The 288358-nt window shown below is 38.6% G+C and overlaps 1 protein-coding gene across 1 annotated transcript; it reads left to right on the top strand.

The window, feature by feature from the left end:
- The first annotated feature begins 171264 nt into the window (after window positions 1-171264).
- LOC128661401 (tigger transposable element-derived protein 6-like) lies at window positions 171265-172671 on the top strand. The gene is made up of 2 exons (XM_053715659.1): window positions 171265-172127; window positions 172239-172671. The coding sequence occupies exons 1-2, from the start codon at window positions 171265-171267 to the stop codon at window positions 172669-172671; spliced, it is 1296 nt and encodes a 431-aa protein (XP_053571634.1).
- The last annotated feature ends 115687 nt before the right edge of the window (window positions 172672-288358 follow it).

Here is a 288358-nt window from a genome sequence, read left to right as displayed (position 1 = left end):
CCAAATCTACCATCTTACACGCAAAGTTGGGACAGGGAAATGGCTACACACATATCACCTAAGGAATGGGCCACCAGATTTATAAGACTAGCGCACTCCGCACACTCCTCAGGCGCAAAAGAAACAAACATTAAAATTTGTATGAGGTGGTATCTGACCCCTGCGAAACTCAAGCATATATACAAAAACAGCACAAACGCCTGCTGGAGAGGGTGTGAACAAGTAGGGCACATGAGACATATATGGTGGGAGTGCACTCTGATAAACAAATTTTGATTAAAAGTCTTCCAAGATGTCAATCTGGTGTTACATACACAACTGAGCCCAAACTTGGAAACAATATTACTTCAAAAAGCCCCTAACATAGCGTGTAAAATCCCCAGGCAATTATTTCAAATTCTGATAAACGCAGCAAAGCAAATGATCCCCAGGTACTGGAAATCCACCACAATACCTACAGTCAGCGAGTGGCGGAGATTAGAAAACACAGACCTCACATTAGAAAGATTCCATTATCTCCAAGTAGGTAGCTTAAACTTTTATGAGGATATGCTTCTTCTTTAGGAATCCTTCATGTACAGTATCACCCAGTAGGTCAGAGAAGCATAAGGGTGGGTTAGATATTTCAACCTAATACCTTCATATTTCTTCAACATCACTTCCTCGCATGGTACTTCACAGGCTCAGCTAGAAAACATAATTTGTTCACGAGTACACTTGGTTTGTTTTTATTTTTCTATTTTTGTTTTTATTTTATTTTTTGTTTTGCTCCACTCTACAAAGTTTCGTATATAGTTGCATTGGAGTTAAGGCTCAATCTAACTGAACCAAAGATATATGCTGTTATGTCTACAATTTGCAGTCTTATATTCAAGGATATAGGCATTTCCATGAGAAGAGAGTCTTGGAAACTCTTCAAAACAGCTGTGTATCCATTAACAGTTTTCAGATCAATTTAATTGTGCCTTTTATAATTTATAGTTGTGTGAAATTGAAATAAAAAGAATATCTAAAAAAAATTAAAAAAAAATTACTCTTGTACAAATACTTTGTTATATAATTTGTCGTTTTGTATAATACTTCTATCAATCATAAAGTCCTATCTGAGTGGCAGATATTGTTATTTTTTTTACAAAGGTAATACATTTAGCACTGCAGGATCTGTTGGCGCTCTACAAATAACCACTAATAATAATAATACATTTCATAGGCATAAAATCTAAAGAGATCCCTCCTCATTTTTGATCACCATGTAATGATGGACCATATGTCTGTGCCCCTTTATAGATGCTAAAACATATGAAGTTGTAAAAAGAAAAAAAAATGTGATATTTGTCTTTATTTATAATCAGCTAGAATACAAGTTTTGCGTTATGAGTAAAAAAGCATTGTTATGCTTCATAACGCTGCTTTTTCCCTAACGCCGGTATTACAAGTCTTGTAGGTATAGGTGTACCGAACACCTTTTTGGCCGTCACGCAACGTCAGTACCGCACTTTTAAAAATGTCCTTTTTCAATGGGACTCCCATAGCGTCGGTATTACGAGTTTGCCTGGGAGGCCAAAAAGTGAGCATTACACCCTATAACCACACGATCCGTACCGCCATCTAAAGTCAGTAGTTATGAGTTTTACGTTACAAAGCTGCACCATAAAACTCATAACTAAAGTGTTAAAAAGTACGCTAACAACCATAAACTACTTATTAACCCCTAAACCGAGGCCCTCCCGCATCGCAAACACTAAAATAAAATTATTAACCGCTAATCTGCCGCTCCGGAAATCGCTGCCACTAAAAAAAATTATTAACCCCTATTCTGCTGCTCCCCGACATCGTTGCCACTATAATAAACCTATTAACCCCTAAACCACCGCCCTCCCGCATTGCAAACACTATTTAAAGATTATTAACCCCTAATCTGCCGTCCGCCCACACCGCCACTATAATAAACCTATTAACCACTAAACCGCAAGCCCCACAACGAAATATACTTAAATAAATGATTAACCCCTAAACCTCTGACCTCCCACATCACTAACTCTACATAAATATAGTAACCACTAAACCTAACCCTAACGTAACCCTAAGCCTAAATCTAACCCTAACCCCAACACCCCCTAACTATATAATTAAAATAAATCTAAATAAACCTTACAATTATTGCCTAAATAATTCCTACTTATAACTTAATACATACTTACCTGTAAAATGAAACCTAAGCTAGCTACAATATAACTTATAGTTAGCTTAGGTTTTATTTTTATTTCACAGGTAAGTTTTTATTTATTTTAACTAGGTAGATTAGTTAGTAAATAGTTATTAACTATTTACTAGCTACCTAGTTAAAATAAATACAAAGTTACCTGTGAATAAATCCTAACCTGCCTTACACTACAAACTAACATTACAATTAAAAAAATTAAATTATTAAAATACAATTTTCTAAATTACAAAAAAATAAACACTAAATTACACAAAATAAAAAACTAAATTATCAAAAATAAAAATGAATTACTCCTAATCTAATAGCCCTATCAAAATAAAAAAGCCCCCCCCAAAATAAAAAAAAAACTTAACCTGCCTACATTAAACTGCCAATGGCCCTTCAAAGGGCTTTTTGTGGGGCATTGCCCCAAAGAAATCAGCTCTTTTACCTGTAAAAAAAATACAAACACCCCTCAACAGTAAAACCCACCACCCAACCCAATCTAAATAAACCTAAGCTAACCATTGCCCTAAAAAGGGCATTTGGATGGGCATTGCCCTGATTGGAACAGCCAATAGAATGAGAGCACAATCCTATTGGCTGATTGGATCAGCCAATAGGATGAAAGTTCAATCCTATTGGCTGATTGCAAAAGCCAATAGGATCTTTTCCCCTTTAATTCCTATTGGCTGATAGAAATCTTTCAGCCAATAGGAATGTAAGGGACGCCCTGTTGGATCACTTAGTTGACGCCAACGACCGTAAGAAGAGGATGCTCCGCGCCGGTTGTCTTGAAGATGGACTCGCTCCACACCGGATGGATGGATGAAGATAGAAGTTGCCGTCTGGATGAAGAAGTCTTCTCGCTTGGATGAGGACTTCGCCGGATGGATGAAGATCAAAGAGGCCTCCTGGATGAAGACTTCTTGCCGCTTGGATGAGGACTTCGCTGGTTGGATGAGGATGAATGTCTAGACTTCGATAACTGTAAGTGAAAAGTCGGGGGTTAGTGTTTTGTTTAAGGTTTTTTTTGGTGAGGGTTTTTTTTAGCTTAGGGTTTGGGCAATGTAAAAGAGCTAAATGCCCTTTTAAGGACAATGCCCATCCAAATGCCCTTTTCATGGCAATGGTTAGCTTAGGTTTATTTAGATTGTTTTTTATTTGGGGGGGTTGGTCGGTTGGGTGGTGGGTTTTACTGTTGGGGGTGTTTGTATTTTTTTTTTACAGGCAAAAGAGCTGATTTATTTGGGACACTGCCCCACTAAAGGCTCTTTTAAGGGCCATTGGCAGTTTAGTGTAGGCTAGGGTTTTTTTTATTTTGGGGGGCTTTTTATTTTGATAGGGCTATTAGATTAGGAGTAATTCATTTTTATTTTTGATAATTTCATTTTTTATTTTTTGCAATTTAGTCTTTATTTTTTTTGTAATTTAGAAAATTGTATTTTAACAATTTAAATTATTTTATTTTATTGTAATGTTAGTTTTTAGTGTAAGCCAGGTTAGGTTTTATTTTACAGGTAAGTATGTATTTAGTTTTAAATAGGAATTATTTAGGTATTAATTGTAAGGTGTATTTAGATTTATTTTTATTATATTTGTTAGGGGGTGTTAGGGTTAGGGTTAGATTTAGGTTTAGGGTTACGTTAGGGTTATGCTTAGGGTTAGGGTTACATTAGGATAAGAGTTAGGTTTAGGGGTTAATATATTTAGGTGGCGGCAATGTTAGGGGCAGCAGATTAGGGGTTAATAACATTATGTAGGTGGCGGCGATATCGGGAGCGGCAGATTAGGGGTTAATAGTTTTATTTATTTATTTTTTTGTTTGTTTATTTTATGTTAGGGTGTTAGATTTAAACATAATTTTTTCTTTCCCCATAGACATCAATGAGGCTGCGTTACGGAGCTATTGTTTCCACGATCACAGGTGTTAGGCTTTTTTTTGCTGGCTCTCCCCATTGATGTCTATGGGGAAATCGTGCACGAGCACGTCAAAGCAGTGCTTGTATTTGTGTGCGGTATGGAGCTCAACGCAACCATATCGCACAAGCCTGCTTTTTGTAAACCTGTAATAGCGGCGCTATAGGCAGGTGATATAACGCCCCTTTTGTGGCGGTCATTAATTTCCGTATATCGCTCAAATCTCGTAATCTAGCTGATATGTATTTATTTTTTACCAAAGACTTTTACCATTTTTAAAGACTAACACACTAATGAATACCAAACCTAAATTCAGGCCGCGTATGTGTCTAAAGAGCAGCAGCAGCAGTGTTGAAACTGAGTCCTGCTGTTTCTCTATATGGGACGCCAAGACTAAAGAGATCAACTTCGGCATTCTCCGGGTAATTACCTGACACACACTGACATACTTCTATTTTTTAGTTTTTTTACAACTACAGAAAATGTTGTTAGTTGTTAATGTTAATTGGTTGGTGTTTTTTTAGATTAGGGATTTTTTTTTATCTGGGCAGCAAACAAGCTAAATGCCCTATTAAGAGCAATGCCCAGCCAAATGCACTTTTTGGGGCACTTTCTATAGAGAAGGTTCTTTTTTAAATATTTATGTTTGGGGGGGAGGTTAATGTTAGAGGGTGGTAGATTTTTTTTTAATAAAAAGAACTAGTTCACTTTAGGGCAATGCCCTACAAAAGGCCCTATTTGTAGCTTAGTGTTAGAATATATATTTATTTTATTATGGGTTGTTTTTTTGTGGCGGGGTTAGAATATGCATAACTCTTTTTTTTTTCTTTTTGGTAATTTGTTTCTTATTTTTTGTAATTCTAGTTTGTTTTTTGTAATGTTATTTTTTTTTTTACTGTAATGTTATTTATTTTATTACATTTTTTGTAATGATTTTTTTTAATTTCTCAGGTAAGTTTTTATTTTTTTAAAGGTAGTTAGTTTATTTTGTAAAGCTAGGGTTAGTCTACTATGAGTTAACGTAGGGGGTGTTAGGTTAGGGGGATTTAGATGTTAGTGGGTTACTTTGTTTTGAGGGCTGGCAGTTTAGGGGTTAATAGTGAAGTAATGTAGTGGGGACTTTGCGGTGGGCTATGTGGTGGTTTAGGGGTTATTAGAGTAGGTTTCTTATGGCGATTCTGGCTAGCATGCAAGTAGGGTTTTAGTTTTTTTCCAATTTTTTTCTCCATTGACTTATATGGGGAATAGGTTATCGCAAGCACGATATTGTAAGTTCTGCTTTTTGCGCACATCAGGTTAGCGCTGAAGCAATAACTCTTTACTTTCAACTTATAATACCAGCGCAACCCGGCGTCTATCACAGTTAGCACTTTAGTGAAAGCGCTAAATAGCGCTCATTGGCCGCTAGTTATCAATGTCTGTCGGATCTGATCCGACAGTGCGGATCAGGTCCGACAGACATCGCTGAATACGGCGAGCAATACGCTCGCCTTATTCAGCATTGCACCAGCAGCTCACAAGAGCTGCTGGTGCAACGCCGCCCCCTGCAGACTCGCGGCCAATCGGCCGCCAGCAGGGGGTGTCAATCAACCCGATCGTACTCGATCAGGTTGATTTACGGCGATGTGTGTCTGCCTGCTCAGAGCATGCGGACAGGTTATGGAGCAGCGGTCTTTGTGACCGCTGCTTCATAACTGGTGTTTCTGCCTGCAGACTCGCCAGAAACACAGGGCATCAAACTCCATACAGAGCTTGATACATATGCCCCCATGTGTAATCCAGCCCTATGTGTTTTTTTTGCAAATCTACTGTACTTAAATTAGTGTGCATATTTAATATGATTTAGTTATGGGTAATTTACATTGAAATTTTACATTTTTTATATGATTTTTGGTGAACAATTCTGCTACCATTTTTGATGTTTGTTATCAATAAATGTTTTTCCTGAGTATTTTTGTGTGATTGTAATTTGTAATTATTCATTTTGTATCATTTTTAAATTACAGTTTTCATTTTACACTTTGTTATGTATTTATCTACTTCCCATACAAAAATGCGCTATATGCCCTTTAACAAGACACCGTGTTTTCAGGGTAAAGAAACTCAGCAGCCCAGAGAATTTTATAGAATTCAGGGGCTGAACTCACTGAAAGCTATAAGAAAAATAGCTGAACCTGGAAGTACAAGAGAGATGAGAGATGCCTCCCATAAAGCTCTTAGATGAGATGATCTAAAATGATCTTCCAGCACTGAGAGATCTCTCACAAGATTCTACAGAGGCCGATTTTGCTATACTTCTCTAAGGGGCATCCCCTGCATTTGTGTACATGATGAAGAGACAAGCCCAGTGCAGTATAGTACTGCATAACTTGAGACTTTTGCTACATTTACATTTTGTGCTTTATATTGTATATTACTTAATACTTCCAATTGTGTTCTTTAAGTTTTATTACATTTAAGCTTTGAACTTTCTAATTTTGTATTTTAATGCATTAAGATTCTTTATACAGCAGTTATTTAACAAAGATTATGCTTTGAATTTTTTGTTACTTTTAGGATCAAACTTTGTATATTTCTGAGTATCTTTCACAAATTACATTGCACTTTTTATTTGCTCTATTGTAAAATAAAACTGAAAATTTTGAAAAATTAAAGGGACAGGGGAGGTACCTGGGCTGAACAGGTCCTTCCCAGGTTATGTCTGAAGTTCTCTCACAACTATCAAGAAATGCTCTAAGCATTTTACACATGCTAGTCATACTGATTTTACTCACCATCTGTATGCTGGTGAAGTTTGCTCAAAATTCCCAGTACACATATTTAAGTGACAGAAACATAATATATACTAAACTAAAGGCAATATCAAGTTAAATTGTAGTGAAAACATCTATGTTTAATTTGCATTTGCTGCAATCTGAGACTTTTTTATAAGTCCCAGGTGCTCTCCTCTTAACTTCACTCTCCCCTGTTAAATTCTGTTTCCCAGAGAGCCTAAATATTTTCTATTGAAGGCATCGCTGATGTCTCTGGGAGAGGTTTTTCCCTTTTTCTTATAGAATTCAGTGAGTTCAGCTCCTGTGATGTCTGCACTATAATTTCTCTAGAGAATTTTTGATTATCAGACCCATAGGAAATAATGTTCTTTGGGAAACTGAAGATGTCAGTTTTATTTTAAATAGAACAAATACAAAGTGTAATGTAGTTTGTAAAAGGAGCACATAAATATAAAAATATAGCCCTAATTTTATAAAGTTATACAGAAAGTGTCAAAGCAAAATCAGAATTTGTAAAATCACAATCCTAAATAAATTGCTGTATACAAAATATAAACGCATTAAAATAGAAAATAGAAAATGCAAAGTTTAAATTAAATAAAACTTAAAGTGCCAGAAAAGGTCAGAAATCAAATTGCATCTGTGCATATTACTATGTTTCACATGATATTTGAAGGTAAATGTATTTCCTAAACATTGTTATATTACCAAATTCACAGTTTAAAATATCTTCTATATTTGCCTCTTGCAATCCACAACTCAACAGCTTCTGACTTCTAATTTCCAGTGAGCAGTATTAGTAGTAGACTGAGCGCTAGTATTCTACAGCCTTAAGCTCACTGGCAAGAGTCCCCTAGTGGACTTGGGAAATAGTTGAGTGTATGTGTAATACAGTGAGCGCTTAGAAGCTAAAAAGGACTGTGAGAGTGAGTGTGTTAAGGGTTAAAAATTAAACATATTTATTACATAGCAATAGAAATACATACAAATATAGTTAAAACCTTGGAGATTTTAGGAAGGTTTTAACTATATTTGTATGTATTTCTATTGCTATGTAATAAATATGTTTAATTTTTAACCCTTAACACACTCACTCTCACAGTCCTTTTTAGCTTCTAAGCGCTCACTGTATTACACATAAACAGAAGTAAACACTGCAGTGAACCATCCACTGAAGAAAAAGAAGAAAACAACATAGAGTGAACCTGGGGATCAGGGATAGGCACAGACAAAGGCTGTGGCGGACATTTTCCAAAGTACAGACTTTAGTGAAGGACACCAAGGTACATTTGAAATTAAAAACATTATTTTATAGTGCTTGGTGTTATTGTACTGATGCAGATATCACTGAGCCTATAACCAGCCCTCCTCTGGCTATACCCATGTGCCAGTGTCACTACTGTTTCATTTTATAGTGCTGAGTGTTATTATACTGATGCAGATGCCACTAATCCTTTAACCAGCCCTCCTCTGGCTTTACCCATGTGCCAGTGTCACTACTGTGTCATTATATAGTGCTGGGTGTTATTATACTAATGCAGATACCACTGATCCTATAACCAGCCCTTATCTGGCTATACGCATGTGCCAGTGTCACTACGGTGTCATTATATAGTTCTGGATGTTATTATACTAATGCAGATACCACTGATCCTATAACCAGCCCTCCTCTGGCTATACCCATGTGCCAGTGTCACTACGGTGTCATTATATAACGCTGGGTGTTATTATACTGATGCAGATACCACTGATCCTATAACCAGTCCTCCTCTGGCTATACCCATGTGCCAGTGTCACTACTGTGTCATTATATAGTGCTGGGTGTTATTATACTGATGCAGATACCACTGATTCTATAACTAGCCCTCCTCTGGCTATACCCATGTGCCAGTGTCACTACTGTGTCATTATATAGTGCTGGGTGTTATTATAAAGATGCAGATACCAATGATTCTATAACCAGCCCTCCTCTGGCTATACCCATGTGCCAGTGTCACTACTGTTTCATTATATAGTGCTGGGTGTTATTATACTGATGCAGATACCACTGATTCTATAACCAGCCTTCCTCTGGCTATACCCATTTGCCAGTGCCACTACTGTGTCATTATATAGCGCTGGGTGTTATGCCACTGACCCTATAACCAGCCCTTGTCTGGCTATACGCATGTGCCAGTGTCACTACTGTGTCTTTGTATGGAGCTGGGTGTTATTATACAGATGCACATCCAGTATTTCACTCAGGGTTTATTTATTCCATAACTTATCACCCAATATCGCTAGTAGTCTCTTGACAAGCCACTAACTTTATTCTCACTAGATATTTTTTTTATATTCCTATTATTTAATCAGAAAGAAAAGATATACTAAGGTTGTGGCGGACACTGCAAGGGATAGTCACGGACACCAGTGTCCGTGTACGGACACCTTGCCTATCCCTGCTGGGGATGGCCGGAGGAAACAAGCAAATGGGGGTTTTAGAGGTAAATTTGGTGGTCTTACATTGAAGACACATCAGTCATGTTTACACTGTGTGATTAATATGGCACACTATTTAATAATTTATTTTAAAGAAAAATCCAAGTTTACTCTCCCTTTAGTAGACATGGGGCCAGATTACAACTGGAGTGCTAAATATTGCTTTCATGAAAGTGATATTTCCACTCCACTGTGTAATACAAGCGCCCGCTAATATGCGCTGGCATTAAAAAGTTGTCAGCAATGTGAACGTGAGCTTGTGTTTGTATTGCGGGGAAAGCATTGTGCTCACGAGAGCGCACTATAACACATAAATATATATGTATATAATCATATACATATACTGTATATTTACTGGGAACACACAGTTCCCATTGACCACAAAGTAAAGGCACTTTTCAGTGTCGTTTCTTATCTAACACCCCACTCCTGACAACTTTAACCCAAAATACTGACTAGTGCAGTAATTTTATTAAAAAATAAAGATGCTGCTATCTTTATTTTTTTAATAAAATACACTAGACTGTAGACTTTCCAGAGATCAGATCTTTATATATTTTACATAGGGTCCAAACCAATAGTGCACAAAGCATTTCAGGCCCCAACACGGCACTAAATCATGTATCACAAATTAACACTCCATATATCTATAATTTCCATGTATGATAATATTAAAATATTCTTCTTTCAACTACGCGTTTCAGATATTGTACTTCATCATTAGAGCAGTAAGTAATGAATCAGATTGCCTGGAAAATAAAAATCAAGTATTAAATGAAAACAGAATATTTTCATTAACCTCATGCAGAATAAAACTAATCAGCATTACATTAAAAGCCTATAACTGTGATATCACAACATGAAAATAAAGGCTAATCAAGTTCTAAATACAGAAGAAAAACAGCGCAGAAGAAGCATTAAAATATATTTTTAACATTTTGTAACAAGATCCTTTAACATTGCACAAGCATTTTCACATTCGCGGCTAATCGGCCGCTAGCAGGGGGTGTCAATCATCCCCCGATTGCAGTCTGCCACCTCAGAGGTGGCGGAAGAGTTAAGGAGCAGCAGTCTTATGACCACTGCTTCTTAACTTAAAGGGACACTGAACCCAAATTTTTTTCTTTTGGGATTCAGATAAAGCATGCAATTTTAAGCAACTTTCTAATTGACTCCTATTATCAAATTGTCTTCATTCTCTTGGTATCTTTATTTGAAATGCAAGAATGTAAGTTTAGATGCCGGCCCATTTTTGGTGAACAAACTGGGTTGTTCTTGCTGATTGGTGGATAAATTCACCCACCAATAAACAAGTGCTTTCAAAGTTCCTGAACCAAAAAAATAGCTTAGATGCCTTCTTTTTCAAATAAAGAAAGCAAGAGAACGAAGAAAATTGATAATAGGTGTAAATTAGAAAGATGCTTAAAATTGCATGCTCTATCTGAATCACGAAAGAAAACATTTGGGTTCAGTGTCCCTTTAAGCTTCAGGCTGCTTGATAAATCTACCCCAAAGAGTCATCTTGGTACCACCTCTTTACAGAAAAGGCAGATAATTTATGAGATAAACATTAGAGGCCAGATTACAAGTGGGGTGCTAATGATAGTGTGGGACATGATATTACAAATTATAAATCGCATTAAATCGCAGAGAAGGGTTAGCACGACTGATATCACTCTAGTGCAAGCTATACTTTCAATGGAGATTGCGCTAACTTGTGCTCATATTACAAGTGGAAAGTTATAGGTTGCTCACAAGTGAAAGCGGAAACTGTGCTAGAATATTTAGAGTGACTTGAGACCTAAAGAAAAGTGTAAGGGTTGAAAACATTTTCCACAAAACACATCCAAAACATATTAAAATAAAGTATTACACTCATTTATACATTTTTCGAATTAAAAATATATATAATTTTAATATTGTTAAAAAATGTTTAAACCGTTAAAAAGGAAAAAGAGAGAAGGAATTACACATTGTGTAGCCCATTAACAATCCTAGACAAGTCAGAAAACTTGTTTTTTCCATGGTAAACCTCTAGATATATTGCTTCCAATGCACGAAAGGTTTCGAGGTAAGATATGTAAATGAGGTTCACAATCCCTCCCCTTTTTACTGCTATCTGCTTATAGGCAGATTCCCTTTTAGCCATAACATTGCTGTGTACACAGCTTTTAAAGGGACAGTAAACCTTAAAAATAATGTTATATAATTCTGCACATAGTGCAGAATTATATAACATTATATTAGCCAAACATTTATAAAACATAATTTCCCCTATTAATTTAAAAAAAAAAAAAAACGCTGTTTCACAGACCCGCTCTCTGCTGAGCGGGTCTGTTATATTTACTCAGCGCATCGGGCCAGCTGTATAGTCACAGCCCGGCCCGACCGTGCCATAAGACTAAGTGCAGCTCGCTCCTGTGACAGGAGCGATCTGCACTTAGTCTTATGGCGCGGTCGGGCCGGGCTGTGCAGAAATATATAACATTATTTTTAAAGTTTACTGACACTTTAAGCTTAGCTATGGTTTGTACATTGATTCAGAACCATGTCAGTACAGTCGTTTTGTGGTTTTTGCTGGGACTACAGCCCTGCATTTCTGTCAGATAATGCACCACTTCACCCAGAAAATTGTTGCAATTACAAATGTTTAGGCATTCTCATGTTTATTTCTTTTGTTTGTATTGGTATGACACAAAAAAGTTGAGAAAAAAAAGCCAAATCTGACACATTCCATGCAAAACTCCAAATATGGACTGGACAAAATGATTTATATATATGTGTGTGTGCACAAATACATACATGTATATATACACTTTTGAGCCATTCCCAGTTAAATACCTTAAAGCATGCAATTTCATTTTTATTCATTTTTAACATGTTATAATGTGTTTTGAATAAAAATACTTGAAATTCCTATATTCTTCACGCAGAAAAAGTATTCTTTTTATCTTTAAATATATTTTTATATATCTGTATATATATACAAAATACAGTATATCTATCTATCTATCTATCAATCATTTTTACAGCTCTGGAAAAAATTATTTCACTCAGGGTTTATTTATTCCATAACTTATCACCCAATATCGCTAGTAGTCTCTTGACAAGCCACTAACTTTATTCTCACTACATATTTTTTTTTTTATTCCTATTATTTAATCAGAAAGAAAAGATATACTAAGGTTGTGGCGGACACTGCAAGGGATAGTCACGGACACCAGTGTCCGTGTACGGACACCTTGCCTATCCCTGCTGGGGATGGCCGGAGGAAACAAGCAAATGGGGGTTTTAGAGGTAAATTTGGTGGTCTTACATTGAAGACACATCAGTCATGTTTACACTACAGCCCTGCATTTCTGTCAGATAATGCACCACTTCACCCAGAAAATTGTTGCAATTACAAATGTTTAGGCATTCTCGTGTTTATGTCTTTTGTTTGTATTGGTATGACACAAAAAAGTTGAGAAAAAAAAGCCAAATCTGACACATTCCATGCAAAACTCCAAATATGGACTGGACAAAATGATTTATATATATGTGTGTGTGCACAAATACATACATGTATATATACACTTTTGAGCCATTCCCAGTTAAATACCTTAAAGCATGCAATTTCATTTTTATTCATTTTTAACATGTTATAATGTGTTTTGAATAAAAATACTTGAAATTCCTATATTCTTCACGCAGAAAAAGTATTCTTTTTATCTTTAAATATATTTTTATATATCTGTATATATACAAAATACAGTCTATCTATCTATCTATCTATCTATCTATCTATCTATCTATCAATCATTTTTACAGCTCTGGAAAAAATTAAGAGACCACTCCAATTTGTTTTTTTTTTTTTAAAGGGACAGTCTACTTTTTTATTGTTTAAAAAGATAGATAATCCCTTTATTATCCATTCCCCAGTTTTGCATAACCAACACTTTTTACCTCTGTGATTACCTTGTTTCTAAGGCTCTGCAGACTGCCCCCTTATCTCAGTTCTTTTGACAGACATGCATTTTAGCCAATCAGTGCTGATTACACAGGAGTGAGCACAATGTTATCTATATGACCAACAGGAACTAGCAGTGTCTGACTGTCACAAACTGTTAAAATGCACTAAGATAAGAGGCAGTTCAACGGCTTAGAAATTAGCATATGCGCCTACCTAGGTTTAGCTTTCCACAAAGAATACCAAGAGAGCAAAGCAAATTTAATAATAAAAGTAAAACGGAAAGTTGTTTAAAATTGCAAGCCCTATCTGAATCATGAAATTTTAATTTTGACTAGACTGTCCCTTTAAATCAAACTCTACATGTATGACACCCATTCCATCAGTCTGTGTCTGATGAATTCCAACATAGACATCCCCCATTCTACTTAATGATTACTGATTAGGTAATCACTGGATCCAAATCATATTTAATGAGGAAAACTATACAAACCACTGCTGTGGTCATCACTATCCTCTTGCAACAGGACCAGATGGATAGCAAAAACAGTGCAAGTAGTATTTGGAATTATAAAAAAATAACTATAGACCATACCATAAGAGTTGAAAAGAAACGTTTTGAGTAAGAAAAAGAATGGTACAATTCTGGTTTTAATGGCATAGGGATCCAGTGAGCGTCAGGTTGCTTCCATCCTTAACATTTCAAACATGGCTATTCATAAGAACAAGTTGAAGCAGCAGACATTGGGGACAACAAAGCTAAAGACTCTTCACTGCCCAGGATGACGGCCAACTCATTTGACTTAACTGTAGGATGACATCAATTGGCTTACATAAAGAATGGCAAATTGCAGCTGGGATGAAGTGCATGGCGAGGAAGGTTTGAAACAAGCTGCTAGGGACAGGACCAACTCTGACTTTTTTTTCCCAGCAGGACAATGCTCCTTGCCACACAGCCAGGTCAACCGAAGTGAGGATGGAGAACTACCAGACCAAGACCCTCTCAGCCGGCTGCAAGCAGGGAGGTGTCAATCAACCCGATCGTACTTGATCAGGTTGATTTCCGGCAATTCCTGTCCGCCTCATCAGAGCAGGCGGACAGGGTTATGGAGCAGCGGTCTTTAGACCACTGCTTCATAACCGGTGTTTCTGGTGAGCCTGCAGGCTCGCCAGAAACACTGGGCCTCAAGCTCCGTACGGAGCTTGATAGATAGACCCCCTAATCTTTGATATTTTGACAAGTTCTCATTTGCTTCAAATAAATGCTCTAAATGACAATATTTTTATTTGGACTTTGGGAGAAAAGTTTTCAGTAGTTTATAGACTAAAACAAAAAATGTTCATTTCGCTCAAATACATACCTATGAATAGTAAAACCAAAGATAATTTTGCAAATTGATCATTTTGGTCTCTTAATTTTGATATATATATATATATATATAGTTAGAAATATCTGTTTAAAAAAAAACTGCAAACAAAACATTTTCTTCTATGTGAAGAATTTAGGAATATAAAGTATTCCTAATGCACCTTTGTTTTTACAGCAGTTGAATTAGTGCAGTGTCGGGTAACTAATAGGCCTTTCTTCAGTGCACCCTTTAGAAATCAATGAGTAGAAGGCATTAACGTGGTCGCGATTTCCTTAGTCCTGAAATTAGTCTGCCTGAGTCTTTTGCTCGCGCGTTACCTTTTTACTTTCAACTTGTAATACGCAAGTTACTGCTGCCGGCCCTAGAAGTGAAAAAGACAAACACTGGAGGAGCTTCAAAAATATCTTGGATAAGCATCAGGCTATTCTACAACAAATTAAGTTTATACTTTATGGAAATTTCTGAGAAGTATTAATGTTGGAATGCAGCTGAGACCACAAACAAGATAAAAAAATATTTAAAATTTGCCCTTTTAGTCTTATAGCTTGTTATTTAAAAAATGTTGCATTTTTTTTTGATAAAAAACAACTGCACAAAGCAGTTGTAGGGTTACAAGAGACTGGAGTGGGGTGTTAAAGCACTGAAAAGTGCTTTCACATTGCGATCTTTGGAAAACTGTGTGTTCCCTGTAAATATATATGTATATGCTTATATACATATATATCTATGTGTATATACACATATAAACTAAATATACTGTATATGTATATAAACATATACACATGTATTTAAATTTGCTGCCCATCACTGCACGTCATACCCGCTTCGCTGCACTAGGGGCATGAGAACGCGGCTCCCATTTGAGCACATGGAAGCGCGCTCTCATGAGCGCAATGCTTCCATGAAATGCAAACGCGACCTCGCTGCGCGTCTTACCCCTTCGCTGCGCTAGGGGCATGAGAATGAGGCTTCCATTTGAGCACATGGAAGTGCGCTCTCATGAGCGCAATGCTTCCATGAAATGCGAACACGAGGTTGCGTTTGCATTGTGGCTAAATTGTAATACCAACGCACAGTTGCGTGCGCTGTTATTACTAAGTGGAGCTCAAATATCACTTTAGTGAAAGTGATATTATGCACTTGACTTGTAATGTAGCCCATACAAGGGAACATACAGTGAGCGCTCTGGTACTTCTATGTGCTTTTATATTGACTGCATTATATTTTAAATTGTTTACTGTTTTCTAAAAATATTCCAACTCAATGTACAAATATACATAAAATCTTTTATTTTAACTAGAGTCTTACATGTTTTTAACTTCATGTGAGTTAAATGATGTGCTTGTCAAAAAATATCAAGTCTTGTTTGAGCACTTTTTTCATAAAACTTCATCTAATTATTTTATAGAAAACATATCACTCATGAAGGTTAAGACTGAGTACTTAGTGTTGAGACTGAGAACATCACTTCCCTGTCTGCATTCTGCTTTATTAAATGAATGGAATCTCGCTATTCAAGGAAATTATTTAGCCTTGTAAATATACTCCGAGGGAAGTGCATACCTTTTATTTAGCCTTTTGTCATATTATACACTTGTTTTTATAATGCAACCTCATTCTTCATACCTATTTTTTTTTTTTAAATAATATGATAAATTGTTAGTTTTTCTGTTTATTTTAAGAGCTCTGTCTCAAATAATAAAAAAAAATCTTTACTAACAATGTGTCAGATAATGTCAGATAGAACATACAATTTTAAAACACTTTCCAATTAAAAACTATTATAAAAAGCCACATATACTTTTATTTCACTCTTTACCATTGATACAAAATAAGGCAAACCAATCTTTACTATATACCATGTTCAACAGTGCAAAAACCTTAAAACAAAGAAAGTGGAAAACTAAAACGGTACCCACCGCTACTGAATGGAAAACACAAGTAGAACAGTCCCTAGAACTAGAGAGATATGCTTACCTAAAAGAAGGCAAATTAGAAACACACAAATTCATTTCAGCATACTGGAAAGAACAAACAGAACATTAGCAATTGCCTTCCATTCTTGATACGACCCTCCTGACTTGAAACAGCCAAATTAAAAATTTTCATTTTTTTCCTCCCTATATCCTTTTTGTTTCCTTTTTACTCCAAACTCTTTACTAAATTCAATCTAACTATGTGTCAGTTGTACTTTGAATGCATTCATTAAGTTGAATTTGTTGATATGCTTATTGTTAAAATCTACTATAAAACAAAATAGAGCTCATGTTATTGATTGAAAGAACAATTAACCTTGCAAAACTTGGTTTGCCACTACGCAGCCGAAACAAGCTGGACATTTATCATATCGAAACCTAAGAGACTCTTAAAACTTGGTAATGATGGAATTTGAGTACACATGCGATTCATTGTAAGATACTGTTATCTGCTTTCATTTCCATGAAACTTAATAAAGCTCTTTTGAAAAAGAAAAAAATCTTTTATACAACTTATATTTATGGAATAACATTGCAAGTGCTTATAATTCTTTATCATTGTATCTAAATTGTGACATACAAATACAAATCTGAATTTTCAAATCTTTTTTTTTCTTGGAAATACAATTGTTTTTAGAATACAAATCTTTGAATTACAAATACAATAATTTTTTGTTTTTTGGAAGTACAATCTTCTTTTTTGGAATTACACTTTTGTGTTTTTTTGGAAATACAATAATATTTATAATTTTGGAAATACAATTCTTATTTTTTTGGAATTACACTTCCATTATGTGTCACTGTCAAAACACTGTCAAAAATAAATCTAGTTCCCATTTTGCTAAAGGACAGTAGTCCAATAGTTCAGTAGTTTGCCCGGGAAGTAGCTAATCTTTTGCTTTCAATTAAATGTGGAGAAGAAAAGCTGCTAATTTAAAAGCTGTTATAAAATCATCAAAATCTATATTCCTTAGTACATTATTGTATAAAACAAGGCAGACTAAGCACTTTGGGGCATATTAAAGCATGTTGTATGGTAAAAAATAAAAAACATACTCTGAAAGAAGACCACATGCTACAGTAAGTTTTCCTGCTTCTATGAAAACTATAATTAAAACATAAAAAAACAATATTACTCTGTATAGTGTTATATTATGCAAATAAAAAAATCACTTACATGAGATGTTGATGTGCTGGAATTGTCAGCCATTTCTCCACATTTAATTGAAAGCAAAAATGTAGCTACTTCTCAGGAAAACACATACTGGTGTCATTCCAAAAAAAGAATTATACTTCTAAAAGAAAAAATGGTATTGTGTTTCCAAAACACAAAAGAGTAATTCCAAAAAAGAAGATTGTACTTCCAAAAAACAAAATTGCACTTCCAAAAAAAAAAAAAAAAAAAAAGAATTGTATTTGTAATGAAAGATTTGTATTTGAAAATGTTGGTTTTTATTCGTTTGTCACAATTTAAATACACAAATAGAGAATAGCATATGCTTGCCTTTTTGACAGCAATCTTTTCCCATATATTTCTATAAGATAGGGGGCGCCCTAGAGTAAGTAGGTAATATATATATGCGCTAAGAAAACAATTAACAAGTATGATTGATCATATAATTATGTAGTAGATAAGATGGTAAGCCTGATGAAACAGCTTGTCGCTGAGAAACGCGTCGCTGTTTGTCTTTAATCTTTTTAAGTAAAGTCTATCTTTTTATACAAACACTTGCTATTGTGTATTATTTGGATCAATCTTGGTCCCATGGATTTTTGCTGATTGCCTCCTGTGGAAGCCTTGTCATAGTCTGTTGGGTGACTGTATTGATCCCTTCCTGCCTGATTAGCATCATTGGAGATGCTTCACCGAATGTGAGTATATTTCCAACTATATACATCACTATTCTTTGGGTTCAAACTGTACTAGGCCATATAGGCACCTTTGTGTCTCCTTGTATCTTTATCACAGAATATACTTCTCTATCCAAGAGGTCGGTCTGCTGGGTGACTGTGATAGATCCCAGACTGCTTCCACTGCACTGGAGTGCTTCCAAAATTGTGAGTTTGAATTGGCACAATTAGACTGTATATATTGTGTGGAACAAACAATATTGGGCCATGTGGCACATCTGTCTTTTTTCTATTTTCCCATATATATTGGGCTAGATTACAAGTGGTATGCTAAATGTATTGTAACAATATTGCAGCCACATTAACTGGCACTCGTATTACAAGTTGAAAGTAAATGCGTTTGCTCAAGTGCGTGTGTCTAAAGTGGGGAGGGGGAAGGCTGCCTCCACTATGAAAATTACTCAGGAATTTTTTACATATTATAAAAAGAAATATAATAGATTGGACATAGATGAAGTACAAAAGAAAACTTTTTGGAAGATGATGATAGCTTACCTTATTAATTCTACTCAAGAGTCAATAGATAAAGATGTAAATGAATAAATCCTATAATTCTTTTTCGATAGATGCTGAAAAAGCATTTGATTCTATAACTTTTGATCACCTGTTCACAACTCTACACAAATTTGGATTTAAAGGCAGAATTCTCAATTTATTAGAATTATTTTATAACTACCCAACATCTTCTCTCATAGTTAATTCTTCTATTTCAAACTCATTCACATTATATAGAGGTACAAGGCAAGGGTGTCCTCTCCCCCCAATACTTTTTGATTTAGCCATTAAACCCCTGGCAATTGCATTAAGATCTAATATAGGGGGGAACGTGTCTAGGAGGCGGCCATGTTAGGTTGCTAAATCTGGAAGCTATTCACTCCATCTCAATAATCCGCCGATTATTATAATACTACAGTGACATCGCTAATCTGAATATCAACCATAAGACAAATCAACTTTTACTGCAACTTTTGATATAACTTTTACATCAAACATCCGGTGAAGAGCCCTGATCTAGACCATTGAGGACTTTGCCGGTGGCCTTAATTGTGTCTCTTAACTCCATCCCACCCTCCCGGTTATACGGGTAAAGCAGCTAAAACCACATTACAACATCATGGAGGAATTTAATATAATGGTGCAAATGCTATTGGCTGACTTGGAACAGAAGATGCAACATAGTTTTGATGAGCTTGTATTGCTCATACAGACCCTGTATCTTGCAGAAATAAATCCAGACTCTAAAATGGCAGATACGAAGAATCATGCAATGTACTGCAGCTTCTCCCAGAGAGCAGTGAAAATAAATGTATCAGAGTTAGTTCCTGATTCCTACATTGGATATCAGCATGAGACGGCAGAACATTGCAGGCAAATTTCTTTCCAGGGCATGGAGGATGTGGCGACTTCATGGAATGGAATAGAACCGATTTGCAGAATCCTGTGATATATCTCCCTTGCATGCTATCACCAGGAGCTTTCTTGCATTATCTAGTAAAAGGTATGACTTAGATCTACAGGTTCCACTTGAGAGGGGACTGACCTTCCAATTACCAGCCACCACAGAGCCTTCTACATATACATCCTCTCTGGATTGCAAGCACACTGGAAGGGAATGGGGTATGTACACTTGCTGGAGAGCTGGAGTAGGCTAAGACTTATGCAGTTCCATACCTACTTCACCAGCATACATGGCAGTGACTATTACTTTCCAAGATAGGATTTACCGAAATGGAGTATTTTATGATGACTGCATAGCCTGATACATGTGAAGATACACCACTAAGTTGAATGCTTTGCTCATTTATCCTTTACTTAAGTTTTCAGATGTTTCCCCTCAACAAGTTAATAGTTTGCATACTGTTTTAGAAGTTATATATTCCCTTTTTTCATATACAGGTATATTTTGTCTCGTAAAGCTCAAACTCTTTTGATGAATGCTGTTTTATACATCACTCTTAGAATTACTGCTTTTTACATGATAGATCACAATGATAATATTCAATATATAATATTTAGATCACTATTATATGGATTTCTTTTAACATCCAACTTGCTTTATTGGGATTCCTGTGTTTTCCAAGGTTTTCAGTTTCTAGATCACTTCTTGGAATAGATAACAATGAATACTGCATGTTTGCTAAATGCAAATCTAAATAATTTGATTCAATAAAGTTATTAAGCTGCTCTATTCTCTTAAGTACATAGTATGCATCCAGCTCTTACTTAGAAGCTGTATACATGTGGATTTACTCTGTTGGAATGTGTTTTCTCCTACACCATCCACTTAGCATTACTGAATCTATTATACTAAACCCTTAAGCAAACACTGAATATATCATAGATTACTACCTTATTAATTATTAAGCTCACAGCCTACTATTGAATTCACTCTCTACACCACCTTTTGGTATGTCTGGATTGATAGATTAAAACAGATCAATATCTAATCTAGCAAATAGCTATAAGTGCCACACCTGATAATATGACCAGGTCTGGTCCCGTAACACTTCTGACATCCTATTTGGTGAATACATACTGTATATATATATATATATATATAAGTAATAAAGAAGAAAGGCACTCTCCGTGTAAATAGTAATCTTTACTTTGGTGAATGTTTTCGGGGTTACCCCCGTCCTCAGACCTTACAAAACAAATAACACAGTGAACTATTTAAGTGATTACCTGGTTGCAATCCTGCCAGAACGTGTAGCGTCCCCATAGCGCAACTGCGCATGCGCTAGAGTATGTACAGCGGCCCTGGAGGTTCAAAAGAGTCACCAAGTCAAACCACAACTAAAAATTAAAAATTAAAAATGAGAATAATTGCGTACAATTAAACTTAAAAAAGCACAGCACTTAGCAAACTTGGGGGTAACTGATTGAAACAGGAGATAGTGAATAATGCGTGTTGTAATGTTAACATGGATTAAGTCCATGGTAATGTATAGGGAGGCTGCGTATAAGGGAAGCATCAGTGATCTTACATGACAACTCACAGAAAATACCAGAATCGTTAGATATGTATTAATATCACAGAGCAACAAGCTCAATCTGCCACCAATTACTATTACGGAGTATTCTCAACTGTTGCTAGGCAACAGTACACAACAAACATTCTTAGTGTATCGAACCGGTATCTGCCATATTGCATCTCCAATCGGTCTATTCCAAACCGCTCTGAGATATTACCACTCGTATTTCTTATGTCATCAAGCAAGTTTTAACAATTCTCAACAGAATGTGAACACTATCAGTACTACGGTGTGCCACTGATGTTGCTAAGTAACTGTAGATACTAACAATACACCAATCAGGTGCTGACAATAAACCCAGAGCAATCAACAACAACCTGTCACATTACCAGGGAAGTGTGCTAATCGCTACAGACAACCAATGGATGTTTAGACAAATCAGATCAAAGTAAGTGAGACTTATCATAATCCTCAATCAGGTAAAGTCTCCCAATGCTGAAAAAACATAACTCTCCTCTTTATGGTCCGAAATTTCAAAATGCTACATAGAAGCGACAAAAATTTGTAAAATACTAACTTCATCACACATTAATCCTTCACCTTTCCACAACCAATCAGAAAGAATAATGAGATTAGTGTTAAGAGAGAACAAGAACATATATATACACCTATACAATCCCAAAGCATAGTGTCAATATGGGCCATGTATATTACATGGCACTGTTAGGCAATCAACATTGTAATACTAAAAACATTAATCGAAAAAATGTTTTCATCCAAGAAACCAATATAGTAGAATCGATATTTTAAGACTGTATATGTCACTCATAAATTTACAAAAGCCAACAAACCAAATATCATATGCACGCCAATACACCTCAAAATACAATCATAATCCATTTCCAAATTCCTAGAAAATTGCACAATGTTCTAATAAGTATCAATGAACCTCAATGGTTGTCCAAAACAAACCGTCATTCACAGAAAACATTGCATGTCAAAATGAACATTAAGTCCCTTGGGTGCCAGAGTGTCCAGTGTAAAGATCCATCTACTTTCCCTCTGCAGTAGCAACCTGCCCCTATCACCACCTCTTGTAAGGGGTGGGACATGATCTATGATAATGAATCGTAGATCAGTATTTTTGTCTTTGGCTTGTAAAAAATGTCTGGCTACTGGTTGGTCTGATTTGCCATTATTTATAGCTGCTCTAATGGCCGACCTATGGTTGGCCATTCTAGTGCGGGTGTCATCTTGTGTCTTACCGACATAGAATTTGCCTCATGGACAATGGATCATATATATGATGTAGTTAGTAGTGCATGTGACTCTATGTCTAATGGCAAATTTTCTATTTTTCCAGGGGTGTGTGAAAAATTTACTCTGAGTCATCCCACTGCATGTGGTGCATCCACTACACCGGAAGCACCCATTTTTGGTGGTGTCTAACCATGTTTTAGACTTGTAACTCAGTCTATTATCGGGTCGCATCAGATGGTCCCTTAAGGAGGCCGCCCTCCTATACCCAACAATCGGTGAGTCCATAGACTCGCAAGACAGTCCCTTGTCGGTTGAGATGATATCCCAATGTTCTCTTAGTATATTAGGTAGAGTGACTTTATCAGGAGTAAAGGTAGTCGTCAATATCATCCGTTCCTTGGGTGGTACCTCTGGTGCCGTCTTCTCCAGAGCGTCATCCTGTGAGATATTCCCAGCTTCCAGAAAAGCCGCGGTTAGATGTTGTCTACTGTAGCCTCGCTGTTCAAATTTTGTCCTCATCTCCTCAAGTTGTAGCTGCTTGTTCACTTGATCACTGTTGTTCCGGGTTACTCGCTTAAATTGTGATTTGGGCAAAGCCTTTTTCAAGAATGGTGGGTGGCAGCTTGTTCCTTGGAGAATTGAATTCCTGTCGGTAGGTTTTTGGTATAATGTAGTCTTCAGGCCATCACCAGATTTATATATCCTTAAATCCTTAAATTGTTTGTTTGTTGTGGGTGATCTTGAACTTAAGGTTGTTGTTTGTTCGGTTTAGTTCCTCAAACCAAGAATCTAGACCTTCTTGGTCACCCCTCCAAATCAGGAATAAATCATCTATGTACCTTCGGAAAACTGATATACGTGGGTCCTGGAATAGTGTGGTGCCAAGAGTCTCAAATTGAGCCACATACAGATTGGCATAGGATGGGGCCACATTGGACCCCATCGCTGTGCCCGAGATCTGCAGATAGAATTTTGATTCAAATTTAAAATAATTCATCTTGAGACAGTATTCAAGTAGCTGTATGACCACATCGACCGGTGGCCCACATAGGGAGAATTGAGTAAAGTGGATTTGATTGCAGCCATGCCCTCATCATGCGGGATGACTGTATAGAGGCTGGTTACATCCAGGGTAACCAGCACATCCTCTTCAGTTAAACCCTTGATCTCACATAGTGTTTTAACCATCTCAATAGAGTCCAGAAGGAAAGAACCCATTTGTCTTACAAATGGTTGTAGGATGTCGTCCACATACACCACAAATGATTGTAATATTGATCCCCTTGCTGATACAATTGGGCGTCCTGGAGGCCTTACAGGATCCTTTTGGACTTTGGGTAAAGTATATATAATTGGAATTATCGGAAAATCCACAACTAGAAATTCAAATGTTGCTTTAGATACAACATTAGTTGAATACAATGTATCAAGATATTTATCAATGGTTCTTTTAAAGTCAGAGGTGGGATCCTGAGGCAGTGTACGATATACCATCTTATCATCCAACTGTGATATGATTTCATACCTGTAGTCATTGTAATCCTGCAGGACTAATGCACCCCCCTTGTCAGCATTGCATATCACAAGGTTGTGGTTTCCCTTTAAGTCTTTCAATGCCTTCCATTCAGCTCTAGAAAAGCTGTTCCTTGTGGGGTGTTCTGTATTGATAGTACCCTCAAAATTCTCCTTTATCATACGTGTGTATGTACTGATGCTGGCATTTGATGATTTTGGGTCAAATTTGCTGTGTTTCCTGAATTTCTCCATAGGGTATTCAGTCTTTCCTAAGTGTTTTTTGAGACGGAGTTTCCTATTAAATTTATATAGGTCAACATGTAGATCAAACCTATCCAGTTTAGCAGTGGGTACAAAGCTCAGTCCTTTTTCCAATACCACTCGCTCAGTAGTTGTTAATTGGTGAGAGCTGAGGTTGATTATCTTACTTAATTCCACCCCCGGCGCCATTGCCATGGTGGTCTCCCCCTGGCTGATCCCCTTACGCCTGTGGCCACTTCTCTTGGGGTGTGGCCCCCCTGGAGGTGTTTTTTGACCGGGTAGTCATGGGTTGGGAGGCAGTGGTAGTGCCCAATTCTTGAGAATCACCCTGTTCATGGTCAAAACTGTTATCGGAGCTCTCAATGGTGTTTAGATTTCTTGGCTTATATACCCGGGGTCTTCTGTTTCTGAAGACGAATCTTCTTTACTCTGGGCCTAACAGCCATTTATATACTCTCTTCTCCCTGTATTCGCTGGTGACAGCCTCCCATTTACGTTCTTTGAAAGAGATGAGTTCATTCTCATACTGATCCACCTGATTTTTAATTTTAGATAACCAATCTTCATCTCCATCACCATCCAGCTTATCATGATGCTGTGTTTCAAAGACCTGCACTTCATTTTCCACTTGCTTAAGTAATGTGGTTACTTCGTCTATAACAAATAAAATTAGGTCAAGTGAACATTTGTTTAAGATCCCACACCATTTGACGCAAAAGGTGGTATTATTACGCCCAATGGTGGGGACATTTTTGACCCTAAATCCTTTAGGGATAAATGATCTTCTATGATAGTCAGATAAGTAACAACCATGCAATTTTAAATCAATTTCTTTTTTCCTCAGTTTAACCAATTGTACAGCTGTTCTGGCTGTTCCCTCTTTGTTTTAATAGCCAGTTCATCAAATCTTATTCTGCTTGCATCTGCCTCATTGAACTGGAATATTGTAGCACCCTCTATTCCATCTGTTTCAACCGTTTGCTGTGGTTGTGCCTGTGACATGTTGTATACCAAACCACCACACCTTGTGATTAAGAATATTTAAAAACAAAAAATATCCCAGATGACCATAAGTCAAATGAATACACAAAAATAGTCCAGGTTTGAACAATCCATACAGGGTGCAGAGATCAAATAAATAATACAAACTTCAGAAGGGATCCCACACTCACTGCTTTACCTCAGCCTCCGGGGTGCACTTAAACCATTGATATAAGTAATAAAGAAGAAAGGCACTCTCCGTGTAAATAGTAATCTTTACTTTGGTAAACATTTTCGGGATTACCCCCGTCCTCAGACCTTACAAAACAAATAACACAGTGAACTATTTAAGTGATTTGCCTGGTTGCGATCCTGCCAGAGCATGTAGCGTCCCCATAGCGCAACTGCGCATGCGCCAGAGTATGTACAGCGGCCCTGGGGGTTCAAAAGAGTCACCAAGTCAAACCACAACTAAAAATTAAAAATTAAAAATGAGAATAATTGCGTACAATTAAACTTAAAAAAGCACAGCACTTAGCAAACTTGGGGGGTAACTGATTGAAACAGGAGATAGTGAATAATGCGTGTTGTAATGTCTATGGACTCACCGAATGTTGGGTATATGAAGGCGGCCTCCTTAAGGGACCATCTGATGCGACCCGATAATAGACTGAGTTACAAGTCTAAAACATGGTTAGACACCACCAAAAATGGGTGCTTCCGGTGTAGTGGATGCACCACATGCAGTGGGATGACCCAAAGTAAATTTTTCACACACCCCTGGACAAATAGAAAATTTGCCATTAGACATAGAATCACATGCACTACTAACTATATCGTATATATGATCCATTGTCCATGTGGCAAATTCTATGTCGGTAAGACACAAGATGACGCCCGCACTAGAATGGCCAACCATAGGTCAGCCATTAGAGCAGCTATAAATAATGGCAAATCAGACCAACCAGTAGCCAGGCATTTTTTACAAGCCAAACACAAAAATACTGATCTACGATTCATTATCATAGATCATGTCCCACCCCTTACAAGAGGTGGTGATAGGGAAAGTAGATGGATCTTTACACTGGACACTCTCGTACCCAAGGGACTTAATGTTCATTTTGACATGCAATGTTTTCTGTGAATGACAGTTTGTGTTGGACAACCATTGTGGTTCATTGATACTTATTAGAACATTGTACAATTTTCTAGGAATTTGGAAATGGATTATGGTTGTATTTTGAGGTGTATTGGCGTGCATATAATATTTGGTTTGTTAGCTTTTGTAAATTTATGAGTGACATATACAGTCTTAATATATGGATTCTACTATATTGGTTTCTTGGATGAAAACATTTTTTCGATTAATGTTTTTAGTATTACAATGTTGATTGCCTAACAGTGCCATGTAATATACATGGCCCATATTGACACTATGCTTTGGGATTGTATAGGTGTATATATATGTTCTTGTTCTCTCTTAACACTAATCTCATTATTCTTTCTGATTGGTTGTGGAAAGGTGAAGGATTAATGTGTGATGAAGTTAGTATTTTACAATTTTTTGTCGCTTCTATGTAGCATTTTGAAATTTCGGACCATAAAGAGGAGAGTTATGTTTTTTCAGCATTGGGAGACTTTACCTGATTGAGGATTATGATAAGTCTCACTTACTTTGATCTGATTTGTCTAAACATCCATTGGTTGTCTGTAGCGATTAGCACACTTCTCTGGTAATGTGACAGGTTGTTGTTGATTGCTCTGGGTTTATTGTCAGCACCTGATTGGTGTATTGTTAGTATCTACTGTTACTTAGCAACATCAGTGGCACACCGTAGTACTGATAGTGTTCACATTCTGTTGAGAATTGTTAAAACTTGCTTGATGACATAAGAAATACGAGTGGTAATATCTCAGAGCGGTTTGGAATAGACCGATTGGGGATGCAATATGGCAGATACCGGTTCGATACACTAAGAATGTTTGTTGTGTACTGTTGCCTAGCAACAGTTGAGAATACTCCGTAATAGTAATCGGTGGCGGATTGAGCTTGTTGCTCTGTGATATTAATACATATCTAACGATTCTGGTATTTTCTGTGAGTTGTCATGTAAGATCACTGATGCTTCCCTTATACGCAGCCTCCCTATACATTACCATGGACTTAATCGATGTTAACATTACAACACGCATTATTCACTATCTCCTGTTTCAATCAGTTACCCCCCAAGTTTGCTAAGTGCTGTGCTTTTTTAAGTTTAATTGTACGCAATTATTCTCGTTTTTAATTTTTAATTTTTAGTTGTGGTTTGACTTGGTGACTCTTTAGAACCTCCAGGGCCGCTGTTCATACTCTGGCGCATGCGCAGTTGCTCTATGGGGACGCTACATGCTCTGGCAGGATCGCAACCAGGTAATCACTTAAATAGTTCACTGTGTTATTTGTTTTGTAAGGTCTGAGGACGGGGGTAACCCCGAAAATGTTCACCAAAGTAAAGATTACTATTTACACGGAGAGTGCCTTTCTTCTTTATTACTTATATCAATGGTTTAAGTGCACCCCGGAGGCTGAGGTAAAGCAGTGAGTGTGGGATCCCTTCTGAAGTATATATATATATATATATATATATATTATATGTCATATTAGTTTGCCGGGTCCTTTATTAAGTATTTACAGAGCTATTTACAGATCCAAACCTGAAGCTCCATACACCACACCCCCATTGAATAATCTTTCTCTACTCCAAGGGGTCCAAGAGAGGCCCAAGATTAAATTTGGGATGGGCAGAATTCTAGTTTTTACTGCTATGTGCTTTTCCCAATTCAATATCATTACAATTTCACACTAGTCTCCCTCATACCACATTGCCAATCAGGAATAGTTCCAAGAGTGAGTTCCAAATACTAGAGGGACGTTTATACACTGCAAAAAAAGAGGTCTCAACTGTACAACATCTGCTGTTTATGGAATAATGATACATATGTCTTTAATATTATTATATCCCATGTATAATTACTAGTGTTTCCAAGATCTTATTTTTCATGTGTTGATCTTGTATAGTCCTTCAATGTGTAATGTTCTTTTTTTGTTGTAACTTTTCTTAAGACAAAAATAAAAAATAAAATAAAAAAAATAAAAAAGATCTAATATAGAAGGTATAAAAATATTAGCTAGAGAAATGTCAATCTCTCTTTATACAGACGATCTCTTCTTGTTAATTAATAAGGTAGGCATATACTGTACATCCATATTGCTTTAAATATGATTCACAATTTTGTTTCCTTTTCTAGGTTCAAAATAAACTAACAAAAATCTGAAATACTCTGGCTAACTAGTAAGCACTGTGAAGTGCATCATCACTTCCGAGAAGTTAAAAACTATTTTAAATATTTGGGTATTAAAATATCTTCTTTACCGAAGCTATGGTATGAATTACACTACAGGGACAAGATAAATGATTTGTGTGAAAGTTAAAAAAGATGGTCTAAATTGCAATTATCTTTAATGGGAAAGGTCAATATTGTTAAAATGATCTTACTCCCAAAATTATTCTATTTAATGCAAACTATACAATTGCCCCTACACAAAATCTGATATACATCTAATAAATACAAATTTAATAAAAATTATTTGGCAATGAGGGAGACCTGTATTAAGCATGGAAAAACTTCAAATGCCCACGGATAAGGAAGTAATAAATTTACCAAACTTTGTAATATATATAAAAAAAAAAACAGCCTTAGCTAAATTTGTGATTGACTGGTTAAAGGGATAATATACACTAATTTTCATATAACTGCATGTAATAGACACTACTATAAAGAATAAGATGCACAGATACTGATATAAAAATCCTGTATAAAACTGTTTAAAAACATACTTAGAAGCTCTCAGTTTAGCTCTGTCGAAAAGGTAGCTGGAAAGCCCACTGCAAGTGAGAAATAAGACACTCCCCCTCCCCCTTCTTTTGCATATGAAAAGACCCTTTACACAAACAGGAGCAAGCTGGAGTAGGTATCTGACGGTATTCTCCTAAAACTTTGGGGCTTGGTTAGAAGTCTGAAAATCAGAGCAATGTTATTTAAAAATAAGCAAAACTATACATTTAAAATAAAAAAAAAACCTTTATGGGCTATATAAATAGATCATCTACAAAACATTTATGCAAAGAAAAAATAAGTGTTTAACCAAGGGCAACAACAGATATAGAAATCTAGCTAAAAATAGCCTATCCTCTTACATTATCAGCATTAGCTCATATACAAGTTAAGTATCTAACCTTATTATGTAAAAAGATGCCTGTTCTGAGGGAACCCATAAAAGCATGGCAAGATCTGTGCCACTTAAGCAATTCCAACCCTTCTATATCAGAGTATTACCCTATACAGGATATTCCTCAATTTATAGCAAAATTTACAACAAGATCATTTAAAAAATGGACAAGACTAGGGTTTAAAAATGATTCCCAGTTCAAAATTAAAAGGAACAATTTATATAAAACTTTTGAAGAACTTAAACGAGAATTTGAGATTTCCTAACAACCACCTACTTGCTTATTACCAAATAAGAAGTTATACCATGACATGAATTGAACTGTATGGTTATAATTGGGGCTCTGAATTCATGGAAAATACCTTCTCCCAGTTTAGGAACAGAATTTTTTCCTTATCTTTCCTTTATAATTTTATAATGCACAAGAAAAGCGAGAAAATACTTTGAAAAAGTCATACTAAATGGGAGGTGCTGTTACTTACAAATATCACAGGTAACATAATCACTAAAAGCATTCAAGGACTAGATAAAACTTCTCTGGCAACTTATTATCAAAAAGCGCAAATTAAAATGATCCATACTGTGGTGCCATTTTGGTGCCCATGGCTGTTCCCATGGTTTGTAAGTAGATAGAGTGGTTGAAGATGAAATAATTGTGAGTAAGTATAAATTCTGTAAGTTTACTGACTGTAGAAGCACTATATGTCTGGTTAGGGCTGTTGGAGGAAAGAAAGTTTAAGCAGGCATCAGTACCATCTTTATGTGGAATATTGCTGTACAGGGATCATGAATACACAGGACTACATCACAGAGGGAAATAGACAATTATCAGATCAAACTTATTACAAAAAACTGGAAAAGGACCCCACCCAGGAATACACTTTGCAACTTAGAAAACTAATTAAAACATTCCCTAAACACACGCAACATAAAATGGACAAACTGGTGCCCTCTAACCCTAGCATAGGGACATTCTACATGCTCCCAAAAATCCACAAACCAGGGAACCCAGGAAGACCAATAATAACAGGCATGGACACTCTGACTGAACAACTATCGGGCCTAGTGGAGAATATTCTTAAGCCCTTAGTTATTAACACCACTAGCTTTATAAAAGACACCACTGATTTTCTTAACAAAATCAGCCAGATAACAAAATTGCCAGAGGATACTCTACTTGTGACAATGGATGTGGAATCCCTGTACAGTAATATTCCACTTAAAGATGGTATTGATGCCTGCTTAAACTTTCTTTCCTCCAACAGCCCTAACCAGACATATAGTGCTTCTACAGTCAGTAAACTTACAGAATTTATACTTACTCACAATTATTTCATCTTCAACCACTCCATCTACTTACAAACCATGGGAACAGCCATGGGCACCAAAATGGCACCACAGTACGCAAACCTCTTCATGGCTGACTTAGAGCAGAGATTCCTAGCCACTCACCCTCACAAACCCTTCAAATACTTTCGCTACATCGATGATATTTTCATCATATGGACAGAAGGAGAAAAAAACCTTGAACATTTTCATAAATCATTTAATCTATTTCATGCATCAATCAAGCTTAAAATGAACTTTTCTAGAGACTGTGTCAGCTTCCTGGATACAACAATATCCATCACAAATGGAAAACTGCACTCATCTGTATACAGGAAACCAACAGATAGATGCAGCTACCTCCACAGCTCCAGCTCCCACCCCAATCACATTAAAAAATCCATAATCTACAGTCAGGCTACAAGATACCACAGAATTTGCTCAGATACCAAGGACCGTGACAAACACCTCATCACACTGTCCCAATCATTCAGAGAAAAAGGTTACAAAACAAGGATTATAAATAAAAAAATTAACTCTGCCCTCAATACTCCACGTGAAAACTTACTACAATACAGGGAGAAGAAAAACATATCACGTATCCCACTAGTAGTCAAATACAACCCTGCTGTGGAAGGGATACGAAAAATCATAAAAGACTTACAGCCACTACTCTTAGAGGATCCCACACTCAAAAAAATCTTTCCAAAACCCCCAATCCTGGCATACAGACAACCACCTAACCTAAAGCAGAAACTAGTTCATAGGAAGCTACCCCTTGAGAAAAAGAACACTCAGAATGGAACCAAGTGCTGCTATAAAGCTCTCTGCAAACTGTGTCAACACGTTTGTGAAAGCAGCACAGCAAATCACAATAATAAATCTTATAACATTAAAGGGGCATATTCATGTATATCTGCAAATGTGGTATACATGATACATTGCACTGCATGTGAAGTGGGATGCTATATTGGAGAAACAAGCCAAAAACTGCACCTTCGGATGAACTTACACAGACACTCAATCAAAAACCACTGTGAAACAAAATACTGCACCCCTGTTGGTCACCATTTCACCCAACCTGACCACTCCATCCAAAACCTCAAAATCAAAATTCTCAGAGGCAACTTCAAAAACACCATGGAAAGAAAAACCTTTGAAATGAAAATGATAATGCACTTCAACCTGTTTAATTCTGGACTAAATGTGGACTCTGGATTCTTAACACATTATCAAAATTTTTTGTAATGTACTTTCATTTAGTCAATTACATTGTATATTCCACATTCTTTATACATAGGTACACAGGTAAGCCTATGTCCGCACTTTTGTCTTTTTTTAACTTTTGTATTCCCCCTGTATATACGATTTCACATTTTTATAGATATTGATTCAATGTTGATATATAACTTTATGTCAGTATATGCTCCATGTAAAGCTATATATTTCCCCTGTCTGTTCTCCTACACTGGACACTGTCTGCCTGTTACCTAAGCCCCCCTCATGATTTTTACGACACCTCCTCCTCTCCCTGCACTTTCTGTCTTCTTAGCTATTCTGTGTTTTAAGATACAATCTGTAAATTCCATTGAACTGATCAGTATTGCTTCAGACTTGATAAAGGAAGGAACTCTTCCGAAAGCTTGTCAACTTATAAATGTATAGTTAGTCCAATAAAAAAAGTATCATTGCTCAATGCAATACTCTTGTTATTTTGATATCTAAATCTCTGGACTAACACGGCTACTCCAATCAACGTGACTATATATATATATATATATATATATATATTTAAAAATAAAATAAAAATTCTATGTGAAGAAATGTAAAATATGTGTAACACGCTTTGGGTTGCTTGCTGTTGGTCCAACACGGTACCAGCTGGCACATATGAAGTATTTGTTATCTTAAAGCGGAATGTAAATTTTAAATATAAAAACATTTAAAAAATATTAATAATAATTATTATAGTTACTGTAAAAAAATTAATATATACATATATATATATATATATATGTACTATATTGATTTTTTACAATATTTACTCTAATTATTAATACTTTTCAATATTTTTTATTTAATAAATACATAACGCACCTTAGTATTACTTATGTTGGGTTAGCACACATGAAGAAATAGTGTACGCCTGTCGGGCTTATGTACACAAAACTCGACAGGAGTACACTAATTCTTCATATGCGCTAACCCAACATAAGTTATATTAAGGTGCGTTACGTATGTAATAATGATATATTATTGTTTAATAATGTTAATGTAAAATATTTATCTTTACCTATATATTTCTATGAGTATAGATACAGGTTTAGATATATAGATATATATAGAAATATCTATTTTAAATTAAAATAACATGTTCCTGTATGGAAACAACACTGGAATGTGAAATATTAATAACTACCGTTGGGTTTAGTGAGCCAGTGATAAGGGTTAGATTTTATTCTTCTGTGCTCTCCATTGAAGTCTATGACGATAAGAAGTGAGCAGGGTCGTGATATCTGAAGTGATAAGAAATATCAAGCCAAGTATGACCCCAAGACATTAGTCATGCGGGTAGGGGTAATGATGGAAATGTCAACAGTTATAAAGAGATGGGAGTGGAGATTTTAGAAGAAGGGGGGGGAAATAAGGAGCTCAGTTTTGTAGAGATTTATCTTAAGGTAGTGAGAGGACATCCATGAAGAGATGTGAGAAAGACAGTTAGTGACACGGGTTAGCAAGGGAGGAGATAGGTCTGGAGCCGAGATGTAGATTTGAGTGTAGTCGGCATACAAATGATATCGACAGAAGGTGATATATTTTGCATCACTCCTTTATGGACATAAAAGCAGGTCATACACAGTTACTGATAAATAAGCCAATTAAAGCAGGCTCATACACAAATATTCAGTCATAGGGGCCGAATTATCAAGGGCCGAAAGGCCCCTGATCCCCCTGTTTTTGTGCGAGACATCAGGCTCGCTGGAAACTGCAGTTAAGAAGCAGCGGTCTTTTCTATGTATAGTATGAAATGCAGGGTGACCTTACATCCCATGCCCGCTACATTTTCTTGCATTTCATGCACTTAAAAAACATTATTAGCATTATTGTGATATCACAATACAGATTTTAAAGTTACTAAGCTTCAAATCCAATTAAACTTCTCTCTTTAATAACTCTAACCACCTCAATCATTCTATTGGGTAGATTTATTAAGCAGCTGCTCCCATGTCCGCTCGACCTTTGGTAAATTTACCCCTATCTATGTATCTGTTTTTCTGCCTTTGTCTGTCTGTCTGTCCATTCGTCTATCTATCTATCTATCTATCTATCTATCTATCTATCTGTCTCTGCCTGCAACCACAATTACCAACAACTGTAATAATTGTAATCTGCAATTATCACAACCAATCCAGCATAAATTGGAAAAAATTGCCCATGTAACAACAAATATGGCAATATGCTAACATTACAGACAACACTTTCATATAAAGGTTCACTTTCTAACACGTCAGTTATACTTGAAATGCTCCCCTCTCCTTTCTCAATGTGTATCCTCTACAGGAAGATTATGACTAAAGCTTCATTATAAATGTCAGATTTGCAGTGGATATAGTATTGCTGTTGATGTTTGCAAAATAGTCATAGAGCAGGCAACAAGCTAAGCAATACTCATTCCAAAAGCATAGGACATAATTGTGCTATAGGGTGCATACACTGTATTCATTAGTTCAGGAGTTTTGCTAATTGTTATGCAGATTTAAATCAGCCACCAAATTAACAATATCTAAAACACATACAGTACTTACAGAATCAATTAGTGGGGCTTTTTAAATATAGCAACTGAAATCTATAAAACTTGGTAAAATATAATCTTGTTGCTATAGTAACGATGGAAGAACAGTTTTCTGTTTATTCCTGAGTTCTGAGTGAATGCATTAACATTTACAGTGAAAGTACAAAATCAAACCTTTCGGCAAAAAAATATACCATTTTATAAATGTGCAAACAATGTAAAATAACGAATTTTGTTCTAAAACATCTTGATTGTCAAATCTGCACCTGTTACCAGATTGTGTTTATTGGTGACAGAAAATAAATCTAAAGATATTTGCTATTATCAGGATTGTTATAGTTTATTTATTGTTTTCACATTTTAAAGAGATGGCAGTGATACATTATATTTAACACTGCCAGTACTGAACCATATACCCACCCAATAGTTTACTAAAATGTTGTCTTATAAAGGCACTTGAAATAAAGAAATGTTCTATTATGATTCAGATGGTGCATCACATTAAAAATGTACCTTGTTCTCCTGGTATCCCAACAATGTACATTGTACTCTTGGTATCCATTGTTGAAAAGCATACCTTGATAGGCACAGGAGTGTATTTGCAACACTGTATTCAAAGGGACAATCTAGTCAAAATTATATTTTCATGATTCAGATAGGGCATTTAATTTTAAACAAATTTACTTCTGTCATCAAATTTGCTTTGTTCTCTTGGGGGCCGATTTATCAATGTCTGGCGGACATGATACGCTGTAGCGTATCATGTCCGCCAGACATCGTTGAATGCCGACAGCATACGCTGTCGGCATTTATCATTGCACAAGCAGTTCTAGTGAACTGCTTGTTCAGTGCTGCCCCCTGCAGATTCGCGGCCAACCTGATTGTATTCGATCGGGCGGATTGATGTCCGCAGCCTCAGAGGCGGTGGACTAGTTAAGGAACAAGACCGCTGCTTCTTATCTGCTGTTTACAGCGAGCCTGAAGGCTCGTACGGAAACAGGGGCATCAGGGGCCATTCGGCCCTTGATAAATCAGCCCCTTGGTATTCTTTGTTGAGAGCTAAACCTAGGTAGGCTCATATGCTAATTTCTAAGCCCTTGAAGGCCACTTCTTATCTCAGTGCATATTGACAGATTTTCACAGCTAGACAGTGCTAGTTCATGTGGGCCAAATAGATAACATTGTGCTTACTCCCATGGAGTTACGTATGAATCAGCACTGCATGTCTGTCAAAAGAACTGAAATAAGGGGGAAGTCTGCAGAGGCTTAGATAAAAGGTAATCACAGTGGTAAAAAGTGTATTAATATAACAGTGTTGATTAAGTAAAACTGGGAAATGGGTAACAAAGGGATTAAATATCTTTAAAACAATAGAAATTCTGGAGTAGACTGTCCCTTTAAAGGGATATGGAACTTAATTTTTTACTTTCATGACTCAGATAGAGCATGCAACATTCTAATTTACTCCTATTATTAATTTTTCTTCGTTCTCTTGGTATCTTTATTTGAAAAGGTAGGAATGTAAGCTTAGGTGCCAGCCCATTTTCAGGTTCAGCACCCTGGCTAGCATTTGCTGATTGGTGGCAACATTTATCCACCAATTAGCAAGCACTACCCAGGGTGCTGAAACAAAAATGGGCTGACTCCTAAGCTTACATTCCTACTTTTTCAAGAAAAGATACCAACAGAACGAAGAAAAATTGATAATAGGAGTAAATTAGAAAGTTGCTTAAAATTGCATGCTCTATTTGAATCATGAAAGAAACAAATGCAGGTTTCAGATCCCTTTAACAAAGTTACACATTGTTTAAATACTGCTGCCATCTAGAGCTCAAAAGTGTATAACGCCGTTAAAACCATTGTTAAAAAAATGCACATGCTCCACACCCAAACTACTCCCTGAGACTATCTAGGTAGGTTCTTCAACAAAGGATACACAGAGAATGATGTAACCCTTATATTAGAAGTAAACTGATTTTGTTTTAGCTGGCCGCTCTTCTCGAATCATGACAGAAAATGTTTTAGCTTCAGGCCCCTTTAAGGCTTGATCCTTAAAGCTGCAAATGATAGCAACAGGATCACTACATGGTTTCAACCCTTTGACTATCAATTCTACATGTGAGTGATTAAGCACTTGATAGCAATAATTTTGCCAACAGCCACATTGCAACAGCCTGAATAATAGCAACAGCTGATTATTTATATGGGGGGCTAATATTAATACAAACAGTATCGCATTCTTATCATTTGTTGCCTTACTCAATGCCTGCACAAACCCCTCTTCCATTGCATATGCCTTAACGTGGTGCTGGCTCACTGCAGAATATCAAGAACAAATTGACCTACACATTCCTGACCCCCACAGTATTAAACCAACCTGACAAAAAAAACCTCACAACAATAAACGGACCACTGGCCCCACTCACAAACATTGTCCTGATAATTTATACCCAACCCCAATTAACCCTAACTGTAACCCCTGCTATAAGTGTCCTATCCACTAACCTCACCATAGATATCCTATCTGTTGCCCCCTACTGCAACCACCCATACATAACTCGATGCAATACAACTCCAACAACATCCAAAAGATACATAAATATGTAAGGGCCCCGCAGACACATGGGGATCCTCTCAGGTCTATTAATGTCTTAAAGTAATCACCCTCCAAAATTTTTTTAAAGATCTACACCTAGCTTAAAGGGACATAAAACCCATTTTTTTATTTTATGATTCAGATAGAGCATACAATTTTAAACAACTTTCCAATTTACTTCTGTTATCAAATTTCCTTTGTTTTTTTGTTATCCTTTGTTGAAAAGTTGGGATGTAAGCTCATGAGTGTGCACGTGTCCACAACACTATATGGCAGCAGTTTTGCAACAATGTTATACATTAGCAGGAGCACTAGATGGCAGCACTATTTCCTGTCATGAAGTGCTTCAGGCATGTGCACGCTACCTACCTAGGTATTCCTTCAACAAAGAATAACATGAGAACTAAACAAATTTGATAATAGAAGTAAATTGGACAGTTTTTTAAAATGGTATTCTCTATCTAAATAATGAAACAAAATTTTTGGGTTTACTGTCCCTTTAATTCCCATTTTAAGGGCATCTATCGATATATTTTTGCACCCATGGAACAGGGTCCCTAAGGATCCTCTTCTTCCCGGTCATTATAGGCCTAGACCAAATTCCTTCCTATTTTATAGGGTTAGATTACATGTGGAGCGCTAATTGATTGTGCGCCCGTAAACTAGCAAATTTCCCATTTGCAGGCACGAGATAAATAACCAGCCATTACAAGTGGCTGGTTAGTGCTACACTGAGCTTAACCAGAGATTAGATTTACTGCCGCATGATAAATAACCAGCCATTGCGGTAGCAATAGGCACTCCGAAAATTAACCAGAGATCAGACTGTGTTATTACTTATATACATGTATATTTATGTGTTAATTTGTGTATATATGCATATAAACACATAAATGTATATGTATATATTTATATAGACACACTCTGAAATCCCGCATCCCCAGACTAAATAAGGAGAAATAGTTTTAAAAAGTATCAAAAAAAATGTATTAAAAATGTTTTTGAAAACATATAAAAAGATGGAAATCCAAATTACAGGCTTGTAACTGGGTTAGAGCACACTGCCAAACATGTTTTGGGCCAACAAGGGTTAACACCTGTTACATTGTTAACCCTTGACAACAAGGATCATATTCATATAGTAACTGTTTCAATGAAAAAAAAAGCAAATATTCAATTTATGAATAACAGGTTATTGTACAATCCATTAAACCAATCATCAGAGAAACCCACAACCATATACATAGCCAAACTTCATCAATGACTATATTTAATACGTGGATTTAGAGAGATTCACTCCCTTCTTTCTTATGTTTTAAAAAAAATATATGTATATGTTTTCAATGAACATACTGATATTTGGGGTTGAATCTCAGGATTGCATGTGCATCCTATGTTAAATGAATCAAAATTACCTCATCAGTAAAACAAATTGACATCCATGATGGAGTTTAGACCAACGGGGTGCTTAGTTTGAAGATTAAAAATCCAAAAAACCTCCCTTTAGTCCAAAAGTCTTTCCCTATCTCCCCTCTCCTATGCCTATATATATATATTTAGCCTTTGCTGCCCATCACTGCGCAACTTACCCCCTTCGCTGTGCTAGGCTCTCAGCCATGTCTCACGGCATGAGAACAAGGCTCCCATTGGAGCCTATGGAAGCGCGCTCGTGAGCACATAGCTTCCCTTCAATGTGAACGCGAGGTAGCATTCGCATTCCACTCAACTTGTAATACCAGCGCACATTTGCATGCGCTGGTATTACTGCGTGGAAAGCAAATATGACCCTTGTGTAAGCACTATTTTGCACTCCACTCGTAATCTGGTCCATAGTGTTTATATAATCCTGGGGACGAGACTGACCAATAAGTATTTTGGTGTGTATGCTCACTATAAAAAAAAGTGATGATAAACTTTCCCCTTTGTATAAACAAATCCATAATGTTAGCGATATTTTAGATAGAGTTTAATTCATCACTTGTAATTAAGTTGTAAGTACTGATTGGAGAACAATTCAAACCGTTAGCTCACAAAATAATTGATTTTTGAAGTGGGCGGCTGGAGTGCAGGGTATTTGAATTTCAGCCCTAGATTAAAAAACATGTTAAAGCGTATCTTAATTACAACTGATGAATTAAACTCCAGCTGAAATATCTCTAACATTCCGTATCTGTTTATACAAAGGGGAAAGTTTACCATCACTTTAAAGGGACAGTAAACCTTAAAAATAATGTTATATAATTCTGCACATAGTGCAGAATTATATAACATTATTTAGGTGCTATAGACATAAAACCCTTTTTTACCTTTTAAAATGTAAAAATGACAGCGCTTTTACAGACCCGCTCTCTGCTCTCTGCTGAGCGGGTCTGTAATATTTAGTCAGCGCATCGGACCAGCTGTATAGTCACAGCCCGGCCCGATCGCGCCATAAGACTAAGTGCAGCTCGCTCCTGTGACTATACAGCTGGTCCGATGCGCTGACTAAATATTACAGACCCGCTCAGCAGAGAGCAGAGAGCGGGTCTGTAAAAGCGCTGTCATTTTTACATTTTAAAAGGTAAAAAAAGGGTTTTATGGCTATAGCACCTAAATAATGTTATATAATTCTGCACTATGTGCAGAATTATATAACATTATTTTTAAGGTTTACTGTCCCTTTAAGTCTTCTGATTTGTTGATCTCTAATTAAAAGTAGCAAACACTTCTGTTTAGATTAGTGAATTAGTAACATATCCAGTAATACTTCTTTACTCATATACACAGCAATGGCTTTCTGTTTTTCTTTTCTTTTTTTATAGCCAAACAAATTTTGATTATTTTGCTGTTATATATCCAATTAGACTTAATTACAGAGTATAGATTTATATTCACAAAGAAAACATATTGGATAAAAGATAGGGAGCAACAATTAGTAGTAAATGGATCATACTCAGATTGGACAAAGGTAATCAGTGGAGTCCCCCAGGGATCAGTACTAGGCCCTATTCTTTTTAATATTTTTATAAATGACTTGAAGCAAGGATTAAATAGCGACATCTCTATTTTTGCAGATGATACTAAGTTAAGTAAGGTCATTAGGTCAGCGCAGGATGAACTTTTGTTACAAAGGGACCTGCAAAAATTAGAAGTATGGGCAGGTAAATGGAAAATGAGATTTAATATGGGAAAATGCAAGGTTCTACATTTTGGAAGTAAAAATAAGCAGGCAATGTATTATTTAAATGGGGCAAGACTAAACACAGGAGGAAAGGGATTTGGGGGTAGTAATAGATAACAAGCTAAATATGGGTACACAATGCAGGGCAGCAGCTTCAAATGCTAATAAGATACTAGCATGTATTAAAAGAGGCATTGATTCAAGGGAGGAAAGCATAATTCTGTCACTATATAAAGCCCTGGTAAGACCTCACCTTGAGTATGGAGTGCAGTTCTGGGGACCGATCGCAAAAAAAGTATTGCAGAACTAGAAAAAGTTCAGAGAAGGGCCACAAAGCTAATAAGGGGATTGGAGAATTTAAGCTATGAGGAGAGCCTAGCCAAACTGGGTCTGTTTTCTTTAGAAAAAAGGCGCTTAAGAGGTGACATGATTACTTTATATAAATATAGTCAAGGCCCATATACAGAGATGGCAGAAGCTCTGTTTATTTCAAGAAAATTGTTTGTGAGCAAAGGTCACAATTTAAGGTTGGAGGAAAGGAGATTTAATCTCCTGCAATGGAAACTTTTTTTTACTGTAAGAGCAATAAAATTGTGGAACTCATTACCAAAGGAGGTAGTGAATGTCAATACCCTAGATACATTTAAAAATTGTTTGGATACATTTCTGTCTATAAACAAAATTCATGGATATGATTGCTAGTATTAAATGGGTCACCTTTTAGTGGGATTATTTAATCTTAACTGAGAGCTTTTTGTATATATTTTAGATTTGTATATGTTGAACTGGATGGACTTTGGTCTTTTTTCAACCTCATCTACTATGTTACTATGTTACAATGTATTTATTTTCAGCAGTAGTTTGATTTTTCACCTGATTTAACAGTATTTTCAATAAAAGTATGGTGCCAAAAACTGAAATAAATAAGCTTTTTTTTGCAGGGGTTAAGTACTGCAGAAACACATGGGAATGGATTTCCTGCACTATTTTGCAGGTGGAACTAAGTTCCCCCTGGACTGAGAACAGAAACTTCAGTAAACACTGCTGCTGCTGGTAGGAGAAGCTGGAGCCCAGTCTAGTTAGAAGGATATCTGGAAGAAGAAAACACAGAGGTGCCATAATGGCCTAGTACCATCAGAACAGATAATGATACAGAAGTCTGCTCCACTAGCACAATTGGGTGCACCTCACTTGTGAGTAGTCATTTGTCATATCTGTATCATTATCTGTTGTGATGGTACTAGGCCATTGTGGCACCTCTATGTTTTCTTCTTCCAGATCACCCACATCATCAGGATTCTGACCATCCTTTGGCAGAGAGCTGCCTTTTTTATCATTAGAATCGTTTTTGGACGTTTGTATTATTTTGTCTGTTTTGGCTTAATGTCTTTTTTATTTTTTTATATTTATCATTGTAAAAAAATGTAAATCTATTCCTTTTTTTCTTACATCATGTAATATAGTCTAAAAGATCCTCTTTGGACTGAGAGGAAGAAGGGGCGGGGTCAATGACAGGGTCGGCAAACTCCATTCTTTAAATGATGAAACAATGAGTTCTGATCTAAATGAAAAAATAAAATATTGAAATGAAAATTAAACCCCAGAGAAACATATTAGTAATAAGAAAAAATAAAAGATTTTTTAAAATTTATGTTTAATAAATGAGGCAGGATTTGAACCCTGAACCTACAATCTGCAAGAATACAGTCGGCTAGATTTGGAGTTTTGTCGGTAAGGACCCGCGTAGCTAACGCTGGCTTTTTTCTGGCCGCACCATAAAAATAACTCTGGTATTGAGAGTCCACAGAAAGGCTGCGTTAGGCTCCAAAAAAGGAGCGTAGAGCATATTTAACGCAACTGCAACTCTCGATACCAGGGTTGCTTACGGACGCAGCCAGCCTCAAAAACGTGCTCATGCACGATTCCCCCATAGGAAACAATGGGGCTGTTTGAGCTGAAAAAAAACCTAACACCTGGAAAAAAGCCGCGTTCAGCTCCTAACGCAGCCCCATTGTTTGCTATGGGGAAACACTTCCTACGTCTGCACCTAACACTCTAACATGTACCCCGAGTCTAAACACCCCTAACCTTACACTTATTAACCCCTAATCTGCCGCCCCCGCTATCGCTGACCCCTGCATATTATTATTAACCCCTAATCTGCCGCTCCGTACACCGCCGCTACTTACATTATCCCTATGTACCCCTAATCTGCTGCCCCTAACACCGCCGACCCCTATATTATATTTATTAACCCCTAATCTGCCCCCCCACAACGTCGCCTCCACCTGCCTACACTTATTAACCCCTAATCTGCCGACCGGACCGCACCGCTATTATAATATAGTTATTAACCCCTATTCCGCCTCACTAACCCTATAATAAATAGTATTAACCCCTAATCTGCCCTCCCTAACATCGCCGACACCTAACTTCAAACATTAACCCCTAATCTGCCGACTGGAGCTCACCGCTATTCTAATAAATGTATTAACCCCTAAAGCTAAGTCTAACCCTAACACTAACACCCCCCTAACTTAAATATAATTTAAATCTAACGAAATTAATTAACTCTTATTAAATAACTTATTCCTATTTAAAGCTAAATACTTACCTGTAAAATAAATCCTAATATAGCTACAATATAAATTATAATTATATTATAGCTATTTTAGGATTTATATTTATTTTACAGGTAACTTTGTATTTATTTTAACCAGGTACAATAGCTATTAAATAGTTAAGAATTATTTAATAGTTATCTAGTTAAAATAAGTACAAAATTACCTGTAAAATAAATCCTAACCTAAGTTACAATTAAACCTAACACTATACTATCATTAAATTAATTAAATAAAATACCTACAATTACCTACAATTAAACCTAACACTACACTATCAATACATTAATTAAATACAATACCTACAAATAACTACAATGAAATAAACTAACTAAAGTACAAAAAATAAAAAAGAACTAAGTTACAAAAAATAAAAAATATTTACAAACATTAGAAATATATTACAACAATTTTAAACTAATTACACCTACTCTAAGCCCCCTAATAAAATAACAAAGCCCCCCAAAATAAAAAAATGCCCTACCCTATTTTAAATTACTAAAGTTCAAAGCTCTTTTACCTTACCAGCCCTGAACAGGGCCCTTTGCGGGGCATGCCCCAAGAAGTTCAGCTCTTTGCCTGTAAAAAAAAACATACAATACCCCCCCCAACATTACAACCCACCACCCACATACCCCTAATCTAACCCAAACGCCCCTTAAATAAACCTAACACTAAGCCCCTGAAGATCTCCCTACCTTGAGTCGTCTTCACCCAGCCGAGCCAAATTCTTCATCCAAGCGGAGCAAGAAGAGGTCCTCCATCCGGTAGAATTCTTCATCCAAGCGGGGCAGAAGAGGTCTTCCATCCGATTGAAGTCTTCATGCAAGCGGGATCTTCTATCGTCATCCATCCGGAGCGGAGAGGCAGCATCCTGAAGACCTCCGACGCGGAACATCCATCCTGGCCGACGACTGAACGACGAATGACGGTTCCTTTAAATGACGTCATCCAAGATGGCGTCCCTCGAATTCCGATTGGCTGATAGGATTCTATCAGCCAATCGGAATTAAGGTAGGAATATTATGATTGGCTGATGGAATCAGCCAATCAGAATCAAGTTCAATCCGATTGGCTGATCCAATCAGCCAATCAGATTGAGCTCGCATTCTATTGGCTGTTCCGATCAGCCAATAGAATGCGAGCTCAATCTGATTGGCTGATTCAATCAGCCAATCAGATTTTTCCTACCTTAATCCTATCAGCCAATCGGAATTCGAGGGACGCCATCTTGGATGACGTCATTTAAAGGAACCGTCATTCGTCGTTCAGTCGTCGTCCAGGATGGATGTTCCGCGTCGGAGGTCTTCAGGATGCTGCCGCTCCACTCCGGATAGATGACGATAGAAGATGCCTCTTGGATGAAGACTTCAATCGGATGGAAGACCTCTTCTGCCCCGCTTGGATGAAGACTTCTACTGGATGGTGGACCTCTTCTTGCTCCACTTGGATGAAGAATTTGGCTCGGCTGGGTGAAGACGACTCAAGGTAGGGAGATCTTCAGAGGCTTAGTGTTAGGTTTATTTAAGGGGGGTTTGGGTTAGATTAGGGGTATGTGGGTGGTGGGTTGTAATGTTGGGGGGGTATTGTATGTTTTTTTTTACAGGCAAAAGAGCTGAACTTCTTGGGGCATGCCCCGCAAAGGGCCCTGTTCAGGGCTGGTAAGGTAAAAGAGCTTTGAACTTTAGTAATTTAGAATAGGGTAGGGCATTTTTTTATTTTGGGGGGCTTTGTTATTTTATTAGGGGGCTTAGAGTAGGTGTAATTAGTTTAAAATTGTTGTAATATATTTCTAATGTTTGTAAATATTTTTTATTTTTTGTAACTTAGTTATTTTTTATTTTTTGTACTTTAGTTAGTTTATTTCATTGTATTTATTTGTAGGAATTGTATTTAATTTATTTATTGATAGTGTAGTGTTAGGTTTAATTGTAGATAATTATAGGTATTTTATTTAATTAATTTATTGATAGTGTAGTGTTAGGTTTAATTGTAAATTAGGTTAGGATTTATTTTACAGGTATATTTGTAATTATTTTAACTATTTTAGCTATTAAATAGTTCTTAACTATTTAATAGCTATTGTACCTGGTTAAAATAATTACAAAGTTACCTGTAAAATAAATATTAATCCTAAAATAGCTATAATATAATTATAATTTATATTGTAGCTATATTAGGGTTTATTTTACAGGTAAGTATTTATCTTTAAATAGGAATAATTTATTTAATAAGAGTTAATTAATTTCGTTAGATAAAAATTATATTTAACTTAGGGGGGGTGTTAGTGTTAGGGTTAGACTTAGCTTTAGGTGTTAATACATTTATTAGAATAGCGGTGAGCTCCAGTCGGCAGATTAGGGGTTAATAATTGAAGTTAGGTGTCAGCGATGTTAGGGAGGGCAGATTAGGGGTTAATACTATTTATTATAGGGTTAGTGAGGCGGATTAGGGGTTAATAACTTTATTATAGTAGCGCTCAGGTCCGCTCGGCAGATTAGGGGTTAATAATTGTAGGCAGGTGGAGGCGACGTTGAGGGGGGCAGATTAGGGGTTAATAAATATAATATAGGGGTCGGCGGTGTTAGGGGCAGCAGATTAGGGGTACATAGCTATAATGTAGGTGGCGGCTCTTTGCGGTCGGCAGATTAGGGGTTAATTATTGTAGGTGGCGGCGACGTTGTGGGGGGCAGGTTAGGGGTTAATAAATATAATATAGGGGTCGGCGGTGTTAGGAGCAGCAGATTAGGGGTACATAAGGATAACGTAGGTTGCGGTCGGCAGATTAGGGGTTAAAAAAAATTAATCGAGTGGCGGCGTTGTGGGGGGACCTCGGTTTAGGGGTACATAGGTAGTTTATGGGTGTTAGTGTACTTTAGAGTACAGTAGTTAAGAGCTTTATGAACCGGCGTTAGCCCGGAAAGCTCTTAACTACTGACTTTTTTCTGCGGCTGGAGTTTTGTCGTTAGAATTCTAACGCTCACTTCAGACACGACTCTAAATACCGGAGTTGGAAAAATCCCATTGAAAAGATAGGATACGCAATTGATGTAAGGGGATCTGTGGTATGGAAAAGTCGCGGCTGAAAAGTGAGCGTTAGACCTTTTTTGACTGACTCCAAATACCGGAGGTAACCTAAAACCAGCGTTAGGAGCCTCTAACGCTGGTTTTCACAGCTACCGCCAAACTCCAAATCTAGGCCAGTGTTAGCCCACAAAGCTAAACAGCAAGTTCACCAAACTAACGGCTAGATTTGGAGTTCGGCGGTAGATGGGTTGCTAACGCGACGCGTGTTTTATGTCTAACGCACGGCATTGTTTGACTCAGGGATTTAGAGTTCAAAAAAGACCATCTAACGATGCTCCTAACGCGTGTATGTCACACGCGGAATCCTGCCCGCGTTAGACAGTCTCCCATAGAGATCAATGGGAAAGCAAAAAATAGCTTTTTTCACCTAACACTCGATCTCGCGAGAATACGCACAGCTCGGTCATATGACGCATACCACATCATGCACAACAATAACATGCCGCAAATGTCACAACAACAATCAATCAACAAAGCACACAAGCATTACACATTCACAAGCGGGGGGATTTTTATTAAAATTTAATACGGGGAATACGCATATACTTTAAGATGCGGAAAATCGCAAAATAACAACAAGGAATAAAAAATATATACATACACTAGAAAAATAATCGCATTCAATATCACTATATATTAGGACAAACATACATATACAACACTTCACTAATACCACACCATCGCAAATTCACATTTAAAAAGAATACTATTGGACAATGTTAGAGAAAACGACCACTATGACATCATCGCATTCTACACATTCCACAAATACTAACTCAAAATGAGCATGCGCAAATTCACACAACTAATACACATTGCACTAATATTAATTGCTAATAAAGCACACCTGAACACAATTTACAACGGAAATCGGTACATCATTAAACATTTACACAGGGTATATAAGCACCACACAAGCAGGGCTTCTTTGACTGTGTTGCTGTTGGGTCTTTGGAGATTGGAGGTTTAAGATTAGAGAGTTGGTGCATTATTGTGAGTGAGTTAGTGTTAGCGTGAGAGAGTAAGTTGTTAGTGTTATCGTGAGTGAGTTAGTGGGAGTTAGTGGGAGTGGGAGAGAGTCTGTTAGTGGGAGCGTGAGTGAGTTAGTGGGAGTGGGAGTTGTTAGTGAAAGTTGTTAGTGGGAGCGTGAGTTAGTGGTAGTTAGTGAGAGTTAGTGGGAGTGTTTGTTAGTGAGAATTAGTAGTAGTGTGTTAGTGAGAATTATTAGTAGTGTGAGTTAGCGAGCGAGTGATTTTTCTGTACACGTAACACATTTACACGCAAACACATTCAATACATACATACACTTATCAATAACACTACATACACTCCATACCCCCTACCCCCTCATACTACACTCCATACCACAATCCCTGTAGTCCCATTCCCTTTCATCCCATTTACTCTTATCCCATACCCCATACCCATCCCATACCCATCCCCTAGTTACATTTAGTTTACATATCCTCCTTTTAGTCTTCTTCTTCTTTTGGTTTATTTAAATACTCCTTACCCTCTTTGTTTTTTTACATCCCTCGCACACTTTCAGCACTTTTTTTGTCTTTTTAGTTCTTTATTTTGACCCCCTTTCATTTCATCACACTCACTTTTTGTTTGATTATTTGGGGTTTAGTTTAGGGAACAGATGGAGGCCAGGCAGGGGAGAGGTAGAGGGGGGAGGAGAGGGAGGGGGAGAGGAACAGGGCAGGAAGGGGGGCAGGAAGGGAGGCAGGAAGCGGGGGTGGAAGCGGTGGGTGGACCCAGCCACTTGGTTCAAGATGAACAAGTGGCTGGGCCCAGTGGCGGACAGAGTAGGGCTTCACAGTCCGGGAAACAGAGGGCATCGTCACAGGGGAAGGCCAAGGCGACTAGGGAGGCGAGGTTTTCGATGGAGGAGAAGGAGGCCCTCGTAGAGGCCTATATGGCCAGGTATAGGAGGCTGCAGCACCAGAAGACTACCCCGACTGACAAGAGGAGGCTCTGGAATGAGATAAGAAATGCAGTCAATGCAGTGGGTGGCCGGAACAGAGATCTGGATTCGATAAAACATCGCTACCGGGACTGTAAGATGGATTTCAAGAAAAAGTTAAGCCTGGAGGCCCGACATGCCGCAGGAACCGGTGGCGGACCTGCCCTGGAAATAGAGTACTGCCGATGGGAGGAAATGTTGCGGCCCAGCATCTCCGAGGTGGAAATAGTCGGTATCGGAGGAATTGATACCGGGAACCTGCCACTCTCATCTGACGGTAAGCTCATTGAACAATAAATTCACATACGAATGTATTTCAAGGGACACTATACGCAAACATTTACTTTCATGATTGAGGTAGCGAATACAATTTGACAAAACATTCAAATATACTTATATTACCTAATGTGAATCATTCTTGAGATATATTTTAATGAAGAAATAGCCATGCACACGGTGAAACAATCACAGGAGGCAGCTATATTCAGCTAACAATCAGCATCTTATAAGCATATTTAGATATGCTTTTCAGCAAAGAATATCCAGAGAATGAAGCTAATTAGATAAGAAAAGTACATTAGAAAGTTGATAATAAATGTATGCTTCTAAATCATGAAAGATAAAACATTGGGTTTCATGTCCCTTTAAGGATCATATTAATGCTATAACGTTGTTTACACGCATTCAATTACTTTGCGGTTACATCAGTATCTAGGCTATAGGTTAGGTGTGCATTTAAACAGACTGAAAACAAACGCGAAAACATTCAGATTGACCAGAGATATCACAAACACGGTTTAGAAAATGCGGAAATCGTATTGATTGTTTGTTAGATTTCAAAGTGGATTAATGATTCTGCATTTGTAATTGTATCGTAAGCTAAGTCATTTAAAGCTTGATTTGCAAATATGCTAATATATACATTTTTTTTTTTTTATTAAAATATACAGAGTCTGGGGAGGAAGCAGCACAAGAAACACAGCCTCATCCATCTCCCCGGGATGAGAGTGGTAGGGAGGAATTTCTACTTCGGAGGGAAGAGGCCCCCCGTGACGAAGAGCGCACGGAAGCTGATGAAGAGGCCCCGGAAGCAGAGGAGGAGCCCGTGGAATCAAAGGACCCTCAAGGACCTGCACACCGCCGTGCACGGGCACCCCGCCGTGCACGGGTACCCCGCCAAGCACAACAAGAGGAAATAGTGGAGGTGCGGGTTCTACTGGACTACATAGACCAGATGCGTAACTCCCGGATACAAAATATCGAAGGCCGAACTCGAATTCTTGATGGACAAAATCAAATAATTGAAGGACAAAACCAAATAATAAACATACTTAATAGAATCGAACAAGGCCAAAACCGAATCATTAATCTGCACCAAGAGATGTTCAATTTTTTCCGGGAGGCGCATGCTGGTCTACCTCCTGGTCCGCCTCCTGCTGCTGGGCCTCCTGCTGCTGGGCCTCTTGCTGCTGGGCCTCCTGCTGCTGGGCCATCTCCTCCTGCCGGCCCATCTACTCCTGCCGGGCCATCTACTCCTCTTCAGCCATCTCCTCCTCTTCAGCCATCTCCTCCTCTTCAGCCATCTTCTCCTCCTCAGCCATCTTCTCCTCCTCAGCCATCTTCTCCTCCTCAGCCATCTTCTCCTCCTCACCTTGGTCGTCCCAGTACTCTTCCTTCCACTCTTCCCACAACATCTCCAAGGAGAACTCTTCGGAGTCGGCAGTTGCCCCTCCCAGAGCCTCAGCCCCGTGGGAAGAGGGGAAGGAAGAGGAAGTAAGTATTTATTTTCATCTTTAATGTTTTTTTATTTAATGTGTAATGGATAGGTATGTGATGATGTGGTTTTCATACACTTGTGGACCACACTCTGTATATAATCTACTTCTATGGGACCGGGTCCATGGAGGCAGATTGTTTGCAGAGTGTGGGTTATAAGTGTGTGAAAACCACATCATCACATACATATCCTTGTTCATGATATTGATTGGTTTCTGTGATGTGATGTCCAAACTGTTTCCCAAATTGCAAACAAAATTACCATTACAATTATCCATGATGGCATATTACTGTTTGAATGCCAATAACACAGCTTAAAGGGACAGTCAGAAAATTATTGATTACAAAGAAAACACTGTATTACGCATTATCAAGTTGGAAACAACAAAACATGGAGAAATACATGTGACTTATGTGCTTAACCTTGTATCTATGACTAGGACAAATGACCACTTATTTGTTGTTCTGACATAACAACATTTTAGATATCAATGATCAATACATGGTAAATAATATGCTGTATGAGCACAAGGTTTTACATATACAAATGCTATCCAAATGCCCTCTAGTGGTCAAATTGTATAATGATTACATGCACTCTTCAAGCTCGAAGAAATGAGCACACGAACCTCATAGGTTTAGCTAGCAAATTTAAATAAACACAGACAAATGATTAATTGGTGAGAAACATTTGATATCATTGATATTACAAAATTGACTTTTAGAATAATGCAAAACATTATTTGTTTTCTAAACTGTCCCTTTAACAAAATTACATATGCTAACACATATTTCAAGCTTGTTGGTATATCTACATGTACTTGTTCAAAAATTAAATATTGAAATCAGATTTATATTGACGTGTTAAATAAAGTCTATTTTCTTAAAGAGACATTATTGTGTTAATTTTTTTTTAGAAAGACATTTGTTTGAACAATGAATATGGTTTAAAGTCCTTCTAGGAGTGGGGGGTGAAAATATGTTAACAATAATATATTTGAAGATTAAACAATGTGGAACTCATACATGATACAAAAATCAACATTTGCATTAAAGGGACAGTATACTATATTTTTAACAGAACTGTATGTAATAGACACTACTACAAACAACAAGATTAACATATACTGATATCAATATTACAAAGTTTCAAACACTTTCAAAGAAAATCGGGTTAGCTCTATTGAAAATATAGATGAACCCCCATTACAACCGTAAAACAAGACAATACACCATCATACACAAAACAGGAGAAAGCTGGAGATGGTACTCACATGAAACTTAGAGGCTTGGCGAGGAGTCTGATAATTAATTACATTTTCTTTGAACAGAAGCAAAATGAGACGTGTATTTGTTAAACAATGGACTATCTAACTAGAGACCAAATTAAAAGATTTCATTTATAATGTGAGTGTCTAATGAACCTTTAATAAAATATACAACGAAATTACATTTAGAAGAAGTCGGCATCATATATTTAGCATATGATAAAGCTAAATGCATATTGATTACTTTATTCTAACACAATAGCGCATATTTATTAATTAGATATCTTTAACATTAAATACAACAGTCATTTTTCTGAAAAAGGAACATATTGTTGACAAACATATTAAACAACATGGACTATAGAGATTTGCACTTGCCTCGAAATATCATATGCATGAAAACATTTTGCTTTCGTTCGTTTATTCAACCAGACATCCAGCAAAAGAGAATGTGGTGGTCTTTATCAGCTACGGGTCAACAATGTAACATGATGCAAATAATACATATTCGCAAGGTTTTTAAAATTGGCTGCAGTCACAAACGTGTTTAACGTGCACAAACAAATATTGCGGGACTACGTAATACAATCAGACGTTTTTTTACCTTTGCATGTGACGTCTTAACATGGCGCTTCCTTGATCACGTAAGAATGCCATCCAATAAAAGGCACATTCTTGATCACGTAAGAACGCCCAAAAAAAAGGCACATCCTTGATCGCGTCAAAACGCCATCCAATAAAAGGCACATTCTTGATCACGTAAGAACGTCAGTCAATACAAGGAATCATTGGACAGCCTGGCAGGTGACGTTTTAAGCAACATGGCGCATCCGAGATCGCTGAAAAACCGCAGCCAATACAAGGACTCAGTTGACAGCTTGGCATATCACTAAGAAACGTATTTATATTTTAGGAACTAGTATGTGTCTAGATTGCTATCTAGGAATGTCACGAAATCATGAATCATCTTTTCGGACTTGACTGTCCCTTGAACTATAGCTATGGTGTATATCTTTAACATTTAAAAGATACACATGAGAAATACATATGCCATTGATGTTTTAAGATATGTTTTGATTGTTTTGGAATAACAATAATGATACATGGATTGATTAAACGTGTCATTTATTCAAGTTTAAATATTGTCAGCCTACCTATAGCCATATATGGGAGGAGAATTTTGTTAACATATTTGTTAAAAAATATTCATCATCTAAAATATTTGCATTACACACAGAGATTTATTTGGTTACACTTTTACAATAAGATAGAATAGAAAATGAAATACATGTGCTGTCAACATTACAATAAGATTGTTTATTAATAAGATTATATGTCCTTGTTCATGTAAAAAGGACAAAAACGCTTTAGAAATGGAAATACATTCATTAACAATTGTGCTCACCATCACTTAAAGGGACATTATTTTGTTTTTAAAAAGAGGATACACATAGACAATACTATTTCAATAAAATGAACACTTTACAGGGATTATATCATTGTATCAATCCTCAGATCATTTGTTAAAGGTGCATCAATTCATGCAGAGTTTCTAAATACACACATGGATGTGAAAATTGAAATATACATATATACACAAATAACAATCTATATATACATATATAAAACAATTACTATGCTAATCATAATCATGCAATGATAAAGCTAAGAGAAAAATATATAAAGACAAATAATAAAATTACATTGGAGATGTTAATCTTAAAGTCATTTACAATTGTCTTACATATATGATTTTTGAAAAACAATTATTTTTGGTAGGTCCCTTTAAGGATCAACAAGATAAACTAGAGCTTTCAAAAAATAACATGAAGAATGAGGACAAAGAATCGTGCAATGACATGTCTTTTATTAGTATGTAAGAAAACATCAACAACGTTTAGAAATAATCTTGTAAAAATAAGGAATATTTGAGCCATATGACAAGGTAACAGAGTGCATCACAGTCCATGAAGAGATTTGCCAAGGGCCACCATAGCCCCATTGGAGACATATGACAAGGTAAAAGAGTGCATCACAGTCCATGAAGAGAGTTACCAAGGGCCAGCATAGCCCCATTGGAGACATATGACAAGGTAATACAGTGCATCACAGTCCATGAAGAGAGTTGCCAAGGGCCCCATAGCCCCATTGGAGACATATGACAAGGTAACAGAGTGCATCACAGTCCATGAAGAGAGTTGCCAAGGGCCACCATAGCCCCATTGGAGACATATGACAAGGTAAAAGAGTGCATCACAGTCCATGAAGAGAGTTACCAAGGGCCAGCATAGCCCCATTGGAGACATATGACAAGGTAACACAGTGCATCACAGTCCATGAAGAGAGTTGCCAAGGGCCACTGTTACGGTACCAACAGGATACCAAGGGTTAATACCAGGGAACAATGTCCTGCATACAGAATCAGCACTTCACAACCTCGATCAGTTTCCCTGCAAACATGAGACTAAGCTCCACATTTCAGGTTTAAAAAAGAATATATTTATTAAAGGCTGAATGCCTAGTATTTATACAGGTTTTGACCCCAGATGGGGGGGTTGAATATAACCCTGGCTTCAGGTTACAGAGGGCATTGGTTAAACAGTAAAGCAAACATATGAACAATGCATCAAACCTCTAAGAATTGTCTATTCACAGGTAAAACAGATTAACATATTAAGTACTCAGACAATCTGATGTTGGGCAGTCTAGTTAACATAATCACACAAAACCCAATCAGTTTACCTAGACAGACTCCTGAGACACAATCAGATCTTAAACATACATAGAATACATCTTATTACAGAATATAGGAACAGTTCTTATTAGCTATAAAGTATTTTATGCCCACTTGGCTTATAGAGTCACAATTGCTCCCACAAGGGGCACTCACACCCTGTACCCATCCTGTATTTACGGATACAGGGTGACATAGACATAAGACAGAGTTATGAAAGTACATGGGGTGTCCAGCATATAAAATTCCATATTTCCATGCAGTCTCTGGGTATCCTTAAGCCCATGTACCTCCAGCCCAAAGAATGTTCCATAACAGGCCCTCCAATGTACAGTGGCGAGATTGGTTTTGTCACATCTCTCCCCTTTTCCAAACAGACTAACAGGGTATCTGACCTCCTGCCGGTCAGTGCCCTGGTTAGTCCAGCAACCCACCCATAAAACACAATTAGTAGTACAGCCCACCCACAATAAATGGTTACTACACCTGAGTACGGGGAAAACTTGTCCATGTCCAGGTGCCTCACCACAGCTGTGTGGGGGACTGGTACGCTGAATTGGTGGGTTGCGAGGTGGGCAGAGACCAGCTGTACTCTGCCCGGGTGCCAGCACTACCATGGAAGTAGCCTGGTGGGAGCCTGGTTGCTGGAGGGGGAGACCGACTGTCTCCCCTTTTTATACATAGCTGTGCTGCTGGAGGGGGAGACCAATCGTCTCCCCTTTGGCTAAACAGCCGTGTTGCTGGGGGACAGGACCAACTGTCCCTACCCCTTGTAACGCAGCCTGCCGCTGGGGAATGGAGTCTGGGTTCCCAATTCCCTGTATATTCCTCTGCTGCTGGGGGACAGGACCAACTGTCTCTGCCCCCTGTAACTCAGCCTGCCGCTGGGGAATGGAGTCTGGGCTCCCAATTCCCTGCATATCACTCTGCTGCTGGGGGACAGGACCAACTGTCTCTGCCCCCTGTAACTCAGCCTGCCGCTGGGGAATGGAGTCTGGGCTCCCAAAGTCAGGCTCTGCAAAGGACTCCCATAACAAGCCAGGACCATCAAACTCCTCTCCCTCTGATTTGTCATGCTCAGCTGTCCAGGGTATATACTGTGCCATATACCACCAGAGCGCCTGGTAGGCATGTCAGTTTGCTGGGACAATCCATCTGTATTCCCGTTATGAGAGAGAATTCCTGTCCATACAAACAAGGGTTCAAATTCCTCAGTGCCCAGACTAGGGCCAAACAGTCCTTCAAAATCCCATCAGCTTCTTTACGAGTTTTCTGTACCTGCTCTTTATAGGTATCCACAATCCCTTCATACTGACATAGGGTGCCCTTGAGTTGCTGCACCTCACTATGAGCCAGCGTCAGCTTCTCCTCAAGTGTCGCTAAGTTTGTCTTTAAGGTTTCGTGTCCCACTCTCAAGCTGGTGTTTTCTGCAGTCTGTCGGTGCAGCTTGTCTAGCAGAGATTCACGTTCTAAACGTGCTTTTTCCTCTGCGCTCCTCTTCTCCTTCATCAGCGCATTGTAACGGGACCTCCACATATCAATAGCGGATAGAGATTTACTGAGCTCAGCGTCCTGGGGCTTAGCAGCAGGTGGGTCAGTCTCTGCTGCACGGATCTGGGCACGGTAGTCACAGAGTTAACATCAGCGGGACCCATAGGAGCGTAGGCAGAAACAAGGGGGGCCAAGTCATTTCCAAGAAGAACATCAGCAGGTAAGTCCTTCTTGACCCCCACATTCACAGGTCTAGCGCCCACTCCCCAATCCAAATGTACCCTGGCAACAGGTAGGCTGAACACATCGCCCCCTGCTACCCTCACAGCCACAGTGTCTCCAGTGTACTGTTTCTCAGACACCAAGTTCTTTTGAAGCAAGGTCATGGTAGCACCAGTATCCCGTAGACCACTGACCTTCTTCCCATTCACTTTAACCAGTTGCCGGTTATTCCGGTGGGCAGCTTGCACAAGGTCTGCCTCATGTAGGATGCTCCAGCATTCTTGCACCTCTACGTAGTGGGCCGCAAGCTGAGGATTACGTGGGATTCCGCCGGCGGGTCTTCTCCAGGACTGCGCTTGGTTCGCTGCGTTTAGGGGACACTCTGGTCTTTTGTGCCCTAGTTGCTTACATCTAAAGCACCGAATAGGTTGTGAGTAGCACCGCAAATTGAACAGGGCTCTCTGAGGGTAGTTCGTGGCCGGAGGCCGTGTGGTATAGCGGTGCGCCGGGGTTTGGTAACTGGCAGCTGCTGGGGTGACTGGGGGTCTGTACTCCACTCTAGCAGGGGGCTTAGTGGTAGCAGTGTCCAGTTTGCGGGCATCCGTATACTCATCTGCCAAGCGAGCCGCTTCCTGCAGGGTGGAGGGTTTACGGTCCCGAACCCACTCTCGAACTCCTGCGGGTAACTTGTCGAAGCAATGTTCCAACAGGAATAGCTGCAGCACCTCTTCCCCAGATATGGCTTGGCACCCCGCTATCCAGTGAGCTGCTGTGCGATGCACCTTACATGCCCACTAAAGGTAGGAATCTCCAGCTAATTTAACAGTGTCTCTGAACCGCCTCCGGTATGCCTCCGGTGTAACCGCATACCTGGAGAGCAGAGCCTCTTTTACAGTATTATAATCCCTGACTTCCTCATCTGGAATGGCCCGAAAAGCCTCTCTGGCCCGGCCGGATAATTTTCCAGATAATATCGTGACCCAGTCCTCTGCGGGTACCTTGTGTAGTGCACATTGCCTCTCAAAATCCGCAAGGTACCCATCAATCTCTCCTTCTGTTTCCAGGAAGTTTTTAAAAGCTGCAAAATTTACTTTTCTCTTTTCCATCTTAGTCATTATTGTAATAATCCCCCTCTTCCTGAGGTTACTGGCTTGTGTAGTTGCTCTTCTGGGCGATAAGGTTCATTCCGTCGCTTGCCACCAATTGTTACGGTACCAACAGGATACCAAGGGTTAATACCAGGGAACAATGTCCTGCATACAGAATCAGCACTTCACAACCTCGATCAGTTTCCCTGCAAACATGAGACTAAGCTCCACATTTCAGGTTTAAAAAAGAATATATTTATTAAAGGCTGAATGCCTAGTATTTATACAGGTTTTGACCCCAGATGGGGGGGTTGAATATAACCCTGGCTTCAGGTTACAGAGGGCATTGGTTAAACAGTAAAGCAAACATATGAACAATGCATCAAACCTCTAAGAATTGTCTATTCACAGGTAAAACAGATTAACATATTAAGTACTCAGACAATCTGATGTTGGGCAGTCTAGTTAACATAATCACACAAAACCCAATCAGTTTACCTAGACAGACTCCTGAGACACAATCAGATCTTAAACATACATAGAATACATCTTATTACAGAATATAGGAACAGTTCTTATTAGCTATAAAGTCTTTTATGCCCACTTGGCTTATAGAGTCACAATTGCTCCCACAAGGGGCACTCACACCCTATACCCATCCTGTATTTATGGATACAGGGTGACATAGACATAAGACAGAGTTATGAAAGTACATGGGGTGTCCAGCATATAAAATTCCATATTTCCATGCAGTCTCTGGGTATCCTTAAGCCAATGTACCTCCAGCCCAAAGAATGTTCCATAACAGGCCCTCCAATGTACAGTGGCGAGATTGGTTTTGTCACAGCCACCATAGCCCCATTGAAGACATATGACAAGGCAACACAGTGCATCACAGTCCATGAAGAGAGTTGCCAAGGGCCACCATAGCCCCATTGGAGACATATGACAAGGTAAAAGAGTGCATCACAGTCCATGAAGAGAGTTACCAAGGGCCAGCATAGCCCCATTGGAGACATATGACAAGGTAACACAGTGCATCACAGTCCATGAAGAGAGTTGCCAAGGGCCACCATAGCCCCATTGGAGACATATGACAAGGTAACACAGTGCATCACAGTCCATGAAGAGAGTTGCCAAGGGCCACCATAGCCCCATTGGAGACATATGACAAGGTAAAAGAGTGCATCACAGTCCATGAAGAGAGTTACCAAGGGCCACCATAGCCCCATTGGAGACATATGACAAGGTAAAAGAGTGCAACAGGCACAACAATAAACTTTGAAAAAGGCCAAATGGCAACAATAAAAAAAAACATCAACATGTGGACGGAGGATTCTTATCTGCCACCTTGGAGCATCTCCAGATCCTCCACTTACTGGTCATCCTCTACATCGTCCTGTGCATGTCCAGCTCCAGATTCAGGCCTTGAACTTAATCGCATAATTTCACGCAGAGTCAAGTCCTGAACCCGGAGCTGGGCCTGCATGGTGTCGTTCATCCCTCTCAGGACAGCTGCGTTCCTCAACACGGCCTGCTCTACTCTTGCTATACCTTCTAGCATGAGCCATGCTGAGTCAAAGCCTAAAATAAAGAATACATTAAATATTAATGATAATTACACAACAGACGAAAAAATAAGCAAAGATACATTGTCATCATAAAGACAAATCATTCTTTACATCAATTAGTTTAAATTTATTCTTTACACATGAAATATGTTATTCAGACAGACCGAAATTATTAAAGGGACAGTTTACTCAAACATGTTGTCCCCTTTAATTGGTTTTAGATGATCCACTTATACAGCTTGAGTGTATCAAATCTTGTTAAAGGATTTACATTGTACTTACATTAGCAATTTAAATATTTTAATTATACTGTGGTAGGCACACCTATCCTTAAACATTTTGGCATTGAGGACAAGCTGTGTAAACATAGCAACCTGAAGAAATTACATTCCCACTGGGTTAGACAAGAAATAATGTATAAACATTTGTACATTAATTGTTGGATCCAAGTAGTGGTGATTGGTATATGTAGTGATATCAAATTAAAGGGATACTGAACCTAAATATTTAATTGACTGATTCAGATAGAGAATGACATTACAAATATTTAAAAATTACACATATTCTTTAAATGTTTGAATTCTATAGCTAGATTTTGAATGCAAGAATGTCGGTTTTTAGGGCAGGCCATATTTGTTTATCAACTTTGTTTGTCCCTGCTGGTTGATGGATACATTCATCCAACAATAAAGAAATGATGTCCACAATTATTTTCTATTTAAAATTAATTATAGGCATTTCTTTGTTTCAATAAAGATATCAAGAGAATGAAGAATAATTCATAAGAGTAGTAAATTATAAATTTGATTAACATTGCATGCTCTATTTGAATCACAATAGAAAATATTTACCTTCAGTGTACCTTTAAGTATCTTATAATGTTGATTTTGAATGATACTTACAGCTGTGCCTGGGAAGGACAATCCGACACCCAGGACAATGAAGGTTGAGACAGGGGGGAGGGATGGGATTGGGTTGGGGAGGGATGGGATTGGCTTGGGGAGGGATGAGCTGCTGCTCCGGGGTAGGCCGTACAGCTGGGGAGTGGGGAGTTGGGGTCTGGGCAGGTGTACGGGCCATAATACGGGGAGAGCGGCGAAGGGGGTTGTAGGGGCGTTTTTTGGGAGGGACAGGAAATGATAAATGGGAAGGGCCGGCAGGGGTCTGGGCATGGGCAGGAGTCTGGGCATGGGCAGTGGTCTGGGCATGGGCAGGGGTCTGGGCCTGGGCAGTGGTCTGGGCATGGGCCGGGGTCTGGGCATGGGCAGGGGTCTGGGCATGGGCAGGGGTCTGGGCATGGGCAGGGGTCTGGGCATGGGCAGGGGCGGAAACCAGATGACCAGAAGTGGCGGATCCATCTGAAAATTTTAAAAATATATATTAACATCTCATACATCATGAAATCAAATCAACGCATTTCAAATTGATTATGTTTTCAATATACTTAGAAGTGTGTTTGAATTTGTAAACAATTATGAAATGAGGATATGGTATGCATATAGGCACTCAGATGAATATCAATTACTGTCTGTACAATTATAACATTATTATTGTGTTTTGGCCTGGAATATGCATGTGACATAATGATGGCATGAATTATACATTTTTAAAAAAAATAATATTTTCATGCTGCCTGATATAGAAAGGGGGCAGTAGTGTATTTGAACAGACAAATAATATTCATTTTTAAAGTGCAAAAGCTGTAGACTTTGAATGTCTTCAATGAAATGATTTAAAAAAAAGCAACATGTTGGAAACATGATAGATATATTTCACATACCATTAGACTCCAAGGCAGCCTCTTCCTCCTCCGTCACATATGTTAAATCAATCTCTGTAAAACATAACATGTTGTGTACACGTTAAGAACAGATATTATAACATATGTTACTGTTGTTCAAAGACACACATCAATGTTGCATTAAAGATATACACACCCAAAGTTATGATTTACATCATTTTGATGGAGCATACAAATTACATTAGATTTGTTATTCTCAATGATTCATATTTTCGATGTATTGTTTGTATTAATTTAAAAATCATAAAAGCATAGTACATAGAACATTTAAGATTTCTCATGTGTGTATCACTTGATGACTGTTGTCAAAAATGAACATGGAAACAAACATATGCTATACATCTTCTGAATAACAAATGTGTAGACTAATAAAGTTTTAATTATTAATCTTTCAATATTAAAAGAAAATTAATATATAATCAGAAGAGAAAATTATATGTTTGTTTCAAATGTTATGCTTCATCAGAATCATGCTCATAATATTGATTACCAATACACCTTCAATGACATATAAATGAGTCAATGGACTTACCAGGAGACCGCAAAGGCGGCTCTGTGTCACTGCTGGATTCCTGTGGGCTCACCACACCAACTCTCTCTATGAATGATATAGATATATATTAGTAAACACATTTGGGATATCACTAAATCACATCTGTATCGAATTTTAAGATTAATCAACTTGAAAATGTGAAGAATAGAGCAGTCATTAAACCAAAAAATGCTTGATTGAATCAAGGGGATTCTGTTAAAAATGATGTATTGAACATATGTTTAATTTCAGACTATATTAGACATCAAACTCATCTCATACGATGCTATTGCATATCTAAATATACCCATTGATCAATGTTCTTAAAAGAATACACACAAACCACATTTTGAAGAACAGCTGTTGACAAATCTAAACAAACACATGTGGCACATCGAGACATTTGTGCAATGTACAGTAATCTTGTTTAGGACACAACACATATTTATCACAATACAAAACCAAATTGATTAGTACAAATATGTAATCATGGTGCTGTTAGAGTATGCTGATATCTATAAAGTAACTCCAACAGTGAATATGTGAATTATATATCAATATTGTTTAATCCAAAGAATGTAAAGATGAATGAATCCATTGTTTATTAAAGGGACACTGACATGATTTATTTAAATCATTGATTTCTCTGTTCAAACTGTTCAAAATGATTTAACATTGACTCCTATTATAATTTGAATGTTGCTACATTTTAATCTTAAAGGCAGATAAGCAATATTGTATTCAATAAATATTGTTTGTTGAAGGTATCCACCAATCATCAATAAAAACCCAGGTTGGTCAACCAAAATTGAGATGCAGATAAACATACATTCTTGATTTTAAAATACATTTAGCAATAGAATATTTCACATATGATGATAGTATTATATTTAAATGTTTATTAATATTGCATACTCTATCTGAATGACAACATTAATAATTGTAGCTCAGTATCCCTTTAATATAAAATTATATTGATTTGACAATGTTGGTGTTAATGAATTCTCTACTCCATATGTTGATGTAATGAATGGGATTGAGCATGCAATTCAAATCTAATATGTTATTTAAGGATATCCGAAGAATTATTTAATTTTCATCTATTAAAGGGACATTACATATAAATATTGAACAATGTGGATTTAGTATGTAATGTTCTGTCCATGTTTCTAAGACAAATGTCAATTAAAATGAGACATACCATACTGTGACAAGCCCTGCCTTAAGGATCCAGCAGCAACATCCATATCTGTAATATATTAAATGAGGATTGCATATCATTAATACAAATCATGCCATGTTTAAAATCTTTACATTATTAGCAAATCAATTTAAAACTATTAATCCTTTGGTAGTCCCATGAGTTAATTGTTTCCTCAATTCAATTCATGATAAATATATCCTGTACTCTTATTTTCAATCAGTTGTGTTGTTTACTGTAGCTTTAATTATTTTTTGGTGTTATTTCATTCTCATCAATTGATGGGCATATGTTATAATTTATTTGGATTCTTCTTTTTTTATTATGTATAATATTGAAAATAAGAATACTGTATTCTTCACATATATAATAATTCACATTTCGTTTTGACCAACATGTATAAAGCAATGCCACTTACAGCAAAGCCATGTTAACGTGTATGCGCAATTCCATTTTCGCGATCATTGCGCAATGATTCAAAGCGGAATTACGCATCCGTCATTTGACCAACATGTATAAAGCAATGCCACTTACAGCAAAGCCATGTTAACGTGTATGCGCAATTCCATTTTCGCGATCATTGCGCAATGATTCAAAGCAGAATTACGCATCCGTCATTTGACCAACATGTATAAAGCATTGCCACTTACAGCAAAGCCATGTTAACGTGTATGCGCAATTCCATTTTCGCGATCATTGCGCAATGATTCAAAGCGGAATTACGCATCCGTCATTTGACCAACATGTATAAAGCAATGCCACTTACAGCAAAGCCATGTTAACGTGTATGCGCAATTCCATTTTCGCGATCATTGCGCAATGATTCAAAGCGGAATTACGCATCCGTCATTTGACCAACATGTATAAAGCAATGCCACTTACAGCAAAGCCATGTTAACGTGTATGCGAAATTCCATTTTCGCGATCATTGCGCAATGATTCAAAGCGGAATTACGCATCCGTCATTTGACCAACATGTATAAAGCAATGCCACTTACAGCAAAGCCATGTTAACGTGTATGCGCAATTCCAGTTTCGCGATCATTGCGCAATGATTCAAAGCGGAATTACGCATCCGTCATTTGACCAACATGAATAAAGCAATGCCACTTACAGCAAAGCCATGTTAACGTGTATGCGCAATTCCATTTTCGCGATCATTGCGCAATGATTCAAAGCGGAATTACGCATCCGTCATTTGACCAACATGTATAAAGCAATGCCACTTACAGCAAAGCCATGTTAACGTGTATGCGAAATTCCATTTTCGCGATCATTGCGCAATGATTCAAAGCGGAATTACGCATCCGTCATTTGACCAACATGTATAAAGCAATGCCACTTACAGCAAAGCCATGTTAACGTGTATGCGCAATTCCATTTTCGCGATCATTGCGCAATGATTCAAAGCAGAATTACGCATCTGTCATTTGACCAACATGTATAAAGCAATGCCACTTACAGCAAAGCCATGTTAACGTGTATGCGAAATTCCATTTTCGCTCTGTGACGCATATTCTGTAGAGCGCAAGACACATCATTCCTATTTCATGTGTCACTAATCTAAAATCAGATATCTAAACATCATATGTAGTGTATGTTGTGAGATCTGTATAGGTTTAGTATCTGACTATATACACATTTTTTGATTAAAAAAAAAATATTAAGATATTATATGAAGTTGGATAATTACCTGGTTCAGATTCTCCATCTCCTCCCAGGCCACCGGACGGAGAAGCAGCTGCCCTGGCCCCTGCGTCAGGACTTTCAGATCCCGCAGCTGGGAGGGAAGAAGAGGAGGCCGAGGATGGCGAGGATCTGAATCTTTTGGGGACCCGGAGATTGAGGAGCTCGCATAAAGTCACCTCATAAGGGAGTAGGTACAGTTTCCGCGGGGCCTCTCTTTTGCCACCTCTTTTACGGGCTTGTACCCAGTCCCTTATGAGGTTGACTTTTTTTGTTAACCGCAACCTCATATCTCCGAATCTCCTCATGATCTGATCCTGGGTCCTCTGGACGTCACACACCAATCTAACCGCATTGGTGATAGACTCCCAGAGGGCCTTCTTAACAGGCGCATCTGTCAACCTCCTCTTGTTCCCAAACAGCTGGGTATAAAAGTCCTTGACGGCGTGGACCAGTGCAGCGCTCTCCTCCTTGGTGAACCTGGGAGCTGACATGCCTGCTGTGTTGTAGATCTTTTTTATATAAATAATCAGATATACTGCCTGCAGGCATTAGAGAACTGACAAAGATGGCAACGTGTAATGGACTTTTATATGGTGAAGTAAACATGAGATGCACCATGGGAAAAGTCATCTGTACATCTGATTGGATAAAAGTTTGAAATATTGTTAGAATGTCTGTGAGACCATCCTGACTCAAGTTGTGTTTGTGTGATGAACTCTGATTGGCCGTTCCTTAATGTTTCATATCTTAGTAACTTCCTTACACATACCTCATGGTGGTGCTGTTACTTCATTTTTCATGTAGACTTATTTGTAACTCATGGGCCTGTCATGCGGATATGTGTGACGCAGATTTAATATCCGTGATCCGTTAAATATTAATGATTAAATTCTCTTTAACATCTAATACTGTCACATTATTAAATGTTGTAGACATTTCTCGGTTTAATAACGGTCTGTTTCTTTAATACAAATACACATTTAATATTGTATGTCTTTATTGTTCATAAAATCCATTTATTGACTTATTGTGAAGTATTGATATTGCTCTATTAAATGTATTTCATAATGCACATTGATTGTGTGCTATTGCGTGACATTAGACTCTAATGTTTAAAGATGCTAATCTGGTGTTTCAAGATGCGTTTCCCACGCAATATTTCTGAATGTTCAAATTCAGGTTATAAGGTCAGTAACTTGGATAATCTGTTTATAAATGTTAAACTACAGGTTTGTTTGTAATTAGTAAATAAACCTCGAGCTTGTATTTGTCTGAAGTGCTCATATATGTTATTGTGCAATGGCGTCTTTATTTTTAAATAGACATTACAAACAAACAATTGTATCAAATGATCTGTAGAGATAGAAGATTGTTTAGACTTTAAAATGTAAATCAATTTATCTTAGTATTTAGATATCCTCAACAGAAGAAATTTAAATGCACATGGTTGAGACAATCACATAAGGCATCTCTGTGCATCCACCAATCTTCATCTACTGAGCCTATCTCGATATGCTTTTCAAGCAAAGTATGTCAAGATAGGAAGAGAAGTAAATACACTATTTAAATCTCTTAAAGGGACACTGTCCAAACAAATTTAGCGTTGGTGATTCAGATTGAGCATGAAATGTTAATCAACGTTATAATTTAATCCAATTCTCAAATGTTAACAATTATCTTGTTATCTTTCTTTGCAAATCAATAATGAGATTTGAGATTACGGGCAATTGTTTCAAAAAACCTGGGTTGTCCTTGATGATTGTTGGATAAATTAATCCACCACAAAAAAACAAGTTCAGTCCAGAGTACTGAAGCAAATAAATTATCTATTTAATGCATTATTTTTAAAGTAATGATAGCAACATCACGATGAGCATTCATAATATGAGACAATTTTTAAAGTTGCTTAAAATAGAATACTCATTCAGAATGTATAAATCATTAATTTTTTAACTGTCTCCCTTTAAGTATATTTTTAGTTCATGTCCCTTTAAATAAACATTTCACAATAATGCTTGAAATATCAGAAACCTAGGCACCTTCCTTTTGATAAATTAGTATAACATATGAGTAAATCAAATTTAGATTAACTTCTGGATTGTTTTACACACTGACTGAAATGTTGTAAAGGAGGTATTTCGGAGTCTTCAGCTTAGAGGGACATTAAGCTATATGTTATGTATGCATTTTGGATAAGATTATAATATTTGAACAACTTAATATGTTTTGGTATTCAATCATTAGTTTGTAATTATATATATTTTTGGATTAAATACATATCTACATAGGCTATTTTGATGCTGATTGTTGGTTGCACATAGATACCTTATGTAATTGACTAAGATATGTGCATTGATGTTTTTTTTTAAAAGTATATTTAAAGACTGAATGTAATTCTATAGTACTTTCTAAATATGTTTAAATTCTTTTATGAATTATTGAAAAATCAATACACAATATACTTTGTGAATGTCCCTTTAAGGACAAAAACATTTGTAATGTTGATTTAACATTGTCAAAATAAACTAAAGGGGAATGAAAATTATATATAGATATGTGATGTCTAACCCAAGAGGTAAGATTTTAAAAACTACATAATATTATTAACTATAGTTAAATGACTCCACTAGAAAATCAAATCGATTAACCTGCCATCCAATAACTAGTTTGTGAAAAATATCAAGTTAAATGACCTACCATTTATAAATGTAAAAATTAAAATAATTTAGCAAATAATGTTTTGAGATACCTAAGGAAGATACAAGATCTTATTAAATTAATTTTACATTCAACAACACTGTCACTTTAATGTAATTGAACCACTTCCCCTTCTTAAAAGTGAAAACAAATACTTTTTGAGAAATTGACTACATATCCGAAATTATTTTAACATCAAAGAATTTCAAAAGAAAAGCATCGATGGATCTCACTCCCCAATGAATGTTAAAAAAGATAGTTTAACCCCTTAACGACCAAGGACGTACGCCACACGTCCTCAAAAAAAAGTCAGTTAATGACCGAGGACGTGTGGCGTACGTCCTTGGTCTGGAAAGCAGCTGGAAGCGATCCTGCTCGCTTCCAGCTGCTTTCCGGTTATTGCAGTGATGCCTCGATATGGAGGCATCCTGCAATAACCCCCCTTGGCCATCCGATGCAGAGAGAGCCACTCTGTGGCCCTCTCTGCACCGGACATCGATGGCCGGTATCGTTGGTGGGTGGGAGCTTACGTGGGAGGCGGGTGGCGGCCATCGGTGCGCTATGTGGAGTGGAGGGGGGCGGGATCGGGGGCGGGAGCTACGGGGGCGCGCACGGGAGCGCGCGCGTGCACGGGGGTGGTGGGCGGGCGCGTGCACGGGGCGGGAGCGGGTGGGAACCGCTACACTACAGAAAAAAAAAAGTTAAAAAGTTGAAATAAAACCCCACCAAAATGCAATCTAAGGGTCCTGGAAGGGGTTGGGGGTTGGTCTCGGTGGGGGGGGAAAGCTACACTACAGAAAAGGGAATAAAAAAAAAAAAAAGGCACATTTTGTTACAAAACTGGGTACTGGCAGACAGCTGCCAGTACCCAAGATGGCGCCCATTATTGCAGAGGGGAAGGGTTAGAGAGCAGTTTGGTGGGGGATCAGTGAGGTTGGGGTCTAAGGGGGGATCCTACACATCAGCATATGTAAATATGCTTTTTTTTTTTTAAAAAAAAAAAGGGCCAAATACCTTTTATTTTAGTACTGGCAGAGTTTCTGCCAGTACTTAAGATGGCGGGGACAATTGTGGGGTGGGGGAGGGAAGAGAGCTGTTTGGGAGGGATCAGGGGGTCTGATGTTTCAGGTGGGAGGCTGAGCTCTACACTAAAGCTAAAATTAACCCTGCAAGCTCCCTACAAGCTACATAATTAACCCCTTCACTGCTAGCCATAATACACGTGTGATGCGCAGCGGCATTTAGAGGCCTTCTAATTACCAAAAAGCAATGCCAAAGCCATATATGTCTGCTATTTCTGAACAAAGGGGATCCCAGAGAAGCATTTACAACCATTTGTGCCATAATTGCAGAAGGTGTTTGTAAATAATTTCAGTGAGAAACCTAAAATTGAGAAAAAATTAACGTTTTTTTTTATTTGATCGCATTTAGCGGTGAAATGGTGGCATGAAATATACCAAAATTGGCCTAGATCAATACTTGGGGTTGTCTACTACACTACACTAAAGCTAAAACTACCCCAAAAAGCTCCCTACATGCTCCCTAATTAACCCCTTCACTGCTGGGCATAATACACGTGTGGTGCGCAGTGGCATTTAGCGGCCTTCTAATTACCAAAAAGCAACACCAAAGTCATATATGTCTGCTATTTCTGAACAAAGGGGATCCCAGAGAAGAATTTACAGCCATTTGTGCCATAATTGCACAAGCTGTTTGTAAATAATTTAAGTTAGAAACCAAAAGTTTGTGAAAAAATTTGTGAAAAGTGAACGATTTTTTCTATTTGATTGCATTTGGCGGTGAAATGGTGGCATGAAATATACCAAAATGGGCCTAGATCAATACTTTGGGTTGTCTACTAAAAAAAAATATATACATGTCAAGGGATATTCAGGGATTCCTGAAAGATATCAGTGCTCTAATGTAACTATCGCTAATTTTGAAAAGAAATGGTTTGCAAATAGCAAAGTGCTACTTGTATTTATGGCCCTATAGTTTACAAAAAAAGCAAAGAACGTGCAAACATTGGGTATTTCTAAACTCAGGACAACATTTAGAAACTATTTAGCACGGGTGTTTTTTGGTGGTTGTAGATGTGTAACAGATTTTGGGGGTCAAAGTTAGAAAAAGTGTGTTTTTTTCCATTTTTTCCTCATATTTTATAATTTTTTTTATAGTAAATTATAAGATATGATGAAAATAATGGTATCTTTAGAAAGTCCATTTAATGGCGAGAAAAACGGTATATAATATGTGTGGGTACAGTAAATGAGTAAGAAGAAAATTACAGCTAAACACAAACACCGCAAAAATGTAAAAATAGCCTTGGTCCCAAACGGACAGAAAATGGAAAAGTGATGTGGTCATTAAGGGGTTAATGTAATATTCTCGGAATCAGTGGATTTTCCACAATTAATGCATTATTTGATCTTATGCATGTGCTTGTCAAATAGACAACTACCAGTCATGGGAGTCAAATTTTTTTTTATTGACAGATTATATGGATATTTATTATAATCTGTTCCAAAGAGTGTATTTAATACTAAAATGTTTATTATTACCATTTTAAAATGTAATAGTTTCTGAACCAAAAAGAAAAAAATATTCCTGGAAGTCATCAGATGCCAATCTGAAATGTAAAAAAATTTTTTTAACAAAGTTAATACACACTTAGTCAAAGATTCATAAAATACATTTACAATCATCTTGTGTCTAACTTTGTTCAACATTTTTTAAAGATATTTATTAATTATATTTAAAAAAATAAAAAAAAAACCATTATATTGTGTAATAAAATAAAAAAAAAATCTGATTTTCTAATTATACATAATAATGTATATCACATTTCAATAATATATATGTTGAACATAAATGTCATATTTCATGTCCATTCAAATACCTCTATATCAACTATAATATGTATTCCTTTTTCTGATTGTGATCCCTAAATATCTAATGATGAAATATGTATGACTAATGTATGTAAGCTACCAATAATCAACATTCTTAACTAGCATGCATTGGTACACCAACCTGGATAATGCATGGTCTTTGAAAGTCAATTCAGGGGTAAACAGTTGATCTTCAATAGGTGTCTTATTCATCATTTCAAAAATAGAGGACTGAAATCCAATCTAAAAATTAGAAATTCATCTAAGTGTCTGATTGTGATCCCTAAATATCTAATTAAGAACTAAATATGACTAATGTATGTAAGCTACTAATATTCAACATTCTTCCTGTGATTCTTAACTAGCATGCATTGGTGCACCAACCTGGATAATGCATGGTCTTTGAAAGTCAATTCAGGGGTAAAAAGTTGATCTTCAATAGGTGTCTTATTCATCATTTCAAAAATAGAGGACTGTGAAATACCATCTAAAAATTAGAAAATCATCTAAGTGTCTCCAATAGGATGCCTCAACAGCCTTATTCTATCAAATAGTTGGCACTTACCATGTGAACATGTCTTTGTATGGTTTTCAAGGTCAGCAGATTTGAAAGAAAAAACCAGACATGATCCCATTGGTATACTTCAATTTCAATCTTGGCTTTTTCCACTGTCAGTCTGGGCAATCTTCACTGTCAGACTTCTAATTCTTCCATTTCAGTCTTTAGATTAAGTCAGCTCCCTAATGGCATAAAACGTTTATTCAAAATTACTACAAGTGTGTGAATCATTTCTGTAGCCCTCTCCCACCCCCCATTTCATAAGAAATCTCTGTCACTAGCTTACTATGTAGCATCTTGTGTTATGTTCTATCAAATGTGAAGATGAGTCATATTGAGCAGAACAAACCTCTAATGTGTGACATTGAACCATGGTCATGCTAGAGGATCCCTTTCTGAGTATTTACATTTTAAGTAATGTGTAAACTAAATACTAGTTTATAAAATGTATGCCATATGATGTATTTGTGTACAATTCATGCCACCAACAGTCCAGACATTTATACTTACCAGCTGATGTCCTCTTTAAAAACCAGGTGGCAAAGACTCGCTACAGGAACCAATGGCCAGAGCATCACCTATATTAATAAATGAAACACATTTTTAGCATTTGATGAACAATCCTAACATGTTTGCACAATTCTCTACTTGTCATTTCCCTAGAGTTCACATCTATTGATAATACTCCAGTCTAACTTCTATTCTTTACCGTCTAAAATTGCGGTTGATGATGTCTGCTCTGACATTGAGCCCCTCGTCCCGGAATGGCCCCTCTAGAACAGGATCATCCTCCTCATCTCTGAGGAGGTTTCTGTCCGGCCGGACGGCCTGCAGCATCCCAGCCCGCTGTGCAATATTATGCAGGACGCTACAGGCTACAACGATCTTAGCCACCTTCTTTGGGTTGTACTGGAGGGCTCCTCCCGACCTGTCCAGGCACCTGAACCTCATCTTCAGGAGCCCGAACATCCGTTCAACCACCGCCCTGGTTCTCTTATGAGCCCTATTGCAGCGCTCCTCAGACACATCAGTTGGGCTACGCAAGGGGGTAATGAGCCAAGGCCGGCTCATGTACCCAGAATCACCTATAAATTATGAACAGAACATAATTCTAACAGAATCCTCAAAATAGTATTTGTAGTACAATAAAAAGTTTTGTACACGATAATCCATTAACAAATGTTTATTTTAACTTTAAAATATCTAGTTCAATATTATTCTCTATCTTCCCATTTCAGCTAAGACATGCTACATATGCATATTTCTCCTAAATCAAGCCTTGTGTAAAATGCTAACTACATGGTTACATTACATTCTCTATCTGAGCATTTAAGGTAAGACATGCTACATATCTGCATTGAACTAAAAGACATTTGCGGAAAGAGACAATGACATGGTTAAATTGCATTAGCTAATATCTTCCCATTTCAGCTAAGACATGCTACATATGCGTATTTCTCCTAAATCAAGCCTTGTGTAAAATGCTAACTACATGGTTACATTACATTCTCTATCTGAGCATTTAAGGTAAGACATGCTACATATCTGCATTGAACTAAAAGACATTTGCGGAAAGAGACAATGACATGGTTAAATTGCATTAGCTAATATCTTCCCATTTCAGCTAAGACATGCTACATATGCGTATTTCTCCTAAATCAAGCCTTGTGTAAAATGCTAACTACATGGTTACATTACATTCTCTATCTGAGCATTTAAGGTAAGACATGCTACATATCTGCATTGAACTAAAAGACATTTGCGGAAAGAGACAATGACATGGTTAAATTGCATTAGCTAATATCTTCCCATTTCAGCTAAGACATGCTACATATGCGTATTTCTCCTAAATCAAGCCTTGTGTAAAATGCTAACTACATGGTTACATTACATTCTCTATCTGAGCATTTAAGGTAAGACATGCTACATATCTGCATTGAACTAAAAGACATTTGCGGAAAGAGACAATGACATGGTTAAATTGCATTAGCTAATATCTTCCCATTTCAGCTAAGACATATGCGTATTTCTCCTAAATCAAGCCTTGTGTAAAATGCTAACTACATGGTTACATTACATTCTCTATCTGAGCATTTAAGGTAAGACATGCTACATATCTGCATTGAACTAAAAGTAGACATTAGCAGGGGGAAAATATATGGTTAAATTGCATCCTATAGCTGAACATTACGCTAACATTTTAAAACTACAGTGGCAATTGTCAAACTAATTAACCATGTTGTGCACAAATACTCACCAACGAGATAACCAGGGGGCATTTGTCTTTCCTCAAACTGTCTCCACAGGGACGACAGAGAGAGGATGCGGGCATCATGACAAGCCCCTCCAAAATTCGCACACACATGCATAATCCTCATCTGTGCGTCACAAACATACTGCACGTTGAGGCTATGAAAATGTTTGCGATTTCTGAAGGGCGAGTCATCAATTGGAGCATGCAGCGCAATGTGGGTACAATCTATGGCTCCCAAGACATTGGGCAATTGAGCAATATCAAAGAATTCCCGCTTCAGGCGCCTCCAATCACCATCATTCTGTGGGAATCCTATGTATTGCTTACTGATACGTACCATGGCGTCCAGAAAGTTATCAAACACCCCAGAGAATGTACCTTGAGCCAGGCCATGCATGTACAGTTCTCCGGATTGAAAACTCCCGGAGGCCAGGACGTATAGACAGCTTAGCATCTTACTCATGGCGGGAACAGCAGTCCTTATTCTTATACGTGGCTCCAAATGAGGTTTAAGAAGATCGTAAAGGCCAATGAGCTGTTCGCGATCGAGCCGATACTTATCATAAACCTCAAAGTCGCTCATGTTTTCCAAGGTGGGTCTCACCCTGTAGACACGAGGACCTCGAACCAGATGACCCCTTCATCTCAGTCTGAGCTGCCGAGGCTGCCTGATTCGACCAACAGCTAGTTTGCCAATAGCAGCACCAGCAGCGTCTACCATGTCATCGTCATCCATCTTTCAAAACAGCGTAACAAGGTAAGCACTTGATCTGATGTGGATCACAAGTGATGCATTGGCCATGTTGTTTGGGGGATTTATAGTACAATTAGTCCAATGGTAGTTAGTTTGTAATGATTGCTGATTGTATTCACCTGTTTGTATGTGAGCGGCGCGAATGCTTTCACAGTGGGCGTTTATTTGTTGTTTGCTGAAATGTTATTTTCCAACAATGAATCTTAATGTGAAAGTGTCAAATATCACACATACAGTGCATGTTTGTAATGCGTAATCAATATTTATTAAATGCGATCTTATAGTAACAAGCACACGTCCAGGCTAACATGAATGAAAGTGCATAGTTGTGTATAATGTGCATCGAATGTGATCGATCAATGTTGCTGCAATATTGTTTGTAAACGATAAAGTAACAGCTGCCATCTGTAGTATTGTATATATAAGTGATTGGTGAGATGTCAATATTGTACGCGTCCCTTTAAAATCGCAATAATAATTCCGAAATTCCCGTCTGCCATCTGTAGTATTGTATATATAAGTGATTGCCGAGCTGTCAATATTGTATGCGTCCCATTAAAATCGCACTAATGCTGAATAACTTCCGGCTGTCATCTGTAGTATTGTGTATATATAAGTGATTGCCGAGCAGTCAATATTGTATGCGTCCCTTTCAAATCGCACTAATACTGAATAACTTCAGGCTGTCATCTGTAGTATTGTATATATAAGTGATTGCCGAGCTGTCAATATTGTATGCGTCCCTTTCAAATCGCACTAATACTGAATAACTTCCGGCTGTCATCTGTAGTATTGTATATATAAGTGATTGCCGAGATGTCAATATTGTATGCGTCCCATTCAAATGGCACTAATACTGAAGAACTTCCGGCTGTCATCTGTAGTATTATATATATAAGTGATTTGCGATCTGACAATATTTATTAATTGTCCCATTGAAATCGCCTTAATAATGCTGTTCCAAACTGTTGTTTACGTATATGTTGTATTGTAGTATTGAGTGTTAAAGTTCCGAAAGGGGCGGTACAGTCGTGAATCTGTCATGTGTATGGTTGAATCTTCTAATGATGTCATGATATTATTAACCTGCCTATGTAGTTCTGAAATCCTCATTGTGTTGTTGTATTTGACTACATTGTTATTGTGTGCTGAATAAAATCTAAATGTGTGCTTTGTGGTTGCGTGATGGATGATGCGTGTTATGTACATATACGTATATATTGTGATTGTGTCCCACATATGCTGACTTCTATATAGCGGTCTGGCATTGTTGTTCCTTCCCATAAAGTGACATCTGTAATCTGGTGTAATGATGTTCTTGTTGTACGTAATTCCTAATGGTTTCTGGTGATGGAATCATGATGTTAAAAGTACAGTAAAATCCATATGTTGTGTTTTGTGATTCCTCGAGAGAATGTAATGTGTTTTTCCCCCATCATTTGAATGCACATGTATGAGTGAATGTTAAAAGTAATGTATGTGCATCCATGAGTGATCATGTGTTAAGCCTATGTAGATATGCTGTTGCTGCAAGCATATGAGTTGAATAACTGAAATGCAATAATAAAGGTAAATGAGAATTGTTTCCCATTGTGTAGTGTTTGTGAATCCTGAAAAGTTGACATTATTTTTGTGTCCGTTTAAATGTAATATTTTTAAAACAAAAATGTTGTTACTAGTGATGTTGATTTGTAGTTGATGTTATATAAAAGTTTGAAACAATTTAATGGTGTTGTGAATATTTAATAAGTACAATCCATAAGTCCACCATAGGGAAATAGTCATTTCTTGATCTATTTATCAGAGCTGGGTCTAACGCATGAAATCATGTATTTTCTAGCGCTGGTATTTGGAGTTTTTCTGTCTACGCTATTTGCGTGCACGAGCACGTCTTCCCAATAGAAGTCAATGGAGGCTCTAAAATTTGTTAATTTTTTTTTCTAAGACTGGTTTTCCTCGTAAAGTGAATGACGTCATGAGCTTTTGTGAAAAAGTAACTAAATCGTGTTCTTTTTGTGATAAATAAATATTTTGTGTATGTCATGTGGTGTATATTGTTTGTATGCATCGATGAGTGTATGTTTGTGATAATGTTATTAGTTAGATGTAGGTATATGAGTGTCTTTTCCCGTGTGTCAATGTAAGTCAATGGGAAAATGGATTTGTGTTGTTTTTTTTCTAACACCCGAGATCTCGCAACTTGAATCCTTTGTATTTTGATGAAAAATTATTAAATATGAAAAATAAACATAATGTAGTATTTGTATGAGTGTAAGTGTAGTTTGTGTAATATTTGTTTTGTGATTCGTGGATGGTTTTTTTGTCGGTATATGTTTACTACTGGTTCTGAGGTGTCGGTAGAAATTTGAGCGTTAGGTGATTTTTGAGTGTCGGTAACCGAACTCTAAATACCGGAGTCCGTAAGAAACCCGCGTTAGGAGCCTCTAACGCTGGTTTTCACGGCTAACGCCGAACTCCAAATCTAGGCCTAAGTTGCATATAAAGTAATAACTTTTTTTTTTTTTTAAATAAATTTTTTATACCAGAGACAGGATTCAAACCAGGGACCTTCAGTCTCTAAACTGATTGCTAAACCACTGAGATATTTCAGCAGTATTTGTATGAAAGGAAAGTCTAAGCAATATGCTAAAAATCTTTATTAAGGTGCAATTAAAATAAAATGAAAATGGCGGGAAAAAACGGCCGTTTAAAATATATGTAAAACTTTCTTTGTTAGAAAAATGTATTGCCCCATAAATAAGTTTTTATTTGAACTTTGAAATTAAATTAAGTGTATATAGCCTTAGCCTACTAAGCTTCAAGGAAGACACATAATGGTATTATTTTTCCTAAACTAATCCGACCGCCACACCCCTGAACCTGAGCCGATGCAGGCCGCGGCTCACACACCCGACCAGCTCATTGCTATTAATAGCCGGTCAGATGTGTGTCCGCGCGATCCGCAGCGGCACCGATCAGTAGAGAGGAGGAAGTCAGAGAAGAAGGTTACAAGCGACTGATATGCGGTCTGGTGAAGAACAACGGAGCAGTCTAAAAGCGGCTGCTCCGTAAAAGGCAGAATACACAAATCCTAGGGGAAAATGCCTATACTAAAAAACGGAGCAGTCTTTACAGAAAACGGCTGCTCCGTAGCAAGACAGAATGTGCTATCAAAACGGAAATTGAAAGCAACTATACCTTGTGGAATTTACAGAAAAATATAATTACTATACAGTAAAATAATACATTATATAACAAATACAATTACAACTATAACAATGATGCTCAAAGTAGATGAGCACTGAGGGGAATAGAACCTGGAATGACTCAGTGAAGGGGCTAAGAAAAAACCTTTAAGCCATGAAAGCTTAATTGGCAATAGAAAGCTTACTATATATAAATAGAATATAAATCATTACTAGAAAATAAATGCTAACAGTTTATACAAGTTATATAGAAAAATATATTTAAAGATATACGTGACCTGCTGTCTTGGTAGCAGCAAAGAAAAGAGGAAGGACTTAGTTTGTTCTGGTCTCTTTACTGCTATACTGTATGCTGATTGGTCATACTCTGTTGCTATGTGAATTATTTTTCTTCCTGTCAGTTTTCTTTGCTGCTGTTTTGGTTTTCAGTAAAGAATTATGCAATATATGAAGCCTCCTGTCTTGACATAAAATTCCTTTGATAATCATGTATCTAGATGTGAAACATTGTAATTGGTTTGTAAAATATCAAGCAGCCAGATACAAACAATATCTTTTGTAGCCGGCTATTAATAAATTCAGAAATAACGCTATAACAAGAGGACCTGTTAATATGTGGGATGTCAGATTATGAGATTAAAACTATCTAGATAATACTTTATCTGTAATTATAAAGTCCTTGCTTACACAGTTAACTTTATCACAGCTGTTCAGTGTAATAGATTCTGTCTGCTTAATCCCCTTCTATAGCGTGGGCTAGATCAACGTTTAACTGACTTGTTTTACTATCATAGCATAAAGTCTGATCCCAGAATATAACACACATTTACAAGCTATTGGCAAAAAAAATTGCAATCAACTATTATCATGGAGAATAAGTGGTTAAAAAACGAGAGTTTGTACTCTGTGAAGCCAGACCCCTGTATCTAGATGTTAAACAATGTAATTGGTTTGTATAATATCAAGCAGTCAGATACAAACAATATCTTTTGTAGCCGGCTATTAATAAATTCAGAAATAACACTGTAACAAGAGGACCTGTTAATATGTGGGATGTCAGATTATGAGATTAAAGCTATCAAGCTAATACTTTATCTGTAATTATAAAGTCCTTGCTTACACAGTAAACTTTATCACAGCTGTTCAGTGTAATAGATTCTGTCTGCTTAATCCCCTTCTATAGCGTGGGCTAGATTAAAGTTTAACTGACTTGTTTCACTATCATAGCATAATGTCTGATCCCAGAATATAACACACATTTAGAAGCTATTGGCAAAAAAATTGCAATCAACTATTATCATGGAGAGTAAGTGGTTAAAAAACGAGAGTTTGTACTCTCTGAAGCCAGACCCCTGTATCTAGATGTAAAACATTGGAATTGGTTTGTATAATATCAAGCAGTCACATACAAACAATATCTTTTGTAACTGGCTATTAATAAATTCAGAAATAACGCTATAACAAGAGGACCTGTTAATATGTGGGATGTCAGATTATGAGATTAAAACTATCTAGCTAATACTTTATCTGTAATTATAAAGTCCTTGCTTACATAGTTAACTTTATCACAGCTGTTCAGTGTAATAGATTCTGTCTGATTAATCCCCTTCTATAGCGTGGGCTAGATCAACGTTTAACTGACTTGTTTTACTATCATAGCATAACGTCTGATCCCAGAATATAACACACATTTACAAGCTATTGGCAAAAAAATTTGCAATCAACTATTATCATGGAGAGTAAGTGGTTAAAAAACGAGAGTTTGTACTCTGTGAAGCCAGACCCCTGTATCTAGATGTTAAACAATGTAATTGGTTTGTATAATATCAAGCAGTCAGATACAAACAATATCTTTTGTAGCCGGCTATTAATAAATTCAGAAATAACACTGTAACAAGAGGACCTGTTAATATGTGGGATGTCAGATTATGAGATTAAAGCTATCTAGCTAATACTTTATCTGTAATTATAAAGTCCTTGCTTACACAGTTAACTTTATCACAGCTGTTCAGTGTAATAGATTCTGTCTGCTTAATCCCCTTCTATAGCATGGGCTAGATTAAAGTTTAACTGACTTGTTTCACTATCATAGCATAATGTCTGATCCCAGAATATAACACACATTTACAAGCTATTGGCAAAAAAATTTGCAATCAACTATTATTATGGAGAGTAAGTGGTTAAAAAACGAGAGTTTGTACTCTCTGAAGCCAGACCCCTGTATCTAGATGTAAAACATTGGAATTGGTTTGTATAATATCAAGCAGTCAGATACAAACAATATCTTTTGTAACTGGCTATTAATAAATTCAGAAATAATGTTGTAACAAGAGGACCTGTTAATATGTGGGATGTCAGATTATGAGATTAAAGATATCTAGCTAATACTCTATCTGTAATTATAAAGTCCTTGCTTACACAGTTAACTTTAGCACAGCTGTTCAGTGTAATAGATTCTGTTTGCTTAAGCCCCTTCTATAGCGGGGGCTGAATTAACGTTTAACTGACTTGTTTCACTATCATAGCATAACGTCTGATCTCAGAATATAACACACATTTACAAGCTATTGGCAAAAATTATTGCAATCAACAATTATTATGGAGAGTAAGAGGTTAAAATATGAGAGTATGTTCTCTCTGAAGCCAGACCCCTGACACGTGTTTCAATCACTATTCCTCAGAGGGGTTACACGCCGGCTATTTGGTAAATCACTTTATGTGTGGGATTGGATGATCATGATGGATTATCTTAATTCTGATTGGTAGGATTGCATGTCAATCATGTTTAGGCATCCAATGGGGATACATTTTTCATTTGAGTTACATGTTGCAAACTTATGCATGTTGGTTACGATAATATATGTTACTTTATCATGGAGGACTTTATTTTGCTGCTGAAGAATAAGTTCTAAATTGTCTTATTGTACATACTTTCACTTATTGTGTGTACTTTGTATTATACCACAGAGATATTATTTGGTAATAGGACCATATGCAGGGTTTTCGAACTATTTATTACAGGTTAGTATTATAATGAAAATATTAAATACATCAGTAGCATGACAATAATGATAGATGTTTTAATGGCAGAAGCAAGATTACGCAGAACACTGTGTATACCATTTCTAACATATTTTAATAGAGTGTCATTAGAGTATGGTGTCTATTAATGTTAGTATTTCTCTAGAGTTAAATGGGTTATTATAGATTTCTAGAGCGATAGATACCAGTAATGTTTTGAAGAAGAAAATAGTTTAATTTGGTTTACATTTGGTGCGTGTACATTCTAAGGGTGCAGGTATAGATGTTTCTAAATATTATGTGGAAGTCAGTTTCTATGAATGTGTTACATTATCATTATGTTTCTTACTGTGGAGTGAATGCACACCCAAACCTTATCAAGATCATGATGTTAGTTTACATAAGGGATTAAATGCCATATCCTCCTCTGTGGAAAGAATAACTTAATAACTATATACATTCTTGGTTTAACATAAACTCAACTTAGTTTCTAAACGTAGAAATCAATAAAGACAACAAATAAATAACCGACACAACAACTTTTTATGGTTAGAGAAAACCCGCAGGTCACGTTTATTGTGGCAACACAAGAACTAACGACCGTCTGGATAGCCCTAATCCCTGGGGACCACCATAAGGACGGATCCCCCTACTGATTGCAAAATAATAAACAAAGGGAGGGAAAGGGTGGGGAAAACTTTGAGAAAAACAGCAGAAAGAGGACATGTGCTTCCTGTACTGGGCTTAAAAAGGTAAGCTGGAACCCCTCCTCTCTTTCTGCAACATTGTTTCACACACACAACACAACACTCCCCTCCTCCGTCTTGGCCTTAACCCTTATGTGCATTCCAGGCAATTTGCCTTACATTTCCTTAAGGGATTAAATGCCATATCCTCCTCTGTGGAAAGAATAACTTAATAACTATATATATTCTTGGTTTAACATAAACTCAACTTAGTTTCTAAACGTAGAAATCAATAAAGACAACAAATAAATAACGACACAACAACTTTTTATGGTTAGAGAAAACCCGCAGGTCACGTTTATTGTGGCAACACAAGAACTAATGACCGTCTGAATAAACATGGACCAGGGGGGGCGGCAATCAGGTACTAGCTAAACGTAGTAACCCATGCTAACAAGATGGGCAGTACCAGGGCGCAGGAGAAGAAGCAGAGCGTAGCTCAATACTGAAAAACAGGGAATTTTCGGCATCGGAATCACACGGGCAGGGAACACCCCAGACGCGCGTCTGGGGACTTCACCCCTGGCCGGAAGTGCCGTCACTCTACCTCGATCACATCCTGCCCCGGACACTGTCCACCCGCCACGAGATCTCCCAAATATCAAGGGCCACTCTCGCCCCCACCCAACTCACACAAATAGGAGTAGGGACTGACTTATTTCTTCAATAAACAGGTCCATGCCATGGTCCGTAAGATGGACCCCATCGCCTCGGTACAGGCTCCGGTCAGCGGCCGTAATGAACTTGTGTTCCACAACAAAACCTCCTAGCTCACACATAAGCTTCCTCACATCTCTATTGAGCTTCTTGCGAACTTGGAACGCTGCCCTATGATTAGCCATGTGTATCCACGTCAACCTAGTTATAATGTTTGACCAGCCCATTCTCACACCAGGCAACCAAGCTTTAAAGGTGCGCAGATCTGATTGGATCACTGCGCTCAAGTCCCGGCCGGGAATTGAGCCTAGATCATTGCCACCTAAGTGGATGATCAGGACATGGGGTTTCTCCCACCGCCTCATGGCGGATTGCAGTAAACCAGGCAGATCTGCCCAGCAAAGGCCTCTTCTCCCTAACCACCTAACAACCACCCTAGAGAATGAGAACCCTAGCTGCTGCCCTCCGGGTTGCGATGCTGCTCGGATGGCCGCCCAGTGTACGAACGAGTGCCCAACGATCCAGGCACGAAGCGGCCCACTTCTAGGCCCTGCAAGGGAAACAAGAGTTAGGGCATATCATGACCAAATGCCATGTGCAACATTATCAACCTGGAAATATTAACATTGGGATATAAGTGGCCTAACGTAAATCTGATACCTCTTAGACTTCCACCTCCCAAGCGCCATTATGCGGTCAGCCGACCAGCCTAAAATTGCCGCCGTCGTAGCAGCTCCAACCCGAAATGAGTGAGGAGCTATGGTATTGGGATTCAAACCCACTTTTTTAGCCGCCCACCCCAAAACCTTCCGAAATTGAAACCTCGTAAGGGGAGTACCATCCTGATGACTTAAAAATCTAACCGCACCCACTGGACGCCTGTCCGAGAAGGTCTTCAACAGGGCACTCGGGCAGCAGGCGGAACCCGCGTGCGCGGGTAGTGACAGCCAGGCCCCCCTACCATCCTGATCGACTTTCGATCGAGGGATGAAAAGCAATACCCCATTATCCGTAAACCTGACGTGCTCCGCCAGGACACCACCCACTTTCGCCAACTTAGACTGTGGGACCAATTCCCCCACTCGGAGTGTGCCATGAAACGCCATGGCGAACGCCGCGGAAAAAAGCCGCACCTCGTAGTCTGAGGAACATACCTTCGGTAGAACACGAAGCAGGAGGACCAACCTGTCCGCCGTTATGGGTTCCCTAACGTCCGGACGCCGCACTTCCGTCCTTCCCCAACCCCTCAGTATCTGACGAATCAAAAACGTTTTGGAAGAGTCCGTCAGCGTGAATAGTTTACAGAAAAAGGACACCACCGCTAACCGCGCGGATACCGCCCCTTTCTTAGCTAGCTTAGTCCTAAGCTCCGCGAGCCAGCGTAATAGCCAATCTTGCTCACCAGCACAAGAAGGAAATCCTTGGACATCACAGAAGAATACCCATTCTTCCCAGTACCTTACATAGGACTTCCAAGTGGAAGGTGCCAGGGACGCCTTCAGCACCGGAATCAGGGACTGCCATCCAAAGCCACCTGCCAAAGAAAAGGGGGACAGGGAAAGCCATGAGTGGCAGCCTCAGGAGCACATTTCCTAAAATTTTCCCATTGAAAGCGAGATAGTGCATCAGCAATAACGTTTTTAACCCCTGGGACATGCCTAGCCCGAAACTCAATGTTCCGCTTGAGGCATCTCAAAACCAGAATTCTCAGATATCGACTTACTGGCGGTGAGGAAGAAGAAAGACCGTTAATGGCAAAAACCACGCTCAAATTGTCCGTCCAAAAAATGACGGAACGGTTCTCGAGCTTGTCCCCCCAGATCTCCAACGCCACCAGAATGGGGAAAAGCTCCAGAAGGCACAGGTTCCTGGTCAGGCCTCTGGCCGCCCACTCGGCCGGCCAAGGTTCGGCGCTCCACTCACCATTGAAATAGGCGCCGTATCCAAAAAACCCCAGCAGCATCAGTAAAGAGGTGCAGGTCTCGCGCCGGAGTCTGAGGGGTTCTCCAAATACAGATCCCATTGAAATCCCTGAGGAACAGATCCCAGACATGGAGGTCTTCCTTCATGTCATTATTAACCATTAGTTTGTCTTTGGGAGAAGTAACTCCCGGCAACATGCGCTCCATTCTCTTCAGGAAAATCCTCCCCATCGGGATGACCCTCCCTGCAAAGTTGAGCAGACCCAAAACAGATTGAAGCTCTTTCAGCGTGCAAAACTGCGCCACTGCGAGTCTCCTGACTTCTGTCAACATCTTCCGGACTTTATCCACCGGAAGCCTACATTCCTGGGCTACCGAATCAATTTCGATACCCAGGAAAGTAAGACACGTGCAAGGGCCCTCCGTTTTGTCTTCTGCTAAGGGGACTCCAAATTTCTCCATCAACAACCGCATGGCGTAAAGGAGCAGCTCACATTCCCTAGACTCCTGTCTACCTACCAGGAGAAAGTCGTTCAAGTAGTGAGCAATCCTATCCTCTCCTGTCACTTCCGCAACAGCCCAATGCAAAAAGGAACTAAACGCCTCAAAATAGGCGCAGGAAATGGAACACCCCATGGGCAAACAACGGTCGACATAATAGTGTCCGTTGAAGAAACATCCCATTAAATAAAATGATGCGGGGTGAATTGGCAAGAGTCTGAAAGCAGACTCGATGTCAAGCTTGGCCAGTAATGCCCCATGACCCGATCTGCGTACTACCTGTAAAACATCATCAAATGACTGGTAATATACCGTACTCAAGTCCTGAGGAATGGCGTCATTAACAGACTTTCCTTTTGGGTATGAAAGATGTTGTATCATCCTAAATGTTCCTGGGTCTTTTTTGGGCACAACCCCTAGAGGCGAGATAACCAATCCCGGCATAGGTCTTTCCCTAAACGGGCCAGCCATTCTACCCAGTGAAACCTCCTTACCCAATTTCTCCCTCAATACCTCCGGGAACAGGGAGGCAGATTTCAGGTTCCTGCGAGAAGCCGCACCCGAAACCGGACCTTGTACGGGGATAACAAAACCTTCCCGGAGCCCTGACTCCAACAAGGCCGCCGCCACCCTATCGGGGTAGAGCGTGAGCCACGTATTAATTGCGGCCACCTTCAGCGGGGTGTCCGCTCTTAGCGACAGCAGGGCCTCTTGGCCCAGTCCTGTCCTGTTTGTCCCCTTTTTTAACGCAGTCCGCGGCTGGGTGAAATCCCCCGCAGATGCGACAAGCGTGCCGAAAGGAACACGTGGTTCCCAACGTGCATTGTTTGTCCTGGAATTTCCAACAGACCCCTGCTGGGCGTCTGCGAAATCTATTGGCGGGTCGAAACTGTGTTGCACCCGCCGGGGAACCAGAAGTACCTAGCGATTTCTCGGGACCCAGCCGGGCCCAGAGTTGCATTTCTACGCACCCAAAATCCAACAGTGGATTACCCACCATCTTTCTGCGGAACTCCTCGTCATAATCCCGCCAGGCACCATCGCGATAATTATCAGCAATGATCTCCATGTTTTCCATGTATTTCAACACGGCTAAACACTGGTCCGGCCATTTTTGCAAGTAGCAAGACGCATAGATCCTGAAACACCGGCGCCACTCGTGAAATGTGTCTGGGCGCTGGTACTTCTTGGGGCCTGTCCCATCCTCCGCTCTCGCTTTCTGCCTTAGGGCTTCCACCGAGAGCTCGAAGATGTTAACAAACTTCCCCTCTTGAATTCTCCGCACTGTCTTAGTCTTCAAATGCTCATGCAGATCATAAGAAGACCAGGACCTAGTGTCCCCTTGGAGCGCCACCTTCCGATTAACGGGCCTCCCCACCCCACTTATGCGAAGTCTGGGTTGGGCCGCCCTGTCGGACCTATCAGAGGCAATATAGTCATAACGGTCATGCAAACCCCCTTTTGCTGATCTCTTCTCTTCAGTTAACCATCCAAGCATCTTATACATTCGTTTATTGCCCTTCCCATGCAACCCCAGCTCCTTGTCATTTTCTGACCCAGAATCATCCGAGGATGAGGTAAAACCCCGCAACCCCACTGAAACTGAGGACTCACCATCTCTCACACCGATCCTGTTTGGAATCGCCACGACTCCCGAAGTAGAAGGACGCTCATCCTCTGACACCATGGAGTCCGGGCCACTCTCAGCACATCTCTCCAACCCGCTGCCTGAATCTCCTGATGTAGCCATGTCACTTTCCTGCAAAAGAGATTACCAGAGAGGAGTACCACGAAGGGGAAGGTCTGCTCCACCCCTCCCCCTGTGCCCAGACCGCTCATTCATCCCCCTCATACACATCCTGGTTGCCTTCGCAACCTGCAACTTCATCATACACATCCTGCTCATCTTCTGTAAAGTCCTCTATCTCTTCACTAAAATGTACTGATTTCTGGGTGATAGGGGTGGATTTCTTACGCCTAGTCGATGCAACCGCTAAATCTAAACTCTGAAACTGTTCTGGTGAACCATGTTTGGTAGAAGACCTAGTTACTACCTTCCTCGCTGCTGCCGGGGATGCGCCCGGGGCCTGAGGCCTAGCCCTTACACTCTCACTAATTTGCGCGCCAAAAGCGCTGCCTGCACGGGCGCCGCCTTTGCCCCCAGAAACCTTACTATTACTGCCAGCGCTCTTAAGCGTACTCCTAGCGTGCCCAATAGGTGATGCACCACCTTTATAATTGCCCAATGGGGCCTTTGCCCCTTGACGAGGATTACTACCCGAAGGGGCCTCCGCCCCTTGCCGGGCCGCAATGCCCTTTGTAATCTGCCCACGGGGGCCTCCAACGGGGACCCCCGGGTTCATTTGACCAGAGAAATGCCCCCCCTGAGATAACTCCTCCATTGATTCACAATTAGCCTCCTCGTGAAAACCATCCCCCACAAGTGCAACCCCTGTAGGCCCCATCGCATCAGCAGAATTGCCCCCCGGAGCATAAGTTCCCCCCCCCCCGGCACTCCTCTCTTACCTTGGACGCCGCGCGGGGAACTCGATCTGCTCCGCTTCGATGACTGCTGACAAATGGCGGGACCGGCAGTGACGTCACAGGAAATTACGTCACTGGAAGTCCCGCCCTAGGAGGACCGCAAACCGGAAGTCGTCGCCGATGGAGGAACAGTCGACGCGGGAGCCTGCGCAACTGCCGCCGGAGGACCAAGGACCACGTGGGACGCACCCCCGCAAAGAGGGCTCACTCCCGGCCGCATGGCCGACGGGCTCAGACGCACCATCTGGTTGCCCAGCACGACCCCCCATATTGCTCACCAACGCAAGCACCTCTAGTAAAGCCTGATCAGAAATTTCCCCCCTACTGGCCCAACCTCCCCCGAAGATTGATCAAGGGAAGGGGCAAGGGAGGAAAGTAAAGGGGTTCGACCCACCGTTTCTGGCGATGGAGGAATCCACTCCGCTGCTTCATCGCTGTCATCAACCACTTCTCTCTCTGCAGGTTCCTCCCTAGCCTCCATGATTCGCTTTGGAGGTGCTTTAGATCTCCTTGAACGTCTCATGTGAAAACTTTGAGAAAAACAGCAGAAAGAGGACATGTGCTTCCTGTACTGGGCTTAAAAAGGTAAGCTGGAACCCCTCCTCTCTTTCTGCAACATTGTTTCACACACACAACACAACACTCCCCTCCTCCGTCTTGGCCTTAACCCTTATGTGCATTCCAGGCAATTTGCCTTACATTTCCTTTACTGAGCCAGGCAGTAACATCTCCTAAAATTGTACTAAGGCTCTTAGCTTTTTGGATTATTCAACATCCTCTATATACAAATGCCCCTTCATGTGTTCTAAAACGTGTGCGTCTGGTTTCTCAGTATTCAGTATCAGTTGAATCCTAAATTTCAAATAAAAATGTCCCCCTGCCATGTTAAAATTTAACCATAGGTGTCCATCCTCAGGCCCAAAGGCAGCCATTCTGCCCGTCATTGGTTTTAATTTGCTTTAATTAACCAGAGTATATAGATTATATACATATAAATGTCCTAGATTATGCTAGACGACGGCTTTTTGCGTGCATTGGGTAGAGCGTGTATTTGTATTACAAATTGAAAATAAAAAGTTTTCACAATAACGCTAACCATACGCGTGCAATGTATTCCCCATAGAATAAACCTAACACCCTTAATTGTGTTGTCTCTAAATATGGGTATACATCATTTATAGGCGCTATTGAAGTGAAATGTCCAAGAGAGTATCTTTTTTTTTAATACAAAATCAGGTTACAAGGTTTTTTTTTTTAATACAAAATCATTTTACAAGGTTTACAAGACCCCAACAGACCAAATAAACCCAATAAAAGAAAATATATACAGTACCTTAAACAATAGAGAATCTCATAACAGGTTCATAGGAACAATCCTCCAGAAATTTGCTTTACAAAAAAATATGCTTTTTGTCTTCACAGATTTTCATGCTCATTGTTGACATATTTCGGACATACCCTTGAGAACAAAGCAAAAGAAAGAAGGAATGTCAAAAAAAAATGTTTAAAATGTTATTTATTAAGTGAAACATGAGTGCATACAAAGTAAACATCAAATAAAACCAAAAAGCAACTTTCATTTACACATAATGTAAGATTAAAAGGATATGAAACCTAACATACTGTAGATAGAGTAGGCAATTTTAACCAACTTTCTAATTTACTTATATTATCAATTTTTCTTCATTCTCTTGGTATCCATTGTTGAAAAGCAGGGACGTATGCTTAAAGGGACAGTCTAGTTAAAATTAAACTTTCATGATTCAGATAGGGCATGCAATTTAAACAACTTTCCATTTTACTTCTATTATCTAATTTGCTCAATTCTTTAGATATCCTTTGTTGAAGAAATGGCAATGTACATGTGTGAGCCAATCACACAAGGTCTTTATGTGCAGCAACCAATCAGCAGCTACTGAGCATATCTAGATATGCTTTTCAGCAAGTGATATCAAGAGAATGAAGCAAATTAGATAATAGAAGTAAATTAGAAAGTTGTTTAAAATGACATGCTCTTTCCAAATCATGAAAGAAAAAAATTGGCTTTCATGTCCCTTTAAGAGCCAGACCATTTCTGGAGCACTATAATGCAGCAGTTTTGAAAGAATGTTATCCATTTACAAGAGCACTAGATTGCAGCACTATTCCCTGCCATATTGTGCTCCAGATGCCTACACTGAATATTATGTGAACAAAGCAAATTTGATAATAAAAGTAAATTGGAAACTTTTTTAAAAATGGTATTCACAAAATAATTTTTTTGGGTTTCATATCCCTTTAAGTAAACAATCATAGCAGTTTTCACTCATATAGATGAAGTCTTCAAGTGTCCATTAACTGGTGTGTCGCACCCAAGTTCAGTTTTTATTTGCAACAAAACAAAATAAAATACATAAATATGTAAAACTAAACAAAACAATCAGTCTGACCTGATCTAGATTATATTAATCTGGCTAAATTGAATACGTAACTAAAAGATAGAAAATGATGAGGAACATTCAGTACTACGACCATCATCATATGGAAAAGAATAATAATGGCACCACCCACCATGTGAGAAATGTCTCAAAGTTTTACTTTAAGCTCTTTCTAAATCATGAAAGAATTTTTTTTTACATGTCCCTTTAAAGGTGGCTGATAAATGTCAAGAATGTCTGAGATTGTTTGTTTTTCCTATCTTTTTTTTTTTTTTTGAGCACATAAGCTCTTTTTAAGCAGGTACTGATTTCTGTGTCTATCTATATTATATTTACTTTTTTACATTTTACTGCAATTTCTTGGATAGACTGTTTGCATGCATAGGTCATATTCAAGCACTTTACACCTGGTCCTGTCTTTAAATACAAATTATAAGTTGCATAAAACTGCAGCTTCAGATCTAAGAAGATTTGTTTTGTCAAGTGAGCATATTTTACATTCCCTGATTGTCTTTGGCAACAAAGTTAAAGAACCCTTGATAACCAGGCACGGCCCTGTCTATATGGATAGGAGTAAAATAAAAACAATGCGCTACAAACTTCTCTTATTTTTATCTTCCATTAAAGGGACATAAAACCCACAAATTTTCTTTTATGATTCAGATAGATTATACATTTTAAACAACTTTCTAATGTATTTCTATTATCAATTTTGCTTTATTCTTTTGGTATCTTATTGAAGAAGAAGCAATACACTACAGGAAGCTAGCTGAAAACAGCTGTAAGCCAATGAAAATGGTCAAAAAAGTTCATACACCAATCAGCAGCTAGCTCCAATCTCCTGGGCCTATCTAGATACGTTTTTCAATAAAGGATATCAAGAAAATGAAGCTACTTAGATGATAGAAGTAAACCAGAAAGTTGTTTAAAATTGTATGCTCTATTGAAACTAAAAATCGCTAACTCTATATATACCATCTGTAACCTCTACGCTCCTAACATAATCGATCAACGGTTTTGGGACTCCCTCCAGTCTAAAATCTTGCAGGTAGATGAGGATCACGTGATCTTAGCTGGAGATTTTAATATGTCTCCCCGCTATCCCTTAGAGAGGCTTAGGCGTGATGTATCCCAAAGGAAAACTAAAAAAGATAATTTAGAAACAAAGATGTTTAACACTATTTTCTATAATCTTGCAGTTAGAGACGTATGGAGGGTACAGAACCCGGACATCAGGAATTATACGTGCTACTCAAAAGCATCCAAATCTCTGTCAAGAATTGATCTTATGTTAATAAATGACAGTCTTTATCATATTGGGGCTAAAGCGTCAATTTCAGAAATCTGCATTTCGGATCATGCCCCCATAATGTTGGATATTCCAATTCAGAATGATTGTCCTAGAGGATCACGCTTTTTCTACCCAAAATTCCTTAGTAAAAATTTAAAATATAGAGACTGGTTAAAAAACAAGATGGAGGAATTCTTTAAATTTAATGAGGGCTCAGTACCTAGTCCCTCGATTATTTGGGAGACAGCGAAAACTGTATTAAGGGGAGATATTATTGCCTATATGACAAAAAATTAAGCGAGATTCTCGATTAAATGAGAGACAGATAATAGCTACTGTAGTTAATGCATATAATAGATACCTATGTTCTGAGGAAAATTGGAAAATATACATTAAAGCAAAGGAGAGATACCTTTCTAACCTCTCACACGGTACAGGCAGACTTAAGATATCAATCCAGATTTTATAAATTTGGCAACAAATCAGGTAAATTATTATCCAAGTTGGTGAAAAATTCTAGACATTCAACAACAATTGAATCATTACAGGTTAATAAGAAGTTACTCACCACATCTGAAGAAATCTCTGAATCTTTTTTTCAGTATTACAAATCAATTTACTCCTCCTCGCCACCGGACTCGGCAGCACAGAAGAGATTTTGGGAAAATTTACCCATTACAAGTTGCAATCCTGAGTTTAATCTCACGATAAACTCCCCAATAACTGAGTTGGAAGTATCACAAGCAATTCAAGCTTTAAAATGGGAGAAAGCTCCGGGCCCGGATGCATTACCGAGTAAATTCTATAAAAACTTAGAGTCATCGATTATCCCCCACTTGACTAAACTTTTTAATTATTATTATGGTGAAAACGCCCAAATCCCTTCCAATTTTGTAGCATCACACACCATTCTCTTTCTTAAACTGGATAAAGATCCACATAGTAGAGAATCATATAGACCCATTGCTTTATTAAATTCGGACTATAATATATTTACCTCTATATTAGCTAAGAGACTGCAGAAGGGGTTATCAGAGATCATTCACAGAGATCAAGTGAGATTTCTTCTTAAACGTAGTTTATCTTCCAAAATCAGACAACTTCTCCTGATCATTGACTACTTCAAGAACACAGAGGGCAGCTTGACTAAAAAGTATCCTGATGCCACAGTACTAGCAATCGACGCTGAGAAAGCGTTCGATAGGGTTAGTCATGATCATTTATTGGCAACATAAGTGCGGTTCGGGCTTAGGAATAAGTTTCTCAATCTAGTTAAAAAGATATGTATGCAATCATCTACCAGTCTAGTTATACATGGGTTGGAATCGAATAAAAGCTTTCGCCGCTAATGTTTGACTTAGCAATTGAACCTTTAGCCGCTAAAATCAAACAACAAATTGAAGGTATCAAAATTCATAAAAAGGAGGTTAAGGTGGCTTTATATGCAGACAATCTATTGGTATACATATCTAACACCTCCTCTAATATTCCAAAGCTTCTAGATATAATCGATTTATTCTGTCAATTTTCAGGATACAAAATGAATAAATTGAAACTATTATGGCTAAGAAAAACGGAAAACTCCTGTACAGATAATTCCTTTAAGGTAGTCTCTAACTCCTTCAGATACTTAGGGATTTTGGTATCTGCTGATCCTCAAGATTGGTACGCCTTGAATATCTCTCCAATTCTTATGCAAGCTATCCCACATATGAGAAATTGGCAGAACTTACCTTTTTCGTTAGCAGGTCGAATCACTATTTTTAAAATCGTGATCTTACCCAAGATTAGCTATATATTCCAAAACCTCCCTATTCTATTGAAATCTTATTATATCAAAAAATTTAACACCGCACTCCATCACTTTATCTGGCAATCAAAAAAACCTAGAATATCCCTTCAGAGATTAAATCTCCCCAAGCAATTTGCTGGACTGGCTCAGCCTGACATATATCTTTATAACTTAGTATTTCTAGGACGCATTGCAGCTGATTGGGTTGCGAAGTCAGATCACTTCACAGATAGTGGACTTGAGGCCAGCATGATATATCCATTCTCTCCTACCTCTCTGCTTCATGTTCCTCTCCAATCAATACCTATGCAACTGAAAGGTCTTATAACAATATATACGATAATCCAAGCTTGGGACAAGATTGGAGCACGAATTGAAGTAAATACTAACATACCGAGATTTCAAACCTTTCTAGGAAATCCGGAATACCAAGAGGGCACACAATCTGTATTATTGCAAAACTGGCACAGTCACGGGCTTCACTTGGAATCACAATTCTTCAACTCAGAGACAGGAACTATCAGATCTTTCGAAGAGCTGAAATATGAGTTTAATCTCAATAATCATGATTTTTATTGCATACCTCCAAGCCAGACACTATGCCACACAGCTAGCTATTCAGTTGGAGATGGTCATGGGGAAAACTGGACAACTGGCCAGTACTGACTAAGGCAGGTTATTTCTCTATCTCCCCTTGGTATACATACCTCGTTTCATATAAGGGAAGCTTTAATCTAGGGAACTTAGCGCCAAAATGGACAAACCTTATTTCTATCATTATATATATAAGGAATTACATGTGGCGCGTTCAATAACACTACTTTTTGAGACTACAATAGCAGAGACCTGGAGAGAGTCCCACATAAAACTATTATATCACATTTATTATACCCCAGATAGAGGCTATAGATGGTATAACATAAATTTCAACAAATGCCCAAAATGCAGCTTCTTAGCTGCAGATTTAATACATATGATCTGGGCTTGTCCCAAACTTAAACAATTTTTGAACAAACTCGAATTCTGGCTACTTAAAGCGATGAAAGTAACCCCTCTCAAGCTCACGCTGCCAATGATTATCTTTTTGACAACTAATAACGTGGATTTTATATACTCTAGGATAGTAAATTAAGTCATTTTGGCAGCTAAAAACTTGATCTTCAAGAAATGGAAGACTAAATTTATACTTTCAATTGTAGAAGTAAAGAATTATCTGAAAAAACAATATTTAATAGAACAATTAGCCACAGATCTAAACTCTGAGCGAGAAATAACAGTTTTTTTTCAACAAATGGGCAACATTTATCAAAATATTTCCACCTACTGAAATTGATCACTTGATCTGTCCATTCAGAAACTCCGAAATAGTCTTACTTGGTATCTGGTAGTGAGTTGGAGGAATGCAGTTTCATACACATCACCCCCTTATGGGGATTAGAGGGGAGGGGGGGAGGGAGAGGGGGAGGAGAGGAATAGATACTATTTTTTTTTCCTCTCCCTTTCCTTTGTCTCCACCTTATATATGGGGCCCGATCCGATATAAATCGTCGCCCGCAAAAGCCGGCGACGCCAATATTTGCGCAGGTTTGGTATCCTATATACGGCGTAACTTAGAAGTTGTGTGCGTATATTTCTGCCTTCGCCCGTCGTTTTTTGGCCCATAGACTGACATACAAAACACGCGCAGTTTGGTATCCAATATATGGCGTAAGGACTTACGCGTGCAGATTTCAGAAAATCTACTCCATTCTCATCTCGCCACAAATTTCAGCCGCAGGAACCCTTACACTGACTTAGAAACCAACGTAACTCTCTGAAGGCCTAACAAGTGCATGCTTAACAACATACATATCAGCAGCTTGATCACAAATAGTTAACCTCTTCAAAGCATTTATTATTCCTTCCCCTGCAAGTTTGTCAAACCAATCACAAAGGGGTCATCATGGGGCACAAGGGGTCATCATGGGGCACAAGGGGTGCATCATGGGGCACAAGGGGTCATCATGGGGCACAAGGGGTCATCATGGGGTGGGGCACAAGGGGTCATCATGTGGCACAAGGGGTGCTGGAAGCCCTACAATCCCCTGTTGTTCCGTCTATACATGCTGATTCTATAGTTGCTGCTGAGGTCCATGGTGATGGTGCTGCCCCTGCTGCAGCTGGTCATCGAACTACATACTGTGGAGTTCCACTGCATGTAAGTGAAACTACTACATCCCACCCCCATTCCCTTAACCACCCTAATTACTGAAAATATATCATTAGTTCAATTCATGTTTTGGTCACTATGATTTATTGAATATCATTTCGAAGAATGAAAATGGATGTTTATACCTTATGTTCACACCTTCTGTAAAAACATTATTATTTAGATATATATACCCATGTGCAGGGATAGGCAAGGTGTCCTTCACTAAAAATCTTTACCTTAGAAAATGTCCGCCACAGCCTTGGCTCCTGCCTATCCCTGCACATGGGTCAATTTCTATTGGATGTGAGAAACCTTGATTTACATCTTAAAAGTGAATATCACTATATGTACCCTTCATACACAACTATGTGATGTGGTTTAGAGAACATGAATATGTCATAAACATGATTATATTACCTTTTCTGGGCCATTTCCACACAGGCCTTATTATATTTTTCAAAAATATTAGTGTACTAAAACACCCCTCACATGGATGTGGATGACAATTATATGGTAAATAACAGAGGACAAGATTTAGGATGAAATATAACAATATTTTTTTTTTTTAGGCTTCTTAGATGAGGGTGCTGAGGGGCCTGGAGTGGGTCTCCTGCCTCTCCTGGGTTGTGTGGATTTAGAGGATTCTGCAGGAGTGCTGGCCACAGATGAGAGGCTGGAGGCAATGTCCTGCTGGTGTGTGAAATGCTCTACCAACACACCCAACAGTTGGTTTTGTTCCCTCCATCTGTTGTCACTCTGAATCTGCATGTCCGAAATAACTCTCAGCATCTGAGATTGGTTCTGGACGATACCACTTAGAGATGCTGCCATGTCCCGTTGCAGCTCTATGGAACACTGTAGTAAAGTCTGTTGGCTCCTGTAAAACCTGCATTGGTGTCTCTGCATTCTCTCACAGGTTTATGTGAGCCTCTCGCAGGTTGATGTTTGCCTCCTCTGGAGGGCAATGTATTCGTCGCCCATGACGGAAGTCAGAGGATCTATAGGCTATTCCCCAGCAGGGACTCTAGGCGCATGTTCACCTCTAGCTGCTGTTTAGACTTGAACATCCTCAGCTGCTGGTGCTGCTGGAGGGATCACAGCTGGTGCTGCCGGAGGGATGATGACAGGCGGTGCTGCCTGAGGGATCACAGACGGTGCTGCCTGGTGGTATAATCCATGACTGGCCTGATATTGGTAGGGGGGGGTAAAGACATCTACCCTTTTTGGCTGACTTGGCTCCCCCTCCAAGCCAAAGGAATAGTCCTACAGCCAGGGCTCCTGCCAGGTATCCTCTTGCAATGCTGGCGGCATGAGATCTGGATTGTCAACAGGGGCACTCCAACCCAGCTCATGCCTGGGAGCATACTCTTGCTGGACTCTCTGGACCGGTGGTTGAGGTGGAGATATTCTTTGTGGCGGTGGTGGAGGTGGATGCATGGGCGTTTGCACCCTGGTGACTGGAGGTTCTGTGGAGGAGTCAAATGATGACAGGGGTTAGTACAGTCAGATATATATCCATGTGGGCATACAATGTACATACTAGGGCCTATACACATTCTCATGTAAAACTCTATAACATGCATGTGCACATTGAGATTTGGGATATGAGGGTTTTTAATATGCAAAGTATACATGTATGTGTTTCATAGAATAGTTCTGTGTACATTTTAGTGATGGTGAAAATGTGTTCTTTAAGTGACACTATGGTTGTGATGACTATAGTGTCCATTTACTGAAAACTCTACATGTGGCTTGTGGCCTGTGTTACTCTGAGACATGTTAGTATTTCACTATTCCACCTCATATCATGAATTTCAATGTGTTAAGTAGCATTAAATGTACATTAAACCCATTTTTATTCTTTCATGATTCAGCTAGAGCATGCAATTTTAAACAACTTTGTAATTTACTTCCATTACCTAATTTGCTTCATTCTCTTGATATTCTTAGCTGAAAAGCATATCTAGATAGGCTCAGAAGCTGCTGATTGGTGGCTGCACATCAATGCCTCGTGTGATTGCCTCACTCATGTGCATTGATATTTAAAAAACAAAGAATAACAAAATAATGAAGGAAATTAGATAACAGAAGTAAATTGGGATGTTGTTTAAAACTGTATTCTCTATCTGAATAATGAAATAAAAAGATTTGGTTTAATGTCCCTTTAATGTGAAATCTAATTGTAGATGTTTTTGTTAGTAGGCCAAATACCATGCTCCTCATTGTGTACATGAATGTGTGACATTATAGGATGATATATCTCAAATACATATAATACTGGTGTGTGGGGTTTTACTCACCAGCATGATGTGCTGTGGTTGCAATCCCTGAGTCACGAGCCCCTGGAAGTCCACGGACTGCTGTGACGCTCCGGGACCTACGAATGAGCTCCTGCCACTCGTTATATTCTGCCTCTTGGTGAGGCCCACCTCCTGTTGCCCTCTGGGACATTGCTTCTTGGCCCATCTTCTCCTTGACTCTCCTCTTGCAATCTTTCCACCTTTTCTTTAGGCCATCCACAGTCCTCCTCTGCTGGGACACACCATTTACTGCCTCCTCCACCTTCAGCCAGGCATCTTTACGCCTACGGGCAACTCCTTTGCCCTTCTCTTGGCCAAAGAGGGCGGTATGGTTCTCCAGGACGGCCTGGACTAGACCTAGGTTTTCAGCAAAGGAGAAGTTGGGGCACTTCATACGCTCCTCGTCCTGGGCCGCCTGGCTCCCTCCCTGGGATGTCCCTGGTGTGGGTTCCTCCCTATCATCTCCCTCCTCCCCCCTTCTATCCCCATGTGCACCCTCTATCCCTCTTCTACTGAGTGTGCCTGGCCTTGGGGCAACCCCACTCCCATCCTCCTGACCATAATCCTCTCCCTGCAACTCCCCTTCCCTCCTCCCCCCCGCCCTAGCTCTCCCTGACATCCTCACACTACACACACTCACACACTCACACTCACTCCAACTTCAATCACACACAATCGCAACCAAACACTCAGCCTTTCACACTGTAAAAGATAAATAAAATGTGTAAGGTGTTATAAAAAAAAATGTGTATTTTGTATATGTGTGTATGCAAAATGTGTGCAATATGTAAAAAAGTGACAGTAATGTACAAGCTTAACAAATCCTCCAAATCCGACCTAACTAAATATATGCAATGCGCCTCTCTCTCTACTCTAACCACTTTCTCCTACTCACTGTAGTGTGCTGTAGCTCCAAGAACCAACCAAACACACTAAAGAAAATGGCGGCTGCGCAGGGGTTTAAGTATGATTTTTGAATGGCATAATTACGTGGTGCATCTTTTAGAACTGGCGGTTAGTTTTTACGATTCGTTGCATAATTTTCATAAAACTACACTTTATTGAGACTTTACGTCAACAAAATACTGGCGTAAGTACTTGCAACGACTAAAATGTGTATTTGCGCACATTTTAGCTGATCGCCGGTTTTTCATACTTACGCCAGTTTAGCATCTGACGGCGCAGTATATTGGATAGGTCGAGTTGCGAGGTGAAATTACGGGCGGCGCGGGTTCCCTCGCTTGCGCCGAAAACTACGCCGTATATCGGATCGCGCCCATGATTTTCTTACTAGAGAACTAATGAGTTAGCGATTACCTTATCACAAATTAGTGGAAGAGGTCTTATTAAGCCACAAACACAATAATGCCAATATTGTATCTAATCATGTGAAAGAGTTGACAAGTCAGAATATAAGTTTACAGGATATACTGGTATATATTTATGATATACTGAACATGATGAATGTATTATTTTGTTTTGCATAGATTCATGCGATAATTACATGCTAATTTTTTATTATAATGTTTGCACACTTTTCTCAAATTGAATGAGACAATATTTTTGTTGCATTGCTGACATAAAATAAAATATTTAATAAATAAAAAATAAAAAATAAATTGTATGCTCTATCAGAAGCATGAGGGCTTCATGTCCCTTTAAGGAAGTTCAGCATTACTGCTGCTCAGTTCTTCATTATAATTTATTAAACAAATAGCCAAATGTTTCTACTTTATACTCTAGCTTAATATATAGTTATTTATATACATTCTTTTTATTACATTTATTTAATACACTATGGGGGGTAGTTATCAAGCCGTCTACTTTTCTGGCTTCGCCGGCCCAATACGTCCGCCTAAGCTCGCCTACCTTCGCCGCCGCGGACCTTGAATACGTTCGCCTAAGTTATCAAATAAAGCTGTCAAAAAGCCGCGGGGCGATGAGCAGCGGACTGTGACAGTTATCACTCATCCGATCTCGCTGCCCTTCGGCTTTTTCCCAGCTTTATTGCTAGCCTGTCACTAAGCACTCACACTAAACTGCACTGTTCTACCCCCTATACCGGCGCCCCCGGAGCCCCCCGCAACTAAATAAAGTTACTAACCCCTAAACCGCCGCTCCTAGACCCTGCCGCAACTCTTATAAATGTATTAACCCCTAAACCGCCGCTCCTAGACCCTGCCGCAACTCTTATAAATGTATTAACCCCTAAACCGCCGCTCCCGGACACCGCTGCCACCTACATTATACCTAGTAACCCCTATCCTGCCCCCCCTATACCGTCGTCCTCTATTATAAAATTATTAACCCCTATCCTGCTGATCCCGCACCTCTCCGCAACTAAATAAATAGTTTAACCCCTAAACCGCCGCTCCATGAACCCGCCGCAACCTATAATAAATTTATTAACCCCTATCCTGCCCCCCACTACGCCGCCGCCACTGTAATAAAATGATTAACCCCTAAACCTAAGTCTAACCCTAACCATAACGCCCCCCTAACTTAAATATTAATTAAATACATCTAAATAAATTAACTCTTATTAACTAAATGAATCCTATTTAAAACTAAATACTTACTTATAAAATAAACCCTAATATAGCTACAATATAAATAATAATTATATTCTAGCTATTTTAGGATTTATATTTATTTTACAGGTACCTTTCAATTTATTTTAACCATGTACAATAACTATTAAATAGTTATTAACTATTTAATAGCTTACCTAGCTAAAATAAAGAGAAATTTACCTGTGAAATAAATCCTAACCTAAGTTACAATTACACCTAACACTACACTATACTTTAATAAATTATTCCTATTTAAAAATAAATACTTACCTGTAAAATAAACCCTAAGATAGCTACAATGTAATTAATACTTATATTATAGCTATCTTAGGATTTATATTTAGTTTACAGGTAACTTTGTATTTATTTTAGCTAGTTAGAATAGTTATTAAATAGTTATTAACTATTTAATAACTACCTAGCTAAAAGAAATACAAAATTACCTGTAAAATAAATCCTAACTTAAGTTACAATTAAACCTAATACTACACTATCATTAAATTAACTAAATAAACTACCTACAAATAACTACAATGAAATACAATTACATAGACTAACCAAAGTACAAAAAATAAAAAAAGCTAAGTTACAAAAAATAAAAAATTAAGTTACAAACATGTTAAAAATATTACAACAATTTTAAGCTACTTACACCTAATCTAAGCCCCCTAATAAAATAACAAACCCCCCCAAAATAAAAAAAATCCCTACCCTATTCTAAATTACATAAATTTCAAAGCTCTTTTACCTTACCAGCCCTTAAAAGGGCCATTTGTGGGGGCATGCCCCAAAAAGGTCAGCTCTTTTGCCTGTAAAAGAAAAATACAACCCCCCCCCAACATTAAAACCCACCACCCACATACCCCTAATCTAACCCAAACCCCCCTTACAAAAACCTAACACTAATCCCCTGAAGATCATCCTACCTTGAGTCGTCTTCACTCAGCCGAGCCACCGATGGAACTGAAGAGGACATCCGGAGCGGAAGAAGTTAATCCTCCAAGCGGCGCTGAAGAAATCTTCCATCCGATGAAGTCATCATCCAGGCGGCGCAGAAGAGGTCTTCTATCCGGGCGAAGTCATCTTCCAAGCCGGGTCTTGAATCTTCCTTCCGCCGACGCGGAACCACCTTCTTCACCGACGGACTACGACGAATGACGGCTCCTTTAAGGGACGTCATCCAAGATGGCGTCCCCTCAATTCCGATTGGCTGATAGGATTCTATCAGCCAATCGGAATTAAGGTAGGAAAATCTGATTGGCTGATGGAATCAGCCAATCAGATTCAAGTTCAATCCGATTGGCTGATCCAATCAGCCAATCAGATTGAGCTCGTATTCTATTGGCTGATCGGAACAGCCAATAGAATGCGAGCTCAATCTGATTGGCTGATTCCATCAGCCAATCAGATTTTTCCTACCTTAATTACGATTGGCTGATAGAATCCTATCAGCCAATCGGAATTGAGGGGACGCCATCTTGGATGACGTCCCTTAAAGGAGCCGTCATTCGTCGTAGTCCGTCGGTGAAGAAGGTGGTTCCGCGTCGGCGGAAGGAAGATTCAAGACCCGGCTTGGAAGATGACTTCGCCCGGATAGAAGACCTCTTCAGCGCCTCTTTGAAGATGACATCGGCCGGATCGAAGACTTCTTCAGCGCCGCCTGGATGATGACTTCATCGGGTGGAAGATTTCTTCAGCGCCGCTTGGAGGATTAACTTCTTCCGCTCCGGATGTCCTCTTCAGTTCCATCGGTGGCTCGGCTGAGTGAAGACGACTCAAGGTAGGATGATATTCAGGGGATTAGTGTTAGGTTTTTGTAAGGGGGGTTTGGGTTAGATTAGGGGTATGTGGGTGGTGTGTTTTAATGTTGGGGGGGGGGTTGTATTTTTCTTTTACAGGCAAAAGAGCTGAACTTTTTGGGGCATGCCCCCACAAATGGCCCTTTTAAGGGCTGGTAAGGTAAAAGAGCTTTGAAATTTATGTAATTTAGAATAGGGTAGGGATTTTTTTTATTTTGGGGGGGTTTGTTATTTTATTAGGGGGCTTAGATTAGGTGTAAGTAGCTTAAAATTGTTGTAATATTTTTAACATGTTTGTAACTTAATTTTTTATTTTTTGTAACTTAGCTTTTTTTATTTTTTGTACTTTAGTTAGTTTATGTAATTGTATTTCATTGTAGTTATTTGTAGGTAGTTTATTTAGTTAATTTAATGATAGTGTAGTATTAGGTTTAATTGTAACTTAAGTTAGGATTTATTTTACAGGTAATTTTGTATTTCTTTTAGCTAGGTAGTTATTAAATAGTTAATAACTATTTAATAACTATTCTAACTAGCTAAAATAAATACAAAGTTACCTGTAAAATAAATATAAATCCTAAGATAGCTATAATATAAGTATTAATTACATTGTAGCTATCTTAGGGTTTATTTTACAGGTAAGTATTTATTTTTAAATAGGAATAATTTATTAAAGTATAGTGTAGTGTTAGGTGTAATTGTAACTTAGGTTAGGATTTATTTCACAGGTACATTTCTCTTTATTTTAGCTAGGTAAGCTATTAAATAGTTAATAACTATTTAATAGTTATTGTACATGGTTAAAATAAATTGAAAGGTACCTGTAAAATAAAAATAAATCCTTAGATAGCTAGAATATAATTATTATTTATATTGTAGCTATATTAGGGTTTATTTTAAAGGTAAGTATTTAGTTTTAAATAGGATTCATTTAGTTAATAAGAGTTAATTTATTTAGATTTATTTAATTAATATTTAAGTTAGGGGGCGTTAGGGTTAGGGTTAGACTTAGGTTTAGGGGTTAATAATTTTATTACAGTGGCGGCGGCGTAGTGGGGGGCAGGATAGGGGTTAATAAATTTATTATAGGTGGCGACGGTGTAGGGGGGGCAGGATAGGGGTTAATACATTTAATATAGGTTGCGGCGGGTTCAGGGAGCGGCGGTTTAGGGGTTAATACATTTATTATAGTTGCGGTGGGCTCCGGGAGCGGCGGTTTAGGGGTTAATATGTATAGAGTAGCTTGCGGTGGGCTCCGGGAGCGGCGGTTTAGGGGGTAATAACTTTATTTAGTTGCGGCGGTGTAGGGGGGGTCAGATTAGCGGTGTTTAGACTCGGGTACATGTTAGGGTGTTAGGTGTAGACAGCTCCCATAGAAATCAATGGGATGTCTGTCAGCAGCGAACTTGTACTTTCGCTATGGCCAGACTCCCATTGATTCCTATGGGATCCGCCGCCTCCAGGGGTGGCGGATTGAAAACCAGGTACGCTGGGCCGTAAAAGTGCCGAGCGTACCTGCTAGTTTTTTGATAGCTAGCAAAAGTAGTGAGAATGTGCCGCACTTGTGTGCGGAACATCTGGAGTGACGTAAGAATCGATCTGTGTCGGACTGAGTCCGGCGGATCGAAGCTTACGTCACAAAATTCTACTTTTGCCGGTCTCGAGCCTTTGATAACTAAGGCGAATCAGCCTCGCCACAAATACGCTGCGGAATTCCAGCGTATTTGAGGTTGACGGCTTGATAACTACCCCCCTATATCCTTGCAGGATATAAATTGTTGTTATAAAGCTATTTGTTAAAAATATCAGGTTTTCTGTTGGTGACATCATATGTATGTTGTCTGTGTTTATTCATTAGCTTGTAAGAGAGAGATTACTTTTTTAGGGGCTTACATTTTAATGTACCTTTAACAGGTCTAAAAAGCTTTTCAAGGTGGTTGTGAGTTCAGTACCCCATAAAATCATAATAAAGAGGTGTTTTAGAGTTATTTTAGGACTGAATTATTGACACCCCACTATTTCATCTAAAAGGACCCCTATCCTAATGGACCTCACCCAAACCACCAACTCATCTTATGCCCCCCACCCCACAATGAGGACTCCTTTCACTAAAAGGGACCCCCAACCTAATGATCTCCTCATCTACTTTTATTTTTGTGGGGGGTGTTCAGTCTCTATGTTTTGTAGCAATCTGTTTTTTTCTGCCTCTTGTGACTTTATTGCCCTCTTTGAGCTCGATTACGAGTGGAGTGCTATTTATTGCTCCCACTCATGCGGTAACTGCGTTAGAAGTAAGCTTTTTTTCGCGCATTGGGTAGTGCACATCTTACAAGTTAAAAGTAAAATATTTTCACACAAGCGCTAGCACAACCCATTTTCTATTGCAATTTGAGAGAAAGGAAATTTGACATTTGTGTTAATTTCCTTCTAAATCAAAGTCAATCAAAATTTTGGGGTTAACTGTGTCCCTCAAACGATATTCCTCTTATTTTCTCTTCATCTGCAACACACAGCCACTGATTTATATCTTCTCATCTGTGTAGATCCTATTTTTACATACACTACCAGTCAAAAGTTTTCAAACACCTCCATTCTTCCAGTTTTTATTGAAATTTACGCAGTTTAATGTCTCAATGAAATCTGAAAATAAAGCATAGAACAAATAAACAACTGGACATAAAAAAGAAATCATGTAATCATTTTCTTTAACAAAATGTACTCTAAATTTTTGACTCATCAAAGTAGCCACCTTTTGCAGATATAACAGCCAAACACACTTGTGGCATTCTTTCTTCAACGGAAATCAAATATTGTTCGGAAAGTTCTTCCAAACACTGTTGCAGAAGTTATCACAAATGTGTTGCATTTGTAGGTTGCTTTGTTTTCACCCTTCTGTCAAGTTTATCCCAAACCAGCTCAATGGGGGTTAAGTCTGGAGACTGTGCTGGCCATTTCAAGATTTGAAGCCTACTGTCTTGTTCTTTTCTTCTAAGGTAGTTCTGACACTGCCTGGAGGTATGTTTTGGGTCATTATCTTGCTGTAGGATGAACCCCTGACCAACTAGGCGTAAACCGGATAATATTGCATGGCGCTGCAAAATGTTGTGGTAGTAGTTTTGGCACAGGGTGTAACTCACTCTGTGCGAGTCACCTACTCTGGATCCAGCAAAAGAGCCCCAGACCATCACACTTCCTCTTCCATGTTTAACAGTTGGTGTCACACACTGAGGAACCATCCTTTTGCCTACTCAATGGCATACAAAAACCCTGCGTGATAAACAAAAATACTAAAATTTTGATTAATCGGTCCATAAGACCTTACTCCAGTCTTCAGTAGTTCACTGGCGGTGCTTCATGGCCCAGGCAAGCCTCTTTTTATTATTTTGCCATCTTAGCAATGGCTTTATTACTGCCACGCGACCTGTCAAACCTGCAGCTTGAAGTCTTCTCTTCACAGTTGAAACTGAGACTTGCTTACTTCAACAGTGTTAAGCTATTCTTGAAGCTGTTGTCCTGTGAGCTGCCTCTCGCACAAGCTGTTGACTCTCAGAAACTTGTCTTCTGATTCTGTTGTGGTTTTGGGTCTGCCAGACCTCCTCCTGTCAGAGTTTCCTCCAGTTTCTAAGTGCCTTTTGATGGAGTATGAAACTGTACTCATTGACACCTTGGCTTTCTTTGCAATTTCTCTAAAGGAAAGACCTTCACTTTTAAGTGTTATAATGGTCTGTCTGTCTTGCTTTGTTAATTGCCTTTTTCTCGCCATTTTGAGAGCAATATACTACTTCCTGCAGTACAATTCTGTCCAAATATTGCTTACGAGGGTGTAATAACACAGTCTGTTCTAACACTGCTTTTATACAGACATAAAGCTTGTAAGTAATAAACAAAAGTTGTGACACCTGTAGGAATTGTTAGCATAAATTTTCAAGGCTTAATTTACTTACATTGCTTGAGAACAACTGTGAGTTGTTAACCCATTACTTCTTCCTCGAAAAAGGCGTTTTTGGAAAATTTTGTAGAAATGTACATTATTTTTCAGTTTTTGTTAACCTAGAGTTTTTTTTTTTTTATCACCTCTAGACTTGAACAGCTTAAAATTAATTAAAAACTGAAAAAAGGTGTTCTAAAACTTTTGACCGCTAGTGTATATGCAGAAAAACATTCTATTTGATACAAAAATGGTTAGCACTTTCCTACCAATAGGGCCATGCAGCTCACTGAGGTCTTTATCTAGGCCTTATTGCAATGTGGAGATAAAATGGAATGGCGGCACTTCAGACCCTCTCTGTTGAACCTCTGGAGTTGAGGATAAATCTTGAGAGATCAAAAAAAAAAAAAAAAGTGAAGAACCTTCAACACAACCTTATGTATTAAATGGAAATTACTCACAGGTTGTGTGTATATTCAACAGCGTTTATTCCATCTTCAAACAGGCTCCCCTAAGTAAGACAGGATGTTAAAAAAAACTTTATTTAATATCGCAAAATCAGCATAAAAGTTCAGCAATTAGTATTAAAACAAGTTGCTCAATGTGTTTAAGCAGCAATTGGCCTTTCTCAAGAGCAAATTTAAAATATCAATTGAGCTGAATAACTTTACAACTCCCACCATTTATATACTGTCTCCACACTTAATCACATTAGGCTTCCAGGTGTGATGGGGTGGTGTACAAACCTTTTACAACCTTCTTGCATGAATGAAAAGCATTCTAATATTTAAATTGATGTATATTTCATATTTTGTCATCAATATGGACTAAATTGAATCCTAAAAAAATATTTTATAATGTATTAAAAGCAAATCAGATTTTCATTCATGTAAGTTAACAATCTAATATTTAAAACATCATAACATTATACATCCAATCCATAAGGAGAGGCACACATAAATAAACCAATCATAATATGAACGATTAAGTCTTTAATCAGAAGCTCATACATGCTGATATTTCAGGGTCTATAAGTCACTTTATAACCAGCCAATCATTGAAAGAAACTTTGGAAATGTCATTGGCAAGGCGTGTCCCTTGGTCTGAGTAATGTTAACTTCACAAAGCTCTCAATCGAGTAGTGTTCGAAAAAAAAAGTCTTCAACCAGGTAGTCCAATGAGAAATACTTGCTTTTGATTAAATATATTATATATTATATTCGACAATATTGTGAAAGGAAAAAGTGCTTTAAAAGTGTAATTAACACTGATGTATTAATTTACAAAATATACTTTACTTAAAAAAGAATATTAAGTGTATCGTTATAAACAACAAATAAAATATTATACAGGTAGCACTCAGTTTACGCAGGGGTTAGGTTCCAGAAGGAATGGTTGTAAATCGAAACCGTTGTAAATTGAAACCCAGTTTATAATGTTAGTCAAGGGGAAGTGAGGGAGTTAGATTCCAGGCCCCTCTCAAAATTGACATAAGTAACACCTAATACATTATTTTTAAAGCTTTGAAATGAAGACTTTAAATGCTAAACAGCATTATAAACCTAATTAAATAATCACACAACAGACTGTATCATAAAACTAAGTTTAATGAACAAAAACATGTTTTAACTTGCATTTTTCTGAAAACAGTTCTCTGCATTGTTAGCATGTTAGATAATATTGGGTCTGCACCTATTCTATGCATTTCAATCTGGAGTGATTAATAGGCAGTTAGGCACCCTCACCTCAAGCAGCTGGACAGGAAGATAACAGGGAAGTGGCTGCTAGATCTTGTTCCTTTGAAAGCTGCTCGATAACTATGTCTGTTCTGTGTACACAGCTTAATTTCAGTCTGCTAAACTTACATAACTTTGCTGCAACACAAGCGGACAGCTCCACCTACTGGCTCAATAGCAGTTACATGACTGAAAAAAGGTTGTTATTCTGAAACTGCACAAATTGAACTGGCGTAAACCGAGGGCCAATTTTCTGATAAACTATCTTTATTTGAAGATCTAAAAACTAATTTCCTCAGACTGTGTGTCAGGAGTAAAATGTAAAGATAAAGAATTGTTATTGACCTGTTTGATAAACTCTTCAATGTTGTTATCATCATTTTTCCGTATCATAATGATGTCATGATGTATCTCCGCCATGTCATCTATTTTTACATAGAAGCATAAATATATTTGTTTTAAAAAAATAACCTTTATTAAAAGTTCTGCAAATAGAAAAGAAGCCCTTTGATTAAAAAAAAGGCTGAACTCCCCTATGTCAAAATCTTTTCTTTTTTTACTTTTGTTTTAGCAAAATTTCTGTTAACTTATATTCAGCAATTTTAGAGCAACAATTGCTCCTTCATTTCCTTTCACTTACAATAAAATGGGAGTCCATAAACTAGTTCCATTTTCCTTGACTCAGTGTTTTTAAATATTTGCCCAGTGCCTTTGCAATTTACATATCAAGTATAATCAGGGCTTTTCTGCCAGATTTCTTTATTTTTTTTCCTCAGGTTTTGTCTTGAAGATTATTCGTTGACAGAACTGCATACTAATGTAGCTGAGATAACAACAATCTTTTCAAAATGTCTTTCTCATTCGCTTCAAGCTACTTCTTTTTGTTCGGATAGCACATATTTTAACCAACACATACAATGAAATCTACTTTGAGTGGAACAGAAATCCAAATGCTTGCAGCTTTCTAGCTGCATCTCGAGTTTGTTATTACAGATTCTTTGAATTTGTTCTCTAAGAGATTTATTGAGATATTTCTATAGCATCTTGAAACTCATTCTACATTATACTTGGCTCAGTGGAGATCTGTTATGGTGCCTTTTGCCAGGAACGTTCAAAGCAATGAATAGCAGCTGTTGAATAAAATGCAAATTCTATTTTGTTTTGCACCTCAGTACAAAGTTTCTCTATGTATATTGTTTGTACGTGAAATTCAACCCCAGGTTCCCACACGACTTCTTCATACTTTTAATAAAACTTTGTGTTTTTGAATTCACACCTTGGAATGTGAATAAGTTGTTATATTTCCTACAAAAAGGAAAAACTGTTAAACTTTATTATATTTTATGCCAGAAACTTCTGTTTTTTTTCATTATCTGATCCAAGAGTCAATGGTGTTTTTTAGAACACGCTGGTAAGGTGAGGCTGTTTGTATCAAAATTGCATTATATGTTTGCTTGGAGGTATTCATTGTATTTCTGTACTAGAAATTGAGAAATCAGCATTGCATTTATTTCTGAAAAGGAATATAAGCTTTATTCATTTTAAAACATTTATATTGGATTTAAATGATTAATATACTTTTTTTTTGAGTGTATAATACGAATATTAAAATGGTCTTTTAATGAGTAAACTTATAAAATGCACGTACTTTCATTGTCCAACAATATTTAAAATTTAAATTTATTCTTATGATGTCAGTCAAGACAACCCACTATTATGGGCTGTACAATTGCTGTTATAATCCTCAAATCGGATGCTGTTTCTATGAATATAATGAATCTCCATTTCATTATCTTGTGCATGCGCAATCAGTTCCGTGATATTGCTGGTCTGTTGCTTTTGATCAAGAGACACAGTAAGTGACGTATTTAGTGACGTTCCTACCTGGGTTGTCATCCAGGATAGGACTCGGTAAACGGGTACCCCCGGGGGGTTGGAAAATACTATAATTTGAAAATAGGATTGTGATGAAACCGTAGATAATGTCAATGCATAGTAAATAAAAAAGTGTGTTGTTTTTTAATGTTCTTTTGATTAATGATACATTTTTTGGGCGGTTCAGTGTCCCTTTAACATAGTAATATATTCAAATTGAAATATTTTAAAATTAGCAGTAGGAATTAGACATGTTACTTTAGAGCCAAACAAATGCAAAAATTCGCTGATGTTGCTGTTTTGTTTGCATTCATTTAACCCTTTAACAAATAAACTAACAAATAAATGCACATGACACAAAAATGTAGGTGATTCATTCATGCTTTTAAAAAAGTTTTGCTAATTGTGGAGAAAGTATTTTCTGCAGATGGAAAAGTCTTTTACAGGCAGGAAAGGGTTTTCTGCAGAAAGGGAAAGCTTTAAATTTACAGTTTTACATTTTTCACTAGGCTTGTGCATTTGTTTTGTTATGAATGGAAATTCATAACAAAAACACAGATATTTGATTAGTTTTCATGAACTTAATATCCAAACAAATGCACTAATTTAAAGAAAATGAACAAATACTGACAAAATTTGTCAATTTTCATTAGTTTCCTTTAAATTCGCTTTTAAAGGTTAAATACTCTAGCGAGTTGGAGAGCCATGCTACTCCCAAGCCTTCTTCTCAAAGCTCTGGAATCCGCCTTGCTAAGTCTCCGATTGGCGTGGCCCAGCGCTCTGTGAAAAAGGTTTGAGATTAGTAGATAGTGTATGGCTCTTATGACTTGGGTAGATATCCGTGATCCCAATGGCTCGACAGACAATCCAGATAAATGAACTTTTAGCACAAGAGTTTCTAGAGCTTTTGCTTTATTCTGTAATTAATTCCCACATTTTTCTTATTGAGCAATTAAAATAGATTCCTGTGTAATGGGGAGGAGACACACATGTGAAAGAGCATCTGAAGGTAATAGTTCCCTCTAGAACTTCTGCCTTACACTCAGGGGCCAAGTCCTACGGAAAAAAAGTGTAGGAACCAAGACTTTCACCCCATCTCACAATTTTTATACTCACAATTAATATTGTTATATATATATATATATATATATATATATATATATATATATATATATATATATATATATATATATATATACACACACACTGTATTCATATGTATATAATCTATACACTTTGGTTAATGAAAGCAAATTAAATCCAATGAAGGGTTGAATGGCTGCCTTTGCACCTGAGAATCCTCCTCTGTCACAGAGGCCTATCGGAATCTAAGGGACGCCATTTTGGATGACGTCTTTTAAAGGAACCTTCATTCGGAAGAAGACATCGTAAGAAGAGGATGCTCCACGCCAGATGTATTGAAGATGGAGCTGATCCGCGCCGGATGGATGAAGATAGAAGATGCTGTCTGGATGAAGACTTCTGCCCATCTGGAGGACTACTTCTGCCAGCTTTGAGGAGGACTTTGCCTGCTTGGATGAAGACTTCTGCCGGCTTCGATGAGGACTGCTGACGCTTCATTGAGGATGGATGTCGGCTCTTCAGAAACTGTAAGTGGATCTTTGGAGGTTAGTGTTAGGCTTTTTTAAGGGTTTATTAGGTGGGTTTTAATTTTAGATTAGGGGTTGGGCTTTTGAAAAAGAGCTAAATGCCCTTTTCAGGGCAATGGGGAGCTTAGGTTTTTTAGATTAGGATTTTATTTGGGGGGTTGGTTGTGTGGGTGGTGGGTTTTACTGTTGGGGGGTTGTTTGTATTTTTATTTACAGGTAAAATAGCTGATTTCTTTGGGGCAATGCCCCACAAAAGGCCCTTATAAGGGCCATTGGTAGTTTATTGTAGTCTAGGGGTTTTTTTATTTTGGGGGGGGGCTTTTTTATTTTCATAGGGCTCTTAGATTAGGTGTAATTAGTTTAAATATTTGATAATTTATTTTTTATTTTCTGCAACTTAGTGTTTATTTTTTTATATATTGAAAGCATAAAATGTCTTAGCCTCTGTTTTTTTAAGAATATAAATATAGATATTTGTGGACCTAAAAAAAGAAATGATGAATAACACTTATTTTTATTTCAGATGGACCATAGACAAGATTCATGCATTCAGAATTTGTTAGAAATGTGAAACACACTGTATTTGTATGAATATATATATAACAGATGTATAAATGCCATTAATTTCAAAATAGTTGGCAATATAAATTGCTTTAATATAATATAATGTTAGACACATGATGTTTCATATTAAAATAATCAGAAAAATGCTATGATGCTGCCCCAGCTATGATTGATATTGTAAGTGATTGATGCAGGAAGTTGTGGTCTGATGAATAACCACTTCATAGAAATATTGAATTATTAAAAATGTTGGTTGGTGAAATGTATTGCTGTGTTGTTGTCATGCTGCCCCCGATGGACAAAATCCGGTGTTGCGATGCAGGTATTACAGCCAAGAGATGATTGGTTGTTGCAGGGATGCATCTTCCTGACAACATGCATTCCCAGATGAACCAATCCATGTTCAGTTGCAAAGGGCCAATCCAAGACAAGCTTCCATTTGGGCGTTTCCAATCTCACAAATGATGGGTACTGATCAAAAAAGGGGAGGGGTGAGATCAGATGATTTAACCCCAAGCATAGGGGGAAAAAGAGGCTGCTAACTTTGAGGGCTGCTAACTTTGAGTGCTAAAGGCTACAGGCTGCTAACTTTGAGTGAGAAGGCTACAAGCTGCTGGCTAACTCTGGCTAATCCTGAAGGAAAATAACTGCTGCAGTTATTATAAAGCAAACAGCTACTTGTATGCTCCATATGCGAATATCCCCAATTTTTGTATTCTGAGGTGAGATTGTTCCTATTAAGAAATACTGGATATCGATTGGTGTTCATCTTGGTAATGTATTAAAAGATTGCTGTAGTAAATAAATTTAAAGAGCAATTTGTATTTTAGCTCATATTCATAGTCTATGTATTGTTAAACATATATCCTTAATGCTAAATACTTTTATCTGTGCAAATATAGAGTTATAATTCAGAGTTTGGCTATTGGCATGAATAATATATACAATTTACTGATGTTTTAATAGAAGTGTATATTATACTATTGTTTAACTTAGCACTGTTAATTGTATTGTTGAATGTTAGTAGCTACTATATTAAGTTTTATTGTGATAATTTATATGCAACTTTGATTTGAAAGGCTATTGTGAATAAGGTAAACGTGTATGAACTCTGCATAGCATATTTTAATAGTTTTTAAATGTGTATAGTATTGATTCACATTCTGATTCCTACAAATATATTTCAATATGTTTATAGATTTCAACTAATAAAAAGAATTCAGGAATTTATATTAATTTTATTGTCTAGTATATGCATATTGATTGAGGGTTTCAGTTTAAAGGATAATTATTAAATATATTGTGTTATAACCCTGCCATATACTGACATATTATTTGGAGAGCACTGCTGAGATCTTATAAATATACTTACATATTATTTGGAGAGCACTGCTGAGATTCTTATAAATATACTGACATAATATATGGAGGCACTTTGCATGAGATATTATTAATATTTATCATTTTGATATAATATATTTGTAGTAAATAGAAATTATAATAAAAAAGAGAAAAAATGTCATATTTCGAAATTAATATTTTGAAAATATATTTTTTTTTTGAGAATTGAAATATTGATTTTCATATTTCGAGATTGATATTTTGAAATACTGTTAAAAAATTAATTTTGGAAAAATTAATAAAATTAATTTTTCATATTTCAAAATTAATACAAATATTAATTTTTCATATTTCAAAAATTCATAAAAATATTGATTTTTCATATTTCAAAATTAATAAAAATATTAATTTTTCATATTTCAAAAATATTATTATTATTTTTTTAAAATATAATTTTTTTTTCTCTCTTTTTATTGGTAAAAATTGTATTAGTGTATTAATTTAACTAAATACTATAATGTCTGTAGCCAGAAGTGAATCTGTACATAGCGTTGAAAATGGTCCCCTGACAATACCCCTTACTCGAGGTCAGGTCCTTAAGAGGGACATTGTAGACCACATTAAAGAGAGGCTTAATATTGCGGGTGAATTAAATGATTTTATGGATATGCTTGAAATTAAGGCTAAAAATATTGCCGTTAATAATAATATGTGGAATGAAAACAATGAATTGTTCCAATAATTATTAATGATTAATCAATGCAAGGCTCTCAAAAAGCGAGACAAACTAATACTAAAATCTTGGCCCCTTGTGATATGCATTATTGGCGAAATGTCGCTTTGTCTCATAGACAAAGAATTGCAAATACAGGAGCTAAAAAGTAGTATTCGCTCCTCACGCAGATGCGAAGAGGATTTAAAAATAGAATGGATGAGTTTGCCAAAAACCTAACCACCTTAGATAAGCCTAACGTAGATTTACTAGCAAAGATACAAGAGTTAAGTAAACAGCTTATGCAAAGCCAGAGAGAATTAAGTAATTTAAAAAGGTCATATCGCCATAATGAAAACCCCTATATTAACAGTGAGAATAATGCAGATAATGCTAACTCCCTTAGAGAACGCATCAGGGACGAAGTGCAGAAATATATGGAAGAGTGTAGACAAATGACCCCTGTTGGGTCAGACATAGATTTCCCAAATAGGCAGTCACCTCATGATGTAAATTTAGAGAGCTGCTATAACTCAGCTGATGAGGGGGAGGGAAACTTTAATAAAGAGTCAGAGGGTGGAGCTAGATACCCAAATAGCCCACGTAATAATAATATATGTAGGGGGTCTCCCCATGGTGAAAATAGGGAACACTCAAACCCCAATAAATAAGGCTCTTAGAGAATCCCAAAATAAGTCTAATAAGGTATATGACTCCCATAAAATAGTTACTTTCCTAAAGGGTGCAGTACCTCCAACAAGGGAACAAACTCTGTAATTGATCACTTAGAGGCCTTTGAAAATGCATAAGCTATAATGAATGTTACAAGTGAGCAATTAAAAATTTAATTTTTGCCCTGGGTATTTGAAGGTAAACATCACAAATTCTTTGCTTCACTAAAGGATATAAAGATTCATTTCTGGAGTGAAACGAAACGACAGTGCAGAAAGGAATTTGGGCAACATCGCACTAAAACTGCAGCGAAAATAGCTGTATATGGTTTAAAATGTAGTGCCCCATAGACTTCCTTTCCATACTGAAAAATGTGTACAGTATGGCTGAAGATAATCCCATATTTGAATGCTCAGAATTTGTGAATCTATTTTTTGAAGCACTGCCCGCCCCCATCAAAATTAATTTAGCTAGAGATTTTGATGAGAACTGCTCATTGGAATGGCTGATCAAAGAGAGTACAAAGTTATACTCTATTCAGCAGTCCAGTGAACAGGGGGTTAAAAAGGAATTAAAACCCAAAATTGTGGCAGAAACTAGGGTGTCACCTAGCCCCCTAAATTTGGAGTCTAAAAAGAAAACCTACGCGGAGGTGGCCAGACAAAACAGGCCATCTCCACAGAAGTTTAACTCTACCCCTTCCCCAACACGGGCTGAGGCGCAGAGAGACTATAACCAAAGTGGGGGACATACTCATGTAAATAATTACTCCCAAAGAGAATACCCCCTAAATAATTGGTACCCACGCAAGGGTAGATACAATAGATGGTGAAGATATTCTCAGGGTAACCAGACACCCCAAGTATATAATGCTCCCCAAAGTACTAATGCTGAACAAGCTGAACCCCAGGGGCAACCACGTCAGGATAGAAATAGCAGCCCTGATTCTGAGGGGACCCAATGGGCCCAGGGGTAGAGGTAACTTGTACGATCAGGTAGATATGCTTTATACACAGTTAAATCGGTAGAGTGAACAATTCGCTAATATGAGTCAACCTTTTACGGCTCAGCAACCGAACAATACTTTTTTAGGGGCACAACCAGTGTTCAGCAGTGGACCACAGGCACAGTCATAAATACTGCAGTATCACCTGAAAGGGAGGGGAGAGATATACAAAATGTAATGATAAATGTCAATGGTACTAATCATGTTCTCTTCCCACAGACCGGAAACGGACGATTTAGCTGTGATGACGAGCAACCTTGGCCAGAAAGCATTAACAAATACTTTCCTTTGCAGCATTCTCTTAACCTTATTTCCACAGATGCAGTACACAAGAATCCAGCCGACCCTATTATAGAGGGGACCGGTAGGTATGAAGTTTCTTCTGCATCGGAAAACATGGCGGATTCAGGTAACACGTGGCGAATCCCACAAATGTGCAATCACGCCAATTTTATGTGTGAAATGGTAGAAACTGCAGGGAGATATTATGTATTAGCTGAGCTGCAAGATTCAGTTTCCAACCCTATCATGGGATTAATTGTTACTGGGTCTCAGGCAACTATTCTATCCCACAGATACTACACACAGCTAAATGAGCTAACACCCCACAAACCTAAAATAAAATAATTTGATGGTTCACTAATAGGTGTTGGGGGTTACTCTCTATAAGTCTACGGTACTGCCTGGTTAAAATTTAAATTGGGGGACAGGGTCATAAGACACCCTGTCATTATAGTGGATCTGCCAACTGATCGTTTAATTATTGGTAGCGATCTCCTAAAGCGATTAAGCACCATAATTGATTGCATAAATAATGTAATTTGGTCACAAGTTAAAAGGCCTATTAATTATGAGAAATCTGGTATATCTCGCCCCCGACATAACTGTCACGTGGTGGAAGAGAAGCCAGATGCTGTGGAGAGAATAACTCTATACCTGAAATCACTATTTTACAAATAGATGATCAGACTCCTTTAAGTGGCTCTGATGGTAATACTTTTAAAATTTCGCCTGGAAAGATAGCAAATATTTCCTTAGACGGAGATGTATTAACCATATCTCTCCACAAGGGGGATCATAAAATCCCTAAGGGGGGATACCTCGCAGGAATTGAGAGAGATAAAGAGGATCTATTTATCCCTATACAAGTGCATGACCTTGGTACAACAAAATATGCCAAATTGAACTTAAAACAGGAAGCTAACTATACAGATGGCCCTCGTTTTACAACGGTTCAATTTACACCGTTTCAGAATAACAACCTTTTTTCCCAGTCATGTGACTGCTATTGAAAAGCATTGAGAAACAGTGCATTTATTAAAATAGCCAGTAGATGGAGCTGTCCGCTTGTGTTGCAGCAAAGCCAAGCAAGCTGAAAATAATCAGTTTAACCAGGCCTGAGCTATCGAGCAGATTTCAAAGGAACACAATCTTCCTGTCTATAAATCAGTCCAGAATGGAATGCATAGAAAGAACTGTTTGCAGAAAAATGCAAGTGAAGTCTGTGTTGTTTGATTATTTTATTAGGTTTATAATGCTGTTTAGCAAATGTTTTTGTTCATTTAATTTAGTTTAATTATATATTCTGTGTTGTGTGATTATTTTATTAGGTTTATAATGCTGTTTAGCATTTAAAGTCTTCATTTCAAAGCTTTAAAAATAATGTATTAGGTGTTACTTATGACAATTTTGAGAAGGGCCTGGAACCTATCTCCCTCACTTCCCATTGACTTACATTATAAACTGGGTTTCCATTTACAACGGTTTCGATTTACAACCATTCCTTCTGGAACCTAACCCCGGTGTAAACTGAGGGCTATCTGTATAAGCGAAGGTTTATTAGCGCAGATAGCTGAACCTAAAGTGATAAAATACAGGGAGAGCAGAATTATTAGGCAAGTTGTATTTTTGAGGATTAATTTTTTTATTGAACAACAACCATGTTCTCAATGAACCCAAAAAACTCATTAATATCAAAGCTGAATAGTTTTGGAAGTAGTTTTTAGTTTGTTTTTAGTTATAGCTATTATAGGGGGATATCTGTGTGTGCAGGTGACTATTACTGTGCATAATTATTAGGCAACTTAACAAAAAACAAATATATACCCATTTCAATTATTTATTTTTACCAGTGAAACCAATATAACATCTCAACATTCACAAATATACATTTCTGACATTCAAAAACAAAGCAAAAACAAATCAGTGACCAATATAGCCACCTTTCTTTGCAAGGACACTCAAAAGCCTGCCATCCATGGATTCTGTCAGTGTTTTGATCTGTTCACCATCAACATTGCGTGCAGCAGCAACCACAGCCTCCCAGACACTGTTCAGAGAGGTGTACTGTTTTCCCTCCTTGTAAATCTCACATTTGATGATGGACCACAGGTTCTCAATGGGGTTCAGATCAGGTGAACAAGGAGGCCATGTCATTAGATTTTCTTCTTTTATACCATTTCTTGCCAGCCATGCTGTGGAGTACTTGGACGCGTGTGATGGAGCATTGTCCTGCATGAAAATCATGTTTCTCTTGAAGGATGCAGACTTCTTCCTGTACCACTGCTTGAAGAAGGTGTCTTCCAGAAACTGGCAGTACGACTGGGAGTTGAGCTTGACTCCATCCTCAACCCGAAAAGGCCCCACAAGCTCATCTTTGATTATACCAGCCCAAACCAGTACTCCACCTCCACCTTGCTGGCGTCTGAGTCGGACTGGAGCTCTCTGCCCTTTAACAATCCAGCCACGGGCCCATCCATCTGGCCCATCAAGACTCACTCTCATTTCATCAGTCCATAAAACCTTAGAAAAATCAGTCTTGAGATATTTCTTGGCCCAGTCTTGACATTTCAGCTTGTGTGTCTTGTTCAGTGGTGGTCGTCTTTCAGCCTTTCTTACCTTGGCCATGTCTCTGAGTATTGCACACCTTGTGCTTTTGGGCACTCCAGTAATGTTGCAGCTCTGAAATATGGCCAAACTGGTGGCAAGTGGCATCTTGGCAGCTGCACGCTTGACTTTTCTCAGTTCATGGGCAGTTATTTTGCGCCTTGGTTTTTCCACACGCTTTTTGCGACCCTGTTGACTATTTTGAATGAAACGCTTGATTGTTCGATGATCACGCTTCAGAAGCTTTGCAATTTTAAGAGTGCTGCATCCCTCTGCAAGATATCTCACTATTTTTGACTTTTCTGAGCCTGTCAAGTCCTTCTTTTGACCCATTTTGCCAAAGGAAAGGAAGTTGCCTAATAATTATGCACACCTGATATAGGGTGTTGATGTCATTAGACCACACCCCTTCTCATTACAGAGATGTACATCACCTAATATGCATAATTTGTAGTAGGCTTTCAAGCCTATACAGCTTGGAGTAAGACAACATGCATAAAGAGGATGATGTGGTCAAAATACTCATTTGCCTAATAATTCTGCACACAGTGTATCTTTCTCCCCAAGACCACTGTGTCCACAACCTGGATAACAAGTTTGAAAGCTATAACATCACAGCTAAATGCTTATTATCTGTATCTATAGGTAATAAGTCAGTGAAGCACCTGTTTTTAGTTTTAAATACTCCCCATAATCAAATATACATTGGCAATGATATCTTACATAGATATGCCATATAAATAGATTTGATTAACTCTTGCCTCTGGAGCAGGTTAAAGGGGGACCCTGAAGTATTTCAGGATGAAAATGCAGCCTTGAAATCAAACCAGCAATTGCCATATGCTGTGAATATGCAGGTGTCTAGCGATGTTATAATTCCTGCTGGGGCTGATAAATTTCTTTTACCCTTACAAGTAAAGAGAGGTCAGAAATTAAAAACTTCTGAAACACTAATTTGCCTCTCCAATAGAATACAAAATCTGGGTGTCACAGTGACCTATACTCCTATGATAAATATTGGAACTACTCCAATACATGTTATTGTGCATAACATGACCCCACAGGATATAAACTTATCCAAGGGGACTACCATAGGATATGCACTGGAATCAAGTTATTACACTTTCGGATTCCAGAATAATGTAATTGGGCTAATGCCTGAAGGATACTTAACTGAAGAACAATTAATAGAACAATCCTTTGCATCTATGCCAGAGGGTCTATTTACTATTCAGTTTATTTACCCCTTCAGCTCAGAGGAAGGCATCTGTAAAATTGAAGAAGCCTCTCTAGTATTTGATCAGCCGATCAAACAGCAAGATTACCCCAATACCCAGAGTCATGGGGGCAATGTAAACTATAATCAAGGGGATCTCACCTCTAGGTTGGAAGAAGCCTATGAAATAGGACAGCCTGAAATCTTTCCAGGATTTCAGCAAATAGTCGGAGAGCAAATATCCTTGGCTAATGGCTGTTCCAGCGATGATGAACGCCAACAGCTGCGAGAACTCCTGATGGAGTACAAGGATATTTTTGCTAGGGATTCTTATGACTGTGGTACTACAGACTTGCACATTGCAAGAATACAAACAGATCCCAATGCACCACCTGTCTTTGTTAAACAGTACAGACTTCCTTTAGCCTCATATGATTCTCTCGCAGAAATCATAAGGAACTTGGAAGAAAGAGGTATTATCAGACAGGTGCACAGCTCTTATAATAATCCTATTCTAGGTGTTCTTAAGCCCAATGGACAATGGCGTTTGTGTGCTGACTTAAGACAGCTAAACAAACGAGTGTACATGTCTGGTTGGCCTGTGCCATATATTGACCAGTGCCTAGCACAAATGCAGGGATCCAAAATATTCACTGCCATTGATTGTGCACAGGGATATTGGACCATAAAGGTACATGAGGAGGACCAGTATAAGCTGGCATTCTCATTCCAAAAGGTCCAGTATGCATTTCAGAGACTTCCTTTTGGATACATAAATTCTGGACATGAATTTGCTGCATTCATGCATAAGGCTATGCCTGATGCACTGGAAAGGGGGACCTTATCTTATGTCGATGATGTTTTAATCAAAAGCACAGACTTTGAAAAACACATTGCAGAGCTTAAACACGTCCTCAGCCAACTTAAAAGGGCAGGTGTCAAATTATCCCTACAAAAAGCTCAATGGTGCCGCACTCGTGTAAACTTCTTGGGACATGAAGTTACTTCTGAAGGGCTAAATCCTCAGAAGAAAAAGGTGGAAGCTATAGTAAATTCTAAAAACCCCACTAATTTAAAGGAATTGAGATCACTCCTGGGTATGACGAATTATTCTCGCAAATTCATTGATAATTATGCAGAATTAGCTAAACCACTACTACTTCTTCTCAAGAAGGATGTTAAATGGCACTGGAGTGAGTCTCAAGAGACAGCCATAAGAGAGCTGAAGAGGAAACTCACTCAAGCACCTTGCTTAGCCTACCCTGAAGGTGGTAAACCTTTCTTTTTAGAAACAGGTTACACAGATATAAGCATGAGTGCTGTTTTATACCAAAAGCATGATAATTTAAACAAAGTCATTGCTTATGCAAGCAAAACTCTATCCCCAGTAGAAATAAAATTTAATGATTGCGAAAAAACCCTCTTATCTACTGTATGGGCTCTACAAAATTTCCGCATCTATATACAAGGCGAAAAAATTATAGAAACAGCCCACCAGCCTTTGCTATATTTGCAAAGTGAGAGAATAAGAGATGGGAATTTGTCCAACAGCCGCATAACAGCGTGGACTCTTTCCTTACAAGGCTGACCTTTTAGAAATTCGCTACAAGCAGAATAAAAAGAATCTAGTCGCACAGGGGCTTGCTGAGCTCCACGACTGTACTGCTAAAGATCCTGGGGAAGAATTATCAGAAAATGATTTCCTGGAGGAACAATTGCTTTCCCCATATAAAATGTACAATGAGGACCATTGTCAAACATTAACTTGGGTATATGTTGATGGTTGTTCTTACCATGCCACTATTGATAATGACCACAGATTAGTCGCTGGCATTGGTATAACTTGGGCAAATAGATTCCCAAATATATCTATAGGTTTCAACATTGGACCAAGATCCAGTCAAGTTGCAGAACTCACTGCTATTCTAAAAACCATGGAAATGGCTATTGAACATGGTATTCATGAATTTGTGATCATAACTGACTCAAATTATGTGCGTGACAGTTTTGTTGAATACCTGCCAACTTGGAAAAGAAATGGCATGCAGAAAAGAAATAACAAACCAGTCAAGCATGGCAAGTTGTTCTGCAAAATTGATAATCTGGTGGTATCCAATGATTTAGCCATACACTGGAAAAAGACCAAGGGTCATTCCAAGGTTCTAGGTCCTGATAAGGAAGGCAATGATCTTGTGGATTCATTAGCCAAACAAGGAGCCATAACTGGAGAACTCCCTAATATTGACCACTTAATGGGTGCAATTCAGGTAGAAGCCATTAACAGAAACCAGGCAAAACAACAGAGTGAGCCTAACTTGGTACAATGGAGTCAGGATTCTCCTAGTGAGGACCTGATCACTAGTCAAAAAGAAGACCCCATTGTAGGCATCTTCTATAAACACATAGAAGATCCTGAAAGCAACCTCATCTGACAAGATAACTGTATTGGCAAAGAAGATCTTAGAATCTTGAAATCCAGAACACAACTCAAGTTACAGGATGGTTTGGTAATTAGAACCTCCAAAACTGGCATCCAGCAATGGGTAGTACCCACCAAATTCAGAAGTCTAATGCTTCAACATGCCCATGATGCTCCCACATCTGGTCATCGTGGTGCCAAACTCACGTATGAAATATTGCGTGACTACGCTTTTTGGCCACACATCTTGAAAGATGTTCAAACCTACTGTCAAGGGTGTCTAATCTGTCCACAGTTCCAACCCACTGCGCCAACGCATAGCGCGCCATTACAGAAAAGGGGGATGGTAATGCCATGGTCAGATATACAAATTGATTTTATTGGTCCAGTAAGAAGGTCATCAAGAGGTAACAAATACATGTTAACCGTGACATGCCTATTCACTAAATGGGTAGAGTGAATCAGTGCACCTAACAATAGTGCTGAAACATGCGCAGCATTGCTTATCAACCATGTGTTTTCCAGATTTGGTTTGCCACAAAGAATCGAGTCAGATCGGGGAACCCACTTCACTAGCGAAGTGATGACCAAAATGTGGAAAATACTAGGGGTAAAAAGAAAGCTCCATATTGCTTATAGAGCTGCCTCAAGTGGTGTAGAGCGTTACAACCAGTCCATTGTTAAAATCCTCAAAACGTTTGTGAGTGAAATGGGTAAAGTCTGTGATGTAAAACTACCTCTAGTCTTAATGGCATTAAGAGCAACTCCAAGTAGTGCTACCAAGATGTCACCTTTTGAACTGATGACTGGTAGAATAATGGTTCTACCTCAGCATCTACTGTACCGTACATCAGACTAAAACTTGATAAATGCTGCCAATACACTTCAATATGTGGAGAACCTAAGAAAGCACCTGCAATATGCCTTTGCATTTGCTCAAAGGAATTTAGAGAAAGCTGCAACTACCAATAAAACCTATTTCTTCCCTCATGGAAAGGTCCTTTTGTCATTGCTGACAAAATATCTCCAGTGGCCTATAAAATAAGGATCCCCAAAAATGAAAGTTTCATAGATGAATGGGTCTATATCAATCAGCTGCAAGCGTGTCATCCTAGATCCCAACTACAAGTCATAGAGGGAGAATGAAGTTATATCCCCAAATGCACTAAAGAAATATTGTAGTTTAAAGAAGCCTAGCTGATAAACATGAAGGCTCAAAAATGACAGACTTTCTACATAGAAGACTGTCTATGATGTGTACGGTCAACACCATCACCAAATACCATTGACGCTAAGCCAATTTAAATACATGTGTCCTACATCTATTTAAAATTGGAAGGGGGATTTATGTCAAGGTATAAGTAAAGATTAATATATATATATATATATTAATCATATATTTGGCTAGTCAGTAGCAAATGATTCATTCATTCAAAATAATTGACTTAACTCATGTTTAGTTCTCCCCCCATTCAGTATGCAAAGTTATTTGAAATTGAAACATGAGATATCCCAGACGGGGATATGAAAGGGCGCTGAGAAAGTGCAAAACAAAAATAAAAAAAATGGACAAACAGAGTCAATGTGCAAATCTACCGTGACCGGCTTGTGAGTGTGTCCTTTGAATAGAAAGTTTCTATGAATCTGTAAAGATGTTTTTCCTCTTAAATATAGTAGTAGCGTGATGATAGGCAGCTCCTCTTGGTCCCGGAGAGTGGGGAGAACTGTTGGAAAATTAGAAAAAGAAGAGAGGGTGCCACAATAGCGTAATAACATCTGGTAATGTGGATATAGATGTAGACAGGAAATATGCTTACCGGAACAAATGGCACTGTGCTGTGACCAGTGCGTAACAGCTTGCTAGCACTTAACAGTTGCTAGTACACTGGGGAGAATGCGTTCCTTGAAGTCTTCTCCGTTTCTCAACCCCAACTGGGTCGTTTCCTCAGATAAAAGCGAATACAAATAGTTACATTTGTTAACATTATATACACATTGTATTTCAAAGAACAGGAAGTTGTCATAAAGTATTTGTCCACTGAGAATGCATTTTCTGTGATTAGTGCCACCACTGATATCTGCTTAACATTAATGTAAATTGAAACAAAAAAACTTTTAAATCATTTTGCTAGTGTAATCTAATTTAATTTTCTATCAGGCCTGTGTGTCAGGCTCACACAGCATATACTGTGGTTAATTGCTGTGCCAGCCACCACTCATATCTGCTTAACATCATTGTAAATTTAAACAAAAAAACGTTTAAATCATTTTGCTAGTGTAATCTAATTTCATTTTCTATCAGGCCTGTGTGTCAGGCTCACACAGCATATACTGTGGTTAATTGCTCTCTGCCACCACTGATATCTGCTTAACAATCATTAGTGTAAATTTAAACAAAAAAAACTTTTAAATAATTTTGCTAGTGTAATCTAATTTCATTTTCTATCAGGCCTATGTGTCAGGCTCACACAGCATATACTGTGGTTAATTGCTGTGCCAGCCACCACTCATATCTGCTTAACATCATTGTAAATTTAAACAAAAAAACTTTTAAATAATTTTGCTAGTGTAATCTAATTTCATTTTCTATCAGGCCTGTGTGTCAGGCTCACACAGCATATACTGTGCTTAATTGCTCTCTGCCACCACTGATATCTGCTTAACAATCATTAGTGTAAATTTAAACAAAACTTTTAAATCATTTTGATAGTGTAATCTAATTTCATTTTCTATCAGGCCTGTGTGTCAGACTCACACAGCATATACTGTGGTTAATTGCTGTGCCAGCCACCACTCATATCTGCTTAACATTATTGTAAATTTAAAAAAAAAACTATTAAATAATTTTGCTAGTGTAATCTAATTTCATTTTCTATCAGGCCTGTGTGTCAGGCTCACACAGCCTATACTGTGGTTAATTGCTGTTGCACCTGTTGTGCCTGTTGAGGGCCGTGGACCATCGTATAAAAAGGCTGAAGGAGAACGACCTGTACTGGGTGTCCAAGCATGGTTTTTTGTTCATTTTCCCGGTTCCTAAAAATTATCTCCGGCTTCCTAAAATCAATGTCATATCTGTAATCTATTGTGCAAAAGGATGGCATATGTGGAGTTTCATGCTGTTGTGCCTGTTGGGGGTTGTGGACCATCGTATAAAAAGGCTGAAGGAGAACGACCTTTACTGGGTGTCCAAGCATGTTTTTTTGTTCAATTTCCCGGTTCCTAAAAATTATCTCCGGGTTTCTAAAATCGATGCCAATTCCTGTACTCTATTGTTCAAAAGGATGGCATATGTGCTGTTTCCTGCTGTTGTTTCTGTTGAGGGTCCTGGACTCTCGTCCAAAAATGCTGAAGGACAACGACCTGTACTGGGTGTCCAAGCATCTTTTTCCATCTCCCGGTTCCAAAAAATTATCTCCGGGTTCCTAAAATCGATGCCATATCTGTACTGGATTATTCAAAAGGATGGCATATGTGGTGTTTCATGCTGTTGTTTCTGTTGAGGGTCCGGGACCCTCGTATAAAAAGGCTGAAGGAGAACGAAGTGTACTGGGTGTCAAATCATGTTTTTTGTTCAATTTCCCGGTTCCTATAAATTATCTCCGGGTTCCTAAAATCAATGCCATATCTGTTATCTATTGTGCAAAAGGATGGCATATGTGGTGTTTCATGCTGTTGTGCCTGTTGGGGGTCGTGGACCTTCGTATAAAAAGGCTGAAGGAGAACGACCTGTACTGGGTGTCCAAGCATGTTTTTTTGTTCAATTTCCAGGTTCCTAAAAATTATCTCCGGGTTCCTAAAATCAATGCCATATCTGTAATCTATTGTGCAAAAGGATGGCATATGTGGTGTTTCATGCTGTTGTGCCTGTTGGGGGCCGTGGACCATCGTATAAAAAGGCTGAAGGAGAACGACCTCTACTGGGTGTCCAAGCATGGTTTTTTGTTCATTTTCCAGGTTCCTAAAAATTATCTCCGGGTTCCTAAAATCAATGCCATATCTGTAATCTATTGTGCAAAAGGATGGCATATGTGGTGTTTCATGCTGTTGTGCCTGTTGGGGGCCGTGGACCATCGTATAAAAAGGCTGAAGGAGAACGACCTGTACTGGGTGTCCAAGCATGTTTTTTTGTTCAATTTCCAGGTTCCTAAAAATTATCTCCGGGTTCCTATAATCAATGCCATATCTGTAATCTATTGTGCAAAAGGATGGCATATGTGGTGTTTCATGCTGTTGTGCCTGTTGGGGGCCGTGGACCATCGTATAAAAAGGCTGAAGGAGAACGACCTCTACTGGGTGTCCAAGCATGGTTTTTTTGTTAATTTTCCCGGTTCCTAAAAATTATCTCCGGCTTCCTAAAATGAATGCCATATCTGTAATCTATTGTGCAAAAGGATGGCATATGTGGTGTTTCATGCTGTTGTGCCTGTTGGGGGTCGTGGACCATCGTATAAAAAGGCTGAAGGAGAACGACCTTTACTGGGTGTCCAAGCATGGTTTTTTGTTCAATTTCCCGGTTCCTAAAAATTATCTCCGGGTTTCTAAAATCGATGCCATACCTGTACTGGATTATTCAAAAGGATGGCATATGTGGTGTTTCATGCTGTTGTTTCTGTTGAGGGTCCGGGACCCTCGTATAAAAAGGCTGAAGGAGAACGAAGTGTACTGGGTGTCAAATCATGTTTTTTTGTTCAATTTCCCTGGTTCCTAAAAATTATCTCCGGGTTTATAAAATCAATGCCATACCTGTACTGGATTATTCAAAAGGATGGCATATGTGCTGTTTCCTGCTGTTGTTTCTGTTGAGGGTCCTGGACCCTCGTCTAAAAAGGCTGAAGGAGAACGACTGTACTGGGTGTCCAAGCATCTTTTTCCATCTCCCGGTTCCTAAAAATTATCTCCGGGTTCCTAAAATCGATGCCATATCTGTACTGGATTATTCAAAAGGATGGCATATGTGGTGTTTCATGCTGTTGTTTCTGTTGAGGGTCCGGGACCCTCGTATAAAAAGGCTGAAGGAGAACGAAGTGTACTGGGTGTCAAATCATGTTTTTTTGTTCAATTTCCCGGTTCCTAAAAATTATCTCCAGGTTTCTAAAATCGATGCCATACCTGTACTGGATTATTCAAAAGGATGGCATATGTGGTGTTTCATGCTGTTGTTTCTGTTGAGGGTCCGGGACCCTCGTATAAAAAGGCTGAAGGAGAACGAAGTGTACTGGGTGTCAAATCATGTTTTTTTGTTCAATTTCCCGGTTCCTAAAAATTATCTCCGGGTTTATAAAATCAATGCCATACCTGTACTGGATTATTCAAAAGGATGGCATATGTGGTGTTTCATGCTGTTGTTTCTGTTGAGGGTCCGAGACCCTCGTATAAAAAGGCTGAAGGAGAAAGAAGTGTAATGGGTGTCCAAGCATGTTTTTTGTTCAATTTCCCGGTTCCTAAAAATTATCTCCAGGTTTCTAAAATCGATGCCATACCTGTACTCTATTGTTCAAAAGGATGGCATATGTGGTGTTTCATGCTGTTGTTTCTGATGAGGGTCCTGGACCCTCGTATAAAAAGGCTGAAGGAGAACGACCTGTACTGGGTGTCCAAGCATCTTTTTCCATCTCCCGGTTCCTAAACATTATCTCTGGGTTTCTAAAATCGATGCTATACCTGTACTGGATTGTTCAAAAGGATGGCATATGTGGTGTTTCATGCTGTTGTTTCTGTTGAGGGTCCGGGACCCTCGTATAAAAAGGCTGAAGGAGAAAGAAGTCTACTGGTTGTCCAAGCATCTTTTTCCATCTCCCGGTTCCTAAAAATTATCTCCGGGTTCCAAAAATCGATGCCATCCCTGTACTCTATTGTGCTAAAGGATGGCATATGTGGTGTTTCATGCTGTTGTTTCTGTTGAGGGTAGGGGATCCTCGTCTAAAAAGGCTGAAGGAGAATGACCTGTACTGGGTGTCAAAGCATCTTTTTCCATCTCCCGGTTCCTAAAAATTATCTCCGGGTTCCTAAAATCAATCGCATACCGGTACTCTATTGTGCAAAATGATGGCATATGTGGTGTTTCATGCTGTTGTGCCTGTTGAGGGTCCGGGACACCCGTATAAAAAGGCTGAAAGAGAACGACCTGTACTGGGTGTCCAAGCATCTTTTTCCATGTCCCGGGTCCTAAAAATTATCTCCGGGTTTCTAAAATCGATGCCATCCCTGTACTCTATTGTGCAAAAGGATGGCATATGTGGTGTTTCATGCTGTTGTGCCAGTTGAGGGTCGGGACCCTCATATAAGAAGAAGGCTGAAGGACAACGACCTGCACCGGGTGTCAAAGCATCTTTTTCCATCTCCCGGTTCCTAAAAATTATCTCCGGGTTCCTAAAATCAATGCCATAACGGTACTCTATTGTGCAAAAGGATGGCATATGTGGTGTTTCATGCTGTTGTGCCTGTTGAGGGTCGGGGACACCCGTATAAAAAGGCTGAAAGAGAACGACCTGTACTGGGTGTCCAAGCATCTTTTTCCATCTCCCGGTTCCGAAAAATTATCTCTGGCTTCCTAAAATCAATGCCATACCTGTACTCTATTGTGCAAAAGGATAACATATGTGGTATTTCATGCTGTTGTGCCTGTTGAGGGTCGGGGACCCTCGTATAAAAAGGCTGAAGGAGAATGACCTGTACTGGGTTTCCAAACATCTTTTTGCATCTCCCGGATGTAGCGTTACTCCACTAGGGGGTCTCCCTTCCTCTGTCCAAACCCAGGGGTGGCCACCGTATAGTGAGACCAGATATATAGTTGCTGAGACCGGGGTCAAGCCAGCGGGTGTATCTCCCGCAGCTGGGCTGGTCTCAGTGGACTCCCAGTCAGGTAGCATCCTCTCTGCACTGCAGCTCTTTCTTGGCAGGTATCGTCCCCTCTGCCTATCTGCTTCTAGGCAGGAAAAAATCCCCCTGCCAGGCTGCTTATTGCCAGGAATTGATCCCTCTGCCTCCAAATAGTGGGACCAGGGCTATCGTGGCTGAGACCGGGGGTCAAGCCAGCGGCTGTATCTCCCCCAGCTGGGCTGGTCTCAGTGGGCTCACAGGCAGGTAGCGTCCCCTCTGCCTGTCTGCTTCTAGGCAGGAATAGATCCCTCTGCCTCACTGCAATCTTCCAGCAGGTATCGTGCCCTCTGGTTTCTTTTAGGCATGAATCGATCCCTCTGCCTTGCTGCTCCTTTCAGGCAGGCCAGCTCTTTGCATACAGGCCCACAGACTCTGTAACAGATCTCTCTTGCAGGGAGAGGTGCAGCCAGAATGCAGGGTCAGAACCTCGGCAAATGGTATACCTGAAAGAATCAAACAACACAAAAAGGCAATCCCGGACCCCAACCTGTACTCGATTATGCAAATTGAAGTAACCTTACCATGGGTCACAGACCGCATGTCTTATTGTTATACTCTGTCATTGAAATTATATATCTATGAAATCTATCTATCTATTTATCTATCTAATCTATCTATCTATCTATCTATCTATCTATCTATCTAACTATCAATCGTATCTATCAAATATATATTGCATCTATCGATCTCTGTATTTCTTATCTATCAAATGTATATTGCATCTTTTAATCTGCCTTGCTGTTTCTTTCAGGCAGGCCAGCTCTTTGCATACAGGCCCACAGACTCTGTAACAGATCCCTCTTTTAGGGAGAGGTTCAGCCATAATGCAGGGTCAGAACCACTGCAACTGGTATACTTGATTGTGCAAAAGGAAGTAACCTTACCATGGTTCCCTGACCGCATGTCTTATAATACTCTGTCATTGAAATTATATATCTATCAAATCTATCTATCTATTTATCTATCTAATCTATCAATCTGTCTAATCTATCTAACTATCAATCGTATCTATCAAATATATATTGCATCTATCGATCTCTGTATTTCTTATCTATCAAATGTATATTGCATCTTTTGATCTGCCTTGCTGCTCCTTTCAGGCAGGCCAGCTCTTTGCATACAGGCCCACAGACTCTGTAACAGATCTCTCTTGCAGGGAGAGGTGCAGCCAGAATGCAGGGTCAGAAACTCTGCAACTGGTATACTCAATCTGTTAAGAAAAAACACAAAGGAAGAGGCGCCAATGGTGCAGATCAATGATGGTTCTTAAATGGAGCTGATATTAGGCAAACACAGGGTACTCACATGTATAGAAGGCAATAAATTATGCCAGTAGGGGCAAGCTGGATTTTATCAGCAGTCCAGCTAGCTGATCATAGGGGCAGCTCTCTAACGGCATCCAATAGAAGACAATCTGTAGAAAAAAGCAATAGATAGAGGCGCCAATGGTGCAGATCAATGGTGATTCAAAAGCACTTATAACCAGTGATATACACAAGGTACTCACATGTATAAAAGGCAATCAGTTATGCCTATAGAGACAGGCTGGATTTCTACAGCAATCCAGCTGGCTGATCCAGGAGATAAAGGCAGTATACTGGTGTAAGGGGTTCACACCCTAAATGTAGCGTAGCAATAGACCATACACAGCACTCAGAGTGGATAAAAATAAAAACATATTTATTTAAAAAGTATTTAAAAGTTTACCACTCATCTCAGTGCCAAAATAAGTTATGGCTAGTGGAGAAACAGTGCAACGCGTTTCTCAAATAGACTGTTTCCTCAGGCATGTTTCTCATCAAATCTTTACATCCTTATATAGGGCTACGCTACTACAAACACCAATAACCCACCCCTAACAATGATCACAGTAAGGACCAATCACAACCCGTCATTTGGACAACACCCACCCTGCTGCAATCATATTCAAATGTAACTATGCTAAAAACACTGTTATAAGTAAAATACATAAAACAATTCGATATTTCTTTCATTATACATATATATATCCATATTTAGTACATATCTCGTGATTCCTATAGTTAAAAAATCTATAATTATCTTTGGCCATAAATGCTGTGACCTGATTGGATGCTGTCAACATCCATCAATAGTTCTAGGGCAGTTCGTCTATATGGCTCTCTAATATGTCCAAATTGCCGCGTCGCACTGTTTCTCCACTAGCCATAACTTATTTTGGCACTGAGATGAGTGGTAAACTTTTATATACTTTTTAAATAAATATGTTTTTATTTTTATCCACTCTGAGTGCTGTGTATGGTCAATTGCTACGCTACATTTAGGGTGTGAACCCCTTACACCAGTATACTGCCTTTATCTCCTGGATCAGCCAACTGGATTGATGTAGAAATCCAGCCTGTCTCTATAGGCATAACTGATTGCCTTTTATACATGTGAGTACCTTGTGTATATCACTGGTTATAAGTGCTTTTGAATCACCATTGATCTGCACCATTGGCGCCTCTATCTATTGCTTTTTTCTACAACTGGTATACTCGATTGTGCAAAAGGAAGTAACCTAACCATGGGTGCCAGACCGCACGTCTTTGTAATTCGCAGTCTGTCAAATTATATATATTTCAAATTAGCTATTTATCTATCAAATCTATCTAATCGTATCTATCAAATGTATATTGCATCTATTGATCTATGCAATTCGTATCTATCAAATGTATATTGCATCTATTGATCGATGTAATTCGTATCTAACGAATGTATATTGCATCTTTTGATCTATTTAATTCATATCTATCAAATGTAAATTGCATCTTTTGATCTATGTAATTCGTATCTATCAAATGTATAGTGCATCTTTTGATCTATGTAATTGGTATCCATCAAATGTATATTGCATCTATTGATCTATGTAATCTATGGATCTATCTATCAAATCTATCGATCTCGTGGCCGGACTGTTTTGTGACAGCCACTTGTGTTTCGGCAAAATTTTAATTTGGAGGACAGAACAAACATCTTCTTCCATCTGCCTGTTTCAAAAATCAAGGCTATATAGACCTCCCCCGATAGGGGGAGTAACATGTATTAAACTGCTAAGAATAGTACTACTTAGTACTTAACACACCAGGGGTCCCAGACCGCACGTCTTGTAATACTCTGTCATTGAAATTATATATCTATCAAATCTATCTATCTATTTATCTATCTAATCTATCAATCTATCTAATCTATCTATCAATCGCATCTATCAAATATATATTGCATCTATCGATCTTTGTATTTCTTATCTATCAAATGTATATTGCATCTTTTGATCTGCCTTGCTGATCCTTTAAGGCAGGCCAGCTCTTTGCATACAGGCCCACAGACTCTGTAACAGATCTCTCTTGCAGGGAGAAGTTCAGCCAGAATGCAGGGTCAGAACCTCTGCAACTGGTATACTCGATTGTGCAAAAGGAAGTAACCTTACCATGGGTGCCAGACCACACGTCTTTGTAATTCGCAGTCTGTGAAATTATATATCTTTCAAATTAGCTATTTATCTATCAAATCGATCTAATCGTATCTATCAAATGTATATTGCATCTATTGATCTATGCAATTCGTATCTATCAAATGTAAATTGCATCTTTTGATCGATGTAATTCGTATCTATCAAATGTATATTGCATCTTTTGATCTATGTAATTAGTATCTATCAAATGTATATTGCATCTATTGATCTATGCAATTAGTATCTATCAAATGTATATTGCATCTATTGATCTATGTAATTGGTATATATCAAATGTATATTGCATCTATTGATCTATGTAATTCATATCTATCAAATGTATATTGCATCTTTTGATCTATGTAATTCGTATCTATCAAATGTATATTGCATCTATTGATGTAAATCGTATCTATCAAATGTATATTGCATCTTTTGATCCATGTCATTCGTATCTATCAAATGTATATTGCATCTTTTGATCCATGTAATTCGTATCTATCAAATGTATATTGCATTTTTTGATCTATGTAATTCGTATCTATCAAATGTAAATTGCATCTTTTGATCTATGTAATTTGTATCTATGAAATGTATATTGCATCTTTTGATCTATGTAATTGGTATCTATCAAATGTATATTGCATCTATTGATCTATGCAATTCGTATCTATCAAATGTATATTGCATTTATTGATCTATGGAATTCGTATCTATCAAATGTATATTGCATCGATTGATCTATGTAATTAATATCTATCAAATGTATATTGCATCTTTTGATCTATGTAATTCGTATCTAGCAAATGTATATTGCATCTATTGATGTAATTTGTATCTATCAAATGTATATTGCATCTTTTGATCCATGTAATTCGTATCTATCAAATGTATATTGAATCTTTTGATCTATGTAATTGGTATCTATCAAATGTATATTGCATCTATTGATCTATGCAATTCGTATCTATCAAATGTATATTGCATCTATTGATCTATGTAAATGGTATATATCAAATGTGTATTGCATTTATTGATCTATGTAATTCATATCTATCAAATGTATATTGCATCTTTTGATCTATGTAATTCGTATCTATCAAATGTATATTGCATCTATTGATGTAAATCGTATCTATCAAATGTATATTGCATCTTTTGATCCATGTAATTCGTATCTATCAAATGTATATTGCATCTTTTGATCCATGTAATTCATATCTATCAAATGTATATTGCATCTTTTGATCTACCGTATCTATCAAATGTAAATTGCATCTTTTGATCTATGTAATTCGTATCTATCAAATATATATTGCATCTTTTGATCTATGTAATTGGTATCTATCAAATGTATATTGCATCTATTGATCTATGCAATTCGTATCTATCAAATGTATATTGCATCTATTGATCTATGGAATTTGTATCTATCAAATGTATATTGCATCGATTGATCTATGTAATTAATATCTATCAAATGTATATTGCATCTTTTGATCTATGTAATTCTTATCTATCAAATGTATATTGCATCTATTTATGTAATTCGTATCTATCAAATGTATATTGCATCTTTTGATCCATGTCATTCGTATCTATCAAATGTATATTGCATCTTTTGATCTATGTAATTCGTATCTAACTATCAAATGTAAATTGCATCTTTTGATCTATGCAATTCGTATCTATGAAATGTATATTGCATCTTTTGATCTATGTAATTGGTATCTATCAAATGTATATTGCATCTATTGATCTATGTAATCTATGGATCTATCTATCAAATCTATCGATCTCGTGGTTGTGCAAATGGACTATTTGCGTTTGTTTGCAGTGCATTAAACGGGGAGTTTGGTCTGTCACTGTGAAGCGGGCGTAACCCTTACACTCCCTGATCGATACAACATCATACCTGATGTTTTAAAGCACGTTATTCCAAACAATTTAGTAATGTTAGGTAATTTATGCCCTTTATGGATTAAAACCAGACTCTGCATCAACTATGTAATTTTACGTGGGAGTTTTGCCATGGATCCCCCTCCGGCATGCCACTGTCCAGGTGTTAGTACCCTTGAAACAAGTTTTCCATCACTATTGTGGCCAGAAAGAGTCCCTGTGGGTTTTAAAATTCGCCTGCCCATTGAAGTCAATGGCGGTACGCCCGGTTCGCGGACATGTGACAAAGTTTGCGTTCGCCGTTCGCGAACGCAAAATTTTAGGTTCGTGACATCACTACACATATACAGGATTGTCTGCTACCTGCTCTTTCACCACATAAATGATTTTCTCCCAATACAGCCTGAGTTTTTCTTGGGCCTCCTCACTCACTTAAGTTTCTAACAAGGACTTTACAATCACCCCTTTGACTTTCAGGTCATACTGAGCTTTGCCTCGTACACTTGCTTGCCTGCTGTTTTCACTTGCTATTTGATACACCTCTGCCATCTTTCCAGCCCAATGGTCAGCAAATTTTTTGTGAGTCACACATCCTTTTCAATCAGCCCAAATATCAGGTCAACAGGTAAGTGAGGATGGCGTACCCAGTGGACTCGTGGCGTGTGCAGTTATATGCATGTATGATCTGGGGAAGGTGATCTTTCCATCTTGCCTTTTCTTTATCAGTCAGGGTCCAGAGCATTTGGAGGAGAGTTCGGTTGAATCTCTCAGCTGGGATACTTTGAGGGTGATAAGGAGATGGTCTCGAATGGCTTACTCCAGCAAGTTGCCGAAGATTCCAGAAAAGCTCATGCTTAAATTCCCTGCCTTGGTCATGATGTAGCTTTCCAGTGTAGCCAAACCGGGAGATGCAATCATTGAATAGATGCTCAGCTGCCGTACGGTTAGACTTGTTTTTTGTTTGATAAGCATGAGTAAATCTAGTAAAGTGATCTATGACCACTAGTATATACTCATACCCACCATGGCTTGACTCTAAGTGCAGGTAGTTGATGCAAACAAGTTCTAGAGATGAGCTGGATGTTATTTTTTCCATGGGTGTTTGGACATGGGTTACTGGTTTTCTTTGCTTGATGCAGGAACACTTCTTGGTGACATACTCCTCTACTTCCTTTTTCATAAATGGCCAGTAAAATATTTGCCTCATCAGATTAAGTACCCGATCTGTGTCCACATGCCCTATCTTGTCATGCAAGTACTCCAAAGATAGTTGTTTATACTGAGCTGGGAGAACAAGCTGTTTGTTTTGGGCTGTTTGCCTATAGAGACATCCATCCTCTAGAATTAGCTTGTTCCATTCATGCAAGAGTTTCTTGGCAGCTCCAGTACCTGTTTTTTTAGACTCTCATCTGGTGCCTTGACATCCTCTTTCATCTTCAATATCTTAGAGATTAAAAGAAAGAGAAGGGGCACCTCGTAGTGAATTCTGTTTCAGATGATATAAAACACAAAGAATAAAAAACTACTCACAATGGTAGTGGCACTTGTTTGGAACAAAGTGCTATATAGGCAGGCTAACACTTGCAGTGGTTAGCTCACTGGTCACCCTTGTGACGGCGAGAAATCTCGGTAGGAGTTTCACAACAGTAAGTCCCGGATCTGTAGAGGGGAGCAGAGTCTGGAAGCTGATTAAACAGCTGCAAACGGCATAGAGTAAAAAATTAAAAAAAATTTCTGTAACACTTAGCAATAAGTCTCGCTGAATCTGTCAGCAAATAATGAGGACTTAAGCCGTGTTATAATAAAAACAAACAAACTTTAATGCTGGATCCTTAATTTAAACTTTGGGGAGTTCGTATAACCTTAGCCTTGGCAACAATGAATTGTGGGATGGTTGGTCAGACATACTGAGCGTTGCAATCCAGGCCACATTTTTTTTTTGACGGCACAAGCTCCATCTCAGACTGCTTGCACCACTTCAGATGACAAATGCTCTGTGCACTCAGTGGCATACTTTTCCATGTCAAGGGGGAAACGCAACAGTGTATCAGCATTGATATTTACTTTACCAGGCTGATATTTAACATCAAAGCAGTAGTCGCACATTTCTCCCACCAAGCGATGGCCAACCCCATTCAGCTTTGCAGTGCTCATGATGTAGGTCAGGGGATTGTTGTCTGTGTAAACGATAAAGTGTGGAGCGTAAAACAGGTATTCCTAAGTTTTTCACACACTGCCCACTAAATTGCAAGAAACTCAAGTTTACCACTATGTAGGCGGTAATTTCTTTCGGCTGGGGAGAGTGTCCGGGAGCCATACGCAATGACCCACAACTTTCCATCCTGATGCAGGTAGAGGATAGCTCCTAGGCCCCTTTCTGATGCATTGGGGTGCAGTGTGAATGCTAAATTGAAGTCTGGGTAGGCTAGAATTTGTGGTTTTGTCAACTTGTCAATCAATGCTTCAAGCGTTTTCTGGTACTCTCTTGTCCACTCCTCTGGGGTTCAAAAGGGCATTTGTGGGCCCTTGGTTTTTCTTTGACTGGACTGAAATGGTGCCACCCCGGCTTTGCTTGGAGAAGCTCATAGATAGGCTTGGCCACACATGAAAAATCTTGAATAAATTAGCAATTGTAACGTAGGAAGCCAAGAAGCCTCCATACCTCAGCAATGGTCTGTGGAGTATGATCTTTGAGTGACAGAACTGCTTCAAGTTCTTTGGGATCAATCTGCACACCTTTAGCAGACACAAGTCGACACACATATTTGACTTCCCTACGGAAGAGCTCACATTTTTCAGACCGAAGTTTGACCCCATGATATTGGAGGGCTTGGAGAACTTTGCAAATCACTTCCACATGTTCCTCAAAAGACTTGGTAAAACATAGCTCGTCATCAAGGTATGGTATGCAACATTCGCCCTTGAAGGAATCCAGCATTTCCTCCATGCTGCGCTGGAACGCTGCAGGTGCATTGGACAGGCCAAATGGAATTCTTGCTCATTCATAAGGCCCCCAGGAGGTTATAAAAGTTGACATGTGCCTGGAACCTTCAGCTATGAAGCCCTGATGGTAAACTTTTCCTTGGTCAAGAATACTGAGCCATGCATAACCCCAAGTGTATCAAGCAAGTCTTGGATTCTCAGCAAAGGGTGCCTATCTGGTACAGTCTTTTACTTGAGGAGACAATAATCTATATACAGGTGGAGCGAACCATCCTTCTTTCAGACGCAGACTTCTGGGGCAGAATAAGGGGACTTAGACTTCATGATCCACTCTTTTGCCAGATCTTGAATACAGTTCTTGACTTCTTGGAACAAAGGCTTAGGTACCGAAGAGTATGACCGCTCCACTGGTATGAGATTAATTGACATTTTCAAGCTTGGGATGCAACCAAGGTCACTCATATCATGCGAAAAGGCCATAGACTCTTCATACATCATTTTTCTTACTACCTCCTGCTGTTCCCCATTTATATGGTTGAGGTCTAGAGATGGGTGCCACAGTGTCAAGGTTTCTTGAGTAACTAAAGTAGTCAACCCTGGGTCCTTAAACCAGACTTTGTGTCTTCTGGTTGCTCTGCCTCCAGTACTTTTTCAATTGGCTGAATATAACCAATAATTGTATTACCTGCCAATGTTACATCACATGTGGAGTTGTTTCCGATTGGGACAGAAACATAAGGGCTTTGGTGATTCTGGACTTCTAGGAGCCCCTCCCCTATATCCAGCTTTTCCAAATGTACATTGTTTAGCTCTGGTTCAAACAGTGCGACCGTGTCAAGTTGTTCCATGGTGGGTGGTATTTTACACTTTACCCATGTTATTTGGCCTGCTGGAATGACAATGCCACCACTCTTTACTTTCAGACGTCACTGCTGTTCATTAAGATCAGTGGTTTGGACAAGTTTACAAGCGTTTGAGCTTTCTCATTTGACACAAATATGGATCCACATAGTAGGGAGACTAGAGTCAGTACAAGGCGCTTGGGTTGCTCCTGAAATAATTATTCCACTACCTTGAACCCAAGCAGTGGCTTTTCAATTGGTAGATGACATACTAAGAAAGGAACATTGATAGAAAGATTAGGGTCATTGTTTCCTAAATTAACAGCCAAGCCATTGAATGGAATGAGATCCCCATTTACTGCATACACTTCCAACTTCTCTGTAGTTCCCATGAGTTCAGAAAGATGTCTCATGTCCACAGCCGGTAAATATTTATCTTTCCAAGCACGATCAATGATAAAGACTTGAGCTCCAGTGTTAAGCAGAGTGCTTACTGCAAGGCCATTGAGGTTACACTGAGTCAAAGCCTTTCTTCCTATTAGGTTGACAATGGCCTCATTCTTTGTTCTAGGGGCAGAGAGAATGGAAGTCTGATTATGCTCTTTCTTGTCATTGGAAGTTTTGAATGTTATAAAATGAAATGTTTTTGTGTTTTTGCTTTTCACAGGATCAGATTCAACCTCTGGACTTTCATCATTTGAACTTTGGGACAAGGAGGGCTTGGTCACTGGTCATCCCATTGCAGTGACTATTCCCTGTTTTCCTGCACGTTGCTTTTCCAGAGGCATTTCCTAGCCAGGTGCTCCTCTTCACCACACTGAAAGCAGTGAGTACAGTTTTGCAGACCAGCTTCAGCACACTTTAAGCAACCACTGGGTTTTGTCCCTTTCTGTAGAGGTGGCTGGCTCATGCTACACTGACAGGCTTGCTCCACCTGTGCTTGTTGCGATGAATTTCTTATGGAATCTACCATACTGGTAAGTGCATCGATTTGAGGTGTTTCTTGTTGATTGGATCATTCTTGTTTTCCTGCTTATCTCCCACAGGTTCACTTTTAAGCTGGGTACCACTTCCAATGTTTTGCTTAGTACGAGTTACAGGACCCTCTCATTCTCTTCGCTAGTGATTTTTGTTACATTTCTCAGTATTTCCTCATCTGTGATGCTGTGGTTGGAGAGGGGTTTTAACTCACTGCAAATGTCTTTATATTTGTGTCCTAGGCCGTGGTAAACAGTGTGAAAGAAAACATCCTGAATAGTAGCCGGGCTGTATCTCACTTCAGTGTCAGCCTGTTTTGCAGTAAAGATGATTTTCTATTTGAGACCTATTACTTGAAACAGGAACTGCTGAGGCATTTCATTCTCATTTTGTTTTGCACACATTAATTCCTGGAATAACTATTTTTGCCTCCTAGATGTGACCTAAGAAACCCTTTGAGTTCCTCAACCGTCATGTCTTCCTTATTCATCAACATGTCCTTGAAACTGCCTGCTTTTATTATCCCCCTGACTAATTTAATATCACAAAAATTTTCTTTGATTCTATCTTCAATCTGCCTGCATACACTAGTATATGTGATGCCAGATGTGTAGTCACCAATTTGTCCTCCTTGTATTTTAAACTTGCGACCCTGGAGATAGGAGAGATCCCTTAGAGAAACTACCTTCTCTGATAGCAACTGCATAGACCTTTCAAGGTGGTTGCTAAACTGTGTGTTATTATTGTTGTGCATTTGTTGTGATACTGTTGTCAAGGGTTGTGTCAATGTGGGGTTTTGTGAGTATGCTGCAAGATAATGATTAAACATTCTCACCTAGACTATGAGTTTTGCATTCCGGTTTTAATGCTGAAAAAAATTGACATTTCTGCGTAAATACCGTAACACAGCCATTATGAGTCTTGTCGGTATAGCTATACCGCAAGCATTTTAGCCTGTAACGCAACGTCAATCCCACACTCAAAAAAATGACATTTTTGCATGGGATTTTTATAGTGCTGATATTACAGGTTGTGTGGTGAGGCTAAAATGCTTTTGTTCCAGCCTATACTGACACGATCCATACCGCTATCTGAGACCAGTAATGGGTTTTGCGCAAAAAAACTGTTACACAAAACTCATTACTAAACTGTTACAAAGTACACTAACACCCATAAACTACCTATTAACCCTTATTCCGTCACCCTCCTGTATCGCAAACACTATAATAAAGTTATTAACCCCTAATCTGCCGCTCCCGGCATCGCCGCCACTAATAAAATGTATTAACCCTATTCCGCCGCTCCCCGACATCGTCACCACTATAATAAAGTTATTAACCCCTATTCCCCCGCACCCCAACATCGCCCACACTATAATAAAGCTATTAACCCCTATTCCATCGCTCCCCGACATCGCCGCCACTAAATAAAGTTATTAACCACTAAACCTCTGGCCTCCCAAATCACCACCACTAAATAAACCTATTAACCCTAAACCACCAGCCCCCCACATCACAAAAAACTAAATTAAACTATTAACCCCTAAACCTAACAACCCCCTAACTTTAAATTAAAATTATAATATCCCTATCTTAAAATAAATAAAAACTTACCTGTGAAATTAAAAAAACTTAAGTTTAAACTAACAATTAACCTAACAACTATTATACTAAAATTAAAATCAATTAAATAAACTAAATTACACATTAAAAAAAAACTAACACTACTAAAAAAAAAAAATTGGCTGACTTGATTTTTGAAATTTAAATCAGCCAATAGGATGAGAGCTACTGAAATCCTATCGGCTGTTCCAATCAGCCAATAGGATGAGAGCTACTGAAATTCTATTGGCTATTCAAATCAGCCAATAGAATTTCAGTAGCTCTCATCCTATTGGCTGATTTGAATTTCAAAAATCAAATCAGCCAATAGGAATGCAAGGGACGCCATATTGAAAATGCTCCCTTGCATTGAAGATTCAGTATACGGTGGAGACCATATGAAGAGGATGCTCTGCGCCGGATGTCTTCAAGGATGGACCTGCCAGGATGAAGATAGAAGACGCCGGCGGAATGAAGATAGAAGATGCCGTCTGGATGAAGATAGAAGACGCCGCATGGATGGATGAAGACCTCGCCGCCTGGATGAAGACTTCTCGCCGCCTGGATGTCCAGACTTCAAAAACTGTAAGTGGATCGTAGGAGGTTAGTGTTAGTTTTTTTTTTTGGGTTTTTTGGGTGTTTTTTTTTTTAGATTCGGTTTTGGGCTTTCTTAAAAGAGCTAGATGCCCTTTTAAGGGCATTGCCCATACAAATGCCCTTTTCAGGGCAATGGGTAGCTTAGGTTTTGTTAGAGTTAGGTTTTTTATTTTGGGGATTTGGCTGGGTGGTGGGTTTTACTGTTGGGGGGGTCTTTGTATTTTTTTACAGGGAAAAGAGCGGATTTCTTTAGGGCAATGCCCTGCAAAAGGCCCTTTTAAGGGCTATTTGTAGTTTATTGTATGCTAGGGGGGCTTTTTTATTTTTATAGGGCTATTAGATTAGGTGTAATTGTTTTTATTTTGGATAATTTTGTTTGTTATTTTTCGTAATTTAGTGTTTGTTATTTGTTTTAATTTAGTGTTTGTTATTTTTTGTAATTTAGTATTTTTTATTTTTTGTAAATTTAGAATTACATTTTTTAGTAGTGTTAGGTTTTTTTTTTTTAAATGTGTAATTTAGTTTATTTAATTTGTAGTTATTTTAATTTTAGTATAATAGTTATGTTAGGTTAATTGTTTGTTTAAACTTTTTTTTTTATTTCACAGGTAAGTTTTAATTTATTTTAAGATAGGGATAATGTCATTTTAATTTAAAGTTAGGGGGTTGTTAGGTTTAAGGGTTAATAGTTGAATTTAGTTTTTTGCGATGTGGGGGGCTTGCATTTTAGGGGTTAATAGGTTTATTTAGTGGCGGTGATGTGGTAGGCCAGAGGTTTAGGGGTTAATAACTTTATTTAGTGGCGGCAATGTCGGGGAGCGGCAGAATAGGGTTTAATATCTTTATTATAGTGTCAGCGATGTTGGGGTGTGGGGGAATAGGGGTTAATAACTTTATTATAGTGACGGCGATATCGGAAGTGGCAGATTAGGGGTTTATAAGTTTATTTCAGTATTGTGATGTCGGGGGTGGCAGATTAGGGGTTAATAACTTTAGGTGTCGGCGATGTCGGGGGCGGGGGAATAGGGGTTAATAACTTTATTATAGTGACTGCGATATCGGAAGTGGCAGATTAGGGGTTAATACGTTTATTTCGGTATTGGTGATGTCGGAGGCGGCAGATTAGGGGTTAATAACTTTATTTTGGTGTCGGCGATGTTGGGGGCATCAGATTAGGGGTGTTTAGTCTTGGGGTTTATGTCAGGTGTCAGGGAGTTAGGTTTAAACGTAACTTTTTTTAACCATAGACATCAATCGCCATTCCGCACTTCACGTGTTAGTTTTTTTTCTAACACTCTCTCCTCATTGATGTCTATGGGGAAAGAGTGCACAAGCACATATTCTCAGCCCTTGGATTTTGTGTGGTATGGAGCTCATCGCTACCATATCGCACACACAAGGTGGCTTTTCAAAAACTTGTAATGGCAGCGCTATGGAGGGTGAAATAATGCAACTTTTGTTGCATTCGTTTCATACCCTCTATAGTGCAAAACTTGTAATCTATGTGTCTGTTTAGTATCTGTATTTGCATTTACTACACTAACCCCTTTGTCAGTTATAGTTGCAGATGATGCTGCATGAACAGTGTCTGTAGTAAAGATATGTTCAGTAGTAATGTATGTATGTGTTGTGCTTGAAGTGTGTGCACTAACACCAACATTACTCTCATCACCATCATTCTTTTGATGAACAGGTGCAGCCATAGTACGAACATGTTTAACAGAGTCAACAATGTCTCCCAAATTCAACAGTTTAGCCATACCTCTGTCCTCTGATTCTAAGTCTTTACTATACATGAAGGCATATATGTATTCAAAACAGCCCTCTTGGTCTCCAGCATCTAGTTAGAAAATGTCCCTGTTTGGTACTGGACTGATGCTCTGGGCTATCTGAAACAGCTTATCAGCGGACAAGGACAGAAGCTTCTTTCTTATGTCCCACACCAGACTCTTCTGTACTTTATCCAACATGACGACCCTTCTCACAATCCCTCACATCCCTGTCACCAGCCAATCAGGCCACTCCTTTCACAAATGATCTTTCTTGATCACAGCCACTGTATTTATACTTTGTTGGTCCCGAAGATCATAATTTTGTGAACCGGCGCCCTGCAATCAATCAAACGCCTATCCCAGGAACGAGTCACAAAGAATCGGTTACAGACCCCATTCAGGAGGCCAGTAAGTAGATGTAAATTTCACCTGTTAAAAAAAGGAAAGAATAAGGAGAATGGGTGTGCATTTCATAGAATCCTCAGTGGATATGAGGTAAAACAGGAACAGTCTCATTGCTCCACCCATGATCTCCCACAATCCTTCATGATTATAAGTCCATGTCAAAATAATTCCCATGTTCTCACAACAGAGAGTTGCACTTTCATACGGCTAGATTACGAGTTTTGCGTTATGATGGGTGCGGTGCTAACTTGCACGTTATTGTCACCGCTCACTTACCTACAGCGCTGGTATTACAGGTTTTCCTAAACCCGGCGTTATTAGGCAAGAAGTGAGCGTAGAGCAAAATTGTGCTCCATACCGCACTCCAATACCAGCGCTGCTTAAGTCAGCGGTGAGCTGGTTGTATGTGCTCGTGCATGATTTCCCCATAGACATCAATGGGGAGAGCCGACTGAAAAAAAGCCTAACACCTGCAAAAAAGCAGCGTAAAGCTCAGTAATGCAGCCCCATTGATTCCTATGGGGAAACTAAATTTATGTTTACACCTAACACCCTAACATGAACCCTGAGTCTAAACACCCCTAATCTTACACTTATTAACCCCTAATTTGCTGCCCACAGCATCGCTAACACCTACATTTATTAAGCCCTAATCTCCCGCCCCCAATGTCACCGCAACCTACCTACACTTATTAACCCCTAATCTGCCGCCCCCAACGTCGCCGACACTATAATAAACATATTAACCCCTAAACCGCTGCACTCCTGCATTGCAAACACTAGTTAAATATTATTAACCCTTAATCTGCCACCACCTACCTACATTTATTAATTCCTAATCTGTCGCCCCCCAATGTCGCCGCCACTATGCTAAATTTATGAACCCCTAAACCTAAGTCTAACCCTAACACCCCCTTACTTAAATATAATTCAAATAAATCTAAATAAAAATTGCAATCAATACCTAAATAATTCCTATTTAAAACTAAATACTTATCTATAAAATAAACCCTAAGCTAGCTACAGTATAACTAATAGTTACATTGTAGATAGCTTAGGCTTTATTTTTATTTTACAGGCAACTTTGTATTTATTTTAACTAGGTAGAATAGTTAGTAAATAATTATTAACTATTTACTAACTACCTAGCTAAAATAAATACCAATTTACCTGTAATTAAAACCTAACCTGAGTTACACTAACACCTAACATTACAAAACAATTAAATAAATTACATAAATTCAATACAATTACCTAAATTACAAAAAAAACCACTAAATTACACAAAATAAAAACAAATGATCAGATATTTAAACTAATTACACCTAATCTAATAGCCCTATCAAAATAAAAATAAAAACTAGCCTAAACTAAACTACCAATAGCCCTTAAAAGTGCCTTTTGTGGGGCATTGCCCCAAAGAAATCAGCTCTTTTACCTGTAAAAAAAAATACAAACAACTCCCCCAACAGTAAAACCCACCACCTACACAACCAACCCCGCCAAAAAAATCCTAACTAAAAAAAAATAAGCTCCCCATTGCCCTGAAAAGGGCATTTGGATGGGCATTGCCCTTAAAAGGGCATTTAGCTCTATTGCTGCCCAAACCCTAACCTAAAAATAAAACCCACCCAATAAACCCTTAAAAAAAACCTAACACTAACCCCTGAAGATCCACTTACAGTTTTGAAGAGCCGACATCCATCCTCAACTAAGACGGGAGAAGTCCTCAGCAAAGTTTTCATCCAAGCCGGCAGAAGTGGTCCTCCAGACGTGCAGAACTCTTCATCCAGACAGCATCTTCTATCTTCATCCATCCGGCACGGAGCGGCTCCGTCTTCAAGACATCCGGCGCAGAGCATCCTCTTCTTTCGACATCTTCTTCCCGAATGAATGTTCCTTTAAATGATGTCATCCAAGATGGCGTCCTTTTATTTCCAATTGGCTGATAGAATTACATGTACATGACCTCCAGTTTCTGTTTGCCAAAAAGTGTCAACTATGGGATATCACTGATTACCGACAATTCCTTCAAACATTACGCTGGTAGTTCCATTAGCTAATGGTCCATAGAATTCTATCAGCCAATCGGAATTAAAGGTGAAAAATTCCTAAAAGGATTGAGCTTGCATTCTATTGGCTGTTCCAATCAGCCAATAGAATGCAAGCTCAATCCTATTGGCTGATTGCATCAGCCAATAGGAATTTTTCACTTTTAATTCCGTTTGGTTGATAGAATTCTATGGACCATTAGCCAATGGAACTACCAGCGTAATGTTTAAAGGAATTGTCGGTAATCAATTATATCCCATAGTTGACACTTTTTGGCAAACAGAGACTGGAGGTCATGCGCTAACTCCATTACCTTCTGACACACCACTGAAACCAGGATCAGGGTTGTCCCGGCTGTTCTAATTGAGCACAGAGAAGAGTTGGAGGGAGAAGCTGAAGGTTATGTAGTCTTTAAGCAGCCATGGCCGTCTGTAATGAGAACATTATACGGCAACCATGAACGCTATGAAAGCACCTAATTCAATAAGTTCCCTGGCTATTACGTTGCAGGAGATGGATGCAGAAGAGATAATGACAGGTACATCTGGATTACTGGAAGAATTTATGGCATGCTTAATGTTTCAGGGCACTTGATGAGTACAGCAGAGGTCGAGTCTGCCTTAGCAGAGAACCCAGCAGTGGCAGAGGCTACAGTGGTGAGCCGTCTACACAAGGTGAAAGGAGAAAGTCTATACTGCTTTTTCATTTTGAAGGATGGAACGAAATTTACAGAGTGGATTTCAGAGGAACTTAAAAAACAAGTTCAGGAAAAAATTGGACCAATAGCAAGACCGGACTTTATCCAGAATGCTCCTGGATTATCCAAAACACGCACAGGTAAAATAATGAGAAGAGTCCTGCGCCAGATTGCTAGAAATCAGAAGGATTTGGGAGACACCTCAACTCTGGTCGATCCAACTATTGTTGAGGTCCTCTTTAGCCAGAGATGTGAAGCAGCAGCATGATGTGTCCACAGATACATTGTTTAGATGTTCATCAAATCTACTTATAGACTTTATCAAGTCCGTCCATATGGAGTAACAAAGGATTGTGGAATCTGCAGATGTCAACAAAATTCAGATTATTATAACCTTGGTGACTAAATAATCTTGATTTTTTTAAAGACAGGAAGCGAGTATTTTGTATAATTCTTTACTGAAAAACCAAAACAGCAGCAAAGAAAACTGTAAAGAAGAAAAAATAACATAGCAACAGTGTACAACCAATCAGGATACAATATAGTAATAAAGTGTCCAGAACAATCTAAGTCCTTCCTCTTTTCTTTGATGAATCTCTTGAAAGACTAAAAGGGAACAAACATCAATAACATCCTGTGAAGAAAGGAATACAAAGCTTCATGGAAGATCCTAGCAGAGCGTCCAAAGATGTATGGAAAAACCAATTCCACTGAATTAAACTGTAAGGAAGAAAGAAAAAAATGACAATAATAATTGTTCTCTAAAATACAGAACTATGAAAAATATATAAACATTTCAATACCCTTTCCCTGAATTTTTTTTTTTAAATCTATACAGGGAGAGGCAAAAAAGAAAGGGCAGGAAAATACTCGCCTCCTGTCTTTAATAAAATCAAGATTATTTAGTCACCAAGGTTATAATAATCTGAATTTTATGTCTAGACAGGAGGCTTCATATTTTGCATTTTTAACGCAATAAAAGTAATGACTCAGAACCTGCACCCCGAACAGAATGAGCTCCAAAAGAAAGATCAATGCCTGCAGAAGACATGAGCCAACAAACCCATCTGGCTAACGTGGGGGGGAGACGGGGCAAAAGGGGGGAACAAAGGAGATAAGCAATTGACCCCCTGAAGAGGGGCGGGAGGAAACCGTCTTAGAAAGATAGGATTTCAAACAAAGAGCCACATAGAGTTGAGGATCTTCAGGGAAATAGGGGTAGAAGATGGAAGACGACATAGATTTTGTGTGTTTAGAGATAGAAAAGGTAATGCCCTCAGGAGATATGGAACTGCCATCTAAATCCAGCGCAAGGATATCCAAAATCCTGCGGAAGGAAACAAGGCAGAGCAACATAGCCAATTTGGCCGATAATTGTTTAAGGGAAAGCTCTGCATTGGGATGCCAATTCCTAAGAAAGGACAGCATGATGGAAACATCCCAAAGGTGTGAATATCGAGATGGTGGAGAAACTTTCAGCCGAATGGCTTTCAAAATCCGGCAAATTAGGGGATGCCGGCCTACCGGGTTACCATCCACGGGAAAACGACCCGCTGAAATTGCTGAACAGTAAGCTTTTCCTTGGGAAAAAAGTTTGGAAAGAAAATTTACTATAAATACTACAGTAGCCGAAAAGGGATCAACCTGCCTGAGAGAACACCAGCTAACCCATGACGCCCAGGCTGAAGCGTAACATTTTCTGGTGCCAGGGGCCCAAGATTCTCGCAGGAGAAGTTGAGCTTCTCTAGAAAGGCCTTCGGAAGACCAGGATCCCGTGAAATCTGCCAAGCTAGCAGGGGAAGGCATTCTTGTAGAATGAGGGGATGAGGTTCGCCTTTCGGGTCTGAAAGGATGTTGTGCCGATTGAGCAGAAGAAGAGGCGGAGATAAAGCCATCTCCAGAAGGAGCTGAAACCAGGGTTGCATCAGCCAAAAGGGGGTAATCACTGTCAGGGAACATTTGAACTTCCTGACCGCCCAGAGGGTCCTCGTGATGAGAGAGAAGGGGGGAAAAGTGTAAGCTTCGGGACTGAGGCCAAATCTGTAGGAACGCATCCGAGGTCTCGCTCCACAGGTCTGGAAGCCAGCTGAAGTAACAAGGTAACTGATGATTGATGCGGGAGGCGAAACGGTCCACCGAAAAGGGACCAATACTTTCTGAATTTTCAGAAAAATAGGACGAAGCAGACGCCAATTGCTGGAGTCTCTCCAAAAATGAGAGTACCAGTCCGCAACAGTATTGGAAATTCCAGGGATATATTGAGCCTGGAGAGAAATGTTGCGGGAGGCACAGAACCTGAACAGATCTGAGGCAAGATCTGATAGCATCTTGGATTTCGTACCTCCCAAGTGATTGATGTATTGGACTGCTGAAATGTTGTCCATATGGAGGAGGATGCAGCAATCCGTAAATTGTTTGGAGAAAGAGCGAATGGCAAAAGAGCCTGCCAAAAGCTCTAAACAGTTGATGTGTAAAGTCTCTTCCAGTGGGGACCACGACCCTCCCGTCACAGAGGTCTCAAAGGATGCTCCCCAGCCCAGAAGACTGGCATCCGAGGAGAGCACAAAGTCTGGAGAGGATCCGAAGATAGCCTTGCCATTCCAAGACTCCATGTGAAGGAGTCACCAGGACATTTCTGCACGGACTTCCTCGTTTAAGCAAATCATCTGATGATATGACCGGCATTCTCTGAAGGATTGAATCTTCAGTCTCTGTATGGCTCAGTAATGCAGAGGGGCTGGAAAAATCGCCTGAATGGAAGAGGCAAGGAGCCCGATGATTCTGGAAAGCTGGCGAATAGAGACCATGGGAGACATCAGCACCTCTTGAATCTCCAATTTGATCTTGTCGATCTTCTCTTGAGGGAGAAGGAGAAGACCTGAAGAGGAGTCTAGGAGGAAACCTAAAAACTCTACTTTCTGAGAGGGAATTAAGGCCGACTTTTCGGAATTGATAACAAATCCTATCCCCTGCAGAAGGGAGGAGGTTGTGTCTAAATGGCGGAGGAGGGAAACACGATCCTCTGCCATGAGGAGAATGTCGTCCAGGTAAATGATAAGGCGTATGCCTTTGCCTCTGAGGATTGCAATGACGGGCTTTAAAAGTTTGGTGAAACACCAAGGAGCCGAACTGAGGCCGAAAGGAAGGCAAGTAAATTGCCAGATCCTGTCGTCCCAGAGGAACCTGAGGAATTTCCAATGGTCTGGAGACACTGGGACCGTTAGATAGGCATCCGTCAAGTCCAGGCGGACGAACCAATCTCCAATACGGAGTAAGTCTCTGAGCATGTGAATACCCTCCATCTTGAAATGGCGGTATACCACAAAGTATTTTAATTCCCGAAGGTTGATGACAGGACGAAACCCACCTGTCTTCTTCCTTACTAGGAAAAGGTTGCTTAGAAACCCTTCTTCTGGGTCCAAAACTTCTTCTATAGCACCTTTGAGAAGAAGAGATTGTACCTCTGAACCAATAAGGTCTACACTTGATTTTGAAAGATTCAGGGGTTTTGGGTGACAACTCTGGAAGGGAGGGCAAATGAAATCTAGTCTGAAGCCTCTCACTGTCCGAGCAATCCAGGGGTCCTGAGAAATTAAATCCCACGTATGGGAAAAAAGGGACAGTCTGCCTGCAAAGGGAGATACGGGGAAAGAAGTCAGGAATAAAGGAGGAGTACTCACTCTGGGTAGCGGGAGGGCCTGGAGGTAGGGCGGGCCTGGGAAGGGCTGATCTGGTCCTGACTGCTCATGCTCTCGGTGGGAAGAGAGTTCTCTGAGGGTAGGCGGGGTACTGCTGGAAGGCGACTGCTTGGTGTTGCTGCACCATGAACTGTTGACGGCCGGGCAGACGACCCCTGAATCTGCCGGCCCTGCCAAAAACCTGATTAGAGGGGTTAAAAACTCTCCTAAGGGAGGCTTGAATCCTATCTATAGAAGTAAAAGTGGAGACATAATGCCTCATAATATCCAAAAAAAGTTCTCCAAAAAGAAGGCATTTGGCTGAAGAACCTGCTTCCTTGACAGCGAGAACAGCCAACCTAGGGTTAATTCTCAAAAGGGCAGATCTTCTGCGTTCAGTAGAAATGGCTACATTGGCGTTGCCAAGGAAGCAGATAGCTCTAAAAGCCCATTCTCGAATGGCAAAAAGGATCTAAAGGAGAGCCAGACAAAAGGGCTTCATCCGAAAGATTTAAAATCTGGGCCAAAGGACCCAAAATGTCAAGAAGCTTATCCTGAACTCCCCTAAGAGCCTTGTCTAAGCCCTTCCTGGGATCCTTTCCCCTCCTAGTTAGAAAAGTAACGAGTTAAGCGTCAAACTCAGGAGTTACAGATTCCCTACTTATTACGATCTTCATGATCGAGATGCTTGTGAAGAGATTTCTGCAAAAAACGAGAGCTGAGGAGCTAACGCCCAGTCAGAAGACCTGGGGTGTTTAATATGTTTAGGGCCAAAAATGGGGTTCCCAACCGGGTCTACCATTTCGTCCTCTTTTTCATTTTGAGAAAACCGGGAGCGAGAATCTTTAGCCTGAGGAGCTGCGGGAGACAGCTCTAGGTCAGACTGAGGATCAGCTTCCCAATCTAAGGCTGGAAAAGACTCCATGTAAAAGACTCCATATAGTCCTCCATATCAAAATTCAGAGTCCAAGCTCTGAATCCCCACTTGCACACCCTGGGGGGGAAGGGTTCGTTTACCCCGTTTAGCCTCTGGGGAGGAGGTTCTGACAACCCCTATGTGAAACGCCCAGGGTAAGGGTTTTGGATTTTGGAGCCTTGCCCTTATGCGGGGCAGGGCAAGAATGAGGTTTCCAGTGACGCTTGCACGATATTGAAGGGTCTGAATCGGAGGATGAGGATTCTTCAAAATGAAGAGACTGGGGCTGTTCTAAAACCTTCTCATGAGGGGGAGAAGGAACATTATGTTTAAGGCAGTAGCTATGGCCGAATTGATATAAGCTAATAGATCCTCTTTGGACTGAGAGGAAGAAGGGGCGTGGTCAATGACAGGGTCGGCAGACTCCATTTCTTTTAGTAAATGTAGAGAAAAAATGAGTTTGATCTAAATGAAAAAATAAAATATTGAAATAAAAATCAAACCTTTATTAAACAATATAATAAAAACATAAAAAATAAATGTTTAGTTTATTATGAGAAGAGGCAGGATTTGAACCCTGAGCCTATAAGATCAATAGATTACAGTCTTAGCCCACACAGCTTTAGATTAAGCTCAGTAAGAGTGGAGAATTCTGATCTAATAACTTTTTTTTAACAGAAAACCTTTAGTTAAAAGTAGATAAATGCTATTTTATACAAAACAACAAATCTGTCTTAACAAAGAAAAATAATAAAGAGAAAATGTTTTCAAAATTTGGAGACCGCATTTAATTTTAAAATTTGGCGGGAAAACAAGGTTTGAAAACCAAAACGGAGCCAATTTACAGATAACATTTACAAAACCATCTACCTCAAATAATGTAATTTTCTTTAAATGTGCAGTAGTGGTAATAATTAAATAAAAATAATACTACTGCCACACCCTCGATCCGGAGCCGCTAGTCACTGGTCAGATGCGTGTCCGCGAGATCCAAACGGCACCAGACCCAAGAGAATAGGGCAGAGAGAATAAGGTGAGTCACGAGGGACCGCAATGCGATCCGGTGACAGGAAACGGAGCAGTCACTATGAAAGCGGCTGCTCCGTTAGGTTTGAAATGCTAATAAGGAATTAACAATGCAGGCTAAACTTACTGTAATAATTAGGCTATACCAAAAAATATTGTTACCTTGCTGTTAAAGCCCTCTAGGCTAATTAGGAATATATATTCCGAATACAAATAAACAATAAAGGTTAATAAGAAAAAAACTAATTATTTGAAATTAGACAAACTAGAAATATTAACTAAAACTAACCTAAGCAAATAAACTGCAATGAAATTTGGTAATAAAGGTTATTAAAAAATAATAATATTACAAATATGACAAAAGAAATATGTGACCTGCTGTCTTGGAAGCAGCAAAGAAAAGAGGAAGGACTTAGATTGTTCTGGACACTTTATTACTATACTGTATCCTGATTGGTTGTACACTGTTGCTATGTTATTTTTTCTTCTTTACAGTTTTCTTCGCTGCTGTTTTGGTTTTTCAGTAAAGAATTGTGCAAAATATGAAGCCTCCTTTCTTGACATAAAATCCACAATTTTGAAAGAAACCTAAAGGGTCCCGCTTAAGAAAAAGTTCTTTGGTAATTTATCCAAAGTAACTAATTTACTTTTAATCTTCTTATTCTTCCTGTGTTTATAAAATGTTTGACTCTTTCATGTATGTACGTTGATTTTATAAAAAATGTTAAATTTTTATTTTTATGTTTCATTTTCTTCCGCATTGTTAAGACTATCGTGATTTGTAACAAAATAAATGTGATTTTAATCTTTGTTTCTTCTTTTGCACATGTAGCATTATTACCTCAGATCTGAATAGTGGTCATACAGCCGAAATGTTAAATAAGCTGATAACCTTATCAAATGAATGTGAATACTTGTTTTAAATGTTAAGACCATGCAAAAAGTGACTTTGTAAAATGCTTAGTCATGATTTTCGGTGCTTGGCCTTGGTGCGTGCTTTTCTGTTAGCAGGGCCGGATTTACATCTCAGGTTCCTGTAGGCACAAAAACCTGTAAAACATTAAAGCTTAAGGTAATTACATTTTCCCTTTTATGGAGATACACAAATACACGCACCAATTGCAATATTTGTTGTAATGGAAGCTACACCAAAAATGAATATTCACTTAACTCAAATGGCCATACAATTAAAACCGACCGTTATCAAAAATGGATGGAACATACACCTATGAAATGTATTGCAGATATCTCTAGTAATTTCTTTTGTGTATTTATTGACAGAGGCTCCACAGGACTTCTTCAGCCTCTTGGGGTTAAATTTTGTACCCCTCAGTCACCCCCTTTATGGCCCCTTGGACAAATAATTCTGCATCAGCTATCAATTTGCAAATAAAACACACTGACTTACTTACAGTTAAGTTACTCACTCCTATGAGATTTTCCAGCCACAGTGTATGCAAACACAACAGCTTGTCTGACCCCTCAAACACAGCCTCACTAATTGTGTTTTATTCCTTGTATGTGTCACAGGGAGTCAATGATATTCCTTGTTTAGAACTATATTACAATTCAAAGACAGAAAATATGCAGCAAAGTGCAAAATTCATAGCTGGATCTGTTCATCTATTTTTTTACGCTCTAATATATTTGTATATGTGTTAGAGTAGGAATTTGATTAAAGTGTGTGTGTACACACATATATATATATATATATATATATATATATATATATATATATATATGTGTGTGTGTGTGAATACTATACACACAATCACACACACACACACACACATATGTGTGTGTGTGATTGTGTGTATATTATTCACTTCCTACATTACATTTTTCCTGTAATACATTTATTGTTAAAATAAATATTTAACTTGTATTTTTAAATGTGCTTGTGTATGATGTTGTATCTGAATTTAAAAAAATCTATTTAAAGGGACATAAAATGTGACAGTTTGCTAGGGCTTTTTATTATTGCACTAGTGCTTGAATAGAAGTGTGTTAGCCTCTTGCAAAAGAGTTAAACACATAGTCAATGTCAATTCTGAGACAGCAACAGACCCAGATGGGCTCATAGGATGTTTACTGACAAGCCATTAGTGTATTGCTTTTCTGGAGATGACTTTGACTATGTGCTTAACATTTTGTTGGAGTTAAACACAGTTTTGGGTAAACAATAGCAATATTAAAACTAGCAGCATGCAAGCTCATCAAAACCTTTGCAGCCAGTGAAAGAAAATATAAAATGTAGGTCTTTTTTCCACTACATGAAAAAAATCTTGTGAACTCTGATATTTTAGTACAAATACACAGATGTTAAATTTATTTTGTTCTGTAATATAAATATAATATGATGTTGCTCTCAAAGGAAAAAATGGAGTGTAGATTATATTTTATCCAGGGGTCAACAAATGTGTTTAAAATTAGAAGGCAGTAAGAATATTTAGGAGCTCTACTTTTAGGACCTAGAGAGTGGTATTTGTATATAGATCTATAGTAAATAATCCAGAAAATTAGTCCCGACTCAGGGGTAAAATTCAATTTACCACAAAACACAAACATACCACACTCACTAGAAAATAACAGATGAACAATTTTTAATGTGATGTGTGTGTATATATATATATATATATATATATATATATATATATATATATATATATATATATATATACATATACATACACACACACAAATATGCCATGTGAGTGGTTTACACACATACACATTTTTATTTTGCTAGTTAACCTTTAGTAATCAAGCTCTTCATTTATAGCAACAGCCTTACAGTCTACAAACATCGTTGTCAAAGTGCCCTAAAGGCTGTAAATAACAATCGGCACCTCCAATGCCTTTATAGAACAAAAACATTCATCCTGAAGCAGAGTTTAACCCCCTGGCTATCAAAATGCACTACAGCACATAACAAGTGAATACACTGCAATCCTCTCTGGTAGCCAAGGGGTTAAAGTGTGCTCTGCTTGTTATGTTGTCATTCTAGGCAGCATTAGAAGCCTTGTACAGTCCTAACCTGTCCTAAAGTCTTCATTCCTTCAACAAAAAATGTTTGCTCCACATCAGCATGGAGCTTGGCTGTGTGAGGTAGTGATGTCCAGTTCCTGAACGAATCGTTCTTTTGAACTGGTTCTTTTCAGTGAACTGTGTGAATCGGTTCACCAGGCTGAACTGATTAATTTGCAAACAGTTCACTTCCTGAGTCTGCAGCAGCACTGTTGATAGGATCCTAGAGTGAGTTCTGCTAACTCCTCCTTTGCAATGAATCAGACAGCCTCACTCTAGGATCATATTACCAGTGCAGCTACTGACTCTAGAAGTGAACTGTTTGCAAATGACTCAGTGTACTGTTAACTATGGTAACTCTTTTGCAATGAATCATTTAGATAACAGTACACTGATTCAAATATCAGGTCACACTCACAGCAGTTCTCAATAGGCAAATACAACATAGTACATAGAACAGAGTATGCTGCAGGTTGTGTAAGACCCACACAACACACAGCATACTCTACTTTATGTACTGTGCTGTTTGTATTGTCAGACAGTGACTATTTTATTTTTTCTATATTTTCTTAATATATATGTGTTTATAGCATATATATTTTCCCTTTATTTCTGAAAAAAAAAATGTATTTATATGCCCACCCCAAACCTGATTGAGCATCCCATATATATATATATATATATATATATATATATATATATATATATATATATATATATATATACTACCTCTATATCTAAGCTAACTTTTTCTTAGCAACAGCTACAAATATATATATATTTGTAGCTGTTGCTAAGTAAAAGTTAGCTTAGATATAGAGCTTGTAGTCCCAGTACACAGGAGTCGGACTGTCTGTCACACAACTCACACAGTCAGTGACTCATGATTCAGGAATGAATCAGCACTGCAGGAAACGGATCTGCAATCTGCGGCTCTACAGTTCACCTACTGAACATGAGGTAGAGCCTCTACCTCATGTTCAGTAGGTGAACTGGTGAATCGGTTCATGAACCGGTTCAGTTAATCGAACCGTCCGAAATGAACCGATTCACCCAGAAGAACTGAACTTCCCATCTCTAGTGTGAGGGATGCAACAGAAGTACAGAAAATAAAAGTGAAACTAACAGTAAACATGCCTGGCGAAAATGGGAGGGGTTTAGTTTTAATCTTTGCCCCTCTCTCTTTCATGGTTCCCTGGACTGCTGTAACATATTCACAATGAAACACTCGACTCTGTAAGCAGCTGGCAGCACAATTCTTAATAAAATTAATGCCCTCAGAATTTTTTTATTTTTTTTTAAATACACTGACTACAGGCAGACGCCCCTCACTGCAATGCACCTGTAGGCACATGCCTACTGTGCCTAATGGGAAATCTGTCCCTGTCTGCTAAGGATTTTATGACATTAGAGACATTGATAATGCAATGAACATTCCGTCGTCAAGAAAGTGATATGTATTTGGTAAAAATAGCTTGCGGTATAGTATCCAATAAAAGGTGAAACCAAATCAATAATATTAGGGGGGGAAACTGTCTGGAGACCATCATTTTTATCTTATGTAATTTATACTTAATGACCTTGTGTGCTATGTTTTTGATATACTCAAAATATATATAAGGGAGAAGTTAACAATTCTCATTGCAATGACGGTTCCATGTATTGTAACATTGTCTTGCAAAGTATTAACTGTTTTCCTATTTATTATGTTTTTTTTTTCACATTATGTTTAATGCCATTCCAGGATAGCAAACAATTTCATATAATTGAGGGTTTGCCATATGGTGAATCAGTGGGTGAAAATTGCTAGATGGGTATTTAGGGAAATGTTTGAGTAGTGCCTATTCTTGGCTACTATGTCATATGACAGTCTCAAAAAGGACTCTAATTTTGTACTAAACCTGTTAACAGTAGCCAAATAAAATCTGAGACATGTCCAATATAGTAAGTAACTATAAAAACCAGCACTTTATTATCTCAGAATGTTGAGAATACAGATCTTCTACGTGTTTTCATTTTTATTACCTGGGTTTTATGTGCTATGAAACACATGATGTAACAAACTATTGCAAATAAAATTATGTTTTTTAATTTAAAAAAATAAATAAAATTGTAGCATCTTTTTATTTTTTTTAATTTGCACAAAGCAGAAGCAGAAGTGAGCGGTTATGCGGTGTTAGAAAAAAAAAACGGCACTGAAGTGTCCCTTCACATGGCGGTCTATGGGGACTGTAAGAATCAAGGAATGAAGAAAACCCTGCTCAAAAGTAAAACATAACATTTATTCTCCTTAATTAAAAATAATGACAGCAAGCCACCCATACAAAAATAGGAGAGATGCGCAGATCAACCGGGTTACGCGTTTCGGCAATTCGCCGTAACCATAGCCTGTATATACACATATAAACACATAAATATGTATAGAAGCATATACATATATATGTACACTTTGCTGCCCATCACTGCACGACTTACCCTCGGTCCTCAGCCGTGTCTGACGGCATCAGAATGAGGCTCCCTTTGGAGCCTATGGAAGCCCACTCTCATGGGTGCAAAGCTTCCCTGCAATTTTTCGCTTCACTCGTAATCTGGTCCTTAGTTTTGTTAACTTATTTGCTTTATTCTTTTGGTATCCTTTGCTAACAATCATACTCAGGTAGGATCAGGAGCAGCAATGAACTACTGGGAACTATCTGCTGATTGGTGAATATATATATGTGTGTGTGTGTGTGTGTGTGTGTGTGTGTGTGTGTGTGTGTGTGTGTGTGTGTGTGTGTGTGTGTGTGTGTGTGTGTGTGTGTGTGTGTGTGTGGAAAACTATAACCATGGTTTACTAGTCAAATGTTAAAAGCTACTAGCCCTGACGGAAATGTTAATAGTCCACTCAATTTTAAAGATAGGAAAGAAGGAAAATTTCTAATTCGTCCACTTCAGTTTCTAAGTCGTCTGAGACTAGTGGACCACTGGAAAAGCCCTGTATATATATATATATATATATATATATATATATATATATATATATATATATATATATATATATATATATATACACACTCACACACACATACATACACATATATATATACAGTATATATACACACTCACACACACATACATACACATATATATATATACACACTCACACACATATATATATATACAATATATATATACACACTCACACACACATACATACACATATATATATATATATATATATATATATATATATATACACACACACATACATACACATATATATATATATACACACTCACACATATATATATACACACTCACACACACATACATACACATAAATATATATATATACACACTCACACACACATACATACACATATATATATATATATATATATATATATATATATATATATATACACACACTCACACACACATACATACACATATATATATATTAGACATGTGCGATTCGTTTCGGATCGATTCAGAAATTCGGAAAATTCAGAGATTCGGATCGATTCGAATTTCCGAATTAAAATACTGCCGAATCTACTGAATAAATCCGAATCGAATCGAATACATCCGAATCGATTTGAATACATCCGAATCGATTCGGATGTATTTGGTAGATTCGGATGGCCGTGTATTACACTAGTATTGTACAGTATATTAGGTTTTATCACTCTGCTATGGGTTAAACCTAATATACAGTACATAATACTAGTGTAACACACAGCACATCCCACCTAACACTTACCGAAATTCCGAATTTCCGAATCGATTCGAACCGAATCGAACCGAATCGAACCAAACCGAATTTTTTCCGAATCCGAAAGAATCCGAATGAATCCGAAACGAATTCATTCTAATTTTTCCGAATTCGAATAGATCAGAACCGAAATTCGAATCAATCCGAATCGATCCGAACCGAACCAAAACAAATTTTTCGAAGCTGCACAAGTCTAATATATATACTAGTCCTAAAGCCCGTTCACACGGGCCGTGTTGTGTTATATTTAATATCTCTTTTAATATCTCTCTCTCTCTCTCTCTCACAGCTGATCAGTGAAACAAAGCAGCGCGAGGACCGGCAAGTGAAGGCACACAGGGGAGGGAGGGAGGGAGGGAGAGAGAGAGAGAGAGAGAGAGAGAGAGAGAGAGAGAGAGAGAGAGAGAGAGAGAGAGAGAGAGAGAGAGAGAGAGAGAGAGAGAGAGAGAGAGAGAGAGAGAGAGAGAGAAATTCCTGCAAAAATCACCATTGCTTTTATATTAAAACTGAGATCTTAGTCACACAATATGGCTATACAGTGGGGCAAAAAAGTATTTAGTCAGCCACCAATTGGGCAAGTTCTCCCACTTAAGAAGATGAGAGATGCCTGTAATTAGGGTTGCCACCTGTCCCTTAAAATACAGAACACTTATAAGTTACACCTGCTGCAGGGTGTGCAGGAAGGAATATGGATAGTGCTGTCCAGAAACACAATACATCTTCCTCCCTGCATACCCTGCACCATGTGTAACTCATAAGTGTCCAGGAAAACATGGCTGAGGTGGCAACCCTACCTGTAATTTTCATCATAGGTATACAGGTGCAGGTCTACAATTTTGTTTCTGGTGTCCTTCGACAGCTCTTTGGTTTTCACCATAGTGGAGTTTGGAGTGTGACTGTTTGAGGTTGTGGACAGGTGTCTTTTATACAAGTTCAAACAGGTGCCATTAATACAGGTAATGAGTGGAGGACAGAGGAGCCTGTTAAAGAAGAAGATACAGGTCTGTGAGAGCCAGAAATCTTGCTTGTTTGTAGGTGACCAAATACTTATTTTCCACCATAATATGCAAATAAATTCTTTCCAAATCAGACAATGTGATTGTCTGGATTTGTTTCCACATTTTGTCTCTCATAGTTGAGGTATACCTATGATGAAAATGACAGGCCTCTCTCATCTTCTTAAGTGGGAGAACTTGTACAATTGGTGGCTGACTAAATACTTTTTTTGCCCCACTGTATGTTGCTTAACAAGTAACCAACTTACAAGGTGCCCATTGTTGACTGGTTCCAACACTACAGTCCTTTCCCTTTATGGGCTGAATCATTCATGCTTCCTGCTTTATAATAGAACTAGTCCTAAAGCCCATTCACATGGGCCATTTTTTGCAGTACAGCGGTCCCACCCCTTGCTCTCTCTCCCCCCTCTCTTTTGCGTTCTCTCTATCTTTTGCGCTCCCTCTCTCTACCCCTCTTTTGCGCACTCTCTCCCCCTCTCTTTTGCACTCTCTCCCCCTCTCTTTTGCACTCTCTTTCTCCCCCTCTCTTTTGTGCTCTCTCCCCCTCTCTTTTATGCTCTCTCTCTCCCCCCTCTCTTTTGTGTTCTCTCTTTTGCGCTTTCTCTCTTCCCCCCTCTTTTGCGCACTCTCTCTCCCCCTCTCTTTTGAGCTCTCTCTCTTCCCCTCTCTTTTGTGATCTCTCTCTCCCCCTCTCTTTTGTGCTCTCTCTCTCCCCCTCTCTTTTGCACTCTCTCTCTCCCCTCTCTTTTGTGCTCTCTCCCCCCCTCTCTTTTGCGCTCTCTCTCTCCCCCTCTCTTTTGCGCTCTCTCCCCCCTCTCTTTTGAGCTCTCTCTCTCCCCCTCTCTTTTGCGCTCTCTCCCCCGTCTACAAATATACAAAGTCTGGTTTAGCACACCTTACAAAAATAGAGTTTAAATTCATCTTTGGGAGATGGCAAATGGCTAAGCAGAATTTAGCCATATTTTGTAACTAAGATCCCAATGTTAATATAAAAGCATATGTGTTTTTTGCAGGCAATTTTATTTGCAAGTGGATGTGCGACTACACATATATGACTTTTGTCATTGGCCCATCTGAAGTGTTCAGCTTGTTCCCAGTATTGAATTATGGCTTCTTCAACAAGGGATACCAAGATAATTAAAATAATTTGATAATAGAAGTAAATGGGCAAGTTTTCTTTTACATTTTTTGCTGTATGTGAATCTCAAAGAAAAAAAAAGAGGTGTCATGTCTCTTTAATTTCCTTTAGTAAAATTATGTTTTATATACTTGCAGTAACAGCTGTTTTTAGAACAAGACAGAATGTGAAATATCTTTTGTCGTCCTGGCTATACTTTAAGTTATAGACTGTCCAAAAAGTTTAGGATAATCACTTGTCTGGTTTGGTATTGAGAAGGTTCCTTATTGCAGTAGTACTTTCAGTAAGTAAGAGCGATCAGTACAATTGTGTAAGTTGAGCAATTCGCTCAAGAAATCATTTAAGAACACTGTAGTTTGTATTTTTTTGTCTTCAGAGGAAATAGATATCTCTCTTCTATTTCTGATGTCTGAGTAAAAAGTGAAAATATGAAAAATGAAAAAAATATAATAAAAAGATTACATTTGTTATCATTGTGACAAACCAATCATCAGTGCACCATAGCTATTATAAAATAAAATCTCCTAGAAAAATTAAACAAATAAAACAAAGAAATTACAGCAGTGTCACTATCACCAACTACGAGTTTTGCGTCAACAGGGGTGCGGTGCTAGCGAGCAGTTTATGTTCACCGCTTACTTAAAGACAGCGCTGGTATTACGGGTTTTTACAAACCCAGCGTTAGCCGCAAAAAAGTGAGCGAAAAGCAAAATTCTGCTCCACATCTCACCTCAATACCAGCGCTGCTTATGTTAGCGGTAAGCAAGTAAAACATGCACGTTTTCCCCATAGGAATCAATGGGGGAGAGCCGGCTGGAAAAAACCTAACACCTGCAAAAAAGCAGCGTAAAGCTCCTAACACAGCCCCATTGATTCCTATGGGGAAATAAAATTTATGTCTAACCTAACACCCTAACATGAACCCCAAGTCTAAACACCCCTAATCTTACACTTATTAACCCCTAATCTGCCGCCCCCAACATCGCAGACAACTGCATTATATTATTAACCCCTAATCTGCCGCTCCGGACACCGCCGCCACCTACATTATTCTTATGAACCCCTAATCTGCTGCTCCCAACATCACTGACACTTACATTTTATTTATTAACCCCTAATCTTCCGCCCCCTATGTTGCCGCAACCTACCTACATTTATTAACCCCTAATCTGCCGCCCCCAATGTCGCCGCCACTATAATAAAGTTATTAACCCCTAAATCTAAGTCTAACCCTAACCCTAACACACCCCTAACTTAAATATAATTTAAAGAAATCTAAATAAAATTACTACAATTAACTAAATAATTCCTATTTAAAACTAAATACTTGCCTATAAAATAAACCATAAGCTAGCTACAATATAACTAATAGTTACATTGTAGCTAGCTTAGGGTTTATTTTTATTTTACAGGCAAGTTTGTATTTATTTTAACTAGGTACAATAGTTATTAAATAGTGATTAACTATTTAATAACTACCTAGTTAAAATAAAGACAAATGTACCTGTAAAATAAAACCTAACCTAAGTTACACTAACACATAGCACTACACTATAATTAAATAAATTAACTAAACTAAATACAATTAATTACAATTAAATCAAATTATCTAAAGTACGAAAAAAACACACTAAATTACAGAAAATAATAAAATAATTACAAGATTTTTAAACTAATTACACCTACTCTAATCCCCCTAACAAAATAAAGAATCCCCCCAAATGAAAAAAAAAGCCCTACCTTACACTAAATTACAAATATCCCTTAAAAGGGCCTTTTGCGGGGCATTGCCCCAAAGTAATCAGCTCTTTTACCTGTAAAAAAAAAGTACAAATACCAACCCAACATTAAAACCCACCACCCACACACCCAACCCTACTCAAAAAACCCACCCAATCCCCCCTTAAAAAACCTAACACTAACCCCTTGAAGATCACCCTACCTTGAGAAGTCTTCACCCAACCGGGCAGAAGTCCTCAACGAATTGGGCAGAAGTGGTCCTCCAGACGGGCAGAAGTCTTCATTTAACCGGGCAGAAGTGGTCCTCCAGACGGGCAGAAGTCTTCATCCAGACGGCATCCTCTTCAAACTACGGCCGACGACTGAATGAAGGTTCCTTTAAATGACATCATTCAAGATGGTGTCCCTTCAATTCCGATTGGCTGATAGAATTCTATCAGCCAATCGGAATTAAGGTAGAAAAATTACTATTGGCTGATGCAATCAGCCAATAGGATTGAACTTCAATCCTATTGGCTGATCCAATCAGCCAATAGGATTGAGCTGGCATTCTATTGGCTGTTCCAATCAGCCAATAGAATGCCAGGTCAATCCTATTGGCTGATTGCATCAGCCAATAGGATTTTTTCTACCTTAATTCCGATTGGCTAATAGAATTCTATCAGCCAATCGGAATTGAAGGGACGCCATCTTGGATGACGTCATTTAAAGGAACCTTAATTCAGTCGTCGGCCGTCGTTTGAAGAGGATGCTACGCGTTGGATGTCTTGAAGATGGACCCACTACGCGCCGGATAAATGAAGATAGAAGATGCCGTCTGGATAAAGACTTCTGCCCGTCTGGAGGACCACTTCTGCCTGGTTGGATGAAGACTTCTGCCCGTCTGGAGGACCACTTCTGCCGGATTCGTTGAGGACTTCTGCCCAGTTGGGTGAAGACTTCTCAAGGTAGGGTGATCTTCAAGGGGATAGTGTTAGGTTTTGTTAAGGGGGGATTGGGTGGGTTTTAGAGTAGGGTTGGTTGTGTGGGTGGTGGGTTTAAATGTTAGAGGGGGTATTTGTACTTTTTTTTACAGGTAAAAGAGCTAATTACTTTGGGGCAATGCCCCGCAAAAGGCCCTTTTAAGGGCTATTTGTAAGTTAGTGTAGGGTAGGGCTTTTTTTATTTTGGGGGGCTTTTTTATTTTTTTAGGGGGATTAGAGTAGGTGTAATTAGTTTAAAAATCTTGTAATTATTTTATTATTTTCTGTAATTTAGTGTTTGTTGTTTTTCGTACTTTAGATAATTTTATTTAATTGTAATTAATTGTATTTAGTTTAGTTAAATTATTTAATTAGAGAGTAGTGTTAGGTGTTAGTGTAACTTAGGTTAGGTTTTATTTTACAGGTACTTTTGTCTTTATTTTAACTAGGTAGTTATTAAATAGTTAATAACTATTTATTAACTATTGTACCTAGTTAAAATAAATACAAAGTTGCCTGTAAAATAAAAATAAACCCTAAGCTAGCTACAATGTAACTATTAGTTATATTGTAGCTATTTTAGGGTTTATTTTATAGGTAAGTATTTCGTTTTAAATAGGAATAATTTAGTTAATTGTAGTAATTTTATTTATATTTATTGTAATTATATTTAAGTTAGGGGGTGTTAGGGTTAGGGTTAGACTTAGTTTAGGGGTTAATACATTTAATATAGTGTCGGCGACGTTGGGGGCGGCAGATTAGGGGTTAATAAATGTAGGTAGGTGGCGGCGATGTTAGGGATGGCAGATTAAGGGTTAATAATATTTAGCTAGTGTTTGCGAGGCGGGAGTGCGGCGGTTTAGGGGTTAATATATTTATTATAGTGGTGGCGATGTCCGGTTCGGCAGATTAGGGGTTAAAATATTTATTTTATTGTTTGCAATGTGGGGGGCCTCGGTTTAGGGGTTAATAGGTAGTTTATGGGTGTTAGTGTACTTTTTAGAACTTTAGTTAAGAGTTTTATGCTACGGCGTTGTAGTGTAAAACTCTTAACTACTGACTTTTAAATGCGGTACCAGGCTTGACAGGAGAGGGTGTACCGCTCACTTTTGGTCAGACTCGTAATACCGGCACTATGCGAGTCCCATTGAAAATATAGGATACGCAATTGACGTAAGTGGATTTGCGGCATTTCCGAGTGTGGCCAAAAAAGTGAGCGGTACACCTGTACCTGCAAGACTCGTAATACCAGTGGGCGTTAAAAAGCAGCATTCGGACCGGCCAACGCTGCTTTTAAGGCTAATGCAAGACTCGTAATCTAGCCGTATGTATTTTATTTATTGGTAAGAAGTCTTTACTATGGGCCTGATTATCTAAACGTCACCGGATCGGACATAGTTTTTCAGGCCGACCCTTTCAGTGGCTGCTCTTGTGGAATTATCTTTAAAAAATTGCAGTTTCTGCAAGTGGCAAGATGTCTTTTATAGTAAGTGGCGTAGGGCCAACTGTTCCCCTCGTAAGACTATATTCCATTATAGCCAACCTCCTATTTGATGAACAAACCTCCCTTGTTCTCTTTATCAATAAAAACACAACACCTCTGTAGTGGCAAAACTTGTAAAGGTCACTTTATTTATATACATATCAGTAACGGCAATGAGTCCCCTAACTAAACCCTCTTAATTGCGGCGGACTTGACAATTAACACCAAATTTTTCTCAAACATGGAGGGAGCCCGCGCTCCCCCAGCCAGCCTATTATGTGCTTAAATTACACCGCACCAAACGCTGCATTGCTCATGTGGAAGCTCATACCGGCTCGCCCGTCGGGGTCGTAAACCTACAGTTCCACTTACGCCCTGTGTGTTACTCAGTCAAACCGTGCACCAATACTGGCCGCAAATTACCCCCTCCCCGGAGGTTTGCCATTTCCCCAACTACAGTTATGCCCATTTGGTACGCTACCTAACAGCTGGGGATAGCCAGGAATTAACTAACAACATATTTGCCTTTCATGTCAACCGACTAGCACGACAGTTTTATCTTCTTCAGCTGGACTCATTGCCCTCCGTGACCGTTGTGATGCTTGTATAACTGCAATAAAAGAAAAACACCTGTAAAGATTGATGCAATAGACTCCTTTCCTTTGGGGACGGGCAGGTGGGGAAAGACAATTTGAAACTGCTGCTGCAGAGCCAGGTAAGCCCTTATATTCCTTCCCTCTTCCCCCCTCTCTTGACCCTCCCCTGGCCTTTCCCTATTTCTCCCTCCCCCCCCCCACTACCCCCCTTTTGCTGGTTAGCACGCAGCTTCCCCCTCCCCACCCCCTGTTTACAGGGAGTGGGAAGCTGCTGCTGTGTTTACTTCCTTCCATTGTCCCTTTCACTTACTGTGCTCCCTGCCTATTTGGCACTCCACACTCATAAGTGGCGTAGGGCCAACTGTTCCCCTCGTAAGACTATATTTTATTATAGCCAACCTCTTATTTGATGAACAAACTTCCCTTGTTCCCTTTATCAATAAAAACACAACACCTTTGTAGTGGCAAAACTTGTAAAGGTCACTTTATTTATATACATATCAGTAACGGCAATGAGACCCCTAACTAAACCCCCTTAATTGCGGCAGACTTGACAATTAACACTAAATTGTTCTCAAACATGGAGGGAGCCCGCTCTCCCCCAGCCAGCCTATTATGTGCTTAAATTACACAGCACCAAATGCTGCATTGCGCATGTGGAAACTCTTACCGGCTCGCCCATCGGGGTAGTAGACCTACAGTTCCACTTATGCCCTGTGCGTTACTCGGTCAAACCGTGCACCAATACTGGCCGCAAATTACCACCACTATAATCCAAAAGGAGGGGACTCTTTTGCCGCCACCACCTCACCAATGTACCTAACCCTCCCTAACCGTGACCTTTACTTACCATGCTTTGCAAGGTAACCTTGATGTCTTCCAGAAAAATATCTAACCTGCTATTCGATAGGTGTACCCGTCCGGTCCTTACAGTTCTGCACACTCCGCCTTTATTTTTGCATGTGTCGCCCATCCATGTCTTTCTGGTCCATGTAGGGTCATGATAAATTTTGTAACCCGCTATTAATTCTTTTCTTAGCCCAAAATGCTCCTCTCTGTGACTCTACACCGCCCAAGGTCTGCCTTGATATTATGGGGGACCACACTAGTCTAAGGTGTTTCAATTTAGTAGTCAGCCACTGTATGTCTGACTTGATAGCTGCAATCAAATCTATATTCTGCCAGTATCCAATGTCATTTCCCCCCAAGTGGATTACTATGACGTCGGGAGCTCCCCACCTTGCCGCCGCCTGGTTAATCGCCTGTGTAAGGTGTTCCCATCTCATGCCTCTCCTTCCTAGCCATCTTATTGACACTTTACTGAGGTGGAAGCCTAATTATTGGTAATTATCCTTTGCCACTAACTGCTGCCCAGTGTATGTACGAGTGCCCCACTATACTGTACATACTCTCACTGCCCTCTCCCTTTCGCCTGTACGGGATCAAAGAAAGATGTTACTAAGCCTCCCCGAATATTTACCGTTCTCTCAAAAAAAAATCTTTTTTTTTTTTTACACTTGATTATATGCACTATTGATAACTACACATATATATATATATATTTATTTATTTTTTATGGTCTTACATATGCTTTAAAACAGCTCGACCTCCACCTGCCTAGCTTCCTAATCTGCTCCTCCGTTGCCCCACTTAACGCTGCTGATGATGCTGCTCCTATTCTAAATGAGTGAGTGTTATACCTGGATGCGTCCCAACCCAGCTTCTGTACTGTTAATTTCAGAACTTGTCTGAATTGGAAAATAGAAACCGGTTCTCCCTTGCCATGTGTAAACAGCTGGTTCTCCCCTTTGGTGTGAGTAGCAATATAGTTCTGCAAGTTTCTTAGCAGGCATGTTACCTTATCCCTGTCTTTGTTGATGGATATCCAACAACCCTTTCCCTCTTGGTCAGTTTTTGACCACCTCACATACACCATAATGGAGACTTTATACCATTGTACCTGCTTGATTAGTAATCCCCCTTTTCTGTCTTTTTTTTTTTTTGTTGCTACTATGTTTACTCGGAATGCCCCTGCGAATGCTACTGAGTATAAGGCTCTAAATAATTCAAATTTGTCTTTACAAGTATGCTTTAATTTTTTTAAGATCAATGCCAGCCTTTCTTTTGTTATGGGTTCCCTTTGGTCTTTTCTTGTGATCCCCCTATCCCAGCCTTTCACCACTTTCTTAATCACAAACTGCTTAGTGTAATTGCTGTGTCCCAACAATTGATTAAAAAATGATACTGCTGCAAGCCTTTATTAGGCCTTTTTTGACCCCTTTTCTTTTTTGTGTAGCCAAATATTCGCAGAGCGCAGTTAGGGAATTGACCTGAGTCTGGTTTATAGCCAGGAATGCGCCCCATTCCCCCCCCCCCAGTACCTAGTGTAATTGTTCCACTTCTGGGGCAAGGGATTGTTTTGCCAAATCCCCAAGGATGCTTTCGGATTCACCACCTGCCAAAGATAGCATGGGCAAGCTGTACTATTTTTTTTCTGCGTTGGGTGCCACTTTCCAGAATACATCCCACTTACCCCGTGATAGGGCATCTGCTAATATGTTGATTTCCCCGGGCACATGAGCTGCAGTAAATGTAATTTTAATTTGCATACACCTGAGTACCAGTAACCGTAACAATTTAATGACTGATTTTGATTTAGAAGCCAAATTGTTAATCGCATGCACTACATTCATGTTGTCTGTCCAAAATCTCACACTTTTGTCTCTTAACTGGTGATGCCAAATTTCCACCGCAACCACTATTGGGAAAAGCTCCAAGAGTGTGAGATTTTTTGTTGCGCCCATTTCCACCCAACTCTTTGGCCAATTCTCTGGGCACCATTGACCTTGTAAATAAGCCCCAAACCCATGCGTGCCTGCTGCGTCTGAACAAATGAAGCACCTGGTTGGAAAGGGGTCCTAACTCTGTTAAACTGTGATATAAATTTTTCCCACATTTGTATGTCCTCCCTCATTTCATTAGTCAATTTGATGTTATCTCAAACACCTGCTGTAGCTTGTTCCAAATGTCTGTTGAAGATTCTGCCCATGGGGATGACCTTACATTTAAAATTTAGGAGCCCTAGCAAAGCCTGCATATCCCTGAGCGTTATATACCTTGATGTGTTTGCCATTTTTAATTGATTACTCAATTTCTGCAACTTGTCTTGAGGAAGGCTGCACTTCTCATCAAGTGTTTCTATTTGTATACCCAGAAATATCAGTGACGTTACTGGGCCCTCTGTCATTTACTGACGTACCTTTAGGTGCGGACAAATGATGAATGAGTCGAAATTTCCCTTGCTCTTTTTTTAGCACTGGTGAAATTACCATATTGACTAATGGTGGCCTTGTGATCGGCCCTGCTACCCTCCCCAATTTAACCTCTTTTCTAAGTTTCTCTCTCACCACCTCTGGGTATTGGTAAGCTGATATTAGATTACGTGATTTTCCTGTTTTAATTTTCCCTGGCCTTGGTATACAGAAGCCATTTGTGAATGACTCTGTCAAAAAGGTGGCTCTTTTTGTATTTTTGTGGTTTTCTCAGCATTTTTACAATTATTGGGATATGGAGCTGGGTGTATTGTTGTATGGTGTTATTTAGTTTGGGACTGGTTTGCTCCTTTACCCTGTGTGGTCCGAAAGGGCCGAATGGCATTTCTATTACAGTCTGCCCCTGGGTGACCTCTCTTACAATATCTGCATGCATGTTTGAAGTTGCAATTTTGTCTGTCACATTTTTTTGTCGTTATATGCCCAACATATCTTTTTATTACCCTCCTCCGTCATGTTATTTCCCAAAGTGTTACCATAATAGCTCACCTTCTGCCTATGGTTACCGTCCGGTTTAACTAGTCTAGTCCACATGTCCAGTTCCCTCCTACCAAAATATTTGGCATTAGCCTTTCCTAATTTTTTTCTAAATTCAGTGTCATAATCCCTCCATGCCTGACCACCAAAGGTTGTGTATACCTCTAATATGGTGTGCATATATTGAGCCAGGCTCTCCCCTTGTGTGGGTCTATCTGTCAAGTAGCATGCCACATATATTAAAAAACCCTTCATCCATTGCACTATGTCTCTCCTAGGTGCGTAATTTTTTTTCTGCGATCTATCACCGTTTTATCCTTGTCCTTCACTGCCTCTTTGGTTAATTGGAACACATCTATGTACCGACCTAGCCTTGCTTTCCTAATTGTTTTTTGTTTCAAATGATCCCATAAGGCATCCAGCTCGAATGGGACCCCTGTCCTATCTGCTGAGTTAGCAATTCCCCCTTCAATTTTGCTTAGTTTGCTGTGTGCTTCTGAGGTGTTATTTGCGTATGCCTCTGAAGTGGATCTCTGTTTATTAACTCCAATGAGGAATTCAGTGTGCTTATATCACATATATCACTGTACTCACTCAGGCCCTTGGTAGTGTCCGTCTGATCCCTGCATATCCCCTCCTGAGTGCTTCCTTCTGCGTTCTGCTGTTGCCTGTGTTCCTCTTCTGTGGTTGCGAAACGTACTTGCAACACCTTTGGAGCAATCCATTTCTTGTGGTGGCTGCCGCAGTGCTGGGCGGCTGAGGGGGGGGGGACAAAATATGGAAGGGGGGAGGACCCTAGTAGGGGGGTGGGAGATGAAATGGGCGAGGTAGGCCTCCCTGGAGGGGGAAGAACAGGCTGGGGGGGGTAATGGTAGCCAGAATGGTGGTAAGGAGAAATGAGCCATCTGAAGTTATGCTCCCTCTGGTGCTTATACGGGTGGGCAGAGGCCCTAGGATGCTGGCAAGGAGAGGGCATGTATAACATCTCTTTGCCTGTATAACATCTCTGTATAACATCTCTATTATTGCAATGAGGGGGGCTAGCCTGGCTAGGCTCCCCTGCTCATTTTCTAGGGGGACGGGAAGGGCCTGACACGTGCTGCACGGAAGGGGGGAGCGAGAGAGATGCGTGGGTGTTAATGCGGCGAGGGGGAGAAGCAGGTCCCCTGAACTTAGCAGGGTTTTTTAATTTGACTTTTCCTCCAAATGGGGGCCTGCTTTGGCCGGGGAGGTAATCTCATGCCGACTGAGAAGGCCTTGCGACCGGAAGCGATGCCCCTGATCGCTTCCGGTGACATTTAGGAGGGGATGGGTGCTTAGCTGAACCCTCCGCCTCTAAAGCTACTCATTTACTAAGGGGTGGAACTGAGGTACCTGCGTTGTGCTCCCCAGCAGCAAATGACCCTATCGGGTGTAGTATCTGAAACTGGAAGTGACGGCCGCGGTTGCTTCCGGTTGTGGGCCTGAGGAGGCGGGGTAACCGGAACGTTGGCCATACTGGATGAGGAGGCCTTATGCCCCAATGGAGCAGCGCCAGGACCATGCGGCCTAGGGGAAGGGGGAGCTGGGTGGTGGAGGCGGGGGGGTGGGCGAGCAGGAGAGAAGAGCCAGGGGAGGGGGACCTGGGGAAAGGAGATGAGAACCGGGCTGGGGTACTACAGGGGGAGAAAATGGGAATGCTAGAAGGAGCATGAGAAGAGGGAGAAAGAAAGAGGGGGGATGTTGGAGAACCAGGTGCTTCTATTTTCTTCCTACTAGATAGCTGGATGGTCACCACGCTGTCCTGCAATCTTTTTGGGGGAATCTGTTTCCTGCTACGCCGATCCATGCTGCTTCAGACTCCCAGGCTGACCCGGTTCAACCCTGCAATGAGAAAAGACAATTTGAAACTGCTGCTGCAGAGCCAGGTAAGCCCTTATATCCCTTCCCTCTTCCCCCCTCTCTTGACCGTACCCTGGCCTATCCCTATTTCTCCCTCCCACCCTACTACCCCCCCCTTTTCCTGGTTAGCACACAGCTTCCCCCTCCCCACCCCCTGTTCACAGGGAATGGGAAGCTACTGTTGTGTTTACTTCCTTCCATTGTCCCTTGCACTTACTGTGCTCCCTGCCTATTTGGCACTCCAGGTACACATCATGTGACTCAGCAACATCCAGCCCTGGGTACTAAATAGTACTCCTATTTAGCACCCAGGGCTGAATGTTGCTGAGTCACATGATGTGTACCTGGTCCGGTCTTGGAGTGCAGTTCCCTTCCATGTTTTGTATTTTCTCTGGGTGATTACATCCACCTGTGCACCCCTTCTTTGTTCTCAGTCTTTTTGGCTTTGTGAGCTCGCATGATGGTGTGGCTGTGTTAGGGACTCAGGCAATGGAAAGGAACTTGACGTGGTGCCTGAGCTTTCCCATTTGGCCAGATGCGGTAACTAACCTTTCCAGTTGTGATTTTATCTTAGCTGTGAGCTAGCTGGTGAGTGCTGGGTGTTTCTATGTGTTGTATTACTTTTTGTTTGTAATCCCCCTTGTTTCTTGCACCCATTCCGGACTGGGGTTAACTGCCTGTGGCTCTGGTGACATCACAGCTTTTTTGGAGTGCTATTTAGCACCCATGGCTGGATGTTGCTGAGTCACATGATGTGTACCTGGTCCGGTCTTGGAGTGCAGTTCCCTTCCATGTTTTGTATTTTCTCTGGGTGATTACATCCACCTGTACACCTCTTCTTTGTTCTCAGTCTGTTTGGCTTTGTGAGCTCGCATAATGGTGTGGCTGTGTTAGGGACTCGGGCAATGGAAAGGACCTTGACGTGATGCCTGAGCTTTCCCATTTGGCCAGATGCGGTAACTAACCTTTCCAGTTGTGATTTTATCTTAGCTGTGAGCTAGCTGGTGAGTGCTGGGTGTTTCTATGTGTTATATATATATATATATATATATATATATATATATATATATATATATATATATACAATGTTAAGAGAGAGCACTCTCACCCTAATTCCAACTGCCAGGGTGCCAACAGTTAAATATAAGAATAGAAGGAGGCACTCGCTGGGCTTTTAATAAGTGACTTTAATCCTTAGAGCGTGATGTTTCGGGGACACACTCCCCTTCCTCAGACCAACGGTATATATATTCCTTAAGTTTGTCTGAGGAAGGGGAGTGTGTCCCCAAAACGTCACGCTCTAAGGATTAAATTCACTTATTAAAAGCCCAGCGAGTGCCTCCTTCTATTTATATATATATATAAAAGAAACTTGTTCGTGAAAGTCCTGAGAGTGCATTTTTTCTGGCTACATATTCTTTGCAAAGTAGCACCCAGGCATTTTTCCTCTGTGGGCGAGATCTGGTGTTTTGGATACCTATATATATATATATATATATATATACAGTGAAACCTGTCCAAGACGGACCCTGTATAACACGGAAACCTGTCGATGTCGGAAATATCCCTCCGTCCCGGCGCTTAGTGTATACTTTCATTGTTTTACTACCTGGATAAGCCAGAAACTGTCCAACGCGGAAACGGAAAGTGGTCACAGTGTTAATTACGCATACATTTGGTTCACTTACCTGGATAAGCCGGAAAACCTGGGTAAGCCGGAAAATGTAACGCGGAACGGAAGTGAGGTAAGAACAAGACGACGGAACAGACGCTGACACGGAAGTGATGAGAGAAGGACGCAGAAGTGTTAGTGGTGTGGGAAGGAAGGGGTGTTAAGTGGTGTGGGAAGGAAGCAGAAGGGGTGTTAAGTGGTGTGGGAAGGAAGCGGAAGGGGTGTTAAGTGGTGTGGGAAGGAAGCGGAAGGGGTATTGGAACAGACGCTGACACGGAAGTGATGTGAGAAGGATGCAGAAACGTTAGTGGTGTGGGAAGGAAGCGGAAGGGGTGTTGTAAGGACACTGAAACGTTAGTGGTGTGGGAAGGAAGCGGAAGGGTTGTTGGAAGGACCCTGAAACTTAAGAGGTGTGTGACAAAGAATGGCTCCTAGAAAGTGCAACACTCTTACTCTTGCTATGAAAGTTAAGTGATTGAGGCCTACACAAAAGATAAGTTGTCTGTAAAACAATGCGTTGAGAAATTTAAGTGTGGCAAAACAGAAATTTATGAAGCTATCAAAAATAAAGAGAAAATCATGGAAGAATGGTTAGCTGGCAATGGGGCGGTGAAGAGGAAAGCGAAGGCAACTGGAAAAGAAGATTTAAACAAGCTCCTGTGGGAATGGTTTGTAGCTGCACGCTCTAAAAATGTACCAATTTCTGGTCCTATACTACAAACACAAGCCCTCGCACTAGCCAAAGAATTAGGCAAAACAGATTTTAAGGCATCTAATGGCTGGTTGGAAAGTTTTAAAAGGAGGCATTGCATTGTATGGAAAGAAATATGTGGAGAAGCAAAGGATGTAGATCAAGAAACTGTTAGCCAATGGGAAGAAAAGCTCAAAATGCTTAAGGAACCATACACTACAAAAGATATCTACAATGGCGATGAAACTGGCCTATTCTTTAGGTTGCTACCTTCAAAAACTCTGGCTGTTAAACGTGAAAAATGCACAGGAGGAAAGTTATCCAAGGAAAGATTGACGGTGTTCCTCTGTGGAAACATGGATGGGAGATTGGAGAAGCCTCTTGTGATTGGTAAGGCAACAAAGCCACGTTGCTTCAAAAACATAGACACTACACAGCTTCCCGTTATTTGGCGTGCAAATAAAAAAGCCTGGATGACAGCAGAACTAATGTCTGAATGGCTCAAGATTTTTGACAGAAAAATGAAGAGAGAAGGTCATAAAGTCATCCTGTTTTTGGATAACGCTACCAGCCATCCACATCTGAAACTTAGCAATGTAAAATTAGCCTGGTTCCCTGCAAACACAACAAGCGTAACACAGCCAATGGACCAAGGTGTTATCTACACGATGAAGACACACTATAGAAAATTATTGCTACAGTCCTTGCTTGCAAACATTTCTACCACACAAAATGTACACCAGCTTGCCAAGTCCATAACAGTCCTTGATGCTGTCAACTGGATTTCTATGGCATGCAAGTCTATTTCTGCTGATACCATTTGCAAGTGCTTTGTAAAAGCTGGTTTCTCTAATTCAAACAGGAATGATAATGAAGAATTGCCAGAAATAATACAGGTGACTGTAGAAGAAAACAATGATATTCATTCATTATTCCAGCAAGGAGGTCTTGTTAACAGTGAAATAGACCGTTACATTGACATAGACAAAGAACTTGCGACGGAAAGCACATTTACAAATGCTGTGGAACTTATAGATCAACAACAAGATAGTGATGAGAACATGGATGACGATCAAAGTGCTGAAACCACAGAAATTCCCAGTGAGCCAGCAATCAAAAGCTACCAAGATGCTCTAGAGAAAGTTCACCAGTTGCAAGAGTTTGCATTATTTAATAACTGCCCAGAGCTTCTAGAACCAATAACATCCACTAGACATTTAATTGAAAAAAGGATAACCAATGCCCCAAGAAAACAAGCAACATTATTGGCACTGTGGGGACAAGAAAACCAATAAAGGTACAGGTATGTACAGTAAAAGCATACAGTAGACAGTAACTGTAGTACACTATCTAAATACAGTACAGTACTGTATAAGAGTATGTAAAGCTTAAATACAGTACTGTACTGTTTTTTAGTACAGTACTGTACATTATTTAACAGTACTGTTGAATGTTTTGTTTATGATCATTATTTCTGATGACTAACTACTATATTTCCCTGTTTTAGAACACACTGGCCTGTTCCAGATCATTCTGTATCCAGACCCTCAAGCAAGACCTCTCCAGCAACAGTAAAGTACAAACATTTTAAAGTACAGTATGTAAACATTGTCTCCATCTGCAGCTAAAAAAAATTTAAAGTACAGTACTGTATTGGATACAAAAAACTATACAGTACTGTACTTTAAAATGTTTACTGTATTACAGTAATTGTGAACAAAGTTGATGCAACAATTAATCTTTTAATAATGTTCAGTACTGTACCATTTTCTGTTAGAATAAAAAAACATAATTTATGTAAGAACTTACCTGATAAATTCATTTCTTTCATATTAGCAAGAGTCCATGAGCTAGTGACGTAGGGGATATACATTCTTACCAGGAGGGGCAAAGTTTCCCAAACCTCAAAATGCCTATAAATACACCCCTCACCACACCCACAAATCAGTTTAACGAATAGCCAAGAAGTGGGGTGATAAGAAAAAAGTGCGAAAGAATAAAAAATAAGGAATTGGAACAGTTGTGCTTTATACAAAAAATCATAACCACCACAAAAAAAGGGTGGGCCTCATGGACTCTTGCTAATATGAAAGAAATGAATTTATCAGGTAAGTTCTTACATACATTATGTTTTCTTTCATGTAATTAGCAAGAGTCCATGAGCTAGTGACGTATGGGATAATAAATACCCAAGATGTGGAACTTCCAGGCAAGAGTCACTAGAGAGGGAGGGATAAAATAAAGACAGCCAATTCCGCTGAAAAATAATCCACACTCCAAAATAAAGTTTTAATCTTATAATGAAAAAAACTGAAATTATAAGCAGAAGAATCAAACTGAAACAGCTGCCTGAAGTACTTTTCTACCAAAAACTGCTTCAGAAGAAGAAAACACATCAAAATGGTAGAATTTAGTAAAAGTATGCAAAGAAGAACAAGTTGCTGCTTTGCAAATCTGATCAACCGAAGCTTCATTCCTAAACGCCCAGGAAGTAGAAACTGACCTAGTAGAATGAGCTGTAATCCTTTGAGGCAGAGTTTTACCCGACTCGACATAAGCATGATGAATCAAAGACTTTAACCAAGACGCCAAAGAAATGGCAGAGGCCTTATGACCTTTCCTGGAACTGGAAAAGATAACAAATAGACTAGAAGTCTTTTGGAAATCTTAGTAGCTTCAACATAATATTTCAAAGCTCTAACTACATCCAAAGAATGTAACAATCTTTCCTTAGAATTCTTAGGATTAGGACACAATGAAGGAACCACAATTTCTCTACTAATGTTGTTAGAATTCACAACTTTAGGTAAAAATTTAAATGAAGTCCGCAACACCGCCTTATCCTGATGAAAAATCAGAAAAGGAGATTCACAAGAAAGAGCAGATAACTCAGAAACTCTTCTAGCAGAAGAGATGGCCAAAAGGAACAATACTTTACAAGAAAGTAATTTAATATCCAGAGAATGCATAGGTTCAAACGGAGGAGCTTGTAAAGCCCCCAGAACAAAATTCAAACTCCAATGAGGAGAGATTGACTTAATGACAGGTTTTATACAAACCAAAGCCTGTACAAAACAATGAATATCAGGAAGATTAGCAATCTTTCTGTGAAACAGCACAGAAAGAGCAGAAATTTGTCCTTTCAATGAACTTGCAGACAAACCTTTATCCAGACCATCCTGAAGAAACTGTAAAATTCTAGGAATTCTAAAAGAATGCCAGGAAAATTGATGAGAAGAACACCAAGAAATGTAAGTCTTTCAGACTCAATAATATATCTTCCTAGACACAGATTTACGAGCCTGTAACATAGTATTAATTACGGAGTCAGAGAAACCTCTATGACTGAGAATCAAGCGTTCAATCTCCATACCTTCAAATTTAATGATTTGAGATCCTGATGGAAAAAAGGACCTTGAGATAGAAGGTCTGGTCTTAACGGAAGAGTCCAAGGTTGGCAAGTAGCCATCCGAACAAGATCCGCATACCAAAACCTGTGAGGCCATGCTGGAGCCACCAGCAGAACAAACAAACGCTCTTTTAGAATCTTGGAGATCACTCTTGGAAGAAGAACTAGAGGCGGAAAGATATAGGCAGGATGATACTTCCAAGGAAGTGACAATGTATCCACTGCCTCCGCCTGAGGATCCCTGGATCTGGACAGATACCTGGGAAGTTTCTTGTTTAGATGAGAGGCCATCAGATCTATCTCTGGAAGTCCCCAGATTTGAACAATCTGAAGAAAAACCTCTGGGTGAAGAGACCATTCGCCCGGATGTAACGTCTGGCGACTGAGATAATCTGCTTCCCAATTGTCTATAATCAAAGAAGTAGGGTCGGATCCAGCTTTATGCAAATAAAATCCATCTTTATTGGCAAAGTTAAAACGCCAAGAGTGGCTCAGCGAACAGCATACAGAAAACCAGTGTGTGAGCGTGACACCACGGCTTACATGTTTCGGCACTCAGCCGTAATCATAGCCATAGGTGTCATGCAGGTGAATACAAGTTTAAAAAACTGTGTTACAATTGTGATTGGTTAAAAACATTAGATACAAAACACGCCCACACCAGGTAAAGGGTAATTTGATTAACCCTTAGTATCCAAACTACGCTACAGCAAGAGTACACACACTACAGTATATATAAAATTCGATAATTAGAAATATGAACAAATTTCTAAAATAGAAATTTCTAAAATAGAAAACTGCTAAGAGTAATTTGAGAACATTGAGGAAAGATTGCCCTGACTTTCACAAATTATTTTTGCGCTAAATATCATTATCGTTAGCAAGCACTAGAACATCATATGTATATTTGCAGAATTCTAAATGGCATAATTTAAACTTGGGTTGAGTAATAATAATATCAGTTAACTGAAATAGGTTCTCTTACAGTATTATCTCTCCAAGGTATGTACCCCAAAAAGGGATATGGTTATATACGCGCAAGTAAAAATACACATACATTAATACAGGCTATATACGTATATATGTTCAAACAGCTAGCGGGGCAGGCTTAGAATGTAACCCTCAATACGTATGGAAGGATTGTTCAGAGTAATATTTAGAGAGTGAGACACATCTAAAATATATCTAGAAGTGTTAAAAAGGAGTTAAAGAAATAGGACAAAGGGATGGAATATAATAGAATAACAGTACCTGTAAATGAATAATATGTATATATGTATGTATATGAGGTGATCTTGAATATGAATATTGATATTGATATTTTAAAGTTATTTTGAAGTTATTTTGAATTATTCCCAGAAGTTGATCAAATCATATCTTGAGTTTAAACCCAATGGTAATCTGGTTTTTAGGGTGTATATCCAATATACTTCCCTTTTGGCAAGTATGTTATCCAGATTACCACCTCTCTTGGGCACTTTAGCTTGTTCTATTGCTGCCCATTTAAATGAATTTAGGCTACTATGATGTTTTGTGGCAAAGTGTTGCACAAGTGGTGTGCTAGATGTACCCTTTGTAATAGTCGAAAAGTGTTCTCTAATCCGGGAATTTATATCCCTAGAGGTTAACCCTATGTATTGAATATTACATAGGGTACATGACTTGGAATCTGTTTTAGTAAAAGAAATTGTAGCAAGAATGAGGACTATGTGCAGGAGGCTGTTTGTCTAGAGAAGAGACTAAAAGAGAGAAAATATACCCGCAGCCATATTAGACAGGCTAGATTAGCTGTTGACCAACTGGACAGAGACCAACTTTTGGTAGATAAACCTGCTAATACACATAGGGATTTTTTAGGTGTTCATTTTGTAACAACTTTTAGCACACAATATTCCCAAATCTGCGACATAGTCAGGAAACATTTCCCGCTATTAGCAGCTGACGAGAAGTTGGTTGAAACTGTAAAACAAGGTGTTAGATGTTCTTACAAGAAGAGCCCTACTTTGGCTTCCATTTTGTCTCCCACAGAACTAAAACAGATTCCAAGTCATACTAGCTCATGGTTACATCATCTGGGCATGTTCAAGTGTGGCCATAAGAAATGCAAACCATGTGATTTTGCATGGGTTATTAAAGAATTCACTTCAGCAATAACAGGACAGACATATCCCATTAAATCTTGCTTAAATTGTCAAAGCACTAATGTTATATATATCATTACATGTACCCTATGTAATATTCAATACATAGGGTTAACCTCTAGGGATATAAATTCCCGGATTAGAGAACACTTTTCGACTATTACAAAGGGTACATCTAGCACACCACTTGTGCAACACTTTGCCACAAAACATCATAGTAGCCTAAATTCATTTAAATGGGCAGCAATAGAACAAGCTAAAGTGCCCAAGAGAGGTGGTAATCTGGATAACATACTTGCCAAAAGGGAAGTATATTGGATATACACCCTAAAAACCAGATTACCATTGGGTTTAAACTCAAGATATGATTTGATCAACTTCTGGGAATAATTCAAAATAACTTCAAAATAACTTTAAAATATCAATATCAATATTCATATTCAAGATCACCTCATATACATACATATATACATATTATTCATTTACAGGTACTGTTATTCTATTATATTCCATCCCTTTGTCCTATTTCTTTAACTCCTTTTTAACACTTCTAGATATATTTTAGATGTGTCTCACTCTCTAAATATTACTCTGAACAATCCTTCCATACGTATTGAGGGTTACATTCTAAGCCTGCCCCGCTAGCTGTTTGAACATATATACGTATATAGCCTGTATTAATGTATGTGTATTTTTACTTGCGCGTATATAACCATATCCCTTTTTGGGGTACATACCTTGGAGAGATAATACTGTAAGAGAACCTATTTCAGTTAACTGATATTATTATTACTCAACCCAAGTTTAAATTATGCCATTTAGAATTCTGCAAATATACATATGATGTTCTAGTGCTTGCTAACGATAATGATATTTAGCGCAAAAATAATTTGTGAAAGTCAGGGCAATCTTTCCTCAATGTTCTCAAATTACTCTTAGCAGTTTTCTATTTTAGAAATTTCTATTTTAGAAATTTGTTCATATTTCTAATTATCGAATTTTATATATACTGTAGTGTGTGTACTCTTGCTGTAGCGTAGTTTGGATACTAAGGGTTAATCAAATTACCCTTTACCTGGTGTGGGCGTGTTTTGTATCTAATGTTTTTAACCAATCACAATTGTAACACAGTTTTTTAAACTTGTATTCACCTGCATGACACCTATGGCTATGATTACGGCTGAGTGCCGAAACATGTAAGCCGTGGTGTCACGCTCACACACTGGTTTTCTGTATGCTGTTCGCTGAGCCACTCTTGGCGTTTTAACTTTGCCAATAAAGATGGATTTTATTTGCATAAAGCTGGATCCGACCCTACTTCTTTGATTGTCTTTATCGCACCAGCTTGGATCAGCTCAAAGCCCTTACATACAAAGTATACTGTTGTAAAATCCGGGTGAAGCAAGAGCACCGCCCCCCCTACAGGAGATCCTGCAACGTCACAAACAGACATCGCAGCGCACCTGTGTTTAGCCTGAAGCGCTGCTGGAGTTTCTCACATCACGCCGGCTGGTTTGGAGCAGACAGCCCACCGAATCGATTTCGGTTTGACCGCGGAGGTCCCCCGGCATGCTTGAGTTCCTGTCTGAGGTACTACATGGTATACACTGATTCCGGGGGCGGTTAGGCTCCTTAAGGGTAAGTCCCGGACACAACAGTATTCACCTGTATGCACTTTGCACTTGCATCTATATATTGCATATTAGAAGAGGATTTCCCACTTCTTTCCTATATTACTTTAATATTTGGGTATTACTGGTGATACCTTGGGAAACTTTTCGCTGTTATCTATTATTATAAGGGCTTCCACATCTCTATTTTGAGTATCCATTTTGGCAACGAATACTGAACCATTATAACAATGGAAGAAACAGCACCACCACAATACTTTTCTCTGAGACCCGCTACAGCACGGAGTAATTTCTCAACAGAATGTGAAAAAATATTTTCAGAGGACAAGGGGACACTTTCACTTAGCACTTTATTCGATGCAGTGGAGACTTTGTTATTTAAAGAGACCAAAGCACAATGGGACATTTGGACATTTCAATCCTATCTTAAAGCACAAATGATCCCAAGAGGACTAAGGATTTTTAAATTTCCTACCTTTGATGTTGATACAACGGACATTGAGTTTGTTGATAAATGGAATGCAGCACTATCTGAATGTTCATGTCAATTAATGCTATTGTTAATCCAATATAGAACTCAGCAACTTAATTTAATTAAGCAAGAGATAGACACTATTCAGATAGAGTTAAATAACCGTAGTGCTGACCCTAACTTTGCAAAATTTGATAAAATACTACAAGAGTCTTTGGCCCGTGGCAAGCAAGTCATAATGGAAAATAAACACATCAAGTTTATTCGGGATAAAACCGATTATCAGAAAAATTCAGTATATATTTGGAACAAAAAACAACGTTCCAACTATAGAAGGAGCTTGCCACAGAACAAACATAGCAAACATAGGGGCAATCGTAGACATAGAAGGGGTAACCAAAAACAGGTCAGCTTTTCTGACAGTGATACAGACAGATCGTCCGATGAATATACATCAGGTGGTGAAATGGACATAGAGACACAGATCAACACTATCTCTAATTCACAACAAGGCATTCTAAAGCCTCCTATTGCCCCTAACATTTCTAATATGTCCAATATTTCTAATACTTCCGTTGTACCTAACACTATAGGCACTAATTCTGCACCTAGAGTAGTGAAACCTAAAGATAAAAACACTGTCTCCAAATATACTGCTACCAATAGACTAGATGAACGAGCTAGTACATTTGCAGTAGACACAGGAACACAGGAAATGTCATTATTGAACCAGGTTTTTCCTATGGACCCCCAAACAGAGGGTATAGGGGGGATGCAGGCCAACAACCAAGAGAGATATCCAGTAAGGGGGAACCGCACACTGACCAAATACAAATGAACAGTGTAGTTAATTTATCTTCAGCTACTCTCACTCAAGATCAAATAGATGTACTATCTTTAGGCTTAGGGTTTGCACCCACTACTAACTTTGATATATTTCAGACACTCATTGATATCAACAAATTCGTCAGAAACATCACTTTAAAAAAATATTTTGCAGATACTGTTCAGGAGACATTCATGTTGGAACCAGATAGCTTCTGCACCACACCTACCACAGGCATAAATACCTTTTCAGAAACATGTGATCTCATATCCCTACAAAATTTAGCAATTGAGAGCAACACAATATCAGGAACACTCAATAGGGCACACTCATTTAGAAATAAATCTACTTTTTATCCAATACAAAACAGAGGACCTATAATTGAAACTTTCCATGCACGAGTAGAATCAGATTTGCATAAACTAAAAGAGACCACTGAACGAACAACTAAAAATCTTACCAAAAAACAGACAGAAGCACTCAAGTCTTTACAGCTAAGATCAGACTTAGTAATCCGCCCATCAGATAAGGGGGGTACCGTTGTGGTACTTGATAGGCAGGACTACATATCAGAGGCACACAGACAACTCAACATCCCTACTGACTACTCTATTCTTCCCAGAAATCCAACAAATGAGTATAAGAAGCTCCTTTTTGATATACTAGATGATGGCATTGAACATGGTTTCTTAGATGAAAACACAGCTGACTACCTCTATGTAAAATACCCAAGAATCCCAGTTTTTCATATGTTCCCTAAGGTTCACAAATCCCTTCATAACGTACAAGGCCGCCCTATAGTTAGCGGCATAGATTCCATCTTTGAAAGATTGTCCCAGTGGCTTGATGCTATTTTGCAGCCATTAGTCCACCTACTACCTTCATATACGAGGGATTCAAAACACATACTAAATCTTCTAACTAACATAAAATGGCAAACTAACTACCATTGGCTCTCAGTTGATGTAGTCTCACTTTACTCTAGGATCCCACACAATAAGGGTATTGAAGCAGTAAAATATTATTTGGCAACACATACGGAATATACATCAGATTTTCAAAAATATATTTTGAGAATTCTGGAGTTCTTATTGACTCATAATTTTTTTACTTTTGAAGGCAAATACTATGTACAAAAATGTGGCACAGCCATGGGGGCGAAATACGCCCCCTCGTATGCCAATTTATTTCTTGGCAAATGGGAGCTAGAAAACATCTTTGACCACAGTAACACATTCAGGTCCCACATTTGTTTCTTTAAACGCTATATTGATGACCTACTGCTTATATGGTCAGGTCCCCCTGCAGACATTAAGAATTTCATTGACATGATAAACAAAAATAATTTAAACTTGAGCTTTACATACACCACTGACAGCCATTTCATTAATTATCTAGACTTGTGCCTTATAGGTGACAGAAGTGGCAATATTGTATCAAAAGTATACCGTAAACCCATCTCGGGCAACACCCTCCTGCACGCCTCTAGTTGCCACCCTAAAAATACCTCATACGCTGTTGCCAAAGGCCAGTTTACCCGGCTTAAAAGAAATTGTAGCAAGAATGAGGACTATGTGCAGGAGGCTGTTTGTCTAGAGAAGAGACTAAAAGAGAGAAAATATACCCGCAGCCATATTAGACAGGCTAGATTAGCTGTTGACCAACTGGACAGAGACCAACTTTTGGTAGATAAACCTGCTAATACACATAGGGATTTTTTAGGTGTTCATTTTGTAACAACTTTTAGCACACAATATTCCCAAATCTGCGACATAGTCAGGAAACATTTCCCGCTATTAGCAGCTGACGAGAAGTTGGTTGAAACTGTAAAACAAGGTGTTAGATGTTCTTACAAGAAGAGCCCTACTTTGGCTTCCATTTTGTCTCCCACAGAACTAAAACAGATTCCAAGTCATACTAGCTCATGGTTACATCATCTGGGCATGTTCAAGTGTGGCCATAAGAAATGCAAACCATGTGATTTTGCATGGGTTATTAAAGAATTCACTTCAGCAATAACAGGACAGACATATCCCATTAAATCTTGCTTAAATTGTCAAAGCACTAATGTTATATATATCATTACATGTACCCTATGTAATATTCAATACATAGGGTTAACCTCTAGGGATATAAATTCCCGGATTAGAGAACACTTTTCGACTATTACAAAGGGTACATCTAGCACACCACTTGTGCAACACTTTGCCACAAAACATCATAGTAGCCTAAATTCATTTAAATGGGCAGCAATAGAACAAGCTAAAGTGCCCAAGAGAGGTGGTAATCTGGATAACATACTTGCCAAAAGGGAAGTATATTGGATATACACCCTAAAAACCAGATTACCATTGGGTTTAAACTCAAGATATGATTTGATCAACTTCTGGGAATAATTCAAAATAACTTCAAAATAACTTTAAAATATCAATATCAATATTCATATTCAAGATCACCTCATATACATACATATATACATATTATTCATTTACAGGTACTGTTATTCTATTATATTCCATCCCTTTGTCCTATTTCTTTAACTCCTTTTTAACACTTCTAGATATATTTTAGATGTGTCTCACTCTCTAAATATTACTCTGAACAATCCTTCCATACGTATTGAGGGTTACATTCTAAGCCTGCCCCGCTAGCTGTTTGAACATATATACGTATATAGCCTGTATTAATGTATGTGTATTTTTACTTGCGCGTATATAACCATATCCCTTTTTGGGGTACATACCTTGGAGAGATAATACTGTAAGAGAACCTATTTCAGTTAACTGATATTATTATTACTCAACCCAAGTTTAAATTATGCCATTTAGAATTCTGCAAATATACATATGATGTTCTAGTGCTTGCTAACGATAATGATATTTAGCGCAAAAATAATTTGTGAAAGTCAGGGCAATCTTTCCTCAATGTTCTCAAATTACTCTTAGCAGTTTTCTATTTTAGAAATTTCTATTTTAGAAATTTGTTCATATTTCTAATTATCGAATTTTATATATACTGTAGTGTGTGTACTCTTGCTGTAGCGTAGTTTGGATACTAAGGGTTAATCAAATTACCCTTTACCTGGTGTGGGCGTGTTTTGTATCTAATGTTTTTAACCAATCACAATTGTAACACAGTTTTTTAAACTTGTATTCACCTGCATGACACCTATGGCTATGATTACGGCTGAGTGCCGAAACATGTAAGCCGTGGTGTCACGCTCACACACTGGTTTTCTGTATGCTGTTCGCTGAGCCACTCTTGGCGTTTTAACTTTGCCAATAAAGATGGATTTTATTTGCATAAAGCTGGATCCGACCCTACTTCTTTGATTGTCTTTATCGCACCAGCTTGGATCAGCTCAAAGCCCTTACATACAAAGTATACTGTTGTAAAATCCGGGTGAAGCAAGAGCACCGCCCCCCCCTACAGGAGATCCTGCAACGTCACAAACAGACATCGCAGCGCACCTGTGTTTAGCCTGAAGCGCTGCTGGAGTTTCTCACATCACGCCGGCTGGTTTGGAGCAGACAGCCCACCGAATCGATTTCGGTTTGACCGCGGAGGTCCCCCGGCATGCTTGAGTTCCTGTCTGAGGTACTACATGGTATACACTGATTCCGGGGGCGGTTAGGCTCCTTAAGGGTAAGTCCCGGACACAACAGTATTCACCTGTATGCACTTTGCACTTGCATCTATATATTGCATATTAGAAGAGGATTTCCCACTTCTTTCCTATATTATCCCAATTGTCTATACCTGGGATGTGAACTGCAGAGATTAGACAGGAGCTGGATTCCGCCCATACAAGTATCCGAGATACTTCTTTCATAGCCAGAGGACTGTGAGTCCCCCCTTGATGATTGACATATGCCACGGTTGTGACATTGTCCGTCTGAAAACAAATGAACGATTCTCTCTTCAGAAGAGGCCACGACTGAAGAGCTCTGAAAATCGCACGGAGTTCCAAAATGTTGATTGGTAATCTCGCCTCCTGAGATTCCCAAACCCCCTGCGCTGTCAGAGACCCCCCATACAGCTCCCCAACCTGTCAGACTCGCATCTGTTGAGATCACAGTCCAGGTTGGAAGAACAAAAGAAGCCCCTTGAACTAAACGATGGTGATCTGTCCACCACGTCAGAGAGTGTCGTACAATCGGATTTAAAGATATTAACTGTGATATCTTTGTATAATCCCTGCACCACTGGTTCAGCATACAAAGCTGAAGAGGTTGCATGTGAAAACGAGCAAAGGGGATCGCGTCTGATGCAGCAGTCATAAGACCTAGAATTTCCATGCATAAGGCTACCGAAGGGAATGATTGAGACTGAAGGTTTTGACAAGTTAAAACCAATTTCAGACGTCTCTTGTCCGTCAGAGACAAAGTCATGGACACTGAATCTATTGGGAAGCCTAAAAAGGTTACCCTTGTCTGAGGAATAAATGAACTCTTTGGTAAATTGATCCAACCAAAAAGTGGAATCTGCCACAACATCAGCCAAAGAAATAGCAGGCCTAAGAAGATTACCTGAAAATAAATAAGCTTTCCTTAGAAAGGATTCAATTTTCCTATCTAAAGGATCCTTAAAGGAAGTACTATCTGCCATAGGAATAGTAGTACGTTTAGCGAGAGTAGAGATAGCCCCATCAACTTTAGGGATTTTGTCCCAAAACTCTAATCTGTCAGATGGCACAGGATACAATTTCTTAAACCTTTTAGAAGGAGTAAAGGAATTACCCAGATTATTCCATTCCCTAGAAATTACTTCAGAAATAGCATCAGGGACAGGAAAAACTTCCGGAATAACTAAAGGAGGTTTAAAAACCGAATTTAAATGCTTAGAGATTTAGTATCAAGAGGACTAGATTCCTCCATCTCTAATGCGATTAAAACTTCTTTAAGTAAAGAACGAATAAATTCCATTTTAAATAAATATGAAGATTTATCAGTGTCAAAATCTGAGACAGAATCCTCTGAACCAGAAAAATCATCATCAGAAACAGACAAATCAGAATGATGATGTTCATTTAAAAATTCATCTGAAAAATGTGAAGTTTTAAAAGACCTTTTTTGTTTACTGGAAGGAGGAATAACAGACATAGCCTTCCTAATAGATTTAGAAACAAAATCTCTTATATTAACAGGAACATCCTGAGTATTAGATGTTGATGGAACAGCAACAGGTAATGGAATATTACTAATGGAAATACTATCTGCATTAGCAAACTTATCATGACATTCATCACAAACTACAGCCGGAGGAAAAGTTACCACAAGTTTACAGCAGATACACTTAACTTTGGTAGAACCAGCATCAGGCAGCGTTTTTCCAGAAGTAGCTTCTGATCCAGGGTCAATCTGAGACATCTTGCAGTATGTAAGAGAAAAAACAACATGTAAAGCAAAATCTATCAAATTCCTTAAAAGACAGTTTCAGGAATGGGAAAAAATGCCAATGAACAAGCCTCTAGCAACCAGAAGCAAATGAAAAATGAGACTTAAATAATGTGAAAAAAAGCTGGAGACAAAAATGACGCCCACATTTTTTAGCGCCAAAAAAGACGCTCACAATATTGGCGCCTAAATGCTTTTGGCGCCAAGAATGATGCCACATCCGGTGACACCGACATTTTTGGCGCAAAACATCAAAAAAATGACGTAAACACGAACAACTTCCGGCAACAAGTATGACGCCGGAAATGACAAAGAAATTTTTTGCGCCAAAAAAGTCCACGCCAAGAATGACGCAATAAAATGAAGCATTTTCAGCCCCCGTGAGCCTAACAGCCCACAGGGAAAAAAGTAAATTTTAAGGTAAGAAAAAATGATTTATTCATATGCATTATCCCAAATAATGAAACTGACTGTCTGAAATAAGGAATATTGATCATCCTGAATCAAGGCAAATAAATGTTTAAACACATATATTTAGAACTTTATATAAAAGTGCCCAACCATAGCTTAGAGTGTCACAAAAAATAAGACTTACTTACCCCAGGACACTCATCTACATGTAGTAGAAAGCCAAACCAGTACTGAAACGAGAATCAGTAGAGGTAAAGGTATATAAGAGTATATCGTCGATCTGAAAAGGGAGGTAAGAGATGAATCTCTACGACCGATAACAGAGAACCTATGAAATAGATCCCGTAGAAGGAGACCATTGAATTCAAATAGGCAATACTCTCTTCACATCCCTCTGACATTCACTGCACTCTGAGAGGAAAACCGGGCTCCAGCCTGCTGCGAAGCGCATATCAACGTAGAATCTAGCACAAACTTACTTCACCACCTCCATGGGAGGCAAAGTTTGTAACAAAGACAGTACAATTTTTCTGCTTAATCATTACAGTCTTTTATTTAGTTTTTATCTGGATTGCCTTTTTTTCTCTAACACAGAAAATGGGTGAGAAAACATAAATTGTATACAAACACAGTACAGTACTGTATTAAAAGATTATGTGTTGCATCAATTACTGTTCAGTAATACAGTACACAAACTTTAAGTCTTCTAAACTGTACCTGTACAGTATGCAGTACAAAGACATCTACAGGTGCAGTATCTATTGTGCACAATTACCACAGATACAGGTACAGTAATCACACCTTATGCAAACATTTTAAATACTGTAAAATGTACAGTAAAATACTGTAAAAATAAAAATACAGGTACAGTACTGTACTCTACATGTACATGCTTTTTATTTTCTAGTGTACACCTGTACTGTACAATACTGTATCTGGATTTATTTTTACAGTTCTGTACTACAGTACTTTTTTATTCTAACATTAAATGGAACAGTACTGAACATTATTACCGGTAAAAGATTAACTGTAAGTGTTGCATCAACTTGGTTCACAATTACAGTAATACAGTACACAAACTTAAAATCTTCTAAGTACAGTACAATCACAGCTACAGTATCTATTGTGTGCAATGCCCACTAATACAGTAATCACATTCACATACAGTAATATGCAAACATTTTATTCATATATATAAAAGGAGAGAGAGCACTTGATGTGGGTACAGCTTGTGCCCAGTGTATGCCAAAGACAAAAAATATATAATATTTTTGTCAATAATTAGCAAACTTAATATATAAAATCATGAAGCTGCTTCAAACTCTATATTTAAAATAAAAAATATTTTGTTAAAATGTAACTGCACTTGGATATTTTTTACCCTCTAATTAATAAACATCATAAATAGAGGGACAGAGATATATTTAGGCAAAACAAGTATTTGTTTCACTAAGCTTTCGGGATCTGCATGAAAGTATGCCTTTCCTCATTTAGATGTGTCATGTATTGCCTTTTGTGTTAAAATTTAACTTTTCTTTATTTTTATAAGTTACCTAAAAATACATTTCCCAGAGTCATCAAAAATCAAATGCCCTGCTAATGGTTTTTAAAATCACTTAAACAGAAAAAATATATAGCATATTGCAGGTGGGCATAATCATCATTTTTGTTATATACTTTGTTTCAGTAGGGCTAATTTATGATACCATATTCTTTCTGAGCACTGAAATTACTGTATGTCTGATATTTGGTATGTACTTCTATAACAAAAAAAAATGTATTTAAATAAATATTTTATCCAAGTAATTATTGAAGTTAATTTAAAACACTAACGGCTAGATTTAGAGTTTTGTCGGTAACGACCCGCGTAGCTAACGCTGGCTTTTTTCTGGCCGCACCTTTAAAATAACTCTGGTATTGAGAGTCCACAGTATGGCTGCGTTAGGCTCCAAAAAAGGAGCGTAGAGCATATTTAACGCAACTTCAACTCTCGATACCAGAGTTGCTTACGGACGTGGCCAGCTTAAAAAATGTGCTTGTGCACGATTCCCCCATAGGAAACAATGGGGCTGTTTGAGCTGAAAAAAACCTAACACCTGCAAAAAAGCCGCGTTCAGCTCCTAACGCAGCCCCATTGTTTGCTATGGGGAAACACTTCCTACGTCTGCACCTAACACTCTAACATGTACCCCGAGTCTAAACACCCCTAACCTTACACTTATTAACCCCTAATCTGCCGCCCCCGCTATGGCTGACCCCTGCATATTATTATTAACCCCTAATCTGCCGCTCCGTAAACCGCCGTTACTTACATTATCCCTATGTACCCCTAATCTGCTGCCCTAACACCGCCGACCCCTATATTATATTTATTAACCCCTAATCTGCCCCCCACAACGTCGCCTCCACCTGCCTACATTTATTAACCCCTAATCTGCCGGGCGGACCGCACCGCTATTATAATAAAGTTATTAACCCCAAATCCGCCTCACTAACCCTATAATAAATAGTATTAACCCCTAATCTGGCCTCCCTAACATCGCCGACACCTAACTTCAAACATTAACTTCAGGGGGCTGAAGATGTCCATGATCCGGCTGAAGTCATCATCCAAGCGGGAGCTGAAGAGGTCCATGATCCGGCTGAAGTCATCATCCAAGCGGGAGCTGAAGAGGTCCATGATCCGGCTGAAGTCTTCTATCAACGGCATCTTCAATCTTCTTTCTTCCGGATCCATCTTGCAGACCTCCGACGCGGAACATCCTGCTGGCCCGACGGACTACCGAAGAATGAAGGCTCCTTTAAGGGACGTCATCCAAGATGGCGTCCCTCGAATTCCGATTGGCTGATAGGATTCTATCAGCCAATCGGAATTAAGGTAGGAAAATTCTGATTGGCTGATGGAATCAGCCAATCAGAATCAAGTTCAATCCGATTGGCTGATCCGATCAGCCAATCAGATTGAGCTCGCATTCTATTGGCTGTTCCGATTAGCCAATAGAATGTGAGCTCAATCTGATTGGCTGATCGGATCGGCCAATCGGATTGAACTTGATTCTGATTGATCACGAATTTTCCTACCTTAATTCCAATTGGCTGATAGAATCCAACAGCCAATCGGAATTCGAGGGACGCCATCTTGGATGACGTCCCTTAAAGGAGCCTTCATTCGTGGGTAGTCCGTCGGGCCAGCAGGATGTTCCGCGTCGGAGGTCTGCAAGATGGATCCGGAAGAAAGAAGATTGAAGATGCCGTTCATAGAAGACTTCAGCCGGATCATGGACCTCTTCAGCTCCCGCTTGGATGATGGCTTCAGCCGGATCATGGACCTCTTCAGCTCCCGCTTGGATGATGACTTCAGCCGGATCATGGACATCTTCAGCCCCCTGCTTGGGCTTGGATCAGGACATCGGAGGAGCTCTTCTGGATCGATCGGTGAACCTGGTATGGTGAAGATAAGGTAGGAAGATCTTCAGGGGCTTAGTGTTAGGTTTATTTAAGGGGGGGTTGGGTTAGATTAGGGGTATGTGGGTGGTGGGTTGTAATGTTGGGGGGGGTATTGTATGTGTTTTTTTTTACAGGCAAAAGAGCTGAATTCTTTGGGGCATGCCCCGCAAAGGGCCCTGTTCAGGGCTGGTAAGGTAAAAGAGCTTTGAACTTTAGTAATTTAGAATAGGGTAGGGCATTTTTTTTATTTTGGGGGTCTTTGTTATTTTATTAGGGGGCTTAGAGTAGGTGTAATTAGTTTAAAATTGTTGTAATATTTTTCTGATGTTTGTAAATATTTTTTTATTTTTTTGTAACTTAGTTCTTTTTTATTTTTTGTACTTTAGTTAGTTTATTTCATTGTATTTATTTGTAGATATTGTATTTAATTAATGTATTGATAGTGTAGTGTTAGGTTTAATTGTAGGTATTTTATTTAATTAATTTATTGATAGTGTAGTGTTAGGTTTAATTGTAACTTAGGTTAGGATTTATTTTACAGGTAATTTTGTAATTATTTTAACTATTTTAGCTATTGTACCTGGTTAAAATAAATACAAAGTTACCTGTAAAATAAATATAAATGATAAAATAGCTATAATATAAATATAATTTATATTGTAGCTATATTAGGATTTATTTTACAGGTAAGTATTTAGCTTTAAATAGGAATAATTTATTTAATAAGAGTTAATTAATTTTGTTAGATTTAAATTATATTTAACTTAGGGGGGTGTTAGTGTTAGGGTTAGACTTAGCTTTAGGGCTTAATACATTTATTAGAATAGCGGTGAGCTCCAGTCGGCAGATTAGGGGTTAATGTTTGAAGTTAGGTGTCAGCGATGTTAGGGAGGGCAGATTAGGGGTTAATACTATTTATTATAGGGTTAGTGAGGCGGATTAGGGGTTAATAACTTTATTATAATAGCGGTGCGGTCCGCTCGGCAGATTAGGGGTTAATAAGTGTAGGCAGGTGGAGGCGACGTTGTGGGGGGCAGATTAGGGGTTAATAAATATAATATAGGGGTCGGCGGTGTTAGGGGCAGCAGATTAGGAGTACATAAGGATAACGTAAGTAGCGGCGCTTTGCGGTCGGCAGATTAGGGGTTAATAAGTGTAGGCAGGTGGAGGCGACGTTGTGGGGGGCAGGCTAGGGGTTAATAAATATAATACAGGGGTCGGCAGTGTTAGGGGCAGCAGATTAGGGGTACATAAGGATAACGTAGGTGGCGGTCGGCAGATTAGGGTTAAAAAATATTTAATCGAGTGGCGGCGATGTGGGGGGACCTCGGTTTAGGGGTACATAGGTAGTTTATGGGTGTAAGTGTACTGTAGAGCACAGTAGTTAAGAGCATTATGAACTGGCGTTAGCCCAGAAAGCTCTTAACTACTGACTTTTTTCTGCGGCTGGAGTTTTGTCGTTAGATTTCTAACGCTCACTTCAGCCACGACTCTAAATACCGGAGTTAGAAAGATCCCATTGAAAAGATAGGATACGCAATTGACGTAAGGGGATCTGCGGTATGGAAAAGTCGCGGCTGAAAAGTGAGCGTTAGACCCTTTCCTGACTGACTCCAAATACCGGCGGTAGCCTAAAACCAGCGTTAGGAGCCTCTAACGCTGGTTTTCACAGCTACCGCCAAACTCCAAATCTAGGCCTAAGGTATCAAAATTACTTATATGTAGATTCCCAATATCCATTCCACCTCCCCTTTTCCATTTTCCTGCCAAAATAATTTGTTATGGAAGAAAATTAAAAATAGAGATGGTGTTTAAAAAAAGTCAGCTGACGTGCATTTCACTAAATTAGTAAACAGCTGACAATGAGTGCTCTATTTTTGACTAGACTGTTGCTAAATTATAATTATTATAATTTATTAATATTATCATTTATTTGTATAGCACTGCAAACTTCCGTAGCGCTGGGTACAGATGGCAAAGATTTGTTAGAGATAAAAATACATAACAGATACATAACAGATTAAACAAAACTAGTATATTCTCTACTCTGAAGAGCTTACAGGTTGAGGGTGCAGTGACATAAGGTTTGGAGTAGCTTGTTACATGGATTGTACTTGCAGCAGAAAGTCAAGGCAGTTCAAGATTTGTTTTGGGAAGGATGAAAAGGTGGGTTTCAAAGAGCATCTGAAGTTATACAAGGTTGAATACACTCTGATTGAGCTGGGTAAAGAGTTCCAGAGGACAGGACCAGCACATGAGGGGCCCGATCCGATATGCAGCGTCGCCCGCAAAAGCCGTCGACGCTGAAATTTGCGCTGGTTTGGTATCCTATATACGGCATAACCTAGAAGTTACGCCCGTATATTTCTGCCGTCGCCCGTAGTTTTTTGGGCCATAGGCAGGTATACCAAACCCGCGCAGTTTGGTATCCAATATACAGCGTAAGGACTTACGGGGCGAAAATGGAGAAATCTTACTCCATTTTCACCTCGCCACAAAATGCAGCCGTAGTAAGCCTTACGCTGTCTATTGGAGCCCGTAACTTCCTAAACTGCTTGCTAAATTAAACCTAACACCTAACGCATGCGCAATGTCTATCTACCTGTCAACCGCGATCCCCCGCCGCAATCCCTAATAAGGTTATTAACACCTAAACCGCCGCTCCCGGACCCCGCCGCCACCTAATAAAGTTATTAACCCCTAAACCGCCACTCCCGGACCCCGCCGCCAGCTATATTAAATCTATAACCCCCTAATGTGAGCTCCTACCCCGCCGCCATCTACCTTACCTACCCCCTAAAGTGAGCTCCTACCCCGCCGCCATCTATTTTAAAAATATTAACCCCTAATTTAATCCCCCTACACCGCCGCCGCCTATATTAAACACATTAACCCCTAATCTAATCCCCCTACACCGCCGCCACCTATTTTAAATTCATTAACCCCTAATCTAATCCCCCTATACCGCCGCCTATATTAAATTAATTAACCCCTAATCTAATCCCCCTATACCGCCGCCACCTATTTTAAATTCATTAACCCCTAATCTAATCCCCCTATACCGCCGCCGCCTATATTAAATTAATTAACCCCTAATCTAATCCCCCTATACCACCGCCTATATTAAATTAATTAACCCCTAAAATACTAAACTATCCCTACCACTAAACCTAAATCTAACCCTACAAATAGCCCTGAAAAGGGCTTTTTGCGTGACATTACCCCAAAGTAAACAGCTCTATTGCCAGCCCTTAAAAGGGCTTTTGGCGGGGCATTGTCACAAAGTAAACAGATCTTTTGCATCTAAGCTAAATCCCCCTACACCGCCGCCACCTATAGTAAATGTATTACCCCGTAATCTAATCCCCCTACACCGCCGCCACCTATATTAAATAGATTAACCCCTAATCTATATATATATATATATATATATATATATAATATTATATATATATATTAAGTATAATAACCCTATCTAACTCTAACATCCCTAACTAAATTCTTATTAAAATAAATCTAATTAATATTAATATTATTAATTAACCCCTTAATGACCGGACCATTTTTCAATTTCCTTACCCTTAATGACAATGGCTATTTTTACATTTCTGCAGTGTTTGCGTTTAGCTGTAATTTTCCTCTTACTCGTTTACTGTACCCACACATATTATATACCGTTTTTCTTGTCATTAAATGGACTTTCTAAAGATACCATTATTTTCATCATATCTTATAATTTACTAAAAAAAATGATAAAATATGAGGAAAAAATGGAAAAAAACACACTTTTTCTAACTTTGACCCCCAAAATCTGTTACACATCTACAATCACCAAAAAACACCCATGCTAAATAGCTTATAAATTTTGTCCTGAGTTTAGAAATACCCAATGTTTACATGTTCTTTGCTTTTTTTGCAATTTATGGGGCAATAAATACAAGTAGCACTTTGCTATTTCCAAACCACTTTTTTTCAAAATTAGCGCTAGTTACTTTGGAACCCTGATATCTGTCAGGAATACCTGAATATCCCTTGACATGTATATATTTTGTTTTAGAAGACATCCCAAAGTATTGATCTAGGCCCATTTTGGTATATTTCATGCCACCATTTCACCGCCAAATGCGATAAAAAAAAATAATTCACTTTTTCACAAATTTTGTCACAAACTTTAGGTTTCCCACTGAAATTATTTACAAACAGCTTCTGCAATTATGGCACAAATGGTTGTAAATGCTTCTCTGGGATCCCCTTTTTCAGAAATAACAGACTTATATGGCTTTGTGGTTGCTTTTTGGTAATTAGTAGGCCGCTAAATGCCGCTGCGCACCACACATGTTTTATGCCCAGGAGTGAAAGGGTTAATTAGGGAGCTTGTAGGGAGCTTGTAGGGTTAATTTTAGCTTTAGTGTAGTGTAGTAGACAACCCCAAGTATTGATCTAGGCCCATTTTGGTATATTTTATGCCACCATTTCACCGCCAAATGCGAGCAAATAAAAAAAAAAACTTTACATTTTTCACAATTTTAGGTTTCTCACTGAAATTATTTACAAACAGCTTGTGCTATTATGGCAGAAATTGTTGTAAAAGCTTCTCTGGGATCCCCTTTGTTCAGAAATAGCAGATTTATATGGCTTTGGCGTTGCTTTTTGGTAATTAGAAGGCCGCTAAATGCTGCTGCGCACCACATGTGAATTATGCCCAGCAGTGAAGGGGTTAAATTAGGTAGCTTGTAGGGAGCTTGCAGGGTTAATTTTAGAGATCAGCCTCCCACCTGACACATCCCACCCCCTGATCCCTCCCAAACAGCTTTCTTCCCTCCCCCACCCCACAATTGTTACCGCCATCTTAAGTACTGGCAGAAAGTCTGCCAGTACTAAATATGAGGTTTTTTTTTTTTTTAAATAAAAATTATAAAATATTTTAGTTGTGATGGACCCCTGCCTTAGCACCAACCTCCCTGATCCCCCCTCCAGCTCTCTAACCCTCTCCCCTACCTAATTACCACCATCTTGGGTACTGGCAGCTGTCTGCCAGTACCCAGTTTGGCCCCACAAACCAAACTATTTTAATTTTATTTATAACTTTTATTTGTATGTTTAATTATTTCTGTAGTGTAGCAGCCCCCCCCCCCCCCCCCCACAATACCCCCGCCCCCTCCCACTCCCAGATCCTTTTAAATGTAAAAAAAAAAAAATTACTTTTTTTCCCCTTCCTTCTTCATTGGTGTCAGTGTGGCTAATGCGCGCATGCGCATGTGCACGCGCGCCCACGTGCGCGCGCATCATGCACGTGCACGCACATTGTGCACGCGCGCACACACGCTCCCTCCTCCCACCGGTCAAAGGCACCATCAGCACCATCACTACCGGTGCAGAGAGGGCCACAGAGTGGCTCTCTCTGCATCGGAGGTTTGTAAAGGGGTATTGCAGGATGCCTCCATATCGAGGCATCACTGCAATACCCTCAGAGCTGCTGGAAGCGATTGTGATCACTTCCAGCACTCTGTTAGACAACTGACGTACCAGGTACGTCTATTGTCATTAACAGTTAGTTTTTGCATGATGTACCTGGTACGTCAGTTGTCATTAAGGGGTTAAACTATTCCTATTTAAATCTAAATACTTACCTATAAAATAAACCCTAAGATAGCTACAATGTAATTAATAATTACATTGTAGCTATTTTAGGGTTTATATTTATTTTACAGGTAACTTGGTATTTATTTTAACTAGGTACAATAGCTATTAAATAGTTAATAACTATTTAATAGCTACCTAGTTAAAATAATTACCAATGTACCTGTAAAATAAATCCTAACCTAAGTTACAATTACACCTACACTATCAATAAATTAAATAAACTACAAATATCTAAACTAAAATACAATTAAATAAACTAAACTAAATTACCAAAAAAAACAAACACTAAATTACAAAAAATAAAAAAATAATTACAAGATTTTTAAGCTAATTACACCTATTCTAAGCCCCCTAATAAAATAATAAAGCCCCCCAAAATAAAAAAAATTCCCTACCCTATTCTAAATTAAAAAAGTTAACAGCTCTTTTGCCTTACCAGCCCTTAAAAGGGCCTTTTGCGGGGCATGCCCCAAATAAAACAGCTCTTTTGCCTGTAAAGAAAAAACACAATACCACCCCCCAACATTGCAACCCACCACCCACATACCCCTATTCTAAACCCACCCAAACCCCCCTTAAAAAAACCTTACACTACCCCCTTGAAGATCTCCCTACCTTGTCTTCACCCAGCCGGGTCGAACTCTTCATCCGATCCGGGCGATGTCCAATCAAGCGGCAGTGAAGTCTTCTTCCATCCGGGCGATGTCTTCAATCAAGCGGCAGTGAAGTCTTCTTCCATCCGGGCGATGTCTTCTTCCATCCGGCGATGTCTTCAAGCAAAGCGGCATCTTCAATCTTCTTTCTTCGCTCCTCCGCCGCGGAGCATCCATCCGGCACAACGACTTCCAGACGAATGAGGTTTCTTTAAATGACGTCATCCAAGATGGCGTCCGTCGAATTCGGATTGGCTGATAGGATTCTATCAGCCAATCGGAATTAAGGTAGAAAAATCTGATTGGCTGATTGAATCAGCCAATAAGATTCAAGTTCAATCCGATTGGCTGATTGGTTCCGCGGCGGACGAGCGGCGGAGGAGCGAAGAAAGAAGATTGAAGATGCTGCTTTGCTTGAAGACATCGCCGGATGGAAGAAGACTCTCTGCCGCTTGCTTGAAGACATCGCCGGATGGAAGAAGACATCGCCCGGATGGAAGAAGACTTCACTGCCGCTTGATTGAAGACATCGCCCGGATGGAAGAAGACTTCACTGCCGCTTGATTGGACATCGCCCGGATCAGATGAAGAGTTCGACCCGGCTGGGTGAAGACAAGGTAGGGAGATCTTCAAGGGGGTAGTGTAAGGTTTTTTTAAGTGGGGTTTGGGTGGGTTTAGAATAGGGGTATGTGGGTGGCGGGTTGTAATGTTGGGGGGTGGTATTGTGTTTTTTCTTTATAAGCAAAAGAGCTGTTTTATTTGGGGCATGCCCCGCAAAGGCCCTTTTAAGGGCTGGTAAGGCAAAAGAGCTGTTAACTTTTTTAATTTAGAATAGGGTAGGGATTTTTTTTTATTTTGGGGGGCTTTATTATTTTATTAGGGGGCTTAGAATAGGTGTAATTAGCTTAAAAATCTTGTAATTATTTTTTTATTTTTTGTAATTTAGTGTTTGTTTTTTTTGGTAATTTACTTTAGTTTATTTAATTGTATTTTAGTTTAGATATTTGTAGTGTATTTAATTTATTGATAGTGTAGGTGTATTTGTAACTTAGGTTAGGATTTATTTTACAGGTACATTGGTAATTATTTTAACTAGGTATCTATTAAATAGTTATTAACTATTTAATATCTATTGTACCTAGTTAAAATAAATACCAAGTTGCTGGGGGGGGCGTGTCCGAACCGCGATCTCATGTGGTCGCATTTTCTCTGAGCTCTCACTGATTTCTTGAAATCCACCGACGACAGGAGACCTTACAGCACTAATCTATACTTAACTGCTTGTGAGGGCAGTTTCACTAATAGCACCTGAAATTCAGAGACATTTGTGCTGTGCTTGTGAAGTTTGGGCCAGACATCGGACGTAGGGGCCTAGAGCGGCGGCTCACTATAGGCGACGCCACCCCCCTCGAGTAATCGAGGGTACTGGTCCTAAGCGTGTACTCACCACTTCAGCCTGAAACATATACACTTTTGCCGAACCATATCAACAGCTCAGAGTCGGAATAGAAGAATATACTACTTAATACCTCTTCATAGTTGTCCTGCAAAATGGAGGCCGAACAGAAAATTAACCTGCACACCAGTTGCGACAGCTGTATGGAGAGGCTGGAGCGCTGCTTCCAGAACTTGATGGCCAGAGCCCCATGGGATTATCTTACTCACATCTATGAAGGAAGGCAAAAACTTCACCTGTCTATATTAGCCAACAAAGCAGACACAATGCCGGTCTTACCAGAGGACACCAATCCCGCAACGGAGTCACCTGGCCTGTTTCCGATATTTGTCCCGCAACCCTCAGACAGCACGGAGGGAGTCAAGAAGGAGGACGGCTCTTGCCGGGTGAAGGCTGCAAGTATACAGGTCGGGAAACTACCTGAACTGTCCGCAATCGTAGAGGCGCGGGAGGACTTGCCGCGGCCAGAAGGTACTATAATCAACATGGCATCGGGGCGGGAGCTCGGGGGGGACTCCTGCGCTGCTCCGAACAATAAAAAGAGCCTTGGCCCCTATGACTTTTACAAACCACATATGCCTGGGCAATTTTCCCGACTAGACATCACTAACAAGCTCCGACCTGCAGATTTGAAAGTGGAGGGTTGCACAGGACTTTCCTCATCACTATATAAGCACCATTTTCATGGCGGTGGGAGCCATGATTGGGATATAGAGACAGTGCTCATGCTTTTATAGGTTTTGCCTGAATTCAGAAGCATAGTGTAAGCTTTTCCTTTGCAATACATGTTTGGCTTATTAATCACCGTGGGAGAGACATTAAGACTTTTTGGGTTGTGTGGCTAAGTATTGCCCTGAGTTACAAGATGCTTGTTTTTCTCTTTTATTTCATGATGTAATAATACTAGGGGTAAAATATGAGTTCACTCTGTTGATTTTACTTTTTGCCTGACGCAAAGGTTCCCTTAATGTCCTATCACTAAAATGGCCTTCTTCCCGCGGTTTGCGGCCGGAACCGGGGAGGGAGCTAAAAGTATTTTTGCAAGAGATAGGAACTATATTAATTTCAATATATGTTGTACAGTGGTATTTAGGTTAATCAAGCCATCTCACCACACCGTTATCGCATATCTAGCGCTTTGCAGAATTGTTTTCTTTTTACCCATGCTCGGTGGATATTGCAACCTACATAGCACCCTTAAATATATTTGCATGTTCTCTGTGGGGCTTAGTGGGGGGCCCCTGAGGGAAACATCCTATACCATAAAGATACAATAAGGGTCTTTAAACACGAAGTCAGTGGCGTCACTAGGGTTGGTGTCACCCGGTGCGGTAACTCATGGTGTCACCCCCCCCCCCCCCCCCCCAGTAATGTTATTTTTTTTTTTTTACTAATGCTACTTGTAAATCATGACTCCCATATATACTGTATATATATCCCAAAAGAGTGTTTATCCACCAGGGTGCAGGCAAATTAAATTTACTAAATCCACAACAGGCGTGCACTCACTGGAAATTTTTATATGTGCTTTATTTTGCACATATATTAAACATGTGCAAAATAAAGCGCATTTGAAAATTTCCAGTAAGTGCATTATGTGCAGCAACAAATCAGCAGCTCCTAGGTATTCTTTTCAACAAAAGATATAAAGAGTACAAAAACAAATTATCTTTAGCCACTAAATTAGTACACACATTCTTTATAGCTATCATCTCTGCAACCAATTCTATAAAACATAAGAGAACATATATAAAATCAACATTAAAAACATTCAAATCTCCTGTGTCTCACAATATAATTATGATGGCCATTACCATGTTGGGCTGCAAATTTAGTATGGAGTAGACTGCATTGTATACAATAGGAAGGATTCTACATGAAATCTTTTACATATTATGAGAGTTGTATGAAGATATTCTGTGGTGGGCAGTAGGATCAGGGTCAGAGGTAAGTAAAGCTGAGGGCAATAGGATCAGGGTGAGAGCCTGGAGGTAAGTAAAGCTGACTGAGGGCAGTATCAGGGTGGATCAGAGTGAGAGGTAACAGACTACAGTAAAGCTAGCTGAGGGCAGTAGGATCAGCCCAGGACCCTCTCACCCTGATCCTACTACCCTCACATTTAATCTATTTGCCCCTTTAGAAGTGAAATCTATTATCCATAAGAAAAACTGATAAGATCGAACTTACGTTCATTTCATCATCCATCTGTATATTGTAATTGATTTACAAACATTAAGAACAGCAAATAAATAATTTGTTTAGTATTAAGATCAGAGGTCTTTGATGCTATACATCTTACTTTTATTTATTTGAATATGATAATAAGCACACACAAAATAAATACATTTCTAGGACCTTATTAATGGGAGAAGGGGCTGGAAATCACTATTAATTTTAATTACATATTTTAAAAATCTACAGCTTAGTTGAAAAGTAGAATTGCACAGATTTAATCATTATCTAATATCTGCCATTTGATTTGACCATCAGCATCAGGCTGGCTTTAACTGCTCAGCCTGTACCAAGTTAACCCTAGCCCTGTGCGGTGCCCATATATTGTGCTCCTGTAATGCTTCAGATGCCTCAGCAGGTGTATTGTATAAATGTGATCTCCTTATACAGGGCACCACATAATGCCATTGCCAGCTCGCTGCTGAGGCTGCTCGGCCAAAGATTAAAGAATGCCACGTGGAAGTGGAACCAAAAAAGTTTAAAAATAGTTTTTTCTGATTTTATATTGTAACAAATAATGCATTCATTGCATTGCTGACATCACAATAATAATATAATGTATTGTCTAGCCTAGCGTTCTCTTCCAATCCCAACCTGATAGAGAAGTCTTGTTAGTTGTTTTACAGCATTTGCATTATCTGTGAGGTATGAGGTTAGGTGAGATTAGGGGAGAGAGTCAATATGTTGCGTGGCCGTGTTGACACAGGGAGGACTGTCACTTGAATTACCTTACTTCACTAACTTGGCGCTTGCTGCCTGCCAGTGCCTACTGTGTTGCACGTCGTCCCGCAGCCGTTCTCCCGCTCTCTCTCTCTAGTGACGAGACCCGACTTGACTTCCTCCTGAGTCCTGCGCAGCAGCGCATGCGCAGTCACAGCAGTGTTGTGACTATTTTCTCCTCCCCCCCCGACCTAGCCTGTGTGCCCTGTTCATCTCCGGTCACGACTGGGAGCCGGGAGGTGGTGCATGTGTCATCAGCTCAGACACTGCTGAGGAACGTGACCGTCCGTGGCTGCCTGGCCTGCTGCTCAGAGTCTATCGGAGTGGGAGTAGGAGTACTGATCATCCCTCACTGATCATGAGATGAATGATATCATCATCGTTGCATTGGGTCACACGGACGGACCCCCCTGTACTATTACAGTAAAACAACTAAGTATTAAGTAATACTGTTACACATGCTGCAGGCATAGCACCTTAGCCTGAAGTTCAACACTCACGTCTCTCTTCTGAAATAAAAATGTATAATATTTACAAAATACATACTATTTACTAACAGTATGAGCTGCTGCCTGTTTTGGTGGTGTCACCCCCCCTTAGGGTGTCACCCGGGTGCGGGCCGCCCCCGCCCCCCCCTAGTGACGCCACTGCACGAAGTAACGGTACCTCTATATGCATGACAAGCACACCTCCTTTAGAACAATTAAATGCATAATTTACCTCTTTCTAACACACACCCAATAAATAACAGAATGAACACATCAGGGATGAATCTTCTCTACCCAGGCTGTTTTCTTAGCCTTTAATTGTTGTATATTACCCTTTTGGAGACATAATAAAAAAGTAAAGTTGTTTTTTCCCAGCTATCTTGAACCACAGTATTAGTGTCCCCATGTTAAGCTGCTTAAGTCTCATTTCCCATTTAGGGTTAACATGTTATTTCTTTATGTTCTATGGTTCATACTTAATTGTTCTGGTGTTAATGCTTATTTTTAACAAGTGGGTGCACGGTTGGGACCCTAGCATCTCTCACTCCTAAAACACAAATCTTATTTAGTATTGTTAATCTTGGAGATGCCATTTTTCTGTATATTTTCTGTTATTGCTTTTGTTAAACCCCTGAATGATACTATTTACAAACCTAAGATCCAAGAGTGATCTAACAAGACATGAAGAGGGGAGAAAATGAAGGGGAAGGCTATTTTATCTCCATTTATCTTTTGCTCTTGGTGCAGTATGTATTTTCAGATATGCCATGAATATTTGCATTGATTTTTGTACCATGCATTTTATGCCTGTAAACTCCTTTACCTTCAATAAAAAAGTTTAAAAAATAAATAAATAAATAAATACCAAGTTACCTGTAAAATAAATATAAACCCTAAAATAGCTACAATGTAATTATTAATTACATTGTAGCTATCTTAGGGTTTATTTTATAGGTAAGTATTTAGATTTAAATAGGAATATTTTAATTAATAATATTAATATTAATTAGATTTATTTTAATAAGAATTTAGTTAGGGATGTTAGAGTTAGATAGGGTTATTATACTTAATATATATATATATATATAATATAATAACGATATTAACTATATTAACCCTAATATAATTAGGATTAATATAGTTAATATATATAATATACTAACTATATTAACTATATTAACCCTAATATAATTAGGGTTAATATAGTTGATATAGGTGGCAGTGGTGTAGGGGGATTAGATTAGGGGGTAATACATTTATTATAGGTGGCGGCGGTGTAGGGGGATTTAGCTTAGATGCAAAAGAGCTGTTTTCTTTGGGGCATGCCCCGCAAAAAGCCCTTTTAAGGGCTGGCAATAGAGCTGTTTACTTTGGGGTAATGTCACGCAAAAAGCCCTTTTCAGGGCTATTTGTAGGGTTAGACTTAGGTTTAGTGGTAGGGATAATTTAGTATTTTAGGGGTTAATTAATTTAATATAGGCGGCGGCGGTTTAGGGGGATTAGATTAGGGGTTAATGAATTTAAAATAGGTGGCGGCGGTATAGGGGGATTAGATTAGGGGTTAATGTGCTTAATATAGGCGGTGGCGGTGTAGGGGGATTAGATTAGGGGTTAATTAATTTAAAATAGGTGGCGGCGGTATAGGGGGATTAGATTTGGCGTTAATGAATTTAAAATAGGTGGCGGCGGTATAGGGGGATTAGATTCAGGGTTAATGTGTTTAATATAGGCAGCGGCGGTGTAGGGGGATTAAATTAGGGGTTAATATTTATAAAATAGATGGCGGCGGGGTAGGAGCTCACTTTAGGGGGTAGGTAAGGTAGATGGCGGTGGGGTAGGGGCTCACATTAGGGGGTTATAGATTTAAAATAGCTGGCGGCGGGGTCCGGGAGCGGCGGTTTAGGGGTGAAAAAAAATTTTATTGTTAGGATAGTGAGGGGGGATAGCGGATAGAGGGTTAAACGTGTCGGGCTATGTTAGGGAGGCGTGTTAGACAGTGCGGGTGATTTAATAACTTTAGTCAGGTTTTGTAGGCGCCGGCAGTTTCTAAAGTGCCGTAAGTCACTGGCGACTCCAGAAATTTGTACTTACGCAGATTTCTGGACATCGCTGGTTTGTGAGACTTACGGCACTTTAGCCTCTGAAGGCGCCGTATATAGGATAGCTCGAGTTGCGAGCTGAAACTGCGGGCGGCGGGGGTTACCTCGCTTGCGCCGCAAACTACGATCTTTATCGGATCGCGCCCGAGAAGTCTTGGAGGTGTGAGAGGGACATAGAGATAATAAGAGTGGAAAGACGTAGGTCAGAGGTTGATCAAAGAGGACGGCTTGGGCAGTATTTAGCGATGAAAGCGGAAATATAGTTGGGAGCAAGGTTGTTGAGTGCTTTATAGGATAGGGATAATACTTTGAATTGTATTATAGAGTGTATGGGGGGCCAGTGTAGAGACTGAGAGAGCGGAGTAGCTGATGTAGATCAGCGACTTAGGTGGATGAGTTTAGCTGAAACATTTATTAAAGAAGGGGCAGATGTGGTGTTTGGGAAGGCTATTTAGAAGTAGATTGCAGTAGTCATTGTGTGACAAAATTGAGGGAAGGAATTAGTATTTTTGTCGCTTCTTGAGTAAAGAAAGGTTGAATACTGGAACAAACAAATTATTGTACTTAACTAAATATTAAGATTTAACAGCATCTACTTAATATATATCCATCTGCATTCTGCCCCTAAGAAGTATTGTTTAATATTTCCTCTAATTCCTAAAGATATTTGTTGTAATAATACAAATGTCAATGATTTTGTATTATTTTGATGGCATTTTTGAAGTATACTGGTTAATGTTTTTTCATTTCTATCATGCTTGATGCTGTTTTTAATGTTATTTGTACATTCTTAAAATCTTATTCTTACTTGTCTTGTAGTCATTCCAACAATTACTTTCTGACAGGGCCATCAGTACAAATACTACCCCAGATGAGCAACAAGAAAAATATTGATTAAATGTATGTTCTTTTCCAATTTTATCTGTAATGCTCTTTATAGGTGTGACATTTTAGAATATTGAGTATGTTACACACGTATACATGCTTGGATTTTGTGGCGATTTATTTGTAGTATGTATGTTATGAGTGTTAATATTGGATTACTTTGGAGTATATGCCAATTGTAATTAAAGATAATAATTCCGGTGGCGGAGCCAACTACTGCAATGGCAGGACGCATCTTAGTCGAGCTCCAGAACTTAGTATAAAATTTGTGTCTACCCTTTAAGATTATCTACCTCTACCAGGGCATAACTTATTCAGCAGCGAGCAGATAATCCCTACTAAACTTTAGCAGACTCCAAGAACTGCGACTCGGATGGCAAGACTGATTTAAGCCTGATGGGAAAAGCGGTGTTTACCCGCTGTATATTAAGTTATCATTTAATATTTCTAATATTATATACTTTGGGGTTCAGAAGTGGCCCCACCACATTATCACCAAGATAACGAGTCTTGCGTTAGCCTTAAAAAGCAGCTTTTTAACCCCCGCTGGTATTACGAGTCTGGCAGGTACAGGTGTACCGCTCACTTTTTTTCCGCGACTTGAGCATACCGCAAATCCACTTACGTCAATTGCGTATCCTATCTTTTCAATGGGACTTGCCTAACGCCGGTATTACGAGTCTTGGAAAAAGTGAGCGGTACACCCTCTCCTGTTAAGACTGGTACCACATTTAAAAGTCAGTAGTTAAGAGTTTTATGGGCTAACACCGTAACATAAAACTCTTAACTAAAGTGCTAAAAAGTGCACTAACACCCATAAACTACCTATTAACCCCTAAACCGAGCCCCCCCCCCCCCACATCGCAAACAGTTAACTAAAGTTCTTAACCCCTAATCTGCTGACCGGACATCGCTGCCACTTCGATAAATATATTAACCCCTAAACCGCCGCACTCCCGCCTTGCAAACACTACTTAAATTTTATTAACCCCTAATCTGCCGTCCCTAACATCGCCGACACCTACCTACATTTATTAACCTCTAATCTGCCGCCCCCAACGTCGTCGCCACTATATTAAATGTATTAACCCCTAAACCTAAGTCTAACCCTAACCCCCCTAACTTAAATATAATTTAAATAAAACGAAATAAAATTACTACAATTAAATAAATTATTCCTATTTAATACTAAATACTTACCTATAAAATAAACACTAAGATAGCTACAATATAACTAATAGTTACATTGTAGCTATCTTAGGATTTATTTTTATTTTACAGGCAAGTTTGTATTTATTTTAACTAGGTACAATAGTTATTAAATAGTTATTTACTAGACGTCTCAAGGTAGGGTGATCTTCAAGGGGATAGTGTTAGGTTTTATTAAGGGGGGATTTGGTGGGTTTTAGAGTAGGGTTGGGTGTGTGGGTGGTGGGTTTTAATGTTGGGGGGGTATTGTATTTTTTTTACAGGTAAAAGAGCTGATTACTTTGGGGCAATGCCCCGCAAAAAGCCCTTTTAAGGGCTATTTGTAATTTAGTATAGGGTAGGGATTTTTATTATTTTGGGGGGCTTTTTTATTTTATTAGGGGGATTAGATTAGGGGTAATTAGTTTAAAATTCTTGTAATTATTTTATTTTTTTCTGTAATTTAGTGGCAGGTTTTTTTCGTACTTTAGTTTATTTAATTTAATTGTAGTTAATTGTAGTTAATTTAGGAAATTATTTTAATTATAGTGTAGTGTTAGGTGTAATTGTAACTTAGGTTAGGTTTTATTTTACAGGTAAATTTGTATTTATTTTATCTAGGTAGTTATTAAATAGTTAATAACTATTTAATAACTATTCTACCTAGTTAAAATAAATACAAAGTTGCCTGTAAAATAAAAATAAACCCTAAGCTAGCAACAATGTAACTATTAGTTATATTGTAGCTAGCTTAGGGTTTATTTTATAGGTAAGTATTTAGTTTTAAATTATTATTTAATAGTAGTTATTTTATTTAGATTTATTTAAATTATATTTAAGTTAGGGGGGTGTTAGGGTTAGACAGGTTTAGGTGTTAATAACGTTATTATAGTGGCGGCAACGTTGGCAGCGGCAGATTAGGGGTTAATACATTTAATATAGTTGCAACGACATTGGGGGTGGCAGAGTAGGGGTTAATAAATATAATGTAGGCGTCGGCGATGTTGGGGGCAGCAGATTAGGGGTTCATAAGTATAATGTAGGTGGCGGCGGTGTCTGGAGTGGCAGATTAGGGGTTAATAAGTATAAGATTAGGGGTGTTTAGACTCGGGGTTCATGTTAGGGTGTTAGGTGTAGACATAAAATGTATTTCCCCATAGGAATCAATGGGGCTGCGTTAGGAGCTGAACTATGCATTTTTGCAGGTGTTAGGTTTTTTTTAAGCCGAAACTGCCCCATTGATTCCTATGGGGAAATCGTGCATGAGCATGTTCAGCCAGTTGACCGCTACCGTAAGCAGCGCTGGTATTACAGTGAGATGTGGAGCTAAATTTTGCTCTCCGCTCACTTTTTAGAGGCTAACGCCGGGTTTAAAAATACCTGTAATACCAGCGTTGTCTTAAGTGAGCGGTGAGAAAAAAATGCTCGTTAACACCGCACACCATTACCGACAAAAACTCATAATCTAGCCGTATATAGTTAAACACATGCCTGATATCATTGCTCCATATTATCACAGCTCTCTTCTACTATATTCGTTTGTTTTGGATCTTGAATCCCTTTTGTATTATGGAGGGCATGAAATAGAAAATTGAGACTTCATATCTAATATTGTAATATTGAGGTTTCATAAGGCCATATTATGGTGTATGTCTCCTCTTTGTATTCGCATTGTGTAATATATAACATTTTGTTATTAATGTTTCATGGCATTTACTGTATGTTCTTTTATTTCGCATAACCTCAATAAAAGATTATTTAAAATATATATATATATATATATATATATATATATATATATATATATATATATATATATATATATATATATATATATATATATATATATATATATATATATATATATAAGATATTTCCTTTCTGCATTTGTGGATTATATGTTGTAATATGTTGAATATTGATGTCACTTATTATTATATATTTGTGCTGTAGTAGTTTGCTTCTGTGTATCATGACAGCTTTAGATCCTCTGTTGATTAGTCGTTGCATTAGCTGATTACGTTCATGTAAATATATTTGTGGAAGGGACCATTTTCTTCATAATTTAAGGAATTCTCCATACAGTTTTGACTTTAAAGTACACTTTGCATGTGCACTGGTTCTATGTAATATTGTATTTGTTGCTGTACTTACATTTTAACACTGATAGAGCCATCCATTTGTTGTCTATGGATAAATCAAGAAAAGAGATATGGGCATCTATTTATCAAGCCGTCAACTTGCTTGCATTCGACGGCACCAATACGCTCGCCTAAGATCGCCTAACATCACTGCTGCGAACCTAAATATGTTCTCCAAAGTTACTAAAAAAGCTGTCAAAAAGCCGCACACCAAGTACGGGGCGATGAGCAGCGGACTGTTGTTAACTAACAGTCATCGATCTCGCTGCTCTTCGGCTTTTTCCCAGCTTTATTGGTATACTGTCACTAAACACTAGCACTATACTACACTGTTTTACCCCTATCCTGCCACTCCTAGAGCCCACCACCACTCAAATAAATTTATTAACCCCTATCCTGCCGCTCCCGGAGCCGACCACCACCTACATTATGGTTTTAACCCCTAATCTGCCCCCCCTACACCGCCGCCACCTACATTATACTTATTAACCCCTAATCTGCCATCCATAACGTTGCCACTATATTATATTTATTAACCCCTAAACCTAAGTCTAACCCTAACACCCCATAACTTAAATATAATTAAAACCTACAATTAATAACATAATAATTCCTATTTAAAACTAAATACTTACCTATAAAATAAACCCTAAGCTAGCTACAATATAACTAATAGTTACATTGTAGCTAGCTTAGATTTTATTTTTATTTTACAGGCAAGTTTGTATTTATTTTAACTAGGTAGAATAGTTACTAAATAGTTATTAACTATTTAATAACTACCTATCTAAAATAAAAACAAAAGTACCTGTAAAATAAAACCTAACAAGTTACACTAACACCTAACACTACACTATAATTAAATAAATTAACTAAATTAACAACAATTAAATAAATTAAATTAGCTAAAGTACAAAAAAACCCCACTAAATTACAGAAAATAAAAAACAAATTACAGATCTTTAAACTAATTACACCTAATCTAATAACCCTATCAAAATTAAAAAAGCCCCCTCAAAATAAAAAAAACCCTAACCTAAACTTAAATGCCAATAGCCCTTAAAGGGGCCTTTTGCGGGGTATTGCCCCAAAGTAATCAGCTCTTTTACATGTAAAAAAAAATACAAACTCCCAACAGTAAAACCCACCACCCACACAACAAACCACCCAAATAAATTACTAACTAAAAAAACTTAAGCTCCCCATTGCCCTGAAAAGGGCATTTGGATGGGCATTGCACTTAAAAGGGCAGTTAGCTCTTTTGCGGCCCAAAGTCCTAACCTAAACAAAAAAAAACACCCAATTCACCCTTAAAAAAACCTAACACTAACCCCCTGAAGATCGACTTCCCGGGAGACGTCTTCATCCAAGCCGGGCCGAAGTCCTCAACGAAGCCGGGAGAAGTCTTCATCCAAGTTGGGCGAAGTGGTCCTCCAGACGGGCAGAAGTCTTAATCCAGATGACATCTTCTATCTTCATCCTTGCGACGTGGAGCGGGTCCATCTTCAAGACATCCGACATGGAGCATCCTCTTCATCCGATGACTATCCAACAAATGAAGGTTCCTTTAAGTGACGTCATCCAAGATGGCGTCCCTTAGATTCCGATTGGCTGATAGAATTCTATCAGCCAATTGGAATTAAGGTAGAAAAAATCCTATTGGCTGATGCAATCAGCCAATAGGATTGAACTTCAATCCTATTGGCTGATCCAATAAGCCAATAGGATTGAGCTTGCATTCTATTGGCTGATCAGCCAATAGGATTTTTTCTACCTTAATTCCGATTTAATTCCGGCAGTTTAGGGGTTAATAAGTATAATGTAGGTGGCGGCGGTATAGGGGGTGGCAGGTTAGGGGTCTTTAGACTCGGGGTACATGTTAGGGTGTTAGGTGTAAACTTAACTTTTATTCTCACATAGGAATGAATGGGATATCTGGGCAGCAGTGAACATGAGCTTTCGCTGCTTTCAGACTCCCATTGAGTCCTATGGCATCCGCCGCCTCCAGGGCGGCGGATTGAAAAGCAGGTACGCTGAGCCGAAATAGTGGTGAGTGTACCTGGTAGGTATTTGTTAACTATCAAAAGTAGTCAGATAGTGCCGGATTTGCATTTGGAACATCTGTAGTGACATAAGCATCGATCTGTGTCAGACTGAGACCGGCGGATCATATGCTACATCACAAAATTCTACTTTTGCCGGTCTGTAGGCTTTGATAACTAAGGGGAATCAAGCTTGCCACAATTATGCTGTGGAATTCCAGCGTATTTGCAGTTGATGGCTTGATAAGTAGAGGCCATGGTGTTGGTTTGCAGAAAGTGCCAATTTAGGGACAGATAACAAGTGGAGCGGTATTTAATGCTCCCGCTCAACCGCTAACTTCACTAGAAGTAGGCTTTTTTGCACGTGTCGGGTAGTGCTCGTATTACAAGTTGAAAGAAAACAGTTTTTGCTTGTGCATTAATCCGATGCGCTTAAAAGGCCGAACTTAAAATATTGCGCGTGCGATAACATATTCCCCCATAGAAGTCAATGGAGCAAAAAAGTGGAATAAAAACACCCTGCTCACGTGGAAACACTATAGCATATTCTCAAGTGCGCTAAACCTGTGTTTCATATCCCTTTATATTTGAGCAAACCTCACTCAATACCTACATGCCTGTATTGGGAGTCTATTATATATCTATGTAGAGTGAGTGTTACTATTCTGTTTTATGTTCCTGCTACCTAACATTGGGTTATCACGTGCTTTCTTAGGCCCTGATGATCAATACATTGTCAGACCCACAAGAAATTGCATTTTTGGCCTCATCAACCTCGCAATCCGTGGGTCTGGTGATATATTCCAAAAAAGTGGGCTGAACCTCACTGTTCCGAGGAGTAGTGATGTGTCTCCCAATGGAAATAATAGAGATTGCAGCTTCAGCAAAAGTTCGCCCACATTGCCACTCATCTGTGATCTCAGCCGGGGGGGCTGTATTTGAATTGTTTTTACACAACATACACTGTGCATTTACTGAAACAAAACCGGTTTCTGTGTAGGAACACTGCAAATAATGCCTGTGTAAATGTTGTTTCACTGAACAGTCACTAGATTTTACACACTGAAAATTCTTGTCACTGAAAACATAGAAACATAGATTTTGACGGACGATAAGAACCATAGGCCCAACTAATCTGTCCAATATTTGCTAAAAGTATAAACTTATCTAGCTTGTATGATATCCTTATTCTTATACCAGCCATTCTTAAAGTCTGCCACAGTGTTTGTCATTACCACCTCTTGTGGAAGTTTATTCCATGAATCAATCCCCCTTTCTGTAAAGAAGTGCTTTCACAAATTATTCCTGAATCTAATATCCTTCAGCTTGAGATCATGGCTGCTTGTTCTTGAATTTTTCTTTTTAAGCCTCTTAATATACTTGAAACTTATATAATATCATATTTTTCCCTTCTCTCCTCTAAGCTATACATATTTAGGCTATTGAGCATCTTATGGTACATTTTATTTTTTAAACCATGTACCATTTTAATAGTCCCCCTTTGAACAGATTCCAGTTTGTTTATATCCTTTTGGAGATATGGCCTCCGGAACTGCACACAATACTCAGTATTCAGCTAACTAATGATCTGTAAAGTGGCATAAGAACCTTACTATTTCTGCTGCAAATACCTCTCCCAATACAACCAAGCATTCTACTGGCTACCTTACTAGCTACAATGCTACATTGTTTACTAAATTGTAAATCATCTGAAGTAATAATTCCCAAGTCCCGTTCCTCATTTGTAACAGTCTGTGTTATTGAGTCTGTAATTAACATTTGGATTTTTCTTCCCTAAATGCATAATTTTGCACTTGGTGCTGTAAAACATAAAATTTCAGTAATTTGTCCAATTTTCCAATTTTTGTACATCACTTAGAATTTTGTCGCCCTCTATATTACAATTTTTTTTATCAATTGCTAACAGAAATACTTTCCCCTGTAGCACTAGCCATTTGCTGATATCTAATATATATATAAAACAAAACTGGCCCCAGAGGAACACCACTAGTAACTGCCCCATCAGCTGAATGTACTCCATTTACTAAGACACTCTCTTTTCTATCCTTTAGCCAGCATTCTACCCAGTTCACAACTTGTGAATCTAGACCAAGGAGATAGTTTGTGAATGAGTTTGCTGTATGGAACAGAGTCAAATGTTTTGATGACATCTAGATATGCTACATCTACTACTACACACTGGTCTAATGCTTGTATAACATAATCAAATAAGTCAATTAGAATAGTCTGACATGATCTCCCTGAAGTAAAACCATGCTGATTTGGTACTCTAAAATGTTTGTCTTTATGTAAGTCATAATTGTTTATTTTAAGAAACTTTCCATTATTTTCCCTACTACTGAACTAACTGGCCTGTAGTTACCAGATTCTTCCCTACTGCCTTTTTTTTAATGGTACTACATTCCTTATTCTCCAATCATATTGAACAACTCCTGTCAATAGTTAATGATTAAACAGATCAGTTAATGGGGCAGCTAGCACAGATTGAATTTCCTTTAAAACCCTTGGATAAATATTATCAGGACCGTTTAATTTTTTTTACATTTATTTTGATAATGTCAACAAAACATCATCAATGTAAAAAGATTAGTGCTAGGCTCATTTCCATCTTTTGTAGCATCCCTTAATGTAGACATTCTATCTTCACAATCTCTTGTGAATACAAAATAGAAGTAAAAATTTAGACAGTCTGCAATTTGCTTATCTCCTTCTACTATTCTACCATCAACTGTTTACAATTTTACTATTCCAAACTTACAGCTAGATTACGAGTCTTGCGTTAGCCTTAAAAAGCAGTGTTGAGGGGTCTCAACGCTTCTTTTTAACGCCCGCTGGTATTACGAGTCTGGCAGGAGAGGGTCTACCGCTCACTTTTTTTCTGTGATTTTAGCTTACCGCAAATCCCCTTATGTCAATTGCGTAATGGGATTTTCCTAACGCCGGTATTACGATCGCTGGAAAAAGTGAGCGGTAGGCCCTCTCCTGGCAAGACTCCTACCGCATTTAAAAGTCAGTAGTTAAGAGTTTTATGGGCTAACGCCGGAACATAAAGCTCTTAACTAAAGTGCTAAAATGTACACTAACACCCATAAACTACCTATTAACCCCAAAACCAAGCCCCCCCCCACATCAGAAACACTTAACTAAAATGTTTAACCCCTAATCTGCCGACCAGACATCGCTGCCACGTTAATAAATTTATTAACCCCTAAACCGCCGCACTCCCGCCTCGCAAACACTAGTTAAATTTTATTAACTAATCTGCCGTCCCTAACATCGCCAACACCTACCTACATTTATTAACCCCTAATCTGCCGCCCCCAACGTTGCCGCTACTATATTAAATTTATCAACCCCTAAACCTAAGTCTAACCCTAAGTCTAACCCCCCTAACTTAAATATAATTTAAATAACACAAAATAAAATTACTACTATTAAATAAATTAATCTTATTTAAAACGAAATACTTACCGATAAAATAAACCCTAAGCTAGCTACAATATAACTAATAGTTACATTGTAGCTAGCTTAGGATTTATATTTATTTGACAGGCAACTTTGTATTTATTTTAACTAGGTACAATAGTTATAAAATAGTTATTAACTATTTAATACCTTCCTAGTTAAATAAGTACAAATTTACCTGTAAAATAAATCCTAACCTAAATTACAATTACACCTAACACTACACTATAATTAAATTAATTACATAAATTACCTACAATTAACTACAATTAAATTAAATTAAATAAAGTACAAAAACAAACAAACACTAAATTACAGAAAATAAAAAAAGAATTAAAAATTTTTTAAACTAATTACACCTGATCTAATCCCCCTAATAAAATAAAAAAGCCACCCAAAATAATAAAATTCCCTACCCTATACTAAATTACAAATAGCCCTTAAAAGGGCCTTTTGCGGGGCATTGCCCCAAAGTAATCAGCTCTTTTACCTGTAAAAAAAAAATACAATACCCCCCAACATTAAAACCCACCACCCACAAACCCAACCCTACTCTAAAACCCACCCAATACCCCCTTAAAAAAAACAATACCCCCTTAAAAAAAACACTACCCCCTTGAAGATCACCCTACCTTGAGCCATCTTCACCCCGCCGGGCACAAGAGGGGCAGAAGTCTTCATCCGATCCGGCCAGAAGAGGAACTCCAGATGGGCAGAAGGCTTCATCCAGGCGGCATCTTCTATCTTCTTCCATCCGGAGCGGAGCTGGTCCATCTTGAAGACATCCGACGCGGAGCATCTTCTTCCATCCGACGGCGACTGAAGAATGAAGGTTCCTTTAAGTGACGTCATCCAAGATGGCGTCCCTTCAATTCCGATTGGCTGATAGAATCCTATCAGCCAATCAGAATTAAGGTAGGAAAAATCCTATTGGCTGATGCAATCAGCCATTAGGATTGAAGTTCAATCCTATTGGCTGATCCAATCAGCCAATAGGATTGAGCTCGCATTCTATTGTCTCTTCCAATCAGCCAATAGAATGCAAGCTCAATTGATTGATCTGGATGAAGCTTTCTGCCCATCTGGAGGTCCTCATCTGGCCGGATCGGATGAAGACTTCTGCCCCTCTGGACGTCCACTTGTGTAATTTAGGTTAGGATTTATTTTACAGGTAAATTTGTACTTATTTTAACTAGGAAGTTATTAAATAGTTAATAACTATTTAATAACTATTGTACCTAGTTAAAATAAATACAACGTTGCCTGTAAAATAAATATAAATCCTAAATTTTTTTGTTTTTTTGTTTTTTTGTTTTTCTTCCTCTCTTTCTTCTTTTTTCCGATCTGGTTAATGAGAACAAAATGTAATAACTGTATTTAGACGCAACACAGCATTTTGGTTTTTTTTCTTTCTTTTTTTTTTTTTTTTTTTTAGCCTACTTACAATGTTTATTTACTGTGTGATGTCCATAAGGTAATGGGCACGGAACCTGGTTATTATCTAGGCATAAATGCTAGATATTTATCTTTTTATTTCTGTATACATGATTGGAAAAAAAATTTCTTTCTTACCCTGCGTGGTGCAAAATATGAGCAAATGAGCTCTGTTTCAGTTATATTGATACTGATGGAAAAATAAATAAACATATTAAAAAAAAAAAACTATTAGTTATATTGTAGCTAGCTTAGGGTTTATTTTATAGGTAAGTATTTAGTTTTAAATAGGAATAATTTAATTAATTATAGTAAATTTATTTAGATGTATTTAAATTATATTTAAGTTAGGGGGGTGTTAGGGTTAGGGCTAGACTTAGGTTTAGGGGTTAATAAATTTATTATAGTGGCGGCGACGTTGGCAGCGGGAGATTAGGGGTTAATAAATTGAATATAGTTGCAGCGACGTTGGGGGGGCAGATTAGGGGTTAATAAATATAATGTAGGGTTCGGCGATGTTGGAGGCAGTAGATTAGGGGTTCATAGGGATAATGTAGGTGGCGGCGGTGTCCGGAGCGGCAGATTAAGGGTTATTAATATAATGTAGGTGGCGACGATGTCTGGGATGGCAGATTAGGGGTTAATAAGTATAAGATTAGGGGTGTTTAGACTCGGGGTTCCTGTTAGGGTGTTAGGTGCAGACATAAAATTAATTTCCCCATAGGAAACAATGGGGATGTGTTAGGAGCTGAACGCTGCTTTTTTGTTTGTTTTTTCTGCCAGCTCAGCCCCATTGTTTCCTATGGGGAAATCGTGCATGAGCACGTTTAGCCAGCTTACCGCTACCGTAGCAGCACTGGTATTACAGTGAGATGTGGAGCTAAATTTTGCTCAACGCTCACTTTTCTGAGGCTAACGCCGGCTTGAAAAAAACTTGTAATACCAGCGTTGGCTTAAGTGAGCGGTTAGAAAAAAAGGCTTGTTAGCACCGCACAGCCTTACCGACAAAAACTCGTAATCTAGCCGTTAGTTTTTCTCCATTCGCTGATATATCTAAAGAAGGTTTTGTCCCCCTGTTTTACGGACTGTGCTATCTTCTCTTCTGCATGACCTTTTGCCCTCTTAATTAACCGCTTAGTCTTTTATTTTTAATTCTCCATATTTGCATATCATCATCTGATGGTGTGTGTCTGTCATCTTTATAAGCTATCTCTTTTGACTTTACAGCATGTGCTACATCTTTGGAAAACCATATTGGCTTCCTCTTTCTTTTACTTTTACAGACATGTCTAATACAGTGTGTGGTTGCATCTACAATGGCATCCTTCAAAAATTCCTACCGTTCTTGAGCCCCCCTCCTAATAAGAGTGTGCCCTTTTAAATAGTTATTTAGGTACTCTCCCATGTATTAAAAATAAATTAAGTCATACTTTTGTTTTAGTCTGGGTGGACAGTGCCTGAAGATTAAACCATGCAGATTGATTATCACTGGACCCTAAGTTCTTACAAACACGTCTGATACTGTATCACTGTTTGTAAGTATTAAATCTAATGTAGCTTCCTTTCAAGTTGGTTCCTTAACCACTTGTTTACGTGATTTCCCTTGCAAGGATTCAAGAATATACCTAACACTGGGAATCTTTCCAGTTTCAAGGCGGTCAATTTATGAAAGTGCGAGTGGACATGATATGATGTAGCGTATCATGTCCGCTGCACATCGATAAATGCATTTATCATTCTTGTGAACTGCTGGTGCAATGTCGCCCCCTGCATATTCGCTAGCAGGGGGTGTCAATCAACCTGATCATATTTGATCAGGTTGATTTCTGTCCGCTGCCTCAGAGAAGGTGGACAGGTTATGGAGCAGCGGTCTCTGTACGGAGCTTGATACATTGACCCCTATATCTTGAAAATTAAAGTTCCCTATATTACTACAATGTTACCCTTCATGCTCATTTTGGTTATTTCTTTTCTTTGCAGATTGTCCCATCTTTAATCCTGTAATGGAGGCCTATATACAACCCTATTCTAAACAGATTTTTATCCCCAGTTTCCACAATCACCCAAATGCTTTCTACCTCACAAGCTGGAGAGACTGATATGGCTGAAAAGGTGTATCTAACACAGAGTACAATGCTTTGAAAATTACAAGCTCAAGGCGATGTTTCCCCATCGCCTGGAACATCTATACTATAATTGCGTTTGTAATGTCCATCGCCGTCGGCAGTTGCGCACGCATCCTCAATGGAATGTTGGCAGCGCGAGGCAGCCAACAGAAGAAGTGAAGCTGCATCCAGGTGGATTCCGAAAATGGCAGGGTGGTGAAAGAATGCAATTTTTGAAATCCACTGGGATGCAGAGAAGGCAAACAGAGCATTACAAAAAAAAAACACCACCCGCACAAAGTATAACAAAAAAAAAAAAAAAAACTCCCACACAAAGTATTAACACATACAACGCAAACCCACACATCACAAAATAATAAAGTAATTAACCCCTTAATCCCTTAACCGTCAACCACCCACATCACAATATACCTAATTACCCTATTAACCCCTAAACCACAAAGTCCCCACATCGCAATAAACATAATTAACCTATTAACCTTTAAACCGCAAAACTCCCACATCACAATATACCTAATTACCCTATTAACCCCTAAACCACAAAATCCCCACATCGCAATAAACATAATTAACCTATTAACCCCTAAACTGCAAAATCCCCACATTGCAATAAACATAATTAACCTATTAACACCTAAACCGCAAAACCCCCACATTGCAATAAACCTAATTACCCTATTAACCACATAAACCACCAAAACCCACAACACAAATAACTAATTAAGGCCTAGATTTGGAGTTCGGCGGTAAAAGGGCTGTTAACGCTCCGCAGGCTTTTTTCTGGCCGCACCATAAAATTAACTCTGGTATCGAGAGTTCAAACAAATGCTGCGTTAGGCTCCAAAAAAGGAGCGTAGAGCATTTTTACCGCAAATGCAACTCTCGATACCAGAGTTGCTTACGGACGCGGCCGGCCTCAAAAACGTGCTCGTGCACGATTCCCCCATAGGAAACAATGGGGCTGTTTGAGCTGAAAAAAAACCTAACACCTGCAAAAAAGCAGCGTTCAGCTCCTAACGCAGCCCCATTGTTTCCTATGGGGAAACACTTCCTACGTCTGCACCTAACACTCTAACATGTACCCCGAGTCTAAACACCCCTAACCTTACACTTATTAACCCCTAATCTGCCGCCCCCACTATCGCTGACCCCTGCATATTTTTTTAAACCCCTAATCTGCCGCTCCGTAAACCGCCGCCACCTACGTTATCCCTATGTACCCCTAATCTGCTACCCCTAACACCGCCGACCCCTATATTATATTTATTAACCCCTAACCTGCCCCCCACAACGTCGCCGACACCTGCCTACACTTATTAACCCCTAATCTGCCGAGCGGACCTGAGCGCTACTATAATAAAGTTATTAACCCCTAATCCGCCTCACTAACCCTATCATAAATAGTATTAACCCCTAATCTGCCCTCCCTAACATCGCCGACACCTAACTTCAATTATTAACCCCTAATCTTCCGATCGGAGCTCACCGCTATTCTAATAAATGGATTAACCCCTAAAGCTAAGTCTAACCCTAACACTAACACCCCCCTAAGTTAAATATAATATTTATCTAACGAAATAAATTAACTCTTATTAAATAACTTATTTCTATTTAAAGCTAAATACTTACCTGTAAAATAAATCCTAATATAGCTACAATATAAATTATAATTATATTATAGCTATTTTAGGATTAATATTTATTTTACAGGCAACTTTGTAATTATTTTAACCAGGTACAATAGCTATTAAATAGTTAAGAACTATTTAATAGTTACCTAGTTAAAATAATAACAAATTTACCTGTAAAATAAATCCTAACCTAAGTTATAATTAAACCTAACACTACCCTATCAATAAAATAATTAAATAAACTACCTACAATTACCTACAATTAACCTAACACTACACTATCAATAAATTAATTAAACACAATTCCTACAAATAAATACAATTAAATAAACTAGCTAAAGTACAAAAAATAAAAAAGAACTAAGTTACAGAAAAAAAAAATATTTACAAACATAAGAAAAATATTACAACAATTTTAAACTAATTACACCTACTCTAAGCCCCCTAATAAAATAACAAAGCCCCCCAAAATAAAAAATTCCCTACCCTATTCTAAATTAAAAAAGTTACAAGCTCTTTTACCTTACCAGCCCTGAACAGGGCCCTTTGCGGGGCATGCCCCAAGAAGTTCAGCTCTTTTGCCTGTAAAAATAAACATACAATACCCCCCCCCCAACATTACAACCCACCACCCACATACCCCTAATCTAACCCAAACCCCCCTTAAATAAACCTAACACTAAGCCCCTGAAGATCTTCCTACCTTGTCTTCACCATCCAGGTATCACCGATCCGTCCTGGCTCCAAGATCTTCATCCAACCCAAGCGGGGGTTGGCGATCCATAATCCGGTCCAGAAGAGGCTCCAAAGTCTTCCTCCTATCCGGCAAGAAGAGGACATCCGGACCGGCAAACATCTTCTCCAAGCGGCATCTTCGATCTTCTTCCATCCAGAGCGAAGCGGCAGGATCCTGAAGACATCCAGCGCGGAACATCCATCCGGACCGACGACTGAACGACGAATGACTGTTCCTTTAAGGGACGTCATCCAAGATGGCGTCCCTCGAATTCCGATTGGCTGATAGGATTCTATCAGCCAATCGGAATTAAGGTAGGAATTTTCTGATTGGCTGATGGAATCAGCCAATCAGAATCTAGTTCAATCCGATTGGCCGATCCGATTGGCCGATCCAATCAGCCAATCAGATTGAGCTCGCATTCTATTGGCTGATCGGAACAGCTATTTAGCTTTAAATAGGAATAATTTATTTAATAAGAGTTAATTTATTTCGTTAGATTTAAATTATATTTAACTTAGGGGGGTGTTAGTGTTAGGGTTAGACTTAGCTTTAGGGGTTAATACATTTATTAGAATAGCGGTGAGCTCCGGTCGGCAGATTAGGGGTTAATAATTGAAGTTAGGTGTCGGCGATGTTAGGGAGGGCAGATTAGGGGTTAATACTATTTATGATAGGGTTAGTGAGGCGGATTAGGGGTTAATACATTTATTATAGTAGCGCTCAGGTCCGCTCGGCAGATTAGGGGTTAATAAGTGTAGGCAGGTGTCGGCGACGTTGAGGGGGGCAGATTAGGGGTTAATAAATATAATATAGGGGTCGGCGATGTTAGGGGCAGCAGATTAGGGGTACATAGGGATAACGTAGGTGGCGGCGATTTGCGGTCGGAAGATTAGGGGTTAATTATTTTAAGTAGCTGGCGGCGACATTGTGGGGGGCAAGTTAGGGGTTAATAAATGTAATACAGGGGTCGGCGGGGTTAGGGACAGCAGATTAGGGGTACATAAATATAACGTAGGTGGCGGTCGGCAGATTAGGGGTTAAAAATTTTAATCGAGTGGCGGCGGTGTGGGGGGGACCTCGGTTTAGGGGTACATAGGTAGTTTATGGGTGTTAGTGTACTTTAGGGTACAGTAGTTAAGAGCTTTATAAACCGGCGTTAGCCAGAAAGCTCTTAACTCCTGCTATTTTCAGGCGGCTGGAATCTTGTCGTTAGAGCTCTAACGCTCACTTCAGAAACGACTCTAAATACCGGCGTTAGAAAGATCCCATTGAAAATATAGGCTACGCAAATGGCGTAGGGGGATCTGCGGTATGGAAAAGTCGCGGCTGAAAAGTGAGCGTTAGACCCTTTAATCACTGACTCCAAATACCAGCGGGCGGCCAAAACCAGCGTTAGGAGCCTCTAACGCTGGTTTTGACGGCTACCGCCGAACTCCAAATCTAGGCCTAAATTACTAAGCCCCCTAACCTAACACCCCCTAACCTAACACAACACCCCCCCGCCAAATTACCTAAACTAAAAAATACTAACTTTACAAAAAATAAAAAAGCTAAGATTACAAAAAATAAAAAAGGCTAACATTACAGAACATAAAAAACAAATTACCAAAGTTTACAAAATTAAACCTAATACCTATAAAAATAAAAAAGCCCTCCAAAATAAAAACACCCCCTAATCTAAGAATAAACTACCAGTGGCCCTTTAAAGGACTTTTTGCAGGGTATTGCCCCAAGATAAGCAGCTCTTTTACATTCAAAATACACAAAGTCCCCATAACAGTAAAACTCCCCACCCACCAAACCCCCCAACATAAAAACCTTAACACTAAAAAACCTAAACTACCCATTGTCCTGAAAGGGCATTTCTTGGGCATTGCCCTTAAAAGTTTAATTTAAACTTTAATTAAATTTTTTTGGGGGGTAGACTTAGTTTTTTTTAAATATATATATATATATATATATATATATATTTAGATTAGGGATGGGCAGCAAAAGAGCTGAATGCCCTTTTAAGGGCAATGCCCATACAAACATCTAACATCTCATATCTTTGAGCCTTTATAACTTGTGTGTGCAATATTTTTTAACCAAAACTCTTGAGGTTGCGGTAATCATTCTAGTGTAAATCGCAAATGCGCTCATTTGTTCACATTTACTTTCAACTTGTAATATGAGTGCAATTTAACTTGCTCAAACGAATGTGAAAACCCAATATCACTTACTTGTTCTTTTTAGGAATAAGATTTTTTTTCATGATATTAATATGTAATAAAAGACAATGGGGTCTGGGGGGCGGAGCCAACTACCAAGCAGAAGCTCCATGCATTTTAATATATAAAACTACAATTCCTGCAGTTTACTAATTTTAAGGACGCTTAAATATAATCTAGATGGGACAGTACACCATACCTTGAAGTCCTGGAAACTAATTTGAGCTATGGGACCGATCAGGAGGAGCTATGCCGCAAACCTGAGACGGCATGACAAAATACACTGATAAGACCTTACATCTGAGGCCGCGCAATATCTGGGAGACACAATTGCCCAACTTTAGTTTTAGTTGGCACTGATAGGGGATATATGAAGCAGAGTTACTCCCCTAGGAGATCTGAGTAAACATCTGAAGACCCAGCCGCAGTGCTTCTGGTTAGAGGATCCTACGACACAGAGGTACTACGCCATCTTGATTTCAGCTCAGGCGGCTTCTACTCTGCAAGGGACGACCCTGCATAATAACGGCATAAAGTCTCATCACGATACTAGAGCAACTAGAGCGCAATACTTACCGGTTTTCTCCCTGGGAGCATGAGGGAGGAGATCGCTGTTATCCGGGGCCTACTCCTGGAGCTGGATCGGAAGCTCACTGCCGTGTTTGAAGACCTCAGGGCTGCAGTCAGAAGTGCGCACATAGCGCCGGCCATTCCTACATTTGAGGTACCCGTTAGGTCTAAAGAGCAAATAGAGGGCGCCCAAACAGCAGTATACTCACCTGGCAATGGAATTACATGGACCGGCACTAGAGAGACCACTTCAGTGTGCCCCTTGTCTTCTCCCCCAGATTCAGCTATAGGGGATATGTTTATTTATAAGCAGGGGAGCGCTGACATTAAGACACTAGTAACCAAGAACACCCAAGGCATGGAATCACATGATCTCTCTCTTGCCGGACCTTCAAAGCCCATTAAGCCTGAGATGCCTTCAGGAGATCTTACGGACCTCTGTGTGCAGACCCACGAGCTCTACTTCCAATATGACCTCTTTACCAGAACACTACCTTTCCCGATAAATATTCCTATAGACACTGCAATACTCCCATACACAGTCGAAACTCCATTGGGAATCCATGCTGAGATGCTGTATGAACCCCAACCTGCTAGCAAGCATGGACATGTTGCTATAGTTATAGTGCTATTACCCACAACCTTTATTATAAAAAAAGTCCCAAAGAAAGCAGCGGCTGAGCTGCAGATGAGGCCGGCTGGCATTTGCCTTCGGAGCAGGAAAGTCAGTCCTATGAACGCAGTAAGGATAGACATTGGGTAGATGAAAGCTAGAGCTGGTGTGGGGTAAACTTATGCTTCCAGCCCCGATATATTAGGCACCCAACTCTTCCTCACCTGCAACTAGACGTGTCATCACAGGTTGGAAAATCACGGGACTTATGATATTTGTTTGTGAGGGGCTTTTTCTTTTCTTTTTGTGTCATTCTGCTATACTGTTAGATTATGTAACTACCAGCAATGCAGCTTTTGATGTTACTCTGCAAGATCTATCTAGCAGCCATTTCGTATGTCTGCATAATCAATCTCCCAATATTGAATAGAGACGGTATCGATAAACTGTACAAGTGGCTAATAACGATTGAAGATGGTCTGCTTCGAGCTCTCCTTTTAGCAGTTAACTTTCTATATATGCCTTTGCATTCTGTTTCCGTTCATTGTGTTAGATAAGTCCCTGTTTGGGGCAAGCATGTTCTGTTAGCATATCCAGGATTCAGGACAGCTAGGCACTACATATTATGCATTACCGATATTGTAACTTTTGGGGCTATGTAGGAGAGTGAGTGTGTGTACATATGTGTTTGGGTGCATGTTTAGGTATGTTTGTTTATGGATGCTATAGCACGATGATACATGTAAGCTGAATCTCAACGGTTTTTATATCTTTCCTACCATGTGACAATTCTGTATCAAATTCATCTATTACAATGTTAGTTATGAGGTTGATGTGTTGTATTTGCGACTGCATTGAGCTCTATCTTATTCTGTTATAGATAGACATGTATGTGGCCACAGTGTATGTACAATTAGATATTTGCATATTTCCTATGTTTTATTCGTACCATATAATCCACCCAACATAGGCTAAGCAGCAATGACATTTAGACCCTTTATAATGTTCCAAGTATACCTATCCCAATCCGATTGTTGGATGTGGGAACAGTTCTTCTCCCGAACATCTTTCATAATGGGATAGTTTGAAATACATATATAATTAGGTCAATAAGAACTTGGATTCTAACATCTAATCTAACTATGCTCCCTCAGAAGCTAGTACCCTAGGCCTATTTTTAATTTATTATATGACTTAGTTTGGATCATTTTGGCTCTAATGTTACTAGGTCAATACTATAGCAACTACATTTGACCCCACTTGTACGCAAGTATACACAGCACCTATTTGTTGTCATGGTGTAGTAGTCTCATATATTATAGGTATCTCTAGAACCCGGCTTAAGCTGATCACCCTGAACCTATAGTTGGCGCTAAACGCTGGTTACTTATTATTGGGGCACTTGTTTTATGAGAGCTGTTTAGTTTGATGAGGTTACCTAACCTATTATAACTACTACTAACTTAATTTATACATTGATAAATATATGCCGGACCTCTACTTTGACAAATGTGCTGTAATCACCAGTCTATGAAACTCTTGCTCTGGATACTATATGTTCTCTAGATACAATAATATACTTCTGGGGTCGGCCCACCTAGGCTATATCTTATATATATATAGTATAGTGATATTATATGTATTACCTAAATATTCTGGTGCAGAGAAGTGCTGTTTATATTAACCTTATAGAACATAGCTTAGTTCTGATTATGTTTATTTAATACCGGGTGTTAAGCAAATAGCCTTTTTGCATTATGCCTGCTAAGAACTACCAGATTTATTTTGGGGTTTCTAGTATTTAAAATAATTTAGCTGATGCTATTTAAATAATAAGTGGGTACTTAAATTACTACTTTACCTTAGCCACTTAAAAATATTTTAGATAGAGTCTCACTGATACCTCAGATATTTTTTGCAGAGTTTGCTCCTCTCTAGATACACACTCTTATATCATGCCTAGGTACGCTACTAGCCTGGTCTACCGTCTTAGATATGGACAACTACTCCATTATTATACACAACTATATCTTAACTGAGTGAGGTTTACATCTCTCTTTGCGTGTAAAAAGTACCTCTAATCCATAGTCAACTTTAAGGCATGGACTTGCAAACTAATACTACCACCTGCTTCCATTACTTGTCTGTGTTTCACGCGGGTGACTTTAGTATAGCATAGTTGGTATAATGTGACTTTTCATTACATAGGTGCTTCTAGATTATCTGTGTATTTTTATTGAGTATTGGTCGCTACCGGTAATTATATTGAATTTACTCTACCAGGGAGTTCTGAGATATGACATATGTATAGTAGCAGGTAATTGTTATATTACTTACTCAGCTGACAACCTACTAATGTCATTGCTAGGGGTAAACTTCCTGGGGTTTAATATTGTCAAACAATGTAAACCCATTTGTTTTGTGATTCCCTTAATGTTTTAATATACGACCCTACCAGTCACTATCCCAACCCCCTGTGGACGCATTTTCTTATAGGCCCCTAGATCTCCTGTGATGTCAATTGGTGTATAGCCTTCACTGACTCTGTTTTAACACTCCCAGAAGCCCTACTTTATCTTTTATGACGCCCGTATATAGATATATATCAGGGTCTACACATATGGCTCCGCCCTCCCAACCCCCCTTATTTTAAGAGCGGTGCTTACCCGCTGAAATTCCCCCCCTCCCCATAACGTATATTTACTCCTTTTTCTTTGTGCAGCTCACAAAGAGCTATGCATCTGACCACCAGTTAGCTGCTATATCAATTGGCCATTTGGCTTAAAAATGAGTCTTCACTAGGTCAGTCACTTATGCTAATATATCATAAAATCGAGGTTCCAGCTACCTATCTATTGTGAATTTTATAATTGTTGATATACGTTGTTCAATTGTATTTGTATCTTTTTCTGTTATCAAAAGACGTTCTATGTCATTTGCTTAATGTACAAAACCTGAATAAAAATATTTTTTTTTTTAAAAAGACAATGGGGTCCATTTATCAAGCTCCGTATGGTGCTCCATAACCTGCCCACCTGCTCTGAGGCTGCGGACAGACATCCCCTGAAATCAACCCGATCGAATACGATTGGGTTGATTGACACCCCCTGCTAGCAGCCGATTGGCTGCAAATCTGCAGGGGGCGGTATTGCACCAGCAGTTCACAAGAACTGCTGGTGCAATGATAAATGCCAACAGCGTATGCTGTCGTCATTTACCGATGTGCAGCAGACATGATTCGCAATATCGGATCATGTCCGCTCACATCATGATAAATAGGCTTCAGTAGCTTTATAGTTTTGCATTATTTTAACATTGCAAATTTAAACAAATGTAGTTCTGTTAAACTGTAAAGTAGTGGATACTGTTTTCTATGGCAAATTATTATTGCAAAAAATACATCTTATTCCTAAAAAAAAAACATGCAAAAATAAAAATAAAACCTTAATAAAATAGTGATAATGCTTAAAATACATATTATTGCATTGTACATACAAATACATATAAATAATTGTATATACATATATACATATAAAGTGCCATAATGCCCAATGCAACCTAACCCCTCTACACTATTAACCCATTAAGCACCATAACCCCCAATGCAACCTTATGGAGTACTGTTAACCCCTTAATGACCAACGACGTGCAGGGTACGTCCTCCAAAAAAATGTCCTTAATGACCAAGGACGTACCCTGCACGTCGTTGGTCTTTGAAAGCAGTGGAAGCGATCCTGATCGCTTCCAGCTGCTTTCATGTTATTGCAGTGATGCCTCGATATAGAGGCATCCTGCAATAACTTTTTTAAGCAGTCCGATGCAGAGACAGCCACTCTGTGGCCCTCTCTGCATCGGCTATTGATGGCTATGATCGTTGGTGGGTGGGAGCGTGTCCAGGGAGGCGAGTGGGCTGCGATCAGTAGAGGAGGGATTGCGTGTGGGTGCGTGCGCGCGTGCACGTGTGAAACTGGCCAGAAGTTAGCATTGAAGTGCAAGAGGCACAAGGTGGGACTCAGTGGGAGAGAGGGTGGGAATAAAAAATATTAATGATCTGGGAGAGGGTGGGGGTTGGGTGTTAACGGGGGTAAGCTACACTACAGAAAAACTTAAAATAAACATTTGATTTCAAACTGGGTACTGGCAGACAGCTGCCAGTACCCAATATGGTGCACAATAAGGCAGAGGAGGGGGTAGAGAGCTGTTTGGAGGGGGGGTCAGGGAGGTTGGGGCTAAGGGGGGGGTCCTACTCAGCAGAATTATTTTTAAAAAAAAACAAAAAAAAAAACTTTTATTTTAGTACTGGCAGACTTTCTGTCAGTACTTAAGATGGCGGGGACAATTGTGGGGTGGGGGAGGGAAGACAGCTGTTTGGGAGGGATCAGGGGGTGTGATGTGTCAGGTGGGAGGCTGATCTCTACACTAAAGCTAAAATGAACCCTGCAAGCTCCCTATAAGCTACCTAATTAACCCCTTCACTGCTAGCCATAATACACGTGTGATGCGCAGCAGCATTTAGCGGCCTTCTATTTACCAAAAAGCAACGCCAAAGTCATATATATCTGCTATTTCTGAACAAAGGGGATCCTAGAGAAGCATTTACAACCATGTGTGCCATAATTGCACAAGCTGTTAGTAAATAATTTCAGTGAGAAACATAAAATTGTGAAAAATTTAGCGTTTTTTTCAATTTGATCGCATTTGGCGTTGAAATGGTGGCATGAAATATACCAAAATGTGCCTAGATCAATACTTGGGGTTGTCTACTGCACTACACTAAAGCTAAAATTAACCCTACAAGCTCCCTACATGCTCCCTAATTAACCCCTTCACTGCTGGGCATAATACACGTGTGGTGCACAGTGGCATTTAGCGGCCTTCTAATTACCAAAAAGCAATGCCAAAGCCATATATGTCTGCTATTTCTGAACAAAGGGGATCCCAGAGAAGCATTTACAACCATTTATGCCATCATTGCACAAGTTGTTTGTAAATAATTTCAGTGAGAAACCTAAAGTTTGTGAAAAAATTTGTGAAAAAGTGAACGATTTTTTTTATTTGATGGCATTTGGCGGTGAAATGGTGGCATGAAATATACCAAAATGGGCCTAGATCAATACTTTTGGATGTCTTCTAAAAAAAAAAAATATACATGTCAAGGGATATTCAGGAATTCCTGAAAGATATCAGTGTCCCAATGTAACTAGCGCTAATTTTGAAAAAAAGTGGTTTGGAAATAGCAAAGTGCTACTTGTATTTATGGCTCTATAACTTGCAAAAAAAGCAAAGAACATGTAAACATTGGGTATTTCTAAACTCAGGACAAAATTTAGAAACTATTTAGCATTGGTGTTTTTTGGTGGTTGTAGATGTGTAACAGATTTTGGGGATCAATGTTAGAAAAAGTGTGTTTTTTCCATTTTTTTCCTCATATTTTATAATTTTTTTTAAAGTAAATTATAATATATGATGAAAATAATGGTATCTTTAGAAAGTCCATTTAATGGCGAGAAAAACGGTATATAATATGTGTGGGTACAGTAAATGAGTAAGAGGAAAATTACAGCTAAACTCAAATACCGCAAAAATGTAAAAATAGCCTTGGTCCCAAACGAACAGAAAATGGAAAAGTGGTGTGGTCATTAAGGGGTTAATGAAAAAAGGAGAGGAGCCTTTGGATATTTTTTTTTCCTCCTGGATTTTTTTTTTAGGGTTTTTTTTTCTTCAGGATTGTTTTGATTAAATCTGATGAAGGCTTTGGATGGTTAGTAAAAAATATTTTTTGTTTACTGATGTTGTTTATTGTGCTTGTTTATTGTTTTTTACTTTAATGTTTCTTTTGGGGGGGGTTCTTTTGTTGTTTCTTTTAATGGTTATTTTGTGTTAAGGTTTATTTTTGTTTTTTAATGGAGAAATGGCAACCCCAGATGATGGTTTTGGTCTTTTTTGGTTCTCATCAGTGAGGTGCAGCCAAATTCCTCTAAACCTGTCCTCAGGCCTCCCCAAAAGCCAGGTTTTCAGGATTACCTTGGATGAGAGAAGGTAAAATAACCATGTTTACAAATCAGCTGATTATTTCACCTGTGCTTCAGTTCAGATATCCTCAAAATGTAGCATGTTAGGGAGGTCTGAGGCCAGGTTTGAATACCAGTGCTCTAGGCACATTGGGCAAGGAGTCCCTGTCTAGTTTACCCATCCCATCCAAGGAGACTTTCCCCAGGGTCATATTACAAATAAATACAGAAAGAGAAGCAAGCTGCTGGGAACTAACAATAGCCCAGTGGCTTGTTCTATGGCCCAGTTACCACCTGGGAGTAGCTTATTTTAGCCCAATTATGCTTTTTATATTGACACCTTCCCCAGTTCCCCAGGATCATATTACCAATACATACAGAAAGAGAAGCAAACTGCCAGAAACTCTGGGTTGCCATTCCCTGTTCAGTGCAGAATTGCCTGGTATTTTGGGGCTGGACTGACCTTGTTTGATGGGATCAGACTGATATAGTTCAGGAAAGTTCTCTGTGACAAGCACAATTGGACTGAAAGAATCTACCAAAAGAGAACACACAAATTTGCAGACACTGCTCGGTTAGAGTAAAGTAAAAAGTAAATTTATTATAAAAGTTAAAAATGGTGTGTGCACAGACAAACTACAAACAAAAGAGGACTGTCTTATGTGTTTTGCGCCCCCTAGTGGAGCTTAATCATAGACACTGAGACACATTGAGTCTATGATTAAGCGCCACTAGGGGGTGCGAAATGCTTAAGACAGTCCCCTTGCCTTTGTACTGTTTCTGGGCACACACCATTTTTTTTCATCAGCCAATAGGAATTTTTCTACCTTAATTCCGATTGAATGATAGAATTCTATCAGCCAATCGGAATTGAAGGGACGCCATCTTGGATGATGTCACTTAAAGGTACCTTCATTCAGTCGTAGCCATCAGAAGAAGAGGATGCTCCGCGTCGGATGTCTTGAAGATGGAGCCACTCCGCGCCGGATGGATGAAGATATAAGATGCCGTCTGGATGAAGACTTCTGTCTATCTGGAGGACCACTTCGCCCGGCTTGGATGAAGACTTCTGCCCGTCTGGAGGACCACTTCTGCCCGGTTGGATGAAGATGTTTCCCGGTAGGGTGATCTTCAGGGGGTTAGTTTTAAGTTTTTTTTAAGGGGGGATTGGGTGGGTTTTAGAGTAGGGTTGGTTGTGTGGGTGGTGGGTTTTAATGTTGGGGGGGGATTTGTAAGTTTTTTTACAGGTAAAAGAGCTGATTCCTTTGGGGCAATGCCCCGCAAAAGGCTCTTTTAGAGGCTATTTGTAATTTAGTGTAGGGTAGGGCTTTTTTTATTTTGGGGGGGCTTTTTATTTTGTTAGGGGCATTAGATTAGGTGTAATTAGTTTAAAAATCTTGTAATTTTTTATTATTTTCTGTAATTTAGTGTTTGTTTTTTTTGTGCTTTAGATAATTTTATTTAATTTAGGGAATTAATTTAATTATAGTGGTAGTGTTAGGTGTAGTTGTAACTTAGGTTAGGTTTTATTTTACAAGTACTTTTGTCTTTATTTTAGATAGGTAGTTATTAAATAGTTAATAACTATTTAATAACTATTCTACCTAGTTAAAATAAATACAAACTTGCCTGTAAAATAAAAATAAATCCTAAGCTAGCTACAATGTGACTATTAGTTATATTGTAGCTATTTTAGGGTTTATTTTATAGGTAAGTATTCAGTTTTAAATAGGAATAATTTAGTTAATGATAGTTATTTTTATTTAGATTTATTTAAATTATATTTAAGTTAGGGGTGTTAGGGTTAGACTTAGGTTTAGGGGTTAATAACTTTAATATAGTGGCAGCGACGTTGGGGGCTCAAGATTAGGGGTTAAGAAGTGTAGGTAGGTTGGGGCGACATTGGGGGTTAATAAATATAATGTAGGTGTCGGTGATGTTGGGAGCAGCAGATTAGGGGTTCATAAGTATAATGTAGGTGGCGGCGGTGTCCGGAGCGGCAGATTAGCAGTTAATAATATAATGTAGGTGTCGGCGATGTTGGGGGCGGCAGTTATTTTCCCCATAGTAATCAATGGGGCTGCGTTAGGAACTAAACGCTGCTTTTTTGCAGGTTTTAGGTTTTTTTTCAGCCGGCTCTCCCCCATTGATTCCTATGGGGAAATCGTGCACGAGCACATTCAGGCAGCTCACTACTAACGTAAGCAGCGCTGGTATTGAGGTGAGATGTGGAGCAAAATTTAGCTCTACGATCACTTTTTTGCGGTTAACGCTGGGTTTGGAAAAACCCGTAATACCAGCGCTGTCTGTAAGTGAGCGGTGAGCAAAAACTGCTAGTTAAAACCCTTAATCTAGCCGTTTGCTGAGGGATTGCACTTTTTTTTTTTTTTTTTTTTTTTTTAGTCCTTAGCAAAACATTTTACAAATCACCAGACAGGAAGATGTGCAATATCTGTTAAATTTATTTGTCCACACATTGTATAAGTAATGTATAAAGAGACAGACACACATTCAAGATGCAGCAACATATTTAAAAAAAACAACAAACACTTCAATCTTTGTATATTGTAGCAGAATGCCAAGACTTCAACAGCGTTACCATTCGCTTTGACGTCTATAATACAGAAGGCGATGTGTGATCCCAGGACTCCTTTATGCTCAATAAAAGTCAAGGTTGTACAAAATATGAAAGCTAAAATGTTTGTTTTAAATCATCAATGTATAATAATAAATAAAAAAAATTAAAAAAAAACGATGTATACAAATCGAACAGATTTTGCCACATTACCAGGTAAAACATTTTCACAATAATATCTAAAATATTTGAAAAGATATAAAGTAATTAAAATTTGCTAAACTCAAAAATACAGATTTCTCAAAGGAAAAAAAACAGCATGCAATAGATTAAGCTGCTAAGAAGCCTCTGTTGCCTTAGAAACACTAAATAGTTTGAAGCACACACACACACAAATTGGCAGTTACACATATCAAAGTCATTATTTCAAAATCCCTGCAATTATGAAGATGACTAATAGTATTTAGTTGGTTGTCATATGTTCGTATCTGAAAATACAATGACCCAAGATCAAGACTTACGCTTCTGACTTTAAGTTTTAGAAAAACAGAATGTTATAGTTACAAATTATTCACGATTGGAAATAACTATATTTTAAATGTCAAGAACAATTATAGGCAATATTGTGCTATTTCTTATTTTAAAATGGCAATATTTAAGTCATCTTTCCTTTAACTTGTTAAGGGCAAATTATGAGTTGAGCGCAAAATATCGCTTAGGTGAAAGGGATATTTGCGTTTAACTTAGTAATACCAGCGCATATAAACGTGCGCTGGTATTACAAGTGAGGTCGTGTTCGCATTGCATTGAAGCATTATGCTCACGAGAACGTGCTTCCATAGACTCCAATGGGTGCTTCATTCTCATACCGTGAGACACGGCATGAGAACTATCGCAGCAAAGGGAGTAAGTCGCACAGCGATGGGCAACAAATATAAATATATATGTCTACGCATATATACATATATATTTGTGTGTTAATATGTGTTTATATACATATTAACACATAAATATATATGTATATATTCATGTACATATATATTTACAGGGAACACACTATTTACAGGGAACGCTATGTAAAGGTACATATCAGTGCCATTTTTTTCTAACACCCCTCAGCCGCCACTTTTAGCCTCTTATACCTGTTTTTTGCAGTTACTTCATTAAAATAAAGATGCTTCAATTTTTATTTTTTAACAAAGATTACTATATTGAAATGTTGGGGCAATTGGAGGTTTTTTAGAAAATTAACCAGAGAGCCTTGTAATGGCTGCTTATTTATCGCAATAAATTAGCTCTCCACTTGTAATTTAGCCCTAAATATGCGAAACAAGGGCCAGTGTAGATCAGGAACGAGCAACTTGCACTCATGCTGTATTACATGGTGAAAGTTATAGGTTGCACTCGAGTTAAATCCAAAACATTTAGCGTGACTTAAGACCTCAAGTAAAATAAGAAAAGTTGCACTAAACACATCAAAAACATATTACAATAAAGTTTTACACTTATATATATATATATATATATATACACACTTTTTAACAAAAATTAATTTTAATATTAATTAAAAGGTTTCAAAGGGTTAAAAATGAATATGGTATATGCCAAAGTGTTTGACTGGAAAGGGCTCTAATGTATATATGGGTAAATATGTGTATGTGTGTGTGTATATATAATTATGTGCAGTGTATCTGTTACTCTTTGCCCTGGAATATTTTTAACGCATACTGAATAAATCTTACGTTTTACACTTATTGTATTATTGCTGTTCTTGCTCCTACTGGACAAATATATGTTTTCTTTATCCATTTTTTTCAAGCCTAAGGTTTGGGCTTTTTACCTGTCCGGCAGCGCATCACTGGTAGCCTCAGGTCCGACCTCACTACACTACTGAATAAGGAGCATATCAACAACGCAGATCCCCATTCGGTGCTTCAAACTTGACACTTGGGGGCCGAATTATCAAGCTCCAAATGGAGCTTGATGCCCCTGTTTCTACGCGAGCCTTCAGGCTCGCCAGAAACAGTAGTTATGAAGCAGCGGTCTAAAGACCATAACCATAACTTGTCCACCTGCTCTGAGGCCACGGACAGCAATCCACCCAATCCTATACGATTGGGCTGATTGACATCCCCTGCTAGCGCTGATTTGCAAATCTGCAGGGGGAAGCATTGCACAAGAAGTTCTCAAGAATGATAAATGCCGACAGCGTACGCTGTCCGCATTTATTGATGTGCGGCGGACATGATCCGCTATATTGGATCATGTCCGCTCGCACCTTTATAAATAGGCCCCTTGAACTTGATACTACGTAAGTGAGATTATGTTACTCCAGTGAACTCTTACCTTGAGTGCAAATGCTGGCAGTATTACATTGCTTAAGAATAACATTTAGCACAAATATTGCAACAGCTCTTCCGGATTATGGCTAAGGCTAATTAAACAGCCATTTACTTAAACATTTAAGCAAAGCTCTTATTCTTTCGCCTAGATTACAAGTTTTGCGCTATAGAGGGTGCGAACCGAACGCAGCAAAAGTAGTAACATAGCACTCCAAGAAAAAGTTAAAGGCAGCACTCGGGAGGCACTTGTGAAAATAAAAAGCAAAATTTATTTAAACATATTAAAAACAGGCACAGAACAACAGGCTCCTTACGCATTTCATGCCGCAAATGGGCACTTAATCATAGGAATGGGTGATTCATTTGGACACCCCCTACTTAAAGGTAGGAGTAACCCAACAAAACACCTGAGGAATAATTAAAACATCATACAGTTAAAAATACATGCCAAATCAGACATGATATTGTGTTACAATGGAGTGGCTGAAATGACGAGTATATGTTCTATGTACAAATTCAGTTTTAGTTGACACATGCAGGCCCATTTATCAAGCTCCGTACGAAGCTTGAAGGGCCGTGTTTCTGGCAAGTCTTCAGACTCGCCAGAAACACAACTTATGAAGCAGCGGTCTAAAGACCACTGCTCCATAACCCTGTCCGTCTGCTCCGAGCAGGCGGACAGGAATCGCCGGAAATCAACCCGATCGAATACGATCGGGTTTATTGACACCTCCCTGCTGGCCGCGAGTCAGCCGGGGGCGGCGTTGCACCAGCAGCTCTTGTGAGCTGCTTGTGCAATGTTAAATGCGGAGAGCGTATTGCTCTCCGCATTTAGCGAGGTCTTGCGGACCTGATCCGCAGTGTCGGATCAGGTCCGCAAGACCTTTGATAAATTGGGGCCTATGTGTCCAGAAAAACATGCACGCAAAAATATTATAGTTGCAATTCAAACAAGTTATGCCAAAACATATATACGGCACTCACAAATATAATTGAGCAGAATCAAAAACTAAAGCTCAATCAAGAAAAATTATATTTGTTGTGATGTATGGCATATATACATATGCAAAAAGGGCATATTTTTCAACATAACATTAACATTAATTTGAAAACATTTCATTTGTTTAAAAATTTTCTACTACAACACAACTTTTGAATGTTTGATGACGAATTTATATGTTTGCTGTTGGGAGAATCATGTCATTTATAGCAGCGAGAACCCGTTTGTGGAGTCCGTCATCATATATATATGAGATATATTGATGATCTGATCTTTATAGTGGATGAATCAGTGAATTTTGATGGCTTTATATAATATTTGAATGACAATGATTTAAATTTGAAGTTTGTTGGAGAATGTCAGTCCAATGAGATTAACTTCTTAGATCTCACACTTAGAGGAGATGTTGATACAGGGAATATTATAACTGACACCTTTCGCAAGCCAAATGCCGGCAATACCATTTTACACGCTAGGTCTTGTCACCCTCCACATTTAAAAAGATCCATTCCTAGGGGACAATTTTTACGCCTTAGGCGAAGCACAAACTCACAAGATAATTTTCACAAACAAGCATTAGCGCTTAAAGAGACATTAGTAGAAAGAGATTATGGAGAAAAACTCCTAAATGATAGCCTCAAAGAAAAAGGCAGTTATACACAACAGAGCTTGGTACATAAGATTGCCAGGAAGGATAATGATTTTAATAACTCAGTGGTTGTTTTCACAACAGAATATTCTGAGCAATTCAACAAAATCTGTGGTATTTTGAAAAGAAATGTACATAAGAGATGATGAAATACTCTGTGAAATAGTTGAGAAGTGTAAATTTGTTCCCAAAAAAGCACCTACATTGTCAAACAAACTTTCACCTAGTATGGTTCGATCCAATACACATGAGAGAGGAAATTGGTTACAGAGAAAGGGCACATTTAGATGTGGAACTGGTCCTTGTCTCACCTGCGATACAATTAGTATAGGAAATACATTCAACAGCTCAGTCAACAATGAGCAGTTTGAGATTAAATTTTATGCTAATTGCAGAAGTGAGTTTGTTGTATATCTCCTAGAATGTAATTTGTGTCACATGCAGTATACAGGTCAAACATCGAGACAGCTCAGATCCCGAATAAGAGAACATATTTATGACACAAATTTTTTTAACAAAGATTCAGCTGTTGCTAGACATCATTTTTCGGTACATATGACTAATAAGTTCAACATGGGGGTAAAAGTTATTGATATAGTGAGAAGACCAATCAGAGGAGGAGACAGAAATAAATTATTATTTGAACAAGAGATGTTCTGGATTTACAAACTAAGAACCATTGCCCCTAGTGGTATTAATGAGGAATGGGACATGAGTTTATTTGTAGAATAGGAATTTTGTTCTCCATTGCGAACAACATCCACAACTTTTACATCTGCTTTTTGTACAGATTCCCATTACAGATACAAATATATGTGCTTGTGTTAATTCTAATTTGAGCCCTTATTCTCCTCTGCTATTACTATACATGTCTGCTAAACACCATAATATCTCATTTTCCATTCATTTTATATGAAATAGGTCTAGTCATATGCACTTTTCATAAAAATCTATTATTTTTAAGAACTATGTTTTTCATAATGTTGCATTGATTAATGCCTTTATATTTTTAGGGATGTTAACTATAACATTTGCTATCGAACTAGGTTCCTTATGGAGTTATAATAATAATACTATGTAAATGGTGCTTAAGTTTTGACAGCTGTATTCTTTGTCTTAATGAGGGTCAATGTCCCTGTCTCTTTAAATCTTTATCTCTAAATGAAGTGTACAGGGACTTGGCAACCTATTTATGAATTTTGCTGTTCGCATGCAATAATAATTTTTAAACAAATGAAATGTTTTCAAATTAATGTTATGTTGAAAAATATGCCCTTTTTGCATATGTATATATGCCATACATCACAACAAATATCATTTTTCTTGATTGAGCTTTAGTTTTTGATTCTGCTCAATTATATTTGCGAGTGCCGTATATATGTTTTGGCATAACTTGTTCGAATTGCAACTATAATATTATTGAGTGTATGTTTTTCTGGACACATAGTGTCAACTAAAACTGAATTTGTACATAGAACATATACTCGTCATTTCAGCCACTCCATTGTAACACAATATCATGTCTGATTTGGCATGTCTTTTTAACTGTATGATGTTTTAATTATTCCTCAGGTGTTTTGTTGGGTTACTCCTACCTTTAAGTAGGGGGTGTCCAAATGAATCACCCATTCCTATGATTAAGTGCCCATTTGCGGCATGAAACGCGTAAGGAGCCTGCTGTTCTGTGCCTGTTTTTAATATGTTTAAATAAATTTTGCTTTTTATTTTCACAAGTGCCTCCCGAGTGCTGCCTTTAACTTTTTCTTGGTGCACTTTGCGGTCCCTGCTTGGCCGCTTCAGGCTTGCACCTCTCGGGACTGTGTGTGGTTCCTCCTACAGCTTGTGTGGCGTTCAGCTTTACAGCATTCACCTGTGGATCTGCAGTGGCCTGGTTCGTTTGTTCTAGTAACATAGCACTGCCATTTCAAGTTTTTGAAAAGCCGCCTTGTGCGTGCGATATGGTTGTGTTGAGTTCCATACCTCACAAAATACAAGTGCTACTTTGACGTGCTTGTGCACGCTTTCCCCATAGAAATCAATGGGGAGAGGATGTTAGAAAAAAAACTAACACCTGCGATCGCGGAATGAAAAGCTCTGTAACGCATTCCCATTAATGTCTATGGGGAATTTTTTTTTATGTTTAAACCTAACACCCTGACATAAATCCCACGTCTAAACACCCCTAATCTGATGCCCCAACATGGCCGACACTTACATAATGTTATTAACCCCTAATCTGCCGCTCCTGATATCGCTGCCACCAAAATAAATCTATAAACCCCTAATCTGCCGCTCCCGATATTGCCGCCACTATAATAAAGTTATTAACCCCTATTCCCCCGCACCCCAACATAGTCCACACTATAATAATGATATTAACCCCTATTCCGCCACTCCCCGACATCGCCGCCACTAAATAAAGTTATTAACCCCTAAACCTCTGGCCTCCCACATCACTACCACTAAATAAACCTATTAACCCCTACACCACCAGCCCCCACATTGCAACAACCTAAATTAGCCTATATTAACCCCTAAACCTAAACCTAACTCCAAACCTAACCCTAACCCTAAACCTAACACCCTCTAACTTTAACATAATTAAAATAGAGCTAAATTAGTTACAATTATTAACTAAATAATACCTATTTAAAACTAAATACATACTTACCTGTGAAATAAAACCTAAGCTAATATTTGAACAACCAATAGGATTTTAGCAGCCCTAATTCATATTGGCTGATTTAAATTTTTCAGCCAATAGGATTGCAATGGTACCCCTCGTATAAAAGGGGTACCTTGCATTTGAATCCTCAGTGTGCAATGGACGATCACATGAAGAGGACCTCCACGTCAGATCTATGGACCTCCCCCTTAGACCTCTGCCTTGGACCTCCACATTGGACCTTTGTCTGGACCTCCGACTCCGTGCATCAACCGCTCTGCCTCCACAGGGATGAAGAAGATGCCGGTCCCACGATGGATGAAGAGGGATCCACCTGGATGAAGATGGAGTCGCCTGGAGGAAGATGGAGCCGCTGGGATGAAGATCGTTCAAGCCGGACTTCAGCAACTGTGAGTACCTAAAGAGGGGTTAGAGTCGTATAAAAGGGGTACCTTGCATTTGAATCCTCAGTGTGCAATGGACGATCACATGAAGAGGACCTCCACGTCAGATCTATGGACCTCCCCCTTGGACCTCTGCCTTGGACCTCCACATTGGACCTTTGTCTGGACCTCCGACTCCGTGCATCAACCGCTCTGCCTCCACAGGGATGAAGAAGATGCCGGTCCCACGATGGATGAAGAGGGATCCACCTGGATGAAGATGGAGTCGCCTGGAGGAAGATGGAGCCGCTGGGATGAAGATCGTTCAAGCCGGACTTCAGCAACTGTGAGTACCTAAAGAGGGGTTAGAGTTAGTTTTTTTTAAGTTTTTTTTGGTTGGGCTGGAGAGGGTGGGAGTGGGTGGGAGCGTTTGGCCATGCTACAGGGAATAAAAATAACTGCGTCATTGAGTGGGAAGGAGGGAGTAGGGGCAATGAGGGGGATCCCATGAGGGATCCGTTAACGGAAAGGGATCTGAGAGGGGATGGGGGTTAGGGTATTGAGGGGGGGCAGCTACAGTATGGAAAAAAATGGGTCTTTTATTTTTTTTATTTTTTAAATTAGCCAAATTTGCAGCAAACTGGGTACTGGCAGACAGCTGCCAGTATTTAAGATGAAAGCAAATAGGCAGAGGGGGAAATGTTAGAGAGCTTTATTGGGGGGTCAGGGAGGTTTGGGGGTTAGGGGGGAACCTACCCTGCAGCAAAAAAAAGGCTTTTATTTTTTATTGTCAATGCCATCTTAAGTACTGGCAGAAAGTCTGCCAGTACTTAAGATAGCATTGACAATTGTGAGCTGGGGGAGGGAAGAGAACTGTTTGAGGGGAGTCAAGGGGTGGGATTTGTCAGGTGGGAAGCTGATCTCTACACTAAAGCTAAAATTAACACTACAAGCTACCTAATTAACCCCTAATTAACCCCTTCACTGCTGGGCATAATACAAGTGTGGTGCGCAGCGGAATTTAGCGGCCTTCTAATTACCAAAAAGCAATGCCAAAGCCATATATGTCTGCTATTTCTGAACAAAGGGGATCCCAGAGAAGCATTTACAACCACTTGTGCCATGATTGCACAAGCTGTTCATAAATAATTTCAGTGAGAAACCTAAAATTGTGAAAAGTTAACTTTTTTTGTATTTGATCGCATTTAGCGGTGAAATGGTGGCATGCAATATACCAAAATTGGCCTAGAAGAATACTTTGGGTTGTCTACTAAAAAAATATATAGTTTTGATAGGTAAATATAAAAAAAGCTCTATTTCTGTTTAAATGCTAAAGATTCGGATAGAGAATACAATTTTAAAAAAGTTTCCAATTTACTTCTATTATCAAATGTGTTTGTTCTCTTGTTATTATTTGTTTAAGAGATATCTAGATAGGTAGACTGTACATGTCTGGAGCACTACATAACAGGAAGTAGTGCTGCCACCTTGTGCTCTTGCTAATGTAAAACGTTGCAAAACTGCTGCCCTATAGTGCTGCAGACATGCGCACAATCCTGAATTTACTTTCCTGCTTTTCAACAAAGAATAGCAAGAAAATGAAATGATGGAAATATGATTATAGAAGTAAATTAGAAAGTTGTTTCAAATGGTGTGCTCTATGCGAATCATGAAAGAACAAATGTGGGTTTTATGTCCCTTTAAGACTGTGTTACCTGCAGGGACGTGCGGTGAGGACAGTGGCTGGGGAGACAAACACAGAGGGAGCAGTATTGAGCTGACAGACAGGAAGTTGCTTTCATCCACCAGCCTCCTCCTACTGACTCCCATCTTCTGGCTTTGCTGCTGGATGCCACTTTCACATACATGCAGTCAGCCAGAGCATCACATCAGGATCACACAATCTCAGTGCTGCACTCCACAACATGCAAATTCAAATATTATTATTATTATCGGTTATTTATACAAGGTTTAACACTTTAAAATATAAACACACAGAGAGCAAGCACTATTAAACTGTGTCTATATTAATACAATACAGGGTTGAGTAAATCAGATTCATCTGCATCATTATACACAGCCGTCAGCTTAAAAAAAAAAAGTTACAAGTTCCTTACATTTTTTGTTCTGAATGCATAGACGTTAATGTGTTAAAGCCATTTGTTAACCTATTTATGTATTAGAAAATTTGCAGTTATACCAGTGCTCATCTGAGAATATGGGATCAGGTTTGCGTGCGAGAAGTGTGTGTTTTGTTTCTACTTTTTTTTTTGCTCCATTGAATTCTGTGGGGGAATACGTTATTGCACATGCAATATCCTATGTTCAACTTTTTACATTCGTCAGGTAAGCGTGGAAGCAAAAACTGTTTACTTTCAACTTGTAACATGAGCGCAACCCAACGAGCGCAAAAAGCTTACTTATAGCGCCGTTAACTCTCAAGCAGGAGGGTTGAATACCACTCCACTTGTAATCTTTCCCTAAATAATTAAATTATCTTCACTCATTCAACCAAAAGTTATACAAAAGTGATCACACTGAACATCATTTGCAAGTTTTGTCATTAAAAGAGGCAAAAATAAAATATCATACATTTTAACATCTTTGTAGCTAAGTAAAAAATAATACTTTATAGGCGTTTGTAGGATCTAAGCACTGTGTAGAATGCATCAAATTCCGGCAATTTTCAGGATTTTGAGATAATTTATAGAAAAAATAAGCAAAAATACTGCACCTTTCAGATGAAGTGTTACAACTGGATAACCTTTGTTGATAAGTAAAAAATAGTGGGTGGGGGGGCTACTATATTTATATGCAGAGATATTCCAGTGCTGACATTTCATATCAGCAGCTATATCTATTTCATAATACACAAATAATAGTTTCTGGTCAAGATAACCTAATAAATAAATTTAATAAGTTCAGTAATAAAAGTTCAAACAATAGTATCTAATTACACTGAGCATTATTAGTATATCATATAAGAAAAAAATACACCCTAGAGTGTAAATAGGGGAGCTACAAACAATCAATATAAATCAAATATGGTCTAAGATATAGACAACTGTGGACTCATCAGAATCTATACAAATGCAATATATCTAAACGTATCTTTAGGAGATATATATAACGCAGAAAAACACAAGAGATTTGAGATTCTACGTATAAAGAAAAAAAGGGAATCAATAAAGTACAATATAGAGCAGTGTAGTCATATGAATATCAGACAGGCAGCTCTCCTCGGGTGTAAGGACATCCACTTCAAAAAGATCATTTACGAGAGTAGAGAAGGAGCCACATAGCATAATTCTGTGGGAGTATAAATCAAATAGTGCAGGATAGTATAGACTCACATGGAATGAAGCACTAATACGTAGTGCAGAGTAGGACACCGGATCCTCACAGTTGCCCGGCAAACTCTCCTATCATGTCAAAACTGGGAGAATGATCTGTCCATAATCCAGTATGGCAGATTTCTTGGGATAAGTATAGGCAGGCAAGTAGCAAGTTGCATAAAACAAGTGTTTATTAAAAAAAACATTGGGGAATTTTATTAAAAGACGTAATTTTAAATAAAAACATCAGTGACAAACCAAGATACGTGTTTAGATGGGCACCAACATTAAATAATCTATTGGCACCTAGCAAGGTAGTGTTTAATAATATAAGGAAGACCACTAAATTATAAAAAAATATGCCACAACAAGGGTATATTCAATTGCTCCAATAAAAAGTGTAGGATGTGTGTTTATATCAAATAAGGAACCGAAGATTTCACATGAGAAGAGATATAAAATTTTGAACCATTTAACATGTTCTTCATTCTATGTAGTATACCTATTAACTTGGCAAATGTGTGGGATACAGTATGTAGGTCGTACGTGTGGGGTCAAACGTACTAGGTGAAATGAGCAATATCGTAATATGAAAAATAATTTTAAATACCATAGTGTACCAAAACATTGTAACCAAGCTCATAAGGGAAATATTGATGTTTTTAATATATCCCCAATAGAATATATCCCCGCCTCTAACATATATAATATATTTAGTAGGTTGCACCAGAGGGAGACTTTCTGGATCTATAGGCTTGGCACTTTGTATCCTAGGGGTCTGAACATGAAAATGGAACTAGCAGCATGTCAATTATAATATAATCTGAATTTTTACTTTATATATATATATATATATATATATATATATATATATATATATATATATATATATATATATATATATATATATATATATAATTTTAATATTGTGTGTTCTTTTTTAACATATTTTTAAAAATATATTTTTTTAGAAAACATATACATTGCATAGGTATGAGGGCCCATGGATCCCATATTTATTAACACTACAAAGTGATATACCCACTATTATGTAGAGATATTGTCATATCGCTACTATTAAAGGGACAGTCTACACCTTAGTCATCTTAAAGAGTTACCTTAGATTAAGCTGCAAATAGCCTTCTGCATATTTTCTATATCACACAGCAGGAACAGTAAAAAAGTTATTTTAAAATGAATATTGTTTCTGGCCAGTTTGAAATGGCTGCCAAGCTCAGCCCACTGATGACATCACAATCTGGGCTGCATCTATGCACTCTGCTGAATAGCATTGACAGTCTGTTGAATCAAACTAGTGAGCCTTTTTTAATTGGATGCCATATGCAGCCCAGATCATGATGTCATCAGTGGGCTGAGCTTGGCAGCCATTTCAAACTGGCCAGAAACACTATTCATTTTAAAATAACTTATTTACTGTTCCTGCTGCATAATATAGAAAGGGTGCAGTACGCTATTTGCAGCTCAATCTAAGGTAAGACTTTAAGATGACTAAGGTGTAGACTGTCCCTTTAACTATTCAATATTTAATTGTTGAAGATTATATATAATATACCATGAGATAATGTTTATAACATTTGCACTTTACTCTTACCAACCCCCCCCCCAAATATTTCACAATGACACGTCCCCTGAATTTCACAATAGTGTTAGTATAACCATTGAATGCACTTATCTATTGTTATCTTGATTCATATATTACACTTAACACAGATATAATTTATGCAAGTATAATCTAGATTCTAGACACAAGTTATATAAAATAACATAATGCACGGAAGGTATTCTTTGTAGTACTATTCTTTTATGGAAGAATAGTACTACATTTAATACAAATATTTTTGACTTATTTATAGTTTACAAACATATATACCATTATAATATGGCAATTGATTCAGCATTACTATGCTGCATATTTCACAAATTAATACCATCACAACATGATTGTTTTAGCATCACTACGCTGTTCATTTAACACCTGTGACGGTAAATATCAATTTGATACTAGTTCTTGGTTATTTTTTTTACATCATACCAATTGCACATATGTTATAGTAACGTATAATGTTGATATTTTCAAAACCTATTTCTTTAAGACACTGAGATACACACGCTAACACCCCATTTTATTATTTGCACATATAGGTATATCTCCATTATGCTCTCTAACAATTGAAGAGAGAGATCGATTTTTAGAGTAGAGATTAGTGGCAAACTTTTGAATGTAAACAAACAAACATGGGTAGACGTCACAGATGATGGGAGTGGCGACCCTGATGATTGGTGAACAGTGATATGTCACGTGACAGTCCTCTCAAGTTTGATACACCCGTAGCTGTTAGTTGGCGAACAGCGTATTGCAGATTTGGTCGAGGTTTGTCACGTGACTCCCTTAGTGGGTGTAACATAGAGACTGCGATTGAGATCACTGCACACATCATATTCACTTTAGTATCATACGAGAGATTATGGGCTATATATGAATTTTGAATATATTGATATTTGATATGTATTTTATTGTTTTTAGGTATTATATTGTTTGTTATGTATTATTATTGTTACACGCAACCCCAGAATGTTGACACAATTTAGAGTGGGATTGTTGTGTTAATCAGCCATATGATTGGCTGTTATAGGATATAAAAAGTAGCAAGTTTGTATTGTTTGTATCAGCCTGATGAAACAGTTTTTATACTGAGAAATGTGTTGCTGTATGTTAGATGTGTTTCATTAAACACTGGTTGTATGCAACTTGCTACTTGCCTGCCTATACTTATCCCAAGAAACCTGCCATACTGGATTAATACCGTATGACCTTTGGCATTTTACTAATGCTGACTTTTTCCAACGGTGGTGGGATTGTGGACAGATAATTCTCCCAGTTCTGACACGAGAGGAGAGGCAACTCTGATGATCCGGTCTGCTCAGTCTGCACTACATTTTAGTGCTTCATTTCATGTGAGTCTATACTATCCTTCACTATTTGATTTATACTCCCACAGAATTATGCTATGTGGCACCTTCTGTACTCTCTTATAGGATTAGTATATCATGGCTGTTAATATGGCTGAAAAATAATTAAATTATATGATGTTGCTCTATACTTGCAAGGAAAATTGGATTTATAAAGCTGGCACTAGTATATGGTGGGTGTAAGGGAATAATGGATTAGTAATCCGGTGCTAACCCCTAATAATACTAACTCACATAAAAACAAAAGGTCAGAAAAGTTCCAACCGAAGTGAGGTTTTATTAAGCACTCTTCCCTATTATAGGAGTAATAATGATTAATTAAAATCTATATACTTTATTTATGACTAGTTAAAAAGAAAGAGAATCACTAATTATAAGTAACCAACAATTCAAAAATTCTAAAAAGGAATGTACAGACACCCCCCCCCCCTGTTTCCTGGCCGATATCTGCAGCCGTCGGCATCAGGTGTCAGGGGTGAGAGACATGTAAAATAGTATGTATAGTAACAAACGTGTTTTGGCTGTCTACGCAGCCTTTGTCAATGTTAAGAATTTTAGTAAACAGAAGCCCGGGTGCCACCATGTCTTATACACTATCAAGTTACAATTATCAGCCAATTGGAGACTCCCTAGCTGTCCAACGCCCCCTCATTCCCCAATCACGATGCAACCGCTGCCTCTCCAATCAGTACTAACATCTACTAGACCGGCCCCCCCCCCTATGTGGCGAACCACAGGTGCTTATCCATCCTAGGGGCGTGTAGAGACAGCTCATAGCCGCATAATTGGTGGATGACGTAAGGCCAGGGGCAGTCTCCACATGTTATGAAAGTAAACAGTATAAGTCACTGATAATTAAAAACTGAAATCAAACCTGATCAGACCTGATCGTGTTTTACCAACCACTATTTACAGAAGAATATCATATGGGACTATACAACAACATCACTAAGTGTTTTAAGTGTGTGTTATAACAGCAATATTATGAGATGTTATTTGCTCCGTTTTTCGGATATAGTTATTGCCTCCGTAATTTATGTGTCATCTAATGCATTTGAATGGAGCCCTATTGAACACACTATAATGTTATTGTAGCCATGATATGAGTGGTGGTAAAGTAAAGAGAATCAGTCAGTTATATAATCTGTCAGTGACCCTGTGTGTGGTAGTGATCAATCATTACATACAGGCTCTTTACTTGGAATATAAAGATATCCGGAATTTTTACATATACTGTATGTTAATGCAAATCTCATTTTTATATGATATGTTATTATGCAGTTCCAATGACTATCCAGATAGGTTTTATTTACTGTGTGTTTCCTAAAGGGTGTATTGTGTATCTCGAATATCCATTGCGTACTGTATGAGCTAATTTCACTGTCACAATGTTCATAGATTAGTATATTGCTGATATGTCAGTTAGTGTATAATAGGCTGCTCCATTATGTAACAATTATCTATCCGTTCAGAGTAAGTGTTTCAAACCACCTAATATAATATAAAATAAATATTATATCTGATTCCCATGTTAATTGGGACAGTGTCACTTACATCAAATACTGTGAATTGTACCTCCCATTGTATCCTCATGAGAAATGTGGTCATATACATCATTTATGATGTGAGTTATGGAGATATATTGACCTATACATAACTTCTGCCCATATTACCAGACATATACAGCTAACAAATAAGGATTATTCGATGTAGTGATTATGTAAGCAGATTTAGTTATAGTAGTGTCATGAATATTCGTCCATAAGGTATCATAACTGTTGGACATAAAGTCTTATGATCCCGTGTTATTATGGAGTACATTGATATGATGATTATTAATTGCCACAGTTTAAGACACAATCTATAGAGATTATTGATAGAGATAGGTAGTGTAACTCTAGAGAGATTATATGTAATTATAGAAATACACAAAAGTTATTTGCTTCATTCAATCCCCAGCATTTGAAGGTTAAGGCCTAGATTTAGAGTTTGGCGGTAGCCATCAAAACCAGCGTTAGAGGCTCCTAACGCTGGTTTTTACCGCCCGCTGGTATTTGGAGTCAGTCAGGAAAGGGTCTAACGCTCACTTTGCAGCCGCGACTTTTCCATACCGCAGATCCCCCTATGCCATTTGCGTATCCTATCTTTTCAATGGGATCTTTCTAACGCCGGTATTTAGAGTCTTAGCTGATGTGAGCGTTAGAAATCTAACGACAAAACTCCAGCCGCAGAAAAAAGTCAGTAGTTAAGAGCTTTCTGGGCTAACGCTGGTTTATAAAGCTCCTAACTACTGTGCTCTAAAGTACACTAACACCCATAAACTACCTATGTACCCCTAAACCGAGCCCCCCCCCCACATCGCCGCCACGCTATTAAAATTTGTTAACCCCTAATCTGCCGCTCAATACACCGCCGCCACCTACGTTATCCCTATGTACCCCTAATCTGCTGCCCCTAATACCACCGACCCCTATTTTATATTTATTAACCCCTAATCTGCCGCCCCCAACGTCGCCGCAACCTACCTACACTTATTAACCCCTAATCTGCCGACCGGACCGCACCGCTACTATAATAAATGTATTAACCCCTAATCCGCCTCACTCCCGCCTCAATAACCCTATAATAAATAGTATTAACCCCTAATCTGCCCTCCCTAACATCGCCGACACCTAACTTCAAGCATTAACCCCTAATCTGCCGACCGGAGCTCACCGCTACTCTAATAAATTTTTTAACCCCTAAAGCTAATTCTAACCCTAACCCTAACACCCACCTAAGTTAAATATAATTTTTATCTAACAAAATAAATTAACTCTTATTAAATAAATTATTCCTATTTAAAGCTAAATACTTACCTGTAAAATAAACCCTAATATAGCTACAATATAAATAATAATTATATTGTAGCTATTTTAGGATTAATATTTATTTTACAGGCAACTATAACTATTTAATAGCTATTTAATAGCTACCTAGTTAAAATAATTACAAAATTACCTGTAAAATAAATCCTAACCTAAGTTACAATTAAACCTAACACTACATTATCAATAAATTAATTAAATAAAATACCTACAATTATCTACAATTAAACCTAACACTACATTATCAATAAATTAATTAAATACAAATACCTACAAATAAATACAATTAAATAAACTAACTAAAGTACAAAAATAAAAAAGAACTGTTACAAAAAATACAAAAATATTTACAAACAAATTAAAAATATTACAACAATTTTAAACTAATTACACCTACTCTAAGCCCCCTAATAAAATAACAAAGACCCCCAAAATAAAAAAATGCCCTACCCTATTCTAAAATTAAAATAGAAAAGTTCTTTTACCTTACCAGCCCTGAAAAGGGCCCTTTGCGGCGCATGCCCCAAAGAATTCAGCTCTTTTGCCTGTAAAAAAAAAAAATACAATACCCCCCCCAACATTACAACCCACCACCCACATACCCCTAATCTAACCCAAACCCCCCTTAAATAAACCTAACACTAAGCCCCTGAAGATCTCCCTACCTTGTCTTCACCACGCCGGGTTCACTGATCGATCCAGAAGAGCTCCTCCGATCCAAGCCCAAGCGGGCTGTCCATGATCCGACTGAAGTCTTCATCCAAGCGGGAGCTGAAGAGGTCCATGATCGGGCTGAAGTCTTCATCCAAGCGGGAGCTGAAGAGGTCCATGATCGGGCTGAAGTCTTCTATCAAGCGGCATCTTCAATCTTCTTTCTTCCGGATCCATGTTCATCCCGCCGACGCGGAACATCCATCTTCACCGACGACTTCCGGATGAATGACGGTTCCTTTAAGGGACGTCATCTAAGATGGCATCCCTCGAATTCCGATTGGCTGATAGGATTCTATCAGCCAATCGGAATTAAGGTAAGAAAATTCTGATTGGCTGATGGAATCAGCCAATCAGAATCAAGTTCAATCCGATTGGCTGATCGGATCAGCCAATCGGATTGAACTTGATTCTGATTGGCTGATGGAATCAGCCAATCAGAATTTTCCTACCTTAATTCCGATTGGCTGATAGAATCCTATCAGCCAATCGGAATTCGAGGGACGCCATCTTGGATGACGTTACTTAAAGGAACCGTCATTCGTCGGGAAGTCGTCGGTGAAGATGGATGTTCCGCATCGGCGGGATGAACATGGATCCAAAAGAAAGAAGATTGAAGATGCCACTTGATAGAAGACTTCAGCCGGATCATGGACCTCTTCAGCCCCCGCTTGGATGAAGACTTCAGCCGGATCATGGACATCTTCAGCCCCCGCTTGGGCTTGGATCAAGACATCAGAGGCTCTTCTGGATCGATCGGTGAACCCGGCGTGGTGAAGATAAGGTAGGAAGAGCTTCAGGGGCTTAGTGTTAGGTTTATTTAAGGGGGGTTTGGGTTAGATTAGGGGTATGTGGGTGGTGGGTTGTAATGTTGGGGGGGGTATTGTATGGTTTTTTTTACAGGCAAAAGAGCTGAATTCTTTGGGGCATGCCCCGCAAAGGGCCCTTTTCAGGGCTGGTAAGGTAAAAGAGCTTTTCTATTTTAATTTTAGAATAGGGTAGGGCATTTTTTTATTTTGGGGGTCTTTGTTATTTTATTAGGGGGCTTAGAGTAGGTGTAATTAGTTTAACATTGTTGTAATATTTTTCTAATGTTTGTAAATATTTTTTTATTTTTTGTAACTTAGTTCTTTTTTATTTTTTGTACTTTAGTTAGTTTATTTCATTGTATTTATTTGTAGGTATTGTATTTAATTAATTTATTGATAGTGTAGTGTTAAGTTTAATTGTAGATAATTGTAGGTATTTTATTTAATTAATTTATTGATAGTGTAGTGTTAGGTTTAATTGTAACTTAGGTTAGGATTTATTTTACAGGTAATTTTGTAATTATTTTAACTAGGTAACTATTAAATAGTTATTAACTATTTAATAGCTATTGTACCTGGTTAAAATAATTACAAAGTTGCCTGTAAAATAAATATTAATCCTAAAATAGCTACAATATAATTATAATTTATATTGTAGCTATATTAGGGTTTATTTTACAGGTAAGTATTTAGCTTTAAATAGGAATAATTTATTTAATAAGAGTTAATTTATTTTGTTAGATTTAAATTATATTTAACTTAGGGGGGTGTTAGTGTTAGGGTTAGACTTATCTTTAGGGGTTAATACATTTATTAGAGTAGCGGTGAGATCCGGTCGGCAGATTAGGGGTTAATTATTGTAGGTAGGTGGAGGCGACGTTGGGGGCGGCAGATTAGGGGTTAATAAATATAATATAGGGGTCGGCGGTGTTAGGGGCAGCAGATTAGGGGTACATAGGGATAACGTAGGTCGCGGCGGTGTACGGAGCGGCAGATTAGGGGTTAATAATAATATGCAGGGGTCAGCGATAGCGGGGGCGGCAGATTAGGTGTTAATAAATATAATATTGGGGTCGGCGGTGTTAGGGGCAGCAGATTAGGGGTACATAGGGATAACGTAGGTTGTGGCGGTGTACGGAGCGGCAGATTAGGTGTTAAAAAAATATGCAGGGGTCAGCTATAGCGGGGGCAGCAGATTAGGGGTTAATAAGTGTAAGGTTAGGGGTGTTTAGACTCGGGGTACATGTTAGGGTGTTAGGTGCAGACTTAGGAAGTGTTTCCCCATAGGAAACAATGGGGCTGCGTTAGGAGCTGAACGCTGCTTTTTTGCAGGTGTTAGGTTTTTTTTCAGCTCAAACAGCCCCATTGTTTCCTATGGGGGAATAGTGCACGAGCACGTTTTTGAAGCTGGCCGCGTCTGTAAGCAACGCTGGTATTTAGAGTTGCAGTGGCGGTAAATATGGTCTATGCTCCCTTTTTTGGAGCCTAACGCAGCCCTTCTGTGAACTCTAAATACCAGCGGTATTTAAAAGGTGCGGGGGGAAAAAAGCACGCGTAGCTAACGCACCCCTTTGGCTGCAGAACTCTAAATCTAGCCGTAAGGGTTTACCAGTGTGGTGTTTCAAAAAGTGTCTAGCAATGCTTGTAATTTGTTTACCCTTCTCAATGTCTTTCCGGGCATTACGTATATGTTGCTAAGATGCTCAGTTACTCTGGTATCCAACTTGCGGGTAGTCATGCCAACATAATAAATGTCACATGAACATGATAGACAGTATATCACGTCAGTGCTTTGACAATTGATGTGTGTTTTAATTTGCCAAATTTTGTCAAATCTGTCTCTCATCCTCTCTTTTTTAACCATATATTGGCAAACTTTGGAGTGTCCCCAGGGGATAGAACCTTTATAGATTTTTTTTAGCATTTTTTTGGCCTGTCTATTAAAATGACTAGAAGTCGGATTGTCTGTGAGGTTTCTAGCCCATCTAAATGTAAAAGAGGGCGTATCAGGTAGTATTTCTTGAAATTTCTCATCACTTTTCAAAATATGCCAGTGACTGAACTATTTTTGTTAATTTGTCACTTTGGCAATTGTAAGTGGTGATAAATCTCAAGGTTTCTGATGCTTGATGCTCTTTGGGTTTTAGGAGATCGTTTCTATCCTTATATAGGGCTTTCTGATATGCTTTGGCTAGGAGTTTCTTTGGATAGGCGCGATCGAGGAGTCTGTTTCTCAGATCACTTGCAGCTTTCTTAAAAGAGTCTAAGGTGGAACAATTCCTCCTTAGCCTTAGATATTCTCCATACGGGAGACCTCTGATAGTAGAGGGGTGGTAATGGCTGGTGGCATGGAGTATGTTGTTGGTGGCAGTTTGTTTCCTAAATGCCTCTGTCTTTAAACCATCATTTTCCTTATGTATGGTCAGATCAAGTAATTCTACCTTGTCTGTACTGGTTTTATTTGTTAGAAATAGCCCCAATGGATTGGTATTCAGAACCTTAAAGAATTCCTCCAGTAAATCAACAGGACCCTCCCACACAAACAAAATATTATCTACTCTATATACCTATACCCACCAGCTTAGGTATATATTGGCATACGTGGGGGCACAAGATGTGCCCATAGCCGTGCCACATATATGGAGGTAGAATTTGTCATCAAAGACAAAATAGTTGTGTGTTAAAATAAATTTCAAAAGTTTAGTGATAAACTCTTTCGTTTCACCCTCCAGATATTCATCTGCTTACATAATCACTATATCGAATAATCCTTATTTGTTAGCTGTACATGTCTTGTAATATGGGCAGAAGTTATGTATAGGTCAATATATCTCCATAAGTCACATCATAAATGATGTATATGACCACATTTCTCATGAGGATACAATGGGAGGTACAATTCACAGTATTTGATGTAAGTGACACTGTCCCAATTAACATGGGAATCAGATATAATATTTATTTTATATTATATTAGGTGGTTTGAAACACTTACTCTGAACGGATAGATAATTGTCACGTAATGGAGCAGCCTATTATACACTAACTGACATATCAGCAATATACTAATCTATGAACATTGTGACAGTGAAATTAGCTCATACAGTACTCAATAGATATTCGAGATACACAATACACCCTTTTAGGAAACACACAGTAAATAAAACCTATCTGGATAGTCATTGGAACTGCATAATAACATATCTTATAAAAATGAGATTTGCATTAACATACAGTGGCCTAGATTTAGAGTTCGGCGGTAGCCGTCAAAACCAGCGTTAGAGGCTCCTAACGCTGGTTTTGGCCGCCCGCTGGTATTTGGAGTCAGTGATTAAAGGGTCTAACGCTCACTTTTCAGCCGCGACTTTTCCATACCGCAGATCCCCCTACGCCATTTGCGTAGCCTATCTTTTCAATGGGATCTTTCTAACGCCGGTATTTAGAGTCGTTTCTGCAGTGAGCGTTAGAGCTCTAACGACAAAATTCCAGCCGCCTGAAAATAGCAGGAGTTAAGAGCTTTCTGGCTAACGCCGGTTTATAAAGCTCTTAACTACTGTACCCTAAAGTACACTAACACCCATAAACTACCTATGTACCCCTAAACCGAGGTCCCCCCACATCGCCGCCACTCGATTAAAATTTTTAACCCCTAATCTGCCGACCGCCACCTACGTTATACTTATGTACCCCTAATCTGCTGCCCCTAACCCCGCCGACCCCTATATTATATTTATTAACCCCTAACTTGCCCCCCACAACGTCGCCGCAAGCTACTTAAAATAATTAACCCCTAATCTTCCGACCGCAAATCGCCGCCACCTACGTTATCCCTATGTACCCCTAATCTGCTGCCCCTAACATCGCCGACCCCTATGTTATATTTATTAACCCCTAATCTGCCCCCCACAACGTCGCCGACACCTACCTACACTTATTAACCCCTAATCTGCCGAGCGGACCTGAGCGCTACTATAATAAAGTTATTAACCCCTAATCCGCCTCACTAACCCTATCATAAATAGTATTAACCCCTAATCTGCCCTCCCTAACATCGCCGACACCTACCTTCAATTATTAACCCCTAATCTGCCGACCGGAGCTCACCGCTATTCTAATAAATGTATTAACCCCTAAAGCTAAGTCTAACCCTAACACTAACACCCCCCTAAGTTAAATATAATTTTTATCTAACGAAATAAATTAACTCTTATTAAATAAATGATTCCTATTTAAAGCTAAATACTTACCTGTAAAATAAATCCTAATATAGCTACAATATAAATTACATTTATATTATAGCTATTTTAGGATTAATATTTATTTTACAGGCAACTTTGTAATTATTTTAACCAGGTACAATAGCTATTAAATAGTTAAGAACTATTTAATAGTTACCTAGTTAAAATAATTACAAATTTACCTGTAAAATAAATCCTAACCTAAGATATAATTAAACCTAACACTACCCTATCAATAAAATAATTAAATAAACTACCTACAATTACCTACAATTAACCTAACACTACACTATCAATAAATTAATTAAACACAATTGCTAAAAATAAATACAATTAAATAAACTATCTAAAGTACAAAAAATAAAAAAGAACTAAGTTACAGAAAATAAAAAAATATTTACAAACATAAGAAAAATATTACAACAATTTTAAACTAATTACACCTACTCTAAGCCCCCTAATAAAATAACAAAGACCCCCAAAATAAAAAATTCCCTACCCTATTCTAAAATACAAAAATTACAAGCTCTTTTACCTTACCAGCCCTGAACAGGGCCCTTTGCGGGGCATGCCCCAAGAATTTCAGCTCTTTTGCCTGTAAAAAAAAACATACAATACCCCCCCCCCCCAACATTACAACCCACCACCCACATACCCCTAATCTAACCCAAACCCCCTTAAATAAACCTAACACTAATCCCCTGAAGATCTTCCTACCTTGTCTTCACCATCCAGGTATCACCGATCCGTCCTGGCTCCAAGATCTTCATCCAACCCAAGCGGGGGTTGGCGATCCATAATCCGGTGCTCCAAAGTCTTCCTCCTATCCGGCAAGAAGAGGTCATCCGGACCGGCAAACATCTTCTCCAAGCGGCATCTTCTATGTTCTTCCATCCGATGACGACCGGCTCCATCTTGAAGACCTCCAGCGCGGATCCATCCTCTTCTTCCGACGACTAGACGACGAATGACGGTTCCTTTAAGGGACGTCATCCAAGATGGCGTCCCTCGAATTCCGATTGGCTGATAGGATTCTATCAGCCAATCGGAATTAAGGTAGGAATTTTCTGATTGGCTGATGGAATCAGCCAATCAGAATCAAGTTCAATCCGATTGGCTGATCCAATCAGCCAATCAGATTGAGCTCGCATTCTATTGGCTGTTCCGATCAGCCAATAGAATGCGAGCTCAATCTGATTGGCTGATTGGATCAGCCAATCGGATTGAACTTGATTCTGATTGGCTGATTCCATCAGCCAATCAGAATATTCCTACCTTAATTCCGATTGGCTGATAGAATCCTATCAGCCAATCGGAATTCGAGGGACGCCATCTTGGATGACGTCCCTTAAAGGAACCGTCATTCGTCGTCTAGTCGTCGGAAGAAGAGGATGGATCCGCGCTGGAGGTCTTCAAGATGGAGCCGGTCGTCATCGGATGGAAGAACATAGAAGATGCCGCTTGGAGAAGATGTTTGCCGGTCCGGATGTCCTCTTCTTGCCGGATAGGAGGAAGACTTTGGAGCACCGGATTATGGATCGCCAACCCCCGCTTGGGTTGGATGAAGATCTTGGAGCCAGGACGGATCGGTGATACCTGGATGGTGAAGACAAGGTAGGAAGATCTTCAGGGGATTAGTGTTAGGTTTATTTAAGGGGGTTTGGGTTAGATTAGGGGTATGTGGGTGGTGGGTTGTAATGTTGGGGGGGGGGTATTGTATGTTTTTTTTTACAGGCAAAAGAGCTGAAATTCTTGGGGCATGCCCCGCAAAGGGCCCTGTTCAGGGCTGGTAAGGTAAAAGAGCTTGTAATTTTTGTATTTTAGAATAGGGTAGGGAATTTTTTATTTTGGGGGTCTTTGTTATTTTATTAGGGGGCTTAGAGTAGGTGTAATTAGTTTAAAATTGTTGTAATATTTTTCTTATGTTTGTAAATATTTTTTTATTTTCTGTAACTTAGTTCTTTTTTATTTTTTGTACTTTAGATAGTTTATTTAATTGTATTTATTTTTAGCAATTGTGTTTAATTAATTTATTGATAGTGTAGTGTTAGGTTAATTGTAGGTAATTGTAGGTAGTTTATTTAATTATTTTATTGATAGTGTAGTGTTAGGTTTAATTATATCTTAGGTTAGGATTTATTTTACAGGTAAATTTGTAATTATTTTAACTAGGTAACTATTAAATAGTTCTTAACTATTTAATAGCTATTGTACCTGGTTAAAATAATTACAAAGTTGCCTGTAAAATAAATATTAATCCTAAAATAGCTATAATATAAATGTAATTTATATTGTAGCTATATTAGGATTTATTTTACAGGTAAGTATTTAGCTTTAAATAGGAATCATTTATTTAATAAGAGTTAATTTATTTCGTTAGATAAAAATTATATTTAACTTAGGGGGGTGTTAGTGTTAGGGTTAGACTTAGCTTTAGGGGTTAATACATTTATTAGAATAGCAGTGAGCTCCGGTCGTCAGATTAGGGGTTAATAATTGAAGGTAGGTGTCGGCGATGTTAGGGAGGGCAGATTAGGGGTTAATACTATTTATGATAGGGTTAGTGAGGCGGATTAGGGGTTAATAACTTTATTATAGTAGCGCTCAGGTCCGCTCGGCAGATTAGGGGTTAATAAGTGTAGGTAGGTGTCGGCGACGTTGTGGGGGGCAGATTAGGGGTTAATAAATATAACATAGGGGTCGGCGATGTTAGGGCAGCAGATTAGGGGTACATAGGGATAACGTAGGTGGCGGCGGTTTACGGAGCGGCAGATTAGGGGTTAAAAGTGTAATGCAGGGGTCAGCGATAGCGGGGGTGGCAGATTAGGCGTTAATAAGTGTAAGGTTAGGGGTGTTATGACTCGGGGTACATGTTAGAGTGTTAGGTGCAGACGTAGGAAGTGTTTCCCCATAGGAAACAATGGGGCTGCGTTAGGAGCTGAACGCTGCTTTTTTGCAGGTGTTAGGTTTTTTTTCAGCTCAAACAGCCCCATTGTTTCCTATGGGAGAATCGTGCACGAGCACGTTTTTGAGGCCGGCCGCGTCCGTAAGCAACTCTGGTATCGAGAGTTGCATTTGCGGTAAATATGCTCTACGCTCCTTTTTTGGAGCCTAACGCAGCATTTGTTTGAACTCTCGATACCAGAGTTAAATTTATGGTGCGGCCAGAAAAAAACCCGCGGAGCGTTAACAGCCCTTTTACCGCCGAACTCTAAATCTAGGCCAGTATATGTAAAAATTCCGGATATCTTTATATTACAAGTAACAAGTCTGTATGTAATGATTGATCACTACCACACACAGGGTCACTGACAGATTATATAACTGACTGATTCTCTTTACTTTACCACCACTCATATCATGGCTACAATAACATTATAGTGTGTTCAATAGGGCTCCATTCAAATGCATTAGATGACACATAAATTACGGAGGCAATAACTATATCCGAAAAACGGAACAAATAACATATCATAATATTGCTGTTATAACACACACTTAAAACACTTAGTGATGTTGTTGTATAGTCCCATATGATATTCCTCTGTAAATAGTGGTTGGTAAAACACTATCAGGTCTGATCAGGTTTGATTTCAGTTTTTAATTATCAGTGACTTATACTGTTTACGTTCATAACATGTGGAGACTGCCCCTGGCCTTACGTTATCCACCAATTATGCGGCTATGAACTGTCTCTACACGCCCCTAGGATGGATAAGCACCTGTGGTTGGCCACATGGGGGGGGGCCGGTCTAGCAGATGTTAGTACTGATTGGAGAGGCAGCAGTTGCATCGTGATTGGGGAATGAGGGGGCGTTGGACAGCTAGGGAGTCTCCAATTGGCTGATAATCGTAGCTTGACAGTGTATAAGACATGGTGGCATCCAGGCTTCTGTTTGCTAAAATTCTTAACATTGACAAAGGCTGATAACAAATACCATAGTATCACAAGAACGCAAAAAATGTGAAATAAATGTGATATGTGAAAAAAAAAAAAAAAAGTGATCAAGAAATATACATAATGTGTGAAACCTAAATAATTATTAAAAGTTCATATAAGGATATATGTGTTCTTTTCCAAAATCTTCACGCTTCTATTTTTCTTTTGATCCTCATATGAAAAGAAAGAAGAAATGCCACATAGCGTAACTCTGTAACCTTTTTTCAATGCAGAGTGTGCATGTACAAATGATTACTCACATGGGATGGAGCTATAGCCAAGCTCAGGTTAATGCACACACCCAATGTTATACTGTTGGGTAAACAGTTGCTTGAACAGGATTTAGAATAAAAAGATTTATTTAAAATACAAATATAAAAAGCGTCACAAGAGCTGCTAGGACCACCAAATACAATAGGATTGGCAATACAATAAAGTATTTGCTCGAGTTGAGCTTATACACAATACCAGAGACCGTGGTAAGGAGTGCAGAGATTTAACCACACAACCTCCCCCTTAAGAGTCCAGTATATGTTGCTCTCCTTATTGGTGTGCAGATTCTTGGAAGGACGCCAAAGGACAATGTATCCGAGGTACGTTTCGCCAATGAGCTTTATTAAGGACTGGTGTGCGCATGTCCGAAAACCTTATTTGAATACTTCAGATTCGTTAAACCGGATATCCGGTATTCAGTCCTCCATTTTGGAAGTGGGCGTAAGGTGTTGTTTATGGTCAATAATTGGACTTCCTTAAAATGAAAGTATTTCAGAAGAAAACTCTAAATGATATATATGTATCTGTTAAGGACAATCTTAGTTTACAGAAATATTCACTTATAAGCGTCCTACACATACTTTGTTAAAACAATATTTTCTAACGTGTCTAATATGTAACATATTAGTTAATAACATTTACAGTTTAGTATATAACGAGTTAGTAAGGAACATTCTTATCCCTTACTAATATTCTAATATTTCTTATCTATAACAAGATTGTGCGTATTTATATTCATTAAAATAAGGTCCTGTTTTCTTAATAATATCATCAGATTCACAATATATATAGACAATCTTCTACACATAATACTATTTGATGTCATTATTAAGCATAGATGAAGATTATAGATTATAATATCAGACACAAATATTCATCTTGATGTCACTAATTCTTTATATTTTGTAGTTATTACATGTCTGTCTTAAAATAAATAAGGGTATTGTTAGTTCGTAAGAGGATTTCTTAGGGATGGTAAGTAAGTCATACATTTATAAGAAATGATGTTACTCAAAATCCTTGTTAAGGCCGTTCGGTATGAAACTGTCCATAATATGGATCCATTTCATCTCTAGGCGACCTAGCTGGTTCTGTATATCTCCTCCTCTCCAACTATATTCTACCTTCCTAATACCAAGAAATTCAAGGTCTTCTATTCTCCTATTATGTTTTCTGTCAAAGTGTGCCGATAATGAATGTTTTTGAAAACCCTTTTCTACATTATAGATATGCTCATTTAATCTAGTTTTGAGAAGCCTAGAAGTGCGACCTATGTAAATTAAATTGCACGTACAACATAACAAATATATTACGTTCTTGCTGTTACATGTGATGAACTGATTAATATCATAGGTTTTATTACCATCAGCAGAATAGAATGTATTGCATACTCTGGGTCCCTTTCTCATTCTCTTGCAGGCGTTGCAAAACTGGCACCTTCTAAATCCCGCTTGGGGAGAGGGTAACCAGTTTTTATTTAAACTCATATTTTCTACTTTTTTTATCTTATGTGAGAGTTGTAGTTTTAAGTTAGGTACCTTTCTAAAAATTATATTTGGTCTGTCTCCTATAACTTCTGTTAGACTTGGGTCTCTAAATAGAATACCCCAGTGCTTCTGTATAATCTCTCTAACTTCGTTACTTTGAGTGCTGTGTTGTAGAATAAGTCTACTTGCTGTTTTGTTATTATCCATTATCGGTATCCCCTTACTTTTATATTTGTACTGCAATAACTTATTCCTATCTAGTTTCGCAACTTCCTCTATTTTTTCTTCTAGGAAGGTAATAGGATAGTTTTTTTCTCTGAATCTATCTTTTAGTATTTTAGCTTGAGTTTGGAAAACAGCCTCATCCCTACAGTTGCGTCTAAGACGAACAAATTGCCCCTTTGGTATATTTTTTAACCAGTGTTTTTAATGACAACTGTTAAGACTAATATAGTTGTTTACATCAATACTTTTGAAAAAGTTTTTTGTTTTTAACATATTATTTTCTATATAAATTTCTAAGTCAAGAAACTCTACCCTAGTACTACTATGGGTCCATGTTAATGCTATATTAAACTCATTACTTGCCAGATATTTTTTAAATTCACTTAATTGACACTCGGTTCCTGACCAGATCAGGAACAGATCGTCTATGTAACGACGATAGGACACCAGATATTGCGCCCAGGGGGAATTGTAGATGTAAAGATTTTCCCAATTAGCCATATAAAGATTGGCATAACTGGGCGCAAATCTGGTGCCCATCGCCGTTCCACTTATCTGAAGATAATAGTCTTTGTTAAACCAAAAATAGTTGGTTTCAAGTATGATCCTAATCCCATCTAAAATTAACTGTAATTGTTTAGGGTCAAGGGTAGTGTCTTCTTTTAAAATATTTTGTACTGAAGTGATACCCAACTCCTTGTCTATAATGGTATAAAGAGATGTTACATCTCCAGTTACTAGCAGCCAGTCTTTATTCCATTTGATGTTTTCCAAATCATTCAATATACTGATCGGGTCTTTTAAGTAAGATTTAGTATTTTTGACATATGTTTGCAAAAATGTATCTATATAAGCTGACAGATTGCTAGTATGTGAATTGACCCCAGACACGATAGGTCTCCCTGGAGGGTTTTTTAGATCTTTATGGATCTTGGGGAGTACATAAAAATTAGCAGTCTTGGGGAATTGATTATATATGTATTGATATTCCTTCTTATTTAGAATACTTTCTTTTAACCCTTCATTCAGATATTTTTCAATTCTTTTTTTATAGGTAAATATAGGATTTGAATGTAATTTTTTATATGTACTTGTATCGTTTAACTGTCTGAGACATTCTTCCTTATATTTATTTCTGTCCATTATAACTGTGCCTCCGCCCTTATCGGCCGGTTTCACCACTATCTCATTATTATCTTGTAATTCTTTTAATGCTACCTGTTCCTCTTTAGTCAAATTGGATGTATAATTAGTTTTAAGGTGTTTAATATCCCTATGAACTAATTCCAGGAAAGTTTCCATTGGGGCTGATTTGTATTGAGTGGGATTAAATACAGATTTATTTTTCACTCCTGCATGTCTGTATTTATTAGATTCCGGGATACTATTTTTTACAATTGGACTGTTCAAAAAATACTTTTTAATGCACAAGTTACGTATACATTTTTGCACTCCTATGTATGTATCGAATTTATTGATTCTATAACTGGGGGCAAAGTTTAATCCCCTATTTAGGACTGAAGTCTGTGCTTCTGTTAGTGTTACTTTGGATAAGTTAAAGATACCTTTGACAAAGGCTGCTTAGACAGCCGAAACACGTTTGTTACTATACATACTATTTTGCATGTCTCTCACCCCTGACACCTGATGCCGACGGGGGGGGGGGTGTCTGTACATTCCTTTTTAGAATTTTTTAATTGTTGGTCACTTATAATTAGTGATTCTCTCTCTTACAATCAGCCAATGGAATGAAGTTCAATCCTATTTCTGATCCAATCAGCCAACAGGATTTTTTCTACCTTAATTCCAATTGGCTGAATCGGAATCTAAGAGACGCCATCTTGGATGACGTCATTTAAAGGTACCTTCATTCGTCATTAGTCCGTCAGAAGAAGAGGATGCTCCGCGTCGGATGTCTTGAAGATGGACCCGCTCCGCGCCGGAATGATGAAGATAGAAGATGCTGTCTGGATGAAGACTTCTGCCCGTCTGGAGGACCACTTCTGCCGGCTTCCTTGAGGACATCTTGCCGCTTGGATGAAGACTTCTCCCGGTAAGTGAATCTTCGGGGGTTAGTGTTAGGATTTTTTAAGGGTGTATTGGGTGGGTTTATTTTTTAGGTTAGGGCTTTGGGCCTGCAATAGAGCTAAATGCCCTATTAAGGGCAATGCCCACCCAAATGCCCTTTTCAGGGCAATGGGGAGCTTAGGTTTTTTTAGTTAGGCTTTTATTTTTGGGGTTGGTTGTGTGGGTGGTGGGTTTTACTGTTTGGGGGGTTGTTTGAATTTATTTTTAAAGGTTCAAGAGCTGATTTCTTTGGGGCAATGCTTCGCAAAAGGCCCTTTAAGGGCTATTGATAGTTTAGTTTAGACTGGGTGGGTGGTTTATTTTGGGGGGGGGGGGCTTTTTTTATTTTGATAGGGCTTTTAGATTAGGTGTAATTATTTTAAATATCTTGTCATTTGTTTTTTATTTTCTGTAATTTAGTGTTTGTTTTTTGTGATTTAGCTAATTTAATTTAATTTATTTAATTGTATTTAATTTAGGGAATTGATTTAATTGTAGTGTAGTGTTAGGTGTTATTGTAACATAGGTTAGGTTCTATTTTACAGGTAAATTTGTATTTATTTTATCTAGGTAGTTATTAAATAGTTAATAACTATTTAATAACTATTCTACCTAGTTAAAATAAATACAAACTTGACTGTAAAATAAAAATAAACCCTAAGATAGCTACAATGTAACTATTAGTTATATTGTAGCTAGCTTAGGGTTTATTTTATAGGTAAGTATTTAGTTTTAAATTGGAATAATTTAGTTAATGATAGTAATTTGATTTATATTTATTTAAATTATATTTAAGTTAGGGGGTGTTAGGGTTAGGGTTAGACTTAGGTTTAAAGGGTTAATAAATTTAGAATAGTGGCGGCGACGTTAGGGACGGCAGATTAGGGTTTAATAAATGTAGGTAGGTGGCGGCGATGTTGGAGGCATCAGATTAGGGGTTAATAAATATAATGTAGGTTGCGGCGATGTTGGGGGCAGCAGATTAGGGGTTAATAAATGTAGGTAGGTGGCGGCGATGTTAGGGGCAGCAGATTAGGGGTTAATTATATTTAACTAGTGTTTGTGAGGCGGGAGTGCGGCAGTTTAGGGGTTAATATGTTTATTATAGTGGCGGCGATGTCCAGAGCAGCAGATTAGGTGTTAAAAATTTTATTATAGTATTTGCGATGTGGGAGGGCCTTGGTTTAGGGGTTAATAGGTAGTTTATGGGTGTTAAGTGTACTTTTTAGCACTTTAGTTATGAGTTTTATGCTACTGCGTTGTAGTGTAAAACTCATAACTACTGACTTTAGAATGCGTTAGGAATCTTGGAGGTAGAGGGTATACCGCTCACTTTTTGGCCTCCCAGGACATAAATACCAGCGCTATGGAAGTCCCATAGAAAAAAGACTTTACAAACTTTACGTAAGTCGGTTTGCGGTAAGGCCAAAAATGTGTGCGAGGCCCCTAAACCTGCAAGACTCGTAATACTAGCGGTAGTGAAAAAGCAGCGTTAGGACCTGTTAACGCTGCTTTTTCAGTTTACCGCAAAACTCGTAATCTAGCCGATAGATTTTAATTACTCATTATTACTCCTATAATTGGGAAGAGTGCTTAATAAAACCCAACTTCGGTTGGACCTTTTCTGACCTTTTGTTTTCATGGTTGTTCTATACTTAGCATATACTGTATACACACAAACGATTCTAACAACACAAATGCTTCAAATGTTTAATAGCATAACATATAGACAATGCCTTTACATAAACCTCATATCATTTGTAAAAAAATATATATGTGTACTACTCTTTTTAACCTAGTACTTCAAACCCAATTCACACTTTATAAAAAAAAAAAAGAGTCCACAGTAAACAGAGTAAATTTGGTAATTACAGTAACTCCAGAGAGTACAATGCCTGTCTGTAGAACGTTAACAGACTGCATTCTTGTCAGTTAGACCTGCACTGCACAAAAGTAATTGCTGTTCTGCCACTCTACAAGGCTTCCTGCACTGTGGTATGGGCCAACTGCAAGGAGTATTGGGCACAAGACAGTCAGAGTAAGACGCTGACACTGACCCCTCAATGAGGCAGATCTTATCTGCCTCCCCTGGAACTTTTTTATGATTGTCCTAATCATGAATGTGACACCAAACCGGTCAGAGAGTGGGCGGGTGCTCCATCCAGCACTTTCAGAGCTGTTGTGCAATCAAGGGAGGCTGAGCTCATTGCTGCCTCTCGTTTCATTTTGCAGCAAAACTCAGAATATTAGGTTAGTTTTTCTTTATTTTTTTATTTTACTTTCATATTAATTTCTATTTTTCTTTTCTTGCCTCCCCTAACTGCACGTCCCCTTACCTGACTACAAATTCACCACTACTGCAGCCAGTTTCTTTCCCACCCTCTGCATGGGAATAAATTGCAAATTATATTATGGGACCTATTGACATTGTTTCAACTGACAGTCATTTTGCTATCAGTTTAATAGATTATTATGATGCAAGTTACTTCTGCTACAGTAATTAGATTTCTTTCTACTGTTTTAAGCAGACAAGGGCACCCAAAAAACAGATTTCTGACACTGGTGCAACTTTCACTCCTGAAGAAAACTAGTTTGGCTAGACTAGTGGTTCTGTTTTTAGTCTTAGAAATTTCAGCATTATTTCTGCATCCTTATTTTATAAAATTTGCAGCATTTTTCTTGTAATTGTGCAGTGCATATATTGTTTTTAATGTGTTTATTACTGAATAGCTTACACTGTTTTGTTTGCCATTAGATTGTTTTGATATACTAACGGTTAATTATTTTTGGATATACTGGGTATCAGGACTGCTAAGAAGTTCACCTCTCACTCCAATTACCTAGGCAGGTGTATTGACAGGTAGAAATCCCCACAGCCTAAATACTATAGCGTTAGGACCCAGAAGGCTAAGAAGTGAAAATAAACATTATATACTAAGTGACACCCACAGCAGATAAAAAAGGTTGGTACCCTAGAATATTTGACAGGCCGACAGCAACAATCTGGTATAACAATGTGGTATCTGTTGGCGCTTTATAAATAAAGAATAATAATAATTATAATGACAATGCAGAATCTTCAGGCAAAAGAATAGTCAGGAACAGGCGGAGGTTCAGATAACCAGATAGGCAGATTCAGTACAAAATCGAGAGGCAGAAGATAAGTCAAAAGGACCAAAGGTTAAGGTAGGCTGCAAGCAAAGGGTTAATGCAAAAGGCAAGCAAAAAAATCTGGTAGAAAGAATAGCGTACCCAGAATACTAAAAACCATACACGGGCAGTGAGGAGATGCAGACGCACGCTATTTAAACCAGCTAACACAGGAGAAGATGGTGAAATGCTAATCCAATGCGTCGCACAAAAATAGCGCAGCTGACAGGCCAAAATAGCCTTCCGTAGTCAAAGTCCGTAGTCAAGGACGCTGTGATCTTCTGAAGCCAAGGCACGCTAACCTGATATGCACAAAATCATCGCACCCTGACTGAATATCTATATATATATTTAGTTTATTTTATTTTTTTATTTTGCAACCTTGTAATATGTCTATTACTGTAAGCAGATTAAAAATAGTATGTATTAAACTTGATTTTTGGACAAATTTTACAAGAATCCATGCAAATAAGAAGGAACGCCAACAATAATAACTCATTAATAACAGCGGAAGAAGTAATGTAACTTAATATCATGAAAAAGCTAGTTATTAGGAAAAAATATATGAACATGATGTACAAATGCCTTTTCTAGATATTGCAGATGAGATTTTTTTCGCATTTCCTGCTCATCTCATTTGCTGTAGAAGATATCACCTATATAGCTATTATATATTTATACATATGTAAATTACAGGACCGCCCGCTATCTGTATCTGAGTCTAGGCCATATATTCATGTATACATCGAAAAGGGTGTCATTGGCTATTTCAGCATGTATTGCACATGGAAAAAAGATAATTGCTTCATTACAAATTGTTTTGGAATTCTCACAAATGGGTTCAAAAGCCAATGTTGTACCTTTAGGTGTTGAATTCAATTAAGTACAAAATATTACAAAAATCTGTTAAAAACTATTAAATGGGCAAGCCAATAAAGCATTTATTGGATATAAGGAACAATGGAAAAACAGTAATTGTGATCAACTTTAACTCGAAAAAGTGCCTATCAGCGGCCAAATAAGGGATATTTTACGAGTGGAGCTCTAACAGTTGCGCACGAGTAATATTGGGTTTATTGCGGGTATTTGCACATCAGAAGTAGTGCGCTCATTACTAGTTGAAAGTAAATACATTCACTCAAGCGCAAATTAATTTAACGTGCATCAGGTTAGTGCAACTTCAGAGCTTGGATAACAAAAATTATAAGAGCTCAAAGAGCTTTAACGCAGAGATACATAAATATACGTATAAATATGTATAGGCATGTATATGTATATATATATATATATATATATATATATATATATATATATATATATATATATATATATATATATACTGTATATAATACTGGATATCTGTATAGATGTGTATACAGATGTATTTATGTGTTTTACTGTATATTTACTGTACATATTTAAATACATATTTATATATAAAAACAGTATATATATATATATATATATATATATATACATACAGTATATATATGTGTGTATGTGTGTATACCTATACCTGCATATCTATTCATATATTTATATATTACATGAACAGTTTTCAGAAATATATTTTTAATAATAAATGTCCATTATTTTCTATGTGAAGAACATAGAAATGTAAAATATATGCCTTTTGCTCATTGTGTTTCTAATTTAGATTGTAACATGGTTGGGTTATCGCACATGTAAACATAGTATTATTATTTTTTATTTATAAAGCGCCAACAGATTCTGCAGCGCTGCCCATGGGTATAAAGATAAAAGTACAACAGAGAAACAATACCGAAAAACACAACATTTTACAGACAAATACAGGGGGAATTGAGGGCCGTATTCCTGTGGGAAGTTACAATCTATATGGAGTATAAGAAACAGGAGGTGGAGCTCTAACAGTTGCGCAGGAGTAATATTGGGTTTATTGCGGGTATTTGCACATCAAAAGTAGTGCGCGCATTACAAGTTGAAAGTAAATGCATTTACTCAAGCGCAAATTAATTGAATGCGCATCAGGTTAGTGCAACTTCAGAGCTTGGATAACAAAAATGATAAGAGCTCAAAGAGCTTTAGCGCCGAGCTACATAAATATATGTATAAATATGTATAGGCATGTATATGTATATATATATATATATATATATATATATATATATATATATATATATATAAAAAGCTTGCATTCGCTGGATTTTTCAAAAGTCAAATTTTACTGTGACCGTGTAGTAACAATTCGGGGATAATGTATCCCCTTCCTCAGACCAGTGCAAGCTTTTTGTTTATTTGTTTATTACATTTCACTAGCACCCTGGTGTAGCTGGACTTAAGTGAGAGTGCACTCCTTTGCTATTCTTATATATATATATATATATATATATATATATATACTGTATATACTGTATATATTTAACATTCCAATGTTTTTCACTCACAGGATAACGTCCTTTTTATTCTTAAATACAAGCAGCGTTAAGCTCCTAACGCAGTCCTATTGTTTCCTATGGGGAAACAGTTTCTAAGTCTGCACCTAACACCCTAACATGAACCCCAAGTCTAAACACCCCTAATCTTACACTTATTAACCCCTAATCTGCCGCCCCCGCTATCGCTGACACCTGCATTACACAATTAACCCCTAATCTGCCGCTCCGTACACCGCCGCGGCCTACATTATCCCTATGTACCCCTAATCTGCTGCCCCTAACACCGCCGACCTCTATATTATATTTATTAACCCCTAATCTGCCCCCCCAACGTCGCCGCCACCTACCTACACTTATTAACCCCTAATCTGCCGACCGGAGCTCGCCGCTACTCTAATAAATGTATTAACCCCTAAACCGCCTCACCCCCGCCTCAAAAACCCTATAATAAATATTATTAACCCCTAATCTGCCCTCCCTAACATCGCCGCCACCTAACTTCAAGTATTAACCCCTAATCTGCCGACCGGACCTCGCCGCTATTATAATAAATGTATTAACCCCTAAAGCTAAGTCTAACCCTAACCCTAACAGCCCCCTAAGTTAAATATAATTTTATTCTAACGAAATAAATTAACTCTTATTAAATAAAGTATTCCTATTTAAAGCTAAATACTTACCTGTAAAATAAACGGGTATAATATAGCTACAATATAACGAATACAGGTATACCCTGCTCATACAGCAGGTTAGGGACCGGAGCCCCGCTGTAAAGTGAAAACCGCCTTAAAGTGAAACAAGTCAGTTTTAGCTATCTTTTCACTTGCCAGTGTGTTTAAAAACTTAAAAACATGTTTAAACTAACATATATTAGAGGTGCAATATTGCTATCTTTAGTTTAACACTAGCTCAGCACAGTATTCAATAAATACTGTACCTGTAAAATAGTGACAATTACTGTAGTAAAATTTGCCAGACTATAACACTGAGACACAGATTGCACTGTAATGCTGTAAACAAAGTGAACTGCACATAACAAAATGGTGTCAGTCACTTTTCTCGCAATCTCACGAAGATTACAGATCTCCCTACCTTGAGACGACTCAAGGTAGGGAGATCTTCAGGGGGGTAGTGTTAGGTTTATTCAAGGGGGGTTTGGGTTAGAGTAGGGGTATGTGGGTGGTGGGTTGTAATGTTGGGGGGTGGTATTGTGTTTTCTTTACAGGCAAAAGAGCTGATTTCTTTGGGGCATGCCCCGCAAAAAGCCCTTCTAAGGGCTGGTAAGGTAATAGAGCTGTTAACTTTTTTAATTTAGATTAGGGTAGGGAATTTTTTTGGGGGGGGGCTTTGTTATTTTATTAGGGGGCTTAGAGTAGATGTAATTAGCTTAAAATTCTTGTAAACTTTTTTATTTTTTGTAATTTAGTGTTTATTTGTTTTTGTAATTTAGTTTAGTGTATTTAATTGTATGTAATTGTAGGTAGTTTATTTAATTTATTTAATGATAGTGTAGTGTTAGGTTTAATTGTAACTTAGGTTAGGATTTATTTTACAGGTAATTTTGTAATTATTTTAACTAGGTAGCTATTAAATAGTAAATAACTATTTAATAGCTATTGTACCTAGTTAAAATAAATACAAAGTTGCCTGTAAAATAAATATAAATTCTAAAATAGCTACAATATAATTATTCGTTATATTGTAGCTAGTTTAGGGTTTATTTTACAGGTAAGTATTTAGCTTTAAATATGAATACTTTATGTAATAAGAGTTAATTTATTTAGTTAGAATAAAATTATATTTAACTTAGGGGGGTGTTAGGGTTAGGGTTAGACTTAGCTTTAGGGGTTAATACATTTATTAGAGTAGCGGCGAGGTCCGGTTGGCAGATTAGGGGTTAATAATTGAAGTTAGGTGTCGGCGATGTTAGGGAGGGCAGATTAGGGGTTAATACTATTTATTATAGGGTTTTTGAGATGGGAGTGCGGCGGTTTAGGGGTTAATACATTTATTAGAGTAGCGGTGAGCTCCGGTCGGCAGATTAGGGGTTAATAAGTGTAGTTAGGTAGTGGCGACGTTGGGGGGGGCAGATTAGGGGTTAATAAATATTATGTAGGTGTCGGCGATGTTAGGGGCAGCAGATTAGGGGTTCATAGGGATAATGTAGGTGGCAGCGATGTGCGGTCGGCAGATTAGGGGTTAAAAAAAATTATTATAATGGCGGCGATGTCGGGGGACCTCGGTTTAGTGGTACATAGGTAGTTTATGGGTGTTAGTGTACTTTAGAGCACAGTAGTTAAGAGCTTTATAAACCGGAGTTAGCCCAGAAAGCTCTTAACTACTGACTTTTTTCTGCGGCTGGAGTCTTGTCGGTAGAGGGTCTACTGCTCACTTCAGCCAAGACTCTAAATACCGGCGTTAGGAAGATCCCATTGAAAACATAGGATACGCAATTGGCATAAGGGGATCTGCGGTATGGAAAAGTCGCGGCTTGGAAGTGAGCGTTAGACCCTTTCCTGACTGACTCTAAATACCAGCTGCAACTATTCAGAAGTGTCTGCCAAATACAAGAACGGTAAATGTGGAACAAAAAATAAGAATAGTGCATGCAGACCAAACCGCTTATATAAAACTTTCAAGGTTATTTTGCCAAATTAAAAACAGAAAAGCCGTAGCATGGTGTTAAAAAAAAAGCAAACAAGTAAATTCACATCACAATGTGAACAGGAGCACTTGCAAACATGTTTCGTGCATGCATGCAGTGATCAAGTGTGCAGGCACGAAACATGTTTGCAAGTGCTCCTGTTCACATTGTAATGTGAATTTACTTGTTTGCTATTTTTTGTACACTGTGCTACGGCTTTTCTGTTTTTAATTTGGCAGCACCTCTCTGTGAGTCTGTGAGTAGCAGAGGCATTTAGGATGGATTGAAGGGGGGAGAGAGGGAGGCCAGTTACAAGGTTATTACAGTAGACAAGTCGGGAAATTACCAGGGAGTGGATTAGATGTTAAGTAGTTTCAGCGCTCAGAAACGGATGAATTTTGGAGATATTGGGTAGGTGGTTGCGGCAGGATGAAGAGAGCAATTGGATATGGGGAATGAAGGACAGATTTGAGTCAAGTGTGATTCCAAGGCAAGCAGACTTGGGGTGATAGGAAGATAGTGGTACCGCCAACAGTGATAGGAAAATTAGAAACTGGAGTAGAGTTAGAGGGGGGATTAGAAGTAGTTTGGTCTTGGATATGTTTATATTTAGGTGGTAAGAGGCCATCCAGGAGGAAATGCCAGATAAGCAGTCGCTGATGTGAGAATTGACAGAAGGAGAGAGTGCAGGGTGTTTAGGTAGATCTGGGTATCATCAGCATAGAGGTGATAGTTGAAGCCATAGCTCTTGATAAGTTTACTCAGTGAAGAAGTGTAAATAGAGAAGAGTAGAGGACCCAGAACAGAGCCTTCAGGTACTCCAACAGACAGGGGCAATAGAGAGGAGTCACCATCAAATTGTAAGACATGCTATTGAAATATTACATATAAAATATTTTTACAAATTAATTAAAATGATTAATAGACAACAGATAAAATATATCAGCGCACTTAATATAGACCAAGTCCTAGAAATGCTAAAACAGTGTATCAATATGTGATAAAATTCATACAAAAAATTGATTAATAAACAACAGTTAATATAGAAATCAAATGGATTGTCCAAAGGAGTCTTTAAGATATTAGTACTTGCGTGTTAATATGCCTCCGTACAAATGATGACAGGCACAAATGAAAAGAGACTAAAATGTCCCATGGTTTTTCAATAACAGCTCCAAGAAAAAACAGTATTCCAATCCTTCCTAATCCTCCTCGTTTGCTGCTGTGTGTAGATCACTGGTGTCTTCGTCCAAGATAGAAGAAAAATACAAAAAACATACAGCGCAGCACGATTCAAGGTAGTGGGTAAGAATTTAATACACGCATAGCCCTGCTAAAAATGCACTTACAAAATTTAAAACAAGTTAAGGCATATCACGTAAACATCAGATGTATACATACAACATCTGATGTTTACGTGATATGCCTTTATTTGTTGTTAATTTTGCAAGTGCTTTTTTAGCAGGGCTATGCATGTATTTAATTTTTACCCACTACCTTTAATCGTGCTGCGCTGTGTGTTCTTTGTATTTTTAGTTGTAATTAAAATTATTAAAAATTATTAAACATACTGTAAAATATTCTAAATAATCCATTGAATATATTTTATAGTATGTTTAATAATTTGTAATCATTTTTTTATTAATTTTATATTTTTTTTAATTTAATTTTTCAATAATCTGCCTTAAGATTGCTACCCCAACCACATTAAGATCTAAATTGATGTGCATGATGCACAAAGGGCATATTTTACATTCCTGTGTTCTTCACATAGAAAATAATGTACTATTTATTATTATATATATATATATATATATATATATATATGCTATTTCTGTTTTACTTTTCATGCTCTATTGAAGTCTATGGGAGAATACTTTGAAGCAATCTCAATATTGTAACTTCGCTTTTTGCACGCGTTGGGTAATACTCGCGGTATCCAATGTGCGCAAAAAGCTGAAGTCAAGCACCGCTAGCGTGCAAGCGTGAGTGATAATTAGCACTCCATTCATAATGTAGCACTAAATCAGGAGATAAATTATAAATTACCCCGTTGTTATGCTGCACTTACATTAGTATTCATGCTATAGACAAATATTTTGTATGTGTTATATTAATTCTGAACTATTATAATGACAAGGTTTTAACAGAGGGAAAATGTTTTTTTTAGGTATAATTGTTATACAATTAAAAAGTGCATGCTGGGATATGTAGTTTTATAGCAGTTACAGTTGGCCTTCTCTATTTTGCTGAGCTAACAATTGTAACCACTCCTGTGTAGGTAGCAACTATAAAATAATAAAGATCTGATATTTAAGTTAGACTTATTATTATATATTATTATGGACATGAAATTATTTAAAGCAAAGCATGTGCAGAGGTAATTTTTGGTTTCCATTTTTGCTGATGATGACTTCATTTGTTACAGTAATATGACTTTAGCCAGGTCTTAGGGTAGGGTCAGTGTGACCTGACTTCCACTTACAAGTTAATCAGTCTGAGGAGATAGTGTAGCTATAATTCTTTATAGAATCAAGTTATCTATCTTGGTCCAAGGATTTTCATTATCATTGACAATAGGTGATTATATTGCCCATTGACAGAGTGCTTTGGTCCAGGTATTCAAAGGAAAAAGAGATTCAGGATATTTAATCTCTCTGTTCAAGTTTATGCCCTTCATATAGTACTGCTTTTGAGGACTACACAGAATTTTAAAGGGACACTCAGGCTTTATTACATTTTCATGATTCAGATAGAGCATGTAATTTTAAACAACTTTCCAATTTACTTCCATTAAAAAAAATGTGCACAGTCTTTTATATTTACACTTTTTTTGAGTCACCAGCTCCTACTGAGCATGTGCAAGAACTCAGACTATACGTATATGCATTTGTGATTGGCTGATTGCTATCACATGGTACAGGGGGAGTGGAAATATACATAACTTTAAAATGTGTTAGAAAAGAATCTACTACTCATTTGAAATTCAGAGTAAATGCTATTGTATTGTCTTGTTATCTTGCATTTGTTGATTATGCAAATCTGCTGTGTTTACTGGTCCTTTAAGCTAAGGGCTCATTATGAACCATACTGAAGTCATATTATTGTACCAGGTTTTAAAAATGAAAGCAACATATGTGGATAGTTTAAAATAACTCTAATTATGTCTAGATCAGTATATGGCAGTAATATTTGTAACAATTTTATGCATATAGTGATCAAAACACGTAAATCCTCCAGAGCCTGCCTCAGTATGTTCTCATGGAAATAAGAGTTTAAAAAAAAAAGAATACCAGAAAAACAGTATTTTAAAGAAGCAAATGTTTTTATTTTATTGTAAGCACTATCTGAATCATAAATATTTAATTTGAACTTTTTTAACTCCTATGTCCTTTAATGAGTAATTTCAAATAACAATAATAATTATATTTTCTATATACTTACCTTTCATTTACTAAGGGGTTGGTCACAATCTTGCATTATTTTTTTTTTGGCAGATATTGATTTCTGAACGTTGACCACTATTGTTTCTGCCATTAATAGCTCTGAAGCTCAGAAATGTTATTTTTCAAAAAGAACACAAACTCGTTATCATAATCCAATAACGAAATGAGCTGGAATGACAATGAACAAAATGTCATGTAAATGGTCTTAGCAATTACATCACAGGTTGGAGCAATCACATCACAGGTTGTAGAGATTACATCACAGGTGGAAGATAGGGCTGTTACATGTCTGGACAGTCCAGTAGTTTAGCAGACTGTCCAATAAAATGTTCACAAAAATATTGAATGCATAACTGTCTAGTTTTTATAAAGTCCATGAGTGTTAGCTAAATATAAATGAAAGGGCAGTCAAGGGGGTCAAATCACTACTGTTATGTGTGTTACTGGCAACCAAACTGGTAGAATTATTGATTTGTATTAGGTACAATGACTGTTCAGTTGTGGAAAATATACATGGTGGCGGCTAGGGTACAGTTTGTGAGGGAGGGCATTGTATGACCCCCATCTACCAACGTACCCCATACCCTACAGTTTGTCCAGTATTTTTTTTTTGGGGGGGGGGGAAGCTGGCAACCCTAGTTGAAGGGCCTCTATATTTATTGGTCCCTTTCAATTGTGTGCAGTGATATTAACTGGTTACATATATACAATTAACATGTGGTGCTTCAAAACAATACAGACACAATAGAGATGCATGTGTTTGTGGCTTTTAAGGGATTGGAGCAAAGGTATAATTAGCTTAGTGGGCATGTGAGTTTGTTAGATTATTGATTTTAATGTAAAAGTGATTATTATTATTTTAAACTTGAATTAATTGAGCATATATTTGATGTGTTTTTTGTGACATTGCTTCCTAATATGGCAAGTGTGGGGTAATGTGTTTTACCCATTAGCAAAAAAAATGTTCTATTCAAAAACATTTTGTGGTGCTTGTTGATAAACCCAGGCTATTAGTTTTCAAATGATCATTTTAGCTTTTGAATTTGATAAGTAAAAAATAGTACTGTTCATGAAAAAGGGGTAGATTATGAAAACATGTAGAGTTCTTTGTAATATCAGCTCTCAAACCTGAATGGAATTCTTGAAAAAAGTTAATTTTGGTTTGTTTCCCAACAAATGAATAAGGCTTTCTTAAATGCAGCATTTCTTATAGGACTATATAACTTAACCCCTCCATTCTACACCGCTGTGTTAGAGATATTTTTAGCTTTTTGTACTAATTGCACTTAAGCATTAATAATATTGCTTTTCTTACACAAACCACACCTTGTTTGTTTTTCATCAGGTCAAATACTTTTGAAAAATAACTTTAGTTTGCAGAAATACTCAACAGTTGCAAAAATACAACAAACAAAATGCAAAAAAGTTGTTGTTTGTGTGTATGTATGGAGGGTCATTTTTTTCTAAATATTTCAAAAAAGCAATTTATGGTTTCATGTTAAGCATCAGTTCACCTACCCAAAATACCACACTTAAGGATTTTATAGAAATATAATTCAATTGAGAAAAAAAACTATTTTGGAACCTTGCACCATGGGCCCGATCCGATATGCAGCGTCGCCCGCAGAAGCCGACGATGCCAAATTTTGCGCGGGTTTGGTATCACATATACAGCGTAACCTAGAAGTTACGCTCGTATATTTCACCCTTCTCCTGTAGTTTTTTGCCCCATAGACTGATATACCAAACCCGCGCAGTTTGGGGCGCAATTCGATATACGGCGCAGGTTTCGGCACAAGCGTGGAAACCTGCGCTGCCCGTAGTTTCGCCTCACACATCGAGCTATCACATATATAGCGCCAACAGTTGCTAAAGTGCCGTAAGTCGGACAAACTAGCAATGTCCAGAAATAAGCGTAAGTACAAATTTCTGGAGTCGCCAGTGACTTACGGCACTTTAGAAACTGCTGCCGCCTAAAAACTAAAGTCTTAAATCTCACGTAACTGTCTAACACGCCTCCCAAAAATAGCCCGACACGTATACCCCTCTATCCGCAATCCCCCCTCTCACTCCTAATATCAGTAGCTCTTATTCTATTGGCTATTCAAATCAGCCAACAGAATTACAGTAGCTCTCATCCGATTGGCTGATTTGAATTTGAAGGCTCAAATCAGCCAATAGGAATTCAAGGGACGCCATTTTTAATCGCGTACCTTGAATTCCTGTTCAGTGTACGGCGGAGATCGTATGAAGAGGATCCTCCATGCTCCATGGCTCCGCGGTCTTAAGTTCCAGCGTCTCCGATCTTCAGTTCCAGCATCACCGGTCTTCAGTTCCAGAGTGGACGGTCTTCAGCTCCGCGGTCATCGGTCTTCAACTCCTTGGAGTAAGATATGTTGTTTTCTTACATAAAGAATAATGTACACATATGATAACTTACTGATGAAATTACTTATTATGCGCTTCCTGAAACCTCAGCACAGATTGCTTCACACAGTAAACAAAAAAATGTACTCCCCATTTTAAATTCACTTAGAAAAGTAAAAATTTGTTAAATGAGAAAATTAAACATAAAATACACAAGCGTCATTCTGTATACAATTTCATAGAATAGTATCTATTCTTAAACTTACCCTGTTCCCCTATTTCTTTAGTTGCCTGCTTTTTAGATTGTGGCTAAGGTTATTTCCTAAGAGATTGATATCACTCTGATGATCATTTGACAGCTATGGGGCATGAAACCCCTTATTTGAATGGTGTGACTCCTTTCAAATGAGGGGTGTCTTGATATAGTTCTATAGTTATGGTGGTAGTAAGGGTCTCTAAAGAGTTGCCAACACTCCCAACATAGTGATGACCAGTATTTCTCATTGTTATGACTGTCCCCTAGCAGCTGGACAGATATGGTAACACAATTTTGAAGATGAGGCTACCAAACTTTTTTATAGAACATTTACAAAACAGAAGGGATTGGGTGGTGTGGGCAGCATTGGGTGTGGTTAAAGTGACAGTAAATGTTGCTGTTGTATGTTTCACATATAGGCAGACTCTAATGTTCTTATTGCTATACAATTTTTTTTTTTTAAATAAACTTTTTAAAAATGAAGTTATAACATTTTGAAGTGACTGAAAATAACCATTATGGAAGTCCTCACTCACCGCCCACCAAGCTGCTCCTGCTCTGGGAGTGTTTTCGGCTAACGGTTCATCCCATAGGAAGGGCTACAAACGCCCTCGTTCCTCCCATTACTGCTCGTTCACAAGCTTCTGTCGTTCAAGTGTTTCTCGTCAGCTACTCAAACTGCGTATGTGCTTTAACAGCGATATGCTAAAGACTGGATTGCATGCCTGGTATGTCTCCAGCAATGCCTGTCAATCAAAGAACGCGCGCCCCTGATGCTCAAAGAGCTGCGCGATTGATATACAGGGGATTGGTTAGGATTAAGAAGCATTTTAAAAATTCTATATACATAAGAAGTACTGGGCGGTCTGCGTTTACTCCCTGCATGTAAGATTAGTGGTTTGTTTTATGTATATTATAAATGTTTTTTTATTGTGAGATACCGCTAGACTGTCATAGTTGCATAAGGCATTTAGTAAAATGATATCCGAAATCCTATGTTTACTGTCCCTTTAATGAAATGTGGGCAGGGTTTGGTGGAGTTGATGGAATGTAGGCAGACATGGGTGGTGTGGGGTTAACGGAATGTGGGCAGACTTTGGTGTAGTTGCATGGTTGTATGGTTTTGTTCTATATGCACATCATTCAATCAGGTTTGATGGAGTGTGGGCAGATTTGAGTGGTGTGAGGTTGATAGAGTGTAGTCAGTGTTGGGTGGAGTTGATGGAGTGTGGGCAGGGTTGGGTGAAGTTAATGGAGTGTGGGCAGATTTGGGTGGTGTGGGCTTGAGAGAGTGTGTGCAGTTTTGGCTGAGGTTGACAGAATTTGGGGGCGGGGTTGATGTAATGTGGGCAGGGTTTGTTAGGTGGGGTTCATGGTGGGTGGGTAAAGTTGTGTAGAGTTGTACAGTTCCTAGTTTTACTTTAGAATCAAGAACTATTCTAGAGAAGAAAGAGCTTTGGGAGGGACACTGGGAGGAAATATTCTGTGACGTAATATGTGGGTTAGAAATTCTTCATAAAACACACAAATGTGAATGGATTATCTGGGGCTAGGTTATTAAATACCAACCCTTGGAAGCAATAAATAGGCCACATTTTTTAATGTCTGATATAAATTTTTGAATTAAATAATCAATTAATCATTAAGGTTGGTTATGTAGTGTTGTTTTACAGTGCAGTATATTTAAAACATAAGGTCTGTTATAAGTTCCTGGACTCTGAAATTAAATGATTCTGCTCAATGTGCTGTATAACAGTTGTGTTTAGGGATGGGCAAATGTTTTGCAATATTCAAAAAATGAAATTAACTTTAACACATTCGTTCGTTCGTTTTGAATTTCGAATGTTTGTGCAACATTCTTACATTTGTTTAATGTAATAGTATTTCTTTTCCAAAGTATTTTTATTAAGAATCAATGATACAACAAGATTGATAATATGAACACACAAAAATGAAAAAAAAAAAAAGAATGCCATAATACCAGTCAGAGGATCAATCTTACAATGAAAATAACCAAATAATTATCTTGCATCATAGACTCTTGTTTTAACATTTTTAACAAAATAAACTAATAAATATGAAATTGGAGATACCTCAATGCTTGTCTCTTTATGTGATAGCGTCTACCTATGTAAATGTCCTAGAAATCGTGGTTGTGCTTAATTAAGAATAGATGATTTTAGTTGGCCTAGTGACTTTCAGGTATTGACAAGTGGATTATGTGGGGGCTCAAGAAACTTGTTATAGTTCTCCCATGTTATCTGCACTTCTATGAAATGTTCTTTTTTGTCTTTAACCATGAAGCCATACTCTTCTAGTTCAATTAGATCTGTGACCTTGTTACGCCACATGGCTAGCGTGGGGACCCTTGGCGATCTCCAGTTCTGTGCTATCAGAACTTTCAAACTATTTATCATAATTTTTAGCAAATATTTGAAGTGGGGTTGTGGCAGCTTAAGTGATTTATGTAGTAACCAAACAAGTGGGTCTAAGGGAATGTTCATTTGGAAGATATGTTCTATTTCCGAGATTATTGCCCTCCATAGAGAGTTCACCTGGGAACACCACCACCACATGTGACCCATGCCGCTACCCACATGTCCGCATCTCCAGCAGCGGTTATTGGTATGTGAAAAGAGCCTATGAAGTCTTTTGGGAGTTAGGTACCATCCATGTAATATTTTATAATTGAGTTCTGTAATTGCTGCCGACATGGAAGTCGATTTGATATTGTGAAAGATGTTTGTCGCTGTCTGAGGTGTAATGGTGATACCCAATTCCCTTTCCCACATCTCCATAGAGCAGGGAAGGTTGCCAGGGGGTGCCTGAGTGATGATAGTGTTGATATATGAAAGGCTGTGTTTAACAGGTGGAGTCGACGTGAAAAGTTTCTCAATGTTAGTCAAAGGTCGTAACATATTTAGGTGCTGTTGATGGGTGGTGATATAGTGGTGTATCTTTCTATAAGTGAACCAATTATTGGCCCAGTTGTGACCCAGTTCAGTAAGTTCACTTTGGGATTTTATTCTGTCATTAGTGTTTAAGGTCATGAGTTGGATGTCTGAGTCTTTATATTGGGTATTCATACCTGCAGTGAGGGTGAGCAATGAAAATTCACTGTTATAAAGAAGTGATGTCAGGGGGCTTGGGCAGGAGGAAATATAAGGATTTGTCCTGTTTGATGAGTCCCAGATTCTCAAAGTTTCTAGGGTGATGGGATTGTCTATTTGTCTATGAAGTGACTGGAACCCTGGGTCCCAGCATATAGTAGGGAGGTTAAGATTTGGGCTGAGTGCCCCTTCTAATGAGACCCATCTTTTGTGTTCCCTATGGATTCTCCAATCTAGAATCCTTTGGAGGAATATAGATCTACGATATGAATCTATGTTCGGGACTCCCAAGCCTCCCTGAGAAGTAGGGCAGGACATTGTGAGTTTATTAATCCTGGGTGGGCGTCTATTCCAAATAAACGAACTAAATAGTTGTTGCATTTGTGGGATGTATGTATTAGGGAGTTGGATAGGGAGGGTCTGCATAATGTAAAGCAATCTTGGGAAGATATTCATTTTAATTGTGTTTATCTTTCCTAGCCAGGACAGACGTTTCCTGGTCCAGGATGATAGATCTCGCATTAAGTTATTCCTTATATTCAAATAATTCAGTCTATACAATAGGTCAGAATTGCCAGATAGGTAGATCCCTAAATATTTTATTGAGTCTTTGCTCCATTTAAATGGGCAGATTTTTGTGATTAGGTCTTCGGTTAGAGGGTCAATAGCTATCCCTAGCATCTCAGATTTATTATGGTTAATTTTATAATTCGCTAGGTTTTGAAATGTCTCTAGTTCCCTAAGGATGTGAGGAATAGATTCCACGGGTGATGTCACAGTAAATAGGACATCGTCTGCAAAAAGTGACAATTTGTACTCTTCCCCCCCTACTCTCAGGCCCCGGATATTATTATTGGATCTAATTTTAGTGGCCAATGTCTCAATGAGGCAAGTAAAAAGCAAGGGGGACAAGGGGCAACCCTGCCTGGTACCGTTGGTAATTTGAAATGAGGGTGAAAGAATTCCATTAAGTGCTATTCTGGCATTGGGTTCGTTATATAATGCAAAGATCATTTGCAATATTTTGTCACCAAATCCAAAAGCCCGTAATGCTGCATGCAGAAAAGGCCATCCGACTCTGTCGAAGGCCTTTTCTGCGTCAGTGGATATCCATAGTGTAGGAATACAGTTTGTCCTGGCATGCCACATCAAGTGCAAGTTGCGCACCGTGTTATCTCTTGCCTCACGGTATGGCACAAAGCCAACTTGATCACGATGTATAATGGTGGGTAAGATTAGATTAAGTCTATTAGCAATGATTTTGGCGAAAATCTTAATGTCTGAATTCAGTAAGGAAATCGGCCTATAATTTGACATGGATAGGGGTGATTTGTTGGGCTTTGGGATTAGCGAAATGTTGGCTTGCAGGGCTATAGGCGGGAACGGCTTATCATTATCTAAGCTTTGGAAGTATGCCAGCAAGTGTGGGGATAATATATCTCGAAAGGTTGTGTAATAGGTGTTACTGAGTCCGTCAGGGCCTGGGGATTTCCCTGTTTTGAGTGTTTTTATGGCTAATTTAATCTCCTCAGCCGATATTGGAGCTTCTAGACTAGTTCTCTGTTCGTCGCTAATTTGAGGTAACTGAAGTTGTGACAGATAGCCTTGTATAATTTCCTGTGTTGGAGGTGGTGCATTTGTAGATAGATTATATAGTGAGTTATAATAATTCCTGAAGCTGTCAGCTATATCTTTTGATGAGTGTCTGTCTTTGCCTTTTTCATCTTTAATGTGGAGGATATATCTGCTGAGAGTTTTTTTCCTAAGCTGCCTAGCTAGAAACCTGCCTTGTTTGTTAGCACCCTCAAAGTAAGACTTCTTGAGGAAGAGAGCATTGCGCTTAGCTTCCCTTCCTAAGTAATAGTTGAGCTGTTGTCGTTTATGCTCGAGGCTATCTAGAAGAGATCGGTCTTTCGGGTATATTTTGTGTATGTCTTGGAGTTTGTTTAGGTCAGCCAGTAGGGACTTTAAGTAATGTTGTTGTTGCTTTGATCTGGTTATTTTTAGGGCAATTAGCTCACCTCTGATAACGCATTTGTGGGCGTTCCAGATATGCTGCTGGCACATACCTGGTGTATTATTAATTTCAAAATAGTTCTCTATAGCTTTAGAGATATGTATCTTTATTAATGGATCTCTCAGGAGGGATTCATCCATTCTCCAGGTACGTGACTGTGTTGTGTCTATAGGTAAATCGAATGTGCAGCTGACCATTGCATGGTCTGACCAAGTTATAGGGTGTATTTTGGAGTGACGTGCATGGGCCAGGTTGTTAACGTCTGTGAGTATGTAATCTATTCTTGAATAGCTTTGGTGTGGGTGTGAATAGAAGGTGAAATCCCTTTCGTATGGGTGGTGAAGTCTCCAGATGTCGTGTATTGCTAGTGTGGTCAGTTTAGACTTAATTAGCTTCAGGGTTTTGGTAGGGGTGGCCGACCTGCCTGCTGAACAATCTATCGAGGGGTCTAATGCTACGTTAAAGTCTCCCCCCACCACCAGCCCTCCCTTTGAAAACTCTAGAAGTTTGTTACTTAGTTGGTGAAAGAAAGTAGGGGCGTCTAGACTAGGGGCGTAAATGTTAGCTAAAGTCAGGGGTTTGCGGTTTAAAAATCCCGAAATGAATAAGTATCTACCCTGTTTGTCACTATCTATCGAGGTTACTTGAAAGGGAAAATTCTTGCTAATCATTGTGCATACACCGTTATGTTTAGAATTATTAGAGGAGAAATATGGTGTGCCGAACTTTTTAAATGAAGCACGGGGCTCCCTTCCCTTTTTAAAATGGGTCTCCTGCAACATCACAATATCACATTTGAGTCGTTTATAATCCTTAAAGGCAATAGTTCTCTTTTGAGGAATATTGAGCCCTTTCACATTATGGGAGATTAATTTGAAATGACACTTATCTGTTAACATTGAAATATTTTAGCATGTATGACATTACAATTGGTGAGCACAGTTTTGAATTGCATATCAGAGCATAAATGAACATTTGCTTGTAGACAGCATGAGGTATCCCAAAAATAACATGTGTAAACATAATAAAGAAATGTAAACATAAACAACACACTAAACCAACATAGAGTGTAATCGTGTAACTATACACCTTATTTGGGGGGTAAATGGTGTTGCCTGTAGCTCATAGTCGATGGCTATATAGTAATTGGAGTTTCAGGTGGGGACCTGTAGAAAGGGTATGGGTTTAGGGAAATAGAGAGGAGGTAGGTGGGTATAGAAGATGTTGGAGAGAAATGCGAGGGAGAGCAGAATATCGACAAGGGTGGGTAGGAGTTATATATATCATGATCATATTGTCACCATTATTTTACTAAAATTTAAGCTCAGTCCCAGCATGAATAAGGCAATAGAGACTAAACTATAAATCAGCAAATATAGTTAGGACTAGTTCTGGTTGTGATGAAGAGAGTCTATTGATGACAGGACAATGTGCTGGTGGCCATATATAACTAGGCCATATCAGTGACAGTCTCGTATATGAACTTACAATTATTCTAGTGAAATGTTGGTCTTACCACACCTCTTACGGTCAGGAACAGTCCAGCATCTGCAATAGTGAGAAAAAAAAAAGGTTGTCACCTGGTGTTTGTTACCAGGCAGTTTTAAGGGCTAGGGGTCCTGAGATCTTGAGGGTCCTGAAGTTGTATTGTCAGTCTTTCTCCTCTTAGATTGGACCTTGCTCCATTGTGATCGTTGTTCTCTGGGTGGATCTTTAGTTTTATCTGTAATTCTTTTTGAAGTTTCAAGAACATCTTCATCAGGAAGTTCAATATTAATGTTCAGTTTCTTGGACACTTCGTCAAGGTCTTGAAATGTTTTGTAGATGATCTGTGAGCCATTATGATTGATGATCAGGCTAAATGGAAATCCCCAGCGATATCTGATATTATTATCCTGTAGAGCTTTGGTGAGGAACCTGATTTCTCTTCTCCTCTGGATGGTTTGTGGGCAGAGGTCTTGGAAGATTTGTATAGTATTGTCCTTAAAACTTATAGATCTTCTAGATCTCGCTGCTTGCCAGATTTCTTCTTTAATGGTATACCTCAGAAATCTGAGAATCACGTCCCTAGGCGGGGCTGGGGGCTTAGGTGGGGGTCTCAGGGCTCTATGTATCCATTCTATTTCATCATTTAATAGTGGTGGTGCTCTGGGAAGTAAGAAATGGAAAAGTTCTGTGACATAGGATTTTAGTTGCTCCGTTGAGACCTCTTCGGGTATGCCTCTGATCCTGATGTTATTTCGTCTCCCACGGTTATCCAGGTCCTCAATTTTTTCTTGTAAGGCCTGGACCATGGAGTCCTGGATGGAGAGTTGTTGGGAGTTAGTGCTAACCATGGTGTTGAGGGTCTCCTAGCCTTCCTCAATATAATCAAGTCTTGAGCTCATATCATTCAGGTCCTTTTTCAGATCTCTCATTTCGCCTTTTATGAAGGACTTCAATGATTCAAAGTCTGATTTAGAGGGTAAGTCCGCAATCTGTGATGGCAAAGTCAGTAATGATTTATATTGCGAAGGGGTATAGTCCGTTGGCATATCTATTGAGGGTTGCTCATGTGATTGAGTATGCTCTATTTGACCGGTGTCAGAGGACTGAAAAAACGTGGACACTGATGGGGTAGTTGCCATTGCTTTATTGCATTTATCTGGTTTGGGCCCTTTGCGCTGTGACATCTTTTTCTGTTCAGTATAATCAATGTAGAAAATGTGCAACTTTCAGTCCCTCTCAGAAGAATTTTTGCCAGTTATATAGAGTATGTTGGTTATTGGCTTTTGTGTGAATAGTCAGCTTGATTTCACTGAGTATGCTCTTGAATTTCAAGGGGACTGCAAATGTATGGAATCTTGTGAAAGGCTGCAAGCTCCTATATTTGTGCACCTTATTTATACACCAGGTAACGTATGATGGGTGAGGAAGCTCTCTTGTGTTCTGTTGAGAACCTATAGTCATCACAGCTCCTTTGATTATTGATAATACATGGGCCAGAATTACTCAAACGCCTCTAGTCTTGGCAAGGTGTCTTTAAGTACTCAGTACTGTTTGCCCTATGAAGGAATCGTTTAGTTTGTAAGCCTGTATGTGTTTTAGGCCGCTCTGTATGCCTCCCCCAGGCTTGTCTAGATGGATATTAAGGATCCAGACCCCCTCTCTCCCGGCCCGTTTAGGAAATCAGTACCTGTGAGTATTCCGGTGATCTGGTTGTTGCCGCTTGTATTTGTGCGTTGCTGTTCGGCTTTTCAAGCTAGCGGCCACGTGGGAGCGGCGCGGGTCAAATGAAGTCGGGCTCCGGTAAACACCCGAAGGCAAGTTGTAGTGATCCCTGGTCAGTAACCTCCTAGACCGGAGGTATAGAGTCCGGAGTCTCTGCTTTACAAGAGGGTGTTAGGCTTGATCTGCCCGGAGGCTGTATCACAAGCTGGGAGAAAAGTGTGATCCGGCCCAAGATGGCGACCGGACTGTGCTGATCCTCTGGTGTTTGCTGTGATAGAGTCGAGCGGGGGAGAAAAGGGGGATTAGAGAAGGGATCAGGGACACCCTTTTGCTGTTACCGGTTAGTTAGGCTGAGAATAAGAGCAAATTAGGTCCCCACCATATCAGCTCCTATGTTTTGAGCAGCAACAGCTCCGGAGCTTCACAAAAAAGCAGCCATGTCCCAGCAAGGCTTGGCTCCGCCCCCCAATGTAATAGTATTTCTAATGATATTTTTAAATGTTATATTCAAATTATGTAATATTTTAATTAGAAAAATTTGAATCAATATATTTGTATCAATTATGTATCATTTTACTAAATTCCCTACAACATGAACTATTGAACTTCTGAATAGTATTTGTTAAATTGAAAATTCCATTAGAAATTTCTAGTTATGAACATAGGTAAATGAAAGTAACATTTGTTTAACAAATTTTAAGGGGTGTTCATCGTTATCAACATTTGTTTCCCCAAAATAATTGTCCACAGGACTATTCGTTCGACCAAACGAATTGTACTTTTGACACATTCGCCCGTCCCTAGTTGTGTTTCAATGGTCAGTGACCATATCATTTGTTTCTTCCCCACAAGCTCCATAAAAGGTACTTGCCTTTTAAGCTTAATAAAAAATAAATTATGTTTTATCAAGAAGATGGTATTTTAAATTGTAATATAGGTTTTTTGGGCGGGTTTTAGTAAAATAAAGCTCATTTTTTGCATTTTGTTTTTTAGACATTGTGTAGTATTATAAAATACAATATATAAACCAGTATTATCCAAAATCCTGAGAGTGCTTTGGCTGAAATGTCTATATGGATCCTATTTTAATATTTTGTAGGACTGATACACTTTGTTTAAGTTTTATATATATATAATTATTTATTCTAAAAGTAGGTATTTACCAGAGACAATTAATAATGGCTTCTCTACTTACCGTATATAGCTCCTGGAGCTTCCTCTCTTTAGTTATCCTAATTAAAATTTGGCACAACAATGTGTAGGTTTCACGCACCAATCTCCAACTTAAATGAATCCATTGAAAAATCCATTGAAAATTGTGGTTGGCTTAAACATCACTTACAAATTACAGAGTAGGCAAATTGGTACTAATTGAATGGTTATTCTAGTTGCCACAGAGCTGCTGAGGCATTTTCCTGACATTTTACAAAAAAAGGAAATGATTTATTTTTAAAATGACACCAAGCAATGGGTCAATACATATTACAACTACAAACCTAAGGCAATTTAACCACATTTATTGTTTGAGATCATGGGAATCGAAAGACATCTTGGCGCAAATACACAATCTTTGTTGCTAGTGCTCTGTCTTTTGGCTTGCTCTAAATCAGTACTTGTCCTATCAAACATGAACAGGCATCTTTGTGAAGCAAGGAGAAAAAAATAAATATATATGTATATGAAAAAAGAATATTGAATGTCTCAGAGTAGGGTCCCCCCTAAACTAGGACAAGCTGCACTATAGATCTGCGCTACTGAGAATATACAATAATGTATTAAAATAATATTATAGAGGCTGCTTTAACAGAATAGATATGGGTGAAATAATTCACATATGAAAAATTCAATACCAAATCAAATAGAAATGACTGAAAAAGAGGGTAAAGCGCCAGTACAATACTAATATAAGTTATAGTAGTAATAATGCAAAAAGTCCAAGACAGTATCACAACATGAATCTATATGGATTCACATCAAATAGAAGCAAGTTGCCAAATCAGGTGTAGAAGGTGTCCCACTCCTATGAGGTAAGTTGTTGCTTTTGTAAGGGAGAGACCTCCAAAGATAAGACTGTGTGCTGCCTCAGAAGGGATTAACTTCTCCTCTTGAAGTATGGTCATTTTTTGTCCTTGTGTACAGGTGTTAGATCACTGGATTTCCTCTCATACAGGAAATTGTAGATATGTGAAAAAGCACATCAATATAGACAAAAATAGTGTAATACCGTTGAATTGATAGTTAAAACACAATTCATGAATATTGTACTCACATGTAATACCCTCAAACAAATAAGGTATGTGTTAGCCTGAAATGAGTTATTCCCTTTTCTTGCATTTGATACAGAAGGTCCTATAATGCTGTCAAGTTCACTCAAAGTCCAATACAAAATCTGTCTGTAAAGCACTGAAAAGTGCTAAAATACAACTGCTCCCTTTCCCTTACGTGTTTCAAAGGTTTAGAATATGTCCTTCTTTCTCAGAGGGTTCTAATTTAGCATGTCCGTAGTTCCGGTATATAAAAGGGGAGACGGCGGCATGCCCCCCTTACTATTGGTTAATTCAGTGTCACGTGACCTAGGTTAAAATGTTAAATCTTATGTATGCTTTCACTAGAATACAAAGTATACAGGGGAGGTTATAAATAGTGATGTCGCGAACCTAAAAATTTGGGTTTGCGAACTGCGAACGCGAACTCTCGCAAAAGTTTGCAAACCGGCGAACCCCCATTGACTTCAATGGGCAGGTGAATTTTAAAACCCACAGGGACTCTTTCTGGCCACAATAGTGATGGGAAAGTTGTTTCAAGGGGACTAACACCTGGACTGTGGTGTGCCGGAGGGGGATCCATGGCAAAACTCCCATGGAAAATTACATAGTTGATGCAGAGTCTGGTTTTAATCCATAAAGGGCATAAATCACCTAACATTCCTAAATTGTTTGGAATAACGTGCTTTAAAATATCAGGTATGATGTTGTATCGATCAAGTAGTGTAAGGGTAACGCCCGCTTCACAGTGACAGACCAAACTCCCGCAGCGGGTACAACATCATTATCATCACACCGTACGTCCATGTGTGTAATGCTGCCTGACTGAGACATATCCCTGTTATCTACATCCTCTGGCAATAATGGTTGCGCATCACTCATTTCTTCCAACTGATGTGTAAATAACTCCTCTGACAGATCAAGTGAAGCGGCTGTGGTGCTAGTGTTGGTGGTGGCAGTAGGCGGGAGAGTGGTAACTTGAGAGGTGCTGCCGAAGATAAGCTGGAGGAGGATGGTGCGTCAAGGTTCGGAGCAGAAGCTATAGAAGATTGGGTGTCCTGTGTTAAAAAGTCAACTATGTCCTCAGAACTTTTAAAGTTCATGGTACGTGGCATTATTCGAGGGCCAAAGGGAATCACAGCACCACGACCACGATGGCACCTGCGGGGTGGCCTGCCTCTGCCTGTCATTTTTTTTTAAATGTACACTTACACTACTATTAAACAAGATATGAGTGGTGCTACTGGGAAAGTGGGCACAGTATACGCTGTGAACCTGACACAAAAAAGCAGACTGATGTTTCACAGTCCAAAAAGTTTTTTGTTTTTTTTAAATGTACACTTACACTACTATTAAACAAGATATGAGTGGTGGCACTGGGCAAGTGGGCACAGTATACGCTGTGAGCCTGACACAAAAAAGCAGACTGATGTTTCACAGTCCAAAAACTTTTTTTTTTTTAAATGTACACTTACACTACTATTAAACAAGATATGAGTGGTGGCACTGGGCAAGTGGGCACAGTATACGCTGTGAGCCTGACACAAAAAAGCAGACTGATGTTTCACAGTCCAAAAATTATTTATTTTATTTAAATGTACACTTACACTAATATTAAACAAGATATGAGTGGTGGCACTGGGCAAGTGGGCACAGTATACGCTGTGAACCTGACACAAAAAAGCAGACTGATGTTTCACAGTCCAAAAATTATTTATTTTATTTAAATGTACACTTACACTACTATTAAACAAGATATGAGTGGTGGCACTGGGCAAGTGGGCACAGTATACGCTGTGAGCCTGTGTCATGTTCTGTCTCAGGATATCATGTGAGAGCCTCATTGTCTGGAACAGTTGCTTTAAAGGAAGATTAGTAGAAGCCATACTGATTGAAAATGATAACAAATTTATTTAAACATCAAAATACTTTGATTAAGCAAATACTTGCAGAATCTTTAAATATGCTACTCAGGTATGTTAAGACCACATACGGCAGGAGTGAAAATAAATGAACAAAGTAAGCAGAGATGCAGATTCAAAAAGGAAAGTCTTTCTCTTGGTAATAACTGAAATGTAAGATTTGCACAAGGCAGAAAACAACTTGTAAACTGGTAACAGGTTTAAAGGTAAAGTCTTTCTCCTGGTAATTGCTGAGTTCAGGAATTGCACAAGGCAGGAAACAAACTTGTGAACCGGTAACAGGTGTAAAGGTAAAGTCTTTCTCCTGGTTATAGCTGAGTGCAGGAATTGCACAAGGCAAGAAACAAACTTGTGAACTGGTAACAGGTTTAAAGGTAAAGTCTTTCTCCTGGTAATTGCTGAGTGCAGGAATTGCACAAGGCAGGAAACAAACTTGTGAACTGGTAACAGGTTTAAAGGTAAAGTCTTTCTCCTGGTTATAGCTGAGTGCAGGAATTGCACAAGGCAGGATACAAACTTGTGAACTGGTAACAGGTTTAAAGGTAAAAGGCTTTCTCCTGGTATTACCTTGTAAACAGGTGCAAAGGTGGAATCTTTCTCCAAAGAAGTACAGGAAACAGGTTCTGACTTGACAAAACAGATCCAATGTGAAGACACTAATGCAGACTAAAAGCCATCCTTAAATAGGGAGGTTTTGCACAGGGTTGGTTCTGATTAATTCCAGAATTGAGAACACCTGTGTGTTGCACAGGAGTAATAACAAGTAAGGCAAATAGTTATTTATCAGATCTTTTAAGTTCCTTGCTATTACTAGAACTGGCTGTGGCTCAACATGCAAGCAAACAGGAATAGTAACCAGAGAGCCACAGGTTCAAATCCCCACACAGCCCTTCTTAGCAGAATGCCTCCCAGACCTTTTCTTTTTTAATCTGGAGGCTTGGTTCATGACAGATGCCCCCTCCAAAGAGCACACTCCGGGCGCTCAAAGCTTGTTCAAACATCTGAAGGTGGGATTTACGAACAAGTGTTCCATTTGAAGCCCTAATACAATCAGATGGAATTGATTCTTCGCTTGGAACAGCTGCCTGAGATTGGGGACCCTTAGAAGATATCCCTGTAGGCATAACAAGAGCTGAAAAACCAAGACAGTTTTGATTTAGAGGTTCCTGATTATACCCAGCAGCTTGCAATGGACTGGCTGATTGGCAGAGTACCTCCGGGTAGGAAAAGACCTCTCCTTCAGAGTCAAGGAATTCATTATCTGGGTCATATCTGCCTGATGGGTAGAGTACCTCCGGGTAAGGTATGACCTCTCCTTCAGAGTCCAGGAATTCATTTTCTGTGTCATTTATATCCAATTCAACCATCTCATCCAATTCTTTCTCAGTCAATGAGTAGCTGGGTGAAGGTGGTACAGGGAGGTGTGGAACTTTAGATTTGTCAGGGTCTGATTCAGCTGGAAGATTTGTCACTTTTATGTCTGATGAGTGACTTTTGTTAGATGGATCTCCAACCAGGGCAG

Source organism: Bombina bombina, chromosome 5 (genome assembly GCF_027579735.1).
Source record: "Bombina bombina isolate aBomBom1 chromosome 5, aBomBom1.pri, whole genome shotgun sequence".
In the NCBI taxonomy this organism is placed as follows: Eukaryota; Metazoa; Chordata; class Amphibia; order Anura; family Bombinatoridae; genus Bombina; species Bombina bombina.
The sequence above is the reverse complement of the archived record's forward strand: the minus strand, read 5'-3'. Positions and strand labels throughout refer to the sequence as shown.

Coding starts and splice junctions, on each gene's coding strand:
- LOC128661401 (XM_053715659.1), top strand. CDS start 171,265: ATGGAAGAATGGTTAGCTGGCAATGGGGCGGTGAAGAGGAAAGCGAAG. Junction 172,128..172,238: donor AATGTACACCAGCTTGCCAA/GTCCATAACAGT, acceptor TAATTCAAACAG/GAATGATAATGAAGAATTGC.